Raw genomic sequence first — 226,170 nt, 5'->3', positions numbered from 1 at the left:
CTTTTTCCATTGAAAAAACGCTCACAGTGCACGCAGATTGCCTCCTCAAAGACATCGCGTGCGTGCTCTTTACCCAAACAAATGACGCAAAGATCGCGTGTGTCATCGGGTGTCAAATAACGCCGACACGGATGCACACATCGTCTAAACGCTTGCTAGTTGTCGCCATGATAAACAGAGAAAGATCGCCCTTACCGGTTCTTTCAGATGCACGCTTCAAACAAAACAGTCAGTTGAAGATGAAGAAGATAATGACGTGCTCTCCCGGTGCTGATTTATAGTCGCGCCGGTAGTGACGTCGGAGGCTGTCGACGGCCAACAAGTTGGTGTTTTTTCATTGTATGCTTCAGACACGGGTCACGACGAGGTGTTCCCCAAAGCGCCCCCTAGAGGACGCAGTTCGAAGTTCCCTCGAAAGGGAACTGATTACGTTTAATCAATTAATATCCAGATGTGTCTATAATGTTATAGTGATAGTAAAGAATAAACAAATATTCTTTAGCCATTCTTTTTTTAACCGTATTATCAAAGATTCCTGAAAAAAAAAGCATCACAGTTTCCACAAAAATAATAAGCAGCACAACTGTTTTCAGAATTGATATTAACAAGAAATGTGCCTTGAGCAGTAAACCAGTATATTAGAATGATTTCTGAAGAATCATGTGACCCTGACAACTGGAGTAATGATGCTGAAAATTCTGATTTTCCATCACAGGTAAAAATAAATGAGGAAATACAGATTATATACAGGTGCCGGTCATTTAATTAAAACTTGATTTATTCCACTAATTCCATTCAAAAAGTGAAACTTGTATATTATATTCATTCATTACACACAGACTGATATATTTCAAATGTTTGTTTTTTTTCTTTTAATTTTGATGATTATAACTGACAACTATGGATAATCCCAAATGCAGTATCTCAGGAAATTACATAATACAAAGAAAGGATTTATAGAATTCTTGGCCAACTGAAAAGTATGAATATGAAAAGTATGAGCATGTACAGCACTCAATACTTAGTTGGGGCTCCTTTTGCCTGAATTACTGCAGCAATGTGGCATGGCATGGAGTTGATCAGTCTGTGGCTGCTCTGATAGTGGCCTTCAGCTCTTCTGCATTGTTGGGTCTGGCATATATGGGTACCCCATAGATTTTCTGATGATATTCTAATTATATGACCAGTACCTGTATGTGAATAGAAATTAGTTAATTTTTTCATTGCTTTTATGAACATTAGGTATTTTAAAACCATTAAAAAAATCCAACAACTTCAGACTTTACAACAGATGTGACATTTGATATAAATCTTCTGTTTAATCATGATCTGCCTGATCACGCAACAAGAAACATATAATACTCCCAGTGTAGACTGATACTTCTCATATGCGCTGGTTCTTTGACAACATACAGCCCGACCGATGCAGCCCAATTCTTAAATCAATCTTATGATCCATTTCTTTTAAAGACTAGTTCAAAAGATCAATCTAAATCTGTCTTCAACACTGCTCTGTCAAATTCACAACATTTGCAGAGAATGTTTTTAAGCAAAATACCATAATGATACCATATATACCATACCAGAAAGATACCATAATGAATCCAAAATCTAATTAAATCAAAACCAAAAGTGATACTCAAATGTCTTAAATGACAATTCACTTTTCATTGAATTTCCATTTTCAATTATGTTAATTTGTTATAATATATTAATTAATATAATAATACAAATCAATAAGCAATAGATATTTAGGCATCAAATACAAGTTTAGCACCATTCTCATATGGGACACACCGGAGAAGAAATTATGCTAACCCTGAAACAACATACAGAACTACCAAATATTGCTACAAGTGTGATTGCATCATATAATGATTGCTGTTAATAGTGATCATCATCTGGTTGACTACGGCCTGTATTAATTTTTACGAAGATTTCTGCCATATACACATAAACTGACAGTCACCACTAAGCAACTACTAAATATTGTAGAAACTTAATATTCTGTAAAATTGCTTGCAATGATTTGTATCATAAAAAGCTTTATACAAATAAACTTGAATAGAATTGAACACTCACTTTTCACAATCCAGTCAATTCCCAATAATGCACAAAATCAAAGATTAGGAAAACAGGGTCCTTTTGGATTTGATGCAGACTTGAAGTAAACAGTGCTGTATTGTCCAATTATTCATGTTCATTCTATAATTTTTTAATCCATGGCAGTAAGCTCTTTGTGTTGTTTTTACACCTGTGACCCACTTCTAGATGCTGTTTTTGTGAAATTAAGAGTTCTGTTCAATATACTGTATACAGAAAGAAGCAGGGGAAAAAAAACATTGTGTTCTGTCCTGGATTTGAACATTAATACGATGGACCTCAGGGGACCCAGACTGGGATAAAGCTGAGTGCAGGGGATGGACATTAGTAATCAATAAAAATCCTCTAGGCTTATGCGGCCTGGTTTCATGAGGTATGCTTTCTCCCCCTCCCCTGCCTGCTCCGCCAGAGTCTTTCATGTTGTGTTGGTGTTGTTGATGGGAATAGGTCAGTCAGCAAGGTGAATCTGATGCTTCATTTGTTTTGTGCTGTCAGGACGACAGCTGTTTGGAGGAGTGTATGGTCAGCATGGATCAATAGCGTTTCCTCTTGCTCACTGCACCCTTGCTGACAACAGACACGAACACCATTTACCTCACACACAAATCAAGGCGACAAGGGCAGACAGATGAAGAGGGTGAGGTGGGTCACAGGTGCAGATAATTGGGGAGAACTAGGGAGCGACTACATACAATAATACATATTTGCAATGAGAAAGAAAGACTGAGGTGACTCCTGTTGAAAGATTTGATGTGTTGCCTCAATACAGGAGTATGAATACATTAACATAATCTCCAGAGCTGCTGCTTCTCTTTTGAGAAAATCTATCATCATAGCATATACAAACAGAAACTTAAAGGTCTTCACAGAAACATATCAAAATGTTGGTTTAACTAGAAACAATGACTATTTTACTCAATAGAACAGAAAAAGAATAGATAATGCTTGTGTTAGAATGTCATTATTTATAATAATGGATGGGAATCATGGCTAAAACATACAATAAAAAAAAAAAAAAAAATATATATATATATATATATATATATATATATATATATATATATATATATATATATATATATACACAAACAAAACCAAATGAAACCCTGCGGCTTGTGATGACACAATGATGTGTAAAGACACAAAATGATCAGTCTGTGCAAGAAACTGAACAGTATTTATATATATATATATATATATATATATATATATATATATATATATATATATATATATATATATATATATAATTTTTTTTTTTTTTTAACTCTGATTCACAAGATGTCCGAACTAATAGAACTTTCCTGAGTGCATCCTGTTCTGCATGTTCTCAGCAGCAGGCTGAGGGGTCTTCTTCTTGTTCTTGCTTTAACGGCGGATCACAGACTTATAAATGCATTACCGCCATTTCTCAAATGCACCATTGACACTCTATGTACAATCTGAATGCTCTCTAAGTTGCTTTGGATAAAACATCTGATAAATACATAAATTTATATGATGCAACTTAAATTTTTGTTACAAAGTGTTACAAGCTGGTGCATGAAGAAGATCTGTTAAGTTGAAAAGACTAAAGTCTCAAATTCAAAGACATATTCCTTATAAAAGTTAAGACTCTGCCACACCCCCCAAAACAGTTCATTCAAACACGCCCCCACATTTCTATGTCACTATGTGGAAATATTTGCATAATGCCACCCAAATGTTCACACAAAGAAAGAAGGCGTGGTTTCAGTAACTGCAGTTGGTGTAGAAGCAGTCATGTCAGGGAGATACTGTGTGTATCTAGGCGAAAGTAAAAGCACTTTATTTGGCCTTCTGAAAGTAGATGCATGTAAGAATCTTTAAGATTACAACAGAACAGCAACGCATTTTATGGATGACCTTTTCATGAACCTAGGAGAGGAGGTAATTCTGAGATTTGCTACGACGATCTGGTGCTTCTGAATCAGCTACTGTAAGTATGTTTTGTTATTAGTTTAAGTTTTTTCTACTGAATGTTCAAATGCAGAGTTTTGCGTGTTGCATGCATTTGTGTGTGTGTGTGTGAGAGAGAGAGAGAGAGAGAGAGAAATAGAGACAGGGTCACAAAGTGAAGTCAGCTGTCTTAACTGTCCGTGGCTTGTGTTCTGCAAACACATACGAGCTTCATCACGGTGTCTGTCACGCGACTCTGTTCCCCTTTCGGCTTGAACTGATGGTAAAACTAAGGGCATTATTAACTGTCTTTACATTTATTTTGAAAGATGAAAGCTTGCAATTATGGAAAGGAGCATTACATTTCCGACAAGTGCGATTTGCTTGGTCAGTTGGCCAATCAGAGCAGACTGCGCTTGTCGTAAGGAGGGACTTTGTTGAAAACAACACGTTTGAGAGAGGCGGGGCATAGTGAACCTACAATAATGTACAGCATTTCAAAAAATAATGTGTTTTTTTCCTGCTATATCAAATATACAATCCAAAGCCCAATATATTATATTTAAACAGATATTTCCCTATTAGCTACTTAGAAGTTTGACGTGTACTACATAATAAGAGCCTCACTCAGGGTCGGCGCCACGAGGGGGCCCCAGGGGGCCTGGCCCGGCCACCTAGGTTACTGTGCCCCCTCACCTCTAGTCAGCACACCACCCTGATTCGGAGCGCGATTTCCACATGCTGTGTCTGAAATCGCTCACTCATTCACTCATTCACTAATCCCTATATAGTGTATGGCAGTTGAGTTCACTATATCAGAAAGGAGTGAACAAATAATTGAACGGATTTGGACAGTAACGTATAGCCTGCGAGTGAGACTTGTAGCTGTTGCAAAAACACTGCCATATGTAGCCTACTTTTATATTACATGTACCTAATTTTAGAAAATAATAGTAGTGGACAAATGTAGGGAATGAAATAGAATTCGGAATGAAATAGAATTCGGACAGCACTACAAAATGGCTGACACCCCATATAGTGCACTATATAGTGGATAGGGAGCGGTTACCCTGGCAGAAAATTTAGCGCTAGAAGTGCTACGCAGATCAAGATCGGGCAGCCGCAGAACGGGACTAGGCTTGATCTAAACTAAATGGTCCATTCCCTTTTTTCTTAATCTAAAAATGCTTTATAATGCTCATTAGTTTTTACTAATTATTTCATAATATGAATAATGTGTAAGGATTATTCAATTCAATTTGATGACATTTTACTATAGCCATAATCGACATCTTTAAACTTGAAAGGGATTTTTTAAAAAGGCAGTTAAAACAGTTCGACTAAAGATAGTCGTAATATGGGTTTAAATAGCCTGGTTTTATTTAGGCCTATTTTTATTTTTTTTTAATGTAAAAAAAAAAAAGAAAAAAGAAAAAAAAGACAAACAGCATTCATTTTGAGATTCAATGTTCAATTTCAGTTAACGCAACCTTTAATTAAATCGTTGCCACCCTAGGTTATTTTGTTGCTCAATCCTGCCAATATCATAGAGGGTTTTCACGGCGCGTCATCAGATCGGAAGTCGGCCATGTTGGAGGCACTCCGCATCACAACAAAGCACTGGCACTGAAGTATATCCCGAACGTCGTCAAGGAAAATGTTTAATTATTGCCGTGTTTCAGGTTGTACTAATAAGACAGCTCGAGAATAATAGTGTGTGGTTTTTTTGGGGTGTCAGATTGTACATGTGCATTTATATGATAGAATAAAATACTATGAAACTAACTCAGATAGTGTACAGTGTAGATAGCAAACTGGGAGTCTGATGAAATGAAAAAAAAAAACATGATTGAGAGTCACTTGGCTACACCTTGAGTATCGCAATGATATCATACAGTTAAGTATAGGTTGATTAAAGACGTTATTGCATTACTTACTTTGGCCTTTACAATACAACGGTCGTTGATAACTTGGTACTGCGTCTCCCTCACCCATCCACACACCATCTGGTTATAAGCCTCCAAACCATTGTAGGATTTAAGGTCTTCCGCTGTGTATGGGCTCGGCGAGAAAAGGTAGTTGACTATATCGGGATATGCAAGGAAGAATATGAAGAATCACCAGGTCGTCACGGATCCAAGAAGAGGGAGCTAACTCGTAGGGATCTGCACCGCCAAAAAAACGTCATTTCTCGAAATATCGCACCTTTTCTTGTGGTCCAAGTCCTTCCCTACATGCCTTTGCATTTTGGGCACGTTTTGTTGAACTTTTCGGTTGTTTAGACATGGCTAAATTCACTTAAAGTATCCAAAGCGCACTATACTCCATTGTACTCCGTTCAGTTTTTTACACCGAGTACCTCCACAATGGCCGCGCATCCGGGTTACCGCCCAGAACGTGACGTCGGTGAAAACCCTCTATTCTGCAAGGAGAGGATACAGACCTTTTAACTGAGATGAAACTTGTATCTTCACCTGCCGAATGTGTGCGCAATCTCCGCAGCGAAGATGAATTCTGCATTCTCTGTGACACAGTTACAGCAATCACTAAAAATACACCTGTTTCAGCAAAACGGAGGCGACAGGTAAACAAGAACCTGACTGAATATGTAGTTGAAGAAACAACTGGAGCCAACATCATTGATAAAGTGGAGCTACGCAGGCTGTACTTCAGTGCTTTGGATCAGTGGCGTAGCCACCTAAAAATAGATACAGAATTATTTTTTATAGTCTCAATAAAAAATGTTTAATTAACTTGGATATTGTTGTTTACTTAGAAAATATAAATATTTGTAAAATCAACCCTTTCACGCGTAAGTTCAAATATTTTAAATGACCCCTTGTTTCCATGGCGACGCGTCATGATTGTCACGTGACACAGAGCAGCCACAATAACCAACAGATGTATCGCTATTCGTTTTATTTAGTTTTTCATTTTTTAATAAAATATATATGGAAACTTGCTTACCATGTCAGAGTCCTGTCAGCCGGATTTAACGTACAGCACTTGAATTCCCCAGTTTCTCCCGAAATACATGAAAGTAAGTGTCTGTTGAACTGGACGAAGAATAGAGTAAACTTTATTGTTGTGCTATGTGTGTCTGATATTTGAATAAAACACGTCGGCGAATGACATTTGATTAGATAGTTTTTTCTGCTTCCATAGACATGTGTATTTTACAAACAACCAATGTATTGTTTTACTAGTGATTATGTATATTTAAATGTATAAAACCAAAATAAACATTATGTGGTTGATAACACTGCATATAAATTGTGATATATGACAAGCGCTGAGCGCGTCCGTCTCTGGCTAAGTGCCAGCCAACGCGCGAAAGCTGAATCTGGCAGTTCTGTGACGTCACTGAACATTGTAAATCATACTCTCAGGGGCACAGAAATAAGAATCCAATATATGGTGCAATAATGCTAAAAATGTAAAAATGTAATTTACATTTTAAGTTATTTTTGTTAAAATATATCTGCCGTGGAGGTATGCCCCCCCAGTGACACAACGAGGCCCCCTCGTTTCTTATGTCCTGGCGCCGACCCTGGCCTCACTGTCGTTACTTTAAATTATAAGTAGCATATAGCTTGGCAAGTGCTAACACGTTTAACCAGTTTAGTAAACCAGAATAGTACTCCTATTCCAGGATTCCCATCATGCAAAGAGCAAAGAGAACACGGAACTCTAATCCATCCTGCGGCAGAAGGCCAATGTCATGACGTATGCTTGTGGCATGCTGACCCATCACACCCATGAATCTGAAGAGGTCAAGGTCATTTATTCAGGTGATTAAAGCAGTAATCCATATGGGAAATATGTGATGCTTTTATATGCATGTGGATCATAGGGAATAGAGGAGTTCAAATTAATTGACCTCACTTTCACTTGCAAAAGCTTACACACACACATAAACACACAGTCTGCATAAACTGAAATGTATGGCAGTGGCATATGTGCATGCACATACTGTTTATTCGGGGCACATAGAGAGCACACAGCCTGAAATAATCCCCGGTGACAGCAGAGAGAGCTCACAGACCTGACAACACCCAGACAAAAGACCTCAACTCTGCTCTTGCTCATTAAATTTAGATCCACAGAAATGCATGCACAAGCCTAAAAGAAGACAGTAACATGCATCTGTGAATGTGCATGGAAATTCGGAAATGTTTGGAATGCATACACAGATAGACAATTAACTATCAATGTAATCAGTACACTTTTTTTTTTTTATATATCATTCATTTGAAAATGCCTATTTTTATGTACAAACAGGTGCCAGGATATGGCAAAAAAAGAAGAAGAAAAAAGAAACAATAATTTCACATTTCTGCACTATTTTGGGCAATAATATGTATTTAAAATGGATTTAAACATGGTGAAATGTGTTAAATGTAACTCTTAAGCTTATTTGACACCTTAAGTTGGACATTATGTGTGTCCAGCATCTTGGCAAGTTGAGAAAAGTTCATGCTAATTAACTGCAAGTTATCTGAAGACATTTTCAAAACAAAAAAAATCTAATCTTAGATCAGGTTTTCAAGAGATATGGCAAGTTATGATACCAATTCATAACTAATAATAATTCTGGGATACAAAGTCATAACTACGAGATAAAAGGTTAAAATTATGGCAGTAGAAGTTGTCAAAATTCTATTTTTAATTTTGAGATAAAAAGTTTTAATTATGATAAAGCATTAAACTTTTTATATCATGATCTCATAATATGGTTTATTGTGAAATGCTTTTGACTTTTAGCCTATAATTCAGAATTTGTATGTCATATTTATGATTATGTACCTTTAGTAAGCGGCAGTGACTTATAGAGATTAAAAACACCCATTGTGAATGTGAACAGACCTATATTGATAACTGAAAGAATAATCAAATTAGTCAAAATATTTAAGAAAATGAACACATGGTTTACAATACTGAATAGCATACATTTTGTATCTGCTTTCTGTGGAACTGTGGCCTAAATCAGCTATATGGCCATTTCCCTAATTTAACCTCTTTAAATGAAATAAATAAGTATTTAGTATTTTAAATGAATTCCTGTCAGCATACTCAGTGCTCTGTAGCAGCTCATCATTGCTTATAAGTGTACGGTGCCTTCTCTCCGTCAGCACATGCTGCAGTTCAGAGTAGCTCCAGTTAATGACTTGTCACATTACAATCCTCTTAAAGAAGCTGAGCCGAATCTGGCTCATTTCCCACTGATTTCCTGACCCTGTTGTCTAGTGTTACACCCACACACACACACACACACAAAAAGTGATCTCAGAAGCACAGACATCAAACCTCACCAAGCTCATTACCGAATCAGCAGCTGAACCATCTTACTCAACATATTCTCCATCCCCACAGCTCAACATGTGTAAATCTCTCACTGCTAGAGCAACAAAATGGCACAGCACTGCTGCAGGGAGAGATGCCCCTCTACAGAACCTGATCAAAAAGAACCTTTCAGACCTGATGACTTCCATACCTTAAGAGGGATATATAAGATGTTTATGTTAAATATGTCATTAATTACTCACCTTCATGTCATTACGAACAGATTATACCTTCGTTCATCTTTAGAAAAAGTATTATCATAGCTTTATTAAATAACGGTTGAACCAATGATGTCATGTGGACCATTTTAATGATGTCCTTACTACCTTTCTGGGCCTTGAATGTGGTAGTTCGATTGCTGTCTATGGAGGATCAGAAAGCTCTAGAATTTCATCAAGAGTATCTTAATTTGTGTTCTGAAGATGAACAAAGGTCTATGTGTTTTGAACAACATGTGGGTGTGTATTTAATGACAGAATTTAAATTTTTGGGTAAACTATCCCTTTACTATTGAAATAAATCATATATATATATATATATATATATATATATATATATATATATATATATATATATATATATATATATATATATATATATATATATATATATATAAAATACATCTCAAAATGTCATTCGTTCCTTTTAAAGGCAAAACATCTGAATAGATTTCAGCAGCCATTACTCCAGACTTCAAAAAAAATCATAGGGGAAAAAAAAATCTTACTAAGCACATTTTAAAACCAACAACAACTTATTAATTTAATTTATTAGCTTAAATTATGAAACAGCTAACATTGCTTCATCACAATATTTTGATTTAATGTTTTTTTTTTTTTTTCTGCATGTTGGTCAGATAGCATGACTTTGAAAATTAAATAGAAGCGAAGCAGTTAATATGTATTTTTTTTCTGAATTCACAGAATTTCATGTCGTTCTGCTTCATTATAATATCAGACTTTATGGCCCTAAAAACAGGATCAATGAATTTAAATGAATGAATTAAAAACACGTATCTAACTAACTAACCCTAGCATCCTTGAGAAAGCACACTATTCAAGGACTGATTAAAAGATAATATTACAAATGATAAATCCAGCTGATTCCAGTGACTTCACTAACAGTCTATGAGCATGTGCTGTTCTGAAAACTGTATTAGCTGCACATTTTCAGAGTAGCTTTTGTTTCTCTGTAACCCAATGACTGTATATTGACGTTTCTGTGGTGGCTGGTACTTTAATCTTCACTTTTGGGAATCTACTGCTGTAGACCCGTGGACAGCCGGTGACTTTGAGCTGAGACAAGAGCAGTTCTGTCACTCATAGCAAAAACCAAGCCTAAATGCTGACAAAGAGTGTGTGTGTGTGTGTGTGTGTGTGTGTGTGTGTGAGGGGGCTGAGCAGTACTGTGGCTGCAGGCTGTACATCACTGTAGAAGAGATGCTGTCTTTATGCAATTTTCTGTTACGCTTGGCGTTACATGCCAAGTATCAGCAGTCATCAGAATCACTTATCTTTCCTAGAATGTTTCAGTGCTGTTCTGTGCCCCGGGAGCCATGAATTATTTATCTCTAAAAGAGGGGGGAGAGTGAAAAATTGGTTCAAAGGATAATCAGAATGGAAGGATGGGATAAAAAAAAGAAAAGAAATCCCACTAAAATCCCACTGCCTATCCAAATTGTTCAATCCTCCTCTACGTTTCAATCTGTCCTATTCTCTCCCATGATTTACCCCCCTCTGTGAAGCTCTGATGATGTGCACCCAAGAGCGTGACTCGTTTTGTGAGGGATCAAGATGACTTCCATCAACAAATGTCTCACACGAAAAAACACAAACCTTCAAAATGGGGCCAGACCGCCTAGAATCGAAAGCATCTCTGTCCACAGTATTCAATATCACCCCAGTCATGCTCAGTCTAACTCGCATTTGTTAGGTGTCTCATCCATGAAATTTGCAATTAAGGCACCGTGACGGTCAATATTTAGACAGGCTTCAGCTGACACAATCCATTTATGGAGCTCCCACAGGAGAGATTTACGACTCGGATGTTGCTCCGTCATCTATCGGAAGACATAGAGTAATAAGAAATCTCAGTTATGTTTCATCTACTTATCAGTGCTGTAAGAACGATCAATAAGTCATGGCAACATGTTTTTTCATTACTTTAACTAACACAACTAATAATTTAACCAATTTCAACTTCATTTTTTAAAGTTACACAAGATTCTGTGAAGTATAATTTAAAGGGATTATTTACCCAAAACTGAATGAGTTTCTTTCTTATGTTGAACATAAAAGATATGTATCGTCCCTACAACATGGACCACAGGAACTATGAAGGTATTTAGTTCTAGGAACTCCATTTGGGGGAACTAAATTAGCTCCTATTTCAGAATAGGGTCTAAAGCCCCATTCACACCAAGAACGATAACTATAAAGATAAATATAAAGATAACGATATTAGCGTCCACACCAGCGTACGATATCGTCTGTTTATTCTGAGCGCATGTGCGTCTGCCGCTTTAAATCCTCGAGCTTGTTTATAGTAGGATGGATTCTGATTGGATGTCAACGTTTGTATCGTTCATCAGCTGGGTAAAAATCGTTCTGAAAATGATTTCAGCGATAGAGTTTCTCTATGCTTTTATCGTTATAGTTGTAGTGTTAACTCTGATATTCTTTAATATTGAGAATGATTTTTAGATCTATATCTTTATGGTTATCTTTATAGTTATCGTGCTTGGTGTGAACGGGCCTTAACACTGCAAGTTGTCATAGGAGATTTGCATGCTCTTAAATACTTTCATTACTGCAACATCATTTGTTAGGTTAATTTAATCATATTAAATACTGTTTCTGCAATAAGTAAAACCTCTCTGGGATTTATGCACTCTTTTAAAAACGTTTAAAAAAACGTAAATCTGGTCGCTTAGAAACATAACAGCATCTCTCCTGTGAGCTATAACGCATTCATAAAGCTGAAGTGTATAATTTCCACCATTAGCATTAAACAGAATTGCAAAAAAAACAATTGTTTTCAAACACTCCCACCGTGATACTTAAGTAAAGTTCAAGTATATTTTTAAGTATACTTTATGTAGCAAGTATAAATATCAGTGTTCTAGTATAATTGTAAGTGTACTGTGTCAGTATTCCTTGGGACTAAATTGGCCCACTTTCTAGAATATATAAGTATACTTTTGAGTATACTTTAAAACGGTCACTCACATGTTTGAACATAGACTTTATAGTGCAAGATCCAAATGTAAATTTTTATCATTCATGAATGAAAACATTTTGTAACATGATATACGTAGATGTACCATTTACATGGTAATGCAATGTCTGATTTTAAAATGGGGTTTTAAAGGATGAATTTTGAGATTTTAAGTTTTCAGTTGATGTATAATCTCTGATGATTTCTAAAATGTGATAGAGAAAAAGGTAACGAAGAAGTCTTTATCTTAAACAAAAGGTCGAAACTCCAAAAATGTAGATTTTTGAGGGTGCACTCTTGTCATAAATTGTCAAAATCTTGTCAAAAATATATATTTGGGAGTCTTAGACCTTTCCAACGATATATAGTTTGTCAAGATTAGATTAGATTTGATTGTAATAAATGTAGGCGTCCCGTATACAGGACAGGGTGGCAGTTAAGTATAACAGTAGTAAACTTTGAGTACGTAAAAAGTTACCTAAAAGCATACTTTCCTATTTTTAGTTTAAAAGAAGTACACTAATAGCACACTTGAATAAACTTCTTTTATTTTGTGAAGGAGTGGAGAGGACTGAAATGAAACGGAGAAAGATAAGCCTAAAACTGAAGGGGTCGAAACATTAGAAAGACAAAATGTCAATCAATGTGTTTACTTTGAGATTAAATGAGTAAAAGAAGGCAGATGAGAATGGATGACGCTAATAAACAAAGGCTCAAATGGTGCACAAAAAATCAGTGTAGTCAGGGGAGCCAGTGAAAAGAGAAAAGGTTTAAGTGAAACAGAGCACATTCATGTGAGGTCTGAGTCATGACTGCTTTTAGCCATCCCAAGAGCTATAACCTCAATTAAAGTGAGGTTGCTAATGATTATTTATTTAGCTTCACTCTCGCTTGGTTCATCCCACACAAACAAAACCAACATGGGCACACAGCTTTGGAGACATCTACTCATTTTTATTATAACACTGTTTTCTGCTATTTAGAATAACAGTAACTATGAAATAATCAATTACACAACAAGGAGGAAGGTGACCAAATAAGGGAACAGGAAGTGATCTGGTGACAGACACCGTGAGAAAGGGGGACATCTAATGGAACCCCAGGGAACACAACCCAGACACTGTGACAATACCCCCCCTCTACGGAGCGGCTCCCAGACGCTCCACGACATGACACAACACAGAGACCAGGAGGGAGGCGGACAGGTGGAGGCTCAGGGGGAGGGACGGAAAAAAAAACATGGGGAACAGACACCAGAAGTGTAAACACAAAACAGGAAGACCAGGAGGGAGGAGGACCGGAGGAGGTTTAGGGGGAGGGACGGAGGGCCTCAGGGGAACAGACAGAAACCAAAAACACAAAACAGAAGTCCATGAAAGACATCATGTGGCGCCCACCAGGGCGAAGCGGAAGACCACCACAACCGTGTGGTCAGGGCGAGAGCCCCCCAGGTCGAAGCAGAAGACCACCACAGCCATGTGGTCAGCGCGAGAGCCCCCCAGGTCGAAGCAGAAGACCACCACAGCCATGTGGTCAGGACGAGAGCCCCCCAAGGCGGAGCCGGCCTCTGTGCGGCTGGACCAATGGGACTACAAAACTCCGGTAATCCCCTGGTGTCTTTACTGGACTCCAGTAGATCGGTGACTAGCCCTGACTCCGGAGGGTCAGCGGTGACTAGCCCTGACTCCGGAGGGTCAGCGGTGACTAGCCCTGACTCCGGAGAGTCCAGCGGTGACTAGCCCTGACTCCGGAGGGTCAGCGGTGACTAGCCCTGACTCCGGAGAGTCCACCGGTGACTAGCCCTGACTCCGGAGAGTCCACCGGAACCTGACTCGACTCCGGAGAGTCCACCGGAACCTGACTCGACTCCGGAGAGACCACCGGAACCTGACTCGACTCCGGAGAGTCCACCGGAACCTGACTCGACTCAGAACTGCCTGTGGAGACCTGAGGCGCCTCGGCTTCGGGCACAGCCTCCGGAACAGCATCGTGCACCGCCTCGGCTTCGGGCACAGCCTCTGGAACAGCATCGGGCACCGCGTTGGCTTCGGGCACAGCCTCCAGAACAGCATCGGGCACCGCCTCGGCTTCGGGCACAGCCTGCGGAACAGCATCGGGCACCGCCTCGGCTTCGGGCACCGCCTCGGCTTCCGGAACAGCATCAGGCACTCCCTCTGCATCGGGCACCACCTTGGCCTCCGGAACAGCATTCGGCACCTTGTCTGGAGACTCAGGTGTTGAGTCGGACATCTTGTGCTGTGGCGCTGGGCTGGCGGCCTTCTTGTGCTGTGGCGCTGGGCTGGCGGCCATTTTGTGCTGTGGTGCTGGGCTGGCAGCCATCTTGTGCTGTGGCGCTTGGCTGGTAGCCATCCTGGGCAGTGGTGCTGGGCTGACGACCACCCCGCCGGAAGAGACAGAAGTGGCTGGGGCATCCCACCGACACCGATGCTGCAGGTAGCGCACAAATTTCCAGAATTCCAGTGTCTCTAACTGCGCCATCTCCTCCAGAGACACTGGATCATCCAGCCCTCCATTAAAATAGTCTTTAAGGGGCGTATCATTGTAGCCCATCCCCTTGGCCAGGGACCAGAACACCTGAGCCAGGGCACCCACCTCATTGCCCTCTTGGCGGAGGGCGGTTAACCTCAGATACTTGGCTCGCCTCTCCGCCATCTTGGCTGGGGAACGGAAAAACGACATACCGCTGGTTCCTACGGTGACGGAGTCCTTCTGTCACAATCGGTGTTATGGAAAACACAGAGAGGGAATCAATTGCAGGTAAGTCGTTTATTAAGGGATAATCCAGAGGGGTAAACAGTCCAGGCAGGGTCAAAACCAACACATCAATCCACATAAACTAGACACGAAGGCAAGGCAAGGCAAGGCAAGGCAAGGCAAGGCAAGGCAAGAATTGACGGACATGAATTATCATAAGACATAAACAAGGACTAAGACAGACAGGGTATAAATACACAGAGGGATAATGAGGGAACAGGAGACAGGTGGGGAAATAATCAATTACACAACAAGGAGGAAGGTGACCAAATAAGGGAACAGGAAGTGATCTGGTGACAGAAACCATGAGAAAGGAGGACATCTAGTGGAATCCCAGGGAACACAACCCAGACACTGTGACATATACAGCAAGGAAAAATGTTTTAATGAGTGGTTATAGACACTCAAGGAACATCATTAACTTCGTTTTGTTCAGCGAATGCAATGAGTGTTTCTCACACAAACACAAATACACATTTGGCTGTGAGTCAGACACACATTGAGTATCTCACGCTGACATAATCGCATTACAACAGATGAGACAGAATGAAACATAGCTGATAAATGCTGGCGAGGTAACATGCTTTAGGAGACAATACTGCTATTAGTGTGGGTCAGCACTGCCAGTGATGATATAACTCTCCTCCTCCTCTACTCTCTCCAAGAGCGACAATTTTCACTTAGCACAGCAGTTTTGCCACTTTCCATTTTTGTATTATCCTTACCGAGACACCTCATTAAGATCAAGGAGAGAATGAATGCTTAACAGATTAATTCACCCCAAAATAACAATACTGATGTCATCCTTTATACAATCTCATGTTGTTCCAAATTCGTATAACTTTCTTTCTTCAGTGGAAAACTAAAGGACACATTTTGAAAATGAGACCGGTCGTTCTTTTGCATGCATTTACAATAAATGGGATCTAATGTTTCAAGCTTCAAAACAAACAAACAAACAAACAAACAAACAAAAAAACATTAAAATATCATAAATATGATCCATACGACTAAACTAACCACAGATCACTGAGTAAGCGTGTTTAAAAACCATATTAGTCATATTATTAAATCAACCATCCAGAATACTTTTGTGAAGTACTATAGATACATTTACTCGGTGGAGTAAAGATCAGAACTGTTCCATGATTCAGAATTGCCATTTTGGGCATCACTTATTTTCATTACATTGATTAATTAGATAAAAGTGGCCAAAATATTTGTCAAATAAATCTCTTTTTGTATCTTGCGGAAGAAAGGAAGACAAACAAATTTTAAACAACATGAGGGTGCACACTTACTTCATGTTAATTTTTACACACTTACTTCATGTTAATCGCAATGAAATGAAAATATATAGGTCTATAGTTTAGAGTAATATTACTTTAAAGTGCTTTTTTGACCCAGTCTTTATGTGTGTATGTACTGACAAGCAATTTTTGAATATATTTGTATCAAAATTAAAACATGATTTAAAATGTAATTTTAATTTGACATTACAAAGCACATTTTTTACAAGTAGACTTAAGGGGGGGGGGGGGGGGGGGTGAAATGCTATTTCATGCATACTGAGTTTTTTACACTGTTAAAGAGTTGGATTAAGTTGGACAAAGTTTCAAAAATTAAGTTTTACATTCAAAGGAGTATTTCTGTTCCCAAAATACTACTTCCGGTTTGTCACAAGTTTCGGAAAGTTTTTTTCGAGTATGGCTCTGTGTGACGTTAGATGGAGCGGAATTTCCTTATATGGGTTCTAAGAGCACGTCTGCCGGAAGAGCGCGCGCTCCCGTATAGCACAGCACTGAGAGCACAACAGGCATTCACTGATCAGAGCGAGAGCGTCGCGAAATGTCACAAAAGGAGTGTGTTTTTGGTTGCCAGGGCAAGACAACCCTGCACAGATTACCAAAAAAAAAAAACAGCATTAAGAGACCAGTGGATGGAGTTTATTTTTACAGAGCATCAACAGAGTTGTGCAAGTGTTTGTGTTTGTTCCCTGCATTTCGAAGATGCTTGTTTTACAAACAAGGCCCAGTTTCACGCCGGATTTGCACATCGTTTATTTCTTAAGGATGATGCAGTCCCAACGAAAAAGGGTCACGATCGTGTGTTGGAACCACATGCGGTGAGTAAAACTGCTTCAAATATCTCTGTGTTGTTAACTTAGCTATCGGCGCGTAAGCACATCAAGTAAACAACATGCGATGTTGGCATCAAACTGCACTTTCTACATGTACACCTTAAAAAAAAAAAAAAAAAAAAACGACATAAAGTGGAACTTAGTCATTTTCCAAAACCGCTAAGCAAATATATACAGTTTCAGTACATACCACATAGAGACGTCGTTGCTGATGCTGCTCTTGTTAAATTTCAGCCTCGGGATCTGATTCTGGATCATAAATATACGCTGAATCTGACTGTTAGCCATGGTTTGTTTTGGTTGGTTTTGTCCTCACGTAATGTCACAGCTTCCAAAAGCTCTCAACGCAAAAGCCTACTGGCGCTCGTGATTCTTTAGCTCCACCCACACGTCACGCCTCCAGACGCTCGTGTTTTTCCGGGAAAAATCGGTACAGACCAGGGGCGGAGCGGGGGGGTGGCTAATTGGGCTTAAGCCCCGAATGTTTTGTCAAAAGCCCCGAATCTTTTAGGTTTTTAAAAATAATTTCAACTTTGTTTAATTTCCTCTCAGTCTTTCTGACTGAAGCGGCAAAAAATGAAACAAAAGCACATACTGTGTGTGGTGGCGGTAATGCATTGCGCATCACTCAGCTTGTTTGCCAACTGCCAATAAAAACTAACGAAGAAGAATATAAATCTTCTTCGTCGTTGTCAGCAGGGGTTGGCGGGCTATTGTTACTATAGTTACTACTATTGTTACTGGCGGGCTACTGTTTTTCACCGGCTAACCGGCTGAAGTTATGGACATAGCAAAGTTTTTTATACGGAACACTAACAATAAACCTCACCGGCCAGAGAGAGATTCAGAAGCAGCGTCAGACGAACCGCGGACAAGTGTTACAGGTTTGTGGATCCGTGACTGTATTGCTGGCTATCTATTATCTCAAACAGCATCCAAAATAGTGCATTTAGCTGACGTATGGGGGGAAAAAATCTCCCCGGGGGAGTTTGCCCCTGGACCCCCCTAGGTTTGGGCTAAGCCCCGAATGTTTACATTGTCTGCCTCCGCCCCTGGTACAGACTATCTTTCTCTTATGAATATAATAAAGCTAAAGACTTTTTGGAGTTATGAAGGATGCAGTACTACTCTATAGGTACTCAAGGTTAACAGGATATTGAGTGAAAATGAGCATTTCACCCCCCCTTTAAGAGGAATTTTATGCCTTTACTATTTTCAAAATATGCTTTTAAGATTTGACGTACACTACAAGTTCACAATACAATATTAAGCACAATTATTTTTCGCAATGGTGAATAAAAGAAGGTTATTTTGGGGTAAACTATCCCTTAAACAACACCAAACCACATCAGACAAAAACATAAATGACATGAGGTTATCCTGTAGCTCACTTTAAAGCTGCTCTATCACAAACAATATGCGCTTGAGACTCACTCATGAGGCTTTTTTATCCTCCCCTCCCAAACACACACCCACACAGAGTACAAAGTGTGACTTTATTAGTCAACCACACACACACAAGATCTTAATATGTGCTATAATCCTGCCTTTCCAAATTCACACACACAGTCACACATTCAAGGAATTTTGTGAGGCTTAGTGGGATTCTGATGACTGCGAAGAAGATTAGAAATAATGAAATAAATGCAGAAGTGGCCATTTAAGGGGATTAGACTCACAATGGGAACACCTTTCAGAAGAGGATGAAGTGGTGTGTGTCTCAGACTCTGTGGCAATTAAAGTGATTTAATACTGTGAACCAAGGAATGGAAAGAAGATTTGGTAATGGAGGCAGATTAAAAGTCATTGTCACAGAAACTGACCCTGGAGAGGAGAAGAGAGACAGGCAGACAGACAGAGTGAGATAATAAAGAAAGGGAGACATACAGAAAGACAGGAAAAGAACGAATGATGGCATAAATCAAGGCACTATATAGATAGAGGGAATCGGAGAGAGACTAAGTTGGACTTAATGACCAGCGGAAAGGGTGAATGAGAAAAGTTCAAACAGAATGATGTCTCTCCTTCAGAAGAATCTCTTTCCTGACTTGCGCTCTCCCTGAGGGGGAGTCTGGTTTTTGCCCTTCATGTAGGATCAGAGAGAATAAGTCTGTTTTCTTACCACTACATATAGTCTCCTAAGGCGTATTTACACAGCTTAGAAAGGCTTCTCTGAGATGGCTCTGTGTCCGCTCCAAATTCTGTGGATGGATGCAATGACACTTATTAAATCAGAACTAAAATATGGCATATTTAACTATTATATAGCTTTGCATTCAGTTTGTCCACAAGGTGGCAACACTGCCCCAAACCGATGTTTCACACAGTCAAAAGAAAAAGAAATGGATGAAATAGAAATGACAACAAACTACTAAAACACTGACATTGTATTGGTCATCATTTCTGGAGAAAAACAGTAAAGACATTGGACAAGGATTAAACATTTTAGTGCTTGTGTTGAACACCTGTTTTTGTGCATGCTATCAAACGAAACATACTTGGAAAGAGTCTGTTTGGCTGCACACATATGCTAAGCATTCGCTTCAAAACTGGAGTATACTTTGGGTATTGAAAGGATTTTTTTCATGTGTGTTTAGAAAGAACTGTTTAAATAAATCACTCAATGACTCCGTCATTAAATCAACACTCATTGCCACCTACTGATGTTATTATTTAACCTGCAGAAAGACTCACTGAAAAAAAAAAAAATCCCCACCATTTATTCAAAGTGCAAACAGACAAGCAGAGCAATAAAACAGTGAATCCAAGTATTGTCCCTTACGAAAGGAAAATATATTGTGATGTATTGTAATATATTATTTTCCCTTTTTATTTCTAATATTTTATATATTTTAATACATTTAATAATATATTGATGACACATATATTATATAATATATTGCAAAATATACAAATGATTGCCGCTTTCAATATATTGCAATATATTGGAAAAAATAAATATATGTAAGAATATATGCCTAATATATTACATGATATTTTCCAATATACTGCAATATATTTTTGTTTCATAAGGGGTTAAACTGCATCATCACTCTTGGAGTTAGCCACTCGATAGTTTCAGCCTCAGATGGCATGCAGACGGACCAGATATCACACATAAAATTGGAAACAGTCAACACTTCGGGAGTTTTGAAGTCGTCACTGGATTGGTTGAGATATACAAGATCTCCGGGCATCTTCGCGGCATAGAATCTTTAAAATATGTCCAAGTATTTTACACAGTGGTCTGCTATTTTGGGGACATTTCCACGCCACTAAACATTACATGGCACAAAACAAAATGTGATTGGTTGCTTTACCTGTCAGTCATAAAGCCTCTTGGACAGGACTTGACCATTCAAAGTGGCCAAGTTTCCCAAACGTTCTTCCATCAGTTTAAAAGTCTGGCTACATGAGACTAGCCACTCGGGCGCTATCTAAATTAAATTAAATTAAATACATGCATTTAGCAGACTCTTTTATCCAAAGTGACTTACAGTGCATTCAGGCTATCAATTTTTACCCATGTGTTCCCAGGAAATCAAACCTATCTGTTGTTTATTGCTTAATTTTGTGTTCCTATATTCAAAGACATTCATTTCAGTACATTGGGTATCATTTACTAATAATTGAGTGGATTATTTTGTATGTACAGGAGAATTTTATAACCACCATTTTCTATTTTTGCTAAATTTCTGTGTAAATCTGTAACATCCCTGTGTAATGTCTAATTTCCTGTGTAAATGCACCTAGCAATATTTGTTTTGCGCTGATGTTTACACTGCAATGCTACATGTGTATAAAGTTAAGTCATGGAGAGAGAAAGAAGGGAAGCGTGGTTAGCGTAGCAGCATGTGAGTGAGAGTAATAGATGGAAATGTGTCTCATGAGAGACATAGAAGAAGATGGAGACACAGGAAGAGGATATTTGTGGATCTGGAGGTCTTTAGTGGTGTTCTCCTCCACTTGCGGCTGCTGTCGTCCTGAAATTCTGAATGATTTATTAAAAAACGATTGCAAGAAAGGAAAGGAGGGACGGAGAGGGCAGCCAGGCGAGGCCTGATTAACCGGAGGAGGGAGAGAAGACAAGCATCCCTCTTTTATTCATTACTCCAGGGGAACAGAGAGAGGGACAGGGGGGTATGAAGAGCAGAGTGGAGAAAAGAAAAAGATGGGAAGATATTTTTATATGGCACTCTATTTTGCCCCATTTTGCCTCACTGACTCATGCGTGATGAGAGTGTATGTGTGTCATACGGGATGAGATGTTTCATGTTAATTATAGGGTGCTTATTGGGACGGTAAAAAAAAACGGTTTTATAATGTATGTTATCATTATCCACAGTGATGTTATTCACTTGGTAGCTGCCTACAAATGAATAATAATATACACATAAAATTGAATGAATAATTGTTTTCATTAGCAATAAGGTGTGAGAAAAGTAAATAGAGGGATGTTTCGTTTTTAATTTGAGTCTCTTTATTTAAATGTGAGTGCATCTTGCGAAACAACAGAATAGTAAAGAGTCGGATTAAACATAATCTGTTTAAAACGACTGTTTCTGAAAGCATTATATTTATTTCTTGAAATTAATAACATAGAAAATAAATAACACTAACCATTAGATTATAAGTCAGTCACCCCGATTATATATTTTTACTCAACACTCAGGTGATTTTATTATTATATAGGAAACTGCCAAAATAAACATAATGTCATTATTTATCAATTTAATTCAATTTAATTACAAGTATTTAAAAAGGAGCTTTGTGGAAAAAAAATGTTGTTGCACTATTTAGACCTTCACACACACACACACACACACACACACACTCATGTGTACTTTGGTTTACCATAATTTTATCATAGGGTTTGTGTTGCCACAATTACTGACTGCAATCATGTAAATCATGTTAAACAAACAAGATCTAATTTAATTTTTTAATTAGATTCACTGGATTTGTTCGCTGAGGCACAAGCATTGATCAAACACTCTTAGAAGAAACAGAAGCATTATAAAATATAGTAATGGCATAATTTGCAGTCAATCAAAGTGTGTTTGTGTGACTCATGCCAGCCTCCATCCACGCGTGTGTACTGTATGTGTGCCACTTGCTGCATTGTCTGTCCTACGCATATTGCATGGAAAAATGTGCTTGTTTACAGAAAGATCTCAGAAGTGTCGATCTTATAAAGCTCATATCTTCCGCGGTAATTACTCAGCACATGACCTTTAATACTTTAAAGATGAACATTCAACATTTATGACTCCAGGGAAAAGGATCTAAGACGAGGAGGGGCCATCTGGGAGATGTGTGTATAATAGCTTGTGTTGGGGCTAGTGTTGTTATCGTTAAAGCTAAAACTGTTAAAAATCTTTATCTGTGTTTTAAATAAAGCTGACACACACACACATATATATATATGAAGAGTTCAGATGCAAAAGCCTCTGCCATTAGAATAAAATTACTGAATAATTACAGAGCCTTATAAAAATGCTCATTTTAGATGAAAATTTCATTTCAGATTGCCCTTAGAGGCTTTTGCATCTCAACTCTTCACATATAGTCCTTGTTGTTTCAAACTTATTTCATTAAGGGTAACAGAGATATATATACAGTGCCTTGCAAAAGTATTCATGCCCCTTCATTTTTTCACATTTTGTTATGTTGCTGCCTTTTGTTTAACTGCTTTAAATTGTTTTTTTTTTTACCACATCAATCAATACTCCATATGTCATTTTGACAGAGCAAAAACAGAATTGTCACAGTTTCGTAAAATTATTAAAATATCAATAAAATAAGTACATTCCATAAGTATTCATACCCTTAGTTAAATATTTAGCTGAAGCACTTTTACAGTCTCAAGTCTTTTTTGTTTGATGTGACAAGCTTTGCTCATCAGCATTTGGCAATTATCTGCCATCAGAAATATTTGACTGGGTTGAATTGTTCTGCTGGAAGGTGAACCTTTTGCCCAGTCTGTGCTTCTGAATGCGCTGGTCTGGGTTTTCATCAAGGCTATCTCAATAATTTGGTGCATTGAGCATTTCTCCTACTCTGACGAGTCCCACAGTCCCTGTTGTTCAAAAAAATAGCCCCAAAGCATGAGGCTGCTACCAGCAAATAGGATGTGTCTGTGTGTCTCCAAGTGACTGTAATGTCCTGCCACTTCTGCCAGTGTTTTAAGTATGCAATATATATGTAAATGTAACCTATCAATCAAAAATAGATTTCGTTTGCGCTCAATATATATATATATATATATATATATATATATATATATATATATATATATATATATATATAATATATATATATATATATATATATATATTTTTTTTTTTTTTTTTTTTTTTTTTTTTGTGCACATGCCTACATTTTTTTTTTCCTGCTTGAAATCAGTCATCAATGTTGTTAAATCAATATTTTGAGTTTTATCTGTGGTCATGTCAGATAGACTTTATGATCCATTTGGTCATAATACAGCAATGATCTATCCCTCCGCTATTCATTTTAAACACCAAAATAATGGTTTATTTTCATATTCATCTGACAGGTTTCTCTTTCTCCATTTACACATGAAGAGTGAAGCGGAGATAAAGAAAGAAAGCAGATTTTCTGCCACACCATTTTTCCACTCCAATCGTTTTTCTTTTTCTCTCTCTCTTTTTTCTTTAGAGACATCGGAAAAGCCCATCTGTTGGAGGCTGATTACACATTTATTTGTTTTGAGGCGCACATACACCGCTTGTCACGTCAAGCGGGCCTGTCAGGAGCTGATGGGCCAAAATGCCATCTTTAATAATGGCCAACTCATCTCTAGACTAACAGTGTGTGTCTGAGGAAGAGGAGGGGAAAACTGGGGGAGAGACAGACAGAAGAAGAAGAAAAAAGCAGAAGGAACAAGACAGTGTGAGAGAATCAAGAGAGAATGAAGCAGATGATGTCTGGCAGTGGAGTGGAACTCAACAAGGCAAAAAACGAGGTATGGGAAATAAAGAGATAAGGTCAGAAAAGTGGGAGAGACTAAAAAAAAAAACAGCTGAAAAGCACTGAGGTGTGCCTGTGGATATGAGGTTTGTTTCTAAAGGGGCACGCTCTCTCTATTCGAGATTTCCAAAGCACTCTATTCTCTCTATCCTCCATCATAATGGGGCTCCAATGAGGCATCAAATGAGTTCTACCTTCACACAATCACCATTCAATACAACAGCACCAGTCCTACATCAAACACACCTCTCACAGAGAGGAATAAACACTGGCTCGCTCTATGAATAGTTTATGTTATCTATACAATTGTAGTGTTCGAAGCAGAATGCATTTAGCATTTGCATTTGGATACTTTTTGAGCTATATGTCGCTTGACAGGAAATGAGATCAGATGTAAAAATAAGACGTCATTTGTAACAGAGTGCTTTGAGAGAATTTAATTTTGTGCGTTTAAAATAAATGAGTAATTAATAAAATATGTAATTTTATTCTCAAAGAAGAGAAGAACTGCAATCAGCAAGCTTAAATGGACTAAAATGGAGAGTTTTTGGCGAGATGCAAGTTAATCACATGACAAGTGGTCCAGCATGCTTATTGAGAGCAATGTTTTCCTCGACCTCAACCCATAAAATGAGAAGCTAATTTTGTGTACGCATATTGACTTAAAATGAATGGAGTTCACCAAAAAAAAAAATCAAATGTAGCAAGCTTTTCTTGTGATCTTTCCATCTCGCATTTGTACAGTACGTACTTCTTTTGCATGAGAAATGTGTGCAACACAAATATAAACTCTGATAAACTAAAATGTCTTGCATTTGAGGCTATTACTTAATATTGAAAACAAAATGAGGAAGTAATGGCACATGTAAAATGTTTCTACATGTTGTTTTAGAGGTTAAAGGTTAAAGGACACATGCACAATTCCTCAGTCTTTCCATATTCTTGTATGTATTTTTTAAATCACAGATTATTTGTATTTTAATTAAATACATTTTTAAGAGGATTATTTTGCCACAGTGACTGACCGACTGTACTTCATCCTATATTTGACACTACGGCTGCTATACATACAATTGTTTGGTCATGAAATTTTTTTTTTTTTTTTAATCTAAATAATTTCCCCTTTCTCAAATCAAATCATTCTCAGATGCCTGTTTCCATCTGTTCATGTGACATCATAAGGGGCGCATTATCCTAATGGGCAACAAGGGGTGCAGCCCAGGGCCTTGAACACTAGGGGGCCCCAGAGTCAATTCTCTTTTGAATTTTATATTGGGTTGCCAAACTATTCAATATAATTCAGAATCGTCCTGTATTTATAACATCAGTCTGTCCCGTATTTGCAGACATATGCCGCATTACCGCCTAGACCATACATATAACAAATACTGCTAATTATTCTTTTTCCAAAGAATACTTTTTTCAAAATTAAATGAATTGCAAACGTACACTCAAGGAAGGCTTTAAGACAAAGCGGAATCCTCTGCCACCTAGTCTCCTGTTTAGGCGAGAAAAGCAGGAAGAAGCCCTTTTAGTGGTTAGTGATATTTATATATTTGCTTATCTATTTAATGGATATATTTTCAGGGCTGTTGTTGATTTGTAAGATTATTATTACTCAATAATATTGTTTAATTTATGTACATATTTTTAGGCATCACCAGTCTACTATTGTTTCAATGCCGGAGCAGGAGTAGATCAGAATGTTTCCTAAGCTATTAAGGTGTTCTGTTGTTGTATGTAATAATGAACATAGCAGAACATAATGAACATAACACGCATGCTCACTGCGTTTCAGTACACATAGCTAGAATGTCTTGTATAAGCGACTCCTCCTTTTGTCTAAGTTCAATTTGTTTTGTTCTAATTCTGCAGCACTCGCTGCACTGTGCTTAAAATGGCCCGCAACCTTTCTGCATTTGGCCAGGACATTGTCAAACGCGCTGTTGTGCAGAGATACTATGACAGAACGCTGGAGACTGTGCGCGACGCAGGGGACGTGTTCAAAAGGCAGATGTCTCGCAGCAGCGATCATATTTCTTGCGCTATCTGTGCTAAGTGTGCTGACTTTATTTGAAATGTCCCACTGCTGTGCAACAGGAATAAAATGTTTAGCGCACGTTTCAGCAAAAAGTCTCTCTTTATCATCTCAATACAAATCTACTTATTTGTATTTTTTTGTATTTTTTATTCTTTTATTATGTGTTTTGTGTTCTGTCGCTGTCATTCTGTTCTACTGCGGAGCTTCTGTCACGAAAACAAATTCCTCGCATGTGTAAACATACCTGGCAATAAAGCTCATTCTGATTCTGATTCTGATCTGAAAATGTGAATGACCTTGTGTGTCTTAGCAACTGGCTAGGTGCAGATGAGTAAGTAAATGTAAAGTTGGAAGAATGGATAAATGAAGTTAATTTTGTCCACTCAACCTGCATTACTCAAAGATTTTTTAATTTTTTGGACTGAGATTCTCAGTCTCTTAAAGGAGATTGATGTTGTTGCTCGGAAGGGGCCAGTTAAAATGTTATGATTGAGGTTCTGGACATAATTTATATATATATATATATTTTTTTTTTACAAACTAAACAAAACTTTAATGTTTTATTTAATAAAACATTATTTTTTTATTTATACGTTAATGTTATATTTAATTTGATTACATTAATGTTTAAGTTAAGATTTACAAAAAACTGTTAACTGCTACTAACTTTTAACTGTTGTAAAAAAGCACTTTATTTGTTTAAAGCTTTGACAAACAATATATATATATATATATATATATATATATATATATATATATATATATATATATATATATATATATGTATATGTATATATGTATATATATATATATATATATATATAGATATATATATATACATATATGTATATATGTATATATATATATATATATATATATATATATATATATATATATATATATATATATATATATATATATATATATATATATATATACATATATATTGGTCTCTATATTTAAGCGTAAACACACTCGCTAGACAGGTTGTGAACACTGACCATCAAAGATTTGGTAATAATGTTGTAGGCTAAATAATACACATTTTCTTGCACAGACCGATTGTTTTGCTTCATAAGGCCCATAGGCCTATATTAGATTCAAAGTATATTGTCATTGGTATTAATTTTGCAATGCCTGATATGTTTCTTCTTCTTCTTTTGACTTGGCTTGCGTTTTATGAATCAACAAGGACCATGGTTTTAGCTACAAATCTTCTCTTCTGTTCTCCTGACGAAAACAGTCACCCATAGCATGAGGATGAATAAATTAACAGCAATTTAACATTTCTGGGGGGTGAAAATTACGTTGTTACTAAGCCTAGTAGCAAGACTTAACATTAGTCTACACTTTATTCATATGCAGTAGCTACAACTTTGATTTTTCTATTATGTTTCCAGTCATACATTTTTCGTTTGTTTCATTACATGGCTATTGTTTTCGCGAGACTCTTGAGCATCTAGCCATCTCAAAGTTTTATGTTCACCATAAAATAAATAATACCGAAGTGAAGTCATCCGAGGCCATTATAGAGCCATGACCTTCATAAACCAAACCTGCGTTTATGTGACGAAAGCGATTCCATACAAGACGCATCAAAATAGAAGGCTACTGGTACGTAAGTGTTATTTAATAGTAACAATAGTGGTTATTTCAGCATGCTGAGGACATCTGCCTTTGTTACAGAAGTGATACTTCAGCTGAATTCATACACGAGTACCCAGCTGTGGCTGTAATAGTGCACAGTGACGTTTACTTAGTCCATGGCTCTCAAAACACTGTATTCAGGAGAGTAAAGCCCCTCCAGGCTTATGTAATCTTAACCACAAGCATAAAGATATTACAAGCAAACAGAAAATGAAAAGCTTTGTTTGACGCTCCAGCTCTTGCAGTGTAGGCGGTGGCTTTAATTATGTTAGGCTATATGCCCAGAATTACGAGTAGTCTATATGAAATTCGTTCATTAATTAATGAAACCATACATCTTTTGAGTGTGGCGGAATGAAAGAGCCTGTCTGATAGCAGGCTGATCAAAAGGATCATCTGGAACTTAATTAACAAGATTAATTACTAGCTTGGCTTGCCTTAATAAAACTAGAATAAACATAATAATGCTAGATAATTAATGAATCAAATATGCTTCAAATCATATATTCCCCGTCTCTAAAGGATGTTTAAAACTCATTAATCAAAATACAGAAAACAGAGTAATGGATTCATACCTGACCAAGAGGGTAAAGAAAATTGAGCTCATATATCATATGCAATCTTCGCTTCCAAAGTTTATACAAATAAATAAAAAAGCTGTGCTAGAGTGACCTCTAGGGGGTATTGGAAAAAATGTATTTAAAATGATATCAAGACTTACTTAGTTTTGCCCTCTGCTGGTAGCTTTAATGCACAAAAAGCATTGCACACAGATACAATAAACATATAATCCTGTGAGCTTTAAGTTATGCATGTCCAGTAAAGAATCAAACAAACCGCAGATCTACAATTAGTTTTTATTTTCCTTTTGTGCAAGAGTATTATAGAGAGTAACAATTTGTCATTGTCTTCTTAACAATCACAGTCAGTGGATTCAATAAGGCAAATAAAACACACACACACACACACACACACACACACACACACACACACACACACACACACACACACACACACACCAAATCAAATATTTATTACACAACCCACATGGAGAGTACATTGTTTTGAGAAGAGAACTTCAGCTCATATTTTAAACTACATAAAGATCAATGTGAAAACACAGGAAAAACAAGTTTAGAAGTTACATAAAAAGGCTAACGTTTTTAGTGTGGAATACTGTAAATAGTCCGAAGCTGAGTTAGGACATCAGTTATTCAATCTAAAAAACTTTTTTGTATCTAAGCAACATTACTGATTCACAACCGACACACTAACATGCAAAGTATACATAAACAAAGCAATACTGATAGACTGATGAATTTCCTTCCTGCTCAGTGCTGAAAAACAATAGTCGAGACAAAGAACGAACCTTTCTGAACAAACTAATTATTAATTCGAGACTTAATGCATTTATGTATCAAATCCAGTTCAGTTTGCTAATGCAGTTAAACTGAATCCCTATACTCAAATAAAATAGGTAGACTGCTTAGCTTTACAAGCTGAAACTATTCCCCGTTTACCACTTTGTCATGGTGGTCTGTAGAGAAAAGTTGTACAGTGTTGCATGTTTAAAATCCCATCATAGCTGTTCACTAAACACAATTTAAAGGGAAGGAAGAAGAGAAAAATAAACTTAATGCATGATTCAGAAGCATCGATTGCTATTGTCTTTATGTTCGTGGATGTGTTCAGCAGAGTGATTTAGGCCGCACTTTCGGAAAAAGCTGCATGGGAGAGAACAAGAAGAATGAGGTTAATTGAAGACCTGCCAAACCTCACTGTCCACTGCATGCTTGTAATAGTATAGGACATAAATGACCTTCTATTAACCAAGTAAAAATTAAAGGGGGGGGGGGGGTGAAATGCTATTTCATGCATACTGAGTTTTTTACACTGTTAAAGAGTTGGATTCCCATGCTAAACATGGCCAAAGTTTCAAAAATTAAGTTGTACGTTTGAAGGAGCATTTCTGTTCCAAAAATACTCCTTCCGGTTTGTCACAAGTTTCGGAAAGTTTTTTTTCGAGTATGGCTCTGTGTGACGTTAGATGGAGCGGAATTTCCTTATATGGGTCCTGAGGGCACGTCTGCCGGAAGAGCGCACGCTCCCTTATAGCAGAGCACTGAGAGCACAGATATTCACTGATCAGAGCGAGAGCGTCGCGAAATGTCACAAAAGAAGTGTGTTTTTGGTTGCCAGGGCAAGACAACCCTGCACAGATTACCAAAAAAAAACAGCATTAAGGGACCAGTGGATGGAGTTTATTTTTACAGAGCATCAACGGAGTTGTGCAAGTGTTTGTGTTTGTTCCCTGCATTTCGAAAATGCTTGTTTTACAAACAAAGCCCAGTTTGACGACTTAAGGATGATGCAATCCCAACGAAAAAGGGTCACGATCGTGTGTTGGAACCACAGGCGGTGAGTAAAACTGCTTAAAATATCTCTGCCTCCTTATTAGTGCGTTCGCCACCCATCGGAGACCCGGGTTTGAGCCCCGCTCGGAGCGAGTCGTTGCTGATGCTGCTCTCGTTCGGTTTCAGCCTCGGGATCTGATTCTGGATCATAAATATACGCTGAATCTGACTGTTAGCCATGGTTTGTTTTGGATGATGTTTTTTTTCCTCAAGGTAATGTCACAGCTTCCACATGCTCTCAACTCAAAAGCTTACTGGCGCTCGTGATTCTTTAGCTCCGCCCACACGTCACGCATCCAGTCGGTCGTGTTTTTCCGGGAAAAATCGGTACAGACTATCTTTCTCTTATGAATATAATAAAACTAAAGACTTTTTGGAGTTATGAAGGATGCAGTACTACTCTATAGGTACTCAAGGTTAACAGGATATTGAGTGAAAACGAGCATTTCACCCCCCCTTTAAGGGAATGTATGAAAGACAAAGGGTTGTGACACTTCACCAGTTGAAGAGCATTTTAAATATTGCACTGGAAGACACCAGCACATGTTTTGTATTTGAAATTCAATGGCAAATTTGAACATGAGTGAAATCTGCAGAGGAAATGTTTTCATGTGAAACTCTGTCGTGTGGATTCCCAAATAAATAAACCCGTCCCCCCTTTTGAAGTTTGGCAAGGCACTCTCTATTGGAATGCTGACTTCTTGACCTCTAGCTGACCACTATTTGTCTTGTAAAAGAGCGCTTCTTACCCCAAAGTAGTTGTTTGGTACGAAGCCCTCCCTGCCGCACAGTGAAGCCCACCACCAGTCCACCCCCTCAGGCTTCTGCAGGATGGTCACCATGTCTCCTTCTTTGAAGCTCAGTTCGTCTGGAGCCTGGGCAGGATATCCCCAAAGAGCGTACACCACCCCACTGTTCTCTACACCCATCGCTTCCTCCATACCTAAACAAAAACACACGCTTAATGGTGGCTAAAGGAAATTAAACTGCTTCATCCAGTACAGCACTGTGCTCAAATTACTCAAGAGTTTATGAGTTAATAAGGGTGTATTACATGTCAACTCCACCCAATAGTTTATGAATTACCTGACCAGTATTGACAGTTGTTTCCAACCCATATGTGACGATGATATTATTAACTCAGGAATGTAGATTTCTTTGTGACATGCTAAATATAACGCTGGGAGTTAACGCACATGTACAGTAGGTGTTTGCCTGTTAAAACTTGTGTTGCGCCATGTGCTTTACCTGTACAAGTTAAATCTGTTTTCATTTTTCTCATCACCCTCACCTCTCAGGAAGCTCTCGCACTCCTCGAAGCCCGGGGCGTAGGGGTCACACTTCTGCGCCGCTGTGGCCCCATCGCTGTCTGTCACGGCCATCACCGCTGCTCCATTCCGCACCAGAAACTCACACATTTTCTGGTCATTACAGGATGCAGCACAGTGCAAGGGCGTCCTGGTTAGTGAGACGAAAGTGAATATGTGCTGTACACATGCAAATACATAAGAATGTTAATAAACACTTATTAAATTGATCATCTCACCAGCCGTGGCTGTCTGGAGCGCTAACGTTAGCCCCTATCCTCACGAGAAACTCCACCACTGGGAAATGTCCACCACAGATGGCATTGTGAAGGGCTGTGATGCCTTCATCATTAGCCTGGCTTGGGTCACTCGCCTATACAGGGACACACAAAAGCACGCTTAAGATGACAAACTGAAGAATTCTGGAACATTATGAAACAAGTAGGATGCATTTTGCATTGTAAATATGTGAAAAGACTTATTAAAGTTGGGAAAATATTCCTATTTTTTCTCATTTATATGTATTTTGGTTTTCAATATACATTTTTATGTATTTTATTAAGCATTTTTAAGCATTTTAGCATCTGTGCTGGAGTATTACATTATTATTATTATTTTTACTTTTTTTAGTTTCTGGTTAGAAAGGCCTCTGAACATTTTTATAACCATGAACCGAGAGAAATGAACCAAGAGAAAACATTACGGTCTACAGCCGCGAGAGGGCACTCTATGCTGCTCAGTGCTCCTGTAGTCTACCAATGAGCAGCACAGAGCACCCTCTTGCGGCTGGAGACGATTTATGTTTTCTCTTGGTTCTTAGTTCTAAATAAATGCGACTTATAGCCCAGTGCGACTTATATATGTTTTTTTTCCTCATCATGACGTATTTTTGGACTGATGCGACTTATACTCAGGTGCGACTTATAGTCCGAAAATTTTGTTGTGTGCTGTTGCCTCAGACAGTGCTAATGCTAATTATCCAACTTTATGCAACCCTAGTGCAAGGTACCAAAGCAGTGGAACACACCTCCTGCGCAGCCCTCTGCACAGTTTCTAACTCTCCTACTAAAGACCCATCCAACATCAGCACCAGTGGGCTCAGGTGAGCCCTACGCCTGGAGGATTTATTGGCTTTGCTGCCCTTCCGTAAGATAGAGTGAATACCCTGAAAGAGAAGAGTATCCTCTTAATATCCTCTTAACTGAGACTGGTCTCTACTGTATCTGTGTAATCTGTCTGGCCCTCACCTTCTGTTCAGAAGAGACCTGTATTTCTGTGATCGGTACTGGAACCATAGCTACAGGAGATTTGGAAGCGTCTTCCCCATCTGAAGAGCTGCTACTTTCAGCAGCTGGTTCTCCTTTGACACGGATGGTCTTCCTGCGAAACAGTTTATTGATAATTTGTTTGTAATGGTTGGGTGGTTGGTTAAGGGGCAGGTTGCGCAGGGTTTTAGGAATTTCGACTGAGCTGCGTTTCTTTAGGGCCCTGGGGAACTCGGCCCGGATACGCATTGCTTCATCCAGGTCAATGTCCAACTCCGCCTGTGGGGCCACCATGGGCTGTAGACGTGTGGGGCTGAGAGGGCGAGGAGGCATCTCTCTATCCTCCACTTTACCTTCTTGTTCTGGTTTCATGCCTTGGTCAGTTAAGTACACAGGGCCTTCTGTTTTGTCCTGTCTCTCAAGCTCAGCATCAACATCTCCAGGGTGAAGAACTTCTTATAAGACAAAACAAAAAGCAAACTGCAGTTAAATACATACATTCATATATACAATACATACATACATGGGTCAAAGACAAATAAGAGTGTCCTTTATAAAATAATAATTATAATTGTAAAAAGTAGTTCTTTGAAATCTAAACTTTGCATTAATGGTCTTCAAAATGGTAAAAAAATTTGGGTCGTACAACATGACATTATATACATCATATAATGGTCAAATGATCTGATATTGTAATTGATTTACTGACCTTCACACAGTCATGAGGGTCTGCAAGGATCCACTCTATGATATCATTTCCTGATTTATTTGTATTTTTTCGGCATGTTGGTTGAACCACATGATTTTGATTTGGCAGACAGTTCAAATATTATTATTAAAATAAAAAAAAAACACTAAATACATATTTTCTTTTATGAATTTTAAATATATTTGGAAATGTTAATAATCAGTTTAAAAAGAAGCAAGACTATGCTAGTCTACTGTACATAATGATGTTTTATTTAAATAATGAATTTGAATATTCCTTAAATTAGTTTTTCCTTAAATGGATTTTACTGAATGTCCCCCTCAAAACTTATTTCAGAAAATAAAAGTATTCTCATAGTCACTGTATGTATGAACTGCATTGTTTTTATGTATTTTTGAATACATTAGTCGTTGACTCGTATTCGAGTGCCTGTCGGCCCACTCATGGCTTCTGGTTGAAGGTACCTTCTCTATAGTATGGAGGTTGTCTTTGAGGTTGCGGTGACTGATTTTGCCGCAGGTACTCTCGGGGCAGGGGAAGATGCTGGGGCTCTCCCATCGGGCCAGGGGCGTATCTGCCGACAGCCGCAGCATAGTACGGGTTCTGGAGACTCATGATGAAAGAAAGCGGGATCGGCCTGTGCTTACGGACTCCAGTGCTCGCAGGTGGAATGGAGATCCGGGAAATGATTTGCTGAGGGCCGTAAGGTGAGCTTGTGCTTGTGGGGAGTTCAGGGGGCACTGAGATACGAGTGTTCCTCGGGAGCGAGCTGTGGGACGATGGGAGCGAACGGGACACAGTATCCTGATGAGAGAAAAAAGAAGCTATGAGAATTAGAGAACATGATTTTTTTTGTTTAAGTGATAATAGAAGCACATTTCTGCCACAGAATAAAAAAATACAAATTACTTTGTGATTGCGATCTACATGGAAGTCTTGAAACATTACATACACAATGTTTTGTTTTTTTTCCTGTTGGTTCAACAAGTCAGAGTGGTTAACTAGCTGGCAACAAACCACTATAAAGGCACTGAAAAGGAAAATGGTAAATGAAAAGATGTGGGAGAGAAAGAAAGAAAAAGTCAACAGATCTATCCTTGAACATCTTTGGCTAAGATCCCTGATTTAATTTGTTCAGTTATTTCAACAATGAGATTTTACTGTAGAAGTGCCCTGAGCAGAATTAAGAATAATCCACTTGCACATACAAACATGTTCACACACAAAACAAAGTCTTGCATACCTTCTTGGCAGCAGGAGGTGCGTCCAGGTTTGATTCTTTCCAGTTGCTGTTGGGTACAGAAGGTCTGATCCATTCATTCTCTACAACAAAAATCAGAATTCATGTAATTAGGAACGAATTAACATTGAAAGAGTGACTAGACCAGGCTTGTGCTTCCAGCCAATCCTCTATTGCATGATGTAATCTTCTAGTAACAAACATAACGTCTTCACATTGCAAAAACATGCCAAAGTAATAATGATGTAAGGTTAAAGTAGTTAATATTGGAGGTTTGAATACTATCTTGGATTTTAATAAAAATAATTCAAGTTTGTTAACTTTTAGTATATATGATTATTCATAACAATATTGTAAACTTTTAGAGAACTGGATTCATTAATTATTTGTATATTATGAAGGCTTAAAGGCTACAAAGAAGAAATATTAAGCGACTGAGGAAGAGGCTGTAGAGAATTTAATGATTGCATATCCATTTCAGATATTTTCAATATTTTGCAAACATTTTACTTTTTTAGTATTTACATTTCTGCAACATCAAGCAAACTAAGAATTCTGTTATCTAGCAGTAAGAGTGAAGCCTGATACACTGAACTTTAGTTAAATAAATGTGTTTCGTTATCATTTATTATTCTGATATCAATATAAAATAGGCACTCAGTTTCAATGAAAATATTTGGGGGGGAAATTAGCCTTTAATCCTTTCTTTTAATTGTTGCCTCCAAGTTAGGTATTAAAAAAAAATATTTATGTTTATTTCTTTTTTCTTTTTTATGTTGCTATCAAATGAGCATGACAATTGTGCAACTCACTGTCATAGGTGTGGTGAGGCTTTCTGTCATATGATGCGTCCAGGTCAGTTTCATTCCACTTAGAGGGGTTCTTTTGCCTCTGCATTCCTTCTTCTGAAAGAAGATAGAAAAAACGACGAGGAAACAAATGATTAACAAAACGGAACGAAACAAACAGAATTTCATTATAGCAAACACACAACTTTACTACCAACCAAAGACCTTTGGATCCAACTGTACACTCAAAAAATGTAAAGCTTCCAAGAGGGTTTTTCTGAATGCCATTGAAGAACGATTTGGAGTTCCCCAGTTCTTAAAAGATCTATTTGTTTTTAAATGTAAAGAACATTTCAAATACAGTGTTCAGTAGAAACCTTTTTATTCCAATTACCTAAGGGTCTGAATGGCTGGAAGTTGCGTGGCAGCGTACTGGCTTCTGGTTGACTAAAAGGCTGATGAGAAGGTGCTCGATCCAACCTCGGAGACCTCGGAATGGAAGACAAGGGGCTCGCTGAGGGCTGCAGCGAGGTGCGAGGTGTTTTGTTTTCATAGGTAGAGTTGGACAGCTCCCCGTAGCTCAACGATCCTCTTGTGCTTCGATCTTGAGGCCTCAACGGCATCTGTGTCATTCGTCTCATTGTATTGGGAGACATATTAGGGGGGGTCATTTGGTCGAAGGAATATCGTGAATCCGAGCTGTCTTTACGGTTTGTAAAAGAGGAATGCTGCTGGGTTAAAGGACTAGGAGTTGAAAGCTTGACTTTCATACTGTCTAGGTGAGGTGCCGGAGATGAAGACCGAATTGTGACTGCAGGAGGAAGGTCCAGGTTGGATTCCTTCCTGCCGATGCTGGAGTCTGAGCTCCAGCTGCTCGTGGAGCTCTGGGAAAAGGAAAGGTTTGTGCCGATGCGGTCGTTTCCATTCTTGTTTGCACCGTACAAACTGCCATTGCTGCTGTTCTGGGGTTTGGGGCCAGAACTCTACAACAAAAATACCAAGGAAAATATTAATGCATGATGTCGGTGTCCAGATACACTTATATGATTTAAAATGCACAGTGTGATAGACATGATAATCAAAACCAAACAGATTTTTGAGCTGTAAAGGAACAGGCAATTTGCATTTACTTTGAATGGAATACTTCCATTTAATAGGCGTTTTCCAAATGATGCAATAATTGATCTGTGGGGTATCTTGAGCTGAAACTTCAGAGACTTATATTGCATAATTTATAATAAGGCAAAATAGGTCTCCTTTAAAGGCAATAATTAATTCTGTACCTCTGAAGTAGTGGTTTGGATGACAGGAGTGGCTTCTGACAGGAGAGAGCTGAATTCCCGTGAAAGCTCATCTGCTGTGGCCAAAGATGCGCTCAGTTCATTGTTGATGGACTGAACTACAACATACACACACAAACAAAGACTGAATGAACACCCAACAGGATATAACAAGCCACTCCAGACCTATATAGCACATTATATACCATTCTGAAGACACCCAAAAAATATCTGCATGCATGTATGCATCACGTCCTATCCTAAATCGCCTACACACGGGAATGAAACATTACTGGTGTACTGAAATACTCACACAAAAAGCTGCTGCCAAAGCTGCTCTGAGAGTTCATGGTGTTTGTGTTTCTGTTTGTGAGACCTCCAATTCATTCAACACACTGCCTGAGTGAAAACAAGGAAAATCATCAGATCAATTTGACATTGTCCATCACAAGCTCTAACAGCGTATCTGATTTAGATTAATCGTTTCATTGTTTGGGAATACATGGTGTCTGACTCATACAGAAATATTAAAACATTAAAAAATGTGTTTTGTTTACCAACAGCAGATAGAATAGAAAAAGAATAGAGAAAGCTAGTGTTAGAGGTCTTATATATATATATATATATAAGAGCTCTATAAGACAATTAGTTATATTACACAATATTGTAATGCATTACTTTTAAAAGTAACTTTCCCCAACACTGATGGCAGATGTAACAGATTCATGTGATTCAACACTGGCATACAGCAGGACTTGAGAGACAAGCAGACTGTTTTTAAGCATTCCAACACCTGCCATTTCATTGTAAAAAGTGAAAAAAAAGCGAAAGTGACATGATATTCAAGTATGGTGACTCATACTCAGAATTTGTGCTCTGCATTTAACCCATCCAAAGTGCACAAACACACACACCCTGTGAACACACACACACACACACACACTGTGAACACACACCCGGAGCAGAGGGCAGCCATTTATGCTGCGGCCCCCGGGGAGCAGTTGGGGGTTCAGTGCCTTGCTCAAGGGCACCTCAGTCGTGATATTGCCGGCCCGGGACTCGAACCAACAACCCTAGGGTTAGGAGTCATACCCTCTAACCACTAGGCCACAACTTCCCCACAAAGAGCACACAGAGAAACACCCTTTGTGATTCATGAAGAAGTCTGCAGTCCACATCTGACATCTGTTGCTGCAACCCCTTCTTTATACTACTATAATTCACTGTGCACTGAAGGTCTTTGAATGGAGAGCTTCGACCCCCAGGCAAATGACACTAGAAACATGACTGATGACTTTCACATGCTTACCTAAAATGTGTGAAAATAAAGACGTGAGCACTTGTGAGACAATAAGACACATGGATACATAGTCATGCATGCATCTGAATCACATAAAACACATTTTGTTAGACTTTCACCCTCTAAAAAACAGATTAGTAATGTGTCTGTTTTTTGTCCACTTTTCGATGAGCCATTCAGTTACTCAATACTGAGTCATCCAGCTGGCAGAATAACTTGTCCCACACACAAGGTCTAAAACTGCTGCAGGTTAAAGAGAATTAGGTGTTTAAACATCACTCAACTTAGGCTACGTTTACACGACAACGAAGTAGTCAAAAACAGAAAAAGTTTCTCTTGCTTTTAAAAAAAGTTTAACTTACAATGTTTTTAATAACCCACAACCATGCGTAAGCAGCTAGTGACAGCTAGTACATGAAATGTTGTAAATGCAACTAGAAACATAACATGAAACCGACATAGAATAATTGTTTAGATGTAACTAATGTAATAATCTAAAGAGACAGAAATCAGTAAATAACTTTTTTTACATGTGCTAACATTCAATAGATTGGGGTCAGCAAGATTTTTCAAAGACACATTAGAACAGTCAAATTGTTAAACATCATTACACTTTTAAATGTGTCTGTTTTAGTATATTTTAGTTCGTAATCTATTTCTGTAATAGAAAAGCTGATTTTCCGCAGCCATTATTTCAGTCTTCAGATCCTTCAGAAATAATTCAAACATTTCCTATTGTATCAACGTAAAAACAGCTTTTCTGCTTAATTTTTGCTTTTGTCAAAGGATCTGTCCATGAATAGAACAGTATTTCTTTGAAAGTATTCATTTGTAACAATATAAAAGTATTCTTTTTTAAAACTTGACTCTTGCGTAGTTACATCGTGCGCCTGCTGCACCCATGGTACGGAAGCCATATCAGCCTAGAAAATCGCAACTTTTCATTTTCCGTCAGTCTTAGTGTCTAACTACAGAAGAGTCAAGTTTTAAATAGGAAAAATATAAAAACTCTTTGGTCATCTTTCTCGACCCTGAATGTTTTAGTTATGTTGCTGAAAGCCCTTGGATTTCATCAAAAATAGTTTTGTTTGTGTTCTGAAGATGAACAAAGGCCTTACAGGTGTGGAACAACATGAGAGTGAGTAATTAATGACAGAATTGTCATTTTAGGTTGAACAAACACTTTATAACATTGTATGTGCATTTACACAGTTTTTATTTTTGTTTGTTCTCCCTTCATCACTTCCATTTATAGTCGTCAGAAAGCCAAACCTCTATCAAACATATAAAAAAAATCTACCATGCCACTGTCATCATCTCCCTTCTGCAGAATTTAGCTACAACTTACCTTGAAGACCTTAGTTAACTGATTCAAATGTATTTAAAGCGGTCATATGATGCAATTTGTATTTTTCCTTTCTCTTTGGAGTTTAAAAAGCTCTTGATGAAGAAGATCTGAACATTAAAGCATGTCAACATATTCTGTTACACCAAATACACAAAATAATAATATAAAAAAAAAAGCATCATATGACCCCTTTAATTAAGGATGGAGCTAAACTCTACAGGAGAGTGAAGTTTTGTTATTTATTTTTTTATTCAAAAGATTGAATGTGTCTCTTAATTAATGTGTATATTGAAGTCTTTCAGTATCTGGCGTATATATATAATAACTGACTGTTATTGTTCTTTTCAGATTTTAAAGGCTTATGGTGAGACACTTCATACACACAAGAAGTGCATGCAAATGTCCTCCTAATATGAAGACTGCGATGGTGCACTGCAGGACACCTTTCTCTTTTTAAATGTTCAAGAAAAAAAGGACATGTATTGGTATGTTTTTTAAGCTTGTCTCAGTGGTTGTTTCCCATGAGTTATGAGTATATTTTCAGCTTTGTATGACAGTTTCTTGGCAGTTTTTTGCTACTTTTGTGCCCTTGTTGTATAAATATACTGGCATTCACACATTGGCATGCAACATTGTGTACTGTTCTTAATATTATAAACCCTGCAGAAAAAAAAATACATTTAAATGTTTCAAGCAAATAGTATATATTTTTTAATCTATCTAAAATAAAGTTTCTATTATCATAACTAGAAAATGAATGTTAAAATGTTGAACTTAAGTTGAAACAGCAAATATTGTAAAGTCGAAATGAACTTCAATAAAGCAATTCAGCCCTAGGCAAGATTTAACTTAAAGTTTTAAGGCAGCCACATAACTTATGATTTTAAATTGAAAGGGGTGAAAATCTTTTACAGTGTAGGCTTAAGCCTCATCTGTGATCATCTGTGTTTTTTCACTTCACGCAGTAAAACATCAGGGACAGCACCAGCCAGCGACAGATGCCTATTCACCCTTTTCCTAAAGGCACAATAGTCTTCAACCTCCTGATATATATATCGACATTTGTTCCATCTATCCTCTCACATTCACTCTTTTTGCTCCCTGTCTGATCTTAATCCCTGATCTCCACCTCTCATTCACTGCTCCGCAGTCATTTGCTGATTGAGAGGTGAAGACTTTGCGTGACTGATATTTTAGCAATTCAGTTGCAGTGCCGTTGGTACAGTGAATCTGGAATGTGGAGTTGAGAGTGACATAGGTTATTAATAACTCTCGTCCTGTGCTGATAAGAAGACCTAGCCCATTCAGAGCATGGGCGGAAACCATAAAGACTAAAAGATTAAGACAGCAGTGGTTTCTACTGGTGGAGGAAGGTGTGGCTAGAAACTATTTGCTCATGTTCTCTCTTTCTCAACCCATTTTCACAATCAGTTAAGCTTGCCCTTTGCCCTGATCTGCATGATATTAAACTTAAAAAAAAAAAACTTTTATTAAACTTATTTACACCATTGTTTAATCTCAATCTTTAAACAATTGATAATAATTGGTAATTTAATAAATCAAGATTTAAATTCAGCTTTTTTAAATGTAAAATTGTAACACTTTTTTTGCACATATAATGTTCATCATAGCCTACATCAATACTAGGGATGCATCGATCCGATACTCTGGATCGATATCGGCTCCGATTACTGGCATTTTCTTTGAAGCAGGAATCAGTCAGAGAAGACCGATCCAAATCCGATATTGTGTGTTATACTTGAGCCCCACGAAAGGCACAAAAACATTATAAAGCACAAAAACATTTTCGTGGACATTAGGGCTGCACGATATTGGGAAAAAATGACATTGCAATATTTTATTTTTCTACGATATATATTGCGATATGAAATCTAATCTAATTTTTTCTTACAAACAAAAATGGGGTGAGCACACTTACATTCTCATTTTAAATGATTTAAACATCAGAGTATTATTTAAATTAGAGAAAATTATTTGTTTGTAACTTTAGGATATTGTTTGAATTGTTAACATACTAACATGAACTTACCACAAGCAATACTTTTGTTGCTATATTTATTAAACTTTGTTTATCTTAGTTTATAAAAACACAGCTGTTCATTGTTTGGTAATGTTACTTCACAGTGCATTATCTAGGTTAACAAATACTGTACAACTTTTGATTTCAACAATGTTGTAGAAGTGCAGTTTAGTAATAGTAAATGTTAAATAATGTAGTTAAATAGTTTAATAAATAGAACATTATTGTAAAGTGTTAGAGATTTTTTAATACACCAATTTAGACGTCTCATGACTTCAGTGTGGGACAGATTAGTTATCTAAACCATTCATTAAAGTGAATCGGTTCAAATGAATCATTAGTTCTCAAATCAGACATGTACGGCACGCGTTGTGTAATTATCTCTGCAGTTTAGGAAATCGCACAAGATTTGACAACACAGAAAACATTTAATCACTGGATAGATTTTTTTAGTTATTTTTTTTGTCACCATCGTGTCAATTGATTTTGATTAATATGCGCGAGGGAGAGAGAGCAAGACCACGCTCATGTTGTTTGAAGATGGTGAAGGTCAGCGTAGGCTTATGCCTCATACATTAGCATTAAATATCTTTGCTGCATCCTTTCTAGAACAGACAATGGCTTTTTTTTTTGCGGCTCGCATCAGCAAAGCATTGCATCGTCCATAGACCGCAAAACAGTCAGTCAGCTAATCAGCGGATGGCGGGCGGGTGCGGCTTTGAAATTTGCTCAAAATACTTTGGCGCGGATGATGAGTTTTGTGACAGATCTCCTAAACGGAGGTCTGAAATCTCTGCCCCTTTACCGATCAGAACGCGCTGACATTGAGTTAACCCGCTATCTCCAAGTTCAACCAATTAACTCTACGGCAGATCCACTAGCATGGTGGCGAGACAATATGAAACAAAATGAAACACGGTATCCGCTCCTCCCCCCCCCCCCCCCGACGGTTATGTTATGAACCGTCACATTTGAATTGCGTCATAACCGTCATCACCAATTCTGAAACCGGCACACCCCTACTATATAGATGTATATCCTTTTTTTTTTTTTTTTTTTTTAGACTTTATTTGTAAATAAAATGTTTCACTAGATTTTATCAAATTATTGTGCACCCATGAATTTTCTAGAACCTAGATTATTTTTTGCTGATGAATTATCCACAAACCTAGTTTATAATAGTATTTTTGTCATAGATTATGACTATATATTTTTTCATTTGTTATTTTTCATTCAAATGAAGTTGTTTATTTGTAGTCGATTGTGTTTAACACATAAAAGAGTGATAATCAGGTCAACACAGAGAAGTAAAGAAATTCTACATTGTTTAAAAAAAAAACTGCGGGTATCGGAATGGATTGGTATCGGAAGATACTCAGAATTTTCGCTATTGGATCAGTTTTGAAAAAATGGTATCCTTGCATCCCTAATCAATACATTTACTGTATTTGTTTTCAAAGCCTTCAAATTGCACTGGGCAGGATGTAGAATAACCTTTTGTAAATTATTAATTAGTTTCATTATAACTAATTAATTATAATTAAAATGTTTTTTTATTTTTATTTAATGCATTATAATTGTTATAAATTTATTATAATCAAAATAATCATTAGTCAGCCATAAATTATAAGCAAGCTTCATTTGTAGTATGTGTAGGCAGACAAGCTTATTCTTGTAGTTCAAATGGAATAATTATAGACCAATCCCTAGCTTCAGACATGACAACAAATGTTACATTTTAATGAGAATTTCATTTATCAGTAAGTCATGATGAAACAACAGCTGTGAGACTGACATCATGTGATATAAATACTGCTTTTAGATCACCACAGTTCTCCATTTGCTCAATTAAACAGATAGTTCACCCAACAATGACAGTTTAGTCATCTTTTACTCATACTCAAGTCATTCTGCCTTTCTTCTGTGGAAAACAAAATATATTTGGAAAGATCAGATCAGTTTTATTCATCCATGGAAATCTGTGTGGTCCATTGTTGTTTTGGACTCATCTGACTTTCACTGCATCTACAATAAATATCTTATTTTTTTAACAACAGAAGAAAGTAAGCCATACAGATTTGGAGGAACATGAAAGCTGAGTGAACTATTCCTTGAAGTCATAATACTAACCTATCTCAGACGTGACGCTACCTCATGGGAATGAACCTAACCAAAACTGTCATTGTAGACCACAAGAGTGTTTGAGAGTCTAGCTGATAAGAATGAATTGGGCATGAATTCAAACAGCATGTAACAGCTTTACAGTTCAATAAGGCCTTGCCAAAAATATGTAATATTTACAACCAACTAAGACAGAGCAGATAAGAGTTGTATCCGACGAAGAATGAAACCTATAAAAACAAATATGTAAATATTGAATCTCAGCCAGTATAAAATCACAGAACTTTAAAGAATTCAAAGGATGAGCATTGATTACAAGGATATTTTTAGATGGATTTTATAGGATTTCTTCTGAAGGTGGAGCAGACACTCAAGAGCGGTTCATTCTGTTCTCAAAAACCTTTATTATGACATGGACCACTGAGTGGATACAAAACAGTTGGATCTTATGAGCCTCACCCCACTGTCACACTGATGCACTCCTAAAACTGTAGGTGGATTGTTGCTGTGAAAAACTTGTTACGGTTCACCCCACAATTACAATTCTGTTATCACTGTCTCACCCTCTTGCTTTATTTTAAATTATTCTGTGAAAAACTGAAAACATTTTTTTCTTCACTGGATGTTCTCAGAACATTCCACAGAAGAAATTCAGTCAGGTTTGAAACAAAATGAGGAGGAGTAAATGTTCGAATTAGTGATCAATGCGATGCAATTCGGATATCGGTATGAACACGATCAAAAAAAGGCAAGAATGCCCACAAGAGATGTTGGTGCATTACAAACTTATGAAAAATGAATTTGCCAAGTCTATGACACCTCATTTAAAACCATATAATATTTTATAATAATAATAATAATAATAATAATAAAAAAAACTGCTCAAATAAGTTAATGCTCAGCTTTTTTATATATTTGGCCTTCATACAAACAATTAATGTAAAATCACAGTCAAATAATCGTCTCAGACTTACCTAATTAATATTAATATCTTTAACTTCAAACTCTACGATACACTACCAGTCAAAAGTTTTTGAACAGTAAGATTTTTAATGTTTCTAAAAAAAAAACAGCAAATCAGAATATAAGAAAGATTTCTGAACGATCATGTATCTTGAGTAATGATGCTAAAAATATAGCTTTGAAATCACAGGAATAAATAACATTTGGAAACATTTCCAAATATAAAACAGTTATTTTAAATAGCAAAAATATTTCAAAATGTAACTGTTTTTGCTGTACTTTGGATCAAATAAATGCAGACATGGTGAGCAGAAGAAATATTTAAAGAGCCACAGAGATGGGAAATCAAAAATTAGCTGTATTACAGTGTATGATGTAGCTGTCCATCAGTGCAATGTGCAAAGTATTTAAACCAAAAAGTACACGATTTATAAAGTTATTGGCTTCTAAAGTAAGGAGTCGACTCTGAATCACTGAAACGAGTCGTTATAGATTTCAAATCTTTTGCCCATCTCTATGTACGTCACTAGGAACACTTTGCATAATACTCTCCACCTACCATCTTGGGAGAAATGGAACTCTGACCTGGATTTTTAAAGCGTTTGGCCATAAAAGAGGGTTCATTACCAACTTTATGTAGACCAACAAGCATCTCTGAATCACAACGCGAAATATGATTATGAAGTTATGTGTTTGTTTTCTCCCGAGCATCTTATCAGTATGTGTGCTGTCTGCAGCCTTTGTCTGTGCTGATCTTCATTTACAAACACGTCATTAAAATTAGGGGTGCTCCGATCACGATCGGCCGATCGTTATGCGCTTCTCGTCAGTAAAGCCGGTTTTCTAATCAGCGGTTAATTCCATCAGGTGCGTGATTTCACATAGAGCAGCTGTTACTACACAGAGCCGTTGTTAATAGAGAAGATGCGCAAATCACGTTAATTTTCAGCGTTTTTTGGTGCATCTTCTCAGTTAACAACGGCTCTGTGTAGTAACAGCTGCTCTATGTGAAATCACGCACCTGATGGAATTAACCGCTGATTAGAAAACCGGCTTTACTGACGAGATGCGCATTAACGATCGGCCGATCGTTATCGGAGCACCCCTAATTAAAATGAAGTGTAACTCCGTGAATACTCATCGAAGATACATGAGAGATATATCTATAGAAAGCTTGACATGTCTACTTTAAAACTAAACAAGTGCTGCCGAAAATATTCTGTAATAAAGTAATCCATATGAAAACAACGCAATGTCTGTTTTTCAAGTCTCCCTTCATTATATCTAATGTGACCACGCCCCCGCGCTGAACGTGCTATTCAGATTCAAACTGAAGCGTGCGGCTTGAATACACCCACACAGAAGAAAAAGCAGTGAGACTGTTCAAGTTTTTTATTTTACTGTTTGCTTCGCGATGAGAGGAATAAGACATAATTCACCCCAAAAAGATGCTAACGCATTGTTTACCATGAAGTTGTGTGCGGAACAACCAATCAAACCTGACTATGTCAGTTGACCAATCAGAACACAGTATGCTACCGAAAGGTGGGGTTTAAGGAAACCGAATCTTTTGAACAGCTTTGCGCGAACCGTTTGGGGATCTCTGAGAATTGAGGTAATTTTAAAATGATATTTTGACAAAATGACAATGTTTTTTAACCTTGGATGAATTTAAACCTAATGTACAGGACTTATAAACAGTGACAGGAAGCTTAGAATTTTCATCTTACTGGCTCTTTAAAAGAAAACATGTTTTCAAAAAAGAAAAAAAAAACATTTTAAAAACATTAAAAATCTTACTGTTCAAAAACTTTTGACTGGTAGTGTAAGCTGATTATTCTTATAGATTGAAACAAATGTGCTTTAGCAATATGACAGATATGCATTCATTTAAAACACCCCGGACGTGTTTTGATGTTGAAACCTGCAGTGCTCATGTTTATTCAACGGAGTCAAACGCCACAAATAATTCAATGTATAGGTAGTAAGTTACTGGTAATCTATATTGAAGTATCGGAAATGTGTTTAAAAGTCATATCACCAGTATTTAAATCAATTATATCGTGATACATATCGATATTGAATTATTGTCCAGCCCTGCTTCCCAATACTGAAAAATCTACACAAAATCAGACGCAAAGGCACAATCACACAGATCAGCTGATCACATCTCCTGATGTCAAATGATCAACTCGGTAATAAAGACATTTTATCGGATTTGGGTTAACAAAACTGGGGAGTGACCGGGTGTCAGGTTCAACTTCAGACAATGACGGCCCTTACAGAACATTCTGATAAAACCCTGTTAGTCATCCTGATACCATGGGTTTGTGTGTGTGTGTGTGTGTGTAGAGAGAGAGAGAGAGAGAGAGAGAGACTCAAGTAACATTTGCTTCTGGAATCTCTCAGGCCTTCAAAATTACAAGCTTAACATTCCTTTGTGAATCACACAAGATATCCAAGACACAAGAAATCCACCCTGACTGCTGAATGGACTCGAAAACAGTAAAACTCAACTGTTTAACTCTAGGGGAGCTGGAAAATGAGCCTATTTATAAAAAATAAAAAAAATAATAAAAAAAGAGAAAGAAAAAAAAAGTGGAGCGCTCCTTTAAACCATAAACCACAGTGCACACAATGTGGCTGGCATGCAATTAAACCAGCTTGCAAATTGTCAGTGTTTACAAAGTGCCAGAAATGCTATAAGAGAGCCAGAAAACTCAGAACAAGTTGTAGCAGGACAAGACAGATATGCAGTTCAGCTGGCTCCGACAGCGGTTAGTTAAATGGTAAATCAGGTCTGTATGCTAGACTCATTCCCAACACTGCTCAAATATGACATGAATGTAATCATTACTGAATCTGACCTGCTTTAGAGCAATGTATCATATTAGAATCAGTTAACATGTTTAACCCTGTGAAACCATATGTCTGTCAGGAAATTCAGTTTATTAACCTTCATCCAAAATATAAAAGACAAATACCTATATAAAAAAGTAAGGTGCAACCAAAAAGCATCTGGTTTTCATCTTGACAGGCCTTATATTTTCATGTCTAATATTCTGAACAACACACCATACTACAGTATTAGCTACTAAATAAATAAAAGATTGAATACGCTTTTGGGTGATTCAAAGAAATCATTCAGGGTGAACAATGAATAATATATTGTTCAGTTGACAGTTCAATGAGCACCGAGTTCAAAAGCTCCTGCGTGGTGCTTTTTCAAGACATCTGATTTCAATTAAAGCTCTCGGACTCCTCCTCGTACACTTCCTTACACAAAGGCGCCTTAAAAAAACTTTCGACATAGTAAACACTTTTTAAATAATACTTAAAAAATCTATAAAAAAATAAATAAAAAGGTTGCTGAAACGGCCTGGCATAACAGACGCGAGCGAGTCCACTGTACAATCCACATCGCTTTTCCTAAAGCCAAGTAAAACTGCGAGCTGGACTCTCAGTGAAGACTCAAAAGCACAATAACACAAATATTTTCCTGTACCTTGAATAGCTGTTTTAGTTGTGAGGTTGTCCTGCCGTAAAGTCCTAGAACTTAGTCCCGCCGAGCATGGATGTGTTACATGACTAGTTGGAAAACATTTCAGCGGTGTTTAACTCTTGTCTGTGAAGTCCTGAGATATTGAGTCCAGCCCTCTGCTCCTGAAACCCGACCCAGGAGCTCCAGACGCACAGCTGGCGCAGGTAAACAGCGCTGTGATGGGCGCTCAGAGATTTATTTGATTTGTTTCTTATTGGTATCGTGACTGTTTTCATGCATTTATTTTAGAGCTATCAAGAATGTTGTTTGTAAATATGTTAATATACTATAAACTACGTATATTATATAAACTACGTAACTAATGGGGGATTAATCTTTAAATAAAATAAAAATGTAAACAATAATAATTATTATAATATTGCACGAAACGAGTGTTCTAGAGCTCATGAATATTTATATTGCGTCATTAATATTACACATGAGCATCGTCCACATGACGTCCTTATCATCCCGCCTCCTCAGATGACGCATTTTCCGCCAAGATGGTTGTCGGTGCCTTTCCAATTGCAAAGCTGCTCTATCTGGGCGTACGACAATTGAGCAAACCAGTGGCTAACAGGATAAAAGCAGGCGCGCGGAGAAGTGAATTTTTTAAGAATTACATCTGCCTTCCTCCGGCTCAAGGTAATATGGCTTTTGGTTGTTCGTGTTTAACGATATGATGTCAGACCATATGACAAGGGTGTCTGTAGGCGTAAACGTCTAGACAACATGCAGCCAATAGCCGTTTTCTTCTAGTTGCTATTTAGCCAATCACGACTGCTGCGATGTTGTCATTGGATGTTTTCAACAACAGATTTACCCAGAGACCAATGAGATCCGAGAAACTAGGTTCCATTTAGACAAATGAGATTCGGGTTTGCTTGAAGGGGCGGTACTCAACTGTCATTGAGGTTACCGTTACAGCCAGGAACTGAAAGTGCCTTACTGCCTTTTGGTGCTTGTTGGATTTAGATGATAATTTGTGATCCTGGAACTCAAAACCAGTCAATTTAAATTGAGGTGTATACATAAATCTGCTGAATAAATAAGCTGGCCATTGATGTATGGTTGGTTTGTTAGGATAGAGGAAAATATCTATTTGTAAATCTGGAATCTGACGGTGAAAACCTTTTTTTTTCTTTTCTTTTCTTTTCTTTTTTTTTTTTTTTTTGAGTCACCTTAAAAAATGTCCAAATGAAGTTCTTAGCAATGCAGATTACTCATCAAAAATTAGGTTTTTATATATTTATGGTAGGAGCTTTCTCTTCATGGAACATGGTCAAAACACCTGCAAAGGCCTTTAAATTGTCTAGTCTAGTGCTGTAGGCTACACAATCATGGGGAAGACTGCTGACTTGACAGTTGTCCAGTAGATGACCATAGACACCTTGCACTAGGAGGGCAAGACACAAAAGGTCATTGCAAAAGAAGCTGGCTGTTCTCAGAGCTGAGCAGAGCAGAGAGTGTCCAAGCAAATTAGAGAGGCGAAGGGAATGAAATTAGAGAGGCGAAGGGAATGAAATTAGAGAGGCGAAGGGAATGAAAAGATGTGGCAGAAAAAAAGTGTACAAGCAATAGGGATAACCGCACCCTGGAGAGGATTGTGAAACAAAACCTATTCAAAAATGTTGGGGAGAATCACAAAGAGTGGACTGCAGTTGTAGTCGGTGCTTCAAGAACCACTACGCATAAACGTATGCAAGACATGGGTTTCAGTTGTTACATTCCTTGTGTCAAGCCACTCTTGAACAAGACACAGCGTCAGAAGCGTCTCACTTCAAAAAGGAATGGTCTGCTGCTGAGTTGTCCAAAGTTATGTTCTCTTATGAAAGTAAATTTTGCGTTTCCTTTGGAAATCAGGGTCCCAGAGTCTGAAGGAAGAGAAGAGAGGCACACAATACACGTTGCTTGAGGCACACAGTGCCAAAACTACCAGTACCTGGTTTAAGGACCATGGTATCCCTGTTCTTAATTGGCCAGCAAATTCGCCTAACCTTAACTCCATAGAAAATCTATGAGGTATTGTGAAGAGGAAGATGTGACATGTCAGACCAAACAATGCAGAAGAGCTGAAGGCCACTATCAGAGCAGCCTGGGCTCTCATAACACCTGAGCAGTGCCACAGACTGATCGACTCCATGCCACGCCGCATTGCTGCAGTAATTCAGGCAAAATGAGCTCCAACTAAGTATTGAGTGATGTACATGCTCATACTTTTTCATATTCATACTTTTCAGTAGGCCAAGAATTCTATAAATCCTTTTTTTGTATTGGTCTTAAATAATATTCAAATTTTCTGAGATACTAAATTTGGGATTTTCCTTAGTTGTCAGTTATAATCATCAAAATTAAAGAAATAAACATTTGAAATATATCAGTCTGTGTGTAATGAATGAATATACTATACAAGTTAAACTTTTTGAATGGAATTAGTGAAATCAACTTTTTGATGATATTCTAGTTATATGACCAGCACCTGTATGGTGAAAATTCTTATTTGGGTCATATTTTCCAAGATGTAGGCTAGAATCTGTGATTATTAAGTACTGTGAATATCCACATCGGTGCGGTGACAGCTACACATTCACCTAAAAAAAAAAACAGATTCATCCGTGCTGGATCACAACCCAGGCATGGAATATAATTCCGCGAGGAACCGCAATTCCAGGTTTTCAAACATAGATGGCGACGAAAGTAGTCAAAACTTTATATATATCTATATATATATTAGTACTTTTTACATGCTAGTATATATTTTAATATTACAGCTTTCAAATAGTAGTCTCTTTTTAATATTGTTATTGTTTTTAATATTATGTATTTTGTACTGTAATCTCTGTTATGATGGTTACCAAAATCCAAAGTGTGTCTTAATTTTTCTTAATTAGTTTTTTATGGTGGATTGTTGAAATAAATCTGTCAAGTAATTCAATGTGTTTTCTCCATAGCATACCACTGGATCGAGATGAGAACAAAGATGAGAATTATGGGTTTCCGTGGCTCCACCATCAAACCTCTGAATGAAGAGGCAGCTGCGGAGCTTGGAGCAGAGCTGCTCGGTGAAGCTATCATTTTCATCATCGGCGGAGGTTGTATGGTGCTTGAGTACAGCCGTCAGGCCGCCAACTCCAGGCGCAAGGAAGAGGAGCTCGCACAAACCATTAACAGTCTTCAGACACAACTAGGAGAGCTTGCACTAACCACAGAGACACTGGATGCCCAGATCAGAGAGGTTAATAGACTTCTGTTGTCCCTCCCAGCAGCTCCAACTACCAAGTAACAATATGCATCACTAAATTACACCCTTTCTAAGAAGGGAAAAGAGACTGATTTATGAGAACATATCAGTAGTGGTGCAGCACTGCCATATATACACACCAGTATGCCAGTATAACACTTCCTATTTGTTATTTGTTGGGTTGGATCATGCTGTTTTCAGTTGAAAGTTCTAGTTATTTGATGACTCTGTTAAACCATTGCCAACGCCTGACCACTTACTATTCTGCTCATCAGTTTGGATGTTATTTCATTACAGTTTCTTCATAAAATAAGCTGATGGAGTTGGGCAAATCTCATTTATTAATGATTTGAAAATGCACTTGAATTTTCCGATACTTGAATTGATAAATTCCATTAATGAACATGGATGTGTCTTTCCCTCGATATAGGAAACAGAGAGCCGTCTCTGTATCCTGCGAGAAAATCCCCATTACATAAAAAAAAAAACTGCTGTGTTTAATATGGCATGTGTATATGGGTGTGTAGTTATGATTGTAAAATAAAGTGAAATATTCTGATGCTTCCGTTTTTTTTGTTTGTGTTTTATATCTTGAATGCATTACAATTGTGAAAATATTATTTAATTGTGAAATGGCAATCTTGAATAATAACATGCAAATGTTTTAGCACTTCAGGTTTCACTGTAATCAAGACCAAAAATTCTAGAAAATATGGAAAAAAAATCATTCATTTGAAAAGCCTGAGCAGTTTTGAAATAATACACAAACTATGACTAACACATTTTTTCTTTCTTTCTATATACCCCTGACATGTTTGGATATATGTAATCATGTTTGTACAATGCTCGTTTGTTCTCTCTCTCTCTCTCTCTCTCTCTCTCTCTCTCTCTCTCTCTCTCTCTACATGTGTGTGTAAGAGAGCTTTTCATCAGTTCACAAATCCCTTGCACGTCCTTCACAAACCCCTGCTTGGGGAAACCTTGATAATGTAATGTTTCTTGGACTTCATAAAGAATCCCTAATGTGCTTTAGTCAAGACACTTTAGTTTGAATTATATTTTATTGTGTATAATCAGATTTAAAAAGAGTAACATTAGTAGACAATACAGTACATTGACTGGGCTCGATGATGAAGTGAATAGTAAATGAATGAATGCATCGTGACTGAACTCTCAGTATGTTCCAGAGGAGTCCAGTGGGTGGCAGCACTCAGAAACACTTTGGACAACATACAGTATGTCTCCTGCTGGTCTTTACTGAAGTCTGCGCCAATTGTCCTTGTTTACTCAAACACTTTCCTTCAGCTAATCAAGAGCTTGTGCTATGGTAAGCTCTTGACACTTTTTTAACCGACATTTCAGTATTTGCATTAGAGAAATGCACGTCAATTTGAGTTAACATTACCTCGCTAGCTTCACATAATTCATAGCTTGACAAAGCAGACGTGTGCATGGGTCATTTCTCATTATATCACATCATTATGTGAAATGCATTTATAGAATTACAGTAGATGTGCCTGTTTGCCAACCCATTCACTACACAACATGTGTATGCACATTATTTATCAAATTAGCTGGGTAAATGTCCCACCCTGTCGGTTTAAACTGGTAGCTGTGTTAAGGAAAATGATACGTTAGCTGGTTTCTATCTGGCCTAACCTTGTCATTAGTAGGTCCTAACTGGTTATTAACCGATTAAAGCTGATAGACCATATCTTAAACCAGCAATTACATGATCCTAAAGTGGTCTGAAACATGCTAACTGGTTTCTAGCAAGTCTGAGCTGGTCATTTTGTGAGGCCAGCTTGGATCAGCAATAAGGTTGTTAAGCTGGTTTTTGAAGCCGACAGCTAGTGACCAGTTTAGACAGATGCTAAAAATCAGCTTACACACATGTGGATATTTGTATAATGATGTTTTGACACAACTGTTGTTCATTTGGCCAGGTTTAGGAGCGGGAGCTTCTCGCAATGTCATGCACGATGAGTGTGGATGTGAAGAAACTGAAAGTGAATGAGCTGAAAGAGGAGTTGCAGAAGCGTGGGCTGGACACCCGAGGCTTCAGAGTGGATCTGGTGGAGCGGCTGCAGGCGGCTCTGGAGGCTGAAAACGAACCCACCTGCAGTGATGATGAGACAGAAGCAGGTAGTCGAGTCTGCATGCATGAAGATCATTTGATGCATGCTTTGACTAATGAAAATGAACACGCACTCAGCCGAAACATTTGTGATCTCATTTGGCTGTGACAGGTGTTGCAGAGGCTGGGAATGCTGAGGGTTCTGACCAAGGGCAGATGGCTGCTGAGAAAGAGGGCTCTTATATAGACCCCAGTGTTTCTGAAGTCTCTAAAGATGAAAATAAACCAGAGAATGTGAATGTACAACAGGCAACCGTCGAGACAATCTGCAAAAAGGGTAAGACTGCAAGTGGCATTTGTGGGTTTGAATGCATTTCATCAGCAGTTTTGGATTTTGTGACCCGATGCTTGTTCATTGTAAACGAGTTATTTTCTAGTCAGACAAAATGATGTAGATTTCTAAGATTCTTAGAGAGCAGGGAGTCCGATTTTTCACATTTTATTTCCTAATAGTTTTCACAAATATATATACAAGTAAACGGAAGGCAACACAGTATCCCTTTGTGAGTTTGCTGTGGCATAGCTTGCCCCCTTGGTTGAGAACCTCTGCTTTATATTGAATATTTATTCTTTAACAAAACATGAAGTGGCACCAGTAAATGTGAAAAATGAGGATGAGATAAAGACGGAGCACCAAGGACAGCAGCGACCCGCTCCTGGCAGTGAATGGGAAGATCTGGAGAGCCAGCAGAATGCAGAGATCAAGACTGAACGGGACAGACATGCTCACTATGGCCACAAGAGGCGCTATGATGAGAGCCAGGGTTTCAGCTATCATGAACACCGTGAAGACAGGAGGTGAATTTACCAGTGCTTTTGTTTTAATCTTATATCACCATTAGCATTTTGAATTAATGCACACTAACAAGTCCTGTTAGATTTACATAGTGATTTTCTATGTTTTATCACAGGTCCCGCTCACCTCTGCCATCTGCTGAAGAGGATGAGGAAGACTTTGATGGCATGCTTGTGGTCATTGACACTTGTATGTGTGAGGGCTTGTTTTGTGTAATTATGATTTATAATATCTCTGTAATAGTAATAATAATGGAATTTTCTCTGTAAACCTTGACAGATAACTGTGACTTGCACTTCAAAGTCTCTCGGGACCGTTGCAGCGGCTGTCCTTTAACCACTGAGGGGTTTGCTTACCTGTGGTCTGGAGCACGAGCTACGTATGGTGTAAACAAGGGACGCGTGTGCTATGAGCTGAAGGTAATGTACATTACCTTTCAAAAAATCTGAGGTCGATAATACTTTTTTAATGTTTATATTCTCCGGCTTAGCAAGTCTTTATTCATTTGTTTAAAATAGTAATATTGTGAAATATTATTACAATTTAAAATAACTGCTTTCTATTTTCGGATATTTTAAAGTGTAGTTGATTGTCAAAAATTTAAGGTGTCGATTATTCCCTTGAAATTGTAATGAGATTATTTATTACGAATATCACAATTTACATTGAATGATGGAACAAGCTGAAAACACTAACTGAAAAACACTTAGTGCTTTTATATAGTATTGAAGGGGTCATATGATGCCTTTTTAAAGATCATTATTTTGTGTAATAGAATATGTAGACATGCTTTAATGTTCAAAAAACACATAATTTTTCAATTACTGTATATTATTGTAGGTCCTCTATGCCCGGCCTCTCTCAAACACGTAGTTTTCTACAAAGTCCTTTCTTCTGACAAGCACAGTCTGCTCAGATTGGCCAACTGACCAAGTGCATTGTGATTGGCTAAACACCGCACTCGTTGGAAATGTAACGCCCCTTTCCATCTCCATCTTTCAAAATAAATTTAAAGACAGTTAAGTCAATTCAAGCCTGAAAGGGGAACCGAGCGGAGTGCCAGACACCGTGATGAAGCTCGTATGTGTTTGCACAGTACACAAGCCACGGACGGTTAAGACAGCTGACTCCACTGTGTGACCCTGTCTCTCTCTCTCACTCACACACACGACACACAAAACACATTTCAATAGTGAATCCTTAAACTAATAACAAAATATACTTACAGTAGCTAAGTCAGAAGTGCCAGATTGTTGTAGCAAAGTCAGAAATCACGAAACGTTTGTACATAAAATGTGTTGCTGTTCTGTTGTAAGTAATCTTAAAGATTCCTAAATGCATTTACTTTTGGAAAGCCAAATAAAGTGCCTTTGCTTTCACCTAGAAACACACATCTCCCTGACATGGCTGCTTCTACACTAACTGCGGTTACTGAAACCACGCCGCCTTTGGGCAGCATTATAAAGTATTTCCACATAGTGACATAGACATGTGGGGGCGTGTTTGGATGAGCCATTTTAGAGGGTGTGACAAAGTCTTAACTTTTATAAAGAATATCTCTTTGGATTTGAGACTTTAGTCTTTGCAACTTAACAGATCTTCTTCATGCACCAAGAGCTTGTAACACTCCAAAGAGAAAGAAAAAATTTAAATCACATCATATAACTCCTTTAAGCCTCAAATGTAAAATATCGGATTGGTTTCTTCCTTAAATTATATATATATATATATATATATGTGTGTGTGTGTGTGTGTGTGTGTGTGTGTGTGTGTGTGTATCAATGGTATCACAATGTTATACTAAAACAATCTTTAAGATAACATGTAGAAAGAAAAAAACATCTTAAACGTGCAGAATAACATAACTTTGACTTTGAACGATTAATTGCCACTTTGAACGATTATGTAATTGTGGCATCCATAACTGTAATCGCGATTAGAAAATTTGATTAATTGTGCTGCCCTGAGTTTATTCCTTAGATGGCAAAGCCAATATTTTAGCAGCCATTATTCAGTTTTCAGTGTCACTGATGTAATTTCCAAACACGTGCTAAACGACTTCACTGCATTCCCCGTGAACTGAGTCGATCTGACGCGCTGAAAACAGCTGATTGCCTGAACGAAATGAAACATCTTTTGAAACGTGCCGTGAACAGACTTGATGAAGGAATTAAACCATATTGTGCTTTCGGTTCTATTTAGTTTGACAGTCAGGTACTGTGCCAAAGCATAATGGTCCAAAAAACATCATTAAATACCTTTTATGTTAGAATAAGAAGTTTAAATATGTTTTAACAACTACACTTTTTGCCTGGAAGACCCATCATTTCATATCGTCATGACCATGATAAGATCGAAGCCAGTGTATTTTGTGTAAACTGTGATACTATCTTAGGATTCTTTAATAAACAGAAAGAACATTAATTCAAAATACAAATATTTTGTAACATTATAAATGTCTTAAATGTCAAATTTGCTCAATTTAATCTGTCCTCGATGAATAAAAGTATGAATTTCTTTCCAATCTTACTTACCCCACACTTTTGAAATATGGAGTTTTGATCAGTTGTTTCTAAGGATAATGTTGTAAAATGAATAATATAAATTAAAATGTTGTCATTATTTACTCACCATCATGTAATTCCAAACCCGTAAGAACTTAATTTATCTTCGAAACACAAATTAAAATATTTTTGATGAAATCCGAGAGCTTTTTGACCCTCAGTAGACATCAATGCAACTGACACGTTCAAGGCCCAGAAACATAGTAAGGACATTGTTAAAATAGTCCATGTGACATCAGTGGTTCAACTGTAATTTTCAGGTCAGGAAGTTTTCTGATTTCATAAAAAATATCTTAAATTTGTGTTCTGAAGGTAAACAAAGATCTTATGGGTTTGGAACAATATGAGGGTGAGTGATTCCAATGACAGGATTTTAGATTTTGTATTTTTGGCTGAACTATCCTTTTAACTTTCAAATCAACTTTATAGTTTACATAATCTTGGTTTTTGTCCTCAGGTTATGGAGTATATACCAGTCAAGCATCTTCCCGGCAGTGAGCCTGACCCTCACGTGGTGAGAGTCGGGTGGTCTCTGGATTCCTGCAGCACACAGCTTGGTGAGGAATCACAAGTACACTCGCATTGGGTTGTTTATAGAAATGTTCTTTCAAGGTTCTTATGTAAGGAATTACTTTGTTTCAGGAGAGGAGGCGTTCTCTTATGGGTATGGCGGAACAGGAAAAAAGTCTACCTGTTGCAAATTTGAAGATTACAGAGAGAAATTCGGTGAAAGTGATGTCATTGGATGCTATGTTGTGAGGACTATTCTTATGTTTATTTAATCGTTGTTGTTTTTTGGTATCATTCATCATCGAGCACTTTCTTTCTCCTATGAAATTTGCCAAGCAACATTAAATCTGAACATCCCTTGTGGTCATTATCTTATCTATCACTTTATAAGTGACTGATTTGGAATGGACTACATAGGCCGTAGTTTCAGGTGTTGCAGAAATAAGGGCCGGCCCGTGGCACAGGCGACATAGACAGTTGCCCAGGGCACAAAATGACTGGGGGACGCCACAGGAAAGGGTTTTTTTTTTTTCTTTTTTTTTTTTTTTTGGAAGTGCGCCCCCTTGTGACATTGTGCACTCCTATACACATATATTATGCAAAATAATTTCTGACAGTTAACATAATTTTAGTACTGATTGATCATTGAACTGATTAAAATAATATTAGAATAAAATAAAATAGACATCAACGAAAAATTAGATTTGACAACATGCCATGTTGGACTAATGGAAACACTTTCTGCATCATTAAATCACATTATCATAATGAATTAATTATGCATGGCACATTCACTTAAAATAGTTTTGCCATTTATTTGCTCTTAAAGTATCATTTCTAAAATGTTAGTTAGACTATTTTAGGCATTTCATATTGCCTATATTGCCCTGTGTTGTAATAAGTACTTGTCACTCTAGACGTAGTTGTAGGAGTAGCTCATTGTCTCTTCAATAGGGTATTTTAACAGATTCACTCATAAAATACCTCTAAAACATCTGCATTTATTTATTAGCACAATTTATTTACTAATTAATTATGTTATTACTTATCAGTATGTATGTTATGTTATTTTATATTAAGGGGGGTGGGGGGCAGAAATCTAAAATCTTGCCTAGAGCACCAACAGAGCCTGGGCCGGCCCTGGCACAAACAGATACTAATTGAGTTTAGCATTAGCATGTTGCTAAGTTAACAACATGACACCCCATTCAACCAGCTTACTAGGTTTTGGAATTGAGCGAATAATGAAAGAAAACCAAAATAACAAACGTGAAACTACCTAAATTAAGAAGTTGAGGTAAGTATAGTTTCATATTTGTCTTTTGCAGGATTTTGACAGTCATGAGCAAGTGGAAATAGCTTTCTCAAAGAACGGGAAGTGGCTTGATGTGGCATTTCACGTATCTAAAGAAGAACTGGCAGGTCGTGCACTGTATCCTCATGTTCTTGTGAAGAACTGCTCTGTTGAGTTTAACTTTGGCCAGCGAGCAGAACCTTTCTTTCCTTTGCAAGATGGCTACACTTTGATTGGGGCCGTCAACTTAGAGAACAGGGTCAGAGGAACTGTTGGTCCCACCAGCAAATCTGATTGTGAGGTAAATTCTCCTGATTTATTAGCTTCATACAGTTAGTGTGGGAATTCGATTTTGTTTCCCATTGCTTTACCAGTGAAGTTTTATGTAAAATCTTTAAGACCAGTGTTGTCTTATTTGACATTTTTGGCAAAATCTTACAGTAGCGACATAGGTCCCCTAAACTTTTGAATGGTAGTATATCTTGTCTCAAATAAATGTGTGCAGTCCAGGGAATATCACTTTTGTGTGTAGATACTGATGATGGTTGGTCTTCCTGCTTGTGGTAAAACCACATGGGCCACAAAGCATGCAGAGATGAACCCAGAGAAGAAATATAACATCCTGGGCACAAATGCTATCATGGAGAAAATGAAGGTAGGATCAGCAGGTTTAAATGAGTTTTATGGTCCACAATTGTAAAGAAATCATGTTCTTGGGGCTTAAAACAAGTGCAGTCAAATGGAACAGATTTTTACTTTGTGTATAAATTTGTAATGTAAATAATTGTATAAAATATACATTTTACTCTTCAAATGTTTAGGCTCAGTAAGATTTTTGTTGTTATTGTTTTTGAAAAAAAGTTTTATTCAGCAAGGATGCACTGAATTGTTCTAAAGTGACAGTGAAAACATTTATAATGCTACAAAAGATTTCGGTTTTAATACCGCTTTAATAAATGCTTTTTGACTTATTATTACATGTTAAAATAGAAAAGTTATTTTAAACTTTAATAATATTTCACAGTATTATTGTTTTTCATTTATTTTTGGTCAAATACATGGTGAACATAAGACTTATTTAAAGAAATATATAAATATAAAAAAATCTTACAGACCCCAATTTCTTTTTAACATGAGTGGATATTGCTTTAATAAAAAACATTTATGATCTTTTTATGGTTTATGGTCTTAGGTGATGGGATTGCGTCGCCAGCGAAACTATTCTGGGCGCTGGGACATCCTTATTCAGCGGGCCACTCAGTGCCTGAACCAAATGATCCAGATTGCTTCCCACAAGAGACGGAACTACATCTTGGATCAGGTACTCCAAACACATTCCTATGATTCCCAGTGAAGACAACTGTGAATGACCACTGCCGTTTTTCTTCTAATTTGCTATTTATTTATCTTTCAGGAGGCTACAATATGATTGAGTAGAAGAAGCAGCTTTTGATCGAATGTTGTATATTGCAGTGTCAGAAAAGTCATTAATGTCAAACATATTAGCATTTGCATTATCTTGCATTTCCGATTACATTGAATTTTTCTGTGAGCCTCTCTGATAATGAACTGGTAGTCCAAGATTGTAATAAGATGTTGAGAGACAAGTAATCTCAGCCCGGTGAGTAAGAAAGCACATTTTGTTGCTGTACTAATTCTAAAAGAAATAGATTTGGTTTTAAGTAGACCTCCATTATCCTGTGGGTTGTTGTTGTGTGCTTCTTGGCTTTTCATGGCATAGCTGGATGTAAGGTAGGTAGAGTTGCATGTCTCAAACTATGGAGTCTATGAGTGTTCTCAGGTAACTGATGTATGTCTGTCTATAGATCTGAAGCACCACAAAGAGTCAAGGTAAGTGAAGGAGACCCTTTTAGAATGGGCAAATGTTTTTCTTAACTCTTATTTGAAATATTTTGTTTGTATAGGTGACATTTATTTGCATTACAGTTTAAGAAGTGTAGTTATTGTGTTGAACTGAATTTGCAGTTAAACTGGTTATTGTGCATGAGCTAGACAACTTTCCGGGTTCCCATGGACATGGAAAACTCAGCAATGTTTTGTTATGTCCTGAAAAACACCTGTGTAAGGTAAGTGTGAGGTCTTGTAAAGGTTCAACAGTAGGTACAGGTAAAGAAAGGAAAAACCACTCTCACTTCATTGCAGGGTTCCAGATTTCATCCGGATAAAAGCAAAGCCACTCAAAGGTAACAATAATGAACAGCTTTTACTTCTTTCTTTTCACTTTTGCTAGACAAATGTATATGGATCAGCCCAGAGACGGAAAATGCGTCCTTTTGAAGGGTTTCAGCGCAAGGCTATAGTAATTTGTCCCACGGACGAGGATTTAAAAGAGCGAATGTTTAAGCAAACTCACGAGGAAGGGAAGGATGTGCCTGATCATGCTGTTTTAGAAATGAAAGGTAGGAGCGCTGCTATGGAAAACTATAGAAATCAGACACATAACATTTCTTTCACTTTTGCTTTTTGGTTTGTAATTAAACTTTAAAGCACATACTACTAACAGTTTTATATCTAGGAACTCTGTCCTCAGTTTGATTGGATGTGTCTTAATGATACATGAGATGCTGCAAACCAAGCAAGTGCATTATCATAAAAAATAAGAATTCATACTAATACCTTTCAGTCACAATACAGTGGTGGCCAAAATTATTAGAACTCTAGTATTTTCACCAGCTAAAAAAGACTGAAAAGTTACTTTGATCTTTTGCTGTAGTGTCAGTAGGAAATATCAGTTTACATTTACATACATTCATTTTGCCATTAACTGTAATAATTCAGAAAGATTTTAGTTTGCACAAGGAGTCTGACAATAGCAAGTGCTATACTCTGACATTAAAACTGCTGATAATTTGTAAAATTCAATGACATAAAGTTACATGATTTTGCAACTGGCTCCTTATCTCATTATCACCTAGTCCGTCTCGAATGATGTAAAGAAACAGGAAAATTTGTGGCAGTGTCACCAAAATGCTTCAAGAAACTTTCCTGCAAAGCTACTTGGAAAAACTATGTGCAAGTACACCGAGGGTAAAAGCTGCTTTAAACACAAAGGATGGTCACCCCAAATCAGTGTTGCCAAGTCCACGGTTTTCCAGCGGAATAGGGCTATTTTAACACTGTAGCGGCGGGTTGTTTTTCATGTCCGCGGGTTGAAGCTACATCAATGGTGTGATTATTTAGCCCTTGAGATGCTAATTTTACCCGGGAGCCCTGCCAAATGTGAAAGTGACGTGACAAACGGCCAAGTATGGTGACCCATACTCAGAATTCGTGCTCTGTTTTTAACCCATCCAAAGTGCACACACAGAGCAGTGAACACACACACACCGTGAACACACACCCGGAGCAGTGGGCAGCCATATAACGTGTATTTTATCCCCCAGAACCCCTCGATTGGGCTAGTTTTGAGCAGCAATTGAGCAGGTTTTGTTGTAAAAACCTGGCAACCCCCGCACCACATGTTGATTTAATTTAGTAAATAGAAGTTAAGTGATAAAGACATTTTGACAGCATCCTCATTTTACAGCATTCTTACAAAAGAGCTTTACAGGTAGGTCTTTTGAAGCATCTTTGAGACGTTGACACAGTTCTTCTGGATTGAGTCTGTCTCAGTTTGTTCTGTTTCTTCATGTTCTTCAGACAGACAGACTGAATGATGATGATGAGATCAGATCTCTGTGTGGACCAGTGACTGTTGTCAGACTCCTTGTGCGATCACAAAAATCTGACTGGATTAATAATCAAATGAATGTTTGGAAATGTAAACTGATATTTCATCTAACACACTACAGCAAAAGATAAGAGTTCAAATAATTTTGACCACTACTGTAAATAGATATCCCTTTTTCCCTAACATGTTTTTGAGGTTGCATTTGGTTTGCAGTAGTGTTCATTGTGTCTTTCTTGCATCATTTCCCCATCTTCTTTTAGCAATATTTTGTGATTTCAAAATTGTATTCATTTTCTTTTAGTGTCTTTTGGTGATTTGATCTGTCCCCACTTCTTTCCCCTTTCCCCGACATTGAAGCCAACTTTGTGCTGCCAGAGGTCGGAGACTTTCTGGATGAAGTGACCTTTATTGAGCTGCAAAGAGAAGAGGCTATTAAGCTAATCAAGTGGTACAATGAGGAGGGCCGGAAGGCTGGTCCTCCACCTGAGAAACGCTTTGATAACGGAGGACAGCGTAGACGCGAAAGCAGCTTCCAGCTGTACGACAACCACAGAGGGTCGAGAACAGGCCCTGGAGGAAGCAACAGAGGAGGTGAATTGACCTTATTAGGGTGTCAACTAATTAAAAAGTCTGTCATTAGTGTTTTTCGAGGTGTCCTCTTGCTCTCTGCTTTTGTCAGGTTATAATCAGAACCAGTGGCGAGGGAATCACAGAGACGGGCGAGATGGATACAGCAGCAGCCATCAGTCTGGAGGAAGCTACAATAGCAACCGCTATAGCTCCTATAACAAAGAGGGATATAACCAAGTGAGTCTGTGCACAGCCAAGTATCTGTGAAAGACTTTTATCTTCATCAGATGTGTTTTCATTTTGTTCCCACCTTTCGTTTAGAGCTATAATCAGGGTTACAATCAAGATTTCCACCAGGGTAACTATAACCAAGACTATAACTACAACCGTTACCCAGATTATGGGCAAGGTGACCATTACAATCGAGGATCTGGAGAATCATATAACCAGCAGAACTACAATCAGCAGTATCAACAGGCGAGTTACAAGGAATGTTCTATGATTAAAAACTACTTTTGTTCTGATAACGGTTTTGAAAGCTTCTCATCTGCTTTTCTTGGTAACATTTTACAAAATAGGAATATATCCATCAACTATCTTTACATGGGGTTAATGTTGTGGATATAAATGAATGAATTCATTTCTGAGAAATTTTATTAATGGTAATAAGGACTCAATTACTAAAGCTTGCGGCAGATAGTCAGCACTCGGCCCAAATTTTAATTTTCAGAATGTATGGGCAGTGCACAACAAATTTTGATTTTGTAATGAAGAAAAATAAGCCTTTAAAATAACTCATTACTACCCTAGTAATGAATGTTTCAGTTATTATTTTTCTTACACTAAACATTCTTGGATTCAGACTTTAATATCTTTATCATTATTATTTATTTATCTATTTACATCTTTTTTCTTCTATTATTATTATTACCAGTAATGCTTCAGCTTACATACTTTTTCACACACTAACCAAAATTACTGAAAAATATTACATTACAACCAATTAGTTTTACAAGAAATGTGTCTGTACTATACTAATGTTACAACTGTTTATCATTATTTTATTATTATTATCATTACTGTTAAGTAATATATATCGTAAGGTTGTTGAATATGTTTGTACATATTTTATGTTCATTTTATGTTGATTTATTTTTTTTTTTTTGTCCATTCATTTTTCCTCTACTTTCTGTCATGTTTTTCCCATTTTTGTTGTATTTTCAATTAAAAAAATACGATTTTAGATTTTTTAAGGTTATTACATTTGTCAATAAGTTTTAAAGTCCTTGCCTCAGATTTATATATACTATAATAATATATACTAGCATAATCATCTTTAAAAAACATCAGACAATACTGAACAACTTTCTTTTTCTTTTTTTCTTTCTGTATTTACCCACTTATTCCGGTTCCCTCTAATGTATTTATAGTTATTATTTTATAAATATGACCACATTTAAACAGTATTTGAACAAGCTGGAGTCTGATGATATGGAATTGATCACCAAGCTTGTCTGTTGTAGCAAATCTTTTGACTCAAAAAAAAAGCTTGGCTTGGTTTCCCTATGATTAAACTAGGAAGTTACATACAGTAATAATAATGTGATATAACAAACAGTCTGTGTTTACATAGTGGCGAGTTAGTTCCATAAAATGCACCTGCATTAATTACAAAGGCAATTTCATCGACCTAGAAAAGTAGTTCCATCAGAAATGGAAAATTTACTGGTCAAACCTTTTATTGAATAATCTTGAGCAGCAAGAATGCAAGCGTTCTACTTTTAAACCTTCTGACTTAGATTTTAAGTCTAAATATATAACTGAATTACTGTTTATAATTGTCTGCATGCCACAGCTGTTGATAGTGTTTACTTTATTTCTAAATATTCCTTGAATGTGTTGTATAATCTTTTTTGGTCCTGTAACATTTAAACACATTTTGTCATTTTTCTTATTTTTCATTAGATCAGATGATTGAAATGCAAGACTATATTCAAAAAGATTAATATGTAGAAGCAGTAAAAGTTGTTCTTTAATTAATGCGTTATGTTTTTCTCCATTATGCACAGCAGTGGCAGCAGTATTATCAGAATCAGAACCAGTGGAACCAGTACGACGGTCAATATGGGAATTACTCTGGACAGCAGGGAAGCCAGAGCTCACACGGCTCACAGTAAACAGGAAGTACGCTCTGACATCACCTCCGCTATCACAGACACCATGTTAAAGCTTCTGTACTTAAAATACCTTCTTCCACTTTAACTACCATCATTTCTTTTATTTTCTCTTTCATACATCTTGTTAAACCATTTGCATATTTTTCCAAGAGATGGTAAGCTGACTGTTGTCGATGATTGTCATTGAACTAAATGACTCAGTGTAAACTTCCCTGATTCAATTATACTAGTTAGTGCAACCAAACCCCTGCGTTTGAAATAAGAGCAGAGAGATAAATGATTTCTAGAATACTTAAAAGATATTATTATTGCGAGGAACTTCTAGTTGCAGTACCACAAACAGCCTGCAGGCGTAGAAACCGCGAAACTCAGCTCTGATTGTTTTGCTAAAATTCCAATTCATTTGGATTGTAGATGCTTGTTGAATCAACTATTTTTAGTCTTAATTTAACACATTAAGACGTGACAGTGAAAAGCATGTATTTTGTTTAAATGTAGTTGTTCAGTGTTTAATATATACTCATTGCCAGCACAACCACACAAGATAAGAAGATGAAGACTGTTAAAAAGTTGTATCCGTCTTGATAATAAAAAATGTCTGCCATTTTTAAGTGTTGAAAAATGTTCATCATAGTTGAGGCTTTATTTTGAACTGTTAACTTCTTATTTAATGACGTTATTTGTTCTGTCCAATCCATTGAGTTTTTGCCTTCAGAATGAAATGATAAGACATTACCGTGACTCTGACGATGATTTAAAACAATTCCATCATGATTTACAATGGCGATGTTCGAGCCAGACTCATGAAACCAATGAAACACCTCAATCGCTTTTCCATTCATATTTTAATCACATCAGACAGTGCTTTGTGGAAAATACTTAAGCTTTATCATTCCTCAATAAATAAAAACCTATAGCCTAAACTCAAGATTTAGTAAAACAAGACATTCAAGTTGGAGTTGACAAAAGATCGAACAGAAAACATATTAGAAAAACAAATTAAAATAGGTCCACAGTGTTTGTTTGAACTGACCCTTAATGTCACTCTCCCGCTCTTTTTCATTAATGCTCGTGCTCGAATACACGAATGGACACGAGCACTAACAAAGCAGACTGTGATCATTTTGAACTGAGACAAGACTATTGTTTGATCTAAACAGTGATATAACACCCTTTGTCTCGTACTCAATGAATTGTTCATTACATAAGGCACAGTGATGCATTCTGGGTATTATATCAGCACCAAAATCACGTCCCTTAACAGAGGAGGTACATTCTTGCTGTTCAAGTTCTATACAGTTGTTCACAGTGTATATTTTCCATCAGTGTGAATATTAAGGCAACAGTTTTGTACTCGCTCTCCGTGATAAAGGTAAGATAGTTCTTCTGTCTCATATAAAGATGAGTGGTAGTGAGATCGAAGATGTAGCAGTCCACTTTTGAGCACTTGTGGAGATGTGAAGTCCATTGATCTGGTCTTCACTGGCAGTTGACGCTGGTGCATAGAGAGTTCTTACCAATCAAGTCCACCAACAAGGTTTTAAAGAGCTTTAAATCCTTTAATAAAATTCCTTCTGACTAGAATTTCATCACATTTAATGAACGTCATGAACAATCTGTTGAAGACAATAGAACAAGACAGTTGGCGAGAAAGATGAGGACATATTCTTCAGTCTTTTCTGTCCAGTGTATTTAACAGTTCCACCACACACAAACAAACGGCCGCATGCACATACTAGTTCAGTCGGGTTCCTTTCGTTTATCTTTGTTCAGCTTCAGTTCATCCATTTTCTCCTGTAGGAGAGAACTAGGGGCAGATGAACCTCGCACCCTTGCTGGTAGCGTAGCACTCTGGGATGATAAGGCAGACAGGTAACATTAGTCTCAAAAGTGTACTGTATGCTGTCTTGCTCACCAAATTAGCTTTCTATGCAATATATTATGAATATATCCATCATACTCGCTAAGAAAATATGCAAGTTATATTTTATGGCAATACCTTTTCAAGGGGTGGATGTTTTTTCTGGGAAGAAAGGCGATCTTTCCGTTTGGCCACCGGTGTCCAAACTCCTGGGTCTGTTTGAGTGGACCTGTCTGATAGTGTGGCTGCCTCTGCGTCGCTGTCTGATGAAGTTTGGCCCTTGGAGTGTTCAGATCCGTTTCCATTAGGAAAGACAAATGTTTCCTCTTCAGAACCTGATTGAAAGGCCGGGAAATGGGTCAAGAGCCAATAAGTCATCTTTCAGCTTCGCATTTATTTTAACATTTGTGTGGCTTTTGATGCTAGTATATTTGTAAACAGTGGATTCAGACCCAGAGTATTGATGACATTCTACACTGCATAATCATCTTTCCAACTAAATATTTTCTTGAATAACGATACGATTTACAATCAAAAGCAAGTAGCAAATATTATATTGTAGCTGCATGACGCACAGTGCACCTAAACGCTATGTTCTCAACCATGTAGGTAGGGTATGAATTGTATTAGGTTATTTTGTCATTCATAATTGGAGTCTGATAGCCCCTCCCCCTTCAGTATAATAATAAAAGCTGCGACAGTTGAGTGCATGGTGTCCAACATTCCATGCTTTGTTTTTCGGTTGTTTAAGTGCATCATCTGTGCACTTTTTCACACTAATGACACTATTTATACTATGAAATGTCATAGTGCATGGGACGCACCTTATGTCTATCACATAGTTAAAGCCTATTAGCTATTTTATATTGGCAATGTAATGGAAGTAATGATGGATGTTTTCTTTCGTATTGTGCACTGTCACATGATTAATCGCGATTAATCGCATCCAAAATAAGTTTTTGTTTACAAAATATATATGTGTGTGTGCTGTGTATATTTATTATGTATATTTAAATACAAACACATGCATTATATATATTGAAAATATTTACATGCATTTAAATGTGTATATATTCATATAATTTATATTATATAAAATATATATTTAATATACAAACATAACATATTTTCTTAAATTATTAATGCATGTGTCTGTATTTATATATACATTATAAATATGCATAGTACACGCACATATATAATGTGAACAAAAACTTTATTTTTGATGCGTTTAATCCCGATTAATCGTTTGACGGCACTAAATAGTTTATCAAAGAATAGCATAGTAGCATCCTTTACATGGCAGAAATAGTAAGACAAGGATGCTGAATGCCATTTCACATTCAGCCTGGCTTCATCAAGCTGTTTCATAGGGTTTTTAAACATAAGTAGGCTTTAATAGAAGGTGCTGTGGAATCGTTTTTTAAATGACTTCTAAAATGACTTCAGTTGTTCCTGGCAACCAATTTCAATCTAATGACAACGCAACAGTTTTACAAGGTGGCAATTTTAAGTATGATTTGATTCATGTAAAGAATTACAGTTTTTAGCAAGCATGAACCAAACCAGACTGTAAGCAGAATTTACAAAAATGTAAAAAATGAAAATCTGTGAATTTGAAAATGTTTGTCAAAATTTTAAATAGTAACAAATTGATATGAGAGTGTGTTAGGTTTCCTTTAGCTGTGCTAGTTTCATATTTCATCTTCACCCCATGGTCCTTTTTTGGTCCACAATAAAATGGTTCTCAAATCAGTATTTAATTAGATTTTTTTAAAAATGGTATAGTTCAAAGTCAAAAGTTGCTATTTCTGCAATGATCACTCTTTTGGATGTTATTATGCTATAATGGCCATCTTCCTTAATGTATATCTAGACTGATATAAATAAAATAAAACTCACTCCAGCTGCTGCCCTTAGTGTGGAGCCCTGATACAGGGCCCGGGGTGCAGGGACAAGAGCTACTGGTCACCTGGAACCTCTTCATACACTCCATTCCCACCACATCCTTACAGTGCTTATGACAGTTTACACCACAGTCTGCAGAGAGAGGTGCAGCAGGGTTACGATGTTCCTGAGGTGACAGTATATAGGAAACTGATTGATTAAGATCTGTGTGTTCTAACCTTTACAGTGGTAGCCTTGTTTTATGACTCCCCATAACTAATGGAAAAAGAGATGGGGAAAAAAGTTAGATAATGTACAAAGACAAGCCAGAAACACAAAATGAGATGGTCCTTAGTTTAAACACTCACAAATCCTCCGCAGGTGTCGCAGAATGTGGGTCTTTTGTATGTGGTCTCATGGAAGTTGTGAAGGTTGTGGAGGTTGAAGCCAAGCTTAGCACACACCGACATCCCACGCATGAAATATGAAGTGATTTCCTCCCTACTGATTTCTCCTTCCCTGGAAATAAAGAACAAAGCATATTACAGACAAATCTAAAAATCTTTAAACTATGGTTATATAATTTTAGGGTAAAAGGTGTATTTTTCAACATCCTAGAGTTGGTTTGTTGATTGGTTGATCTGAAACTTCAAAGTTCTAGAGGGGTCGTCTGTGATATTTCCTGTTTTATGTTTTTCTTTGTCACATGACATCAGAATGGCTTCCTGCGTGTTGGTTTCACAACATTCACCAACTTTGATTTGGCAAATTAAACTTTGCTTCAACTTTTGAATCAAATAAAAAACAGTTTATTTAAATGTCAGCTTACATTTCACCCTTTTAATGAGCTTGTTTATATATGACTATATATATATGAAGAGTTCAGATGCAAAAACCTCTAAATGCCATCTGAAATTTTCATCTAAAATTAGGATTTTTATCAAGGTCCTATGCTTAGGTTGAGTCATTTTACTTTAATTGTGATGTGCAGGTCCTTTTCCAGGCTAGTAAAGTGAAATAACTGAATATAAATATAGGAGCCTGATAAAAATCATAATTTTAGATGAAAATTTCAGATGGCACTTAGAGGCTTTTGCATCTGAACTCTTCATATATATATATACATATATGACTTCAGAAATGGAAGCTATGTTCATCATATAAGAAATTTATGAGGTTTGGGTTTGAGGTCAGTATTTATTTATTTATATGGGATGCTCCCTTTATATTCATTAAAGAATCCTGATAAAAATGTATCTTGGTTTCCATAAAAAATATTAAGCAGCACAACAGTTTTCAACACTGATGATAAGAAATGTTTCTCCCAGTTTCTGAAATCGGCATATAAGAATGATTTCTGAAGGCTCATGTTTACGCTGAAGACTGCAATAATGGTGGCTGAAAATTCAGCTTTGCATCCCAGCAATAAATAACATTTAAATATATGATAAAAATTGAAATCAATGATTTTAAATGGTAACGACATTGACCAAATAAATGACGTTTGATCATATAAACGCAGCCTCGGTGAGCATACAAGACTTCTTTTCAAAACACCAAAAATCGAACTGACCCCAAACTTTTAAACGAAAGTGTAAATACATCAGTTTCATTTCTGTCATTAACACAACCCTGTTTATTCTCGGTTGTCACATCTGTCAGAGTGTAAAAGACTTCGTCTCACCTATCGCTCTCGTGTGTGCAGAAAGAGAAGGGGAAATTCGCAGCGATCTTCTCAAAATCTTCCAGAGAAATGTATCCGTCCAGGTTCAAGTCATAATTCTTCATGATAGACTGTAGGGGGCAACACAATCATTGTGATCTTTAATGTATGACGCCGACTTCTAAAATTATCAGCCTGTGACATTTGGCCTTGAAGGGCCTAACATGCTATTAAGGAAGTGAGAGTGGACAGCCAGGAACTGGCCGTCGCAGTCTCACACTAAGGAACTGGCCCTAAAAGTGGGAATAAACACGTTTCTCACTTACATCCACCATCTGTTTAACGTGTTTCGAGATGGTGTCGGGATCCAGACGCGGGGTCACTCCTGATCCCCACTCGGCTACCACTGGGGGCTTCACTGGAGCTACGGGCTACAGAGAAAGGGTGGTTAGAGACCTGACAGTTTTGTTTTGACACTCAACACCAACTCGCACAAGATCAGCAACTGAGAAATGCTGCTGTGAAAACACTATACAAATGATGCTGGCTTATTTGTAAAACGCGAACGCTGTCACAGGCAGAGGCTTTATAGGAAACAATCAAAAAAAGCTTGTACGTAACAACACCCACACTGAAAGCATCGGAGATAACGATCGTGCGTCTTCCAGCAATGTGTCTTTTTTTGTGGTTTTCTTTGAAGTGTGTTTGCACAAAGAGGAGTGCGCTGAGCCCTGTACCCACACATTAGCACGGGATACTCCCTGTCTATAAACAGGTCACATACAAGGTCAGACTATACGAAGATACTGGCTAAGGGTGTTAATAGCAGCCTGTTGCATATGTCAAACAAGTCAACATTTGAATATGCAGTCTTTAGATGATAGAGACTACTATATTTTCATATCTTCTGAAGAAAATCGGAGTGCTGCTTGTTTCTGATAATGCCAGGGTGCTTGAGGTTACCAGGGTGTTGCTACAATACGTGGGTGCTAACATGTTCTGAGTGGTTTTAAGGGCGTTTCTGTATGGTTGATATAGTGTTTTTACTGGTTTCTATCTGCTTTGTGTAAAAAGAGCTCACCTTTAGTGCTCTGATGGTCCATATATTTTGATTTGTCTGTGGGACGTTTCGAGATTTCTTAACCTGTGTTTCTGTTTGAGTGATTACAGCACCCCAAAAAGACTGAATTTTGAGACTCTCAAAATTGTAATGGGGGAGGGAATTCCCATTTTACAACGTGAAATAACCTCAAATTGTCATAAAAAGATCACATTTTTTTTATTTTAAGAGACTTGCTATAGTACACAATTACGTCTGCGATACAATTTCCTGTTTCACATCTATAATGCATTTTCTTCGAGTAACATACGTAAAAAAATTTTTATATATATTTGAATTCGCACTGTTCGCGCATTGTATTTATGCACAGGCACAGATATTTCCATACTTTCATGTTGTTTCCACTCACATTCACGATGATGTTTTTATTTGTCATGTTTATGTTGCTGTGTTTAGTTATTCTGAATGGATCCATGTCATGTAGAAGATATATGCAGTCAGTATAAGTTTAGCACCAATGTATTTTCATTTGCTGAACACACTGACTGAGCGCTTCAGAGTTTCACTCTCCATCAAGCGGTCGGTCCATGCTCTTTTTCAGTTCATCTCAATGTATGCGCAGCACACCTGAATTAAATGTACATACAACATATAATTTAATCGATTAATTCGCATTTATTGTTTTGCCATGATACATTTTTTTTTAGAAATCAAGGAATCGCGATTTTCAATAGAAATATTCCCAAATGTTAGAATTAGACACTTACAATATGTTGGTGATAACAGTAAAAATAAAAGAACAATCCAACCACATGTCGGCACACGCAATTAACCGTGACACGCTTTGTGAAGGATCATAAATATAGCACTAAGCGCCATTAACATTTGTGTCATGTGCGTTTGTGTTTACAAAGATGCGATGTGGGCAGTGGAAAAGGTCAAACATGAAAGAAGATGGGAGTGAACTTATTTTAACTTGAACGCAGTCTTTTAAGAAAGAAAGCCATTTCATGCAGTTAATAAAAGTCTACTGGTGTTATACCTTCAAACATTTTGCATTTGAATGACCTTGACTTTGAAAGTCAAAAAAGTATAATATAAAGTATATATATATATATATATATATATATACACACACACACAAACACACACACACAAGTATTTGCAAAATAAGTAATTATTTTGAAGCAGAAAATAAAACTGATTTAATGTATAATTCAATGTGTTGATAAATTAAATTTCATGTATAATTCAATGTGTTTTCTTTTTTAATAATTTGTGAAATTTACTTGCAATTTCAGAGTGGAAATTATAATCAAAGCGTAAAAGTAGAAAGAATTTAATGTTCTGTTATAAAAGATACTCCTATAATTTACAACTTTGAAAAATCAGTTTTTACACAGTAGTGTTACAGGTTTAAGTGAATCCTGGGCCCTGAGCATGACCTATAGTGAGACAATATATGTACAGTATACAATATACAATGCAATGTTTATTTTGAAAGCCTCACCTGAATTTTGGGGTTCTTGGGCTCCTTGGTATAGGAGAGCTCATATATCTCGTCCTCCGTGTAACACAAGTCTAGCGAGAGCTGTTGGCAAGGCGGGGCAGAACGGTTACACATGAGAGGACGCCCACTGTTTGCAATCCACATCTCTCAGTATCACACACAAACAACCAAGCTAAACCACAAAGATGAGGGCCGATTTCAAAAATACTCGTTTAGCTTATAAATAGATGCTGGCTCTCTATAAAAATGAACTAAAGGCCTGTTTACACGCTTCAAAATAGGCACAATTATTCCATGTACTGATGGGGACTAGTCAGGTATTCATAACCCACAGCATGAGGCACAACAAACACTTCCGAGAATAGAGGCTTTCCAGTAACACATTCCTCTGACAACAAATCCCTCTCAAACCACTGTTTTCCCTCTGTCTCACCGTTAGCAGGTGCAGCAGGTCTTTGTTGGCCTCAAACGGTGGGGTGCAGTCATGGATGGCCAACAAGTCACTAATGTTGCTGTATAAATGCTGCATTTTCCCCAGGTTGATCTTATCGTCCTCAAGATAGTCTGGTAGCGCTTCGTTGAGGGAGATCAGGTCTTTGAGATGAACGCCCAAGATGGGCACCTTGAATCCAGTGCAGTCGTTGTACAAGCGCCTGTAGTTTGAATAGTTGCTGTAGGACGACAGCAGTTCTGTGAGCTCACTGAGAGTCTGTGGGAAAACAACATGAAGTTAGATCTCATTTTGTTCTTTTATCAGTAGCACATTACTGTACTGTCTAACATAAGATATCATTATATAAAACATAAAATATGTCTTAGTTACGTTCATTTCAACATATACTTTAATAACTAATAATTTGAACAGATTAGCATAATGTACACTTCTGTTCAAACATTTGCATTTGAAAAGATCTCATGCTGTAAAATACTATAAAATAGTAGTATTGTGAAATATTCTTATAATTTTAACATTTTCTATTTTAATATATTTAAAGTATAATGTATTCCTGTGATGGCAAACATGAATGAGAAACATTTTTTATTAGAAATGTTGAAAACAGTTGTGTTGCTGAATATTTTCATGGAAAACGTGATTAAGAAATATTTGATGAACAGAAACTTGTAAAGAAAAGCAATCCTTTGAAATAGAAATTTGTAATCTAATAAATGATTTTACTTTTCATTTTACGTATACTTGCTGTATAAAAATATTTTTTAAACATGCTTTCGAAACATGAGTTTACAATGATTAGGGGTGCTCCGATCAGGATTTTTGAGGCCGATCGTTGATCACAGAACAAAGTATCTGCTGATACCGATCACAGATAACGATCTTTTTAAAGCCTTCTTTTTATCATTTATAACTATTTATATTGATACTCCAATCAGGATTTTTCTATATTTATTCAGGGCCTGAATTTTTATTTTTGAAAATGGGGGAATGCCCATCTCAGGTGACTCTTGTGAAAGGAAGCAGCACAGACACTTTCAAAGAAGAGTCTGCTACTGATCCGTGACTGTTTACCACAAAAACATATATCTATTATTTTGATTGCAAATTCAAAAATTGTCACTGAAACTGCTTTTTTAGCATTGCAATTCTTTTACACAGTACCGTAATTCAATCTTTCACAGACATGCTTAAACACAATAAATATAAGCAACACATTATTCAATGCTTTTTACTTTTGCATTTACTTCTAGACTTATATATTAAGTTGCTCAAGCAATTGGCAAAACATTTAAACTACTTTTCTTAAGTTATCACAAACTTACCATTGACAAAAACAGTCAGCTCTACTGGCTTTTCTTTTGCATTGAAATCTTTATTAAAAGCAATCCTGTGGTTCATAAAGACCTCTGTTTTCCTACCTCCATGAGTGTCATCTATTATTGCCTTCTTTATCTAAAATGACTGTTTCCCTTTAAAGGGGTCATATGATGCGATTTCATGTTTTCCTTACTCTATGGAGTGTTACAAGCGGTTCGTGAATTTATACGATTCCTAAAGTTGCAAAGACTAAAGTCTCAAACCCAAAGAGATATTCTTTATAAAAGTTAAGACTCGTCCACGCCCCCACATGTCTACATCACGATTTGGGAAGATTTGCATAACGCCGGCCAAAATTTCACGCTAAGAAAGAAGGCATAACTTTGATTCTTGCTCTTGCCACCGGCGCCATGTTGCGGAAACGCGGTTTCGTAGTGAAAGCTAAAACACTTTGTTTGACCTTCCAAAAGAGGACACAAATAGAAACCAGTGTTTAAGTTGTATTTAAATTCTGTTCCAGAACAGTTCAAGCCAAATATTCAGATGTGTGCAGCACATTTTATGGAGGACTGTTTCCTGATCCTGGGAGAGAAGACTACAATGCCGGCTGTTCAGACTCACAGTCTGTAAGTACGTTTACATATGTAAAGGTTTTGCCACTGACAATTCAAACGCAAGTTTTGAGAAGTGTAGAGTAGCGCTTGTTGTTTGTCGTTTTTCTGATCATTAATGCAGACATGGTTTTATCTTTACATGGCGCAATGCAACGCAACACATAAAAACACAGTATAAGTCATTATAATCTGTAATTATGTCCCCACTGGATGCAACGAATGGCTTGTTTGTCGTGGGTTTTATCGTTATTGTCTTCTATCGCAGATGTTCTGAGACGCCATCACAGTATGGTGAGGGGCGTAACATTTCCGTCACACGCTTGAGGCATTTGGACAATCATAATCGGAGCATATCTCGCTTTTCAGACCGATGAGCTTTTTAAACAACACAGTGTTTCAGAAAGGCGGGGCACAGAGGAGAAACAACAGTGTCGAAAAGTCAAAAAGCCATTTGTGTTGAGTGTAAAACACAGTAGGCTTTAATTATATGCATTTATGGTGTAATTACTACATTTTCGTGTCAGTCCATGTTCATATTTACTGCAAACAATGCGCTGTTACTTTAATTCAACACTTCAGCGCAGCAATAGACTCGCTGCGGAAACGATCTCGGCACTGCAGCAGATGCATCTGGAACCGCAACCATGTTTTATGCTAAATTAATACTATATTTATAGTAAATTATTACAAAATCTTTCATTTTTGATATTTAGAATTTACTATTTGTCTTTTCCATTTTGCACCTTCATCAAACACCAATTTGCCATTTTTCTTTCCCAAATGCCATTAACTTTTTTAATGGTCTTTTTAAAAGTACCCTACTTTCCAAAACCTGGAGCAACTTGTGGTGTACCTTGATTGTTATTTCAGTTGTCCATCCAACATAGGACATCAACTAAAATGTAAGGAGCCTGAATCCTAAAGCATGAAAAGGCCCCAAAATAACATTTTAATAATAATTATTTTTGCACTGAATTTGGGCGAAAATCTAGATTTCTGCAGATTTGTCTTTAATAGACACCACGACTGCAAAAACTAAACTAATATTGAACACTGAAAGCAGTGAAAATGATTCACTTCTGGTTGCTTTTCTGTTGTGAACCAGTAGCTTTCATATACATTTTCGGTATTTTTGATATTAATTTGAATCTATTGTAAATGACTTTATAATAACATGTGACCTCCAAGCAAATATTGGGATGCAGGTGTTTCTAACTAATCAAATAATCACTATAAATATCAATATACATCAATAACAAACAAAAAAAATCAATGGCGTAAGATCATGCCATTGGTAAAGCCCTTATAAAAACAGTTGCATGAGAGCAAAAAGGATGTGGGTAGCAATTGCGGGGGTCAGACTGACCTTTGTGACATCAGAGGACAGCAGGCTGGCTGTGTCTTTGAGCCGAGAGATGGAACTATGACACAGACCTCCTATCACCGCCATCAGAGTATTGAAATTCTGTAGGGCTCTCAGCTTCTGCTCAAACAAACAAAAACAAAAAGATTTGTAACATTACATTCTCTCTATGAATGCATGGCAACATTGGGTTGCTTACATCCTCTTTCTTGTAAAAAGCACAACAGTTACGCAAAGAGTTCTCCCAAACCATTTCCCAATACAGGAACATTACTCTCAATGGCACACTTATATCAGATTTCCTCACTATCACATCATTTGACGCATTTGCTTATTTCCTAGGTGTTTTCTTTGGGTTGTCTTGTTCGCACACTGCTGTTCGTGTGGTTAAAAGCAGGGCAGCACACAAAGCACATCTGATGTAATCTTTTCCTCTGAACTAATACATTAAATGTCATCCTTAGAGTGAGCTGTCTTACTGGCATGTCCTGGTAGACGTCGATCATCAACCCATATGATGAATTTAAATTATTGTGAATGTTGTAACCCGAAAAATGTTTTAAAATGAGTCAGACACCTCACGGACAGATATCACGGTGCAACCTTCAAACGAATTGCGGCAGGGTTGGAATAAAACCACATATTTTGCCATGCAGGGCCTCCCTACAGTATTTTACATTAGCGTCTTGATGGAAAGTTATAGCAGTCTTTTTCAAAGCATTGATGAAACATATGTTTTCCAATGTGTGCTGTATGGTTCTTTCATTTTCAGATCCACAACATAACGCAACACTGACTGCTCACTTTTGTTGTGACTTTGGTTGCAGAAGTATTTTTATGTATAGGCATTTTAAAAAATTACAATAGTTTAAAGCCATGAACCAATCCAAACCAGCTGTGAAATGAATTACCCATTGCAAATGTTGATTTGAAGCTAAAGTTTCAAAAACAGAAAAAAAAGATGCACTAGGAATTCCGCAAAGCACTGCCAATTCTGTATTGCAACAGTGATAAATGATGGTTAAACAATGATTGATTACATATTAATTACATGAACTATTGATTATAGGTCATTTATTGTGAGTATAAAAATACAGTATGTCGTTTATCCCAAAAATGTCATTAAAACCAGAAATAAAAATGCTGTAGAAACAATTTTCATGCAGAAATTGCAAGTACATTTCACAAATAACTACAATGAAATTTGAAAGACTAGAATATTATTTTCTTATAAAATGTCTGCATCCCTGCAAAAAAAAAAAAAAAAGTTGCTGATACCAGCTTAAGATGGTATATATGTACACACACACACAAACACACACACACACACACACATAGGGCTGTCAAATGATTAATTGCATAATTTTGTTTACATAATATATGTGAATTTACTGTATATATATATATATATATATATATATTACTGTATTTATATATATATATATATATATATATATATATACATACAAACACATGCTTGTAAATATTTAAGAAAAATATGCTGTTTATATATTACAAATATTTATATATGTAATATATAAGAATATGAACATATAAATGTATATACATGTAAATGTTTTTTAAAATATCTACTGTATGTGTGTGTATTTATGTGTACATAATAAATATACACTGTACACATACATATGTATTATATATTATTGCGAATAATTATTTGGCAGCACATTTTTTTATTTGATTTAATTTTTTAGGGCTGGGTTATGAGTAGTGTAGTTCTTCATTGAGAAATCGGCTGGCAATTTTTTTCTACATACACCAACATTCAACAACCTCTGATCTCATTGTAGGTGTCATGAAATTATTATATTGCATTACTATAAATTTCTCAGGAGAAACTAAATGTAATCCGTTGTTTGTATTTCCTGAATGCTCAGTTGAGCGTGTGTGCATTTGTAATTACCTGTGCTACATGAATGAACTTGGTGAAGACCTCTGCTCGCTGCTGTGAGGTGTGTTTGTTGAGGATCATGAGCTGGACCCACTGGGAGACTCCGTTGCAGAGCATGACAGAGCGCTCGAGCGCCGGATTATACCTCACAGAGCCATGGACCACGTAACTGCGGTAGTCCAGAAACTACGGGTGACACAAAACAACAACAGGCACAGCTGAATCTGAAATCCAGATGTGCTAAGCACACACAAATGTGATGAGCAAGAAATAATGATCCTCTGATATGAACCGACACGTCCAGGTTTGAGTACAACGGGTGTACTCATGGTTGTTTTATTAGTCAGCTTCAGTGGTATGAGGCTGTGCTGTCACTACAGCGCTATACTGAGGTTAAACCATCAGATAAAAACTCACTTTGCACTAGCAACATCTGGTCAGAGAATCTGAGTGAAACTGTCATGAGCCTCCAGGGTGAGTGACTTACTGAGACGTTGCAGAAGTTTTTGAACTCCAGGTAGCTGAGGTGTTCAGCCATCTCATCTGGTTCCATGTGGTCGAACAGTAGTGACACTTTCCTCTTCTTCACAGAGGGAGAGGGAGTCTGGGAAACATTCACTGGAGGATTACTGGTTTCAGACATAGTGATGGACAAACAGAAACCAAACAGATCAGCACAAATCTGACAGGTGAAGACAAGAATAAAGTCAGGAACAAATACAGACAGTCAAAATGACATATTCATTTCAAAGACTTGTCACAGAGCACACAAAACCATTGTTTGCTCTATTAATATTATCAATAATTCGGTAAATATTTAATTAGAATATATATATATATATATATATATATATATATATATATATTTATATATATATATATATATATATATATATATATATATATTATAGAAAGAGAGAGAATGTTTATATATTAATATAATATATAATGTAATTATAATATTTATATTTTTAACAAAATCACTATTACTATATATTATATAATGATATATAATAATTTAAAATAATAACTTTTCTGTAATGTCACAAATTAAAAATAAAACAATTATATATATATATATATATATATATATATATATATATATATATATATATACATACACACACACACACACAGGTGCTGGTCATATAATTAGATTATCATCAAAAAGTTGATTTATTTCACTAATTCCATTCAAAAAGTGAAATTTGTATATTATATTCATTCATTACACACAGACTGATATATTTCATATATATATATATATATATATATATATATATATATATATAATATACACAATGCATATATTAAAGAAAAAAACGTATAAACTATAGAAAAAGAATGTATGATTATTATTATATTATTAATATTTTATTATAATTCTTTATTATAGCTATTACCCATATTACATTTGGTTAATAATGTGAGTGACAGAATATATAATATAATGAATTTATTAGAATTTAATAATTGTTTATTATAGAATTATAGTTCATGTTACAGACTAGTATGATCATATTACATTATATTCAATGTATTTTATCTGTCTATCTATCTATCTACTATACATATATACACTCATATAGTGTTTTTAATACAAGACATCGGCAGAAAGTTTTTTTTAATTTTTTTTGCCAATAAAGCGATTTGAATCTCAAACGTAAAATCGCTCACATGTATGGTGTAATGAAGAGATTATTGGGTGAACTGGTCCCCTCACTCCTGACTAGAGCCCAGAGATCTCTTATGACTTCTTCTAACAGGGGATCCACCTCAAACATGATTCGGAACTGCTTAATCCAATGCCTGAGACAGACGCAGAAGAAGCAGAGGACAAACATGAATCCTTTCGTTCATTTGGGGATCTTTAGGTGCACGTGTGAATGTTGTGGATCCACCAACCTGATGAAGTGGCAGATTTGTAGGCGCCTCTGTCCCCTTTTCTCTGCAGGACAATCCTTATACGTCATCACAAGTCAAGGAAGAACCACACAACAGCAAGATTACAAACCTTACGCTCTGAGAAAAGAATCTGCCCTCAATAAAGAGGCTAAAGTAACACAGGGCAGCTGTTGTTTCTTTCTTTGTCAGTGGGATTAAGAGCCATGTGAGGCTGCATGTTACTGAACCCTATGAATGATGGGCTGTCAGCTGTTCTGGGATCAGCTGCATAAATCTTTTTCAATTAAGGTTCAGGTCAAAGTAAAATATTAGCAGTGGGGCTTGAAGAGGATATAGAGAAAGTAGCTTTTGGACGAAGATGTGTGATGGTACGACCCAGTTATGCATCATCAGGGTCATATGGACAAGCTGCATCCCTCTAATCAGCTTCCCATCTGAGTCTGAAAAACAAAATATTCAGAATCAGATACAAAATGGTTTCTACAACATTTATATGTGGTTACAAAGTGTTTCTAAACAGACGAGCCCAGCTTCAAGTCTATTTCTGTATTGTCCTTCATAAGTATGGCTTGGAATGCTCCTTCAATATAATTGTATTTCTTGTTAAATTGCCCACCAGCTAAAAATCACACATCTGATCACTTAAAGAAGTAAAAACACACCTCTCCTCACTATGCCCTGAGTGAACAATGAATACAATAAAATGCATTTTAAACTAATGTTGCTCGCAATATGCAGCTGATACAAAAATGCCTCTGTGAGGATGATAATGAATGCTATAAGCTGATCGTGTTACTCGCTTGTTAGCATCTTTAGGATGGCTACTAGTACATGCTAAGCATAATTCTACATATTTATGTACTTCATAAAAATATCCTGCAATAGTATTTTTGGTGTACTTAACGTCTGCTAAATCCGAACTCATTTTGTACTTAATGTACTGTGTCGAAGTAGTGCTGCATACCGAAGTATATTTGGTTGTGCTAAAGTGACACTATTGCAAGTATACTTTAGGAACACTTTAAATATCTTGCATATTATTCAAAGATCATATAATCCATCCTCATCAACCGTGACATTAAAACACATTTTAGGCTTCATATTAACAAATGTACATTGTGCACCATTAGTAATCCAAATAAAGCTGAATAATAATTTTAATAACAGTAAGTTTCAAGCGATATGTCAGTAAATATGTTAATATATTTGAATTATATACTAAGTAATATATATATATATATATATATATATATATATATATATATATATATATATATATACATATAGTATTTTAAATATATTTTTAAAATATAACTTTTTTTTCAGGGACTGCATGAGTTAAGAAATAATGGTGCATGACAAGTTAAATATTATTTTAATGTTGTGGCCGATAAATTGTCAATATTCTCTCTGTCTCGACTTGTTCCCTTTCTTGTTAGAAGTCAGTAAAAAAATCAATACTATTTTATCTAAATATACGAAAAACTGAAACACTGAAAGCTAGAACCATGTGTTTCCACATGTGATTTTAGGCTGTGAAAATGGTTATTCATTGTACTATTTGCTAAAGATTAATATTGATTATCTTTTAAGTGCATATTAGGAAAAGGCTGTTTATATACAGTCTATGGGAAAAGGTCATTTAAGTGTTAAAATAGGGTAAATAAGAATTTATCAATTAAAAACTTTAATATCAGCCAATAACCAATATGCTACATTGTGTATCACTAGTCCAAATACTTGAGCACATTTCAAATAAAAAAGGCATAAGGGGATGATTAAAAAACAAATGAGAGAGAGGGTAGGCCTGCGAAACTGAGGCGCACAATCAGGCTTTGTCTCAATAGCATAGAGAGACAAACATATTCCCAGGCCCTGAATGCTAGTAAACCAAAAGATTTCTCTCTTTTTCTCTTTCTTTCTCCCTCTCTCTTTGACAAGAGCTGCTGTCCCTCTGTCCCTCACACTACTCGGCAGACTTACATAATCCAGCTGGCACATGGAGACTGGGAATGATGGGCACATGAGGCCAGAGACAGGGCTGAGAACCCCGGGAAAGTGGAATGTGGGAGATCTATGACTTTAGATTGTGACTTGTGATGTAAGCTGTCCTTCTTTTAACTACCCGGAAGTCAATATTTGACCTGACAGATGTAACGTGGAGTGGGGCTTATTGATAGACAGACAGAGACGAGTTGGACACTGACCGAAGCAGTGGAGGCAGCGGAGGATGAGTTCATCCAGGCTGGCAGAGCGGAAAGAAGAATGAGCCGATGGATTTTGAAGAGCCCTGCTGATATCCTGAGGAATGGGGCATGTCATCCTCCTCTGCACGGGTCTTCTGCTCTTTATCACACTTCCTCCATCCTGACGGGACTTCCTGCTGCTGGAGACATGCACAAAAAAATTAAGTTTTGGGGCTTGATGCTGCTGAAATACTGAACCCAGTCCTAACAATGTACAGGTGTAATCAAACAACCAATGTGATCAGCTGTACAAGTGTGGCAAGAATGTCAGCATTTCTCTCACAAATAAACAAAACAAAGTATCCATAGCAGCAGACAGTTTACGTAGTTTTAACCACTTGTCAGAGCACAGACGTTTCACAGAAACCGCTGGTCTTTACCAGGCTAAGCAGCATTTTGATCCGTTTAATATTTGCGATGTTGGTGTTGAAGACTTCAAGCTGTGGTTCTCATTTACTCACCCTCACATTTTTCTAAACTTTCCAAAATATCAGTGACTACCGTCACCTGTTTGGTTTTACACATTCTTCAAAATATCTTATTTTGTGTTCAACAGAAGAAAGAAACATACAGATTTAGAACAACATGTTATGTATAAATTATTTTTGGGTGAACTATCTCTTTAATAATGCACAGAAAACCAGAGCAATGATGGCTGGGCTTTAATCATGTTTGCATGTCATAGCTTATATGTATAAAAAAGTATATGTATGTATATTTATAAAGCTGATAAGATCTGGTGATGATAAATGCTCTGTTTTGCTAAAACCATCCCCAAGTGTTATCACATGTCTGTCTAGTTACTTTTCTCGCTATTCGACACAAGGTTTTCACATGCCAGGCATCATAAAAAAGATCATAGTCAACTACTGTAGGAGAGAGGCAAGTCATATTTAAGGGCCAGAATATTGTAGTCTTGAGACATGTTTCTTTTGACTTGGACCAATTAGTAAACATCTGAAATGCCCTAACAACCAGCTAAAACAGATACTATTATACTTAGAAATGCCTGAGCATCCAGCCAAAACATCCCAACATCTCAGTAAACTGCCAAAACACACTAATGACTACTTAGATATGCCATAGTAACTGCACAGAATGCTTAAGCGACCCATTTGAAATGTCCTAGCAACCATTCAGAAAATCTTAGGAATCAATTATAAATACCCTATAGCAATCAGCTAGAACACCCTATAGCAACTACTTAGAAACCCCCTGGTTGTTAGTGTGGTCTGACAGTTCATTAGGGAGTTTCTAAGTGGTTACTAATGTATTCTGAGTGGTTTCTATGGTGTTTCTAAGTGGTTACTAATGTACTCTGTAATGTAGTCTTAGAAACACCTTAGTAAACTGTCATAACACCCCAAAAACTACTTAGAAATGTCTTAACAACCATTTAGAATTGCCTTAGAAATGTCCTAACCACACACTTTAACCAATTTAACTAAGCTAAGCAGAATGGCACCATGCTAAAGCCCCCTCAGAAGACCTTAAAAGTGACCGAATAGCAAAACCCCAGCAACCAACTTAGTACTTTTGCTGTGAGTTTCAGCACAGGAAGTTTGATTGACAGGCGATCTGACCCATCATAACGCAGAATCTGCCATTTTTGCCCAACAAACAAATCAGACAGGAGAGTAGATTACCGTTGGTGGACTTGAACTTGAAAAAATGTTTTGATGTCTTTCCACGGTTACAGAAATAAAACAGCTTCCAATGTTCATGCATGTTTATTTCATGCTAACAAGTCAGACATAACAACAGTAACTAAGGAGGGCAGTTCTTTGCGAAGTCAGTTGTTCAGATTAAAACCTGTAGGTACATTCATATTTGAAAGGAAATATCATTTATGATATTCTCTAACATCCCTGAAGCCTTTGACATTATACCTGAGAGCGACGGGTTCCCCTTGAAGTCTCCAGCACAGGCCTGTGTACATGTGCCACTGCAAGCCCTATCGGTAGATCAGGTATGTTGAAGTTTATATGTAGGATTGTGTTTTGATATCTGCCACTATATACAGTAGGTGTCAGTATTCAGGCCATCAATGTCACAGGAAGAGAGACAGTTATAAAGTGTAGATAAGCAACTCTGTCTCTCTGCTTTGCGGTGTATCTTTTCAGTCACACAAAGAGAACAACAACATTGTACATCAGGTTAACAGTCTGTAAAAGTCACAGCTGCTGTGTAGTTTAGGTGCATGAAGCTTAATGTCAAATTTAAAGGTGTTTTTCTGACTTGGACATCGAGTTGCGTCTGTGACAGCATCAGCAAGAATCACTGTGGTCTGTGACGACAGTGACATGAACAGGAAGCTGGCCGTGACTGCAGAGAAGTAGCGATGAGTTCTTAGAACGTCCAAACCCCTCCTAACCGCTCTCTCTCCCTTCCTCCTACAACAGTGTCCAGTTCAGCACACTTGTTTTCAATTCTCTCCACGCACAGGCACACTGACGTTTACCTTCTCACCTCATTAAGCAAACCAAATCCTAACCACTGAGATCAGGCCCACTCGAATACACACTCCAGACAAGAGCGTGAATTCACTTCAGTTGAAGTTTGTAGACCAGGGAGACATTTTTTACACGGCCTCCATAAAATACATCTCATATTTCCTTCTCTTCGGTTCTTTCTATTTCTGTCAGGCTGAATATTAAACATGACTTCAATATGCAAATTCCCCATCATATTTTCACCTCTCTCTCGCACGCGCTTATTTGCATCAACCTGCTCTACAGCTGATGACAATACACACTCTGCAGCTCTCTCAGGGCTGATAAAAGCACACATACACATGGATACAGACTCATAAACAAATGAGGGAAAATGCTCTTGGTTAATGTAAATGAATTTGTAAACAAGTCTATGCAAATTTAAATGCAGCGTTGAACCAGCTAGGATCTGGTGATTTCGATATTTGGCTCACGATACAATAATGATATTATAAAGATACTGCAATTCTTTTTGAAAATTGAAGTCAAAAACCAAACTTGTTCCTATAGCCTGTTTTTAAAAAAAACCTTTATATTTCAAAGTTTCAAGTTTATATCATTAAGATATGACAGGGTGGAGTATAAGACTCTTTAAAGAGCCAGTCTGCTGATTTCATAAAACATTGCATAATGGGAAAAGACTATTTTTGAAAACACGTTTTCATTGGTCACGTTTCTCCTAGCAACAAGGCACGTGTTTCTCTGCGTGAGTTTATTGTTTTCGGAACAACTTGGTCTGTTAGTGTGTGATCCTCCATCGGACAGTTTTTCCTCTGTAACAATTTACAGTCAACAAGTGTGTGATGCCTAATATTTTTAAACCTCTTCAGTGTTTTTGACGTCAAGTAGTGTATTGCAGTCTTTAGTGTTGTGGTTTCATATCACACAATTGTGACTTAAGTATGGTTATCTTTTTTATAAATTTTTTTTAACATTCGTACGTTGCGGGTTTTAATTTTAACTTTGAAGGTGCGGTCACATTAGTGATATTTCAGAGAAATGTAGCGGAACAAAAAGGTCACTTTCAAACTAAGCAACGTTCTGTTGGTCAACATAGCGAATTTTAATGACCAGCTTAGATATGGGCGAATTCGGCATGGGAAACTTTATCGCTCCCACACTGGTAGACATTGAAACAAATTGGCAAAACAAATGTGAACACATGCTTTCGTAGTTTGGATTTTGGTCGAAAATAAATAATTAAGCATCTTTTGATCTAATGATCTAATATACAGTAGTATATATAACCTTGACTCTTTTTACAATAAATCTATGTTTATAAAAAGCTACGTGTGCTGTTTTTAGCGCAATGAATTTAAGATTTTTTTGAGCAGCATTGTGGTTTATTTGCATCCGCACATGGCACCCTGGCATTGAGTATCATAATCCAGTGAAACATTTGCAGTCATACAGTGTATGAGCATTTCAGCCATGCATAGCACCTACTCGCTCACTTTCTCTTCCTCTCCTCCTGCAGCCTTTGCTCTATTCATGTCATTTAGAAAACAACTTCTCCTTTCTCTTTGGAAATCCCCCCCAACATGCCCCTACCCCTTCCCTGCCACAGTAGCCAGTGTTTTACTCCCAGTTCCTGGATACATCTCCAGCTCCATTACCCCAACCCTCTCCCTCATGCCTCCCGCTTTCTCCTCATCTCCCTCTTTTTCTTTTTTCTCTCTGCACTAAAACACACACACACACACACACACACACACACACACACACACACAGTCAGGGAACATGCAAATTCCTCCCTTTCTCTCGTTAATTGACTAATTGATGCCAGAGCCCTTTGAAGGCCTTGTTTGTCGTCCACCATTGCTCTATCTCTTCCTTCATTAGTCTATCTGCACCCGCTCCATCTCTGCTCCATGTACCTATAGATGTCAGACATGACAACAAAATATGTATATTTGACAAATACTGCTATTCATAGGTATGAATTTGAAATACATTTAAAATGAATTTAAATACATTTGTTCTAAACTGTATTTTAATCTATATACTGTATATTATAACACTAATCTTATATATAACACTACATATATTATATATATATTAAATAAGTGTATTATAATGTATAATATACAATTATATAGACACATATTTATATATAATTTTAATATATAAAGCATATTTTAAACAAATGTATTATAAATTATTATAAATGTGTACTTTACAGTAAATGTGTTTAATATATAGTAACAATACTTTCATTCGTTTATGTATAGGCTACACACACACACCCATATATGGGTGTATATTATAATATATATCATCCGTTTAATATTCATTATATTTAAATTCGGAATAAATATTAAACAGTAAATATCAAATATTACATGCTTGCAAAAACTTGCTGTAACAAGACTGTAATACGCTGATAGCATCGCTGTAGTCGCTGCTAACTTTGTCATTTCCAAGCAATCAGATAAGACCTCTGAGATAACATGCACAAAACAGACGCCCCCAAAATCTCCTGGTCAGAGCTATCGATTCTACCGTTCTCATGTAGCTTCATGTCATTTATCTCGTCATACCAGTAATTATGGACAGGCAGAGTTTCTATGTAGCCTATCATATGTATTATCACTTATATTAAAATCTGACTCCATATGTAGCGTTGGCTAACTCGCTGATTAAATTTGAAATGACTTGACACTAGCAATGTTTCTTCACAACACCATCCATTATGTTCCAGCTAATGCCACTTATGTACTGTAAACACAACGGCGAACATACCTCTATCCACAACAGGTCACAGGAGAATAACTAGGTCAAAAACAATTCATCTCCCTGGTGCGAAATCCCCTCTTAAAGATCAGAGACAAGCACCACTGCTACTTCGCAGCATACACATGTGAATCTACACAATCCTGCAAATGCAAACCTAGTCTGAGCCTCAACGGGAGATTCTGGATGATGAATGTGCAGTTTGAACCGTTTTGAGAGTGACTAGCCAGTCTCTCTCGCAGAGAACCGAAACCTAAACACAAAGTTCTGAAGAACATAAGGAGAAACCACAGCTTTGTCAGATAACCACAGTGATCACTTTGCAGTGCGCTGCAAAGTGAGGCGCAGACAGACTTATCAAACCTCAAATGTGCATTAAACCCAGTGACACGAAGAGCTAAAGCAGACTGTTGTGTTGAGGTGACATCAAATCATTTCTAAAGAGCACGGAGTCCTGTCAAAGCACAGACTAAATTGAAAAGACAGTCAAAAGTATGTACCTCTTTGACTCCTTGCGATTCATGGTGTCTACCGGTGTCCTTTTGGTGTCCCCCGGGCTGCTTAAACCTTTGCTTGTCCCATCGGGTCAAGTCTTGCAGTCTCTTTCCTCCAGCCAGAGGTACTAAGTGACCTCTTACAGGCTAGGACGTAACAGTGGCTCTTCAGTCACGGCTGTGAAAACTTCAAACCTGAAAACCAGCTGCTGTGGCTCAGAGCTTTCTGTCTCTCTCTCTCTCTCTCTCTCTCTCTCTCTCTCTTTCACTCACTCACTCACTAACTCTCACACACCCCCTGTTTTCTTTTTCTCTGAATATTACCAGAGAACGTGAACCACAGGGCACAGAGTTAACCAAAACAATCAATAAAAGCACCCCTATTCGACTATCGCATTAAAAATAAAGAAAAAATGAGAACTCTGGGGTCAAAATGGTGTCAAAATCAGCGAGAGATCACAACAAACAGCTAACTGCATTCAATACAAACAAGTCCCTATTTGAAATACAGGCACTGGCTCTGACAGATAGGGGAACTGTCATCTGTGTGCTTGTGTGACAGAGGGAGGGGAAAAAGTGAGTGAGAGAGAAGAGAGGGAGGGATTGAGCTCTTCTGAAAGAGTGTGAGAGTAAGTAATACGAAGTAGAAATCATTGAGAGGCCGATTGAAAACTGACAAGTGTCCAAACAAACATCGCAATGTGAAATCAGTCCCAAAAGACCAAATTTGTTATCATTAGCTTCCCACTTGTGTGTTTTTACACACATTTCAGCTTTGTTTTAGTCTGAACCAGTTCCTTGCCTTTAGGCTAGGGATGAATGACTGAGCCTTTCGGCTGTGTTTTCCACGAATTTCTGCATACAAGTTGTCATAGGTAATAGCTGCGTGTCTGTACCTGCTGTATCTGTTTCTTTGTTAGCCTTGGGTCCATTTTTCATAGCCTTCATCCCTTCTTTTTTTCTCTTTAACAGTAAGGTAGTGTCTCCATGGTTGAATCCCTCCACGTGCAGCTGGAGCGGGACACTGAAAGGATGCCTTGTTGAGGATGGAGGAGAGGGGAGATGATAGGAAAGACTGCTGGATGTGTGTTCGTGCGTGTGTCTGCATTTAAACTCTGTGGGAACCTGTGCCCGTGTGCGTTTGTGTGTGTGTGTGAGTGTGTTTTCACACAGAGGTGGGATTCTCATACAAGCCAGACGAGGGGGGCTTCTGTCAGTTGAAGGATGGGTGTGAATGAATCATCTGCCATCTTTCAGAATGACACCCTAGAATATCAATTCTGTGAAACGCGGGCCGCCTGTTCTGTAATAAAGAGGACACAGATATGTCTGGGGTTGTTGCAGTTGCTGTTATGTTTTTTTCTGACCTTTTTTTTTCACCACAAATGAACTTGCAAAAGTGCCCTTGCTCATCACTCCACCTTTGTTTACTTCCTCAAAATGGTTAAGCTAATCTAAAACTTTCACATAGTAAGAAGAACTTACAGTCCATAGTTATTTCTGAGAGAATATGTGTTTTTTTTTCAGTAACAGGTGAAGCTAAACTTGTGTTCTCCTGTAAATATATGTATTTTTTCTTGCTCGACCAGTATCTTCAGTAAATTTCTTGCTGCAAATTCTGCAATTGTGATTGCATAACTGAAGAAACCACATAGGCACCCATCATCTGCCTTCAGTTTTTTAGTGCTTAAAATTACTACGGTATCAAAAGAAATTAAAGTGAAATGTCCCTTCAGGTTACTCAATGACTTTAAACAGAAACTGGTTGTATCAAGCCTGAACAGGCTGTTAATTGCTTCATCTGTTAAGTCATTCAGAACACAAAATTCCCATATGCTAGCCACCGTTTGCACCAAAATACCATTGTTACTATGGTCAGGGCAATCATTCTAGGCCCTGTGCACTGAATTTTCTATGGGGCTCCTTCAAAATCACTGAGTGGGGAGTTCGCGATCACAAAATCACATTCATTTTGCAATCGAGGAGGTCCCACAAACCTCCCTCTGGGCACTATGCACTCTGTCACCCATTCTCCCCCATTAGCGACACCCATGACTGTGGCTATTGCTGGTCAAATCTGTGGTAATGTGGCAAACGTTCTTGTAAATATTTATACGACTTATTCACAGTTTTAAAGAGCTCTCACAATGTATATTATGTGCCCTTTTAAATATAATACACTAACACAACTAATTCTTCCACACACTTGTAGGCCTATTAATTTAAAATTGATTTAGGGCAGTACTGTTCAGGTGAGGAGAAAACCAAACAGCTACAAGGTGATTAAAACGGTGAAACACTTCAAATAAATGGTGACCAGTCTCCGCTTTTCATTTAAAAACACGTTGTGAAGCTGGCAATTCGACTACAGAATATGAATACATCAGGCAGCGGTTTATTAAATGGTAGTCTAAATTAGTGTTATTCACCATAGTAACCTAGTTATCTCACATTTAAATAGGCCTATGATGCTGCAAATAACTGTAGGTCTAGCTTCATTGTTATTTCCGGAGTGAGTTTGTGAGAATGTGTGAGAGTTTGTGAGATGCTACGACGCCATCTAGCGGTCGCTTCACTCGACTACAGGGCAGCACGCAGCAAACCTGAGCGAATGCACTCGGCTTCCCGGTCTTCATTACGTGCTGTCTGAGCATGCTCTCTGAAGTGCCAAGAAGACCCCCCGAAATCCATCAGCATCCTTCTTACTCCATACTCAGAGGTAGTTGCAGGTGGACTTAGGAGAGAGGAGGGACACGCTCAGAGATGACACTTGGATGGAGATTTTGGAGGTGAGGAGTGATGCCAGCTGTCATTTTTGTATGTGTGTGTGGCCTGTTTGCGTGTGTGTGTGTGTGTGTGTGATTGTGTGTGTGTGTGTGCGTGTGTGTGTGTGAGAGAGAGAGAGAGAGAGAGAGAGAGTGTGTGTGGTTGGGTGCAGCACATTGACTGTATTTTCCTAGAGTAATTTTAGGGGTGTGTTGCTTATGCAGCTGTCAGACTGTCTAGCCGACTAGTGGTTTCTGTGTGTGTCTATGGATGCAGAACAGGACAATATATGATTGAAAATATACATACCTTGGCTGTCTTATCCATCTGTATTTCTGCTACACATCTATCTATCTATCTATCTATCTATCTATCTATCTATCTATCTATCTATCTATCTATCTATCTATCTATCTATCTATCTATCTATCTATCTATCTATCTATCTATCTAATTGATTGTTTAATTGGCCTGCTGGCTCAGTTCCCTTGTGTTGATTTTTCTTTTATCACTTACATTCCTGTTCCAGACTCACATCATTTAAATGTGATGTTTATACAGTATATTTTATAATTTAACGTAGTTTCATAATTTATACCACTCTTTTATTTCCAAAGGAAGGTTAAGCAAGTAAATGTAATGCTTCAGCATTATAATAAAAAGGAATCATACGGCCTCATCCAAATTATTGTGTTCTAATCATTTGTATCCTAATCTTTCCCAATTATTTTTTTTCTTCACAATTTCATTAATTTTATATTATCATTAATAAATATTATATAATTACATAGTATTTATATACATGTTATGTAATTGTATAAAATGTATATTATATTTATATTTATTAAAATATATTCAAAACATATATATATATATATATATATATATATATATATATATATATATATATATATATATATATATATATATATATATATATTAACAGTACATTCATATTCAAATGTAGTGACTGAAATAAATTCCATTCGGTTTAGCTGTTAATTCGCTGATTGTATTCTGTTTCAGTCACAGAGCGTGCTGAGCACACATATGTACCCAATATATCCGGCTGTGTTCAGCTCACAATAGGACTCCATTTGTCCTCAAGCAGATTACTGTCTGTTTTGCACAAATAATGTCGAAACATATCACAAGTTCAGCAAACTAAACGGATGTCATTGTCTGATTCATTCTGATGTAATTCAGGCTTCTCGTATGGCTGAGTATGCGCGTGTGTGTCTTAGTGTCTTTTCCAGACATCATCACACACAAGCACATTTGCCATTTATAGCTCACTAGACCTGTGGGAGGATCAGTTTTAGGCAAAGGGGGTGGCCCTCTTGTGCAAATATGGTTGCGGTGTGAATGTGTAAGAAGGTAGAGCACCATCCACGAGATCTGAGAGCAAGGAAGCTGAGGGGGAGAGAGAAAGAGAGAGAGAGAGAAAGAGAGAGGAGCAGCTCTGAATCTTCTGTCACTCTCTCTCACTCCACCGTGAGAGCTTCAGGACTCATGCTGTCCTCCAGCACACCCACACACACACACTGAAAGAGAGAGAGAGAGAGAGAGAGAGAAGACACTGAAACACACTGAAGAGAAAACGGAAGGATTTTCTGATTTCTCCTGAGGAGCTGCAAATAACCCTCGGAGAAGGATGGCAGAGGGAGAAGGGGGAGATGAAGAGATACAGTTCCTACGGACGGTAAGTAATGCCTTCTTGACCTATTTTGATTTCATAATAATTCTTTTAATAATGCTTTTTTGGGGGAGTCCCAAAGTTATATCTCAACGTAAGAGTTTTAGCTAGTTATTGCCTGTGCATGATGGATATGTTTGAGTATACAGGGCCAGCATAGACACAGAGGGGGCGCTCATGTTTCCCTTTCAATATTTAAGCTAGTGGTTAAGTAGTAAAATGCAAGATTCGTAAACTTTTTTTTTATGTGGTCCCCATCAATCCTGAACATTTGGTGACATCATTAATGTAGTTAAAGTGTTAGAAATGTCCCTGCATGTGATTGGTGATCTGTTTGTTAGTTTGTTTTTAAGAATGCATGCTCAATAAGGCGCTTAAACCATGATATCATTAGTGAAATTTTGCATGCAAAAATGCAAAAATTAGCAATTTTGGAGTGATGTACTGTGTGAAAATACTTTCAAACAAAGATGTTTTCCAAATTCGCGTGAACATCTTGAACCCTTTGGAAAATCTGTGCAGGGAAATCTCCAAAGGAGTCTCCGATCTTTGTAGATTTCTATCTAAATGGCTGGATTTCGCCAGGGAATCCGAAATTAAATAATGGTAAATGTGATTGCACTGTAACAGATATTTTGTGAACTTCCCCATACACATTTTTGGTCTCATTCATTGGGCTGGTTTGTTGAATTGTTACCGTGATGGGTTTTTTTGTACAATTTTTGATGGACATTTTTGCAAGCCTGGTTCTCACCCTGTCTTTAGTTGACCATTTTGTATGGTGGTCCACGTCTTTTGGCCTGCCCAAGGAGTTGATAGGCTGCCTATCGCCTAGACGTCTCTATCAGGGACATATCCTGTTTTTATTGTTGCTGACTGTGAGCTCATGATGTATGCTGCATTTTTTTCCACTTATTCTTCTAGAAGATTCTGTCATTTGATGGATGGTACGTGAGTGAGTGTGGATAGACAGCGGCTGGTGCATCTGTATGCATCATTAGCTATTTTTACCTCAGGAAAGGAGAGACTTTCAGAACAGGAGTGAAAGACGCAACAAGCGGGCCAGCTCCTTGAGGGGGGACAGCTGGCCTCTGCCCCCACATCTCTCAAACTGAAGTAGAGCGTAAGCGAGCAGCGAACTGCTTAGACACTCTATAGGGCCAGACATACAGTACAGACAAAACCAGAGGTTTGAGGGAAAAGTACAAATGAGAAGAAAATAAAAGAAACAACATGCAGGATTGGAATTCTACAGCAATTGTGGCACTAGGAGATTGAAAGATTGTGAAGAAGAAGGATCAAGTGGATGATTTGGAGCTGAGATTGTCAAAGTTTTTAACCGCTAAGTAAAAAAATATGATTTTTTTTTTTTAATAAACAAAAATAGACATGGGGCTTGGGCCCACTAGGGGGCCTCAGCCAATTTCCAAGAAGGATTTATGAAAACTTAAAAGTAAATATTAATGAAATAGAAAATGTAATTGAAAATATGGATTGACATTTTTTTACTCTTCCAACTTAAACCACAGGCCTTGACATTTTGTTAGAAAATAAATTGGTCCCATTTTTGGCACTAATTCCAAAAAGCACAATATATGAACAGGTTCAGAATCATACTTTATCAAATGTCTTATAGAAGTCCTATAACATCCTAAATCCCCTTGACCGAAGTAAAGTCACTGTACGCACAGACCCATTTTATTTCATTGCTCTTAAAATGGCAGCAACAGTAATATAATGAAAGTGAAAGGTACCAGTGTTCAATAAATAGTTATTTATGTAAGCCATATTTGATTGGTCAAAGTAGGTCCAAGAACAAGTTGCCTTTATGTCTGCAACCGTAGTTTTATGCGTGTATTAATATCTATGTTTTCAACAGACTTCAGCAGATGATTTTGTTAAACTAACTCAATACAAGGCAAAGCCATTAGCTAACACTGCATTTTAAAAGGTAAAATTGTTAAAAAAACCTTCACTTGTAATATTGATTCAGTTCATATAAAACAACAACCTGTGAAAGTGTATCGAATTTCTTCAGGAATTCAAAATTTCACCTGTTTTTTTACATCCAGTGGCTCTGCAATGTTGCGGCATCTTGAAACTCATAGATTTTTATTGAGTGACGACAGATTGTCTGTTCCGAGATGGTAGATATTTAGACGTGTATGGAGCGGTCAAATCTACCTATGCATATCTATGGTTATCAGTTTTATAAATGGATGCAATGGATGCAACATTTCATTGACTTTAGAGACGTCTGTCTGGAAGACCGTCAATCCATTTGTCCAGAGGGATCAGCTGATATCTCATAATACACCCTCATGCCTCTTTTGGGAATGCTAATAAGAGTGTTATGTGGATGACAATGCTGCAGAGAATCCCATTATGATCAAAGGTCAACTTTTTATAATCTTCACGAGACATCAAAACAAAGTCTTACAGCTGTTCTGTGCCCACACATGCGTCAACAGAGATTTGTGTATTGATGTTGCAAAGGAAGGAGTCTTGCGGAAATGAGTCTTTAAAGCTATCACAAGATTTTAAAGTTCTAACACATTATGTCTGGACATTTAGCTCTTTTCATTAAATAAATTATTATTTTCGGTTGTTTTATGGTTGAAGTTTAGTGTCATCTGTCGTGAAGCATGAATTCTTTGTGCGTGTGTGTGTGTGTGTGTGTGTGTGTGTGTGTGTGTGTGTGTTTGTGGTAGAGGTGACCCACCTCGTCCTCTCAAAACTCCCACTTTCACTTTCTGTGTTTTATATCACTGTGAGGACTGAAGAGGTGAGGGATGAGTGGACGGGAGAGAGGAGTACTGTATATGTAGTACACTTCAAAATAGTTTTTTACCCAAATCAGATATGAGAGAACATATTCTGTCAACGTGAATTTGCGGACCCTATTTCACTATACTTATTGTGAACAGTGCATGTTATTTCAAGTCAAATTGAATATTTTCGCTTAAACCTTTAACTAGAACTATTAGAAATTATTTTTGTTGATTGAAATAAAGCTAAAACACATTTAAATATAAAGATTAGATTTGACGTAAACTTAAAAACTTTAATGAAAATAATACAAAATACAAAAAAAAAAGAAATACGATTAAGTTCAAGTACTAAAACAAAACATGAACCAAGCTAAAAAACATATAAAAAAAAACTCAAATGAAAATGAAAACAATTCATCTGATTAATACATACTAGAATATAAATAATAATTGTCTCAATAGAGTCATTTTCCTCTGAAAGAATCTTCAGTCACTCTTTATTTTAAGGTCCAATTTTCTCTCAGAGGGTTAACTAACTATTAAACTATTACTAACTATTCAAGATTTTTGTCTCAATAAACTCCTAATTACTGCTTATTATTAGTTGTGTAGGTCTAGTTGTTAAGTTTAGGTATTGGGCAAGATTAAGGAATCTAAAATATGGTCAGGCATACCATGTGCTTTATAAATAATAATAAACAGCCAATAATATGTTAGTAATATTGATGCTAATAAGCAACTATAGTGATTGAGAATTGTTCCCTAAACCAAAGTGTTACCGAATCTTCTTTTTCCATTTGGAAAATGTAATTATAAGCTAGGCATAGCAATAAATAACCGTTGCTATTTAGGGTTTGTTTAAGCAGACTTCCATTAAAGTCTGGCTCTGGACTTTTCACAACGCAATCAATAAATATAGTAACGATATCCTAAATCCCTTGAAAAGTTCAGGATACAAGAGTTAAATGGGTTACCAACAGGGCATCCAATCTTTTTTTGGGCTTTCTTACTGAAATATGTTTGATTTTCTTTATCTGCATGTATGACAATAACATCATAACAGGTGCAGGTAATGTGAGATTTTCTTTCTATGTATTTCAGAGCTAATGTTGCAGTATTATGTGCTGTGTGGAGAGTGTGTGATTCCTGTAATCCATACAGTGACTCAGCATGTGTGGGTCACTCGAGAGACAACAGTTTTCTGAAGGGCTCAACAGTGTGGGTCCATGGGGGAATCCTTTCACCGAAAGTTTCTTTTTCCTTTTGTCATGCCATGCCTCTCTTTCATGCTAAGAGCTGTGATATAAAAGTAGTGTGACACCCCTATTGCTCTAATAGAGACATCACCCAATCAACGATTTCATGGCAGCATTTTCATGCAGTTCCAGAATCACATGGCATTTACAGCTCAGGTGATTGACTCAAACAAGTGCCCAGGGCCAAAGACGGCATATTTCAAAGGGGGTCCTGCGCCAGCCAAGCAACTGCCGTTGAGATGAAGACAAATGCTAACGGATAGCTTTCTCCAGATTTTACTGTGCTCCTTAAGGGTGTTGAAAATAGAGAGAGAATAGCATCAGTGGTGTTGGAGTGCATTTGAGGGGGTATTCGGGTTCCAGGCTATAACAGCAGTTTCCTTTTATAGTTTCACCACTATAAGCTCCTGAAACTCAGGAGGGAGAGCAAGAGAGTATGTGTCCTACTTCATCTTTGCCTGAATTGTGTGTGTGTGTTGCACATGAAGCATAAAAGCAATTCATCACTTCTGTAATCAATTTTACACTCTTCAAAAGAAGTTTTTTTTTCACACTCTTGAAAATAAAGGTTATATTGTGGGATTATGAAAGGTTCTTTATAATATAAAAAAAGGGAAACCATTAAAATGTTCCTCACATTAAGAAAGAAAACAAGGTTATTTTAGGAAATGATTACTGAAACGTTCTTTGGGGAACCCCTCTCAATCCCTCTCATGGATCCTTTGTTTTTAAAAATATATTGGAAAAAAAAGTTTAGATTTTAAAACTGTTCTTCTCACTAAAGACTGGTTTAGAGGCTGCTGTGGTGTGTTGAGCATTTAAGCATCTCAAATTCTTATTCATATGGATATATAGGGGTTTTCTGCTGTGTTACTCAAAAGTGTTGCAAATTTTCTCCCTAAACACACAAATCTGTGATGATCTGCCTCAGAAATGGGCGGTGAAGAGAGGTGTGAGGTGTGTGTGTGTGTGTGTGTTTGATGGAGGATTAGACCAGGATCTCTTCAGAAGATTCCTCAGCTCTTGAATGTGTAAAGCAGGAGTCTTCCTTAGGCTTATGTTTTGTTTAGCCCACAGATGATCAAATCTACACCTCAGCCCTAACAGACCATCTGTTCACTGACAGCCAGCGTTCATGTGTGCTGTCTTGAGCACATCGTACACAATAAACAGGTGTTCCTTCTGCTGCTCCAATGCCTTTAAAGAGAAGAATTATTTACGTCAGCTAGAAACTTTAACTGGCCCCTGAGTCCATGACTGTACTGTAATGTGTGAAGGAAGATTACTCATGTCATGGCTCAGATTATAATGCAGATGTGCCTGCTTTATACTGTAACTTTTCTCATGTTCCTTATTTGTACGTTTCTTTGGATATAGCAGGATCTGTTAAATGCTTGAATGTAAATGATGATCTTGGCATACTCAAAATGTATCATTGTAGAACGTTATATCTGCTCATTAATATTACATAATTATTGTTTAAGTCATTAGTGAGTCATAATTTCATGATTTTGATTTGTAACAGGAAGTGCTCATTACTTTCATAACTATGTTATGCTCACTCTTAAGTTCAAAAAGGGGATTTTCACAGTGATGCCATGGAAAAAAACAATTTGGGCTCTCCAGAAATTATATATATATATATATATATATATATATATATATATATATATATATATATATATATATATATATTATATACGTATTATATCCGTGTGATATATTGGTTAATAAAAAATGGAGTTCTCATGGAGTGCTCATAAAAACAGTAGGTGAAGGGTTCAGAAATCAATAAACATAATATGACATGAGCAGTGGAGTGACTCAAATATCTACATTATATCAGCACATAAATAAACATTAGTCTTGTCCGCTCACTTTTCAATGAGCATATTATATATGCGATTTAATAAATAAGATTTAATTCTCATGTCTTTGTTTTGGTCCATAGTAATATAACAGAACTAAAAATGCACTTACTCATGTAGGACTTACATTCTTCTTGGAGCACATGATATTTTGAAGACTGCTGGGAACCAGTCTTTGCTTGTTGGATAAACAAATATTCAAGATTAATAGGCTTATGTTATATTCATCTAAACAATGACCCATGAGCACACTTTAGAGCTTCTATGAGTCAAACAGTTTGAAATTCAGTTGGTGAAGTCATGGTTATGACTCACAAAACTGCAGATTTTTCATGTTTAAGAGCTCTAGATGTTGATGAAACTGCGTCAGTGATGAGAACCTTTATAAGTGGCTCTCATGTAGACCCCTGAGACCAAGTATCACGCTTAGTATCACGCTTACAGAATAAGGGGTAAACATTTTTTTGCTTAATCCACCAAACGTTTTCATCACTGTGCCATTAGTCTGTTTTTGATCAAATCAGAAGATGATTTTTTTTTTTAAATAGTTTTATCATATGTTCCACTGTAAATGTAGACTGTTTTCTGTCGTAATCTTAGAAAATCTCAAGTTGTTCCACTTGCTGAGCAAATATATTCTGATACAACAATGCACTTTCTATTTGACCATTTCAGACTGATTGTGTCATTAGACTAGTTTTAAAATCTATTCTTGAAGTGTAATTATGACATCTGTAGGATTGAATGTCTGATTCAATATATTTGTTGGATAAAATTAGTGTTTTTTCTAATACTTCTTTTGTGTGACAGGTTTCAGTGGTTGAAATAGTTGTACGTGGGATATTGCAGTAAATGCATGGTTTTGTGTGTGGCTGTGGGATCAGAGATTATTCTGCCCTGAAAGAGCCTCTGAACTATTTGCCAGTCAGCAGTGGAGGGGAATGTGAGAATGACAGGTGCACTCACCCAAAATAGAGTGGGGGAAGGCCCAAGGCAGAGTGAGAAAGAGAGACACTTGGAGAAGCCTAAAGATGGATGAAATTGGAGGCAATCAGCAAAACATGTTTTGGACCGAACGAACAGCAATAAAGTTTCAAGTGATGTTAATGCTGTATTAATGGCAGAGAGGTGCGTTTATAAGTGTAGGGTTTATGTGTGTGTGGAATAGATTAATAAGCTTCCTGTCAACTAGAGTTATAACTAGAGTGGCCTCATAAAATATTTGGACACTAAAATCATCTTTTAAGATGTATGAATGCCACTGAGTTATATAACATATCAAAACAACTGGAGTTTTTTTTAAAAGTAAGATAAAGTAGCACAAGCCCAGCTTTTCTGGACCAAAATATGCTTGTTAGGTTGTATATGAGGTAATTCTGTTCATAGACAAAGCATATAGAATATTTCTAGTTATCAGATAGTAAAATGTGTTTATATTTAATGCAATAAAATCCCCTTCACCGTAGTCAGTTGTATGTAACAGCAGCAGTGGCTCAGAAAATGGCATTTATTTGTAAATGGCATTTGTTTTGGTATTTTGCATCTGATACCATTACATTTTTGAAGTGTCTAAATACTTTTTGAAGGCACTGTGTAAAAAAAACGTTCTATATACAAACTCGTTCTTTGTATATAGACCCCCTCACCCCATATTGTTTTTATTTAAGACAGTCCACCTATGAACACAGAATTGCTGCCTGTTTCTGCGTGCATTTATGTGGCTGTCAAAATGCTGGCAATCCTTAAAAAGCTGTGAAGTGGGACACTGACAACCGTTTGGTCGTCCTCTTCACCTGCTGTGGTTCTGTCTTCTTGGTAAGTGATATCTCCTTCCTGGAGTGACTGCCTGCATTAAGATCTGCTATCAAATCCCAGTCAACTGAGCTACTGATGTTATGACATTGCACACACGTTCCTCTGAAGCTAGAAATTATAGTCTGCTCTTTAAAGGTGCATGTCTTATTTCTGGAGCTGTAGGAATGATAAGGTTCTGCACGGAGCCACCAAAGACATTTTTGGGGCTTTTCCTCTTTTAACTTTCAAGATATCATTGGACATGCAAAACAAAAAGGTGAATTGGCAAAAAATTATTTTAACCAGATTTCTCAAACAAACTCAAGTTTAGCTAGTGAAGAGAAAGTATTTTATAATCCTCACAGTTCACCCAAAATGAAAATGCTGTCATCATGTATATACTGTACTTGCATGTTGTATAATAAAAGCTATTATTCAAAATTATTATATTGATTTGATTAAAATTCTAAAGATGTTTATTAATACAATGATAATATATAAATAGGCCTATATTTGATTGGTTCTGGCAAAATGAGTCACGATGAGCAAAACTGCAAAAATAAGTTATTTTTCTTTTCTTTTATTTTTAATTCATACATTACATTCTCCATTAAAGACCTTCAGAACACTGTATGATCTGACGTAATCGGATGGAATTTGACTGAGCTACACATTTAGTGTGTTCATTACAAATAAATTGATTATTAAAACTACAAAAGCAATTCAATCAAGAGAAGTAAGTGATTCACTCTTTTCTTTTATCGTTAGTTAAATTATTATTAATGAGATAGTCAGCCAATTTTACGATTTATTCTAATGCAAGGATCTAATATAGGCTTAATTTTACATGTCAGATGTTTTCCCCAACAGTTTCCCAAACGTTCACTTAAGACATAACAGATTATGTTAAGTGAACACTTAAAAAACGTAATTCATTTTGTGTATATGTCTATATTTATAGGGATTGCGCAGTGTCAGATGTGTCTTTTTTTGTGGGCACTTTGAATAAGTATTGGTAAGTTTTGATTGCAAAACAACACAAAGTGTTATTTTCTGATGAAACAATGAGTCAGTGGTGTTTAGTTTTTTGTACCTACACGAGTAAATTATGGCATTTAAAATTTCTGATTCAGCAACTAACACAACTACTGCTTTCAAGACAAATTAAAGCCTTAAAAAACCCACAAGGGTGCATTACTGATGTATTTTATGTCATAGAATAAAACTTATATAAAAAATATCTTGAGTTTGCGTAAACCCTATAGACCCTATTTCAGATTTTTAATCAAAAACCCTTTCAAAAAACCCATTGGCTTTTGGGTGACAGATACGGAAACTTGTTTTCAGCATTTTGGCCTTCAAAGATACATCATCCCTGCAGCACTCGATATAAACCAAGCAAATATGTAATTCTCTTGTGTCGACAGAAAAAAAATAAAAAAACACGTCATCCTATAAATACCACAGTATTTGTATGACCACAGGCAGCCCACCTAGAGAGGAAGTGACATTTTGTATTGGGAAACAGTCGCGGGAGGTCCTGCGTGTAAAGAGTGATGTGCCTTTGTGGTCCAGGTTAGTCGGGGCAGACAAAAGCATTTGAAAAAGGGACAGTCTTTAATGCAGCAACCCCTCCTTCTTCTCCATATCGACCCTTGTTAATCCACCCACACTGTCCCTCCATCTGTCAGTGTCAGTGGTCAGTGATGGCTGGAGTCAGAATGAAAGGATTTGGCTTGATCAGCACACTGGAGGAGAAGGGAAATCCCCACAATGATTCTAATTATAAACTGTGTTGTGTGTTTTGATGGCGCACTTTGCATTTCCTCTTTCACTCACAAAGCTTGTTTGTGCAGTGGCAGCTTGTTTATACAATCCCTTTTAATGAGGCTATGAGGTAGCTTTTAGGTTTGTTACAACATTTTAATTTCTTATGCCACTTTAGTGATGGATAAATGACTGAATTAAACAGAAAGGCAGTTAATTCTGTAAGTCTTGCAGACTGCTAACATAAACGACATCTAACGTTGAATGACAATGAAAGTGAGTGTTTTTGTTTAGAAAACAGATTCTACTATTCTAGGATGTTTATCCATTAATACAGCATTCCAGTTGTGATAGTGATAGTGAAATGGCCCAGTATTGATATTAAACATTGTTTAACCAATAAAATAGAAGACTGGAATGAATTTTGTAGATTATAATAAAAAAATATGATACAAACCACCACCTGTGTGGAATTTCTCTGGCCAGATGAACCAGCAGGTTGTTCCATGCTGCAGCAAAGTCAGATTGTTACTGAGAACTCATCTGTTTCCTGTGGTTTTTTTCCGATGGCCATCTAGGAGACGAGGTCTTCAATGGAGATCTGTCTCTGGGGCTCATGTAGTTAGTTGTTCTTATCTCTGCTAACATTCAGGACTGTAGAGGTCATCTCTAGGTGCTGATCCACCATCTGGGCTGGATACGTACTGGATCCGAGTGACTGCAGTGACCATCTGATCTGGATACAGACTGGATCTGGTGGCTACAGTGACGTCGGAATAAGAAAGATAATAGCGTAAATGCCATTCTTCTAACGATGTGACAAGTACATCAGGTGTTATGGGAAGTGTTCTCGGTTCTGGCTGACCTAATTTATGTAGCCTAACAATCCTTTAATGGATATGAATATTAGAAATGTGTTATTGTGTTGTGTGTAAGCCATGTTAAAGAGATGGGTCTTTAATCTAGATTTAAACTGACAGTGTGTCTGCCTCCCGAACAATGTTTGGTAGATTATTCCAGAGTTGGGAGCTAAATATTAAAATTATCTGGACCTCCCAGATACCATGTGACTAAGCTGGAGGGAAGAGATCCTCCGGTCTGCCGGCTGTTCCTCAGGCAAGCCCACCGGCCACAACATTCCCAAGCCCTCAGGCCATTCCTTAGTCAAGCTTGCTGGCCGCGGCACTCTCCAGCCTGCTGGTGGTTCCGAAGTCAAGCCCACTGACCGCGCTGTTCTCCCTTAACCACAGGAGGATGATGAGGAGAAAAAGACTGTTCTTTACCCTTATCCAAGCCTTATCCAGTGTTGGCTCCAGCCCCAGAGCTTGCTCCAAAGAGGGTTCCAGTCTCCAAGTTTAGCCCAGAGAGGGTTCCAGTCCTTGAGACTAGCACAGAAAGTGCTCAAGTCAGCCCAAGGAGGGCTCAATTCCCCATATCCAGCCCAAGGAGGTCTCAATTCCCCATATCCAGCCCAAGGAGGGCTTTAGTCCCCAGGTCAAGCCCAGGGAGGGCCACTGAATTTTTTTTTTTTTTTTTTTTTTTTTTGTGGTGGGTGAGTTTTTAGTTTTTCTTTTTCTTAGTCCGCGATCTCCCTGTTCTGCCATAACCTCCCGAACTGTCTGCTACATCATGGTTCCCCAAGCTCCCTGTTCTGAAATGGCCTTCTAAACTATCCAATCCATCATGGTGCCCCAAGCTGCCTGCTCTGCCATGGCCTTCTGAGTTCCCTGCTGCACCAAGGCTTTTACTCTGCCTGCTCCGCCATGGCCTCCTAGTCTACCTTCTCCGCCATGGCGGTCCCTCATGTCATCATGTTCATTGTTTTTGAGGTGGTCCCTCATTAGTTTCCGTGCATATTTAAACCATGTGTTTCCTGGGTCCTGCGTGCTGTTTTAATCGTCCTACGTAAGCTTTCCTTAAATGTCAAGAAAGACTGCTAATCCTGATTCTCCTGCTTTCTCCTCGTTCCTCGCTCCTTATTCCTCTTTCCTCACCATAGGCAGGCACACCTTGACAAGTGTTGACAGAATCTGGCTGATATGGTCATACTTCCTAGTTCTAGTAAGAATTCTAGCTGCTGAATTTTGGACCACCTAGAGTTTGTTTATTAAAGGGGTCATGTGATACGATTTAAATGTTTTCTTTCTTTTTGGAGTGTTACAAGTTTTTGGTGCATAAAGAAAATTTGTAAAGTTGCAAAGACTAAAGTCTCAAATCCAAAGAGATATTCTTTATAAAAAATAAGACTCACACCCCCAAAACGGCTCATTCTAACACGTCCCCACATCTCTGTCACTATGTGGAAAGATTTAAATAACGCTGTCCAAATGTTCACGCAAAGAAATAAGGCATACCTTTTATTCTCATTGTAGTATTGTTGATATCCTCTTTGTCATGCCTGGAGGTGATCCGTGCTGGTCGCTGAGGAAACACATCCACTTTGGACTGCGGATTGCCAGATCATCTTTCACCGAAGATGAAGCGGAGTCCAGACTTGGGTCTTCACATGTTGTTGCCACAATCCCAACGGACGCTTCTTCATAGAATCTGCCGGATGCGCCATTCTGTAGCCAGCCCACCTCATAATCAACTATGTATTCCATTCGTTTTTTAAATTGGTATGTTTTGCTGGGCACCAAAGAAATATAGAGCTGAGATTCATCAGCATAAAAGTGAAAGCTAACACCATGTTTCCTGATGATATCTACCAAGGGTTACATGAAAAGTGTGAAAAGTAATGGCCCTAGTACTGAGCCTTGAGGTTCACCATTCTACACTTGTGATCGATATGATACCTCTTCATTCAATGCTACGAATTTATGACAGTCAGATAGGTATGATTTAAACCATGCTAATGCTCTTCCAATAATGGCAACAAAGTTTTCTAGTCTATTCAAAAGAATGATGTGGTTAATAGTTTCAAACACAGTGTTAAGAACCAGTAGCACTAATAGAGAGATACAACCATGATGAGATGATAAGAGCAGGTCATTTGTAACTCTAATGAGAGCAGTCTCAGTACTAGGATAAATTGTAAATCCTAACTGGAAATTCTCATAGATACAGTTTTTTTCTAAGAAGAAATATAATTGTGAGGATACTACCTTTTCTAGTATCTTTCACAGAAAAGGGAGATTCGAGATCGGTCTGTAATTAACTAGTTCTTTGGGGTCAAGTTGTGTGTTTTTTTTTTCTTTTTCTTTTTTTTTTAATGAGAGACTTAACAGCCAGTTTGAAGGTTTTGGGGACATATCCTAAAGACAAGGATTAATTAATGGTAGTCAGAAGAGGATCTATAACTTCTGGAAAAACCTATTTTAGGAGCTTAGATGGAATAGGGTCTAACATACATGTTGTTGGTTTAGATGATTTAACAAGTTTATACTATTCCTCCTCTCTTATAGTAAAGAATGAGTGGAATTGTTCCTCAGGGGATCCATATCTGATGTGATACTGTTGCTGACAGCTGCATGGTTCCAATTTTATATCAAATAGTATTGATCTTGGAAGTAAAATAGTTCATAAGTCATTACTGCTGTGATGTTAGCAAATGTCAACACCTGTTGATGCTTTATTTTTTGTTAATTTAGCCACTTTATTGAATAAATACCTAGGGTTATGGTTTTTTTTTAATTCTAAAAGAAAAGTTTTTAAAGCTTTTCTGTAGGATAGGGTACTTTCCCACCATGCAGTACGAAATACCTGTAGTTTTGTTTTCCTCCAGCTGCACTCCATTTTCTGGGCTTCTCTCTTTAGCGTGTGAGTGTGTTCGTTATACGATTGTGTCAGACTGTTTTCCTTAATCTTCCTTAAGCATAAAGAAGCAACTGTATCTAAGATGCTAGAAAAGAGATAACTCATAGTTTTTGTTACATGATCAAAGTGTTCTGAGCTATTTGGTGTGCTGACGAATTGAGATAGATCAGGAAGATTACTTACAAAGCAGTCTTTTGTGGTAGAAGTGATAGTTCTACCATACCATACTTGTAACAAGGAGTGTAATTTACAGATTAAGCTAAACAGAGTTTGCACAAGACTACATAATGATCTGAGATAAAATCGCTTTGCTGCACTATTTCAACACCATTAACATCAATTCCATGTGACAGTATTAAATCTATTTCTCTAAATCAAATTCTTTAATAAAGTCAGTTTGATGCCCTAGTGGCCTGCATACAGTAGACAGTACAAACAGTATAGGGGATTTATCATTAACACTTCTTTCTCTGGATAATGTTATATGAAGCACCATTACTTCAAACGAGTTATACTTGAAGCCCGTCCTCTGATAAATACTGAAAATATTGTTATAAATTGTAGCAACACCTCCCCCTTTACCTTTAGGACATGGCTCATGTTTAATAATAACATCACGGTGAGGCGGTGGTCATGCTAAATGGCACATATTATTTACAGACTATTCAAATTCAGCAGTGTAATGTATTATATTTGGTTGACTGTATTTTATTTTAATACTGAACAGGTTGAATTTATACATACTGAAATGTGTTACAAATGGCAGTTAAAGATTGATCAATAATAATATTTATATATATATATATATATATATATATATATATATATATATATATATATATATATATATATATATATATATATACACACACACAATAATAATCTGGTCACATAGATTTTTCTGTACACTGATAATTATGTTAATTCTATTTTTAAAATGCAACATACTGTGATAATCTACAATTAAAGCATATTCAACAATAGGTCGAAAACAAAAAATTCCAAAGTGTTTATAAGCGATTTTGGTCTTGCCTGTAGATACAGTATGTTGTTCCGTGCGCCATCTGGTTGATATTCTTTGAATCACAACACATTTATTTAAATTCTGAAAATGTGTGATGTGATGTGATTTAGCATCATTCCGCAGAGCAAGTTGCGGCATGACGTAGGAAATCACACATTCTTAAAGGCCACATCCACAGGTGGCACAAACATGTCTGTATGCCGAGCCCATTTATTCAACTCAAAAAGCAGCTGTGTCAGCTCACAGTCATTCAATTTAATATCCATTAAATTGATATACTGTACAGTATGATGGAAGTTATTATTTCAGTTATGTATTTATTGTAATCTAGAGTACTGGTCAAAAGTTTAAAAATATATATATTTTTTTGTTTTTGTTATTTTGTAATAAATGCAATAAAAACAGTAATATTGTGAAATATTATTACAATTTAAGATATGTTTTCTATTTTCAGAAGCCATTACTCCAATCTTCAGTGTCACGTGATACTTCAGAAACCATTCTTAATTATTACCAGTTAATATCTGTGCTCAGCATTTATTTGAATTTAATTTACCACAGAAATATTAAGCAGGAAAAATGGTCTTCAGCATTGATAATAAATGTTTATTGATTACCAGATTAGCATATTAATATTATTTCTGAAAAATCGTGTCACTGAAAATGTTGGCTGCTAAAAAAAAAAAAAAAAAAAAAACTTTTAAATCAGAGTGTTGGTGAACATAAGAGACTTGTTTAAAAAACAATGAATTTTAATTATTCCAAAGGTTTGACCATTAGAGCATGTGTTATTAGAAACTGAATAACTGAGTCAGTGTATAAATGTATTGCAAAGTTGACATTGTTGATTGTAATTGTTGAAAGTACAGTAAATCTCTGCCCACTTATTTTATAACATGTTCAAAATAACCCCTAAGTTTATTTACGTCCGTCTTGCTGTGAATCTAGACCTAAATATGGTTTGGCTGTAATCTTATACTTGTCTTAAGAGGCAGAAATAAGTTTGACATATTAAAGCCCAGGATTTCAGGTCGTTGTTCATCCAAACCTTCCTAGTTTGTCCTCCTACACTCTTTGTTCACTGAAATGTGCATGAGCTCTGAAGCATTTAAGCAACACATTAGCGCTGATTGTTTGTGTCTCGTGGTGTAAAGTGTTCTGCATCTGCCAAATCCCAGTGATGCTCGGGGCCTATTTATACAAAGATGAGCTAAGCCTGCAGATCATGAGGCTCAGCACAGCAGCTTACCATGAGACCCCCATATCAGACAGCAATAGCTCAGAATGCTTAAGTGCTCACTAGATGTTATTAATGGGTCTGCTTCATTCATAACAGATTTATGTATGTTTTTAGTCTTTCAACTAAAGGATTAAGTTCTCATATTTGTGTAACATTTTTTATAGCAACCATATTAGAGTTGTTTTATATTTATCCTTAGTGAACAACTGTCACGATGTGTCTACTGTGGAGGAGACGGAGCGCGGAGATGAAGGGGATTAACATTCAACACTCCTTATTTATCAAGATATAAGAGCACACGGATAAGGCAGGAACACACACGTAGAAAGAGGGGTTGACAAACAATTCCAGATGCTAGACATGGAAAGACACAAGGCTTCAGTTATGGGACTAATCAAGGAACTTTACGGGAACCAACTGAAACAAATGAACATAATTGACACGAGGGAGAAACTAGGTAATGGGGAAAACAACACAAGACATGGGAACACAGGACTGACATTACTCCCCCCTTCCAGAAGGCGCGTCCACAAACCACATAACATCTAACAGGGAAGGGGGGTGGGCAATCTGGAGGCCCCTCAGGACAGACCTACACAGGAGCGGTGCCCATTCTGGGATCCATGAAGGATCAGGCAGTTCAGGGCCCATGGCGGAGAAGGGAACACAGGATGCCATGGAAGAGCAGACAGTTCAGAAGGCCTGACCTCGGCACTCGGCCTGACTCATAGGAAAGATTCCTAAAAAATTCTTGGGAAGAACATTGGCTTCTGAGGCCCTCCAAAGGCCTGACACAGGAACTGTGGCCCTCCCTGGGCTTGACTCAGGGACTAGAGAACCTCCTTGGGCTGGACACAGGAGTTTGAGCCGACACTGAAGAGGACTCAGGGGCTGGAGCTGACACTGGAGCAGAATCAGGGGCTGGAGCCGACACTGAAGAGGACTCATGGGCTGGTGTCGACACTGGAGTGGACTCAGGGGCGAGAACTGGAGCAGACTCAGGGGATGGAGAGGACACTGGAGTGGACTGAAGGGCTGGAGCCAACAGTTGCTTCTTCCTTTGCTTCCTCCCTTGACTTAGGGTTAAGGATTGTGCTGCTGTCAGCTGAAGGCTTGAGAGTGGTTCATCCAGTGGGCTTGACTGAGGAACGGCGGGCAGGCTTGACAACAGAGCAGCCATGTGGGCTTGACAATGGAAGTGCTGGTAGACTTGACTTCGGAGTGGCTGGTGGGCTTGAGAGTGCAGTGGCCGACGGCCTTGACTTGGGAACTAAAGGCGGGCCAGAACAGTAAAATGATAGTGGCTTTATCTAACGCTATAGTAGCAGCGAGACCACAGAAATCCCAGGAGAACTCTATGAATGGGAGATCTCTGCAGGCAAGTGCGGAGAACTTTGTGGTGACCTTCTGCAGGGAGAAACAGGAAAGCAAAATACTTTCAACAAACAGGAAAAAAGAAACGGGGAGAAGGGGCGCCACTTACAGTATTGTTTCGGTCTAGTATTCTGTCACGATGCATTTTCTACTGTGGAGGAGATTAGGAAACAAAGGAGCATTGAGACGAAAGGGGATTAACATGCAACTCTCTAAATTAAATTTATTTAATCAAAATAGCATAACATTTTACTATTTATCATTCATCAGCTATAAAAAAAATTTATAGGTACTGACCAGCTATTTACTTTTTGTGCATCTTTAAGAATATTATTACAGCAAAAGTAAATATACTGATGTTGTGAAATGTAAAAACAATTAATAATAATAAATTATATATAAACTATTTATTTGCATTTTTCTAGCATTTCACAACATCAATATATAAGCACTTTATATTTATTTATTTATTTATTTATTTATTTTTTAATTTTGAAAAAAAAAAATATTGTGTGGAATGTGTACCTTTAATATTCATTTCATAAATAATAATACATAAAATGTATATTGGGTATCTGCCACCCTGTACTTTTAATATTAGCATTTATGATATATTTTGGATGGTTGCTTTTGTCTTTGCATTTAGAATCTTGTCCAAGGAGTGTGAGTCACCCAGTGTTTTGCTATTTAAAAAATTCATATACTCGTAAGTATTGGGTATTAGGGTCTCTCTCTCTCTCTCTCTCTCTTTCACATACACACACACACACACACACACACACACACACACACACACACACACACGCACACACACACACCACACACACACAGTGTTCCTTCTTCCAGCAACAAACTTGAGATTATACTTAAAGTATAACTTGATTATACCTGGCTATATCTGCTTATCCTGCCCCATTATTACTTTATGGTCCGATTCGGTCTACTTTGAAACACTAACTTGTGCCAACTATTAAAATCATTGTCAACATGATCTCTGTAAATTAAATAACTTAATCTCTGGATATGAATAAGTAGTACATACTGTATTACTGACCACATAGCGTAAGTCACAAAGGCTTTAATATCAGCTATATCCAGCCATCTTCCTTCTTCTTAGATGTGTTTTAGCGACTATAAACACCTGGAGTTTTAAAGGCCTCTATGCCCTTACAAAGGATAGACTGGCCCCATTTCCTCTGTGCAGGGGATTGTGGGACAGAATGTACCAGCAAAAAAAATACAAATTCTCCGAAACCCACTGTATAGGAGGGTAGAAGATAAATCGTGAGGTTTGAATTTTGACAAAAGTGATGTTACAGAAGAAGGAAAAAACACTAGGACACAGTGAAATATGAAGGAGAGAGAGAGAGAGATGGAGAACAAATGATAAAGAAAAGGAGGCTGAAGAAAGAAAGGAGAAGGGAGCGCAGGATATGGCTCCATCATGTCAGGCAGTGGAGGGAACAGCTGAGAATGTTATACATGACAGGTGGAGAGTGTTTGGAAGCGGGTGTGATTATTTCTGTATTTACATGCTGTGCTATGAACGTTCCAGCCATTGTGTGTGTTTGTGTCTCACTAATCGGTGTTTTATCATTCAACATGTTTGCACGTCTCACTATGAATAGGTGTTTATTAGACCCCATTTTCACGAGTCATTGTCACCTCTGCCATCTGGCTCTGTTCATACTCTCACTTTGTATTCCTTCTGTTTTTTCTTCCTTTTCACAACCTGTTCTGGCTCACAGGAAGACCAAGTTGTACTCCAGTGCTCTGCGACTGTTCTGAAGGAGCAGATCAAACTATGCCTTTCCTGTGAAGGCTTTGGGAACCGTCTGTGCTTTCTAGAGACAACGTCAAATGCCCAGGTATAGTCATCAAAAAAGTTTTGATATTCCGGGCAGGAAAGCCGCTCCTCATTACAAATATCTGGAGTAAAAACTATTTCAGTTAGTTTTAAAAAGCTATATTGTAGTTATGTAATTAATAATAATTAGCTATATATGAATATATAAAATAGCTATATTACTGTTATTTTTGTAAGGCAAATAATACTTACATAATACATTTTATATGCAGGATAGTTTAGTAGTATTTTTATTTCCTCATTACAATTATCCATTTTACCAAACATATGTTTTTACTGTATCACACCAGTTGTCAGACAAAATATACTCTGCAAAAAATATAAAATAATGGTAAATTTTGCATAATATATTTGAATTTGTATATATTCTTACTAAGATTATTACAATTTTATTGTATATTTTAAATTATCTAAAATAATATTTTACTTAAATATGGCATCTTATATTATATTTATTTTTCTTATATTTCAATATTCCTCATTACAATATCCAGTAAACCATATTTTGCTAGATCACAACAGCTATTTTTGTCAGGCAATGCTAAAAATGTAGAATAATGTATATATTTTTGTATACATTTCTATATACTTTTGTAAATAGATATATAAATTCTATATATTTTTAATAAATGTTTAAATGTATTAAATTATTATTGTAATGTATTGTATTGTTTTGTTTTGTCACTTTGTACAGAAATAAATTGCACATGCTTGTAGACAAATAAAATTGCCGTGCTGTTTATATTTACAAGCACTGCTGAAAGCAGTACAGTAAATACACAAAAATATATTCATTTTAGTGTTTTTTAAAATGCAGCAGTTAACATTTTTCATCACTAAACATTATTTCCTAAGGATGAGTCTGTAAAATTATAATGCCAGTAACAACCTTATTATTATTATTATTTTTTTTAAATCTATTAATTATGCATGAGTCAAAACAATTGTGTGTTTCTTCATCTTCTTCTGCAGAATGTGCCGCCTGATCTGGCAATCTGTGCCTTTGTACTGGAGCAGTCGCTGTCAGTACGAGCCCTGCAGGAGATGCTGGCCAACACCGTGGAGATGAATGAGGTGAGAGTCTCCATGAAGGAGAGAGAGAAAGATGGAGAAGTGGAGAGCACGGAGCAATTTGAAAAGCAGAGGGTCAAAAAGAAAAAGAATGATGAACAAAGAATATTACATCCTTTTACAATTTACAATTACATACAGTAAGATGTAGCCTTTAGAGCTAATAAAGAAAACTTACAGTAAAAATGTAGTTTTAAAAAGAAAATGTGAGAAAGAAGTGATTATAGTAGTAGTATAAATTATTTTTCTAAAGAAACATTGTCCATCAGCGACACTAGCAGATAAGTTACAATGGGAGTTTGTTTGGGAGTCTCACTCGCTTCCCCTGAGCCCACTGAGTTTTAACAGACTCACTAAAGTGTGCAGTGAGTTAGGTGGGGGGTAACTGAGAATGAATGGTGGAAAGTCACAAGAGAAGAGGCAATGCCTTCATCGCAATATGATTGGATATGACTGGTTATGATTGGCTGTGATTGGTTCATGCGTTAAATTCTGCCTCTTGTGTTTGTGTGCTTTCCATGTTCGCGAATCAGTCTGAACTAACAATATAATGGCTTTAAATGCGAAGACTCTTTTTAAAAAGTTAGCACCTCACACACTTAGATATAACCACTTTGTTATGTCAAAATAAGACTTGAAATGGCATGAAAACAAGATCTGTGGAAGTTTTTAGTGAGTAATCAACTAGATGAAATTAAAGTAAATCTTTGTCTGTGACCAAAATTCACCTAACTTTGATGACTGATGATCCGTAAAATTAAAACATAGTTAAAAGCTAATTTGATATATATATATATATATATATATATATATATATATATATATATATATATATATATATATATATATATATATATATATATATATATATATATATATATATATATATATATATATATATATATATATATATGTGTGTGTGTATATATGTAATATATGTAATAATATATATATATATTTGTATATAATATATATACATTGACTTTGCCTCCTCATTTTAGAACACCACAACGCACCACTGATAGATAGATCTTTTTTATTATTGTATTGTCAGAACCAAAAACTAGTCATAAGGTTTAAATTGTTTGAAACTTAAGATTTATACATCATCTGAAAGCTGAATAAATAAGCTTTTCATTAATGTATTTGTTAGAATAGGACAATATGTGGTGAGATACAACTAGTACAACTTTTGAAAATCTGAGGGTGCAAAATGCGTATAACTAGCAATGCGTATAACTAATCAAAAATTAAGTTTAGACATATTTATGGTTGTAAATTTACAAAATATCTTAATTGAACATCTTAATATCCTAATGATTTAGAAAAATGCAGAAAAATCTATCATTTTGACCCTCAGTATTTATGGCTATGCGATACATACGCTCAACCAATCAAAACGCAACATTCCACGCATAGTAAACAGTAACTGACAAAGCTACGCAATATCGTGTTCATAATCACAGATGAATTGCCTTCAATTATGAATGCGATATTGCGTAGCTTGTCAGCGCACTACGGCTCTGTATATTAAACGCTGTTCCATCTGAAAGCACGTGATCGGGATTTACTACTAATCACAAAACCAGCATTACTGACGAGATGAGCATGACAATCGCATATGATTTATCGTGCAGCCCTAATAATTTTTATAATTTTGTCGGCATTGTTGAAACTGTGGTGGTTTCTGCAGTGGGAAAGAAGCACAACCTATTGATAAGACTTTTTTATAAGTTTTAAAGTTCTATAAAAAAAAATAAAAAATCTTTGAAAATCAAGTCTGGATTTGAATTTTTTATGTTATTATATCCTAAAGATGCTATGTGAAAGTTTGAAACAGAAAGATAGTGGTTTACATCTTGCCTCGTTCTTGATAAGAAAACACATTTTTACTCAAATTAATCAATATGGATTTCTAGCGTTTTGGTCACATACTGTATTTGTTGTATACACACAAACAGTGTTTTGCTGCTCTTAATTTGAATCCTTCTCTGTTATTTTTATATTTGGGTGCATGGGGTCATCTAAAAGCCAGTTTATTAGAGGTATATTCTGGTGATGGAGGGTAGATTTGTTAGTGTAACTTAATTTCCTGTACTTTTTGTCTCTCTTCTGAACCTTCGTCTCCCATTCCTGCCAACTTTAGGCAGTCGATTTGGATAAATGGGTATGTCTCATCGTAACCTCATCACCCTTCTTTCCTCTGTACAGAAGTCTCCTATTCAGTGTCCAGTGTGAATGGAATAATGCTGTAGCTCTTCTTCACCTCTAAACCTTTTACTTCTGTCTAACCTTTGACTGCTGTCACCTGTTCTTCACTTTGTCTGGTTTGGTTGGATTTGGAATCCCATTTGCTCTCCAAATGGCTTTTCAAATGACACCACGTCTATGTGTATAAGTGTGTACATTTGTAAGAAAGAGAGAAAGAGAGAGAGAGAGCATTCCAATGTGTAAGATGAGCTCAGTGCCACTGAATCCTGGATAAGGATATGATCCTCAGCGTACGGCCCACAGCACTAACATTCATTCCTGGCTAACATCAAAGCTGATAACCATGAAACCTGTGGGCCACACAGATACTGTATGTTCATGTTTCAAAGGGATTAGTTCACCCAAAACTGAAAATTCTGTCATCAATAACTTAATATCTATATTTATTCTTAATATCTATATTTTTCATAAATGTTCCCAATTTATTTTTCCATAAGCTGTAATGGTTACCAGGTTTATTTCACACAATCATGACATGAAATGAAAAGGTTGATGTTAGCATAAATTATTATACTGCTGTGGAGGTTAGTAGTGAAAAACAAACAAAAAAACAAAGAAACTATTTTTTTAAACTCTTAACTTGGCCGATTGTTTTCCAGATTAGCATCTCCAAATTAGTTTGTATGAGATATTTTTGTTTATCCACCTGAAGCCTATTAGAACCTTCTGTTGAATGCTGTAGAATGAATTGGTAATCAAATTAGCTGAAATACTTAATAAATAAACATGCCAGGTGCAAAGCATATGTAACACTTTGTGAATGTAAATTTTAGGATTTTGAAAAATGCAAAACCATGTAATGTAGGTAAAAACAGGGAGCGGGGAAAATGCAGCTTTAAAAGCAGTCTGACAGCATATTAAATATGTAATTTCATTGAAAATTAAAGGGGTTCACCCAAAAATTAAAATTCTGTAATTAATAACTCAGTCGACTTCAAATCCGGTAAGACCTTTGTTCATCTTCGAAACACAAATGAAGATATTTTTGACAAAATCTGAGAGCTTTCTGACCTTGCATAGACGGAAACGGAACTACAACTTTCAAGTCCCAGAAAAGTAGTAAGGATTGGGAATGTCATGAGGTTAAGATAAATATAGAATTAGAAATATTTTAGGTAGCCTAAGGTGCACCAAGTGCTTTCAAGTTTCCAGATGCTTCTCTTTCTGCACACTAAAGAGACAGTTGGGTAATTAGTTAAAATAATTTCAAATAATCATATATTTATATTTATTTATTTTATTTAAAGAGGTCGTCAGATGCCCATTTTCCACAATTTGCTATGATTTTTAGAAATTTAATGAAGAGTCTGTAGCGTACTTTGGTTAAAACTTCTCAATGGTAATGTAAAACAACACCCTTTTACCTTGTAATGATGATGTTTTCAGCAAGCTGTTTTAGTCCATCTTTCTTTAAATGCTAATGAGCTCTGCTGACCCCACCCCCTTTTTCTGTGGGGTGGCGAGACATTCTCATGATACTGTTTACTTTAGCCACGGAACTAGCACGTTATTAGCCTAGGCGATTTGCAATGATTCATAAAATATGACAGAACCCAGAGAAACGCAGGAGACGAGAGATCCAAATTCAGTGTGGTATTTAATGGGTAATCCAAATCAGCATCCAACAAAGCAGGGGTCAAAACCATAAATCCATCCAACAATAAACAAACAGGGAAGGAACAGGAATGGGAACAGGAAGCTCGGAAGGCGAGGAAACTGGGTGACAAAAAGAGAGGACTCCATCAAGACAAACAGAAAAAGACCGGTTAATATAAGCAGGGTAATGACGATCAAGTGAAGACACCTGAGTACAATTAACAGGAGTACAATTACTGTGATGAAGGGGGCAAGGCTTAGTGGGAATTGTAGTGCCTACGGTGAGGTGTCTATGGGGAAGTGAGACCACTAGTGGAGACTCAGGGAAACAGAGACCAGCGTGACAAGAACCTTATACTCACTTCTTGTGAAGGTTTGAGACATGAAAAAAAATCATGCATTTCACAATATAAATGAATACAAGATAAATGTGTGATAAATATACAATCATTTGTGATTGGAAGAGTAGACGCTGAAGAGTGCTTTGAAGGACACGGAGGCATCAGTGTGAACACTTGCATTTTTTTTCTTTATAAGGGTGGAAACTTAAAATGCGCTGTAATTTTTCCTCATAAAGGTATGAGTATACATAATTCGAAACTGCAAAGTGTCTACTTTTATTTGTGTGGTCTCATAATATCAACAAATGTTGTGCTTTTGTAAAATAAATAAAACAAACTGGGTGGATTCCTGCAGTCTCATTCTTGAGCAGGAGGGCTTCACAAAAACTGAACCGAAACTCAGCAAATATGTGCCTCACTGACATGATAAATATATTTATAGAATGCCAAAAATTACTATTTAAAACAAAATAATTAAAATCAAAAATGAAAAAGCCGGTGTGTTTTTGTGGTACAAATGTTTTACATATTGGCCTGGGGCTGACTTGCTATGCCACTTGTACACACACTGCCAACACACACTTCATTTCAGACAAATTGTAAAAATGCACGTCACATCCAATGACCCCAAAGAGTTATATTCGGCGCTCAAATTGAGAGGGGATTATATTTTTACAATTAGACCACTGGGTATATTACATATACCTATGCAATTTATAGTCCAGAAAAATAGGAATTAATATTTGCATGGCATTCAGGAAACCTTCCTGTAGCTTATTACCATGGCAGTTTTAGTTTTAGTTAAATTAAATTTATTTTTAATGTTTTTGTTTTTACTTTCATTTAAAAGCTGACACATGGGCAGCTGAGAAGATGCCTGAGCCAGTGCTAATCTACAAAGGCATATAAGTAACATGCTGACCCAGATGGACACAGCTGTTGTGGTGAATTCACAAAAAAATGGATTTACTCACCCTCATGTCGTTCCAAACCTATAACTTTCTTCTGTACATTATATACTATGTAAAAAATAAAAATAAAAAACTCCTTGACCCAAAACGGATTTGGAGCAACATAAGATTGATAAACAATGTTAGAGTTGTATTTTTTTGGGAGAACTGTCTCTTTAAGGACTGCTATGGTGTGCTCTCTCTCTTGCTCTCTCTTATTTATATAATCACACCCATAAATAGTATGAAACTATAGACAAAACTCACTAATAGCAACAGTAATCATGTTCTTTTGCTTTTAATCCTTTCTGGATGTTGAGAAAAGGTAAGCTGTCCACAGGATGTGTTTGTTTTCCTCATGACGTCTGAATGTGACCTTTGACTCTTTGACTTACTGTTCATTGGTTGTTTCTGTACATATGTATGCTCTTTCCATAGTACTGTACTGTACTTCCTGTGAACGTAAACTTTCAGTATGTAAAGAAAACCCCTGGTACTTTTTTCTCTGTTCATTAATAACAGTTTTTGTTTTCAGTTTACCTCTTCTTATGTCTCAGTGTTGTCGCCATGTGAAAACGGTGGAGCCCTTTCCTATGTAAAATGCTGCTGTTTACCATCCAATTTAGTCCCCTTTGCTGAGTCCTTACAGCACAATTCGAGTACAAAGAAGTTGTTTTACATTTATTTTCTCTGTTTTTCCTCAATCTCCAGTCATTTCAGGGAGGGGGACACCGAACGCTGCTCTATGGCCATGCCATCCTTCTGAGACACTACCACTCTGGCATGGTGAGAGATGATCGACGGGTTCATTATTTACTGATGTTTAATATGACGGCGCTCATTGTAAGGAGATATGTTTTTACCCTGAATTACAGTATCTGAGCTGCTTGACGACATCACGTTCACTCACAGACAAGCTGGCCTTTGATGTGGGCCTGCAAGAGGATTCTACAGGTAAATAATAATATTAATAATAATAATTATAATAATATATTTTAAAGTAGCACTATTTATTATCTGTTTTCCTGTTTGTATTTATTTTTCTTGAGCTTAAAAAACAACAACAACAACATAATAATAATTATTTATTTATTTATTAAATAGTACTAATTGATTAAACAATAATTATAATAATATTATAAATATATTATTATTAATATCATAATTTTTTTTTATCTTGTTATTATATGTACAATCATAAATGACAATTGCATTTTAAATATGCATAATTTGCATTGATAATATTATAAGAACAGTCTTACACTTTATTATAGAACTGTAAAATCAAAAATGCAAATAAAGCCGGGTTGACGATAGTAGCCAGTAGCGTAACATTCATTGACAGTTCACGATCAAACCCCAGACTTCAGGGATTCGAAAAGCAACAACAATGCAATGTCCGATCCCACTATAGAAACCCAGGAAAAAGAGTATTTTCTGAACAGTGTGAACCAGATGGTAAAGCTAACGAATGTCTGTCTCCCACGTCTCCTCCACAGTCTGCAAAGGGCACATTTATATCACCACGAAACACACTGAGTGCCAGTGCACCTCAATGACAATCAGCTTTCTGGCTATTCACACTTGAGAATAATTAAAGAGGGAGGACAAAAAAAAAGATAGAAAAGAACACCCAACACAGAAACATTCACACAAACAATACCCACACATTACACAAACAAAAAGTCATCACAACAGTCACATTCTCTTATTAAACCTATATTTGTATGCATTTGTTTAGGTTATAGCAGTATTTGTAATAATATTTATTTGGAATTGAATTGAATTGATTTTTTTTTTTTTACTGGACAAATTCCTTGCATCTCTGTATGTTCAGGGGAAGCGTGTTGGTGGACCATCCATCCTGCATCCAAGCAGAGGTCAGAGGGTGAGAAGGTCAGGGTAGGAGACGACCTGATCTTGGTTAGCGTGTCATCAGAGAGATACCTAGTAAGACTTTTTAGATCCATAAGTGACCTAATAATAATATCAAACATGATTCTCTGTGCAGCTGACAGCTGGTATCTCTGATAACTTTTGCAGCATCTGTCGTACGCCAGCGGCGACCTGATGGTAGATGCCTCCTTCATGCAGACCTTATGGAACATGAATCCAGTCTGCTCAGGCTGTGAGCTGGCAGAGGGTAAGTGTCTAGCAAATACAGAGAATCCCCAATAAAATAATAACGAAATGTCCTGAAAGATCATTTATAAAGCGTGAGTACGCTTAAATATTTAAACATGGTTAAATATTTAAATAAATATTTGCAAAAACCGGCTTTGACGTGGAAAAGTGCTTAGCATCATGTCAGGGTCTGAGCAGATGGCACACACTTTTTCTTGTCGGAGTACTACAGGTTTTTTTTGGAAATATAATCTGTTCTTGCGGCTCGCTGTTCTAAATGAAAGAATTTGGATGACGACTGCGATCTTTTACATGTAAATGACATTAATTAGGAGTCGTTTACAAGACAGTCAGCAGCGTGCAAGATCAAGATCAACTGCGATTCATAGATCTTGCATCTGAAAGAGAAAGGCTTACTTGCGTTTTCTGCACGTACGTTCATTTTATGAACCACACATATGCATATTTGAGAAATTATGGTAGGATCAACTTTAGAATGGTGTCTGCGCAACGTTTTATAAATGCTTTATATTTGCTCTTTTCAGGGTACTTAACTGGAGGTCATGTCTTAAGATTGTTTCATGGTCACATGGATGAGTGTCTGGCCATCTCAACACCTGATCAGGGAGAGGAGCAGCGCAAGTAAGAGAAGAATATATATATATATATATATATATATATATATATATATATATATATATATATATATATATATATATAATTAAGCAAGCTGTTTGTATTACTGTACTGTCTGTATGTACAGTAAATGAAGTGTTATGATTGGCTAACCTCCTCGCACTGTGTATTACACACTAAATTCTTAAAATAAATGATAGTAATGTCATTCTCTCTGTAGAATTGCACAGTATGAAGGAGGGGCGGTGTGTAGTCAAGCCCGTTCGTTGTGGAGACTTGAGCCTCTGAGAATTGGGTGAGAAAATCACTCATCTCTTAACTGTGACATAATTATAAAAAAATTTGCATATACGTTTTGTAATACACATCTCTTATTTCCCTGCAGTTGGAGCGGTAGCCACATGAAGTGGGGCCAGGCTTTCCGCGTACGCCACATCACAACGGGTCGGTACCTGTGTCTGGATGAGGAGAAAGGTCTGATGGTTCTGGATCCAGAGAAAGCCAACACTAAATTGTCCGCCTTCTGTTTCCGTGCATCAAAGGTACGTTTGAACTTTTATAAAATAAAGAAAAGATATGCTTTTTATTTGACTAGTTATCGAATTCTACTGGCATTTCTCATTCCTGGAGAACAGGAGAAAGTGGAGGGGGCTCAGAAGAAGCGAGACGTGGAAGGAATGGGTGTTCCGGAGATCAAGTATGGCGAGTCCATGTGTTTTATGCAGCATCTTTCCACAGGGTTGTGGCTCACATACGCTGCTTTAGATGCTAAAGCGGCTCGCCTGGGAACCATGAAGAGAAGGGTATGAAGCTCGCTGAACTACAAACCACATGATACCCACTCACACACCTGATGTCAAGCCTTTCAAATTGTTGTATTTCTTATGATCGTACATGAAATCGAAACTTTCTTTATCTTTCTCTCAGGCCATATTACATCAAGAGGGCCACATGGATGATGCACTGACTTGCTCTCGCTCTCAGATGGAAGAGTCTCAGGCTGCTCGTATGATCTACAGCACCACAGGCCTTTTTACACAGTTTATCAAGTACGACTGTACATCAAATACAATCTAACGTTCATTTATACTGTATATATTATTCAGTCACGGAATAATGTGTAATACTCTATAGGCAGAAAAATAATTTGGTGATATTCTGTTGTTACTATCTATTGTTTGATAAAAAAGAGAAACTATGAGCAATATGAAATTTAATTATGCATAACTTTGGTGCAGTACTTTTATAAACTTTTATTAAGCAAGACATTAATAATAAATAAATAAATAATAAATAAATAATGAAATTATATAATAATTCTGTTCTTTTGAACTGAAAATTAAAATGGTTTCCACAAAAATAATATGTATACATATATAACTATTTCTATATATGTATTTTTTTATGTATAACTGTTTTCAATATTGATGAAGTTTTTTAAAGCAGAATATGAATTGATTTCTGAAGGATCATTTGATGTGATAATTACATATAAGAGTTTGCAAATAATATTTTGAAGTATATTAAAATAGAATTAAATTAAAAATTTTATTAAATATAATTTTTTTGTATTGTTTTATAATAATGTTATAGACTTCTTTGACTTCTTACTGACACCAAACTTTTGGTCTGCAAGTAATAAACAATTTCATTATTATTATTATTATTTTTATTATTATTATTATTTATTTTATTTTTTTTACATAATTTTAATAATAATAATAAAAAAACACATATATATATGTGTGTGTGTGTGTGTGTGTGTGTGTTTAAAAATGTCATATCATATATATGGAAATCTTACTGAAAAGCTCTGACAATTAGCCTATTCAGACTGATTATTTAAGATAATATTTGTAGACAGTTGCCTTATATTTTCTTGTGTGTGTGAATCTGCATGCATCCTCTTCTCTCTCTTGTACATCAGAGGTCTGGACTCTTTGAGTGGGAAGAACAAATCCCCCGGTCCGGTGTCCTTGCCATTGGATGGAGTGATCCTGTCCTTGCAGGATCTGATCCATTACTTCCGGCCTCCAGAGGAGGAGCTGGAACACGAGGAGAAACAGACCAAGCTGCGCTCTCTACGCAACCGACAGAACCTCTTCCAAGAAGAGGTGTGTGTGTGTGTGTGTGTGTGTGTGTGTGTGTGCGTGTGTGTGTGTGTGTGTCTATTTGACAGTCAGCCCTGATCCCCTTTAATTAACGCCTCTTTTCTGTTGCAGGGGATGATCACCATCGTGCTGGAGTGTATTGACCGCCTGAATGTCTACAACACTGCCGCACACTTCTCTGAGTTTGCCGGAGAGGAAGCTGCTGAATCCTGGAAAGAGATTGTCAACCTGCTCTATGAACTGCTTGGTGACCAAATATAAATGTTTCATGTTTTTAAAAGAAGTCTCTTATGCTTACCAAGACTGAAATTATATGATCAAAAATACAGTAGAAGACATTCTCTTTTGCCTTTTTAAATGAAATGTATTATTGTCACATGATCATTCAGAAAAAAATGATGATTTTGTGATTAATGCACTATAATTGTGAGGAAGCAGTGCTGAAGTCTAAACAACTAAAGATATACTGAATTATATTTGATTGTGCTGAAGTGAAACAATTGCAAGTATACTTCAGCTACACTTTAAATATCTTGCATTTAAAGATGATAGTATTTAAAAAAAAAATCATAAAATCTTCATTAATTGTGACATTAAAACACAAATTAGGCTTAATATTAAGAAATAGTGCATTGTGCACAAGTAGTACTCCAAATAACGTTAATAATATATATATATATAGCAATTTGAAAGCAATATGTCAGGTAAATATGTTAATATATTTGAACTTAGTTGGCAATAAATGTATTTTAAATATATTATTTTTTGACTAGGGAAGATATGTTAAAATATAAAACAGTCATTTTAAATTGTAATAATATATCAGATTATTTATCTAATATAACTAAATGCAGCCATGATGAGCATGAAAGACTTATTGAATAGCATCTAAAAAGCATACTTTATTAAAAATATATGTATTTCATTTTCATCCATTCTTCAGTTGTTTTCCTTTTTTATCAGATTGATGGATTATATTTTGAATGTGTCTCTATTTTCACAGCATCGCTGATTAGAGGAAACCGTTCTAACTGTGCTCTGTTTTGCGATAACCTGGACTGGCTGGTTAGTAAACTGGATCGTCTGGAAGCTTCTTCAGGTATATATAAAACCTTCCTCGAGCACACGGTCAACAAATGCCACAAAATGATTACCAACCTTTTTAAACCTTGCCACATATTTCTTGCTCTCATACTTCTTTCTTATCTGTTGGCCTGCAGGCATCCTAGAGGTGCTGTATTGTGTTTTGATTGAAAGTCCTGAAGTCTTGAACATCATTCAGGAGAATCACATCAAGTCTATAATTTCTCTCTTGGACAAGCACGGTCGAAACCATAAGGTCTGACTGCAAACGTGATTTAGGTCAACTAGCATTTATCATTTTGCTATGCATTGAAGATCTCACTGTCCTCTCCCTTTATCCGGACAGGTTTTAGACGTATTGCGTTCTCTGTGTGTGTGTAACGGTGTTGCCGTGAGGTCCAATCAAAACCTCATCACAGAAAATCTGCTTCCGGGCCGTGACCTCCTGCTGCAGACTAACATCGTTAACTATGTATCAAGGTAATATCCGTTGGTTTTCGTCCAATTAAAAAGGCTACATTGCACCTTGTTTTCTTTTACTGCAGCTTTTGTTTCCAAAGAATTTGAAAAGATTCAAAACCCTGTAACTACATACATGTGACTTGCTTCTTGTAGCGTGAGGCCCAATATCTTCTTGGGGACTTGTGAAGGTTCTACACAGTATAAGAAGTGGTACTATGAGGTGATGGTAGACTATGTGGAACCGTATGTGACAGCTCAGGCCAGCCATCTGCGTGTTGGCTGGGCTCTGACTGAAGGCTTCAGTCCATACCCAGGAGGAGGAGAGGGATGGGGTGGCAACGGTGTGGGTGATGACCTGTATTCTTATGGTTTTGATGGCCTTCATTTGTGGTCAGGTTAGTGTGGCGATCTTCTATATTCTATATGTGTGAGTGTTTGTGGTCCTTAAACCATATTTTCGCTCTGTGTAGGTCATGTGCCACGTCAGGTTGCTTCGCCCAACCAGCACATCCTGGCAGCAGATGATGTTGTGAGCTGCTGTCTGGATCTGAGTGTGCCCAGTATCTCCTTCCGTATCAATGGCCATCCAGTCCAGGGAATGTTTGAGAACTTCAACGTAGACGGCCTCTTCTTTCCTGTCATTAGCTTCTCTGCTGGAGTGAAGTAATTAACATCACTGTTTTGTATTAAATAACCTTATCTTAAAAGTATAGTTAATCCAAAAATGAAAATTGCCCCATGATTTACTCTCCCTTAAGTCATCGTAGGTGTACATGACTTTCTTCTTTCAGACAAATCCATTCAAAGTTATATAAAAACATGTCCTTGCTCTTCCAAGCTTTATAATGGCAGGGAATGGGTGTTATTTTTCAGTAGTACAAAATAAGTCCAATAAAGCTCATCCATGCATCATAAAAAGTGTCCCACATGGATCCTAGGGGTTAATAAAGGCCTCCTAAAGCAAAGTGTTGTTTATTTTGTAAGAAAATATAGCTTCCGATTTTGCATATTATATATGTATATATATATATATATATAGTTTTAAAGAAATCGAAGGGTATTAAATTGATCAAAAGTAAACGTTAAAATTATTTATAATGCTTCAAAATACTTGTTTACCCTGCATGCTATTCTTTTGAACTTTACTAAATGATCCTGAAAAAAACATTTCCACAAATAAATATTGTAAGAAATGTTTCTTGAGCACTAAATCAGCATTAGAATGATTTCTGAAGAACCATGTGACAGTGAAAATTATGGAGGTCCAGCAGTATACAACATAATCAGAATCAGAATGAGCTTTATTGCCAGGTATTTTCACACATACGAGGAATTTGTTTTCGTGACAGAAGCTCCGCAGTGCAACATAATGACAGCGACAGAACAAATAACACAATAAGGATTAAAAATACAAAAAAATACAAATAGGTAGGTAAGGAATGACAATATACTAATTGACAATGTATGGCAGGTATATTACAATGAGCATTTATGTATGTACAGGTACATTATGTGCAAAAAAACTGTACTCTAAGTATGTGAAATAATAATGCAATCTCCACAGCACAATGAAATCATCACAACACAATGACTAATTTCATTGTGTTGTGCTAATTTAGCTGTGTTGTTGCTTTTTCCATTGTGTTGTGCTAATTTTGTTGTGTTGTGGCTTAATTATGTTGTGTTGTGCTAATTTCGTTATGTTGCGACTTGTTTCTGTTGTGTTGTGGCTTATTTATGTTATGTTGCGACTTGTTTCTGTTGTGTTGTGGCTTGTTTCAGTTGAGTTGAGCTCATTTAGTTGCGTCTTATTTCTGTTGTTTTGTCCTAATTTTGTTGTGTTGCGCCTTGTTCCCGTTGTGTTGCAACTTGCTTCTGTTGTGGTTAATTTACATTGTGTTGTGCACCACTTGGCCACAGTTGAATACTGTAGCAATGACTGTAAATAAATAAATATTATTTTTTTTATATTATTTTAATAATATTTAACAAGTTGACTGTTTTATAGTTTTGTTAACCAAATAAAGGCAGCATTGGTGAGCACTTTTCAACATAAAAAAATCTGTCCAAATCCAAAAATCTAGACAGAGAATAATAAATGAAAACAACAAAAAAACTAAAATCTTTCCATTTAATTTTCAGAGCTCGCTTCCTCTTGGGTGGTCGCCATGGGGATTTTAAGTTCTTGCCTCCTCCTGGTTACTCACCATGTTACGAAGCTCTTCTCCCCAAAGACAGAATGCGCATTGAGCCTATTAAGGAGTATAAACATGACTTTAATGGAGTCAGAAACCTGCTGGGCCCCACGCAGTCCCTCACGCACACTTCATTCACTCCCTGTCCCGTTGACACTGCCCAGGTAAAGTAAACTAACCACATACAACTCCACTGTAGCTTGCCCAAAACACTTAGACTCAGCAGTCAGTGTATGTCCTGTGTATGTTGTATCATTTGTAGATTGTTCTACCTCCTCATTTGGAGCGGATCAGAGAGAAGCTTGCAGAAAACATTCATGAGCTCTGGGCTGTGACTCGTATTGAGCAGGGTTGGACCTATGGAGTGGTGAGAACCTTCTTTCTCTGTCTTTCTCAAATATACACCAACACAAGCACAAGCATACTGTACATAGAAAATCAACATCCTTATTAAAGTTAAATGCTCTCTCTCTCAGTTCAGGGATGATAATAAGAAGTTGCACCCATGTCTGGTGGACTTTCAGAGTCTTCCAGAACCTGAGAAGAATTATAACCTCCAGATGTCTGGAGAGACCTTGAAGTGAGTGTCTGTTGAATATCAAATGTCTAAAGTTCATTGCTTATGCATCCATCTGTCCATCCCATTTATTCACAAACTTTTTTTCTCCTTGACCTCTCCAGAACCCTCTTAGCTTTGGGTTGCCATGTAGGCATGGGAGATGAGAAAGCAGAGGAGAATCTGAGGAAGATAAAATTGCCCAAAACGTAAGAAAAAATAAAAAAAAACACACCCAGGTTTTTGTCTTGTATAATGTATAGTGTTTTGGTGTTCATGTTTTTCCTTTTCTTGGTCAGTTATGTGATGAGCAGTGGGTTCAAACCTGCTCCTCTAGACCTCAGCCACGTCAAACTGACACCCAATCAGAACCAATTGGTCGAGAAGTTGGCAGAAAATGGGCATAATGTTTGGGCACGGGACAGAGTGAGGCAAGGATGGACCTACAGCATTGTGCAGGTAGATGTGGATACTATGCTGACTCTGTCACAATAAAACATGTTTTTAAGTGAGAAAATTGTCCTCGATCATCCTCAGTCGCTGTGTTAACTAGTTTTTGTTTAACTGTTTTACTGAAACTTAATTTCAGGTTAATGTAACAGTACAGTGTATAAAAAAATAAATGTTGCTATATTTACAATGTTAATAAGTATTGAAATACGCTGTCACGGACAGTCTGTGAAAAGGGGCTTGCATTTCAAATTACAATTCAAATCCTGAATTTAATTTAAATAGCAGACAGGGAACATGATTAAAATTCAAATCAAAAGTTAATGGCATTTCAATAATATTTATTAGTTATAATACTTCTAATAATAGTAATAAGCATAAATGCAGCATGAATTTCCCATAAACAGTTATACACACATTTGTATTTCCAGAAAAAGACGCTAAAACAATAATCAATGTTTGAAACAATACCTATATGAATTTATAATTAATTTATAAGAACAATTAACATAATAAACAATCTTATAGATCATGGTGGAGAGGTGCTTTATTTCCCAGACCATACCATGTGATTATAGTTCAGTGTTATATAATCAGTAGATTCAAATTTTAATGTCAATATGTTATGTTTATTTTGATAAAGTGTTTGGCAAAATTATTATTAAAATGTTTTGTCTGCTTTATTTGGTATAATATGTCTAGTTAAAAAAAGGGAATTAATAACTACTGTAAAAATTTGGGTCACACTTTATTATAAAGTCAAATTCTTGCTATTTACAAACCATTAACTATGATTTTGCCTCAATAAACTCCAAATTGGATGCTTATTAATAGTTTGTAAGGTAGTTGTTAAATTTAGGTATTGGGTAGAATTAGGGATGTAGAATATGGTCATGCAGAATAGCCATTATTTTAATAATAAGCATGCTTATTATTAACCCATATTAGAAACAACTCAGTGTGAACAGTGCAAATAAAGTCCAAACTAACAGAAACTGTGACAGGACCGTTGTTGTGCGACTTTGACTTTGTTGAATTTCTGTGCCCTGGAATTTAGTTAATAATACTTCAAAAACGAATTCTTTGTCACTAACCTTGTGACCCTCAGGACATTCTGAATAAGCGTAACCCTCGTCTGGTACCTTACAACCTCCTGGATGAGAGAACCAAGAAGACGAACAGAGACAGTGTGAACAACGCTGTGCGCACTCTGATTGGCTATGGATACAACATCGAGCCCCCGGATCAGGAGAGCAGTGAGTCTTTGCTTTCCTCATCCATCATCTACTATAACTATTAGCATCACAAATATGGAACAGACCTTAATGAAGTCATTGCCCAACTTCAGATACATATTTGTTGGTACAGTATCTGTATCGTTTTTGCAGTCCTAATCTCTCTTTTTCTCACAGGTGGTCTTGGTGATGAGAACACTCGTGGAGATAAAGTGCGCATCTTCAGGGCAGAGAAGCAGTATGCTGTTACCTCAGGAAAATGGTACTTTGAGTTTGAGGCCGTGACCACAGGAGAGATGAGAGTTGGCTGGGCTCGACCGAACGTCCGCTCTGATGTTGAGCTCGGTTCTGATGAGCTGGCCTACGTCTTTAATGGAAACAGGGTCAGTGGTGTCATATTAATCTCATTCTGATGGGTTATATGATACCAGGCTGTTCCAGCTAATTGGACCAATACATTTTGTGTGCCGCACAAGTTGCTGACAAACTATTTTGGATAGCTGCAAAAAACACTGATTTACTCTCCTCTGCTCTTCCTGCAGGCTCAGCGATGGCACATTGGTAATGAGCCATTTGGCCGTCAATGGCAGTCTGGTGATGTGGTCGGGTGCATGATAGACCTCACTGAAATGAACATTATGTTCACTCTTAATGGAGAGATGTTGATCAGCGATTCTGGCTCTGAAATGGCTTTCAAAGACATTGAGATTGGAGACGGTGAGGATTTAGGCTATAACGTTGTTCATCAATGGGGTTTCAGTGAGTTGTTTTGCAGGATAATGTGTTTTGTTTAATAAGCATCGTCATTTAGCGGGTCAGGAAAAGACTGTAGTTAGTTTTTGAATGAGTTTCACAAGGTTTGTTTTCATAGACAGATCAATCCTGGTTCTTGGATTTAAAAAGCTGTGTAGATGATAATTTACTTTTTTTTTTTTTTTTTTTAAAGAAACATTTAAAGAAAGGGATTCCAGTCCAGATAATATTTGGTTCCCTTTCGAAGGGAACTTCGACAATACGTCAACGACGCTATGGGGAACGCCTCAGGTGTGACAGGTGTCTGAAATCAAATATCAACTCACAGCAATCATGCTGACCGGCGACAGCCGTGAATCATCAGCTTGAATGATGAGCGTGCGACCTGGATATAAAAAGGGCGCCTTGAAACCATGACAATATCCTTTTCGTCTTCAGGGACTGTTTTGTCTGATTTAAACGTCTGCTTACAGCGAAGAAATGAAACGCACATCTAAGGCAAGTCCTAAAAGTTTTGTGAAATGTGTTGACCCGTGCCCAAGATATTTGTCGCCGGGTGACACTCACGAGATGTGTGTGTACTGTTTGGGTGAAGAGCACGCACAGGATGCTCTTGAGGGAGCATCCTGTGCAAATTGTGAGCGTTTTCCTATGAAAACGATCCGCTCTCGTCGGGCTCTCTTCTCGAGGGAAGAGAGTTCAGCGTCTGGTCCTCGCGGATCGGGTCCCGCTCGTGCCGAGGCAGAGCAACGACACGCTTCATGGGGCTCCCAGATGGAGCTCGCTGACAGTCTCGAGAGGGGCGTTAACCTCTCGGACGCGTCATCGGCTGACGAGAGTGAGCTGCAGGTGGATGACGGAGACTTTTCTCCTACTTATACTGCAGCGAGTGCTCTTCAGGCCGGGCAAGAGATGGCTGAGGAGGATGATTTAGATCCTCAACCTCGTCAGCCATCCTGCCCCGTGTATGCAGAGCTGGTGGAAGTTATGGAGCGCGCCACTGACAAACTTCAGTTGCCATGGTGGCGCGCTCGGGGAGAGATCGTTCACGGTCGTTTGGATGATCGGTTTCTCCCTGAACATAGACCACCAGCTCAGCAGAGCCTTCCATTCCTTCCTGATCTCCATTCAGAGATCGAGAGGGCATGGAAGAAACCGTACTCTGCCCGTATTCATCGACATCAGCGGGGCAACTTCGCTGATGTTGAGGGGATCGGTGAGTACGGTTATGTGTCGATGCCGCCCATTGAAGAGACGTTTGCGAACTATCTCGTTTCTCGGCGGGTGTCGACGCTAAAAGCTCCGACTCTGCCATCCAAGCCCCTTAAAGCCACGGCTCGCTTGAATGGCAGAGCGTACACGGCGGCAGGTCAGGCTGGTGCTGCCCTTCATACCATGGCAGTGCTCCAAGCCTACCAAGCTGACCTGCTGCAGGATCTTGACCAGGGGGCAGGGCTGTCCCCTGAGGCAGTCGCTGAGTTGCGCCGGACCACAGATTTGTCCCTCCGGGCCACTAAACAGACTGCTGCCGCGATCGGCCGATCAATGGCGGCGATGGTGGCCACAGAGAGGCATCTGTGGCTCAACTTGGCTGATATCGGGGAGAAAGAAAAATCCCTTCTCCTTGATTCACCAGTTTCGCCTGCTAAACTTTTTGGCACCTCCGTTGAGGCGGTGGCTGGGTCTCCCTGGGAGTAGTTTCACGGTGATGCTGGGTTTCGTAAGCTAGTGGCCACTTACTTTCAGTTTAGCAGTCCTTATCAGGCAGCTACCGGAGGTGAGTTTGCGCCCTGGCTCGGCTCAAGTTTTTATTCTCTGCTACGGGTTCCCTCCTGGAACTTTTTTATCCTGCTACAGCCTGGTTGCCTACCAGGTAGATCTTATGCTCCCCTCACTGAGGGTCAATGTGAGTATGTGGTCTCCTGAGTCTGGTCAGTCGGTCGTAGGCCTCTCATGAGGCCTCCCAGTTAGATCAGTCCTTAGGCCCTCACAGGCCTCCTCAGTGTTTTTTGAAACACAAACACTGGGTAGATCCGTGGATCCAGTAGAGAAACTCCCCTCGCTGGCAAGGGTTGTAAAGCACTATGCTGAGTCATACTCTCCAGGATATCCCGTCTCTGAGATCCGGGCCGAGTGGTTCACTGCCTGCTCCGCAGTTCCTCGGGCTGGATGCCTTCCTAAAGGCAAGTGTCCAGAGGCTCTGTCTTCGGACAGACAGTAAGTGGCCAGTCTGTAGTGTCTTATGTAGTGACACCAGGTCAGGCCTGCCTGGTGGCATTTCAGGTGACACATTCCCCTGAATAGTGACTGGCTGGGGTTCCCTCAAGTTCCCTAGCCACATTCCCTAGAAGGGACCCCTTCTAAGAAGTTGAAGTTGTGGTCCTAGGCCCTTGAGCAGGCCCAGGTAGACCTTTCACTAAACTATGTTTATGGAGGTTTTCTGTGGTATCATATAGCTTGGGCTATGACCGTAGGGAGTGCTGTCACTGACAGCCCTGTGTGACCTGAGGGTGAGTGGTTCTAGCGTTCATTGAATTGCTGGTTCTGACAGTTGTCACTGCCATTGGGCATGCACTCCCTTTAGCATGGCGGCGTGGGTATTTCGTTCCCCATAGCGTCGTTGACGTATTGTCGAAGTTCCCTTCGAAAGGGAACGTCTCAGGTTACAAATGTAACCTTGGTTCCCTGAGAACAGGGAACGAGACAATACGTCTCCCAGCCATGCCTCAGGGTCTGCCTGCCAAACAGTCCCTTCAGACGAAAGGATATTGTCATGGTTTCAAGGCGCCCTTTTTATATCCAGGTCGCACGCTCATCATTCAAGCTGATGATTCACGGCTGTCGCCGGTCAGCATGATTGCTGTGAGTTGATATTTGATTTCAGACACCTGTCACACCTGAGGCGTTCCCCATAGCGTCGTTGACGTATTGTCTCGTTCCCTGTTCTCAGGGAACCAAGGTTACATTTGTAACCTGAGACGATTATATTTTCTTTTCCCCATCAAACACAAAATCTATTTTCTTTAGAGATTTATTGTTTGGCTCCAAAATGACAAAAAGGCTTCATAAAAAAATGTCCATATGATTAATATGCTACATTTTAAGCCATTAAATATCTTTTTACCCATGGGGGGGGGGGCAAAACTTAAGTTATTCTCTGGGTTTTTTCTTCAAAATCTAATATGACACCTTTGATGTTGACGACAATTTTGGCACAAGATATGCAATAATGAATCCCGTTTGGCATTAAATAGGGTGAACGTGGCTTTAGTAGGCCATTTCATGACTACAGAAACCTTTCAATTTGCATGTGAACTCATTTAAAGTTTATGCTGAGCATCACAAACACCATACATTATGATTTTATAGTGGAAAAAGTCCCAAAACCCCGATACACACACACACTACTAAATCAGCTTCTTCTCTTTGTTCTTCTCCCTCCAGGTTTTATTCCGGTCTGCACTTTGGGTCTTTCTCAGGTTGGCCGTATTAACCTGGGTCAGAATGTTAGCAGCCTACGCTACTTCGCCATCTGTGGGCTCCAAGAAGGCTTTGAGCCATTCGCCATCAACATGAAGAGAGACATCACAATGTGGTTCAGTAAGAGCCTCCCCCAGTATGTTCCAGTGCCCACCGACCACAACCACATTGAGGTACTGTAATCATTTTGTCATTTAGTTGAGTCTAAAGATATAGATAAAATATACATATCAACTGTATTACTCTATTACTGTCTTCCTGTGACCTGTAGGTCTCTCGTGTGGATGGAACTGTAGACAGCGCCCCCTGTATTAAAATAACCCACAAGACTTTTGGATCCCAAAATGCCAACACAGACATGATGTTCTTCAGACTGAGCATGCCTGTAGAGTTCCACCTGACCTTCAAGGTGCCAGCAGGCACTACCCCCCTCACACGAACCCTCACCATCCCTGAAGATCAGGTGCTGGAGGTAGACCCCAACTCTGACTTTGAGGTGCTGAAGAAGTCGGCCAGTCGCAAAGAGCAGGAGGAGAAGGAAAAGGAGCCGTCCGTGCCCAAAGATATCCAAAGCATTAAGGAAAATGACAAAGACACTGTATCCGAGAAAGGAAAGAAGAAAGGGTGAGATCTGAGGACTTTTATTAAGTTTATGCAGATATTTGTATATTTAAAAAATGTAAAATGTTGAAAAACACCCTCCAAATGATCCCCTCAGCTTCCTGTTTAAAGCTAAAAAGGCAGCCATGATCACTCCTCCTCCACCTCAACCTATTATGCCCCGTTTGTTTGAGGATGTGGTGCCTGATGATCGTGATGACCCAGAGATCATCCTCAATACGACCACAGTCAGTGTTCATTACAAGATCTGTTATATATAACATACTCTTCGCTCTTGTTTTTTTACTTATGCTTCTCTCTCCCTGTCTCAACTGTGCAGTACTACTACTCAGTCCGTATCTTCGCCGGTCAAGAACCTAGCGGGGTATGGGTGGGTTGGGTCACCCCAGACTTCCACATGTATGACCTCAACTTTGACCTGTCTAAGGTCCGCACTGTCACTGTCACTGTTGGAGATGACAAGGGCAATATACATGACAGGTGAGATATAAAAATTCAGCTCACTGATCTGCCATGTCAAATTACTGAAATGTGGGCTAACAAGGACAAATACAAGAAACTGCAGTGTGGAGAAGCATTTATTTAAAAATAAATGTTCGGTATAGTGAGGTGATGTAGGTGAATATCGATTTTGATGATGTAAGAGCAGTGCACCAGTGGCCCAGTTCAGTCACCGACCATCAGAATTTTTTGGGAGTAAAAAAAAAAAAGAAAAAAAAAGAAAGAAAAGATTTTAAAGTGTGATGCCTACTTTTTTTTCATATTTTCAGTGTAGTATTTTGCATCTACCATACAACATACATTTAAACCTTTGGGATCTAGAATTTTTATTTAATAAAATAGATTTTGAATAAAAATCTAAACAACCTTGAAACAAGATAAATGTATTTGAGAACCTAATTAAATTGGCAAATAGTTCTTATATTAAAGGGGGAGGGGGGGGGGGTGAAATGCTCGTTTTCACTCAATATCCTGTTAATCTTGAGTACCTATAGAGTAGTACTGCATCCTTCATAACTCCAAAAAGTATTTAGTTTTATTATATTCATAAGAGAAAGATAGTCTTTACCGATTTTTCCCGGAAAAACACGAGCGCCTGGAGGCGTGACGTGAGGGCGGAGCTAAAGAATCACGAGCGCGAGTAAGCTTTTGCGTTGAGAGCCTTTGGAAGTTGTGACAGCTGTGAAGGCTGAAACTGAATGAGAGCAGCAGCAGCAATGACTCGCTCCGAGCGGGGCTCGAACCTGGGTCTCCGATGGGAGGCGGACGCACTAACAAGGAGGCAGATATATTTTAAGCAGTTTTACTCAGCGCCTGTGGTTCGAACACACAATCGTGACCCTTTTTCGTTGGGATTGCATCATCCTTAAGAAATAAACGATACGCAAATCCGTCGTCAAACTGGGCCTTGTTTGTAAAACAAGCATCTTCGAAATGCAGGGAACAAACACAAACACTTGCACAACTCCGTTGATGCTCTGTAAAAATAAACTCCATCCACTGGTCCCTTAATGCTGTTTTTTCTTTGGTAATCTGTGCAGGGTTGTCTTGCCCTGGCAACCAAAAACACACTTCTTTTGTGACTTTTCGCGACGCTCTCGCTCTGATCAGTGAATCGCTATACGGGAGCGCGCGCTCTTCCGGCAGAAGTGCGTCAGGACCCAAATAAGGAAATTCCGCTCCATCTAACGTCACACACAGCCATACTCGAAAAAAACTTTCCGAAACTTGTGACAAACCGGAAGGAGTATTTTTGGAACAGAAATACTCCTTCAAACGTACAACTTAATTTTTGAAACTTTGTCCATGTTTAGCATGGGAATCCAACTCTTTAACAGTGTAAAAAACTCAGTATGCATGAAATAGCATTTCACCCCCCCCCTTTAAGCACAAATCTCACAGTAAAATATCATTACAATTTAAAATGATTATTTTCTGTTTAAATATATTATAAATATAATTAATGGCTGTTATGTCAAAGCTGAAATCTCTTCAGTGACACATGATCCTTTAGAAATCATTCTTATGTGCTGATTTGGTGCCCAAGAAACACCATTTATTTGAAAAGGATAACATTTATTTAAAATTTTTAAATAGAAATGTATTCATCCTTTCTAAATAAAATTACTCATTATAAAGAAAGAAAGAAAGAAAGAAAGCACAAACTTTGACCAGTTTTATTTTATAATTTTGATTAAGCTACAAATATTTATTTCTTTACTCAAGAACACTTACAATGTTATGTTTGCTTATCAGTATGAGGAGGAGTAATTGCTATATGGTGTGGGGAGGAGAGTTTGGCAGCAGCACCCAGCAGAGGTTCAGCCAGGAGGATGTGGTGATTGGTTGCTTGGTTGACCTGGCAACAGGACTCATGAATTTCACAGCCAATGGGAAAGAGATTAACACTTTCTACCAGGTAAGTGAAGCTTCTCTCTTTATAGGAGGAACTGCAGTGGAACTTAAGAAGTCCCTGTTAGGAGTGCTTTGTCTTAATACAAACTCATATTTATACATATGCTTTATCAGGTCGAGCCCAACACTAAGTTGTTTCCAGCTGTGTTTGTTTTGCCGACCAGCCAGAACATGCTGCAGCTGGAACTCGGAAAACTCAAGGTCTGCACTATCCACTATTTCTGGCACTGAAAGTCATTAGCTTTCTTTTAAAAATATTTTTAATAAACATTTGTAGCCTTAAATTTCTCACTTCCTTTCTCCATCCCATAGAATATCATGCCTCTTTCGGCAGCCATGTTCCGTAGTGAGCGCAAGAACCCGGTGCCCCAGTGTCCTCCTCGGCTGGATGTTGAGATGTTGACCCCTGTGATCTGGAGCCGGATGCCTGACCACTTCCTGGATCCAAAAGTGGGGCGGGTGAGCGAGAGGCATGGCTGGATGGTGGAATGTACAGAGCCTCTCACCATGATGGCTCTGCATATACCTGAAGAGAACAGGTACAGGAGAACAAAACAATAAAATAAATAAATAAATAAATAATTTGAAAACATTACCCCACAGGAAAAAAAAAAAACTGCAAAAACCAGCCTAAGCGGTTTTAAACTGGTCTCCCAGACTGGCCAAGCTGGTTTTAGCTGGTTGTTCAGCTGGTCTCCAAGACAGCCTGACCAACTAAAGAAGTCTATCTATCTATGGAACCTTGCAACCATATATCAACCACCCAGAACACCCTAGACAGTAGAAACAACACCGTATAAAACCCCAGAAAACAAATAACAACACTCTAGCAACCACCTAACAATGACCATTAGCACCATAGCAACTAACTACCAACCATCCAGAAAATCTTAGCAAACAATTAACAGAACCCTAGCAACCACCCAGCAAATACCATACCACACAAATGTTATATATAGATTATACATATATATATATATATGTGTTCCACAGATAAACAAAGGTCTTAGGGGTTTGGAATGACATGAGGGTGAGGGTGAACTAACCCCTTAACATACTACACCATTAAAATCTTCAAAATTTCTTTCTGGCCAGACTTTCTCAAGCCAACATCAAAGTTTGTCTTGTCTTGCCAATATTTTTTATATCTAGTTGTGTGTTATTCAATAGTGGATGTGTTTCTTTCTCATGTGAAGGTGTATCGACATCTTGGAGCTGTCTGAACAGCATGACTTGCTGAAGTTCCACTATCACACTCTCATGCTTTATTGTGCTGTGTGTGCATTGGGCAACAACCGTGTGGCCCATGCCCTCTGCAGCCACGTGGACGAATCACAGCTCTTCTACGCTATCGAGAACACCTATCTGCCCGGCCCCCTCCGCAGTGGCTACTACGACCTTCTGATCAGTATCCACCTGGAGTCAGCCAAACGTAATCGCCTGGGAACCAATCGTGAGTTTATTGTTCCCATGACAAAAGAGACGCTGAGCATCACGCTTTTCCCCGATGCAGAGGCGGCCAATGACCTGCCAGGAGTGGGTCTCACGACCTGCCTCAGACCCAAGCTACACTTCTCCCCCATCAACTTTGTGGGTACCGACCCAGATCTGTACACCATAAGCCCCATCATTCCTCTGCAGGTACGATGAGGATACCAGTTCAAAACTGATTGTTGGTAGACAGATCATCTCTTTGTTAACATCTGCACTCTTTCATTCCTTACAGGAGCTGAAGACCAAGGCTCTAAACATGCTTACTGAAGCCGTGTTCGATGGCAGCCAGGCCATGCGTGATCCTGTTGGGGGCAGCGTTGAGTTTCACTTCGTTCCTATTCTCAAACTGATCAGCACCCTCCTCATAATGGGCATCTTCAACGATGAAGACGTCAAGCACATTCTCAAGATGATTGATCCCAATGTGTTCGGCAAGAAAGAGGAGGCAGGAGAGACAGAGGAACCAGAAGAGGAAGCTGCTCCCAAGGAGGAAGGAGAGGAGGTGAAAGAAAAAGAAGAAGCGGCTGAAGGAGAAGAGGAACCCATGGATGAGGGAGTTGGGGAGGAGGAGGAGGATGAGGAGCTAAAAGCTCTAAAGAAGGAGGAGGGACATGAAGGAGAAGAGGTTGAGAAGGCAGTAGAGGAGGAGGAGGGAGAGAAGGTGGATGGAGAAAAAGCAGAGGAGGAAAAGGAGGCAGAAGAAGTAGGCGAGCAGGCCAAAGAGGAGGAAGAGGAGGCTCCAGAGGAGGGACTGCTTCAAATGAAGCTGCCAGAGTCTGTCAAACTTCAGGCAAGTATCTATCTATCTATCTATCTATCTATCTATCTATCTATCTATCTATCTATCTATCTATCTATCTATCTATCTATCTATCTATCTATCTATCTATCTATCTATCTATCTATCTATCTATCTATCTATCTATCTGTCATGCAGTACTTGGGAAGTCATGGCCTAGTGGTTAGAGAGTTTGATTCCTAACCCTAAGGTTGTGAGTTTGAGTCTCGGGCCGGCAATACCATGACTTAGGTGTCCTTGAGCAAGGCACCAAACCAGCACTGTGTGTGTTTACAGTGTGTGTGTGTGTGTGCACTTTGGATGGGTTAAATGCAGAGCACGAATTCTGAGTATGGGTCACCATACTTGGCTGTATGTCACTTTCATTTATTTGTCTTTCCCTCCATCTCTCTTTGATCTATCTTTTTGACTGTCTGACTATGTATTTTTATATGCCTAGAATATAAATTTCATATTATTGTATATACTGTATATTCTCTAGATTGTATGTTTTATTAGAGGCAAATAATTTTTGTCAGGCAAAGATTGAGCTTCTTGTCTTCCCTGCCACTCCAACTCTACAGTATGATTTCTCCATCCAGCTAGGCTCTTCTACAATTTCCCCATCAACTTCGATCAGAAATTTTTGTGTAACCTTTGATAACCAGTTGACCTTCAAAGACCACATTGCAAACCACTTGATCTTGCAGGTTTGCATTGCACAACATCAGAAAGATCGGGCCCTTTCTAACGGAGCATGCTGCACAACTTCCTATCCAGGCCCTTGTGATTTCTATTTTCAAACACAATCAAACCTCTACAAATGATTCTGAGTGCAGCGGCATGAGTGGTCTTCAACAAACCCAAAAGAGCCCATGTTACACCTCTCTTTATCTCCTTGCACTGTTCAAGACATTGATGCTTGCATATAGAACAGCCACAGGCTCAGCACCAGCCTTCTTCCACTCACTATTAGGAGTCTACATCCCCTCCAGTAGTCTCAGATCCACTAGTAAGCGACGCCTCATGGTACCATCAGAGAGAGACTCAAAATCACTTTCCAGAACATTCTCGTTCACCATTCCTGGCTGTTGGAATGATCTTCCCACCTCTATCTGGAATGCTGAATCCCAGACTATTTTCAAGCGAAAGCTGAAAACTCATCTCTCTCGAAACTACTCGGCTTCATCGTAAAAAATTTTTTAAAACACCTTTCTCTTTATTTATTCCCTCTTTTTCTAGCTTGTACCTTATTTGAACAATGTCTAAAACTTGGTATTACAAGCACTTCCTTTGTCTGTTTGCCTCTTTAAGAAGAATCACTTGTATCCCCCCATTTGTAAGCCGCTTTTGATAAAGTGTCTGCAAAATGACTAAATGTAATTGTATTAATACTGCCAATATTCTTCCTCTCTTTCAGATGTGTACCCTTCTACAGTATTTCTGTGACTGTGAGCTCAGACACAGAGTGGAGGCAATTCTGGCATTCTCTGATAAATTTGTACAGCAGATCCAATCAAACCAGCGTGTACGATACAATGACCTAATGAGAGCATTTACAATGTCTGCTGCAGAGACCGCTCGCAGGACCAGAGAGTTTCGCTCTCCTCCACTGGAACAGGTATAATAAACAACTCTTCACTTTAAATCCACTTATGATTAGATTTGCTTTCAGGGTGACTAATCACTGATTGTGTGCATATATGTAGATTTTGATGTTGACTAACTTCAAGCACAGCCCAGAAGAAGAGGATTGCCCTGTACCAGAGGAAGTGCGGGAAACCCTCCAGAATTTCCACGATGAGCTGCTGAATCACTGTGGTCTGTGTTCAAAATATCTCACAAAAAAAAAATCAACCTTATGGCCACATTACAAAAACTAAACACAAAGCAGCTGCTGTTGCAAAATCATCTTGTGATCAAATTCTCTACAACTAATTCAGTTTCTGTTGATTTTTGTACCTCAGGTGTACACGTAGAAGAAGAAGCAGAGGAGGAAGAGGTAGAGGCGTCTCTGAGAGGGAGACTGCTCAGTTTAGTGGAGAAGATAAAGACCTTAAGGAAGAAAGAGGAGGAAGAGGAACCAGAACCAGAGGAAGAGCCTAAACCTAGTGAGTAAATGAAGTAAAACATCTTGAGATGAGAAGGTCGTTCAGTTTGACCTCATCAAATGAATGCAGTTAAAGATCAATATATATATTTTTAATTGTACTATGTTAAGTGTTAGTCTAACAAGTCCAGAACATTTTATGTCTCAGGTACTTTACAGGAACTGATATCCCACACAATGATCCACTGGGCACAGGAGTCCTTTATTCAGAACCCTGAGCTGGTGCGGCTCATGTTCAGTCTTCTTCATCGGCAGTATGATGCTCTGGGAGAGCTGATCCGTGCCCTGCCAAAGGCCTATGCCATCAGCGGTGTGTCCATACAGGACACAATGGACCTGCTAGAGTGCCTGGGACAGATCCGTTCTCTTCTCATTGTCCAGATGGGCCCGGAAGAGGAGAGGCTCATGATTCAGAGCATTGGGTAGGTACATCAAAAACCTGGATATATATCCTATTTTCAAATCCATGTACAGGCTGTGTTTAGTTGATACAAACATGGTAAAAACAGTAATACTGTTAAATATTTTATATATATATAAATCTCTGGTGTATATTTGTAGCAATAGCCAACAATACATTGTATGGGTCAAAATGATCAGTTATTCTTTTATGCCAAAAATCATTAGCATATTACATAAAGATCATGTTCTATGAAGATATATATTTTCCTACCGTAAATATATCAAAACATAATTTTTGATTAGTAATATACATTGCTAGGAACTTCATTTGGACTACTTTTAAAGGCGATTTTTGTATTTAAAAAAATAAATAAAATAGTTTTTATTTTTTTTGCACCCTCAGATTCCAGATTTTCCAATAGTTTCCAAGAGTTTTAATCTTAACAAACCATACATCAATGGAAAGCTTATTTATTAACTTCTTTTGTATATCTTTTATTATTATTTTTATATAGCTTATAGCTTTATTCAGATGTATAAATCTCAGTTAAAAAAATAAATAAAATAAAATAAAAAAAAACCTCATGAGTGGTTTTGTGGTCCGAATAAAATTATTGATTTCTTTTAAAAAAAAAATGTTTATGACCCCAAATGGTAATGTACCTTGTTGGTTCTCATTCCCCGAACTTCTCCAGAGTCATTATGTTTTTACTGGACATCATATATTTTGTATCATATGTAGTATTTCAAATGCATATTGTCTTTTGTCTCATAGGAACGTCATGAACAACAAGTTGTTCTACCAGCACCCTAACTTGATGCGAGCTCTGGGCATGCATGAGACGGTCATGGAGGTTATGGTCAATGTACTGGGAGGTGGAGGAGACTCTAAGGTACTTTCCTGTTTATATATATATATATATATATATACTGAATGTTTAAAATTGTTTTTCTTGGAAAATAATCCAATCTTTTTTTCTGTCTATAGGAAATACGATTCCCGCAAATGGTTACCAGTTGCTGTCGCTTCCTGTGCTACTTCTGCAGGATCAGCCGTCAGAACCAGCGTTCCATGTTTGACCACCTCTCATACCTGCTGCAGAACAGTGGCATTGGACTCGGTTGGTGGCTTTGTAAAACTTAACTGACACAGCATATTGGTATTATTGTTAGGTCTGTTCACACCAATGATAACTATAACAATAATTCTAATTGTTATAGAAGTCCACAGCACAGCTATAACAATATAACACTGAGGAAAGATATCATTGAAATCAATTTCAGAATTATTTTTTCCAGCTAATGAATGCTAAAAACATTGACAGGGAATTGAAATCCAAATCCAGTTAAAAAAGCTTGCATATTTAAATCAGTAGATGACATAACTGCAGTGTGCACTTATAATAAATAGAACTTCATTGTGTGTCGATGTGGATGATGACATGGTCATCATTGTAGTTATCGTTCTTGGTAACACTATACAATAAGAATCCATTTATTAACGTTAAATAACGTTAATGTTGTAGAAGAATTTATCATTGTTAGTCAATTTCAACATTTAATAATAATTTTTTTTAAATCAAAGTATCTGTTGACAAAATTAAATTAACATGAGTAAACAACGAACAAATGCATTTTGATTAACTGACATTGACAAAAATTAATATGTTAAATATAAATTAAATATGTAAAATATATTGCTCATTGTTAGTTTATGTTAGCTAATGTTTTACAAATGAGACCTTACTGTAAAGTGCTACAGAGTTTTGTAAATAATTACTTAATGCATCTAGGTCCTTAAAAAAAATCTAAATAATATAAAAGAATTATGCAATTTAGGATCATAATATTACTCTTTTATTTTCTTTTAAACATATATATATATATATATATATATATATATATATATATATATATATATATATATATATATATATATATATATATATATATAAATATTTTTTTATGTGTTGCTATTTAGGAATGCGTGGATCTACTCCTTTGGATGTTGCTGCTGCATCTTGCATTGACAACAATGAGCTTGCACTGGCTCTTCAAGAGCAAGACCTTGAGATGGTAATGCTCTGAACCAACAGTATTTTGTAGCTTGTGATTCTATGGTAAAGTGTGATTAAAAAAAATCACACGTTTACTGTGTTACTCAGGTGGTGACCTATCTGGCTGGATGCGGCCTTCGAATGTGCCCCATGCTTCTGTCTAAAGGCTACCCTGACATCGGATGGAATCCAGGTGGAGGAGAGAGATATCTGGACTTCCTACGTTTTGCTGTGTTTGTAAATGGTGAGCATATTAAATCGAATTCTATTTCTAACTCCTCTGTTGGAAGGCATTCATTATTAAACGTTGTGTTTGTGTCCTCAAATACAGGTGAGAGCGTAGAGGAGAATGCCAACGTGGTTGTTCGTCTGTTGATTCGTCGGCCTGAGTGCTTCGGCCCCGCTCTGAGAGGAGAGGGTGGCGCAGGTCTGTTAGCTGCCATCGAAGAGGCCATTAAGATCTCGGAAGACCCTGCCAGAGATGGGCCAACTCCTAAAAAGGACAGACGTTTTATGTAAAGAATGCTTGATTTTTCCTTTTCATTTAAACTATAATTAATATAATTTTATCTATATACACTGAATTTTTGTCCCTTGTGATTGGTTCACAGGTTTGGAGGGGAGGAGCAACATGAAGAGAACAGAGTACATCTCGGAAATGCTATCATGTCATTTTACTCGGCTCTTATTGACTTGCTGGGTCGCTGTGCTCCTGAGATGCATGTAAGTAAAACAACTTGAAAGATTTCCCTGTGGAGTCTATGAGAAATGTAATGTTTCTGATATATGTGTTTTTTTTTGTATATAGTAAAATATAGTAAAAGAGTCATATTGTGAAATGATATTAGATTTTAAAATAAGTTCATTTCTATGAATGGTAGTGTGTAAGATGAAGGTCATATTTTTAGATTTCATATGGACTTCAGTTTTAATCCTGTTCTTTACCCACAGTTGATCCAAGCAGGTAAAGGCGAAGCTTTGAGAATCAGAGCTATCTTGAGGTCTCTCGTACCCATTGAAGACCTGGTGGGAGTCATCAGCCTTCCTGTTCAGATCCCCACCTTTGGCAAAGGTACTCAGAATGATCACCATGTGACCATTTCTTATTTTAATCTTTATTTGTCTGTCTGTTTTACTTTTTACTTCGAGATATAAACAGGCTTCCATACAACTCCTGTATACTCAACTCTTCTTATTTTTTCCTGTGCTACTTTTCATAGATGGCCAGATTGTTGAGCCAAAAATGTCCGCGAGTTTCGTGCCAGACCACAAAGCCTCCATGGTGCTTTTCTTGGACAGAGTGTATGGAATTGATAACCAAGACTTCCTGTTGCATGTGCTAGAAGTGGGCTTCCTGCCCGATATGAGAGCCTCAGCTTCTCTAGATACGGTGAGCTATATATATAATATAAAACAAAACAAAACAATACAATACACCGATCACTGATCTTAATTGTGATCTTCCAGGCGGCATTCAGCACCACAGAGATGGCTCTGGCTCTAAACCGTTACCTGTGCTCAGCTGTGCTTCCTCTGCTCACAAAGTGTGCCCCACTGTTCGCTGGCACAGACCACCGTGCCATCATGATCGACTCAATGCTGCACACCATCTACAGACTGTCCCGTGGCCGTGCCCTTACCAAGGCCCAGAGGGACGTCATCGAGGACTGCCTTATGTCTCTTGTCAAGTTAGTCCGATCTGCAACCTCCGCGCTCAAATGTAGAAATGGTAACATCAAATGTTATAGCTAATAAAGGAATGTTTGTGTGTTTTAGGTATTTGCGGCCGTCTATGTTGCAGCATCTGTTGAGAAGGCTGGTGTTTGATGTGCCAATCTTAAACGAGTATGCCAAGATGCCCCTCAAGGTATGCAAGTATAGTTGGTTTAATTAGTTGCATTGATTTGTTTCTTATGCTCATATTTTGTGCTTTAATTTCATTTAGCTGTTGACCAATCACTATGAGCGCTGCTGGAAGTATTATTGCCTGCCGAATGGATGGGCGAACTTTGGCGTCACATCAGAGGAAGAGCTGCATCTCTCTCGCAAACTCTTCTGGGGCATCTTTGAGTCCCTCGCACACAAGGTTTGACAGACATGCATAGTCTCAACAGACAAGTTCGAACTGAAATGCCTGTGTACACTTACATACCATCTCATCTATGTAGAAATTCGATGCAGAGCTGTTTAAGATCGCCATGCTCTGCATCTGTGCCATTGCGGGTGCCATCCCTCCAGACTATGTGGATGCTAGCTATTCATCTGTGACTGAAAAGAAAGCATCAGTCGATGCCGAGGGAAACTTTGACCCCAAACCAGTGGAGACAACAAAGTGAGAAATGATCAGCTAGTTCAATTACAGTATTAATTTAGCATCTTAGCATTTATATATGAGCATTGAGCACATTTCAGATTTCTGATTTAATGTATGTATACAGATTTATGGTAACATTTTAGTTTAGGGACCAATTCTAGCTATTAACTAGTTTCTCATGCATATCACTAGTATATTGGCTGTTTATTAGTATTCATGAAGCACATATAAGCCTTATTCTGCATAACAATTTGAATAAACCTACCCCATACTTTTAAGCTTAACAACTACTTTACTAACTATTAATGAGCTGCAAAATAGGAGTTTGGGTTGCACTTTATATTACAGTACGTGTACTTACATGTACTTACAGTGTATTTTTCTAAGAAAGTTCTGGTAATACAAGGTAACAACATGGGGTAGGGTTAGGTTTAGGGGTAGGTTCAGGGTTAGTACCTAGTTATTTCATAGTTATTGTAATTACTATAATAAGTACATAGTATGTACATGGGGAACAGGACTGTAAAATAAAGTGCTACCATATGGCCTGGTTTCACAGACAGGGCATATTCTAAGCCAGAATTTGGCCATACTAGTTAATTTAGGTCATTTAAGTAATTTTTTTATAAATGGGCCTTTACTGATGTACACAAAGGCAAATGTACTGATATGTTTTAAGATCAATCAGTGCACGTTTCTTTCAGTTGAAACCGCACAGACTTGCATTTTAGTCTGGAAGTAGGGTTAGGGTTGTCTGTGAAACAAGGGGTGTATGTTATATAGTTGTATAGTCACATTGAATAGGTGTAAAAAAAAGTCCTTAGCTGATCACAGTTAAACTCATTGACATTAACAGAAAGAATTGTTGTGAGGGAGTCCACAGCAACAGCAGCTGAACAATTATGTTTCCTTTTTGCAGCACCATCATTCCTGAGAGACTCGATGCCTTCATTAACAAATATGCCGAGCACACGCATGATAAATGGGCCTTTGAGAAGGTTAGTATGAGCATTCATGCTCATTTGTGAAAGCCAAGAGCATTGTGGGACTGGGAATAGGCTTTGCAACCTTCTGCTTCCATCTTCCAGATCCAAAACAACTGGACATATGGAGAGGTTCTAGATGAGAACAGCAAAACTCACCCCATGCTGCGGCCGTACAAGACTTTCTCAGAGAAGGTCTGAATGGATGTTCTTTGAATCTTCCTTGTCAGTTGGCCGTTACAGTTGGTTTTCCAGAAACAAGGTCAACTTCTCTTTTGAATTCTCTCTCTAGGATAAAGAGATCTATCGCTGGCCCATTAAAGAGTCCATCAAGGCCATGCTGGCATGGGAATGGACTCTGGAGAAAGCCAGAGATGGAGAAATTGAGAAAACTGAAGTGAAGGCCAGCAGGAAGATCTCCCAGACTGCTCAGGTAACAGAGAGATGAAACAAAGAAGATGAAAATTGCATGTTTTATGAACCAATTATCCATACAAATATACTCATCTCCTGCAGGCCACCTATGATCCCAGCCAGGGATACTCTCCCCAGCCGGTGGAACTGACAGGCATGGCCTTGTCCAGAGAGCTACAGGTATGGTTTTTATATTAATTCAGTATAAGCCCATAACACTGGTATTCAGAAAGCGTTGTGATTGATTCACTTCTCATGTTTCCCTCTGTTCAGTCCATGGCAGAGCAGCTTGCTGAGAATTACCATAACACTTGGGGCCGCAAGAAAAAGATGGAGCTGCAATCCAAGGGTATAATTGTTTATTTTATTCAGCGTATCATGTTGATTGCACAAAATAATGTTCAGATATATTGATCATTAATTTATCCCATGGGCTATCACCTAGATTCTTGTGTTATTTGTGTTAATAGGTGGTGGCACCCATCCTTTGTTGGTACCATATGACACATTGACGGCCAAGGAGAAGACAAGAGACAGAGAGAAAGCCCAAGACCTGCTCAAATTCCTTCAGCTTAATGGATACGCGGTCACAAGGTACACAGCTGATGCCGTACAACAAGAATGTTGTAGTGAAAATGACCATTTCTTGTTGCTGTTATTTTGGCAGTTGTTGAAGTTTCTTAGGTTTTATTAAGAATGCGGAGAGCCTGTGAACAAAGACTTGTTTTACACACAAATTTTGTAGACTGTACTTCCCAACATAGCTCCAGTTCTTCTTCTTAGGTTAGAGGTCAGCAACCTTTTGTGCCATGATTGTTTAAAAATAGGATTTATGCATCTAATACATAACCATTTTTAAATGTTTATGGTATGTGTGTGTAAATGTTGTAGTTCGCACATCACCGTCATATAAAGAACTCTGTATACTGACTTGAAAATGCTGAAAGAGCAACAAATACATAATAAAATGTAAAATTACAAACACTTTAATAAACATTTATAGCTTTTATAGCTCCTAACTTAATAAACCAGGCCGTGTGAGTATAAAGAAGGATTACAGCAAAACATACACATACTATTTTCAGGTTCGAGGGACTATATTTAACTATAACACACACACACACACACACACCTCTTTTGCTATTGCTCACGTGTGAATGATTATCCCTCTCCATGCCAGTGTTGGCTCAGGTGCCATACATGGCAGACCCCTGTTTTAGGTTCTTGCATGTTTTGAAATCACATAAAACACAAATAATTCATAATTTCCAGTACAAACTGGTCTAAACACAATTTTTCACAATGGAAGGAATAGCTAATTGAGTAAAGGTACTGTACATACCAGGGATTTACACAGATTTCAGAATACATTTATGTCAAAATAAAATAAATAAAAAACATTTTTTCTTGTCCAGAGGTTTGAAGGACATGGAACAAGAGATTTCCTCCATTGAGAAGCGGTTCGCTTATGGGTTCCTGCAGAAGCTGTTGAAGTGGATGGAGATTGCCCAGGAGTTTATTGCTCATCTTGGTATACATTCATAGATCCTGTAGATATAAGTTTGAAAGTTATCTTTTTTTAATGTAACTTGTGTATTTAATGTAACTCCAGAGGCTGTTGTGAGCAGTGGAAGAGTCGAGAAATCCCCTCACGAACAAGAGATTAAATTCTTTGCCAAGGTGAGACACCTTTGACCGGAATATGAGTGCATGCTAAATCAAACCATTCAGAGGGAATTCATTGGAAGAGATACAGACTTTCCATCCTACGGATCACATCTTCTAAAACTTTGTCTTCCTCTTTATATTCTCTTCATGTAGATTCTACTTCCACTGGTAAACCAGTACTTCAAGAATCACTGCCTGTATTTCCTGTCCACACCTGCTAAAGTCCTGGGCAGTGGTGGCCATGCCTCTAACAAAGAGAAGGAGATGATTGCTAGGTAACTAATGCTGCAGAGCTCCATTTTCTGTGGTAACCAAGTCAGATTTGATGTACCTAGAAGATTTCATTTGATTACGTGAATGTTTCAGAAGATTTTTAAATGATGTTAGTTTTGATGTTGCGACCTGTCACATCCTCTCTGCTCCTCACACTGTGGTTTTCTCTCTGCCCCTTCCCGGAGTATTTTCCCACGGGTTCCCTCATCCTTTTTATTTTTTTACATTTATCTTTTACGGAGCACCTGATTTTGCTCTTACTTTTCCATAATCTTAACCTCACCCTTTTATTCCCTTTCATGCCATTTCCTCTCTCCCAACCATCCATCCCTCTTTTTGTTCTTCTTTTTCTATGTATTTTCTATCTCAGTATCTTCTGTAAGTTGGCCGGTCTGGTGAGACACAGGGTTTCCCTCTTTGGTAAGAATCCTGCATGATGACCTGATTGCACATTTCATTTTTCTCACCGCATCATCCCCTTTTTCTTTCATGTTTTACATCATCAGTACATTCATTCCTAATAGTTCAACTTATTTGCTCTGAATTCTCTTTCTTTCTTTCTTTCTTTCTTTCTTTCTTTCTTTCTTTCTTTCTTTCTTTCTTTCTCTGGGTGGTTGTCTAATGATTTGCTGTGCTTTGCTTACGTTGGTGCATCATTTGCAGTGTTGGCTCGGTATTCCTATAGTAAGAATCATCATCATAGGAGTACTGTACTTCTGAGGAATATCTGCTCTGGCTTAATTCTACCACTTCATGCTATATCCGTGTCACATATTGTAGCATAGTATCCTCAGTCCACATGTTGTGGGTGAAAATAAAAGGTCTGTGACATGCTCTGAATGTTTGTGTGTGCAGGCACTGATGCCTCAGCAGTGGTCAACTGTCTCCACATCCTTTCTCGCTCACTGGATGCTAGGTATGTTTGTTGACCAAATGATTCCCTGTGTTTTACTGATCTTTACATTCTTAATTAAATTTCATGCTTACTATTCTTTTATTTTGTCTTTTTATTTGTTTGCTCTTCCAGAACTGTAATGAAATCTGGGCCGGAGATTGTAAAGGCTGGTCTGCGCTCTTTCTTTGAGAGTGCTGCCGATGACATTGAGAAGATGGTCGAGAACCTTAAACTGGGGAAAGTGTCTACCAAAAATCAGGTCAGATGTAAATATAGCACTGTTCTCCGAGATGTCCCTTTGTTCTCTGTCAGAGTTGTTAAATTGTGCCTCTCTCTGTCTCTAACAGGTGAAAGGTGTGTCTCAGAACATTAGCTACACCACCACTGCTCTTCTGCCAGTGCTCACCTCTCTGTTCGACCACATCGCCCAGCACCAGTTTGGAGATGATGTCATGTGTGAGTTATTTTCAGAGAGCAATTATATGCAAGTGTAATAGCTTATTACATTATTATTAGTTTCAGTTAGCCTAAAGGGTTGTTTTAATTATATAATCACTGTCCCCCATATTGTTTATTGTTTATCTCTCCCTTTATCACTCAGTGGATGACTTGCAGATATCCTGTTACCGTATCATGTGCAGTATCTATTCCCTGGGCACTGTAAAGACCCCTCATGCTGAGAAGTAAGCAACAGCTTTGCATATACGTGAAATATATATCTATATTTACAGATTGTGTTATGTTAATGAATGTTTTTGTTGTGATATCACAGCCAAAGACCAGCTCTAGGAGAATGTCTGGCTCATCTGGCTGCTGCCATGCCTGTTGCATTTCTGGAGCCTCAACTCAACGAGTTCAATGCATACTCGGTGTACACTACCAAAACCCCACGAGAGAGAACAAGTCAGTAGCTCACTCTGAATGTATAACATCTAAACAGTAGGTGTTATGATCAACTAGCGCATCCTTAACTGCCTTATCGTCCATGGTTTAGTCTTGGGTCTACCCAGTCAAGTGCAGGAACTGTGTCTGGACATCCCCGAGCTGGACATGTTGATGAAAGAGATCGGGGATCTGGCAGAGTCTGGGGCCCGTTACACAGAGATGCCCCACGTGATTGAGATCACCCTGCCCATGCTGTGCAACTATCTGCCCCGCTGGTGGGAGAGAGGACCAGAGAACTTCCCAGAGCAGGAAGGCCGTCTGTGCACGGATGTCACCTCGGAACAGCTCAATCAGCTCCTGGGTAGCATCATGAAAATTGTCGTCAATAATCTGGGCATTGATGAAGCTTCCTGGATGAAGAGATTGGCAGGTGAGTGGAAACAAAACATGGAATCTTCAAATAATGGCAGTCAATATCAAGAATTTACTTCTGGAGTTCCTCCTGATATTCCTCCACAGTGTTTGCTCAGCCCATTGTGAGCAGGGCGAAGCCTGAGATGCTCAAGTCCCACTTCATCCCCACCATGGAGAAGCTGAAGAAGCGTTGTGGAAAGGTTGTGGCCGAGGAGGATCAGCTGCGTATGGAGGGGAAGACAGAGATGGACAGTGAACAGGGAACCATTCGTGATGAGTTTGCTGTGCTCTGCAGAGATCTGTATGCTCTTTACCCGCTACTCATCCGATACGTGGACAACAACAGGTATCTCTCATCCGCAGGAAGATTTTATGGTCCAAGTAATATTTCAAGTATTATTTTTTGTTACAAGATTACCAGCCAAAGTAACTTCAAATACTTTCAAAGCCTTTGCAATAGTAAAGGCCCATTCATATCAATAACAATAACTATATTAGTGTCCACACCAATGGAGTCCAGGTACCATTTTAGGCTTTATTTTGGTTACAAAATCACCAACAAATGTATATTAAGACACTTTTAAGTCTTTGCGGAGTAAAGGCACATCAAGAACTGTAACTGTATTAGCATCCAAATCAATAAACAATAACTTTCTGTTTATTGTAAGTGCATGCTACAGTTATGTTGCAAACTGTGTCCAATCCATTGTGCTGTGGCTTGTTTCCACTGTGTTGTGTTAATTTTGTTGTGTTGCAGCTTGTTTCCGTTGTATTAAGCTAATTTCATTGTGTTGTGGCTTGTTTCCGTTGTGCTAATTTAGTTTTGTTGTGGATTGTTTCCATTAAGTTGTGCTAATTTTGTTGTGTTGCGACTTGTTTCCATTGTGTTTTGCTAATTTCATTGTGTTGTGGCTTGTTTCCGTTAAGTTGTGCTGATTTTGTTGTGCTGCGGCTTGTTTACATTGTGTTTTTCTAATTGTGTTGTGGCTTGTTTCCATTGTGTTTTGCAAATTTTGTTGTGTTCCGGCTTGTTTACATTGTGTTTTTCTAATTTTGTTGTGTTCTGGCTTGTTTCCGTTGTGTTTTTCTAATTTTGTTTTGTTGGGTCTTGTTTCCCATTCTGTTGTGCTAATTTTATGTTTCGGCTTGTTTCCGTTGTGTTTTGCTAATTTCACTGTGTTGCTGCTTGTTTCCCATTAAGTTGTGCTAATTTTCATGTGTCTGAACCATGAAAATTATCAGGAAGGCTATTCCAGAGTTTGGGAGCCAAATGCGAAAAAGCTCTACCTCCTTTAGTGGACTTTGCTATCCTAGGAACTACCAAAAGTCCAGTGTTTTGTAACCTTAGGGAGTGTGATGGGTTGTAACGTGGTAGAAGGCTAGTTAGGTACGCAGGAGTTAAACCATTAAGGGCCTTCTAGGTAAATAATAATAATTTGTAACTGATACGGAACTTAATAGTAAGCCAGTACAGAGACTGTAAAATTGTGGTAATATGATTATATTTTCTTGACCTGGTAAGGACTCTAGCCACTGCATTTTGGACTACCTGTAGCTTGTTTATTGAAGATGCTGGACAACCACCAAGAAGTTGCAATGTTTCTAAGATGGAAGAATGCTGTTTTTGTAACATGGGAAATATGGTTTTCAAAAGACAAGTTGCTGTCTAATGTAACACCCAGATTTTTGACTGTAGAGGAAGTAACAGTACATCCGTCTAGTTGCAAACTGTAGTCTACTAGATTCTGTATACTGTTTTTTGGTCCAATAAGTAATATCTCTGTCTCAGCCGAATTTAATAGGAGAAAATTATTGGTCATCCAATCTTTATATTTTTAACACACTCTGTTAGCTTAGATAATTAACAAGTTTCATCTGGTCTCGTTGATATATATATAGTTGAGTATCATCAGCATAACAGTGGGAACTAATCCCGTATTTTCTAATAATATTACTAAGGGGCAACATGTATATTGAAAATAGAAGAGGACCTAGGACAGATCCTTGAGGCACTCCATATTTTACTGGTGATAAATGAGATGACTCCCCATTTAAATAAACCAAATGGTAGCGATCGGACAGGTAGGATCTAAACCATCTTAGAGCCTGCCCTTGAATACCTGTATAGCTTTGTAATCGATCTATGAGTATGTCATGATCTATGGTGTTGAATGCAGCACTAAGATCAAGTAAAACAAGCAATGAGATGCGATGAGATCTTGATATGACGCAAGAATTGTAACAAGTGCAGTTTCTGTGCTATGGTGGGGCCTGAAACCTGACTGAAATTCTTCATACAGATAAATTTTTGGCAGGAAGGAGCTCAACTGAGCAGACACAACTTTTTCTAAAATTTTAGACATAAATGGAAGATTTAAAATGGGCCTATAATTTTCCAGTTCACTAGGAACTAGTTGTGTTTTCTTAATAAGATGCTTAATAACCACCAGCTTAAATGGTTTTGGGACGTGACCTAAAGATAACGTCAAGTTAATAATGTTGAGAAGCGGTTTATTGGGGGAAAAAAATTCTTAGTGATTAAAACAATATTGTTGCTCTGTAGCTGTGGTGTGAACGTCCCTTTTCCCATTCTTAAGAATTAGGACTATTATAAAAAACATTATGGTTATTGTTATAGTTATCGTCCTTTATTTGAATGACCCTTAAGACTGTCGTTCTGTCGTTTAAGGGCGAGGTGGTTGACCTGTCCTGACCCTGATGCTGAGGACCTCTTCAGGATGGTGGGAGAAGTCTTTATCTTCTGGTCCAAATCTCACGTAAGTCTGTTTTTTCCTTTCTATAATTAAAGTCTCATTGTCTTGTCTCATGTCTAGTTTGTTCTCACTCTTTGTCTCCTTGTCTCCTCCAACAAGTCTTTAACTTCTTGTCTTTATCTTGTTTCTTCTCATGTCTTCTGATTTCTTTTCATTTTGTCTTCTGTTGTTTATTGTACTTTCACTTCTCTTGTGTCCTTTTGTCTCTTCTTGTCTCTCCTCCCATTTCTCTCCACTTTTCTAATAACTATTTTATTATTCTTTACAGAACTTCAAACGCGAGGAGCAGAATTTTGTGGTGATGAATGAGATCAACAACATGTCGTTCCTCACTGCCGACAGCAAAAGCAAGATGAGCAAGGTGAGTTTGATCACTTACTGCTGCTCACATCTGAGTTTTAATGTTAAATGTAAAAGTTGTGTATCTTCTCCATCATGTCAAAATTTTATTTAATAAATGATTTCTGTAAATCTTTTAATGAAATGAAAATAGTTCGATTTGTTAAAACTCCATTTCTTCAGACGACTGCTGACCTCATGTCCTGTTCAGGACAGACACTGTTTCTTCTCTCACAGTGGGTTTATAGATCATTGATGTTTTTCCTGTCTTGTGAGGGTTTAAGTTTTAACAGTGCTGTCTCTCTCTGTGTCCTGTCTCGCTGTGGATTCGGGGTGTGTAGGGCGGAGACGGAGAGGTCAGACCGTGTTTCTGCACGATAAAAAAGAGCTGTGCTGATCGCATGGCGCACAAGCAGGGCTTTTCATCAAACACCCACACACTGGCAAACACACACACATACACAACAGCCTGAAATCCATACCCTCATTCACTGCCAGTGTGTGTGAGGTTTTTTGGTACCTTGTTTGATAAAAGCCCTCAGCCACAGACTTTAGTCTCAGGATCATGGCACCCCTTTTCAGCTGGATCTTTAACTCTCGCTGGATCTGAGTTCCATCGTCCTGACAGTGATTTTGATTGATGTGCCTCTGATGGATTTTGACTGCTACAAGTTCTTGCAGACTTGTCTGGTTCCTTTTCTTTTATTCTAGTGCTGTTGTTCAGTTTGATGTTAATGTTTGATGTTACATTTTTTCCCCACAAGCTCTGGTGTTGATGCTCCCTCACTAGGAGCAAAAAACTCATTATCAAAAATGCATTGTCAAACCATTACCCATCACTTAATCTTCACCAATTTCAGGGAAATGAATGAGCACATTGGTAATGTAGGGAGGGAACATGACTTTTCCTATAAAGGGAACAGTTCTCATTACATCTCTCATCTAATATTTCCCTCCCTTTGTTTAATTCACTGTATCCAATTAAATGGTACTCTTCGCTTCTTTAATTTGAATAATGTGACTTTTGTGTCCATTCTGTTGACAAGTTATTAATTGACATGTTACCCAAACCCAACTCACTTGCTCACTTCCCTAAAAAGTTTGTCTCTGTTAGGTGTTAGCTAGCACAATGATGCTATTCAGTTTGCAGGATACCACCTCCTCCTCTGTGCTGTGAGACGGCCGTTACTGTATCACCATCTGTTATCTCCTCTCCATGGGTGCCCCTCTCTGCCGCATACATCAGAATACATTCATTTCATCTCTTTTTGTCTCATCTCCCTAATCGTCTAGTTTAGTCTCTTCTCATCTCTTCTTTTCTCACGTCTCTTGTCCTTGTCTTCCCTCTCTTGGCTTGTCTCATCAGCTTTTACCCTAGGGCTAAACAATAACATTGAACATGGTGGCTGTTTATCAAATCTCAATGACTATGATTTACTAAAATTAACAATATGCACTACGTTTCTCAGAGTAAATCTTAGCACTGTGTTCATTTACACGCGAGCAGCTCAAGTGCCAGTGTTTTTAGTATCTTCATCTATGCATGTGCTGAGTTTACATCTTTTATAACATGCATTTAAAAAGGCAACACATATGAGAAGCATTTATAAACCTTTTTCTAGCAAAGGAGAAGCTTTAACCCTGTGGTTTTTCCAAAATGAAAGCTCAGTGGTTTGACATCTGAACATGGAGAAAATAAGACACAAATATTAGAATTGTAATTTAACAGTAATGTAAAATAAAATTATTATATTTTTTATCTTTACAGTGAAATGATTGTATTACAATTATACTTCTTCTTTATATTTTGTTATATAATAATTATAAAGATGATGTTAGCAGGTATTATTTATAGTTATATAGTTCTATAAGGGAAGAAAGGGAGTGCTTCAGCTCTGGTGTCAAAACGTGTAAGACTAATTTGCCACAGGTTTCTTGAATTCTTTAAAATGCGGCTTTTTTAATTCATGAGTAAAATAAGGTCTGTGGTAAACATATTTTTACTTCTGCTTCAAAATTCAGGTTTACAGTATGGGTGTGTGTAATTCACGTTGTAGGTCAAAACATCAAATTATCACCAGTTATGTTTACCACAGACCTTATTTCACTCATAAATTGAAAAACCCCATTATAAAACACATAGATAGAAAAACAGAGGAAACCAGGAACAAATTAGTCTTCCAGGTCTAGACGTATCGCTGCCGAACTCTATTTTGCAGCCCTAACAGGCACAGTAAACCTGGAGCTCTTTAAAAATTATTAAATTAAATTAAATATCACAGTTTTTATTAACTAAATAATAAGTCTCATCTCTCTTCTCCTCTTATCTTGTCTAATCTCCTCTCATGTCTCGTCTTGTCTAGTCTCTTCTCATCTTCCTTTAGCTCTTGTCTTGGATCTCATCTCATGCTGAAAGGCCAGAGGGAGCTCTTGTTGTAGAAGGCAACAGTCATTAATGACGTCTTACAGGCACAGACTCAGAGAGTGTGTGTGAGGGATGGAGCGGCCCCAAAGCATACTGTTGTTTTCAAGTGTGCAGTGCTCAAGCGTTGGCAACCTTACACCACTAACATTAAGACTGCTGTATGTTTAGCTCTAACATTTCCTAATAGACTAACTGATAAAACACGTCCTTGAAGCATGGTGTTATTTTCCCTCAGTGCTGGTCAATTTCCCCAGTTCCTTGTTAATCTATAAAACTTAGAAAGTAGCCACCATTAACATTATTTAACAATGTGAAAGCTGTAGCTAATCATCAACTATACAGAAAGCAAGACACTTACAGAAGGGAGATGTTTACAGAGAATTGTTTCTGTATTCACATCATTCACTTAGAAAGCACCCCTCTAAAGACTGTTTTTTTCAATCAAATCAGTCTTTCCTAAAGCAAATCCATATTCTTTCCACAAAACAGCCTGTTTGTGGCACAGACCTGCCTTTCTAGGTAAGAGCACCCTTGTGTCAGTCTAACTCTGCAGAGTTTTTATAGGGTGGAGGCTCAGATGTCGAGCGGACCAAGAAGAAGCGTCGCGGGGACCGTTATTCCGTTCAGACCTCGCTGATTGTAGCGGCACTGAAGAAACTTCTCCCCATCGGCCTCAACATGTGCTCCCCTGCAGACCAAGAGCTCATAAACATGGCCAAGATCCGCTACTCTCTGGTATTTAGCCACTTTTTTGGCCGTATAGTTTGATTAGGATCCAAACAACACAAGAAAACTGTTATGCTACTGTTCAGATGTTTGGGGTCAGTAAATTTTTTTACAGTAAAACTGTGATATTGTGTAATATTATTACAATTGAACAAATGTTTTCAATTTTAATATATCGGAAATAGTAATTTATTCTTGTGATCGTAAAGTTGAATTTCCATTGCTCCAGACTTCAGTGTCACAAGACCCTTCAGAAATCATTTAATGTGCTGATTTGGTGATCAAGAAAAACTTATTATCAGTGTCGAAAACATTTCTTTGAAGTTCACTTGATTTAAAAGTACAGCATTGATTTGAAATGTAATTTTTTGTATCATTATAAATGTCTTTATCATTTTTTATCAATTTAGTGCATCTTTGATAAATATATATTTAAGATTTTTTTTAATATATATATATATATATATATATTTAAAAAAATTATTTAAAAAAATTGTGCATTGAGTAGTATCAGTTTTGCTGACTCTTTGGTGATTTAAATGTTACAGAAAGACACAGACGAAGAAGTGAGGGAGTTTCTGCAGAATAACCTGCATTTACAGGGAAAGGTAAGTACAGACACAGCCAAGTGAAAAAATAAAATACAAAATCTTAAGTATAGTATAAGTGTCTGTGAGTACACATCTCTTTTTGTCTGTCTGTAGGTTGAGGACCCATCTATGCGCTGGCAGATGGCTCTGTATAAGGAGACCTCAGGTAAAGCTGAAGACGCCGATGCCCCGGAGAAGGTTGTGAAGAGAGTTCAGGAAGTTTCGGCTGTTCTCTATCACATTGAGTTGGTGAGGCCTGTTTCCACGTAGACATGAATTTACACGCTTATTTTCCTCAATCTTAAGCCATTTTTTCTTCTTCTATGTCTTCCTTCAGACTGAGCATCCATACAAATCCAAGAAAATGGTTTGGCACAAGCTTTTGTCCAAACAGCGTCGCAGGGCAGTAGTGGCCTGCTTCAGAATGACACCGCTGTACAACATCCCCAGGTAAGACACATATAACCTTACTTTAATGCTGTCCAGTAGTATAGTGGGATGCACAGACTTATTTTGACTTTTATTTCAGGCACCGGGCATCTAACATGTTCCTTGATGGTTACAAGCGCAATTGGATTGAAAATGAGGGCTACTCTTTTGAAGACAAGATGATCGATGACTTATCTGTGAGTCTGTATTTCCATTTACACTCCCTGAGTAAACCATCTTGAGGGCGGTTTGTTCATAGTGTTGTTTTATGCAGAAAGCAATGGAGCAGGAAGAAGAAGAAGAGGAAGAAACCGAATCAAAACCGGATCCCCTTCATCAGCTCATCCTTCACTTCAGCCGCACGGCTCTCACAGAGAAAACGTAAGCAAATCGCGCTCTGGTTTAATGAACGGGACTTCTTGACAGGATTTCTTCTCAGTTAAAGTCAGGATTATCTATATAGCGCTTTTTATAATACACAGAAATAAACAGGAGAATAACAGTTTCAGAATTTGTACATTTTGAAATTAATTTCAGATGTAAGGCAACTCTACCGAATATTCAGTTCAAATTGGTTCAAAGTTGATTCAGTTTAGTTTTTATAACAGTGTTGCAATGGTCGTCAATTATGAAAGAAATTCAATTCATTTAATAACAGCTCCACATTGTCATTATTCAATTTTAAATTATGTCAGTATTGAACTAAGAGCTTAAATTAGTTTAACAACAGTGTCAATTTTGCTAAGATAATCAAATGTTAAATACGTTTCAGCTGTGAAGCAGCTCTACAGAAGGCAATAGTATTCACACTCAGCTCAAGAAATTTCAATATTGATTCATCTCAGTTTAATGACGGTCAATAGCTCCTTTCACACTGCAATAGAAATAAATTGCCGTAAAATTCCCGAAACGACTTTACAAGTAAATGCAAAAATGCACTGTTCACACAGACAAGGACGTTCCGTCATTTTATCAGTAAAGCACCATTCACACATCAACTTTCAAAATTCCGTTATATTCTGTGACATCATTATTAGAAATCACCTCTAAACAGCCGCGCCCCCTGGTGTTGTGTTTGTAAACATGGAAGGGTATACGCAGTCAGTGTTTTTGTTGATGTTTTCATTTTTTATCAAACGTTCACATTCATGCAGCTGCATTTGGCCCAGATACATCGCATAGGATGATTTCAAACCGAACTACAAAGCGCAGAGAAAATGTGTTATCTGCATCGGAATGTTATGATTGGCCCAGAGTAGACGTCTTACGAACGTGCGCATTCTGAATTTGTACATGCTCATACTGGCAATCTTGTTCTGCGTTCACAAAGCAAATTAACGGTAATTTGCTGTCAATGTTACATTTTCTCATATTGGTAAATTCGTTCCTGTTCACTCATGATCTCTTAATGGTAATTTACCACTGCATATGTGAAAGTGGCTAATGTTGCAAAGTTCATTCATTTTGACATAATAATCCAGCTCAATTCCCTTTTTTGATCTCTTCTGATATCGTCAGAACTAGACAGTCAGACAGCAGTCAAACTGATCATATTTCTGACATTTGTTTCATCTTCACTGCAGTAAACTTGAAGTGGATCATCTATATATGTCTTACGCTGATATAATGGCAAAAGTAAGTCATAAATCTAACTGTAAGACTTTAATGTTTTAGTTTAAAGATGTAAGGCGAGCTAACCTTACGTATCTCTCTGTTCAGAGCTGCCACATTGGTGAGGAGGACGAAGGGGGAGAGGAGGGGGGCGAGGAGCCATCCTTTGAGGTGCGACAGACAGAGATGGTATGGGGGGGCCTGGGGCTGGGGCCATGGGAGTCAGCGGAGCCAGCAGCTACAGCTACAGCTCCTTCCACGCACTGAGTGAACACGTCCAGAACCACTGCACCCCGCACACTCGATGCCTCTCACTGTGCCTCTCATCCTTTCAGCTCTCCTCTATCTCTCTTTCTCTTTTCTCTTTATACCTGTTGTGGACTGATCTGTGCACTCCTTTGCTGGATTCTGAGTCTTTTGTCACTTTAACAGTTTATCTTTGTGTTTATTGCATGACTTGAGCGAGTGCAGAGAGATGGCTGCACACAAAACAGATGAAAAAAAAAACAAAAACAGAACAAGACATGCTGAACACATCACAGTTTTGACCAATTTGGCTTCATTTGTAGACCGGCAACAATAAACAGGAAGCTAATAGAGGTGTGAAAAGTTTTTCTTTCACTTTCTCCCCAGCTGGGAGGCCAATAATGCAAAATATTAGCAAAATAGGCTGCCTCAGCCCTCAAAACAGCATTGTTGTTCTCTCAGGCTATTTAGAGGAGTGTATTATTAGTGCTGTTGATGATTTCTGGAGTGTGTATTTGTGTGAGATTTAAGTTCGCACTCATACACACACTCACCAAACACCTTAACTGGTCTTCTAATACATTACCAGTCCCACCTCTCCAGAACCCTTTCTTCTCTGCGTTTGTAGGCAGTCGCCTGTAGTTTTCCATTCTGTCTGCATCTTTTGTATCTCACAGTTTTAATGACCTACTAACCCTAAGGACTTTTTGACTTTTTTGTCCTTGCTGATATGATTTAAATTCAGAAAATATATCTTCACCTTCTCAAGTGGCCAAAAAAGATTCAGGTTGAGGGAGCTTCACTTGCTCCATTCCATAACCTTGTGAGTTGATAACCTACGCAGCATTTTAAAGAGATAGTTCGCACAAAAGATGGGTGAATGGGTATTGATATTCAATAGTCCAATAGAAGTCCAATAAAGTGTAACTATCCATCATAAAAAGTACTCAACATGGAGGTAAATAAAGTTAATTGTAGTGAAGGGAGTTGAATTTATGCTTTTTTTGTGAGAAAAATAATCATATTTAAAACTTTGTAAACCGTAATCTCTAGATTCTGGTAACTGTCGCATGAGACATGCATGATTTTTTTCTAACAATCATATGGTTTTTGTACCATCCTCATCATATGAAATTATCTCAAATTGCCGCCTCAAAAATAGTTACACTTTAATCCTTCAGAATGGGTTGGAAATGCTCAACCATAAATAGCTTGAACCATAAAATGTAGATTTCAGAAAATTTACAGTATGTTTAATATTTATTATTATTGACTATTGTTAATATCTAAATAATGCAATAATATTTGGAAATAAACATAAGATTAGGGCCAGATTTACTAACAGCTTGCACCTGCGCAAACCATCTTTTGGCATTAAAATATTACTGTCAGGATTTACTAAAGGTGCGCAGTGAAGAATTAGCTCTAAAAAGGCGTGACCAGTTATTTTTGTGCCTGACCTTATTGAATATGCATTTCTAGATGTTTTCCTTTCAGTTGCAAAATTAAAATGAAAATGAATCACACAACGCGATTTACTAACATTTGCGCTTTACCATTATTTAACGCCCCAAAAAAGCTTAAAGTCTTAAGTCTTAAACAGGCGGTAATTTGCATTGTTCTTGGAAGATTTCACTGGTTAGTATGGAAATGATCTGTCTAATCTTTGATGTGCGCATTGTCAGTAAATCACCCACAGAATTTTACCCTCCAATCGGCGCATTTATGGAATTGCGCTCTAACGCTATTTTGCCCTGTTTAGTAAATCTGGCCCATCTATTGTTTACTGAAATTACACCGATTTATTTTGGCCTTAATAGTATAGTAACAGAAAGTAAAATAAATGTCTGGGTTGTCATCTAGTAACAATGATAATTGTGACATGGCATGAACGCTGCATAATTGTAATTGGAGTATTATACAATATGTGTGTGTTGGTGGAGTAGGTTTTATGAAGGCTGACAGAATTTTCTGGATTTAAATCAGGCCTGTATGTGATGACCTTGTGTGTCTCCCAAAGTGTGTCTCCATGTCTTTGTTTTGAATTGGAACAAATCTTTTTCTCTGTGCTCACCAAAGACTACAGTAAAAGCCTGCACAGACACACACAAATACATTCAGAGCATCACATTACAGAAAGAAAACACTTGACACATTTCCATCTAAAACAACAGGTAAAAAACACACACAATTAATTACAGAGATTATCAATACAGTATTAAATCACACAAATTGTAGGACATGGCCTGGCTCTCAGGGCGGGGTGGGAGTGGGTGGGGCTTCATGCTGGGGTTGGGACGCTTGGGTGCTTTTAGGGGTGGGTTCAGCTTGATGCGTTGTATGTACTTGTATAATCCTTTTTGTCAACAGGGTATCATCACCACCAAATTTCAAATGGGTCACTTCGATAAATGTTCAACCCAACAGAGAACAATTTCTTCCATTTATTGTGAGATATATTATTGTTGAATATGCCGTAACAATATGCTACATACAGTACAATGTAATATGCTAGGTAGTCTACCATTGAAAATTAATAACAGTCTCAGTCAAGAATTCACGATACAATAACTTCTAAAAAGTAGCCAATAGTGTAGTATACTCAAATGCTTTTAATTTTTGTTTTCCCTAGTGCAGTTTTAACATAAAAATAAATCTTTTATACACTACAATTCAAAAGTTGGTAAATAAAAATAAATAAATAAATGCAAATAATACTTTCATTCAGCTATTTTATTCATGTTAAACTGAATTAACATTTAGAGTGTTGAGGTTTGTAAAGTATTTCAATCAAATGCTGTTCTTTTGAACTTTCTATTCATCATAAAAAAAAAACAGTTTCTACAAAACATTGAGCTCCACAACAAAAATACCTTTTTTTATGCCATACTTTGATGCCATAAGCTGATCTAGCATTCGTGGTGTGAGGGTTTGTAAGAAAGTACAGCACCCAGCTGTATAATGAAGTTAAAACAGCGGGAAGAGCCAGTAGTATCATACAATTTTGCCTCACTGTTCAGGGAGAGCAGGTCTGCTTGCTGTAGTCTAATGTTTGTGCCAGTCACAACGGCTCAAATAACGGACACATGACTAATAGCACTTGTGGTTTGGATGAGAAAGAGTGTGTAAGCTGTGTGTATGTAGATGAATGAAGAAAACAAGCATAAGCACTTATTAAGAAGTATAAAATGGTATACAAATAGTCAGTTCACCGCATTAATAATTTGAATACAAGACTTTTTCTCAGGTATTCAGGAGAAACCAAAAATAGAAACTCAAAAATAGCTTTTTCAAACTTTACAAAATATAACTTTTTAACACTTTACTAGATTACATTTTAATCATCCTTCTTGTCATATATAACATCTAATTTGTAAAAAAAAAAAATATATATATTAGTCTATTGCTTAGTGTGAGTGTGTGTGTGTGCGTGTGTTGGATGGTCGTGGGGCAGGGGTATTTAAAGCCGGGCATCATTGTGACTGGATTATTTGTTTTCATCTAATAGGAGAAGGAGATGGAAAAGCAGAGGCTTCTGTACCAGCAGTCCCGTCTACATGACCGCGGAGCAGCTGAAATGGTTCTACAGATGATCAGTGCTTGCAAAGGTACACACACAGTCACTTATAACACATGTAAGTGGACTATGATAAAATAGCATACAATGATTGCATTCGGCTACCTTTGATCGCAGTGCAAGTATAACTAGGCATCAGGTGCAATGCATACTCAGGTTTTTTGTCGGTGGCACGACTGCTCAGTGGTTGTACAGCAGCTGTGGCAATGTTACATGACGTCTCCGTTCCCTCTTTCAGGGAATTAGGGTTACATACTTAACTGAGACCTTCCCTTTCAGTCGGTCACGTTGGTGACTGACAAATTGGGATCCCTACCAAAGCGCCATGGATGCTGCCCCTTCCAGTATCCTCTGCAAGCCTCGGGCGCCCCTTTTTAGATAATACTGGGAAAACGTACCCATTCCACTTGGAACTGGAACGTTGCAGAAGCCCCATCCTTCCTGAAAGAGATTTCGGAAGCATTTATACATATGAACAACCATTTAGGTGCATATGGAAGATTAGAGGTGATTGTAACCCTCTTGCAAGAGGCAGAAAGCCTGCCGGGGAAACACGGGCTCTGAAGATATACCGTGGACTTTACACATATGGCATCCACTTAGGTCTCTACATTTGGAGACCAAGCCCTCTACCAATTCTCACAAATTCATCGAATGAGGTCCTGGCATTAGACGTTCCACCATGTCTGGCTGCAAAGGGGATGGAGAAGCTCAACAGAGTCTACCATTTGGACTCTCTGAAGTGGTTTAAGCAAGCCGACACTAACCAGGGCCCCTCATTGCATCTGCCCATTTGAAGTAAGAACAAAGGAGGATACAGGCTCCACACGGAGACCTTTATTTATAGAATCTAGCGATCGTGTTGGGGGTCACACACCCCACAGCTCTACAAATATCTGTTAGCTTTGTATTCGGTCTACAGTATATACCATCTCAAGGCTCAGATGGGACAAAGCAAAGCTAGAGCTGGGTCTGCCTCCTCTGGTCAGCCCTGCCATGCTCCCCAACTGATCCCTGAAGGGAGTAGTGGGAACCTTGGGCACATAGCTGGGCCGGGCCTCGGAATTACCTGGGAGTTAGTCGGCCCAAACTCTAGGCACAATTCATCGACCAAAAATGCATGCCCAAAAATCGCTAACTTCAAGATGGATTGGTGATTTTTCATTGATAGAAACTTTAGCTCAACTGACTACAAAGCTGACTGCTATAGTGCTTTTGCACTAGAGACAGGTCCCAAGAGGGTATAGAGGGACTTAAACTTTTCACCCCTGTCCATGAACCGTACATGATGTTCCTAGAGGTCTGGATGCAGATGCCACAGGGTTCCCCATCTCTGAGTCAGTGGATCCTTTTTAAGAGGAATCTGCCAGGAAGGGTCTGTCACAAGGAGCATTAGTTCTGTGAACCAGGTCCGAGTGGGCCCGTAAGGTGCCACAAGCCGGACCTACTCCTTGTCCTCCATGATCTTGAAGAGCATCTGTGCGAGAAGGCTCACTGGAGGAAACGTATACTTGCGAAGGCCCTGTGGCCAGCTGTGTAAACAGGTGTTTCAGGTCTCGGGAGACTAGCATAAATTGACCGACAGCACCATCTGCTGTTTTTGGAAAAGAAAGTTGCTCAATTGCATTTGTGAGAAAATCTGCCTGCAAGCATTTGTAAGAAAATTAAGCCATGTTGTCTCACAGTTGTAACACACAATGCATATATTTGTCCATACCACTGCATTTTCTCTCAAATAGTTTTGTATTTGCAAATTACTTTGCGTTGGTTTGAACGTTTTTCTTTTCAAAACAGATTGTGTTTATTTACAAAACGCTGGATTTGTTTGAATATTGGCACAAAATTTGCTTTATAGAAACCCTCCACCTTCCCCAGCTCCTCCTGTATAGATCTGCTATGGTTAATGTATATGTTATTTGTGTAGCAGCATAATGTTTTAAAAAATCACAGCACCATATCAGCGTATGCACTGGCAGTAGTAAGTTTTTGTACTTGCTTTGCAGCAGCAGCAATAATCTACATCAACAGCAATAACCAGCAGCAGCGTAGTACAAACTGTTCTGCCAAATACATGAATTGTCATATCCATTGCCATGCTAAAATATTCAGTGTTTGTCAAGATATAACTAATAGTACCTATTCTACTTGAAGGGGTGCTTTTATGCTTTTTCACTTTTTCAACTATAGTAAGTCTGTAAAGTTGCTGTTTGAGTATAAAAAGATCTACAAAGTTACAAAGTTCAAAGTCTAATTAAAAATGAGATATTTTATTTAACAGAAATCACAAAAACTACAATGTGTTTTGATTTCTACTAGTGGTGGGGCGTTATCAGCGTTAACGTGCTGCGTTAACGTTAGACTCTTATCGGGCGATACAAAAAATATTGTCGTTAATCTATTCTCAAAGTTGGGTTGGGAGCTGGGTCTTTACTACGCAAGCTATGATGGCTTTCACCTTGATATTTTAGCACGGATGTATTCCTAGCCGAATCTCTAGGGGGCGAGAACGAGTCTTTAAACTTGTGTGTATGCTTACTGTGAAATTACCACATCAAATGTGACGTGCAAACAAGGATGCAGCTAAGATGCCGTAGGGTTTGCTTCAGGGAATTTTTTTTTTTTTGAAGAAGCTTCCCAATGGAAACCTCGACAAGACGCACGCCTGTTTCACACATAATCCGTCTGCAGTGCGTATGCAGTCTGTGTGCATTAAGTATGTGGTGCAGAAGTAGCACGGACTCATACTCATTGTGCTTTCACACAGGACACGTTTGCAGTCCGCTACTCGGTACGTGAACGAACGCTGCACTGCTGCAGACGCAACACTCCTGGAACGCACTGACGGACCGCAGCCACGTGAACGCTGGAATCCGTTAATATGGGTGCTTAAAAAATATGCCACGCATACGCACTGCAGACAGATTGTGTGTGAAACAAACGTAAGGTTGTTTGCACATTGTGCAATGTGGAATTTGTTTACAGCTTTCTCAAGCAGTTTGGAAACAGGAGATGAGCCCCTGGTCTAATGCACCACCTGGCTTGAGAAACCCGTTCTCAAAGACGTTACTTTTAGTCATTATTTTATTTGGGTAGCACACGTATTCTGAATGCATTCGGCAGAATTCAAATAAGACATTTTAATCTAGATTAATTCCAAGATTACAGTGAGATTAATATAGGTTAAAAAAATTAATCTTTGCCCACCACTAATTTCTACACATTGTAGTTTGGACTACACGTTGTAGTTTGGACTACAACGCATATTTTCTGGGATTTGTAATATCGCAAATACCTGCGAATGGGACGAGACCTGGTTGAGCTGCACTAGAGAAGGCAATGAATGTTATCACCGTTGGAAACATGCTAGCTTTCCCAAGGCAGACAAACTTAGAGTGGTTACAATCATCCAGGTTTAAGTTGCACTTAAATTGATTTGATTCTGATGCAATATTTACACTGAAGCTCACAGCAGGCGGCTATTGCATGGAGCAGGACATTTCCCGACCAGTTGCCCAGCTAACCGATCACAACTCATTTCGTATTTCAGAAGGCGAGCCTTCATTTAATAGAAGAACTATTCGAGCCGTTCATGCCAGACTGGGGAGAGAGATGTAATAATGTAAAATATGTGAAAAAAGTGAAAGTGACGTGACATTCAGCCAAGTATGGTGACCCATACTCAAAATCCGTGCTCTGCATTTAACCCATCCGAAGTGCACACACACAGAGCAGTGAACACACACACACACACTGTGAACACACACTCAGAGCAGTGGGCAGCCATTTATGCTGCGGCGCCCGGGGAGCAGTTGGGGGTAACAAGTAAGATTTCTTACATACCAAATCAGCACATTAGGATGGTTTCTGAATGATCATGTGACACTGAAGACTGGAGTAATGGATTCGACTTTTGCCTTTATAGGAATAAATAATATTTTAAAATATATTTAAATGAAACACATTTTTAATTGTAATAATATCTAGCAATATTAGTGGTTTTATTGTGGTTACGATTAAATAAATGCAGCCTTGGTCAAAAACAAAAAAAAAATCTCATTGGCCTCAATCTTTTGAACTGTTTTTGTAGATCTTTACACTTTAAATTGCCTTACCAGTCTGACTAACAATCACACCAGCTTTGGTCTTTTGTAATATGTTATAGGTGAGACGGGAGCCATGGTGTCCTCTACTCTCAAACTTGGCATCTCCATCCTCAATGGTGGCAACAGTGATGTTCAGCAGGTCAGCTGATAGTACTCTATCTATTAGTGCAATAAATATACCTGTGTAATTTCTTAAATGAAGTTACCATGCTAAGCTTAACAGATTAACTCAATGCAACATTGACAAAAGTGTCTTGATGTCTTGTGCCAGAGGATGTTGGACTACCTGAAAGACAAGAAAGATGTGGGCTTCTTCCTTAGCCTACAGGCTCTCATGCAAACCTGCAGGTACATGGCCATCACTTTTTTTCTTTTAGTATTAACTTTAAAATGATCAGTATTGTTTATTTCAGAGTTATGTTGAAGTATAGCAATATTTGCAACAAAAAGTGTATTCTGCATTGCTGACTATATGTATTTGGTAGAGTGTAGATGCATTATATAAATTTGACGTTTTGTTTGTTGACAGTGTTCTGGATCTGAATGCGTTTGAGAGACAGAATAAGGCAGATGGTCTTGGTATGGTGTCAGAGGAGGGCTCAAGTGAGTCTAACATCACATAGATTTGCTACCTCCGATCTCTCGCCTATTTAGTGATGAGTTTAGGACCCAATCACACTATATCTGAATTTTCATCATGGCAAATTCAAAACATTCACAACAGGATTTAAATGAGAACCGGATATACACTCCTCCATGCTGATTCATGATACTACTGTGTGATGATCTGTTGTTTTTATTTTTGTTCCTATATATATATATATATATATATATATATATATATATATATATATATGTATATATTGTGTTGGGTAAGTAACTTAAAAAAAATTATTATCCACTAATAATTACTATTACTACTTTAAAATTGTAATTTGATTACATTACTGCATTTAAAACGTAATCAGATTCCTAATTACTTTACTTTCAAGTTACTTTCGTTTACTTTACTTTTCAAGTAAAACCTAGAAAATACACTACCAAGAGAAACTCATAGTTCTTTCATTAATTTAATAATGACTGAAGAATACACGAGTAGCCTATTATTTGTATATCTTACAGTACACTCCCAATATCTACAAAATTTTTTGTTTGATTTTGTTTTGTAAAATAAATAAAACAAATAGGGTGTGCTTTCTGCATTCAGTCTCTGTGTCTTTCCCGTCTGAGCTCACCTATATCACACACATCCTGCCTTTTAGCTCACATTCTCCAGTGATTTATTAAAGGACATACTGATGTGCAAAACATGATTTTTACTTCATAATTTTTAACACTGCATTTGTAACTTAAGTAACTGTAATCAAATTACATAAATGTAAAATGTAACGCCTTAGTGTGTTACAAGGGAAAATAATGAAATTACAGTAATGCTAAGTAAGTTACTGTGTAACGAGTTATACCCAGCTCTTCTATATATATATATATATATATATATATATATATATATATATATATATATATATATATATATATAAATTTCTTAATCAGTATTTTTGTCTTATTACTTGTATGCATATCTATCCTACTTGATAAGACAAATTGTATAGGATAATTAGACTTTTTTTCAGAAAATATATATTTTTAAAGTTTATTTTCTCAGCCCATTGGCATTATACTTGTCTGAAGCATAAATCTAACACAATGAGGTGTATGCTTAAATAATTTGCCATTGGTGTGAGAAAAACAAAATTAATCAATATTTTTGTAAAGTTTTGCAGTAAAAAAATATCTAAAGAGGCAAAGCTGAAATATTAATACTTGTTTTTAAGAAATACTGAATTAAGACATTGTTTATTAAAGGTTTTTACTTTATCAAATGATTTTTTTGGTCCACAGGTGACATTTCCACTCTTTATGTGTAAGACTCAGACTGTGTTTAATGTGCAGTTTCTTTGTTTCTTACAGAAGCATCGTAGCGTACCTGTTTGTATTAGTCTGTTATATTTCCCATGCCAGAAGCCTACAATCCTACAATGTCCAACTCACTGACTCTCTCTCTTTCTTCCTACCACCATCACTCCATTCCCAACCTCCCTGTATACACCTCTCCTCTCCTTCTTTCCTCCTTGTTTTTCAGACATCAAGCTAGAGCGTGGTAAATAATCTTGTCTCTATATATTTATCATCACTCCCTCTTTCCTTCTGTCCCATCTCCTCCTGTCTTCCTCCTTTTTTCAGCTCTTGTGAAGATCTCATTTTGTTGGTGTGTAGTTTACCTGCATTTCATTTCGTACTCAAGGGAACTTAAAAGAGAACTCTTTTCAGTCATTGCTAATGTTTTGGGGCAGCCAACTCCTTTTCGATTCTTATAAAACAAGAGATAGATTCCACATTATGTAACTCTAATGCAATTCTGCTGTTTTCTGAGAGGTTTTTTTATACAGCTTTTCCTGTTATATTGCAATGGCTGTAAAGTTTGCACTTTGCCCTTGAGTGCTCCGTCACAGATCTACTGTAACTCCAGCATTCACTGACTGATTGAATGGAAAGAAAGACATCTGTCTTTTCTTTTCTGATCAGTTTTCTCTGAGGAGATCACAGAGAACTGTGGTGACCAGTGTCACCAAAACCATGAAATGATTTGCAGATTCAGGAACCTCCCCAAGTCCTTTATCCCCTGAAATGAGCCATCTAACATTATTTGAACCATTCTTTCAAATAATGAGGTGCCATGTTTACTTCAGAAGACGAGAGCGTCTGACATGGCACATTATACCGTAGAAATTATTTAGTGTTTAGTCTCTAGAGCGTTTTTTAACCTTCATTAGTGGACATCAGTAACATTAACAAAAGTTCCATGTCATTCTTATAAAGTTTGCCCAGATTTGCTCTCCATCAATCGCTCTCCAGAAAATGTTCCAAATCTCGTCGGACGTGAATGATCGAGTCATTTTGAGTACCAAGTCATTTTGAGTAGAAGTGTGCTATTAGTTTATTAAGTAGGTTTACAATTAGCAGTCCTTTTTGGCCTGGTGGACGTTAAAACAATTTTAAACCCAATCACCCAAAATACCCTAGCAATTGTCTTGCAACACCCTAAGAACCCTCAAGAGACCAGATTCACCGCTATTTTCTTCTTATTTCTAAATTAAGAATACAATAGTTTTTATATTAATGTATTAAGAATGTTTTGAAGGCTGTGGTGAAGAAAGCTCTTGATAGCTTCTTAAAGTCCTCTAACTTTGTCTTAAGTCCCCCAAGGTTAGATGTTTTGTGGGCTGTTTAAAATACTAAATATTATATGTATTATTACTAGTGCATGAGTGCTCAGAAGTGACACAACTGATTGATTAATTCAATTATGGTTGTACTTGTGAAAACAAGGAAAATATACCTTATTTTTTTTGTTTTAACAATTATGACACATTTTTCCCTGTGTTCAGAAAATATGAGAGTGCATATATGAGGATGCATTCACTCTAAAGAGAGAGCGCTCGGACAAGAAAAGTAAACTCTTTAAAATATAACTATTTAAACCAAGAAAAAAAAAAAAAAGTGACACAAAGTTCTGAAAATGCCAGTTACAGTAGAATGAAAAAAGTGTGCACTTATTATTATTATTGTACTTTTGAGTATTTGAACAGCAAGTCTTGGGCAAAAAGCTCCATACCACCGTTATCGTATAAAAATGATTTTCATGAATTGCACAAAGGAACTTTTTTCTTAGTAGATATCTTATGAAGATTTTCATGAATTTGGACCCAGAACATTCAAGCAAATGCTTCTCAATGTTAAACCCCAATGGAGTGATCCAATTTTGAGAGCTTTATGGAGAGCATTTCAAAGTGAATATCTTGAAGGGTTAAACAGGCCTACAGATTAATGGAAGCTATTCAAGTTTAAATTAACAGCTTGCTGACTTAACATTCATTCATGCTTTATAGTTGACTTAAAGCTGCGGTAGGGAACTTTTGACGCTCTAGCGGTTAATAAACAGAACTGCTTGCGTCTTGCATCTTCTCTGTTTATGTCTATGAAGAATCACAAAGATACTGGGTTACTCCTCCGCGGTATACCCTAAGCAATCTAAAATAGTCCGAATATAAACACTTATTATAGGTGCACCCTAGTGATTCAGGACAAGCTAAAAACACGGTTTGGAAAATGGTTTCATGGTGTACTCGCTTATTATATACATTTTTCTACATTTTGAACACAAACAAAGTTACAGACCGCAGCTCTGATTGGTTATTTTTTACCCGGAGCGATGGAGTTTCTGCAAATGGCAATAGAACCACTGGGAGGAGCCAGAGGAGCTTGATTTTTTTCACAGATTATCTGTCTCATATTCTACTGTCAGGACATAATGACAGGTTTAATAAATATGTAAAAAATATTTTTTTTACAAAAGTTCCCTACAGCACCTTTTACTTATATCCTACTAGCAAGTGCATCCTTAAACTATAGATGGCCTAAATGTAATGCATGATTTCTATGACAAAAAAATAGTATCCATTAATAATAATTACAACTGTATTTTATTAATTATTATAATTAAATCAAATGATACTGCAATTGACAGTACAATTGCATAAGTTCATTATTTGAAATGTTTTTTAATGACATAGCAGTGCACTTTTTTGTGGCATCTGTTTTTTTATTGTATTTTTATCTAGCTAACCTCGTTTCCAGATATTCACTCTCGGACTGATATATATTGGGCCCCAAATCTGTGTGATGTGTATGAAATGTATTACTTCCCATTTCTTGACATCTGAAAATAGCTTAATTTCTTAAAGTTCATTTTCTTTCTTTTTTCACGGTATTTTTTTTATGTTTTTCTTATTAGTCTTACTCTTGTCAAATAGTGTCTTATTCCATCATCTATCCTTTTTAGCACATTACCTCTGGCTCATCTTTCCCACACCTCCAGGAGTGCAGTAGATCTGTTTTGCATGATTGTGGGTCTGTGTGCTGTTTTTTGTTCAGGTCTTGTCTTCTTCTCTATTTGTGTCCTTCATGAAGATCGTCGTGTCGTGTGTCATTTCAGTGTCGGTTGTGTTTATCCATGTTCCATGTCCGTTATATTATATCCCTGTTCCATATTTTCAATGTGTGATCTGTCAGACTGTATGTGTGTGTGTGTGTGTGTGTGTGTCTACTAGTGTTGCCATTCTGAGAGAGGGGAGGGCTTTAGTCTGTGGATTCAGTGTGGACATCAGGTCTCTGCCTCCCCTTTCCACGTTTGCTGGTCTGTTCTGCAGTGAACAGCTAAACGGATGTGCCACAGAAGGTCTTTGTGGTTCACTAACATGCTAATAGCTAGGCTGAAAGTGTTGTGAATGGTTATACTGTACTCACAGACACCCTAATCACCCTGAAAAGTGAAGGGATAGTTCACCCCAAAATTTAAATCATATCATTATTCACTCACCCTTGTGTCGTCCCAAACCCATATGCTGTTATTTTGTTAAATGAAACAAAATTGATAAATTCTTAGAAAGTTTGGGGGTCGATAAAAAATATGCAGAGATTATTCAGAAATGATTAAAAAAGGATGCATTAAATTGATCAAATGTAAATTAAAAAGATTTCTGTTTTAAATAAATGCTGTTTTTTTTAACCTTCTATTCATGTAAAAGTCTTGGGAAAAAATGCATCATTGTTTCCAGCTCAAACATTTTTGCCAATACGAAAAGTAGTGATTCTAAAGGAACATGTACACAGAAGACTGGATTAATTATGCTGAAAATAGTTTTTGCATTACAGAAATATATTACAAATCAAAATGTTTAACTTTAATAGTATTTCACAATGGTATTTATAATCAAATAAATGTAGCAATGGTGAGAATAAGAGGCATCTTAAAAACCATTAAAAAATCATATTAACTCCAAACTTTTGAATGGTTTTGAATGATGCTACGTGCTTTAAGTAGTTAAAACCTATATACTAATATCGTCAATATGTTAGTATATTAATATACTATTTTATATACTGTATACCATAGCAATATACTAAGTATAGTTCAAATCTATTAACATATTTACTGATATATCCCTTGAGAATTACTGGTATAAAAAAATATAATTCAACTTAATTTGGAGTACTACTTGTGCACAATGCACATTTCTTGATATTAAGCCTAAAATATGTTTTAATGTCACAGTTGATGAGGATTGTGTGATCTTTGAAAAACATCAGTAGTCAATGCAAAAAGTACATTTGCAATGTTTCCACTAGCACAGTCAGACATACTTCAGTTTATCTTTAGCTGGACTTCTCAGCACTACCTCTGCACAATTAAAGTGCATTGAGTACAAAATTAGCAGACTTTAGGTATACCAGTTAAGTATACTAAAAGTACAATTGCAGGGTATTTTATTAAGTACATAAATATGGGGATGTTTTTGTAGTATACTTAGCAGGAAATAAATGTATTTCAAATTTATTTGAATGTATTTATTTTTCACTTCCCTTCCGCCTGAACTCATGGTGGCATGGAAAACGGCATATGGGTTTAAAATATCACAAGGGAAAGTAAACAATGACAGGAGTTTTATTTTGGGGTTAACTATCTCTGTAATATAAACAAGAAAAGAAAATTGTCTATCTGCATAAGAATGGTCTGGTCATATTCCTATCTAGAGATATTTTGTCCCATTTTAGTTCACAAATTAACCATTTAATCATAGAAATGTATTGTAAAAACAATTTAGAGGTCTCTAGAGTGTAGAGTAAAGCACTGTTCAGGAGTTCTTCTCGCACATTCATGCTGTGTGTATGTGTGTGTCCCTGTTTAGAAGAGAAAGTGATGGCAGATGATGAATTCACTTGTGACCTTTTTCGCTTCCTGCAGCTGCTTTGTGAAGGCCACAACAACGGTGAGCTTCCTGAGATGTAGACTAATGCTTCTGAACACTTCCTCCACCACTTCGGTTTACTCGCTGTAGTGTTTGAAGAGAAAATCATGAAATCAGAAAAAGATGTGTTCCAAAAACAAGAACATCTCATCACATCTCAAAGCCCTTGCACTACATATACACTGTATCACTTTAACTTGAATTGACCATGAACAGATTCAATTGATCAAAATGAACATTAAGGACACTTTTAAAATGTAAAAAAGAAATTAACAATTAAAAAAAAAAAAAATGTAATTATATTATTTTCAAATGTAATAATATTTCACAATATTACTTATTTATTTATTTATTTTGCTGTATTTTTTTATCAAATAAATGCAGCCTTGATAAGCACAGTGACTTCTTTCAAAGGCATAAAAAATCTCACTGACCCCGAACAATGCCTAAAAATGAAATGCCTAATTATTTAAGAGAGCAGCTGGTTTTGCATTACCGTCTTTCTCCAGATTTCCAGAACTATCTGCGCACACAGACAGGCAGCACGACTACGATCAACGTCATCATCTGCACGGTTGACTATCTGCTCAGACTGCAGGTATAGCTTCATCTCTCTTGACTTCGTCTACATATACTAGCACCTAAAGTATTTGGACACTTAAAAATGTGTTAATGGCATTGCGTATGAGGACAGGAAAACAAATAAAGTTAATAATTTTCCTCACTCTGTTATCTTTTCTGTCTCAGGAGTCTATCAGTGACTTCTACTGGTATTACTCTGGGAAGGATATCATTGATGAACCAGGCAAAAGAAACTTTTCGAAGGCAATGACGGTTGCTAAACAGGTTTTCAACAGCCTGACTGAGTATATCCAGGTACTGATGTCACCATGTGCAGTCAAGCTCTATCAAACTTGCATAGTTTATCTTTTTTTTATTTTTGTTTCTTCACCTCAGGGTCCTTGCACTGGTAATCAGCAGTCTCTGGCTCACAGCAGATTGTGGGATGCCGTGGTGGGCTTCTTGCACGTGTTCGCGCACATGATGATGAAGCTAGCACAGGTGGGAACACACTTTGAGCACACACACCTCTAATGTGACTGATAAATCTTATTATATTGATCAATTTTATTGCACCTAGAAGACCTCGGATATTTCCAGAAAAGGTTCCATCAACACTGAATCAGTATCATCTGTATGTTGTTTTATTTTGGCATTCAAATACTTGACATTGAGTTTTGCCTAATCTAAAATCAAAACTTCACCAGCTTTACACAAAAGAAATCAGAGAAAAAAATGCATTATTTTTTTTTTTGTATTTATTTATTTTTTGTATTTCTGCAAAAAAAAAATTGAAAAGAGCAGGACTATTCGGATGTTAAATGTTCCAAATGTACATTTTTGTAGTGTTTAACTTGCATTGAGCTTATAATTTGCGCAACAGAATGGAAGTAAAATGCATGTAATACATGTACATACATACAAATATATATATATATATATATATATATATATATATATATATATATATATATATATTTGTATATATATATATATGGTCAGAGAAGACTGATGAAGAATATTTTCTCTGTTTTGGAGGTTGCATTTTTTTCTCAGTACTAATGTTTAATTATGCATAGTCTAACTAATTAATTAATTAAAATCTGTTTTATTTAATACTTGTTTTAATAAGTTACTGATCCGTTTACTAATTTGGTGGTGACTGTGGTTATTAAAACAAAGTATTGGAGTATTAAAACTTATAAGGAGACTTGGGGCTAGTTTTACTAAACAGGGCAAATTCCAAACGCAATTCTGAAACAGCGCTGATGGGTGTGGAAAATTCTTGAAGGGTAATTTACTACTAACACGTACAAATTAAAGAACACAGAAACAACATCTCATTTACATATCGACCAATGCAATATACCAAGCGCAGCGCAAATTAGTGTAGTCGCAAATAAAATAAATAAATAAAGAAAGAAGCAACAGTAAGTTAAAAAGAACAACAGGCCAAAAAATGAAAAAATGAAGGGTTGCAAGAAGTTTTGATAGAGCTAGCATTGGGTAACTCCTCCTAGTTGAGGGTTCCAAGACATCTTCTATTTCCTGAAGCAAATTAAAAATAATGTGGCTTGGCAAATGACATGTTCGGAGAATTGTTCTGAATGTGTTCTTTTTGCATTCCGAAATGTGGAAAAATCCTCTCTTCTACCAAGCTACAGTGTCTTCTCCTAGCAACAACAATTGTAGCCATTTCAAGTCCAAAATAGTTCAAGACATTTTTTGTTGGTGTTAAATAATGGCGCAAATACCAGTAATTTGACGAGCATAACCTTAGCAAATTGCGTTGCATAAATTGTCGAAATTTGCGATACATTTTTTTACATTTAAATTCTCTCCTCCCAAAAATATTGCGTCTGAAAGGGAAACTTCTACAAATGCATAGTCAATAAGGTCAGGCGCAAAAATGACAGTGCCTTTTCAGTGCTAAAAGTGTCTTTGAAAATCCTGACTACTATCTTAATGGCAAAAGACAGTTTGTGCTATTGCAAGCTGAAAGTAAAACTAGCCCTTGGTTGTTTCTTTAGAGTATCATCTGTTTTATGGCAAGCTTTTCTTAAATGTAACTGAGATTTTAAATAGTGTAGTCTCAGTTTATTGGCTGATCACTATTTCCAAGCTTGATTATAGTGGATTATTGAATGTATTGTATTTCACACTATTGTTATTCTATTATATAAATGTTTAGTCCAGTATCGCCACTAATCCATGAATGTGGAACATGTTCACAAGTGTGACATGAATGTTGATGCTCTATAATCTTTAATCATGTGTTGTTTCTCGTAACCTTTCTTGTTGTGTTGTTTGATTTTGTTCTGTGTGTTACACATCTGGTACCTGTGTACTGCATTTTTGTATTTCTTAAAATTGAGAATCTCTCCCGCTCTCTCAGGCTTCAAAAATGTGAATATGGCTGATTTACCTGTCTCCAGTCTGCCGAAAGATCAGTGCCCTCCTGTCAAAGTTGGTTCCTAAAAAAACAAATTGACAAGGCCAACTTAACTGTAATGACCTTATTTTTCAACAAAATTTACTTAATTTTAATATAAAACAGCTTTGCCCTGTTTGTCTGCATAAAAAGACGTGAGAGACTATAAAACAGACATGCAAAAAAAATAATAATAATAAATTTGAATGAATAAATATATCTAAGAGAGTTGGAGATACAAAATCAATACAAAATACAAAAATGTATTAAAAATGTTGATGGGTAACATTTTTATTCTGATGTGTAACCCTGCCAGATGCACCCTGACCCTGGACTCCGAAATGGCGTAAGGATCTTTGTTTTTGCTTCCATCTTACACACTTGTGCACTGCTTTCCACACACGTTCACAGTACACAGAACAGTTTCTTCTTTGCTTCCTGTTTCCGTTGTATTGCTTATGTCTCGGCACGTTTTCTGCAAGTGTTTTCACTTACAATTTTTTGTCATGTACATTCCCTCTGTCCCCACTGTATCAGTGTTGAATTTCTGAAAGCAGTCTTAACCTTGTTGGGTTTATTTTGATATACTGGAGCTGAGGGAGGTGTCACTATGCAATGTTCCTGCTGTTGCTCACTTGTAGAGGAAATGTATTTCCCTCGACCTGCACTATGTTCAATTTTTCATATACAGACATACAGTCTAAAGAAAATCTGTACAATACTGCGTAAATCTCACAAAACCTGTCAAGATCACGGCTGGGTCACATTTTAAAAAGTATAAAAAGTGCATTCATGTGTGTATTTTTTACATTTTTATTTGATTGTATTTGTCCAATTAAAATTATCCTAAACCAAATGATATTCATTGCAATATTGTATTATGAACCTATGAATACAATATACATTTGTTTCACTGAAACAATATACCATTTCTTTTTTTTTTCGCTTTTGATTTTGCAGTTTTGTGAGATTCATCTAATCTTTCTTTATGTGTATGTGCAGGCCTTTGTGCTCTTTTGTTGTTAAACATGTTGGTGTGTATACTGTGTTTGCAGGTGTGTGTGATATAGTTTTGTATGAAAGACCGTTTATGTGTCTGCTGGCTTTACTTCATATGCTTAGACCATTAGCAAGGCACATATAAAATGTGCTTGCAAAGAACCTAGATATTTATTGTTAGTAATAGGAATTACGTACTATGCCACTTTGTGGCAATATTTTGCTGATACAAAGTCATAAAGAATATGTTAGTCCTCATCTATGCCAGGACTGACATCTGCTTCAGGCTTTTCTATCTTCATATCCATCTCTAAATGTCCCTGTGTTAGATGTTAGGTTACAGTATGTGATACTATGTTTGTGTCTGTTTATAAACGCAAACCCAGGATCATTTCTGGAGTAGAACACATTCTGAGGTAAGCTGAGAGTAGGTGGAAATTGTCCCAATAGTGCACCACCCCCCCCCCCCCCCCCCCCCCGACCCCCACCCAAATAAATAAATATTTCATTTATTCTACTAAAATCTAATTTAGCCTGATCAGGAGATTTGGTGTTCTCTGAAAAACTCTCTTTTTATGGTTCCATGCTGCATATCATATTAAAAACTATGCAGTACCAGTAATATATTTGAGCTGAAAGATCTTTTTATGCACTCTATAAGTGATGGTTTGAGACAACGATTTTTTAGTTTACATAAAAAAAATGTTTTAATTTGTTGTGTGTCTTAATCTGGTTGTGTGAAACAGGACTCCAGCCAGATTGGTCTGTTGAAGGAGCTTCTGGATCTGCAGAAGGACATGGTGGTGATGCTCCTCTCTCTGTTAGAGGGTAAGAAATATCCGTCCATCAAATGTAACTTTAATCTGTAAAGCCATTTAAAGGATTAGTTCACTTCCAGAATAAAAATGTCCTGATCATTTCCTGACCCTCATGTCATCCAAGATGTTCATGTCTTTCTTTCTTCAGTCAAAAATAAATTCAGGTTTTTGAGGAATTTTTTTCTCCATATAGTGGACTTAAATGGTGGCCAAGAGGTTGAAGGTCCAAATTGCGGTTTCATTACAGCTTCAAGTGACTCTACATGATCCCAGTCAAAGAATAAGGGTCTTATCTAGCAAAATATTTTCTAAAAAAAATAGTCACACAAAATGATTGTCACATTGAAAAGGTCACACATGACAATGGCAGAAGTACCGACTCAGTGTTTACAAGGCGAACATGCAAAGAAAGTCAAACGTCCTTTACATAAAAAGGTAAAATGATGTCAGTCGGTTTCGAAGTTGGAGGAGAAAATGAGATGAGATGAGAGAGTTTTTCACCTTACCCTACCTTTTTGAACAAAAGTGCACAGAAAAGAACTAAGTGTGCATGACCTTTCAATCATGATTATGTAATGTGTTAAGTCATGGACATACAATGCAGAAAAAAACTTTTTTTTAGAAAATGAAAGATAATTTCGCTAAATAAGACCCTTATTCCTCAGGTGGGATCATGTAGATTCATTTGAAGCTGCATTAAAACTGCAATTTGGACCTTTGGAACGTCGGGCACCATTAACGTTCACTATATGGATAAAAATCCTGGAATATTTTCCTCAAAAAACTCTTTGTGACATGAACGTTGACATGAATATCTTTGAATTATCAGGAAATGTTTTATTCTGGAAGTGAACTAATCCTTTAAGTCATGATCTACAGCCTGTTTTTTCTTGTATTATTACAGGTAACATTGTGAATGGCACAATCGCTCGCCAGATGGTTGACATGCTGGTTGAGTCTTCCAGCAACGTAGAGATGATTCTCAAGTTCTTTGACATGTTCCTCAAACTGAAGGACATTGTGGCATCGGATGCCTTCCGTGACTATGTGACGGACCCTCGTGGCCTTATCTCCAAGAAAGACTTCTCCAAGGCTATGGACAGTCAGAAGCAATACACTCCATCTGAGATCCAGTTCCTGCTGTCTTGCTCCGAAGCCGATGAGAACGAGATGATCAATTTTGAAGAGTTTGCAGATCGTTTCCAAGAGCCAGCCAAAGACATCGGCTTCAACATTGCTGTGCTACTCACCAACCTGTCTGAGCATGTTCCTCATGACACTCGCTTGCAGAACTTTCTGGAGCAAGCTGAGAGTGTGCTCAACTACTTCCGACCCTTCCTGGGCCGTATCGAGATCATGGGTGCCGGCAAGAGGATAGAACGGATCTACTTTGAAATCAGCGAGGCCAACCGCAACCAGTGGGAGATGCCTCAGGTCAGAGAGTCAAAGCGGCAGTTCATCTTTGATGTCGTCAATGAGGGTGGTGAGTCTGAGAAGATGGAGCTCTTTGTGAACTTCTGCGAGGACACCATTTTTGAGATGAACATCGCCTCGCAGATCTCAGAGCAGGAAGAGGAGGTGATAGAAGATGAGGACGAAGAAGACGAGGAGGAGAGCAGTGGTGGCGGGAATGGAGAGGGTGAAGGAGAAGAAGGGAATGGAGAAGCAGCACCACCTGAATCCAGCTCAGCCTTTGCAGACTTCATCAAGAGCGTAATGGACTTCATCAGCCTCTTCACTTTCCGCAATCTCAGACGCCGTTACCGCAAAATCAGGAAAATGACCATAAAGGACATGATTGTTGGTCTGGTCATGTTCCTCTATACTGTCCTCTTTGGCATCCTGCACTTCATCTACAGCGTCTGCCGAGGTTTCTTCATGCTCATCTGGAACACTCTCTTCGGAGGAGGTCTGGTGGAGGGAGCTAAGAAGATGACATTGACAGAGATCCTTACTAACATGCCCGACCCAACTCAAGATGAGGTGCACGGTGACCTTCCACCTGAGCCAGGAGCAAGAAAAGTTCAAGAATCAGGCGGAGCTGGTGAGGGAGAGGAGGGAACAGGAGTCGGAGAGGAGGAAGCAGAAGAAGGAGAAGAGGATGATGGTGGAAGACCTGGTTTTGGTCCTCACGGCGGTTTAGGAGATATGGGAGAAACTGAGCCAGAGGAGCCTCCGACTCCAGAAGGCAGCCCACTGCTGAAGAGGAAGCTGGTGAGAAGAAGAGTTTTGCATTTGTAGTCTAAAGATGTCATCTTTATTCAGTGAATTTTCACAGGTGAAATCCAATCGTTTTAGTTGGAATTAGTCGGGAATTACTTAGGAACGTTATGTGAGGGTAAAATATTTAAGTTCATCACATGACTTCTGTGTGAGTGGTGCTTCATACGTACATCACATCATTGTAGACAACATACTATGGACCGTTTTAACATGTGAAATTTTGCTAATGTGACCGCAACTTAAGAGTGAACGTTTCCACATTGTTCTCCTTCTCTTTGTCAAATATAATGGCGCTTCTTGCTTTTGTAGACTCATAATCTAAATCTCTCAGTCTACATATTCCTCTCCTGTGGGTATTTCAGGTGGTTGAGGAAGGAGAGGGAAAAGCAGTAGAAGAGGAGAAAGTAGAGGAAGAAACAGCCCCTGAACCGGAAAAAGCAGAGTAAGTAATGGGAATCAAATTATTAAAGACTTTCATTGGTGAAAAGTCTTCTTATTCATCTTGAAATTCATCTTATCCTTCTGTCCATCAAAGTGATGAAAATGGAGAGAAGGCAGAGAAGGAGGCAGAACCTGAGCCAGAAGAAAAAACAGATGAAGAGCAAGAGGAGAAAAAAGCAAAGACTAAAGCAAAGAAAGGCAAGAAGCAAGAGGAAGAGGGCTTTGAACTCTGGAATGAACTGGAAGTCCAAAGAAACAAGTTCATGGTAATTACAATTATTTATCTGTATACATCTTTCACTGTCGTGTAGAGTAAATGTTGTTTCATGTTTAATTCAGTTATATCATATCTCATTATATTATTAACATTTTTCATTCATAACTTTTTTTTCTGATTGCATCTAAAATGTAATCCACTTTATCTTCTAGAACTATCTGTCTCGCAATTTCTACAACCTGCGCTTCCTGGCTCTCTTCATTGCCTTTGCACTCAACTTCATTCTGCTCTTCTACAGGGTCAGTATGATAATAAATTGGAGCCCCAAGGGTGGTCTCTGAATTTTTATTTGATTTATTATTTATTTAGCATTTCTAGTTAACATGCATTTAATATGCATTTTACAGGCTGGTCTACAAGGGGTTTCCTTGCAATTTGAACAGCAAAAAAATTAATTAAATAAATAAAATACATTGAACACTTCAAGAAAAGACTTTACAGCCATGTGATTTTCTGTAATTTGTTTCAAGAACAAATTGGACTGAAGCTAGCCATTCCTCCGCAGGTATCTGACAGCCCACCTGGAGAAGAGGAAGAGTTTGAGGGTTCGGCTATGTTTGAGGGTTCTGGAGTATTTGAAGGCTCTGCTGTATTTGAAGGCTCTGGTGTGTTTGAGGGCTCTGGGATCTTTGAGGGCTCTGCTGGAGAAGCTGAAGGTTCTGGAATGGAGGAGAATGGAGAGGAAGAGGAGGAAGAAGGGTTTGTCTACTTCTTCCTGGAAGAGAGCACTGGATATATGGAACCCGCTTTGGCCTTCTTCTCTATCTTACACACCATCATTTCTTTCCTCTGTATCATCGGCTACAACTGTCTGAAGGTCAGGAGCCCTGGATTCTGTCATCATTTACTCACCCTCATGTCATTTCAAACCTGTATGACTTACTTTCTTCTGTGTCAACACTGCTCTTTTCCAAACAATGAAAGCATTAAATGACTAAAAAGTATCCATACAACTTGTAAACTATAATCTACATTCCTCTGAAGCCGTCTGTCATGTATTGAGTAAATGATGACATAAATGTAATTTTGGTGTGAAATATTTATTTTCACTTGGTTAAGCTAGTGTGAGCTGCTAACGTTTTCGCATATGTGTAGGTTCCTTTGGTCATCTTTAAGAGAGAGAAGGAACTAGCCCGTAAACTGGAGTTTGACGGTTTGTACGTGACTGAACAACCAGAAGATGATGACATCAAGGGCCAGTGGGACAGACTTGTCCTCAATACACCGTAATACTACTATATTATAATTTCTAAATGTATAAGCAAGTATCCCTGTGAAGACTGCAATCAGTAATTCCCTTTTATTTTCCAATCAGGTCTTTCCCGAACAACTACTGGGACAAATTTGTGAAGAGAAAGGTCAGGAGCTTACAATACTTGTGTGTGTAGATGTATTGAGAGATGTTGGACTGAGCATGTCTATGGTGTGTCTGTATTGTAGGTGCTAGAGAAGTATGGCGATATCTACGGTAGAGAAAGAATCGCTGAGCTGCTCGGCATGGATCTAGCATCCCTTGACGTCAGTGCTATGACACACGAGAAGAAGCCTCACATTGATCCCTCAATGTTCACATGGTACAGAAAGATGCAAGACACACTCATAATAAGTGTCACCAAAATGTCATCAATGTCACCACACAGCCAATGCGAGTCACAAAAATGATTCAATACCAAAAAAACAAAAATGCCATTAGGTAGGGATGGGAACTGCTCTAACGAATCCAATTGCTTAAAGGGTTACCCCACCCCAAAATGAAAATTTTGTTTGATCGTGTTAATTACATTGCTTAATTTGTGTTCCGGAAACGAACAAAGCATTTACGAGTTTGGAATGATAAGGGGGTAGGTGAATTAAAGACACAATTTTCAGTTTGGGGTGGCGTAACCCTTTAAACTGTTCCACTGATGACCTTTGAAGCGGGAATATTTGGAAAGTGAAATATAGCAGCCAAATGAAAGAAGACAGACAATTTTAAACTAAATGTAATATTCACTACAATTACAGTTCACAAAAGCTTATAAAAAATAGATTCGGAGCTGTACTACTCTTTTTTTTTTAATCACTAAAAAGTGGCTCAAAATAGTCATTTGCCAATTGAACTACTCTGGTCAAGCTCATTTTCTTGCTTCATAAGAGCGAGTTGTGTGAGCTTCAGACATCACTGCTCTTAAACATGATGTAATAACAGGATGGAGATTCTGTTTCTCATTATACATTTTTACCAATCCACAGGTTTACATCTATTGACATCAAATACCAAATCTGGAAATTTGGAGTGGTATTCACTGATAATGTGAGTTTCAGTAAAGACAACACTTTTTCCTAAGTTGTTAGATGAGGATATTTATAGAAATGACCATTTATTTGGATTCTGTTTTGCTCTTAGACGTTCCTGTATCTGGTTTGGTATCTGGTCATGTCAGTGCTTGGCCACTTCAACAACTTTTTCTTCGCCTGTCATCTGCTGGACATCGCTATGGGCGTCAAAACCCTGCGCACCATCCTGTCCTCTGTAACTCACAATGGCAAACAGGTACAGCTCTCGGATAACGTCATATTTGACTGAGATTTGATACAAATCTTTTCCAAATGTAAATTTTAATATTGATGACTGTGGTTCAGCTGCTGATGACGGTGGGTCTGCTGGCTGTGGTGGTCTACCTCTACACAGTGGTGGCCTTCAATTTCTTCCGAAAGTTCTACAACATGAGTGAGGATGAAGACGAACCGGATATGAAGTGTGACGACATGATGACTGTTAGTGCTCCTCCACACATATCTAAATTTGGTTCAAATACACTTTATCGTTTCATGCCTGACAGTGATCATGTCTTCTCTCTCAGTGTTATCTGTTCCACATGTACGTGGGTGTGCGAGCTGGTGGTGGTATAGGAGACGAGATCGAGGATCCAGCCGGAGACGAGTATGAGCTTTACCGTGTGGTCTTTGACATCACCTTCTTCTTTTTTGTCATTGTCATCCTGCTGGCCATCATTCAAGGTGAGGAACGTTTGTAGAGAAATTCAGAAACTGTGGACTATTTACCACTTTGTAAATGTAATGTTTAAAAAGTTTGGTAATAATATTATAAAATGCTGTTTGTGTTGTGTGCAGGTCTGATCATTGATGCCTTTGGTGAGCTGAGAGATCAGCAGGAGCAGGTCCGAGAGGACATGGAGGTACTTTTTTTTTACGTAAAGGAATAGTTAACCTACAATTGACAATTTGCTGGAAATTGACTCACTCTCAGGCCATTCAAGATGTAGATGAGTTTGTTTCTTTATCAGAACAGATTTGGAGAAATTTAGCATCTAGCTCTTGGAAATAATGGATCCTTTGCATTGAATAGGTGACCTAATAGTGAGAGTTTAAAAAGAGTTTAAAAACATCACAATAATCTGCAAATAATCCAACAATACAAACTATGATTGGCGGATTATGTGTAGATCAGTAAGTCTCGTTGCTAAATGGTCACTTTTTTACGGTCGCCCAGTAGTGTACAATACAAACAAATCTTCACTACACAACGAAAAGCCTAAACACAAACAAAATTAGCACAACAGAACGGAAACATGCCACAACACAACGGAACTAGCACAACACAACAAAACTGTGTTGTGCTCTTCTGAGCCACTGTACTTTGTGGCCGGAAAAATCTGAAAAATGCTATATAATTAAATATATTCAGCCATGCAAACTATAGCTAGCTGCAAGCTCAGGTAACTTGCTATAAACATATCTGGTGCATCTGAAATCGCATGCTGTCTAAATATGGGTCCTACATTTCATAAGGAAAGAACTTTGCATTTGTTAAAGGTATATTCAGTATAGTTTGAATGTGTGTAATGTATAAACGGATGTACTAAATCAACCATGTTGTCACTTATCATCCACAAATTCTCTCCTGTGGCCTCATGTCATAGTAAAGTGACCATTGGATGCACACTTCAGAATCTCTGCAAAAGTATTGGGTCATCTTCAGTGTTGGGGCTAGTTACTCAAAAAAGTAATATATTACATATTACATATTACTCTCAAAAATAGTAATGCCTTACTTTACTTTATTACTCCCTGGAGAAAGTAACTAGTTATATTACTAGTTATATTACTAGTTACATCTTTTTTTCTTAATTACTCTATGATTGCCTGAGATGCATCAGATGGAGGGAGAACATACAAAGGAGGAGTGTTCTTTAGGGTCTTTATCAGTGGCGGCTCCTGCCAATTCTCTCAGGGGGGGCAAATGTTTGCTCTATTAATGAGGATAGGTCACCCATTCAATTGATAAATTAACGGGTAGTTAAAGATGTAAAGGGAACCAAACTACTGTAGTATTAATTAAAAATAAACTGACATTAGGAATCAATCTCTTGCACTCCTTATTTTTCTATATCCGTGTTAACACTATTCAGCAGCATATGAAGACTAACACCAGGATGTGGTTTTTCCAAAAAATACTTTTTACTTTTCGATTTCAGTTTAATAAGAAATAATTGAAGTCACATAAATCACTGTTTACACAACTCACTTATATTACTGCTCGTCAGTACACCTGTTCTCTAATCAGCGGTTAATTCCATCAGGTGCGTGATTTCACATAGAGCAGCTGTTACTACACAGAGCCGTTATTAACTGAGAAGATGCGCAAATCCACGTTCATTTTCAGCGTTTATTGGCACGGTTGTATGAACATATGGTTCACGCACCTGATGGAATAAACCGCTGATTAGAGAACCGGCTTTACTGAGATGCGCATTAACGAGCGGCCGATCGTGATCGGAGCACTCCTACAAAATAATTACTGAATCTCCACCCGTCGAAACTAGCTTTCTGTTGCTGGGAACCTTCCTCTGAAAAAGAGCTTGCCGTTGTTGACGCTTCCATTTTCCCCATCTGTCTGAGCGTGCCGCTCTGCTGCCGGCTGTCGACCAATCAGTGATGGTAAATTATACCTCGTGCCAAACCCAGACCAATCACTGTTCCATTCACGCCCTCCTTCCCTTCCCTTCTGTTCTCTGTGTTGTGTGCCTTGTGTGTGATGAAGGTGCTACTGGCAAATGTAACGCAAGTAACTAGCTTGGGAAAACTGTAATAATATTACCATTTTCAGACGAGTAATGCCTTACACTACTAGTTACTGAAAAAAGTAATATTATTACAGTAACGCGTTACTTTGTAACGCGTTACACCCAACACTGGTCATCTTCGCCTACTGTTTTATGATTACTACAATTTCGATACTATTGATTTCGCATACTGTTTTTCAGCTATGGTATAGGAAGAAAGTAGGCATGTTCTGACGCTGAGATTCACAATAACTAGCTTTCTCAGCAAGATTCTATTCAAACTGTTGCTCCGCAATGACAGTAGTTGACGTTAAAGGGAAAAAAAACTCACTTTAGAAGGTTTTTGCTAATGTGTGCCATAGCGCCCCTTGTGGCAACTGCTGAGAATGAAATATGTCTTTGTCTTGCATTATGGATTGTGTTTTTTAAATTAAGATCTTTTTTTTTTTTTTCAAAGACTAAGTGTTTCATTTGTGGAATTGGAAGCGACTACTTTGACTCGACTCCGCATGGGTTCGAGACGCATACGCTGGAGGAGCACAATTTAGCCAACTACATGTAAGTGTTTTGTTTATTCAGAAACAACAAAAGCTAATATTTGGTTCCTTATTTTGAGACTATGTTTTTTTTTCTGCCATGCAGGTTCTTCCTGATGTATTTAATCAATAAAGATGAAACGGAGCACACAGGACAGGTCAGTGTTGTTTCATTCTCAGCACTGTCCAAAACTGTCTTTCTGAAACATACAAATAAAAAACTTTGCATCATAGATGGTAGACATTATAAATATATACACTACCATTTAAAAGTTTGGGTGGATAAGATATTTTAGGCTTACTATGGCTGCATTTATTTGATAAAAATGCAGTAATGTTGAGAAGCATTTCCATTTTAAGATTTTTTTAAATCTAATTTATTCCTGTGATGGTAAAGCTAAATAAATTCATCGCTTCAGTCTTCAGTGTCACACATTCCTTCAGAAATATGCTAATTTGGTGCTCAAGAAATCTTTCTTATAATTATCAGTGTTGAAAACAATTGTGCTTCTTCGTGTTTTTGTTGAAACCATGATTGACGTGACTTTTTTTTTTCATGGTTTGATTAACAGGAAGTTTAAAAGAACAGCATTTATAAACATGCCACAACACAACGAAATGAGCACAACACAATGGAAACATTCCACAACACAATGAAATTAGCCAACCCGATCTCACGGCAATTCGTACATTTTTCACAAGGTGGCTTATTCGTATGAATTCATATGACCACACTTGTACAAATTAATACGATTGTTGCCAAATCGTACGTATTTTATGATTTGCACAATTCGTATGACCCCGCCCCTAAACCTAACCGTCACTGGGGTCGTATAAAATCGTACGAGTGAGGTCGTACAAATTCGTACGAATAAGCCACCTCGTACAATAAGTACGAATTGGTCATGAGATAGCGTTGAATTAGCACAACACAATGGAAACATGCCAGAGCAGAACGAAATTAGCAAAACACAATGGAAACATGCCACGCCACAATGAAATTAGCACAATACAACGGAAACACAACAAAATTAGCACAATACAACTGAAACACAACAAAATTAGCACAATACAACGGAAACACAACAAAATTAGCACAACACAACAAAAACATGCCACAACATGACAAAATTAGCACAACACAATTGAAAAATGCCACAACACAATGGAGTTAGCGCACAACTTTTTTTTTTTTAATGGTTTGATTAACAGGAAGTTTAAAAGAACAGCATTTAGCTTCATCTCATTATGCCAATAATATATTAACATTATAAATTACTTTCCTTTTTAATCAGTTTAATGTGCCATTGCTATTAATTTTTTCGAAATCATTTTCTCAATATTTTGCTGAATTGTATTAAAATGCAGTGTATTCATTTGATTTCTCTCCCTTTCTAGGAGTCCTATGTATGGAAAATGTACCAGGAGCGATGCTGGGACTTCTTCCCAGCTGGGGACTGTTTCAGGAAGCAATATGAAGATCAGCTTGGCTAATTCTACAGCCTTGAAAGTGTGTGTTTGTGTGCAAGTATCATTTCAGGAAGGACGGTCAAAGAGGGAATTATTAAAAATAGCCAAAAGAAGGGAACAAGGGATAAATGACCGACTGTAGCCAACACATCACACAGACCACACAGACCCACTCATACTACTTAAAACCTTAGATTTCCCAGTTTGACTAAACAAGAGAGAAAAAGTTTTTTAAACTGTATTTACACACTACAAAGACCATTTAAATTACATCAACCAAAAATGAACAAACACCCCTAAACAAAGCCTTCCTTTCCTCTATGTTTTGTCTGTCACTATCAATCTAAAAATTCTCAGTGCCTAATGTTGAATCTTAACTGTACAGTGAGGGTTTAAGTATGATTTTATTGATAGTCTGTAGCGATCTTTTTATGTGTAGAGTAGCTGTCTAGATCTTTTAATTTTAGCATATATAAATAAAGCCTTGTTTATGTTTATATATATTCATGTATACCACAGAAATATAGCCATATGAGTGGTAGCATCACTCATTAAGCATTTTGACAAATATCAAGCCAGGCTTTTCCCCCTGGCGCATCGAGTGAATGTGAGAGTTTAAGTATTACAACCTCAATATTTCTCTCCCTCCTCGGTTTTAAGTTTCAGAGAATTACAAATGAGACGTTTTAACTTTGTAAAAATGTGAAACCACCTGTTTTGCACTCTATAGTCTTATAATGGGACGCTGTATCCATGCCAAGCACATACTTCCATGGAGTCCTGCTACACAATGCTTTATTACAAATATAAAGAGGTGGAGAGGGTCATTGGTTTTATTAAAAACATCCTCTCTAGATTTACAAGACTATGTCCTTTTACTCTGATTATGAGAAAGAAGTACTATCATGACTATATGCACGGTATTATTTATGTTGCTATACTGTCATTTAAGACCTTGACGTGAACTATGCTGTGTCATTCAGATAGCAAGACTGCAACTTCATTTATGCACTTAAATACATAGATGATATATTTTTGTTGGAGCTCTAAATAATTAAGATACTCTGAACTTAATGTGTCACAAGTGAGTATTTATTATATACCTTTTTTGGAGGGGAATATAGGTCAGAATTTAGTAGAGAAGTGGAAAAGGAATGAGAGGTAGATTAAGTTAACGTAGACGTAACAAAGACGACATGTTTTTGCCTGTTTGATTTTTATTCTTTTTGGCGAAATCTCATACTTTATTTTTGTCGATTATAGGTGAAGTGTGTGGTCGTAGGTCTCTGATATTTGCGCATCAGACATCTCCAAGCGACTGAAATAAACTCACATGTGCATGTTCCACCTTGTACGTTCTGCTGACATGCTGTGACAGCACATTAAGAGTGTGTGTTGAGGTCTTTTGGTGTGTTTTGCTCTGAGAGCTCAGAGATGGAAGAATCAACTTCTCTGGATCTGACTGTGCATCAAGCTGAATCCTGTGTTTCAGTGCACATTAAACAGTTCCAATATTTTAAGAGTACTGTTGTCTGTCTTTCGTGCTGGATTTGTGTCTGTAGGTTCTTATAAGCCTTAAGTACCTTGCACACTGAGTATTCGTTTTTTTTCGCATTCACCATCCTTTCCTTTGCTATCAAAATGCTTCCTACGGATGCGAACACGCAGAAAATCAAACCTGATCCGAATTTTTTATGATGGACAAAAGTTTCAGAGGCAGACACAACTTGAGGTCGTATATATATTCTGAAAATTTCTCAGTGTGCAATAACATTTACCATCTAATACATGTCTTCAGTAATTGTATCAACTACCGTGTAATAAATGAATATGAAATGCTACAGGCATTTTATAGAAGTACATGGTTTTGTTTAGTAGTGTCATTACAACAGTTGATAATTCATTTCAAAGAATATAATGGCATACTATTCTTAATATTACATCTTTGTATTACAGCAATAGTAATAGTAGTAGCATAGTAGCATGTGGTTATTCAGCAAGTGACTGTGTGTCACAATCTGTGAAGGCAACGAACAATGGAGACAAGGAATAAATAAAACTTTAATCCAAGAAACACAGGGTACATCCGACAATGGGAACAGCAGGAAACACGTACATAAGAAGTAAACCCAACAGAGACAGACTAGTTCTTAAGTACACAGGGAAATGAGGAAAATTAACTAAACAGCTGGAAACAAATAATGACTAATCGGGGAACCTAATGGAAACAGGAAGGACCAAATAAGGAAACACAGGAACAGAAACGGGCAAAGCACGACTCAGAACAGTCCAGAATCCTGACACTGTGTTTCGGAGTGAGTCATTGAATTTACTCAACCGCCAAACTGATTCATTCAAGAAATAAATAAAGTGGTCGTGTTTATATCATTTATTTACTCAAGCGATTCATCCAAACATACTGATTCATTCAGGAACAAATCAAGTGACTGTCTTTATGCCTGAGAGATTGAATTGTTCACTTAGCCGATTCATCCAAACATACTGATTTAATTCAGGAATGAGCCCCAACACACCACGGTTTGTTGCTCGGAGTCACTGTAAATAATTCTTCCCTGGCTTTGTTGGAAAAACAAAGTTATTGGGGACAGTGGACATAAAATGTTGGTTAATCGCTGTTAACATCATGTTTACTGAACTGCTGAATAAAAAGAAAAATCTCTTCAATACATCACAGTCAGGATGATATTTGATACAACGGCATTCTCTGTCATGTAACATGACATTTCGTAAACAAACTATTATACCAAAATACACTAAACTGAAGTCTTTTAATATCATATGAATATATCATATCATATATCATATATCATTATTCAGTGATGCTAGGTGATCCCAACCACATCCTCAGCACATAAACAATTCTCCTTTCACATACTTTAGGGTGTGTGGAGCATTATAACTGCATACTAATATTAAAACAGTTATATAACTGACTGACATAACAATACAAGGATCATTAATGATGATTTGGACCACCCTTTCTCAAGCCTTCCCAAAGGGCTCCTGAAACAACAAATGCCTCAAACACCACGGCCGTACATGTTGGTGCTTGTTTGCTGTCTGTATCTCAGGAAAGGGCAAGGCATTGCTGATACTAGATGGGTTCTGAACCATTCATAGTCCAGTGATTCAGCAGGTGTTTTAGTGATTCAATTGTGTGTTCAGAGTATCTTTTTTTTTTTTGTGTGTGGTTTTGCTCCTGGTTCTGCTTTTCGGGTTTCATGTAAATCTGTGTGGTCAAGTCCTAATACTGCCCTCCACATCCACCTCCACCTCAGGCTTCAGTTTGTTTTTCAGATCTTCTTTCACTGTGGAAGGTTTAAAGTTTTTTATTGTCATTTCTCTCACTAGTGTACACCCTTTTCTCAGTTTGACATCCTGGAGATTGAGGAAGATGTTTAGATGCTCTACATTCACTTCTGAACATGGAGGTTCTAAACTATAGGCACCAAAGACATAACATCCTAAAATTATCCTAAAACTATATTCTAAAGTAGGGATGGGCGAATCGATCCTGAAGTATCAAATATATCGATACTGATACGAGTATCGAAAGTATCGATACTCAAATAAAAAATATCGATACTAAGGTGTTTTTATTTGCCAGTGATTTTGTTCATTAAACAAAAAACAATGCATATATGCCTTAAATTGGACGAATAACCTATGTTAGCAAATAATTGTGTGGAAGGGATTTTCCTGCTCACCTGAACACACGCAGATGTTGCAAGTCAGAATCAATCAATTACAGAAAACGTTCACTCACTTCTGACACAGCCTATTACTGGCAGTCTCTTATGACAATGAACCATGGTAAAGTGAACATAGTTTAACTCTAGTATTTGTAGATTTCCTTGGTAACCACTACAGTAAACATATTTTAACCATGTGTAAACAAAAATATAACCTAATAAGCTGCACTTAAGGCATACTGAATGTTAAAATGCATTTCAAATATAAAGTTAAGTAGGTACTATTACCCATTGTACTCATAATAATTAAATGCACTTCATAATCTAAAAATTCAGTTTAGAAGTATGGTATCGGTATAAATGGTGATACTGGCCATTCAAATTATCGGTATCGTATTCGAAATTCGAAAACAAAATATGTGGTATCGCCCATCCCTATTATAAGTGAATGCCAGTATATTTATATATTTATAAATCGTTATTGTTATTAATATCTGCATTAATTGAGACAAACAGAAGAGTGAACGAAGGCATAAAAGCACACAATTATTAAACTATATTATATTATTCAACTTAATTTAAATATATAGCATACTTTCAAAATTTTGATTAAGGTGACACTTTTATTATTTATTATATTGATTAATTAAATACATTATAATATAATACTAATAATAATGACATACTAAGAAGAAACCCAATAAGTATAAAAATAATTATATATTAATTGAATTTATATATATATATATATATATATATATATATATACAGTCTTGTTCAAAATAATAGCAGTACAATGTGACTAACCAGAATAATCAAGGTTTTCGTATATTTTTTTATTGCTACGTGGCAAACAAGTTACCAGTAGGTTCAGTAGATTCTCAGAAAACAAATGAGACCCAGCATTCATGATATGCACGCTCTTAAGGCTGTGCAATTGGGCAATTAGTTGAATTAGTTGAAAGGGGTGTGTTCAAAAAAATAGCAGTGTGGCATTCAATCACTGAGGTCATCAATTTTGTGAAGAAACAGGTGTGAATCAGGTGGCCCCTATTTAAGGATGAAGCCAACACTTGTTGAACATGCATTTGAAAGCTGAGGAAAATGGGTCGTTCAAGACATTGTTCAGAAGAACAGCATACTTTGATTAAAAAGTTGATTAGAGAGGGGAAAACCTATAAAGAGGTGCAAAAAATGATAGGCTGTTCAGCTAAAATGATCTCCAATGCCTTAAAATGGAGAGCAAAACCAGAGAGACGTGGAAGAAAACGGAAGACAACCATCAAAATGGATAGAAGAATAACCAGAATGGCAAAGGCTCAGCCAATGATCACCTCCAGGATGATCAAAGACAGTCTGGAGTTACCTGTAAGTACTGTGACAGTTAGAAGACGTCTGTGTGAAGCTAATCTATTTTCAAGAATCCCCCGCAAAGTCCCTCTGTTAAAAAAAAGGCATGTGCAGAAGAGGTTACAATTTGCCAAAGAACACATCAACTGGCCTAAAGAGAAATGGAGGAACATTTTGTGGACTGATGAGAGTAAAATTGTTCTTTTTGGGTCCAAGGGCCACAGGCAGTTTGTGAGACGACCCCCAAACTCTGAATTCAAGCCACAGTACACAGTGAAGACAGTGAAGCATGGAGGTGCAAGCATCATGATATGGGCATGTTTCTCCTACTATGGTGTTGGGCCTATTTATCGCATACCAGGGATCATGGATCAGTTTGCATATGTTAAAATACTTGAAGAGGTCATGTTGCCCTATGCTGAAGAGGACATGCCCTTGAAATGGTTGTTTCAACAAGACAATGACCCAAAACACACTAGTAAACGGGCAAAGTCTTGGTTCCAAACCAACAAAATTAATGTTATGGAGTGGCCAGCCCAATCTCCAGACCTTAATCCAATTGAGAACTTGTGGGGTGATATCAAAAATGCTTTTTCTGAAGCAAAACCAAGAAATGTGAATGAATTGTGGAATGTTGTTAAAGAATCATGGAGTGGAATAACAGCTGAGAGGTGCCACAAGTTGGTTGACTCCATGCCACACAGATGTCAAGCAGTTTTAAAAAACTGTGGTCATACAACTAAATATTAGTTTAGTGATTCACAGGATTGCTCAATCCCAGAAAAAATTTTTTTTGTACAAAATAGTTTTGAGTTTGTACAGTCAAAGGTAGACACTGCTATTTTTTTGAACACACCCCTTTCAACTAATTGCCCAATTGCACAGCCTTAAGAGCGTGCATATCATGAATGCTGGGTCTTGTTTGTTTTCTGACAATCTACTGAACCTACTGGTAACTTGTTTGCCACGTAACAATAAAAAATATACTAAAAACCTTGATTATTCTGGTTAGTCACATTGTACTGCTATTATTTTGAACAAGACTGTATATATATATATATATATATATATATATATATATATATATATATATATATATATATATATATATGAGATTGTCATAAAACAGACACTGATTTATCAGTTTCAACACCCATTAAGCAGATTCATGTCACATTGAGTAACACATGTATGACATTTCTCCTCCATCATTGATTTCAGTGATATGTATTATGATGACTGTATTTGTTGAGTAATTCGGGATAATTCTAATTATGAATATCTACCTGCTCAATCCCTAAATACTGCTGAATCATCTAGGTGTCATCCGCTCTCTCGTTACATGTGAGAATTTCCACACTTGTTTTGTTTCTGTGGTCGTGTTATTTCATTCATAGTTTTTCATTTTGTCCATGAGCTCCTCCTGAGTCCGGACACAATGAGAGGACAAGTGAGGACTAGTAACTTTTATTTTACTAAGCTCATAAATGTTCATAAACCTCATGCTAATCAGCTGCCCGGTGCTGACTTCTTTCCTACTGGAATCAAAGGTTGTCTCAGTTGAGAAGGGTGTGTTTCACTTGAGCTTATTGACTCATGACTCATAGTGAGTATGAAAGACAGGGTTAATAATGTTCACTCCAGCCATCACCTTGTGCAGTCAATCAGTTCAACAAGTAGGATAACATCTTGAGGAGTGTCTGATGTTGGTGGAATCGGTAAGCTCAAGATCAGTGTTTATTAAAACTATGCTTTTTTACTTTTTTAAGTAGCTATCAAATTTAGTGTGATTTATTTTATTATGCAAAAAGAAATATAGCAATAGCAGGAATAGTGTCGAACATTATTACGGTTTAAAATAACTGTGTTCTTTTTAAAGCTATATTAAAATCTAATTTATTCCAGTGGTGGCCACGTTGGATTTTCACCTGTCATTACTCCAGTGTTCTTCAGAAATCATTCTAATTTGGTGCTCAAGAAATATTTCTTCTTATTATTCTTCATTTATAATTATTATATCTACTTATATTATTTGTGGAAACAGTGATCCGTTTTTTTTCCCAGGATTATTTGATGAATAGAAAGTAAAAATAATAATAGTAAAAAGAAAACAGCAACATTTATTTGATTTAGAAATCTTTTGAAAAATGTTGATCAATTGAATGCATCCTTGCTGAATACATATTCATTCGACTGTGTCGATTATACTGTACAAGAGTGTAGAAATAGATTATATTGTAGAAATATTTACTGGGTCTTTCTGACATTGCAATGAGTGCAAAACACATTCACGATGCTCATCAGACCAGAAATACTTGACTGATAGCCTTTTTTAAGCATCAGTGTTAATATAGGTCAGGCATAAAGGAATGAAGAATGGCTTGCCGTCGCTGTGGTCTGAAACACAGGCTCACAACAACAGCTCTTCTCACTTAAGTTCACACTTCCTGTGCCTCAGGAAGAGTGTGGTGCCACAATAATACAGCAACCTCTACATTTATATCAGCGCTCACAGAACTGTTCACACTGGTATACTTTTCATCCCATCTCATTTGACTGTTTCATTCTGTTCATAATATCAGGCGAACAATGCGTTTTTAATGTGACCAATTATTCTTGCTCTTTTGTGGTTTGTACTGAGTAGACTGTAACTGTGGTGAATGCGGTCATGCCTTGAGAGGTGTCCTGTGGTCATTGTGTCAAGTTACTTACAGTAATACAGTTAGAACCGGCACAAAGCTGAGCAAACAAGTATGTATGCAGGCTGTTGTTAATGGAATAGTTCAAGCCAAAAATAAAAATGCTGCCATTATTTACTCACCTTCATATCGATCGTTCCAAACCTGTATTGCATTTACTCTTATGTGGAACCACAACAACAAAAAAATGTTCTATTATTTTTAGAAGCTTTAAACGTTGTACTTCCCCTCTTTGAACACTAGAGGGAGACAAAAATGTAATGCGTTGAAAGAAGCTGCTAATTCAGCCACAAAGATATGGTAGGCATACTGTTTACACCGGACACATAGTCATTATCTCATTGAATTAAATGACTTTAGCTAGTTCAACTTTCCCCTATGATTTATATGGCATTTTATTGAAGAAGGGCACTTCTGGTAAGTGTTGGAATCACTTATAGGTCACTTATTAAACTTTATTACCTTGCTTGTTTAATAGCAACATATGTGATCGAGTGAGTGACATTTATTGACGTGTGTGTGTGTGTGTGTGTGTGTGTGTGTGTGTGTGTGTGTGTGTGTGTTGGGGTTGTGATTCTGTACAATATTCTTTTGGTTAGGTTAAACTATTTTTGACCAATAGTCATTCATCTTAAAAACAACAACAAAAGCAATATAAATCTTTAACATGTCCAGTGTCCACGTGCGTTGTTTTTTTTAAGGGGAATACAAATGAGCATTTATTTATTTTATAAATGAGACATTTTCTCCTTCTCGTTTCTGTTATTATATGTGATCCTGGACCACAAAACCAGTCATAAGTAGCAGGGGTATATTTGTAGCAATAGCCAAAAATACATTGTATGGGTCAAAAATATCGATTTTTCTTTTAGGCCAAAAATCATTAGTATATTAAGTACAGATCATGTTCCAGGAAGGTTTATTTATTTATATATTTATTAATTTCCTACCCAAAATATATCAGAACTTAATTTTTGATTAGTAATGTGCATTACGAATGTATTGCCGAATACTGTATAAGCCAAATATTGTCCTATCCTAACAAACAATATACATCGATGGAAAGCTTATTTATTCGGCTTTGACAAATCTCAATTGTTCTCAAAATCAAATCTCAGTTCTCAACATGGAAAAACAATGACCCTTATTACTGGTTTTGTCACATATGCTGTTTGTCTTTACATAGCGTATTGCCTCAACCGAAGTTCAGTGAACCCTATGAATTTAAAACATTTTTTTCTGGACTGAAGCAATAGGTTTGTTAACCCATAGCCTATGTCAAATAAATGTAGTTAAACTGTAACCATAAATGATACAACTCCTTTTTGAGGAACATCCATGTGTGTACATCTCTCAGTGGTTGCATTGGGTTCTTTTGCAAGGACCCTCAAAATAACGTTTGAACGTTTGCCAGCCAATCAGATTCAAGCATTCCACAGCATTTCATTTGTATTTTATGCAAGTTGTACTGTTAAACCTCGAACTGATTTACAAGCATAATTCCATTTAACTTTGTGGTCAAATTCCATATTTTTGCATAGTCTGTAACCCTAAAGAAAAAGGTTTATTATTATTATTATTATTATTATTATATATTTTTTTGGAATGTGAGGAATATACCTGACGTATCAGATAGCATACGACACAAAACATGAAACATATATGCACATTTTTTTAAACATTATATTTTACATTTTCCGTCTAAACAAATAAAATAAAATTATTTTTCTAAATTATTATTTCCTATGTCAGGGTGTGCAGGGTTAAAGACCTTGGCCACAGCAGCGGCGTTCAGTGGGCGTGGCATTTAAAGGGCTGCGCGAGTGAGCTGTACGGTGCGCAGGATGGGCCAATCATCATCCAGCAGTAACGGCGCAGCACTCGCGAGCTCCTCACGAGCGCGCGTGCAAGGAGTTTTTTGTTCTTCACCTGCCCGTGACCGGTTAGACGAGAATCCGATGAAAACCAAGGAGCTGCAATCTGTTCAGAAGTGCTGGCGGGACGATTTCAAAGAGGGGAAGACTTCAGTGGACGTAAGAATACACGAGCCGAAAAAGCTTCTTTTAAAAGCGACTTCTTCCGGCAATCAGCATGCAACCGAAAACTTGATCCTTCTGAGTCGGGACGCCAACTTTGAAAGTTCTGATTCCCAAAGCGGACAGAAAGGAGTAGCGTTCCGCGAGGAAAACCATGAGTGTTGCGTCTCACCGTGGGACATGGAAAGCGTGTCAGAAGGAGGTGCCGTGACTCCAGGCAGAGTTTCGGAGGAAAATGTGACCCAGTGCTTGAACGCACCGGACTTTTTAGTAGACTTCAGTTGCTCGTCTCCGTTAGCCAAACATAAAATAACCAAAAGTACATCGCAACCCTCCGTGTCAGGCCGGCTGGGTGGAGAAACGGAGCAACAAGCCTCAAACCCCTTCCCTAGGATTATTCCCAAACTAATAGTGACCCATGATGATTTAGGTCCTGTTCAGGACAGTCCGCACATCAGTGACTTTACTTTTAGCATGGGCGGCTATTCGCTGGACCTGCATCCCGATGAGGACTCTCCCTGCTCGGACAGCGGCTGTGGAGGCTCCCCGGCGCCCTTTCTGTTCCACAGGAAACTGTCCAGCTCCTCATCCGCTGGATTGTCCTCAGCCTCGTCGTTTGAGGAGTCCGAGGATGATTTCACGGGCAGCGACATTGAGCCCAGTCTGTCCCCCAGCATGATCGGCTGTCCCGATGAACTCAAAGGGGTAGGTGTACAGCTTTCCCAAATGTTGCATATGTATTTTTTTATAGTGGGTAGTGTTACCTCTCTGAAAAAGAAGCGAGTTCAATTGTATTGAATGTCCACTTGTAGTGTAGGCTCCTGTAATGTTGTAGACTATATAAATGAAAGATTTTAAATCTTTACTCTAAAATACCTTTTTTTTTTTCTTCTGCTTAAAGGAGTATGCTTATATTGATGTGTTGTCTAAAACACTAAAGTACACGTTTAGTAAGCTACATGGTTTTAATTTGACCTACAATACATGTATTGATACAATACATACAAGTTCATATATTTTTAAATATACTAAATCTCAACATCATCATTGCAAGTGTATCGTTGCAAATATATTTTAAAAGTCATGGCTTGTTAAGTTTGGTATAAAAGCTTGTCAGTGCATTCAGCAGCACATTTCAGCCATATTTCAAAGACAATAGAAATATGAAATTCTATATAGAAATCTAAGTCCCACTTAAGTATGCCAAAAAGCACTCTTATGTTCAGTTAATTGTAGTTAATATGCATTTAAACTGTAATATAATTAGGCCAACATTGTCGAGCAAATAACATCGTGTTCAAAAACGTTACATTTAGTTTGCACCAGGGTGTTTTTTTTTTTTTTCAAGTATACTAGATATATACTTTGCATACTTTTTAAAAAAAGTACTTAAGTGCACTAGTAGTAAGTATGTCTTGGAAAGGTTATGAGAAGGGCTTTTAAAGTGTTTGTGCACCAACATTTGGCTTTTGTTATTGACTTTATTATCATGTCTGGTTGCAGACATGAGCTTTTATGCTGCCTGTAATCTATTGGTATCCCTCCAGTAAAACACATCGATTAGGACTGATTACCAGTAAGAAACTTTTTGACATTATGTTTACAACCGTGTTGTTCTTGAGTTGATTTTGATCTGAAGTGATACTTCAGCTTCAGTTGGCATGTAAGAATGAAGATTATGAGAATGTTTGAGTCACAGTGTAACTCTTTATTAGAAATTACAGCTATTTTTAGCTGCTTATCTGAATGCCACCAACTTGACACATTGACATGCATTCATAAAATCAGTAACTGTTATATAATATATAAATCACCAGGATTTTAGAAATCAGCCAAAAGGTTATTCAAATATTGTAGTTTCATTCTTTCTGACAGTCTAGCCGTTTTCAGTTTCAGATGTGTATTTGTTGGCTCTTGGAACAGTTGATGGGTGAGATTCAGAGAGATGATTTTTGTTTTCTGTGGAAAGTTAGTAGCTATGCAAGATATTTGGCTTTTAAATGCTAAAGACAGAAAGTGAGTAAGATTACCCTGATGTTCATGGGGATGTTTTTTAAAAATATGAACAAAACTGAAGGTGAAGAATAGAAACTTTTCTAGTTTCTGGAAATTCAAAAAAATAGAACTGTGACATTATTTCCAAAGGTCACTGATTGATTTAATAATCCACGCTCACTGTCCTAGTCATTCATAGATGACTAATAGAGAAGTCCAACTCCATGATACAAGAGATTTCATCTGGAAAAATCCCCCAAATCCCGAGCCTCCTGAATCTCGGTTAGACACGTGCTCAGTCAGTTTTTATGTCTGGATGGATAATCCATCTAAAACAGGGCGCCGTTCTATTACAGACTGAAACTTGGAGTGACATCTCTGATGAAACGTTTGTTTACTTTGATTTGAATAGAAACTCTGATCTAGTGAACTGTGCACTGAGTAGGCTGGACAAAAAAAAAAAAAAGAATAATGAACCTCAGTCAGTAAAACAAGATCATGGGTTTAATTTCCAGGAAAAAAAAGTGTGTATATATATATATATATATATATATATATATTTATATATATATATATATATATATATATATATATATATATATATATATATATATATATATATATATATATATATGCTTTAAATGTGCCTTGAGTTAATTTGAAAAATAAGTGTTGTTTATACAAATGATAGTGTACATCGCAGTGATAGTCTCTCATATCACTCCACAGACTCTCACATAATTAAAGTCTTTTTATTTGTTCACCAGTCGCGGTTTAATAAACCATCAAAGATCTTGATCACCCAGTCAGTGCATTAAACTCATCCAAGCTGCGTAGTAAATTTTTGTCTTTTTTTATGATTTGACCCTGTTCTATCAGCTGCTGACATCCACAGGCCTGCTCGCACAGACGCACGTTCTTATGCCATCATGAAGCCAGAATCACTCACACTGTCATGGAAAACAGAGTTGTGGGTGGTTCCTTTGTCGCCAAATAACCATGAATCCATATATGGTGTTGCTTCTCATTTCTGTTTCTACATCTCTTTCTTAATCTGTGTTGTTTCTTACTTCGGTGGTCATAACGCCGATTATTCTGGTTTGTGTAGAGCTGCGAGCATGGGCAAATTTCTATTGTTTGACTCTTGCTGAGCATGCTGAGGAAATAAACAATTCATTTCACGCCATAGGCTTGCTCCCCCACTTCTAAGACAAAGCGAAACACTCCATGCAAGATACTAGCTTGAAAACAATTGACAGGAAGAATGGAAGACATTTAGCCGTCTCGGTCTCTGTGTTCCTGGGTGTGAAGCTGTCAGACAGGTTTATCTTTATTATGAAAATGCTTTAGGAACTTCTTAGAGAACGAGAAAGAGAGACAGATCAAAAGAGAGAGAGGGAGGGCAGAAGTGGAAAATGGATAGCTGCAGTGAGGGAGGAGGTGGGTGATGGGGTGGGTGGGGTTTTTACAGCCTGTTCAAACACAAACAGCTCAGAAAAGCACATTTATTACATTAGTGCTGTTTGCCAGGGCAGACGACACTGTAACTTGATTTTAGTCACTATTGCTTACTAAAACAAAAGCAATTTAATAAGAACCACCTCCTTTTTAAAATGGTTTATTCAATTTATTTGTCATAACATGAGTTGTTGCATCTTCAAAGGAGAAACTAGAGAATATCTGTTCAGTCAGATGGTATTTTTTCTTTTAAAAACACCATCATGGTAACGCATGAAACTGAAATAGTGCAATAAACGTTAATAGCATTAGCCTCATTCAAGGATCAGGACACATTTTCATGACACTTTTTAAATGGAATCTGGTAACATGCATTTCTCTCTACACTGTAAATAACAAAGATTATTGGACCTGTTTACAAGAAAATACCACTTCTGTCTTTCCATTAAAAAATTTCACATTTAATTAGTTACTTGACAATTTATTTATTTATTTATTAAAGACATTTCCTAGCAGTTTCTGAGTGACCCTAGACTTGTTTTTTTTTTTTTTTTGTGTGTGTACCTGATAATTTGGTGTGAATTTATATGCATTTAGCAGATGCTTTTATCTAAAGTGACTTGCAGTGCATTCAGTCTAACATTTTTTTTACCTGACATGTTCTCCCTGGGAATCAAACCCACAACCTTGCGCTGCTACCACAACACAATGCTCTACCACTGAGCCACAGGAACACTAAGAGTTCTCCTAAATAGCAGTAAAAGTTTTTAGCTAAAAGTTTTCTCTCAAAACCTATTCACAAAGCTGCTCATTGCTATGGATGATGTCAGCATAACTGTGCCCACAGTGATTGGCTGATAGTCTCTGTCAGAGATTTATTCATAGAAATATTGTAGAGTGCAATATTGTGTTTCCACATTAAAAATACAACTAATTGCAAGCTATGTGTCATTAATTAAACGAGTATATGTTCAGCTAATCGTCAGCCTCTTACATGTCTGCTTCTCATAATATAATATATGAATATGCATATTAACAGCCTAATGATTAACAGAGTAGAATAATCATGGCTGATAGTAAGGCATGCAAATGTAAAAGAAAACCAAACTGGACACAAGCACAGCGGTTACTGCTCGCCCAGCCGGTTAATGAAAACACGGATATAATCAAAAGAAAATTAGGAGTTGGGATTACCTCCAAACCAAAGGTGATGATGCCTTTTTAAAAGCTCACTGTTGTTAAATGTTTCTAAAATGTTTATATTCTGGGGTAGATTGCCTGCAACGGATTTAGAAATAGTTTGTGGCTTGGTCTTAGTGACTTAGGAGTCCTCTTCACTACTCCTAAGCTTTCACAGATTTAGCGATGAAATAGCTTCGTGGAATACTCTTAGAGCAAAAAATATAGGAGTCCTAAATTTAGGACTGACATCCCCATTATTTTTAAGATTTGTTTTCTAAATCTATGAGTTATGAGCTACTTTTAGCCTTAAGATGTTTTGTGAATACGGGCCCAGATCACAGAACAACCTGGTTTTGGACCTTTTTTACCCGGTTTCCTGAGTAATGTTATTATTGTTATCTGAAACTGAAACTAGAACTAAAACCATTAAAAATAAAAACTGAAATAAAAATAAAATGTACATTCTAGATGAATATCTTTAAAAACAAACCAAAAATGTCTAAAAGTTGTCTTGACAACTATCTGAAATAAGGGCTAAGATTAGTCAAATAAAATAAAATGAATGACAAAAGCACATAGCAAATCTGATCAAATCGAACATGACATAACTATTAAAATCCACTTAAAAAAATGACCAAAACCAAATCTAGGTCCCTTTGGGCCAATAGGTAAAAGCAACCACATAGCAACACCCTCATATCATGACATCATGATCATATCATATTGTTTACATGTTCTATTACACATTTCTTTTTAAGCTTGTCAGTGTGCAGGAAGGAGGGAGTGAGTAGGTCAGGAAGAGTGCATATGCTTCATAAGAGCTAGCAAAGGAAAGGTTTAGAATCAGAGAGGGAGGTATAGTGGGGGGACATCTGAGAAAGCAGGAGGAAAGGCATCGACTGACGAGCGAGACCGAGACGGTGACAGAGACATGTGAACGAGAGACCTGGGATCAACAGAGAGAGAGAGAGAGAGAGAGAGAGAGTTATCAGACTTGTGAGGTAATCGGTGAGTGTGTGACGGCTCAGTCTGTTTCCCGGATGCTTGTGTGGTTACAGGCCAGTGCGGGAGTCGTGGGTCTCTGCACGCTGTGTGCTTTAACTGTGTGCTTGTGCATGCTTTCGTTTGCCCATACATTTGAGACTGACTGCAGGTAAGAGACATTCACACACACTGCTGGGGCGAACTGGCACGAGGAGAGTTTCTAGTTTAGAATCTAGTTTAAAACACGCATGCCATTTTTTGATATGCAGTTGGACTTTAAAGATTCAGAAAGTTATATTCTTTAAAAAAAAAAAAAATCTGTTTTAGTGACATCAGTTTAATTTGGTGTAACAATCAAGTACAAGGTACACAACATATTTTCCATACTTTTTGAAAACGTCACGTGAGTTTTTTTATTTTATTTTTTACTATCAAGTATTCAGTCATAAATATCATGATTTTGAGGAAGTGTAGCACATAACATTTTACTTGAACTTACATTTCCTTTTGAATAAATTATATTTTATGAGGAGTCTTTCTTATAATATCATTTACTGTTTTTGTTTTGCTTGTCATTTCTGTTGTCAAATGTCAGAAAGAGCTTTATTACCAAGTATGTTTCCACACACAGGGAATCTGACTTGCGACGAGAGCTTTTGCTTTATCATGCAGTAAAGCAGTATTTTTTTAAATACACAATTCTGTTTAAAAGTTTGGCGTCTGTAAGATTGTTTTTTGAAATAAATGAATACTTCTATTCAGCAAGGATGCATTCAAGTTATCCAAAAGGTGACAAGGAAGACATAATGTTACGAAAAGTTTTTTAAAAGTTTTTTAAAAGTATTTTTTTTATAAATGCTAATCTTATGAACTTTCTATTTATCAAGTATATTGAAAAAAACCTAAAGTTTCTCGAGCACCACATTTGCGAAGGATCATCTGACACTGAAGTAGACTTGAGTTGATTTTAAAACGTATTCAAACAGAGAAAAAAAAATCTTGTCAATTGTAGTAATATTTCACAATATTACTGTTTTACTGTCTTTTTGATCAAAAAATACAGCGTTAGTGAACTTAAGAGACTTATTTCAGAAACAAACGGGAGTGTAGTACTCAAATGCTTTATTAAAAGAGAAATGCTGTTAGAAAAGGTTTAGTGAAATGAAGTTCTTCTGGATGTTCTGTCTAATAGCAACAGTAACCTGTCAAATAAGCCTGTGTGTGTGTGTGCGTGGGCGCTAGTCCTTGAGATAAGTCAGACATGAAGATAGAGCATTTCTGTTTGTCCAGGGTGGGTTTGACCTTTGACCCAGGGGTGGATCTCACTGTGACGCTCCACAAGGCCTGGCTCTTATCACCATAACAACAGCTCATATTCTAGAATGATCAGAATGGGAGTGGCCGTCGTAAGTTGGTAGCATGTTTTGCGATCACAACAGAGATGGGAGCTTTTGTAAGCATTAAACCTGTTTTAGGTGTTAAACGATGAGATATGGTCTCACCATAGATAAAGACATTTTTGGCAAGAAATATTCATGTCTAAATATATGCAAGCCTATTTCCTTTCATAAACTGAAAGGAATGTGGTGCCTGTTCTGCAAGTGAAATGTAATGAATACGTCTCCTGAAGTTTCAAGAGGTGTGTATTAGAACCAGGCAGAAGGACAGGAAGAAAGACAGAGGTCTTTTATGAGGTGTCGTCTGTCCCGTTGGCTAAAGTGTCGTCAGAGGGGGGTCAGTCAGGAACAGAGAGGACAGACTGAATTACATCTAAGTGTGGAGAGCGAGCTGGCCACTTTACAGAGCACACGGTGAAGGGGGGATTGTTTGGAAGGAGGGCATGAATGTATGAATTGTAAAGAGGAATAAAGAGAGCTGAAAGAGGACAGATCAGGAGAGAGATGCTTCTGTTCTTCTGAATTATCTATTCATCAAAGAAACCTGGAAGAATTCCTGAAGCGGTTGCCAAATGAATAGTAATAATAAATGTTTTTTTGAGCAGCACATCAGAATATTAGAATGATTTCTAAAGGATGATAAAAATTAAGCTTTGAACACAGGAGTGTTTAAAAATACATTTAAATAGAAATGCTATAGTAAAAATATTTCACATTACTGCTTTTGCTTTATTTTGGATCAAATAAATCTGAGCAGAAGAGAATTCTTTAAAAACCATGAAAAGCTTACTGTTCAAAACATTTGACTGGTAGTATATAACATATTTTTTTATTTCAGATTTTTAAACAACATTTAAAACCTTTATTTTCAGGTTGGGAAAAAGTAGTATTCTATTCTCAGACTTTCAGATGAAGTTATTTAAGGTCAGGTACCAAGCATATTCTGGAAACGGCTCATTCCAGGAAGATTAATGTTGTTTCTCTATTCCCGTCAAAGCTAGTGAACACCAGATAAAACAAAAAAGATTTAAGGAATTATGGAAGGAAGTTGTCAGTGATGTGAATGTGAAAGTTTGAGTGGCGTCCCTAGACGTCATGAGGAGCTTTTTCTGGTTCCCTTGCAAACAGCTGGGTTATGTCATTTCCCACACTCACACATTCCTCATTGATTAGAGTTTTAGAATCAATAACCTGGAATCTGTGACTGTGTGCACGTCACACCTTCTGTGTTGACCTTGTGTCACTGATAAAGTCCTTGCTTCAGCTTCAGCTCCCATGCCTGAACAAAAAAACAGTTTCTGTTTTTACAGAAACTCAGTCTAGACCAGTCTCGGGGGTGACACATTACAAGGTGAATCAGAATACTTACTTAGTAATGCATTACTTCTTCATTTAGAAGGAATTGTGTAAGTTACTTTTTCATATAAATAATTTTTTTTTCTCTCTTCATTGTATTGACTGACAGCTCTTGTGTTGCCATGTTGAGAGAAATCGGGAGAACGTGTAGTGGTGCCGCAGTGTGAACATGATGCTACTATAGTTTTAAATTAAATACGAACATGTATTTACTCATCTCACCTGTACAAAAACATATTCAGCATTCCTCAAAATCAATAAAACAGTCAAATGCAAACTCAGAAAATTATACAAACCTGTATTTATGTATTTAATCCAGTTTTAACCTGTCTTTGCTGCTGACCTTGGCTGAATTGGATCATCGATACTAAGCAAAAATTACACATTCATGTTTCATTTTTGTTTTGCTAAATAGTGTTGAACTTTCTTCTCCTGCGTCATATTCTTCATGCAATTAGTTTGAGCTGCGCCCTTTACTGTACAGACATGAATTCAGGTGAATTCATTTCACTTTTGGTTTTACTTTAGCATTACTTTCCGTAAAAAGTAACTAAGTAACGCGATATTGTAATGCATTACTTTTAGAAGTAACTTTCCCCAACTCTGGTCTAGACACTAATTGTTTTTTGAAAGAAAACCGATCTGGTTTGTTTAACAATTACGCATCAGTTTACGTATTTAGCTTTTAGTTTCGATGATTTATAAATAAATGACAATGGTCTGATCCAAGCATATGTGTGTTTTGATTTCAGGCTAAATCGTGGAGGAAGTTAAAGACTATGGTGCATTGCTCTCCATTTGTGGTTTCGTTTAAGAAAAGATATCCTTGGGTTCAGCTGGCAGGCCACGCAGGTAAAAACAAATTCTCGTCTGACTCCGGCATTGATGAAAAAGCCGCATCTGAAGAGATTGCTGCCCATCGTTTTGAACGGATGCACTAAACACTTTCTTTAACGCTTTGTGTGCAGGTAATTTCCAAGCAGGCGAGAATGGGAAACTACTGAAGAAGTATTGTGAATGTGAGCAGCAGTGTCTCGAGAAGCTGATGAATGACATCCTCCGGCCGTTTGTTCCTGGCTACTATGGTATTGTGCAGCAGAACGACCAGGATTACAACCTAATGGACGATCTGCTGACCGACTTCGACTCCCCTTCAATCATGGATTGCAAGATGGGAAGCAGGTGAGAAGATGGATATGTTCGGATTTATTTTTCAAACTCCCAAACCATCCCCCCTAACTAAACAAACTAAATGTATAGACAAGAAAAGACGGTGTCAGGATACGTTTAATGTCCTAAACTGCTGTGGTGTGATCAACTGGGTCCATTTTTTTAACCACAGGACATACCTAGAAGAAGAGCTGGTGAAGGCCCGCGAGCGTCCTCGTCTTAGGAAGGATATGTATGAGAAAATGGTAGCTGTGGACCCAGGAGCACCTAGTCCGGAGGAAAGAGCCCAGCAGGCCGTTCTCAAACCTCGATACATGCAGTGGAGGGAAACGCTGAGCTCAACCGCCACTCTTGGCTTCCGCATAGAGGGCATCAGGGTGAGAGATCACATGGGATTTATTCAGCAAGGGTACTTCACATTGATCAGAAGTGACTGAATTATTTTACTATTAAAATTTTTTTTTTTAATGGTTTCTATAAAAATATTGATAATAAGAAGAGAACATCATAGAACGACTGAATCAATGACATCGCGGGAATACGTGAAATTTAAAAAATATATTAAAATACAAATTGGTTTTAAAAATAGTATTAAAGACACGGGTAACATTAGTAATAAAATCTTTTTATGTTTCGTATTGGTAAAACCACTAAGTTGTTATCTGTGTATCGCAAAACATGCACGTACTCGTCATAGCATGTTTGTTATTTATAGAGCTGACATTTGCACTTTTTTTGTTCATATTAAAAATAAGCCGCATCAGCACGAACGTTCACATTGTGTTTCTGTTTAGAAGGCAGATGGCACATGCAATACCAGCTTTAAAAAAACCAAACAAAAGGAGCAGGTGATGAAGGCCTTGAGGGACTTTGTGGATGGAAACACACAGTTGCTGGTATGTGGCTTCAAAGGAAAGTTTTCGCTCTGCACCGGAGCTTTCGCTTCAGCCATTGACTATCAGTTGTGAGAAAACAGATAATGTTGACTTCTCTGAAGTGATGTTCTGAACTCCAGTGACTTTGTAAAATAAAGAGAGAAATTAAAGAGGCCTCGTTCCATTATTACTGTAATTATAGCTAATAGGTGTTACTGTATTTAAAATATTCTTTTGTTAAGCAAATTCATTAAATAACCACCTTTTGACTGGACAAATATAGTCAATATTTTTATTACATTTTATAGCTAACGGGGAAAGTATATCATAAAGAGGCCCTGTTACATTATTACTGTAGTTAAGTGAATTCATAAATCGCCACCTTTTCACTGGACAAATATTTGTTTTATTTTATTTATCATATTCATGTGCCATAAATTGTAGTCCATTACATATTTTTGTTAACATAAAACAAATGCATGGAATACAAATCATACAAATGACGAGTTAAAAATTGCATTCACTTTTCTGTTAGAGTGGGTATCATTAGAAGTAATATCATCAATCGTTTTTCTTGAGCTAAAAAAAAAAAGTAATTTTTTTCCATTACAAACATATCTCTCATAACCACTGATCTATATAAGGACTGTATGATGTCTATTTTAGATCAGTGTTCATAACAGTTATTAATTGCTCCATAGTAAGCGTTTCAGGCTTTAATTTAACAGTATACATTTATATATATATATTTAACCCAGGTTTTTTCTTGCAAGAGTTTTTTTTATTTTGTATTATCAGCAGCACTGGAGCGCTGTATTATCCAATCAGAATCCAGAAACTGGCAATGAGTGCTTAAAGTTGCCTTGAACTGTTTTTTTATTTGATTTTTCTTCAGAGGAGTTATCTGCAGAGGCTAGAGGAGCTGCGCAGCGCTCTAGAGACGTCCGAGTTGTTCAGGACACACGAGGTGAGGAATCTGTTCTTTCCCTGTTGTGAAATCTTTTTCATGCCCGGGCCAAAATATTTTCTTCTCTGGAACACAAGAAGCTCCAAACGTTGCCCTGTAAATGTACACATGTAAGAACCCCTTCCTGTTTGTCATCAGGTGGTCGGGAGTTCTTTGCTGTTCGTTCACGATGCTTCAGGCCTGGCCCGAGTATGGATGATTGACTTTGGTAAAACCGTCCCACTGCCCCCACCCCAGACCCTGGACCACCGCACACCCTGGGCCGAGGGAAACCGGGAGGACGGTTACCTGTGGGGTCTGGACAACCTCATTGAGATCTTTGGAGGCATGCTGCAGGACGCCACCCCTCCCTCGCCCTGATGCATGCACAGAACACGCCTGAGCCCGGAGGATCACCTGTAGGGACGCGCACAACAGGATTTGAGTTCTGGACGAGTGTGCACCTGTGCTGTCGGAGAGATAAAGTGCGAAGTGGAAAAACTCCAGAGTATTTTGTCGACAAACTTTTTTTTTTTTTTTTTTTTTTTTTTGCACATGTGATCCTGCAGATCCACAGAAGCTCCATCAGCGTCAAAACACACTGATACTGAACCCAAACAGACTCGAGGAGCAACAAATGAGAAGAAACAATAATTTTAAGGGCGCACAGCCATAATTATTCTTTTAAGAATATGATAAGTTCACTTCTCTTTTTTCTTTTCTTTTTTACCTACAAATATGATAACACTATCAAACTGGAATGTGCTTTTTTGTTGTTTTTTCCTTGTAAATGTTTCTGTGGGTTTCCCCGGTTATGTAAATAGTGCTAATTTAAATTTGTATTTTTCTGTAGTGTAACCCATACCTCATTAATTTCTGAAAGGTGGTCTTACTGCCAAACTACAGGCAGACTTTAATTTCCTGTGGTCGTCTAATCTTGATAATACTTGTGGTGTATGAAATTTCCATGACCCGTATGTCCTGTTGAATTTTGCAGAATGTTATCGCCTCTTAAACAGTTCAGTCAGCAGATGTTATACTACTAAACAGTTAACATATTGGCTTTAAGATATAAGGTAGTAGTTTGTGCAAACAACTAACTGCCCAAGACATTGAGGACAGTTAAACCCCACAAAGATAGTAGTTTATTGATGAGAAATGGATGCAGTGTTTCTTAAAACTAGCCTCGACACAAGCTAACTGGTACGACTGATAAGTGTTATTCACATGTAGATGAAACGGTTTGTTCACACTTGGTTTTTAAGATAACTCATCAGTAAGTGACCTGTTTGCGTTGTTAGTCATGCGTTTCGGTTTCTAGCTTAGCCAATTTCATGCAAGTTTAGAATAGGTTTGAGAGGTTAACCATCTTTATCTGGATCAACGACTATTAACCTGATTTGTTTTCTGTAAATAAATTTGTTTTGTGAGCTTCTGTGTTGGTACACAGCAGAATGACCTCCGACCTCAGCTCTTTCCACACCAGAGCTTCATCGTGATCGTATCAGCTTATTTGCATGAAGAACAAATCTGATGGTTGATCTCTCAATCTTTGGCGGAAAATTTCTTTCGGTGTAGAAGCAGATTGTAAGCGTCAGGGCCACTGATGTCGTGTTGTTGTTGTGACACATTAGTTCTCTAATTACGTGCTGTGGTCAGCTAAAAAAAAGTCAAAGCAAAATGTTTTCCCATCATACTTCTTGTTTGCTTCGTTTCAGATATAGTCGTAAAAAGATAACACCTTCTTGCACAATATTACAACTGTGACATTAAAGTGATTACCTCACCTGGACGCAACGGGATGTTCTACCACTCTCTCTCTCTCTCTCTCTCTCTCTCTCTCTCTCTGTGTGTATGTGTTTCTGTCAGCCTCAGAGATTGTATTTTCCGTCTCGGAACGGACATGCACGATGTCTGCTGGTGTGTCTCTCAGCGTTCAAACACAGCATTCCCATCTGTCAGTATTTCCTTGCGGAAACGTAATGTCTCCCATTCCTTTAGAGATCCACTGCATTGTTTACGGTTTATACAAAGTATTGTGTGTCATTCAGATTGTTGAAATTGGTTGTTTGCTACTGTACTGCATGTTTTAGATGACATGGAAAGAGAACTGGAACATATTTGTGGTGTTGTTGTTGTCTCTGCCCATTTAATACAGTTTTGGACAACAGTTTAACTGCAATAGGGAGAAGCTGAGCATCTGTACTCACATCACCTTGAATCTTAGTCTTGAAAGCCAACTAAATAACACAATAAACCCGAACTGTTATTGTTTAATATACTGTGTCTCTCTTGTTCAATTTCTAATCCACTAAAAGAATCACCACTACCATACTGATTGGGGTCAGTTACTTTTTTTAAAGAAATTTATTGACATTAAAGTGACAAATAAAACTATTTAGTTTAATTTTTAAGCACCAAATCAGCATATTAGAATAATTTCTGAAGGATCATGTGACACTGAAGACTGGAGGAATGACTGCTGGAAATTCAGCCTACATCACAAAAATAAATAGCATTTCAAAAGATATATCAAAATATAAGAAAGCCAAAATAACAACTTTATTCAACAACTTATCTCTCCTCTGTGTCTCTCTGGATCACCGTAGTGCCATTTTGGAGAATATGAGCTGAAGGCTGACAAAGAAGAGTGTAAGCAGAGAGACAGAGAGGAGAGATAAGTTGTTGAATAAAGTTGTTATTTTTGTTTTCTTCACGTACAAAAATTACCCTCTTCACTTAATAACATTACGGTTGAACCACTGCTGGCAGATGGACTTTTCTGACGATGTCTTTGATACTTTTCTGGACCTTGACAGAGTATTTTCTTACTGACCCTAAAATGAAAGCACTATATGGAACTGAACATTGTCATGAGCGAGGCGGACATTCTGAACATGATTCGGGTTACAAGGACACTGCTCACTTGATTACGGTAAATGTTCTATTCATGCCAAGTGATGTTTTCCTCTGTCATAATTTCCTGTGCGGAGAGCAGCTCTTCCTCAAGTTACACAACAGAAGTGTTCTAAAACGGCCGGATGACATCACAACAGCCAAACACTTTGTTCTCTTACCGAGGGTCATCAGTAAACGACCTCTGACTTCCATCCTCCGTTCAGAACCGGACTCGATGTTCTGATTAGTCTAGAGGATCACCTCATACTGCTCAACAAAACAGTTCACTATCTAAATGCCGTTAAATATAAAGTCAAAACCATTACTGTTGTACAATCTTGAGAGCTAGCAGACACCACAATGAAAAAAGAGAAGGACTTAAACCACAAAATGTCAAACATCTACCAGTTTATTTTTAAAACCACTTGCTTGTGAAATGTACTTCAACCCAAACTACAAATATGAGTTCATCTCTGTAAACATTCTTCGTTGTAAAATCCTAATATCCTATCTAATATAAATACCCTTATTTGCATACATGAATGTTTCGTAGCACCTTTAGAAACACTCAAACTATAAGGACACCTAGTGGACAAGGACTGAAAATACAGGTGTGTGACCAGCTCCTGAAAGAGCTCATATGTCCTGCAGAAGGGTCTTTGGTGCTCTTGTTCAGTTCTTCTGTGTGTTAGTGTGGAGCAGCAGCACTTGTCCCGCTAGACCGTCCTGTACGCCACCAGGAGGAAGTACGTACCTCGTCCCATCGCTGGCTCTCTGAGGGTCCATCTCCTTGAGTTGACTGTTGCTCTGTGTTACCAGCTCATACTTCCACAGCTGGTAGCGTAGACTCTTCCCCTGCTTTGCCAGAACAAACACCTCTTTAACGTCATCCGTCGGCCATGAGACAGGAGACTCGTTCTGAGAGAGATGCAGCCAGGGAAGTGTGAGGTCAGGGGGGAAGAGTCTGCTGTCCACACACCCCTGCCTTAACCCTAATAATACACCTGGATAAAGACAGAGATTAATAGACTGAAGTACTTAGTGACATAAACTTGAGCTGAGTTTGTTAATTGTTGAGTCTCACCTGAGACGACTGCCCAGTGGGCTTTGAGGCCATTGCGTAAACAGGGCTCATGATTAAAATCCTCATCATATCTGTACCGGAGATGTCAGGAACATAACTACAATCTGTCTGAACAGATGTCATTCATTAAACAGGGCAATGTGCACATGACTATGAATTCGTGTCTTTGTATCATGTTGTATTCGATTATATTAGCACTTGCAAACAAAGAGATTTAGAGGTTAGAGATGTGGGCATTGTCACAAAAAAATAAGCAAAACAAGTTCAAATACACTCAGAAAAAAGTAATAAAAAAAAAACATAAAAAAAAGACAGCGGTAAAATATTAAATTTCTATAAAACTAACAAATAAATTCAGAAAAACAGTGATTAAAAAAAGATATAAAATAAATAATAATAATAATAATAATAATAAAAAAAAAAAAAATATATATATATATATATATATATATATATATATATATAATTCAAAAATAAAATTCAATGAAACATTATATAAACTTAATTTTGGATCACTGTTTTTTTATATATACACACACACACACCAGGTAAAATAAGTTTGGAACACATCACCATTTTAATCAGTAAATATATTTCTAAAGGTGCTGCTGACATGAAATGTTCACCAGATGTCAGTAACAATCCAAGTAATCCATCCATACAAAGAAAGCTAAATAAATAAGTTCAGGAATTAAGTTTTGAGTAATAAAGTAGAATGACACAGAGAGAAAGTATAGAACACATGAAGAAAGAGTTGAAAAAAGGCACGGAAAGCCAAGACACCAGCTGAAATCCTGCCTCTTATTACCAACATGTCACACAAGAAACATTTCATGATGGGTAAAAGCAAAAATAACTTTCTCAAGACCTTCGCAGCCTTATTGTTGCAAAACAAACTGATGGCATTGGTTACAGAAAGATTTCTGTACTCCTGAATGTTCAGTGAGCACTGTTGGGGCCATAATCCGGAAGTGGAAAGAACAGAATTTCACCATAAACCGGCCACGATCAGGTGCTCCTCACAATATTTCAGACAGAGCACTGAAAAATATAAAAAATTATCAGAAGAGCTGTCCAAGAGCCAAGGATCACTTGTGGAGAGCTTTAGAGAGACCTGGAATTAGCATGTACATAATTCCAGAAAATAATAAGTAATGCACTCAACCGCCGTGGCCTGTATGCACGCTCACCACACAAGACTCTATTGCTGAAACTACTTCGTTTCTGAACTTGTTTCTTTTCTTTGTGTGTACGGATTACTTGGGTTGTTACTGACATCTGGTGAAAAATTCATGTCAGCAGCACCTTTCGAAATATATTTACTGATTAAAATGGTGATGTGTTCAATACTCAATTTTACCAGCTGTATGTATGCATGTATGTATAATATATATATATATATATATATATATATATATATATATATATATACACATACATACACACACACACACACACACACACACACACAGACATATTTGAAAAACTTTGATAAAAAAAAAACTGTGGTTAAATAAATAAATAAAAGAAAATAGTTTCAGAACAGTGATAAAAACAAAAAGAAGCCTAGAGGTAAAATAATACTATAGGTGCTGTATGTAAGTTTTTGACTCTACTAATTCATAAAAATACCATAATATGTTTGCAGATATTTAAGAAACAAGCTAACTGGTTTCTGGAAAACAATGCTACAGACAGTTATTCTCCTTTGAAAATGTGCATTCGTGGTCGTAATATCGGTCTTTGTTTTGGTTTGTGAAATCCTCCCAATGCCAGTTTACCCAATTGTATTTTGGCATCCCGGGTTGCGAGTAGGTGGAAAACACATCTTATTTAATTTCATTCATCTTCAAGTGCGCTCCTTCCTATAGGTGTCGTTAATCTGGCAAACCTGTGTGTGCGTCAAGTCTGAGGAGTAGCTGCCGGGTGGAAAAAACCCCTCTCCTATATTTTGAATTTGGACTGCAATACCTAGATCAAACACTTGGTGTCAATCTTACATACAGCGCCTTTAAATAAAAAATCTGAAAAAATAAATAAATAAAAATACACACATAACAAAACTTTGAACAAAACAAAACAGTGGCCTAGCATTAAAAAAATAATAAAACATTAAATTAAATAGGAACTAATTTAAAAAAAACAAAATGCAAAACAAAAAAAGGGGCCAAGTGGTAACATAAATAAATGAATACCGTATTTTCCGGACTATAAATTGCACTTTTTTTCATAATTTGGCTGGTCCTGCAACTTAATAGTCAGGTGCGACTTATTTATCAAAATTAATTTGACACGAACCAAGAGAAATGAACCAAGAGAAAACATTACCGTCTCCAGCCGCGAGAGGGCGCTCTATGCTGCTCTGTGCTCCTGTAGTCTACACTGAAATCATAGAGCGCCCTCTCGCGGCTGTAGACGGAAATGTTTTCTCTTGGTTCTTGGTTCTAGATAAATGCGACTTATAGTCCAGTGTGACTTATATATGTTTTTTTTCCTCATCATGACGTATTTTTGGACCGATGCGACTTATACTCAGGTGCAACTTATAGTCCGAAAAATACGGTACATAAAATAAAATGATTTTAGAAAACAGTGAGCAAAACAATAAAAACAATCGTGGACCAACATGAATAATCAAATATGTAAGTAGTTAAGATACGGTATAAGAACAGGTTGCCCGCCAGCGAGGTGTTTAAGAATGACAGCAGTGTTTTCTCCCATCATGCCTCCTGATAACCTCTGAACTCTGCACCCACACACTTCCTCCGCCAGCTTGGCCATGTCACATGCTATTTCAAAACAGAAAAAAACACAAACATTGTTTGAAGAGTATCTGTGGCTTTCCACACTTTAATCAGAAGACTACTAAATGCTAGAATTACCCAACACTAGTTGTTTTTTCCATCAACATGTTAAAACGTAATTCCATTAAGTTACATTTAGTCCACATATGACGGTTACATTTACTAAGTACCAGAAAACATTTCTCCTTGTTCAGTGTAGCCGTTGTCTTTCGCCATCTGGACCAGTGTCTCTAGCGCCACTGTCTTGGGAGGCTGCAGAAGATGAGTCGCCATCCATAATGCCACAAGACCACATCTGAAGTTACATACAAGAGCAGAGAAATATCAACTAACACTGCACAAACCTGCAGCTGCACAGGCACATACACAACAGCAGTGGACTGGTGTATTGTCAAGATATGCTTTTCTATTTGGGGGATAAGTGTCATAATATTTGTCATATTTGATGTGTACAGGGAAATGTAAAATGATCTTTAGTTATTGAGTTATTTTAGTATCATTCAGATACTATTATAGTTTTTAAGTAATGGTTTGAATTAGACTTTATTTTAGATTTTCTGTTTCTGAAATGTTGTTGTTTTTGTCATTTGTATTACACAAAAAGTATATATACTTTTATATATACATAATAATTTATTTTAGTACATCAAGATAAACTAACTGAAAATGAAAACTTGTCCCTTGATTTAGTTTTTTTTTTTTTTTTTTTGTCTCAGTGAACTATAATAACCCATGTCTTTATTTATGAAAATGATTGCTAGTGTGTACAGACTTAAATATTGTTGAGGACACAGTTGGTAACAATGTTTACTTCTTTTTTTATACATATTTTTAAAATTTTCTTTATTTGTGAAAAAAAAAACAAGAAAAAAATCCTATAATAGGATTACATAATAAGTTGCTAAGTATTATTCACGGTAATTAACAGGTTTATTATTTTAAGTTGAAATTATGTTCCCCCTTTCTGACTCATTTTTAAATTCTTTATTCAAATTGAGTAAAAATTATGTAATATTATAATACATAATTGTACATTTTATTGCAGCACATGTTTTTGCTATCTTTAAATTAAATGGTGTGATATCATGCATACATGCATTATACAGTTTTGGTCAAACATTTGCAAAGGTGTTGCAATGTAATAATAATAATAATAATAATAATAATAATAATAATAATAATAATAAAATTATTTTACAACAAGAGGGATCTAAATTAATTGCATCCCATATATTTTTATAACACAACTATACAAATAAATAAATTACATTTTACAATATGTCTGTCCCTCTTATTTCAGAAAAACAATTCAGATTTGCAGATTATGGCATATGTAAACTGTATATATCTGCAACCCTGCTATAACATCATACAATCACATATCAAACCTCTAAAATATCAACATCAACAATTAGATATTTTTTATTGAAACTTACTGTGGACCATCTTGAATAAGTGAAGGCACATACTTATTGAACAGCAACCACTGCAGATCCTTCCTAAAACTTCATGGAGAAATGTTGAGAAATGATAAAGACTGATCAAGGGCTGTACAAAAAAAAAAAAAAAAAAAAAAGTCTTCAGTGTTCAAAACTGCGGTTTGGACTCACCTGCTTTCTCTCTGTCCTAGAATAACTCTGGCCTCCTCATGGTCCCCTTCTACAGGGGCCCTTCCCTCTGCTAGAGCCTGGTAAAGCTTCTTCTTGCTGGACACTGAGCGAGCCAGTGATGGAGGTGGAGGTGGAGGAGGAGGAGGTGCTGCCACATTCTCCACAGACATGCTGCTCCAACAAACTTTCACACTGTGTAGAAAACAAATGAGAGAAGTAAATTAAAACAATAGACAAGATGTAAGAGTATTGTGATGATGTCAGACGTGTATATATAAGTTAAAATGTAGTGTCCAATAAAACCTAACCAAAACAATGCTGCAATGAATGCACGTAGTAATCGTATAAGCATTCGCAAAGTTACACGAACCTACATCAGCGTCCAAGAAGTTAAGTTATTTCACTAGTATCTAGTAGTAACTGGCTGTGAAGGACAACTTGCAGTCTGGGTAGTGTTCTCTATTTAGGGGATACCAAATAAGGTCATATACTCCCATGGTCTTGAGAGGAAAAATAGAAATACACAAATCAAAACACAAAAATACCAAATATAATAATATTTTATAAATGTGGCGACGGCGATATATTTGTATAAAACAAATCAAGGGGCATGCTATGCTTATTGTTTGTTAAAAATTAGAAGCGGCATTTTTATATATTTCCTATTCAACGACGTGAGAGCCGGACAAAAAACATCGTAACACGACCAACGCAACCAATCAGTTCATAGAACAGCCCGCTCTTCTCTGAAATAGCCAATGAGAAAGCGCTTTTGAGGCGGATGTGCTGGACAGACAACCAATCGGCAGGTTCGCCGGGAGACCAGCGGTCCAATAGAATTCTTATATAGGCGGGTTTTCAGGCGGAAGTCGCATGATTTTTGTGTTCTGCTCTGGCGTGTGTGTGGTTGGCAGAAGCTCGTTTAATAATTGTAAGTGTGGCTAAATGTCTTCTTTTTACATTAATGGCGTGCATCTTATTATTTTTTGCTTAATTTATCAAAATATGGGTTTTTGTTCGATGAGTGAAATAGTAATAATTCACGATTAAGTTAACAAGCTAAGTCGCTAACACTAGCTTCCGTTTACAACAACGAGGCAGTTCATTCATTCATTGGTCTATAGCGCAATTATATGTAAATAATAATGATAATTGTTATTATTCTTGATGATTTTTTTTTACCAAAACGGATGGTTTCTAACACGTAATCAAAAAGAGTTGTGGAAAATTTAGAAAAAGACTAATATTTCTTTCATTGTGCACGGTCCGTTGAGTTGGGGTTGCCCTTTCGTTGCCTGCAGAGGGTTTAATATAACGTCACGTTTTTTTCCCCAGAATCATGGCGAGCCAGGAGATGCGGTTAAATCACACGATTTACATCAACAACTTAAATGAAAAGATCAAAAAAGATGGTATGGTTCTGTCTGCCTTTTTTCTTTTCTTTTTTTGTGGTAAATTGTTCATGTTGCGAACCTTTCCTCTTCTTTTGATAGAGCTAAAGAAGTCGTTGTATGCCATATTCTCCCAGTTTGGACAAATTCTGGACATCCTTGTTTCTCCTACACTGAAAATGAGGGGTCAGGCCTTTGTGATCTTTAAAGAGATCAACAGCGCTTCCAGTGCACTCCGCTCCATGCAAGGATTTCCATTTTATGATAAACCTATGGTAAGATATGTGTGTATATGTTTGTGCTTGTATATGTGTTTATGTATGCATGCATATATATATATATTTTTTTTTATTTATTTATTTATTTATTAGTGAGATATATATATATATATATATATATATATATAGATATAGATATAGATATATATATTAGGGCCGGGACTCGATTAAAAAAATGAATCTAATTAATTCGAGGCTTTGTAATTAATTTATCGAAATTAATCGCATTTTAATCGCATATAAATATTTGACCTTAGAACAGTTAGAAGTATTTTTTTTTTCACATGGATTTATAGTATACCATTGAATAATGACTGAATACATAAGCTTAAGCAACAAAATATTGTTTATTTTTATTCAACCAAGTCTAGCAGACCAGTGCAATTTTTGCCATGAAGTGTAGCAATAGCCTATTTAGAAAATTCAGGAAGCTTATAGGTGCTGGAACCTTCTGTAAAGTGTCTTTTTATATAAAAATATTGTCAATTACATTCAGAACATTGGAAACACTGACTATTAGAAAACATCTCTCTGTTGCTTCAGAGGCCATAACATACTAAGTCCAACTCTCAATAACCTTGGCCAAAACCATAAAGAGTTCAACATAAACTGTTCCACCAACAAAATAATACATAGTTCAACATAAAGTGTAAAGTCCACGCTAGCTGCTATATGTTTTGCGTTGAGGTGATACTTGATACTCGATGTGATGCGGTGATATGCGAAGTTGCGAACGCTAGTTGGTGCTCCAGTATAATCGGTCCGCCGAAACTCATCCAGTGAGAAACGTTCCGCGGTGCAAAAATAAGTTATTAAAAATGCAGGATTTTTTTTTCCTGTAATTAATTAATCTTAGTTAACGCGTTAAAGTCCCGGCCCATATATATATATATATATATATATAGATATAGATATAGATAGATATAGATAGATAGATTAATCTCACTGTGATCTTGAAATTAACCTAGATTAAAATGGATCGTTTGAATTCTGCCGAGGGCATTCAGAGTATGTATGCTACCCAAATAAAATATTGACAAAAAGTAAGCCTTTGAGAAGGGGTTTATCAAGCTAGGTGGTGCATTAGACCAGGGGATCATCTCCTGTTTCCAAAATGCATCACAAACTGCTTCAGAATGTGGTAAACTAATTCCATATTGCACAAGGTGCAAACAACATTATGCCTGTTTCACACATACTCTGTCTGCAGTGCATATGCGTTGCATATTTTTTTTTATGCACCCATGTTAATGGATTCCAGTTGCGTTCCAGTAGTGGTGCGTCTGCAGCAGTGCAGTGATCCTTTACGTAACGCACACGGACTGCATACACACTGAAGACAGTATGTGTGAAACAGGCATGCGTCTTGTCGAGGTTTCCATTGGGAAACTTCTTTAAAAAAAAAAAAAATCCCTGAAGTAAACTCGGCGGCTTCCACTCCATTAGTGCGTCACGTTTGATGTGGTAATTTCACAGTAGGCATACACACGGGTTCGAATACTCGTTCTCACCCCCTACAGTTGAATTCGGCTACTTCAGCGCTAAAGTATCAAGGTGAAAGTCATCATAGCTCGCATAGGTTCTGTTCATATAGTTACAATATAATCAAAACGTTTATTTCCCTAATTCCACAGACTGATATATTTCAAATGTCTATTTATCCCTATTAATCCCAAATTCAGTATCTCAGAAAATGTGAATATTGAGAAAAGGTTCAATATTGAAGACACCTGGTGCCACACTCAAAACACCTGCAAAGGTCTTTAAATGCTCTCTCAGTTTAGTTCTGTAGGCTACACAATTATGGGGAAGACTGCTGACTTGACAGTTGTCCAAAAGATGCCCATTGACACCTTGCACAAGGAGGGCATGACACAAAAGGTCATTGCAGAAGAGGCTGGCTGTTCACAGAGCTCTGTGTCCAAGCACATTAATAGAGAGGCGAAGGGAAGGAAAAGATCTGGTAGAAAAAAAGTTTACAAGCAATATAGGGATAACCGCACCCTGGAGAGAATTGTGAAACAAAACCCATTCAAAAATGTGGGTGAGATTCAAAAAGAGTGGACTGCAGCCGGAGTCATACTATTGTAATATTATTATGAGATGGATAGATATACACACACTTAAGTTGATGTTTTAAAACCAAGATGTTGTGATCTGAACTAAAACGCTCTTAAAATCTATTCACAGCGTATTCAGTATTCGAAGCAGGACTCTGACATCATTGCAAAAATGAAGGGCACATATGTGGAGCGAGACCGTAAGAAAGAGAAGAAAAAGCCTAAAGCTCCCGAAGCAGGTGCTGGGAAGAAGGCTTCTGCTGCCACCGCTGCTATGGCCGGAGTACCTGCAGCCATGCCGGTCCGTATATTTGGGGATTTGAGTTCTGTTGACTCCATTGTGGTCTGTTTTCAGGCTGTTATTGATTTATTGTTTTATTTTTGTTTGGTCATTTACAGGGAATGCCACCCATGGGCCAAAACCCTCGCATGATGCCAATGCCTGGTCAGCCTCCCTACATGCCTCCGCCGGGTATGATGCCTCCTCCTGGCATGGCCCCCGGGCAGATGCCTCCTGGGGCCATGCCTCCAGGTCAGATGATGCCAGGACAAATGCCTGGCCAGATGCCACAGCAGGTCAGTAAAAACTGGAATGTACCTTTTGTGTTAATGATGTACAGAATATTAAGTAGAATTAGTTATCAATTAATCAAATTTAATAAGTTTGTGAATATAAATGTAAATTGCACATAAGGCCGCTTTTATATTAACTTCATGTGGGAATTGATTTGAAACATTTAAACTTACAGTAATTTGCTGTCATAACTTGTTTTCATGTCTGTTTCACTTCAGTAGTGGATCGGAGAACCCGAATGGTTCACTCATGCTCCGTGCTGCCGCTTGAACTGAGGCAGATATGGCTATAGCTATTGATTTTGTGATGTTATAATATTTTTATATTATGGTACATTAGAGTGTCAAAGCGCTTATTGTAATTATTGGATGGTTGGTGTGGAATATTTAGTGAAGTTTTGTTCACACTATTTTGTCATTTTGCTGTCAATCCAGCCCCAGCATCTAGACCGCTTGCATATTAACATGTTGTAGTTTATCCACTTTTTGTTTAAAAATGGACACGGACGCAAACAATGTCATTGGAGGAGCACTAATTAAGCATCATCATTTTAGTCAATGATTTCAGTTTCGACTGTATATTTTCAGTTGCTGACTCTTTGATTTAATAACACTTTGTCTGTAGGTGTCAGAGAACCCTCCCAACCATATCCTGTTTCTCACCAATCTCCCAGAGGAGACGAACGAGCTCATGCTGTCTATGCTGTTCAACCAGTGAGTGTTTGTTTTGTTCTGAAACTGTCGCTCTTGAACCTTGCTCAGTGGGGTGCTGGTCAAATTCCGTTTGAAGTATTTGGTTATTTTTTGCTAAATACAGTACCACTTTTTTTTTCTCATAGGTTTCCCGGATTCAAAGAAGTCCGTCTCGTCCCGGGGCGTCACGACATCGCCTTTGTGGAGTTTGATAATGAGGTGCAGGCGGGTGCAGCCAGAGAAGCTCTGCAAGGCTTTAAGATCACACAGAGCAATGCAATGAAAATCTCATTTGCAAAGAAATAACTTTCACGTGTATGCAGCTTTTTATGAAAAATGGCAGTTATACACGGGCCTGCATTTAGAAACCACTGACCCCTGGCTACAGTTCAGTTTAATTTAGGATGAATAGGTTACATGCACGCCATACAAAAGAAAACGTCCAGAGATGAAATGTGCATTTTTATTTGAAGGGACCTTCCTAGCTGTGCCCATTAGATCTGTAATGCATAATGCAAGGTAAGAAGTCAATGGAAAGGTTTACCCCACTCCCCCCTATTCATCTTTTAACTTTTATTTCCTCTTCTGAGATGGTCGGCTTTGGTGAGTTTGTAAGTATGCAGGGTTTTTTTTTTAATTCAAATAATGTGAAAGCATTGCACCCAGAGTCTGGTTCCCAGACATTATACCTGGAGCTTTGATGTTTTTATTAAATCACAATGTTTTTCATGTTGCCTTCTGCTTGTTATTTCTCTTGATGTGGGATTTGAGATGGTTTGAGAATGGTGAGGTGTTCATGTGCAGTCAGGGTCACACAAGTATTGCCCTTTTAATGGAGCACATTCATTATATACACTAACAGTCAAAAGATTCTGAAAAGTAAATATTAGTTCTCTTCTGCTTACCAAACCTGCGTTTATTTGATCCAAAATACAGCAAAAGCAGAAATATTTTTACTATTTTAAATGCCTGCTATTCTATTTGAATATATATTTTGAAATTTAATTTATTCCTGTGACCAAAGTTAAAATTTTTGCATGATTACTCCAGTCTTTAGTGTCATATTATTCTTCAGAAATCATCCTTTTATCCCGATTTGTTCAAGTAAGTTTATCAACATTTAAAACTGATTATTACTTTCTTTTTTTTTTCGGTATTATGTGATCAAAAGTGAAAATAGACTGTTACAAAAAAATTTTATTTCCGGTAAAATGCTGTTCATTTTAACTTTATTTTCATCAAAGAAACCTAAAAAAATTCTACTCTGCTGTTTTCAACACGTTTTTTTTTTGGCAGCAAATTGCAATATTACAAAAATTTTAATATTACAATGATTTCTGACTGATCGTGACTAGAGTGATGCTAAAAACTCTTTTAAAGCTTTAAAATCACAGGACTAAATTGCATTCTATACAATTAGATTACATTTTAAAATGTATTCAAATAGAAAAGTTATTTTAAATAGTAAAAATGTTTGACAGTATTACAGCTTTTGCAGTATTTGGATCAAATAAATGTGGGCTTGGTGAGAAGAAGAGACACAAATAACATTGTGCATGTTTGAAAATGTCGGTTAAAAAAAAAAAAAAACTCAGAAAAGATACATTGAAAATGTTGAAAGACAATTATAGTTTTACATAATAGGTTTCCAATGATGAGTCATGAAACAATGCATCACTGTTTCCACAAAAGTATTAGACAGGGAAATCTTTTCAACATTGGCAGGAAGAACCATCATTGAGTGCCAGATCGCCATATTAAAATCATATATGAAAGATCAACTGATACTGAAGACTGGAGAAATGACTGCTAAAAATTCAGCTTTGCCATCACATGAATAGTTACAAAAAATAGTTTAAAATGTAATAATAGAAAACATTTGAAAGTTAAACTTTTGATTATGATTATACCTTG

General features: G+C 37.4%; 8 protein-coding genes across 34 annotated transcripts; 5 read left to right on the top strand and 3 right to left on the bottom strand.

Annotated features, from left to right (window-relative positions):
- Positions 1 to 29,018: 29,018 nt before the first annotated feature.
- Positions 29,019 to 48,589, bottom strand: ppp1r13l (protein phosphatase 1, regulatory subunit 13 like). Of its 3 annotated transcripts, none has more exons than XM_026287640.1 (13): positions 48,457 to 48,589; positions 37,492 to 37,577; positions 37,182 to 37,297; positions 36,293 to 36,881; positions 35,923 to 36,015; positions 35,114 to 35,193; positions 34,335 to 34,674; positions 33,144 to 33,616; positions 32,924 to 33,061; positions 32,136 to 32,269; positions 31,881 to 32,047; positions 31,339 to 31,532; positions 29,019 to 29,899 (listed from the first exon to the last, which is right to left on the bottom strand). In XM_026287640.1, the coding sequence occupies exons 2-13, from the start codon at positions 37,526 to 37,528 to the stop codon at positions 29,864 to 29,866; spliced, it is 2,397 nt and encodes a 798-aa protein (XP_026143425.1). In that variant the 5' UTR covers positions 37,529 to 37,577; positions 48,457 to 48,589; the 3' UTR covers positions 29,019 to 29,863. The 3 variants fall into 3 exon arrangements, with proteins under 3 accessions (XP_026143425.1, XP_026143428.1, XP_026143426.1); XM_026287643.1 differs by having other exon boundaries at positions 33,144 to 33,613; XM_026287641.1 differs by having other exon boundaries at positions 37,492 to 37,573.
- opa3 (outer mitochondrial membrane lipid metabolism regulator OPA3) lies at positions 48,570 to 52,298 on the top strand. The gene is made up of 3 exons (XM_026287644.1): positions 48,570 to 48,656; positions 48,976 to 49,137; positions 51,444 to 52,298. Exons 2-3 carry the CDS (start codon positions 48,996 to 48,998, stop codon positions 51,773 to 51,775), a joined length of 474 nt encoding a protein of 157 aa, XP_026143429.1. The 5' UTR covers positions 48,570 to 48,656; positions 48,976 to 48,995; the 3' UTR covers positions 51,776 to 52,298.
- A 631-nt stretch (positions 52,299 to 52,929) lies between these two features.
- hnrnpul1 (heterogeneous nuclear ribonucleoprotein U-like 1) lies at positions 52,930 to 66,098 on the top strand. 2 transcript variants are annotated; one of them, XM_026287634.1, is made up of 16 exons: positions 52,930 to 53,060; positions 53,680 to 53,878; positions 53,983 to 54,147; positions 54,458 to 54,668; positions 54,782 to 54,855; positions 54,946 to 55,085; positions 57,688 to 57,787; positions 57,873 to 57,985; positions 59,069 to 59,335; positions 59,567 to 59,689; positions 60,227 to 60,355; positions 61,286 to 61,454; positions 63,083 to 63,316; positions 63,405 to 63,532; positions 63,617 to 63,772; positions 65,368 to 66,098. In XM_026287634.1, exons 2-16 carry the CDS (start codon positions 53,704 to 53,706, stop codon positions 65,470 to 65,472), a joined length of 2,289 nt encoding a protein of 762 aa, XP_026143419.1. In that variant the 5' UTR covers positions 52,930 to 53,060; positions 53,680 to 53,703; the 3' UTR covers positions 65,473 to 66,098. The 2 variants fall into 2 exon arrangements, with proteins under 2 accessions (XP_026143419.1, XP_026143418.1); XM_026287633.1 differs by having other exon boundaries at positions 65,365 to 66,098.
- Positions 66,099 to 66,298: 200 nt separating this feature from the next.
- Positions 66,299 to 89,509, bottom strand: LOC113118451 (RAS guanyl-releasing protein 1-like). Of its 5 annotated transcripts, XM_026287636.1 has the most exons (18): positions 88,987 to 89,509; positions 83,223 to 83,401; positions 81,350 to 81,455; positions 81,016 to 81,078; positions 80,788 to 80,919; positions 79,598 to 79,739; positions 79,123 to 79,296; positions 77,205 to 77,321; positions 73,887 to 74,162; positions 73,454 to 73,534; positions 71,210 to 71,314; positions 70,905 to 71,014; positions 69,589 to 69,739; positions 69,460 to 69,496; positions 69,236 to 69,373; positions 67,472 to 67,668; positions 67,209 to 67,323; positions 66,299 to 67,088 (listed from the first exon to the last, which is right to left on the bottom strand). In XM_026287636.1, the coding sequence occupies exons 1-17, from the start codon at positions 89,007 to 89,009 to the stop codon at positions 67,213 to 67,215; spliced, it is 2,142 nt and encodes a 713-aa protein (XP_026143421.1). In that variant the 5' UTR covers positions 89,010 to 89,509; the 3' UTR covers positions 66,299 to 67,088; positions 67,209 to 67,212. The 5 variants fall into 5 exon arrangements, with proteins under 5 accessions (XP_026143421.1, XP_026143420.1, XP_026143423.1 ...); XM_026287635.1 differs by having other exon boundaries at positions 66,299 to 67,323; XM_026287638.1 differs by having other exon boundaries at positions 66,299 to 67,323; positions 81,016 to 81,072.
- A 3,624-nt stretch (positions 89,510 to 93,133) lies between these two features.
- Positions 93,134 to 191,227, top strand: ryr1b (ryanodine receptor 1b (skeletal)). 17 transcript variants are annotated; one of them, XM_026287616.1, is made up of 109 exons: positions 93,134 to 93,448; positions 112,041 to 112,160; positions 113,132 to 113,233; positions 119,100 to 119,174; positions 119,264 to 119,342; positions 120,226 to 120,338; positions 120,432 to 120,531; positions 121,058 to 121,154; positions 121,369 to 121,443; positions 121,534 to 121,690; positions 121,784 to 121,951; positions 122,076 to 122,197; positions 123,076 to 123,262; positions 123,371 to 123,506; positions 124,263 to 124,358; positions 124,480 to 124,598; positions 124,689 to 124,822; positions 124,958 to 125,199; positions 125,275 to 125,467; positions 126,947 to 127,163; positions 127,262 to 127,366; positions 127,476 to 127,579; positions 127,681 to 127,764; positions 127,855 to 128,014; positions 129,114 to 129,261; positions 129,418 to 129,623; positions 129,783 to 129,957; positions 133,438 to 133,646; positions 133,745 to 134,097; positions 134,192 to 134,321; positions 134,414 to 134,574; positions 136,351 to 136,513; positions 136,624 to 136,710; positions 136,822 to 137,048; positions 137,706 to 138,150; positions 138,236 to 138,793; positions 140,202 to 140,402; positions 140,491 to 140,602; positions 140,749 to 140,892; positions 141,040 to 141,313; positions 142,069 to 142,186; positions 142,282 to 142,414; positions 143,275 to 143,369; positions 143,459 to 143,594; positions 143,682 to 143,865; positions 143,962 to 144,073; positions 144,302 to 144,422; positions 144,571 to 144,740; positions 144,818 to 145,038; positions 145,127 to 145,217; positions 145,296 to 145,436; positions 145,519 to 145,682; positions 146,584 to 146,662; positions 146,753 to 146,842; positions 146,940 to 147,080; positions 147,164 to 147,241; positions 147,335 to 147,410; positions 147,532 to 147,655; positions 148,477 to 148,592; positions 148,674 to 148,741; positions 148,883 to 149,004; positions 149,373 to 149,422; positions 149,858 to 149,918; positions 150,030 to 150,156; positions 150,245 to 150,353; positions 150,499 to 150,580; positions 150,670 to 150,800; positions 150,892 to 151,212; positions 151,302 to 151,542; positions 153,886 to 153,973; positions 154,239 to 154,331; positions 154,651 to 154,665; positions 157,299 to 157,469; positions 158,009 to 158,068; positions 158,165 to 158,299; positions 158,388 to 158,500; positions 158,580 to 158,676; positions 158,754 to 158,860; positions 160,063 to 160,114; positions 160,199 to 160,261; positions 163,845 to 163,944; positions 168,076 to 168,155; positions 168,288 to 168,364; positions 168,546 to 168,619; positions 170,157 to 170,174; positions 174,823 to 174,903; positions 175,392 to 175,480; positions 175,630 to 175,758; positions 175,840 to 175,944; positions 176,024 to 176,077; positions 178,191 to 178,220; positions 179,260 to 179,289; positions 179,620 to 179,701; positions 180,596 to 181,905; positions 182,277 to 182,356; positions 182,450 to 182,621; positions 182,785 to 182,871; positions 183,138 to 183,449; positions 183,728 to 183,858; positions 183,948 to 183,990; positions 184,073 to 184,206; positions 184,865 to 184,925; positions 185,019 to 185,165; positions 185,255 to 185,389; positions 185,476 to 185,632; positions 185,747 to 185,811; positions 188,156 to 188,256; positions 188,341 to 188,392; positions 189,633 to 191,227. In XM_026287616.1, the coding sequence occupies exons 1-109, from the start codon at positions 93,401 to 93,403 to the stop codon at positions 189,726 to 189,728; spliced, it is 15,354 nt and encodes a 5,117-aa protein (XP_026143401.1). In that variant the 5' UTR covers positions 93,134 to 93,400; the 3' UTR covers positions 189,729 to 191,227. The 17 variants fall into 17 exon arrangements, with proteins under 17 accessions (XP_026143401.1, XP_026143399.1, XP_026143398.1 ...); XM_026287614.1 differs by having other exon boundaries at positions 160,199 to 160,279; positions 176,027 to 176,077; XM_026287613.1 differs by having other exon boundaries at positions 160,199 to 160,279.
- Positions 191,228 to 196,399: 5,172 nt separating this feature from the next.
- Positions 196,400 to 213,142, top strand: itpkcb (inositol-trisphosphate 3-kinase Cb). 2 transcript variants are annotated; one of them, XM_026287607.1, is made up of 8 exons: positions 196,400 to 196,485; positions 199,219 to 200,207; positions 208,627 to 208,726; positions 208,843 to 209,056; positions 209,217 to 209,421; positions 209,842 to 209,940; positions 210,815 to 210,886; positions 211,025 to 213,142. In XM_026287607.1, exons 2-8 carry the CDS (start codon positions 199,311 to 199,313, stop codon positions 211,244 to 211,246), a joined length of 1,809 nt encoding a protein of 602 aa, XP_026143392.1. In that variant the 5' UTR covers positions 196,400 to 196,485; positions 199,219 to 199,310; the 3' UTR covers positions 211,247 to 213,142. The 2 variants fall into 2 exon arrangements, with proteins under 2 accessions (XP_026143392.1, XP_026143391.1); XM_026287606.1 differs by having other exon boundaries at positions 209,839 to 209,940.
- A 1,012-nt stretch (positions 213,143 to 214,154) lies between these two features.
- On the bottom strand, positions 214,155 to 219,962 carry actmap (actin maturation protease). 3 transcript variants are annotated; one of them, XM_026287608.1, is made up of 7 exons: positions 219,570 to 219,962; positions 219,262 to 219,453; positions 219,088 to 219,156; positions 217,822 to 217,946; positions 217,507 to 217,636; positions 214,848 to 214,918; positions 214,155 to 214,767 (listed from the first exon to the last, which is right to left on the bottom strand). In XM_026287608.1, exons 1-7 carry the CDS (start codon positions 219,611 to 219,613, stop codon positions 214,436 to 214,438), a joined length of 963 nt encoding a protein of 320 aa, XP_026143393.1. In that variant the 5' UTR covers positions 219,614 to 219,962; the 3' UTR covers positions 214,155 to 214,435. The 3 variants fall into 3 exon arrangements, with proteins under 3 accessions (XP_026143393.1, XP_026143396.1, XP_026143394.1); XM_026287611.1 differs by having other exon boundaries at positions 219,636 to 219,962; XM_026287609.1 differs by having other exon boundaries at positions 219,632 to 219,961.
- A 135-nt stretch (positions 219,963 to 220,097) lies between these two features.
- LOC113118447 (U1 small nuclear ribonucleoprotein A) lies at positions 220,098 to 224,990 on the top strand. The gene is made up of 7 exons (XM_026287612.1): positions 220,098 to 220,192; positions 220,597 to 220,673; positions 220,755 to 220,927; positions 223,121 to 223,291; positions 223,390 to 223,566; positions 224,189 to 224,277; positions 224,403 to 224,990. Exons 2-7 carry the CDS (start codon positions 220,601 to 220,603, stop codon positions 224,560 to 224,562), a joined length of 843 nt encoding a protein of 280 aa, XP_026143397.1. The 5' UTR covers positions 220,098 to 220,192; positions 220,597 to 220,600; the 3' UTR covers positions 224,563 to 224,990.
- Positions 224,991 to 226,170: the final 1,180 nt, after the last annotated feature.

This window comes from Carassius auratus, chromosome 18 (assembly GCF_003368295.1).
Source record: "Carassius auratus strain Wakin chromosome 18, ASM336829v1, whole genome shotgun sequence".
Classification (NCBI taxonomy): Eukaryota; Metazoa; Chordata; class Actinopteri; order Cypriniformes; family Cyprinidae; genus Carassius; species Carassius auratus.
The sequence above is the reverse complement of the archived record's forward strand: the minus strand, read 5'-3'. Positions and strand labels throughout refer to the sequence as shown.

Bases quoted from the DNA above. Each gene is read 5' to 3' on its own strand.
- ppp1r13l (XM_026287640.1), bottom strand. From the start codon at position 37,528: ATGAACTCTCAGAGCAGCTTTGGCAGCAGCTTTTTGT. The intron at 36,882-37,181 runs GTACAGAATTAA...TTTTTGTTGTAG, and splicing joins TCCAAACCACTACTTCAGAG to AGTTCTGGCCCCAAACCCCA. The intron at 36,016-36,292 runs GTAATTGGAATA...ATCTTCTTTCAG, and splicing joins CCAGCCATTCAGACCCTTAG to AAGAAGGAATGCAGAGGCAA.
- opa3 (XM_026287644.1), top strand. From the start codon at position 48,996: ATGGTTGTCGGTGCCTTTCCAATTGCAAAGCTGCTCTATCTGGGCGTA. The intron at 49,138-51,443 runs GTAATATGGCTT...TTTTCTCCATAG, and splicing joins CTGCCTTCCTCCGGCTCAAG to CATACCACTGGATCGAGATG.
- hnrnpul1 (XM_026287633.1), top strand. From the start codon at position 53,704: ATGTCATGCACGATGAGTGTGGATGTGAAGAAACTGAAAGTGAATGAG. The intron at 54,669-54,781 runs GTGAATTTACCA...GTTTTATCACAG, and splicing joins GAACACCGTGAAGACAGGAG to GTCCCGCTCACCTCTGCCAT. The intron at 61,455-63,082 runs GTAGGAGCGCTG...CCGACATTGAAG, and splicing joins TGCTGTTTTAGAAATGAAAG to CCAACTTTGTGCTGCCAGAG.
- LOC113118451 (XM_026287635.1), bottom strand. From the start codon at position 89,009: ATGAATCGCAAGGAGTCAAAGAG. The intron at 81,079-81,349 runs ATATCCTCTTCA...ACTTGTGATGAC, and splicing joins GTCCAAAAGCTACTTTCTCT to GTATAAGGATTGTCCTGCAG. The intron at 74,163-77,204 runs GTCAGTCTGACC...GTTTTCCCACAG, and splicing joins TGTCCTCTGATGTCACAAAG to ACTCTCAGTGAGCTCACAGA.
- ryr1b (XM_026287613.1), top strand. From the start codon at position 93,401: ATGGCAGAGGGAGAAGGGGGAGATGAAGAGATACAGTTCCTACGGACG. The intron at 124,599-124,688 runs GTCTGACTGCAA...TTATCCGGACAG, and splicing joins AGCACGGTCGAAACCATAAG to GTTTTAGACGTATTGCGTTC. The intron at 124,823-124,957 runs GTAATATCCGTT...TGCTTCTTGTAG, and splicing joins ATCGTTAACTATGTATCAAG to CGTGAGGCCCAATATCTTCT.
- itpkcb (XM_026287606.1), top strand. From the start codon at position 199,311: ATGGGCCAATCATCATCCAGCAGTAACGGCGCAGCACTCGCGAGCTCC. The intron at 208,727-208,842 runs GTAAAAACAAAT...CTTTGTGTGCAG, and splicing joins TCAGCTGGCAGGCCACGCAG to GTAATTTCCAAGCAGGCGAG. The intron at 209,057-209,216 runs GTGAGAAGATGG...TTTTAACCACAG, and splicing joins GATTGCAAGATGGGAAGCAG to GACATACCTAGAAGAAGAGC.
- actmap (XM_026287608.1), bottom strand. From the start codon at position 219,613: ATGCTTATACGATTACTACGTGCATTCATTGCAGCATTGTTTTG. The intron at 219,454-219,569 runs GTTAGGTTTTAT...TTTTCTACACAG, and splicing joins TTCATTGCAGCATTGTTTTG to TGTGAAAGTTTGTTGGAGCA. The intron at 217,637-217,821 runs GTACTTAGTAAA...GTTTTGAAATAG, and splicing joins ACAAGGAGAAATGTTTTCTG to CATGTGACATGGCCAAGCTG.
- LOC113118447 (XM_026287612.1), top strand. From the start codon at position 220,601: ATGGCGAGCCAGGAGATGCGGTTAAATCACACGATTTACATCAACAAC. The intron at 220,674-220,754 runs GTATGGTTCTGT...TTCTTTTGATAG, and splicing joins TGAAAAGATCAAAAAAGATG to AGCTAAAGAAGTCGTTGTAT. The intron at 223,292-223,389 runs GTCCGTATATTT...GGTCATTTACAG, and splicing joins GAGTACCTGCAGCCATGCCG to GGAATGCCACCCATGGGCCA.